General features: G+C 41.4%; 5 protein-coding genes across 10 annotated transcripts; all 5 read left to right on the forward strand.

Moving 5' to 3' along the window:
• The first annotated feature begins 5990 nt into the window (after positions 1–5990).
• On the forward strand, positions 5991–149648 carry gabra3 (gamma-aminobutyric acid type A receptor subunit alpha3). The gene is made up of 12 exons (XM_083771657.1): positions 5991–6026; positions 7225–7299; positions 61483–61589; positions 105051–105172; positions 105457–105524; positions 118238–118458; positions 123946–124028; positions 128659–128802; positions 132637–132789; positions 140526–140731; positions 149111–149149; positions 149309–149648. Exons 3-12 carry the CDS (start codon positions 61504–61506, stop codon positions 149627–149629), a joined length of 1443 nt encoding a protein of 480 aa, XP_083627783.1. The 5' UTR covers positions 5991–6026; positions 7225–7299; positions 61483–61503; the 3' UTR covers positions 149630–149648.
• Positions 149649–161917: 12269 nt separating this feature from the next.
• tmem164 (transmembrane protein 164) lies at positions 161918–185685 on the forward strand. 2 transcript variants are annotated; one of them, XM_083771633.1, is made up of 6 exons: positions 161918–162767; positions 168964–169013; positions 169470–169536; positions 175655–175733; positions 182916–183016; positions 183947–185685. In XM_083771633.1, the coding sequence occupies exons 1-6, from the start codon at positions 162330–162332 to the stop codon at positions 184151–184153; spliced, it is 942 nt and encodes a 313-aa protein (XP_083627759.1). In that variant the 5' UTR covers positions 161918–162329; the 3' UTR covers positions 184154–185685. The 2 variants fall into 2 exon arrangements, with proteins under 2 accessions (XP_083627759.1, XP_083627760.1); XM_083771634.1 differs by having other exon boundaries at positions 175655–175730.
• Positions 185686–188531: 2846 nt separating this feature from the next.
• Positions 188532–211395, forward strand: ammecr1 (AMMECR nuclear protein 1). 3 transcript variants are annotated; one of them, XR_014569445.1, is made up of 6 exons: positions 188532–190209; positions 197165–197275; positions 198945–199059; positions 202871–202961; positions 203528–204753; positions 204909–204929. XR_014569445.1 is itself a non-coding variant. In XM_083768174.1 (6 exons), exons 1-6 carry the CDS (start codon positions 189674–189676, stop codon positions 205021–205023), a joined length of 1065 nt encoding a protein of 354 aa, XP_083624300.1. In that variant the 5' UTR covers positions 188538–189673; the 3' UTR covers positions 205024–211395. The 3 variants fall into 3 exon arrangements, 1 of the variants encoding a protein (XP_083624300.1); XR_014569446.1 differs by lacking the exon at positions 204909–204929 and having other exon boundaries at positions 203528–204591; positions 204625–204665; XM_083768174.1 differs by having other exon boundaries at positions 188538–190209; positions 204657–204753; positions 204909–211395.
• Positions 211396–215992: 4597 nt separating this feature from the next.
• kif4 (kinesin family member 4) lies at positions 215993–237747 on the forward strand. Of its 3 annotated transcripts, none has more exons than XM_083771731.1 (31): positions 215993–216059; positions 216969–217119; positions 218193–218307; positions 219166–219356; positions 219773–219862; positions 220594–220760; positions 221005–221099; positions 222262–222381; positions 222608–222783; positions 224305–224366; positions 225897–226029; positions 227102–227160; positions 227384–227489; positions 227777–227908; positions 228101–228268; positions 229303–229397; positions 229851–229995; positions 230195–230305; positions 230455–230538; positions 230678–230791; positions 231413–231568; positions 232008–232105; positions 232277–232406; positions 232591–232761; positions 233205–233315; positions 234268–234345; positions 234763–234867; positions 235056–235211; positions 235867–235986; positions 236634–236759; positions 237334–237747. In XM_083771731.1, exons 2-31 carry the CDS (start codon positions 217000–217002, stop codon positions 237451–237453), a joined length of 3654 nt encoding a protein of 1217 aa, XP_083627857.1. In that variant the 5' UTR covers positions 215993–216059; positions 216969–216999; the 3' UTR covers positions 237454–237747. The 3 variants fall into 3 exon arrangements, with proteins under 3 accessions (XP_083627857.1, XP_083627859.1, XP_083627858.1); XM_083771733.1 differs by having other exon boundaries at positions 224314–224366; XM_083771732.1 differs by having other exon boundaries at positions 216009–216077.
• A 7577-nt stretch (positions 237748–245324) lies between these two features.
• On the forward strand, positions 245325–256425 carry adssl (adenylosuccinate synthase, like). Its single transcript, XM_083772505.1, has 13 exons — positions 245325–245643; positions 246751–246853; positions 247401–247469; positions 247658–247708; positions 248070–248136; positions 248407–248514; positions 248872–248953; positions 250752–250878; positions 251253–251407; positions 252740–252864; positions 253138–253235; positions 254291–254440; positions 255594–256425. The coding sequence occupies exons 1-13, from the start codon at positions 245410–245412 to the stop codon at positions 255644–255646; spliced, it is 1422 nt and encodes a 473-aa protein (XP_083628631.1). The 5' UTR covers positions 245325–245409; the 3' UTR covers positions 255647–256425.
• Positions 256426–274791: the final 18366 nt, after the last annotated feature.

The raw sequence follows: 274791 nt of genomic DNA on the forward strand, positions 1-274791 counted from the left end.
ATACTGTAAATGGTGGAAGTTCCATATGGAACAAAAATATCAGAACTGACACATTATTCATAAGTTTGGAATTGACTACTTATGTAGACACGCCCTATTGTTCAAAGGGCGTGTGCCATGTTTGTCGGTAGTTATATCCATTACTCAGGGAATTGGGTGCATTGCCCCTCTCAGTTTACACCCCTGACCCCTGGTGTGAACCCCAGTTTGTTTTGAAGCCTCTTTTCAACATTGGACAGCCAAAGAAAAAGCAGCTCATGGAGCCCATAAACTGTACCACAAATACATTTACTGCATGGGTATTCTCTGCCACAGTATATTTAAATAAATGTGCCAGAACAACTTCATTTTAACTGAAATAAAGCTGATAATGGCTTCTTCTCTCTCTGATGTCAAACATGTTTCGGCTCAAAGTTAAATACAAGCCTTCCAAATCCTTTCAAGGCATTTATAAAGTAATTTACTGGGGCACGGTGGCACAGTTGGTAGTGCTGTCGCCTCACAGCTAGAAGGTCCTGGGTTCGATTCCAGCTTGGGACCTGTTCTGCGTCATCAGTGCCCATATCCGAGGTGGGGTTGGCGAAAGGGCCTTTCTGTGTGGAGTTTGCATGTTCTCCCTGTGTCCTCTAGGGTAGGTACCCTCACAAAAAACATGCAGTAATCCTGGTCTCTAAACTGCCTCCCCCTGGCCAGCCGGGGCGCCTGATAGAGGGGAAAGGAACTGGTTGGAATAACGTGTTCCTTCCACGCGCTACGTCCAACCAGGGTAACTCCCCCCTGTCAGGTGAAAAGGAGCAACTTGGACACTCAGGCATGAAGGAAGCATGAGTTCAAGTCCGTTGCTCTCCCCATGTCCCCCATATATGGGGACTAGGTTGGCGGAGGATCACATTAGATAATTGACACATGGGTGAAAAATGGGTTACAAAATCGTGTGATAAAAACTATATATATAAAAAGAAAAAGCTATTTACTGCTGCCACTGTCATTTTAGTTTTGTTCAAATGGGGTTATTAGTTTCACAATGTCTAGTCACTTGACCATAGCTTCAAAGCTGCTTCTCAAACAACAACAAAACAACGGCAACAAAAAGCATTACTGTAGGAGAGATTATGCAACAATTAGCCATAATAGACAGAAAATCTTTAATGTCTGTCTTAAAGTTCCTGTATATTGTCTGTATAGACTGCAGTGTGCACATTTCTAAAAGGATCAATAAATCATCAATCAGGAATTGTAGCAGAGGGATATCATATTGATGCAAATCATGCAATAAGTAATCAGGGATTTATATATAATTTTTGTCAAGCAGAATCTTTGCATCTCTATATATTTTGTTATTGATGGCCTTCTTTGTCATTCTACAGTGCCACACAAAGAAATTGTAGATCTACAAGCTCACAATGTGTCACATCACGGTTGTGAGCTTGTAGATCTGCCATTAATTTGTGATGGTCTGTGAGTTTCATAAATATGTTTTACCACATGCGTGGGACTAAGATTTTTTTATTTTTTTATTGGATCCATTGGAACACCGGTTATTGTTTTCAGCAGTTTTGGACATACATGGTTTCTATACCCAACAGCAACAACATATCCCTTTAAACAAAGTCCCATCTCTTGGGTCACTCTACATATTGTGTGTTACCTGTCATCCATATTATGTATTTATGCCTCCATGCTGGCGAAAGTGGCTGGAGACATGTTTTACTGTTGTCTCTCTCTGTCCCTATTCAGTATGTCTGTACCATTCTCCTGAATGCAATATTTCAGCATCGCTTTGAGGGAATTTCTTCACATTTGGCACAAAGATTTCCACTTGGACTCAAGGAAGAAACTGATTACATTTTTGTGGTCAAAGGTCACTCGGACCTCACGTCCGTCCCATTCTCAAGAAGGCAATTTGTCAGGAACACCTGGAGGGAATTTCATTGCATTTGTCCGCCCAGGGATGAACATTTTTAGGTCAAGATCAAGGTCACTGTGATCTTTTCTCTCTAGGTCGTCCTCAGATGAGCCCTCCATAATCACTTCCAGTCATCCCGGTTCTCCATACATCTGGCCAGCTTGTTGGTGTTTTGCGCTAGTTGTTGGTGCTTTGAGCTTTTCTTGAGTACATCCACATATGTTATTGTGGGACAGACTTGTGAGCGATGTCCGCGTGTTGGTTCACAGCACCAATTTGCTGGCTGGCAGCTCTTGATTCTTGTTGGTAACGTGCACTCAAGTAAAGTACTGCACGCAACATCTGGTGTAGCACCCGTCTAAAGACTTTATCTGCAGGGTTGGTTTCAGGGTCCAGCATTTATATACAGTAGGTGTAGGAGAACCGACTCTACCGTTGCATAGAAGTAACTGAGTTTGTCGGGGAAGGTTGGATTTCCGTACACTGGCCATGCCGTTCACATTAATATCTTGCTCGGTTGAGTTGAGCCTTGAAACATACATTTCACAAATACACTAAAACCTTTTATTAAAGTCTGTCAAAGTCTTCACTATATTAGGTATATTACTCTCTGGACAGATGTGGATGTAAACTGCAACTGGTTGTTGGAGGCAAACAAACACAATGTGGTTCATAGTTATTTATACTACAGCACTGGCCTGAGAGAGTAGTTACAGCTGGAACAGTTTACCAACCTACACAGTACATGCATTCACACCTGGGAGTTTCCCAGTGGAACCACTTGTTCTGCTTACTGTTGAGCAACTCCAGTGGACATTGGGTTATGGGTTAAGGCGCCTTGCTTGAGGGCACCTGACAGCAGGTGCAGAGAGAGGGCTGAATGGGCACTTACTAATTTTCATTTGGACATGCTTTTTTTCTGTCAGAAAGTTTTTTTTTTTGCCCCCACATACAAACAAAGACCACACACACACACAGACACACACACACACACACACACACACACACACACACACACACACACACACACACACACACACACACACACACACACACACACACACACACACACACACACACACACACACACACACACACACACACACACACACACAAACACACACACACACAAGGTCATATAAGGAATAGCTGTTTTCTTCAGCACAGCCAGTATAATGAGGAATGCAAATTAACTCAAAAACAATGTGGTGTTATGGGTCTATATTACTGTCAGCAGCACTATAGAAAACATTGCTCACAGTAGTAGCCTAGGCTATAGCCTAGTTGGACTTTGGGCATCTGAGTCAGTAAATGAAAATGCCCGTAATAATTGCAGGAATTAGCAAACAGTCTTTTTTTTGGCAAATGTTTGTTGTGAGTAGGGGAAATGATGGCTTCCAGGTAGCCTAACGTGGAAACAGCTGGTCCCCAAATCCTTGTTGCGACTGCAGCTTGCATTTACTATGAAATCATACATTTCCCGTCAGTCAGTCACTCAAAATCCCCATGTGGGAATGCCCCCATACAGTATATGGTATGGCCCAGGTCTCGTGACATCACATGATATCATCATTGATGGAGATCCCTGATGTCATAGTAAATGCGACCTGCTGTCGCAATTATGCCCATACAGTATATGGAGATCCCTGATGTCATCAGTATTGGCCAGCAATAGTCTAGTAGCTAGCCCATAGAGCCCCATTGTGAACCCGAACATGTTGAGTACACCAAGGTTTTATGTTAGAAATGTTTAGTATGGGTCCCCAGCATGTATTTTTTTGCAAAACGAATGCTTGGAATGTATTCCGCATCATGAAAACCCCCTAGTTTGACATGTCACATGCTAGATAAAGCATGATGAAATTTTGAATATTTTGCCTTCTATAGGTTGTTAATGGTATGGTCACATATTATGCCAATTATGAAAATTGCCCAACATAATTATGCAAGTTAGCATCCGGCAGTTTCTACATGCTGGGGACCCATACTAAACATTTCTAACATAAAACGTTGGTGTAGTCAAAATGTCCGGGTTCACTTTTTGGCTACTAGGCTGCAACTCTACATCTGATCTCAAACCTCAAACACTTAGATTCAATATATGGATATGTCAGAACCTGTTCTGACATGGCATATGTTGATCCTTCCCAGAATCCCCATCCATCCTTCCTCTTTGATGTCTCCTTTTTGTTATTTCAACAATATATCAGATTTCTTGCCATGTGGTCTCCTCTTAAGTGGTTCAGACCGTACGACGCGTGGGCACGTCATAAGCAATCCAACCAACGGGTTGCTAGCGCATTTTCAATGATATCAAACGAGAGAAGAATATTCTGATTATTATTTTTTTGCCTCCAAGGCCACCATACTCTTCGCTCTTCGTTCATCCGCGGTCCCGGTCACTTCCTAGTTTACCGCTGCAGAAAGAATGCCTCCTATGTCCTAATCTAAGGCGCTCTCCATGGTTTTGATCAGATGGATATACTAAGCTCTTCATTTCTGACTTCTCACTTGCCTCTCGTTCAAAAAATGTTTTTTGAAGGAAATATTTTGAAGGAATCTTGGCACTAATTGTGTTTAATCACTTCAGTAGGGTATAGTGGTCATCTTGAGTAAAGAATCACATCCCTATATTAATAATGGGGTTGACAGTGTTATCATTTATATTTTCAACCCTGTTATTATTTCTTCTATAGGCTATAAAAATATCAATTGAATGCCTGAGATGGGAAATTATGTTTTTTTCTGATAGTTAAAGATGTCCTTAATATTGGGTATAAGTATAATCTTTCGGTAAAAAAAAAGAAAACTAGAAAAAGTGCCCTTCTGGGCACAGGTCTCCACCAGGATAGGAATGTAGGACATTGCAGCTTGCCTTCATCTGGTGGTTGGATAAAAGGGCAACAAAAGTAAACAAAACATACCGTACTCTCCCCCCATGCCTTCGGCCTGGTGGAGACGTTCTTCCTTGGCCTCTAGGGAGTTGGCATACAAAGTTATCCACAGATCCGTGCAGTTAGAGGTAAAAACACTTTTCGGCCAGTTATAGCGCCACCTTGAAGCTGAGTTGAAATTGTTCATGTGGCATTTCTTCCTCGGCCTAGTGGGAATGTGCGTGCACAATTTCACGGAAATCACGCGATGTGTTCATGATTTGCAGCATTTTGTTTGAAACTGAGCACTCCTGTGAACTTTGGAAGCCAATCTTAACCAATCAGGATGGAGTGTGAGAAATCTGAAAGACCCGTTTCGTTGAATGGCTCTAGTCTAGAGAGACTGTGTACCAATTTGCGCGATGTTTGGACAAAAACTTGTTTTGCACAAAGCGGCCTCCTGGTGGCGCTATAACAGGCCGTTCTGGAAATTTTGGGGCAGAGGTTCATCGTTGGCATCCAGGGAGTGTGTGTGCAAAGTTTGGCATCGACCGGGTTAACGGTGCCGGAGATTAGCTGCTCACGGACACACACACAGACGGACGGACGGAGTGCAAAACATACTCTCCCCCCATGCCTTCGGCCTGGTGGAGACAAAAAGACAAAAGTACCGGTTTTGTGGGATGACTCAATTTTACACTTAAATTAACATTCAGGTTTAGGTTTTTAACCGCCCACTGTTTGTTTGTTCGTGCGTGTGTCACTGTGTGTGTGTGTGCGTGTGTGCGTGTGTGTGTGTGTGTGTGTGTGTGTGTGTGTGTGTGTGTGTGTGTGTGTGTGTGTGTGTGTGTGTGTGTGTGTGTGTGTGTGTGTGTGTGTGTGTGTGTGTGTGTGTGTGTGACTGTGTGTGTCTGCGCGCGCGTGTGCGTGCGTTGACTTTGGGCCCGTCACCGTGCGACAGACGTCGGGGTTTTGAAATCTCTCCACCGCGTTTGCTTCTCCTGACCAGCACCAATCTGCGATGCTTAGAGCTAGGGGGCGGGAAGGTTATAGTTTGAAGAGGGCAGAGCTTTGCTGAGAAGACGCTGATCTCTGTCATTATAATCGCTGGGAATATTTATTCATGCCCAGTGGACAGGACAATATAGGCTAACTATCGGAAAGAAATCAAGCAGACGTCAAAACCCGTCAGTATTAACTCCAAGGAAACCGAAAGTCGGAAGACATTAAGGCAACGCTTTCTGCTGGTGAGATTTTCTTTCTTTTTTCTTTTCGTTTGTTCTAGTTAATATTGCATATAGACAAGGCTACAGCACCGACCAGGGATGTTTTACAAATGGTTTTATTGACTGTCGTGGGGGAAATGTTGTAAACGTGTTTGACTGCGGTGTTTTCATTCATATGCAACAACTGCTGTTTGTGTCTACCGCATAATTGATGGCTTAACAGGTCCCCTCGGTGTGTGAAGTGGCTTTAGACCCGCTGCATGTCACACGCTACAATGATAAACATTTACCTGGATATTTAACTGAGCTAATGTGGACCGTGCCATATCATACGCAGCATTACGCATGTATCTCACAAGGCAACACGAGACGATGGCGCGGTGTGAATGATTTCCTATCAGTCGACTTAATTGTCAGGACAGTTCTCGTCGAAAGGCAATGCGACACTACGGCTGAGCCGCTAATTGTTACTTTTTCTTAATTGCTAATTTGGCAATAGCCCGTGCAATGTCTCTGTTAATAAATGCGGGGCTCTGTGCTTAACTCTACTAGGCATGTGCCTTAATTTCCCCACTGGCTATAGCCTATTAGAAATTGGCTACCGCAACCAGTGACAACACTGTTGAGCAGAGAAAATTACATGCCGCTAACTTAACCTTGGAAATGGAATATAAAAGCCCGTTGTGGCCAGGTTAACCGCTGTCTGGTTTTACCACTCCCTAAAAACGGCCAAATGAGAACCAAATCAGTAAATAGTTATTTTTTTGTTATTTTTTTTTCATTGTTGTTTTGTATAGGGCTGTTAACTTCAGACTATCAAAACATGCAAATTATCAAGTCTATTGATGCCAATGAAACACTTCAATGTACGTAACCATAAAAACTTAGGCTAATCCAAATTGAGCTGTGGAAACTGTTTATTTTTATTTAGGATTTATTTTATTTCCCCTTACCATTATTTCCTATTATGTTGTTTTGGATTATTAGGCTGTATATGACGACACAGACTCGGGCTTGTTATGGCACAGGGCAGGGATAGCTATAGGGCACAATAAGTGCAGTTCATTCTCGCTATATAGGCCTGTTTTGTCTGCCTTTTCAAGCTCCCTGATGTGGCATGCTTGATGAAGCTTTCTAATGTCCACTAATTCGTAAACAATGATGTTTCAATGATGAACCCCAAAAACGAGTTTATTGAAATCTGCTCCATCCATTACAGAAGTACAGCAAGCCTACAACCCAACAAGTCAGGTAAAAATTGGATCAGATGGGATTACAGAAAGAGGTTTTCCAGGTAGGCCTACACCTTAGGTTTTATTTTTTGATGATAATTGTTTTCCATGGCAAACAAGCTATCCTGCTCAAAGGCAAAAGAAGCAGGTCGGTGGTCAACATGTTATTCAATATTTCTTAATTTAATGGATTGTGGTCCTATAGGCTATACTTTTGTATTACTTTTGAGCATAACATTTAGCTATCAACCTATTAGTTTAGTAGGGCCGGGTGACAAAATCAAATATCACAATGTTTTTTTTTAATGAAAGACCTCATCACCTCAATATTGATATTGTGACGATTACGAATGATGACAATTTCATATTGCAATGATATCAGTTTTTTTTTTCAAATTAGAAGCTCGATCATGACATGTTGCATTGCACTGTGCTGTGAGCTTGTAGATCGGCTATTTTTGTGAAGGTATACTGTACAATAAGGCTGAATAGATTCAAGCAGGAGAATACAACCCTTATGCCATATGACGACATTACCATATGTAAAACCCCAGACGGTCTAGTCTTATGTTGCCCAGCCCCACATGTCAGTTCTGTCTGTAGGTTAAAGGTGACATTGTGTGGACAGTCAGCAAAATGGCATAGGAGAGGCACAGGTGGAGTATTTGATCCTGTGCTAGCAGGGGTAAATGTGGATCTATTCTGTAGGCAAGAAAAAAGACATGCCTGTTAAGGACAGGGTGTTGCTGTAAAAGAGTGACAGTCAGTGAGTCATATAGTAGCCTACCTTATATCAGTCATTCTCAACGTTTTTGTGTCAAGGACTCTCAAATGAATATGTATTTGGCCACGGACCCCCATCTGAAAATAATAATTTGTGTTGACAAAAAAGGGATCTACAAGCCCTCAACATGTCACGATGTGGACTTGTAGATCTTCCCCTTTAACCCAAATTTGAGAACAAACCACTACCGTATGGCCTAATATACTGTATAAATAAATGTTAAAGATAGAGTGCCGATATTTTTTTCCACCCTAAAACATGATCATCAGGTATTATTATTATGTAAGGAGGAAGATTTTTTTTTTCAAAAAGTGTACAGTATTTGTTAAAATGTATTTTTTTATGTGGACACGCCCACCAGTTCATTAAGCATGCCTGGTTTTCCTGGTGGGTGGTGATGGGTGGTGATCCACCTGAACTGAAGCCGCACCCACAGCTGTTAAAGGCGGAGGGGTTAGCTGATATTGTGATGTCACTATATCAGTTTTTTCTTTTTTATACATTTTTATCACACAATTTTGCAACCAATTTTATTTCACCCAGTGTCAATTATCTAATGTAATCCCGGGCACTACACTTCTCCTGCCAACATGGGGAGAGCAGCGGTCTGACCCCATGCTTCCTTCTATGGCCAGAGGGAGGTAGTTTAGAGACCAGGATTTCTGCATGTTTTTTGTGAGGGTATGTACCCTAGGTAGGGGACACAGGGAGAACATGCAAATTCCACACAGAAAGGCCCTTTCGCCAACCCTGCCTCGGGTATGGGCACGCCCCCAACACCCACAGCGTCTCCAGTGGGAATCGAACCCAGGACCATCTACTTTAGCTTTGAGGCAACAGCACTAGTACCGACTGCTACCGTGCCCCCTCACTGTTTGACTGTCACGGTTTCAGCCTCCAGGAAGAAACCCTAAATACAAAGGGAAGACATCCTTGCACATAACAACCACACCAAGGGGTCTATGAAGTACTGTCACCTCATAAAGACGTGAAAAACTGGAGAAAATACCAAAATCACGGCACTCCATCTTTAATAATACATCATGCGCGTTAACCGTTTAGGTTCCCCCACCTTGCCCAATGCCCAGTTCAAAGTTAAAAAACATCATCCACTTTGTGGGTATATAAAAACAAGGCTAATCATTGTCAAACATAAAATCTGAATTGATTTATGTTTTAATCCCTAAATGCCTTATATACATTTAGAACACAGACATTTGAACACAATGTGTGATTTACATTATGCTAAAAACACATGTTCCTGCTAATTTGGGATGTGTGTGTGTGTGTGTGTGTGTGTGTGTGTGTGTGTGTGTGTGTGTGTGTGTGTGTGTGTGTGTGTGTGTGTGTGTGTGTGTGTGTGTGTGTGTGTGTGTGTGTGTGTGTGTGTGTGTGTGTGTGTGTGTGTGTGTGTGTGTGTGTGTGTGTGTGTGTGTGTGTGTGTGTGTGTGTGTGTGTGTGTGTGTGTGTGTGTGTGTGTGTGTGTGTGTGTGTGTGCGTGCGTGCGTGCGTGCGTGCGTGCGTGCGTGCGTGCGCGCGCGTGCGTGCGTGTGTAGAGACACGAGGGACCTCATAATGATTTTGTTAATTTGATAATGATTTTGTTAATTTGTACACCAGCAATCGTTTGTAAGTGTGGACAAACTGGACATCAAGTTGCCATACAGTAAATGATGGATGTCTTGGTCTGGTATGGAACTCATTGTCTCCTTTATCTGACAAAGCTGCATGTCCTTTAGCCCATCTGCCTTTCAGATGTTTCACCCTTCATGCTGTAGCCTATGTCATCCAGTGGATGCTTTCATCCAAAACACCTAGTACATCCATTTTTAGCACATGCACGCAATGGGAGTGGAAACCCTTAAAGGGATTGTGACATTAAAAAAAAGTTTTTTTTTAGGTTTTCTAATCTCAATTGCACCCAAAAAACATGAACATTTAACATTCAGTAGATTTTCTGTGATCTGGGGTTTTCTGGCTCAAACAGGTGCTCTGATTTGCCGGCAGTAAGTGACATTACTTACTGCAAATCCCATATATGTCAATGGGATTTGCCAGCAGATGTCACTGTTTCACTGTGTTGCCTGTTTTCATTGTAGCTCAAAAGGCCCAAAAAACCCCAAAGAAAACTTCAGACCACAGAAAATCCACTGAATGTTCAAAGTTCAGGTTTTTTGGGTGTAATTGAGGTCATAAAACCTAAAAGAAAAAAGAAAAATAAATGAAAATGAATGTCATAAAACCTTTAACCACATTAACTCTGGCATCCCTAGTTTGGTGAAAAAATATTACTTAATTTTTACACTGTAGTTTACCGATGTTGCATGGCAAACATGGCAGAAAGCTCACAACAGATCCACACAACGCCATTGTATGACAAAATGTAAATCAGGCTTAAGTGGTTAGTGTTAATGCTGGCAACATTAGTGCTGTGTTCTTCCCATTGAGCTCACCAGCCCTCTACCTCCACCACTCTTAGTTCATTGGACAGGCTGTATAGGCTCATCTGTAGTGGCACGCAGCTTTCTCCTCCTGCCATAATTCACTCCGCATGTACGGTAGCAGGTCTCATAATGCGATGGCGCCCTGGACTCGAGAGTGTGACCACAAGAAAATGACTTTCCTCGGCCAGTTTGCTCATCTGCTGAGACATATTGAGACACAGATGCTGTCTCGCAATAAATGGCTGTGTGGTCGGGGATCAGGGAAATTCAGATTTATGTGTCCAGGGCCGAGAAATGTGGCAAGGAAACCAGGTTTTATTGAGGGAAAGAAATGCACATGCACAATATTTTGTCCAATATCCGTTTACTATCATGGTGTAAACATACTTGAGGTCTTCATCAATGCGTATGCCGATGAAGATTGTTCTCCTGACACCAGAGAGCTCATTTCCACCAAACTTTTAGTAGAAAAATGTACTCTCATGTGTAAAGATTTCCACTCTCAGAAAATGAATTTGACTGTGTTCTAGTCAGATGTCAGTATCGGACATGGGTCCTGCCACAGACGTAAAAGGAAGGCAAATAGCATGAAGCATTGATAACGGTGATAGTGATTATAGCTGACAGGAAGTAATCTAGAAAGCCTTCTCAGGAGGTTGAAGCCTCACCCGTGATCATGTCAGGAGCAAAACCTTTGAAGGGGGAAATTACGTCTGGGGACCAGAGTGGAAAGAGGAAGAGGGTACTGGAGCCCAGGACTGGATAAGAGTGTTTGCTAAATGCCTATGGTGTAAATTGGGTGAGCCATGATACTTTACATGTGAACTTCTCATATCACTGTCATTGTGCTGTTAGTAAGTGGGTGTCAGTGTACTGCACCAGCCTTAACTAAAGGTGTCTACAGTCTGTATGATTTTGGCTGTCTTTTACATTTATTATCTGTCAGAACAGTGCGATGAGACTGAGCTACAATCTAACTCATAATGAGCCATTTCTTTTGCACTGTCATATTGTGTGATTGGTTGAACAAGGCGTCAAGACAAATTCCTGGTTTTGCTACAGTAGAAGAAGCTAGTAGACACAACATCTTGTGAATTTCCAAAAAACAACTCAGCAGTTGCAATGGAGGCAGACCAGTCTAATTATTGGATAGTCTGTCCTATTACAGAAAGGAAAATGTCCCAATCCCCACTTTGTCCTCACTGCAGTGAGTGAGCATCCATCAACAGCCACGTTGAAGTGTCCTTGAGCAAGACAGTGAAACCCCTAGCTGATAAGCAGTGTTGGGCATCGTTACTTTCTAAAGTAACGTCGTTAGGTTACTAGATTACTGCCCATGAAAATAATCCCTTACCGTTACAGATTACCTTATGAGAAAAGTAACAAGTTAGATTATTTTCCGTTATTTTCCGTTACCCGACAATTAAAACCCATTTTTAATGCTTGCGCAGGTTGTTTACATTGTAGGCTATTAGGCTACTGCCTACCGTCATTGAGCCGCATTATTACGGCCCTAATTAACTCTATGGTTAAAAACGAGAATGATACACACCATGAACTGACCATAGACAATATCCCCTTTACAGCTCTTTCTTTATTAACGAATATAATTCGCCACAATCGCCAGTTTATACACGTAGGACTGGACAGAAAGGCTGTTGCGCTGCGCTCCAACCAGCCAACAGCGCACGCCGCACATGATGCCCTCTCCACGGCGCGCACCGCGGCGCATGAACACCACCACCACCACCGTGGACCCACGTATGAACTAGATAGTTTATAAGAAATGGCACGGCGGCCATCCTTGCAGGCAGTGACAGACAGTAACGGAATGAGAATCCTGTAACCTGTTATTTTGGGGGGGCATTGATGATGAATGTTACTATGAAACTTAAACAATTAATTAAACTAGTACTCACCTAAAATGACGCAGCCACGGAGGATACCATGTTTAACGTAATTCCAAAGTGTTTAGCCTACATTGTTTAAGTCAAAGACGCATGCGGTTTTAACTTTGGCTTAAAGCATGTTGTTATTATTATTCCGCATAGAGTATATTCCACCACCACCACCGGCACTGTCATAGTAGCTGGCTACAACCGAAACAACTTCCTCTTCCTCTTCAAAATAAAAGCTACTTGTAACAATACTTTTATTTCTTAAGTGAACTTACAGGATGTAGTAGACGCAGGATGTATAGTAGGCTATACTGCTGCGCATTGGGGCTTGGGAAGATAAATCACACAGATATGAAGGCAGGAGAAATAGACTCCGGGCAGTTTCAGGGCTTTATTATTTTTAAATCTTGCACACAAAATGAACAGGGACACATTATAGTAACGGGACTACTGTTTTGGAAAAGTAACTAAGTAACTAACTACTAAATTGCAAAACTAACTAGTTCGTTTATTCCGTTACCAATAAAAGTAGTCCCTTACATAACGCCGTTATTAATAGCGCCGTTACACCCAACACTGCTGATAAGTCACTCCAGAAGAGCAATTTAAATGCCTGCAGTAGGCCTACATGTCTAAAATTAAACATGTACGGTAAGTAACTTGCAAGGCACAATACACTAATTCAGTGGTTCTCAACCCTTTTCTGGCTCTGGAGGACCACCAGGATCATTCACTCCTCACTGCAGGTCACCGCCAGGTAGTGCTGCACAATTCTTGCTCAAATGTGAATCGCACGATTCTCACATGATTCTCATTTTTTCCATGAAAATATTTATTAAAAAAACATAAACAAAAACATAAGAGCAACTCAAATGAATTGGACAGCCAACTAGTGCTGCACGATTCACAGAATGAGATTGCATAGGTGTCTGAATCTGTAGATCTCAATCTTTTTTCGATGAATTGTGCAGCACTACTACTACAGGCCAGGTTGCCTACTCGGGGCCAGCTAATTTTTGAGGGGAATTGTGGACGAAATCTTATCCAACGACAAAATATTCTACGTCTTGGTTCTGAGAGGCTAAATCTCATCAAATTGATATGAGATTTCATTGATATGAAAATGGTTGAGAACCAATGGTATACAGTATGAGAAATCCAACCATTTCATTATATCAGCTTGATTGACAGCAAGCTGTGGCCAGTCAGATGAGAGACACCACCCCACATCTGTCTGAACAAGTGCCTATAGGACAGCAGGTGAAACGAATCCCAATCAATAACAGAGGAGCCACTTCAGAACCCTCTCCTTTTCTCTGGCGCCAGTAAATGTCAGCTTAACCCATTCAGGGCGGGAACCCTTTTTGGTGTTTTAAGATTTATGTTACACTTTAGCTATTGAAAAATAGCAGATCTACAAGCTCATAGCGCAGCACCAAGTGCCACGCTACGAGCTTGTAGATCTGCTATTTTTGAAAATGTGGCGCAAATCTTTGCATATATATTCTTTCAGAGCGAACATTTTTAACGCAAATCTTGTTTTTCTAGGAGGTCCCTGGAACAACATATTTTTAAATGGGGGTCGGCAGCCAATTACATATAATCTTTGACATGGATCTAAATAAATACCCTTTATTTTTCTCTGGGTCCTTGACATGAAAATGTTTGAGCACCACTGACATAGAAACATAGGTTTTTCAGAAAACTGAACTTTTTTTTTTAGAATCGACCAACCATAGAATAATGTTGTGTAAAACAAAACACAGCGATAATGACTTTAACCTGTTGTGTGGACTGGAGCAACATCGAGTCATCCAAGCAGTACGGATGTGCTGATTTCATTTGCAAGCCTTGGTGAGTGAGTGACAAACAGTGTTTGATGCATTAGTTGCTAGGTGGCTAACATGTAACACGAGTGAAGTCAGCTAAAACCATTTTTGTACTAATGTGTATTATAATTTAATTTTGCAAAATGAAAAATGTGTTCCCAATCAATGTCACTCATTTTTGAGTGGCTCACAGCCTGAGGACTCAAAAGTATAATATCTCCTCCGAGTCCTAGGGATATCCCTAAGGCTTAGTGTTAAGATATTGGCTTTCCATGCAGGAGAACTGGGTTAGATTCCCAGGTGTTACAAAAACATTTTACAATGGACAACCTGAAATTATGCCATATGGACCACTAGTGATCCGTGGACCACTGGTTGAGAAACTTTAGCATTTAATTCTTCAAGCTGTGCTGGGGTGTCTACATTGAAGGCTGCTTGAAAATCACTGTTCTGCTCACATCCACACCATAGAGCCTTCTCCTCATGTGGCCACTTGGCCTCAGCTATTATCAAAACCATATGCTGTAGCTAGAGCCATTAATCACTAATGCCCTGTTCACACAGGAATGGTATTAGCAGAGGACGTCCCGTGATTTGTTGGGATTGCTGAAGGTGTGGGTAATTCTAGTCTTCCATATACAGTAGGTGTAGTGTAGTGTAGTTTATCAAAAGTTCAAAACTAGTGCAGTTGTCAGAGTACAGTATCCCTTATCAGAGTACTTGTAGGGCAGTTTATGGTGTCAGTCATCTATGACAGTTTCTCAACATCATGTCCGAGCCCCACCTGGGGTCCAACAATTGAGAAATCTGTCTCTGTTGGTGGATCAAGGAAATTGTTGCTTAGCTTTGCTCCAAACAAGCTCAGTGGACTTGGTTGGAGTTTCTGCCCATGAGATTGGGAGGTCAGAGTTGTACGTGTCCCTGGCTGAGTCACACCAAAAATGATTTAAAAAAATCTTTAATCTCATGTTATTCGCGCTTCAGTTAGTGTAGTGCATTTGGTGTTGTTATTAATTCCTGTTTATAATTCCCTTACCCATCATCCATTTTCAGCTTCACAGGACACTACTGTGAAAGAACATTTAGGTCATTTTGTAGACCTTGAGGCTGACGAACACGTTTCTCAGAATAGCACGACAGGCAGCAGTCTTGTTAAAAGCCTCATTGTCATTGCATTTGGATTAGGGTAGGGGACATTTTAGTGATTTTACTTTGTTCAGTATTTAGCACTCGGATCACTCTGGGTTGTGTCATTACCTATTTGTCATGTAACAATATGTTGTGTTGGGTTTTGAAATTGTGCTCTGCTGCTTGGGGGAAAAAACAGCCTGCGGCTGCCAGTTGGCAAAGCTCTTTGCTTGACCAGTAGGGCCATTTGTGTGTGTGTGTGTGTGTGTGTGTGTGTGTGTGTGTGTGTGTGTGTGTGTGTGTGTGTGTGTGTGTGTGTGTGTGTGTGTGTGTGTGTGTGTGCGTGTGCGTGTGCGTGTGCGTGTGTGATAATATACTACCCTATATCAGTATCAGCCCCAAATATCCAGCATGGATTGGGCTTTAACATGTCCTCCTCTTTTCAGCATCAGGGTGAAATGTAGCCTCTCCTGTATTTAGACAGACTATTGTTGCTGCTGAAGGCTAGGAGGTTAACTTTTTTAAGGTCACTGTTCATGATTTAATTAAGGCCCAAGGGATATTGTATAGAAATACATTAAGTTGCATGACTGACAGGGATTTCTACCGGACCATACTGCATGTCGTTGTCTATTCACAGCTTCTTATAATACTGTTCTGTGTTGCAATTATTTTCCCGTAGGCTTTGAGGCTTTGCATTTGTTTATATTTTGTCCATAGCCATTCAAATGTCACTAAGCTTACCTTATTATTTGACTAAATGTTGGAAAAACATCATTGCCCATTCGTAGGGTCATGGATGTTTAAATTTACTTTGTGAATCAATAGTTGTTTAATTTTGTTTATTATTGTAGGCTATTAATAAATGTTGCACACACAACATATTTCACAGTTCAGTGTCCAAGAGACTAACAGCATTTATTCCAGAGACTATTACGAGTTGGATAAGTAATTATCTCAAGTCTTCTGGCAACTGTTTATAAGAGGAAAATCTGTTGCCTATACTGTATGTGCTTTGTTAGTTTGAGATGAATGAAAATGTAAGTGATTAAAGTAAAAAAAACTGCATCGAAGACAGTGGATACCCATTCAGCTGTCAGTCAAATATGTTAGGCCTAATATTTGTCCTGCACTCTAATATATCTGCAACTGGATGAAGTTTAAAACATAATACTGTTGACTTTCATCTGTCTAAAACTATAAACATGCATTGCAGCTGAAGTTGGTGAAAGATTAATTGATTGATGTGCAGAAACTATCTGCAAAGGGAACTTAAATTTGTATCAATAAAAAAGCAAAGCATGTTTAATCATCTCAATTATGTAATCTATACGAAGTTTTTATCTTTTACATTTTTTTGTGTTGAATCCCACTTGGTTGAGAAACGGTGATTTATCTTCTAATTTGTTACTGCCCTTCAGCATACCTGCATGTACGTGTACAGTATGCTACCAATATTCTATCCATCTTTGTTAAGGAGTCTCAGTAACTCTGATAAGCGATAGCACGGTTGCAAGAAGGTCAATTATTTTGGCATTAATTGCCTAATCTAGATGCTTATCTATATTTCATCCCATGAGAAACCTTTGGAAGATAATATACATTTTATTATATCATTATCTCCCAAAATGTGCATAAATTACACCTAATAGTCCTTCACAAATTAGAAAATTAGAAGTGGAACCTTTCAGTGGTCCTTTCTTCTCTAGTAGACTGACAAAATATAGGCCTATTGTTCTGGCTTCTTATGATTTTGGATAAGACATGACACAATGCAGCATACTACTATTTTTGTTCATGACCCCTTAGTCTCAGGGTGTCAAATATGTATGAAATGTGTAGAAATGCTGACACTAGGATTTTATTCCCATGCACTCCAGCCATGTGTCACAGATGAAATATTATACACATACCTATGTACTCTGTTTGTATGTATGTAACACACACACACACACACACACACACACACACACACACACACACACACACACACACACACACACACACACACACACACACACACACACACACACACACACACGCACGCATGCATGCATTGTGTTATATTCATGTATTCCCAGTATTGGCTTTTGCAACTGTCACTAGTCATGCCACTGGTGCAGTTTCATTCTGATCTTAAAAAAAGAAGCTTGTGCTCAGCGTTAGCTTTTCTTTTTGCCTTACGTCAGTGTTCCAGAATTACATTTGCCCTTTTAAAATAATGGATAAACAAAGTTCAGCAAACACCTCAGGGGTGATGAATGCATACTCAAGTGGAAGTTAATAGAGGTTAACTGCACTTGAAGTTATATCAAAGAATATGCATTAAAAGATGAACATCAGCACTGACATGGTGAAAAGGTGATTCTTGTCAAAACAAAGGCTTGTCATGGCTTAGAATACTGTAGGTTTAAGCTCTCAGACAAAGACGAGATTAAGGTTCAAAGACAACTGTAGTGTGTGTAGAGATGTAAGCATTACAAGCCAGAGTGCTTACAGATTGGGATGGTCCAGCATGAGGTAGCCATGATAATGAAGGATTATCGGATATGACTAAAATTCTATGCTGTTGGACTGGAATGCAATACTGGCCTTTTCAGTACAGAAACCTCAGGTGGAATGCATACAATTTAATCATGACTAAGGAGTTCACAGTCCACAGGCTGTATGTCTATCTGATTGGTCAAAAGACATGTTCTGCCTCACATTTGTTATATTTAACCAAATATCTTGGATGTAGTAGCCTATGAATGTTTTGTGATTTGACTGTGAATCGTCTTCACTTTTAGGTGCTATGAGTAGTCTGTACATCAAAGTTCCTTTTTTATTGAATAGTTTATTAGACGGAAAAGTAAAATCACACCTGTGTGAAGTGAGTGGTTTAAGAACGCACCCAGGGTGCCGGCCCGATTCCGGCGAGCCACTCCGCGTTCGAAACGGTTGAGAAATGACAGAGTTACCGTGTGGGGGTCCCTCTACTGTAGCCTCTACTGTACTGTACTGACCCACAGGAATGCACCCAGGGTGCCGGCCCGATTCCGGCGAGCCGCCCCGCGTCCGAAACGGTTGAGAAATGACAGTTATCGTGTGGGGGTCCCTCTACTGTACTGTACTGTCACTCTACTGTACTGGCACACCCAAAATCACCATATATACAGTTAATATGTGCGTGTGTGTTTGTGTGTGTGTTAGGTTGCGCACAGGTGGTGAAAAACAACCATGCTGTTCGGTGCTCAGACGCACCCACCCACCCAGCCAGCCAGCCACCCACCCACACACATAGCTCCATAAGGAAGTGGTTGCACCACTCAAAAACAGCAACAGAGTACAGTCAAAGTAAAGTCCTTGCGGTCTTGTTTCCATTTAGGCACTCAATTCATAGACATGGCATGAAGAATAACCACAAAATTCAATATCATCACAGGTAAAAAGAAATACACCTGTTTGAAGTGAGCAGTACAACTGTACCATGTGGGGGTCCAGGGGGGCAGCCTGGTTCCGGCGAGCTACCCGCGTCCGAAACCGTTACCGTCCGACAGAGTTACCGTGTGGGGGGTCCAATTAAAATCAAATCAACGTCACAGGAAAAATAAAACACTATGTACAGGGAGAGGACAAAAGGATGAGAGGGGGGTGATAATTTCCTCCATCTTGGGCCTGCTGAAAGGTGGAATTTCAGTCCTGTTTTAAAAGATGCAAGTGATCTGCATTTTTTGAGGGAGGGAATTTACCCATATTTGTTTTGAACGTGGGTGGTACACTGGTACCACCAGATTGTTGTTCACGCTCCCTCTAGTATTGTGGCTGTCGCTCATGTTTTTGAGGTAGTCGGGTACTGTATTTGTATGTACTGACGGCGTTGAGGGCAAGGCTGCATTTACAATTTTGAAAAGGAGGGCTGAATTAGAGCACCCACAAGGGCCATGCTTTCACCTGTCAGCTTGTTGTAAAGAATACAGCCCAAATATGTAATCTCTTCTTTGCTGGAGATTACAGTGTCATCAACTTTTACCTTGAAATAATTTACGTTGACTTTAGTTAGGGAATCTTTGGATAGAATAGATTCTGTTTTACCAAGGTGTCAAGTCTGTTTTGTCTCTTTGTAGTAGGTCTCTGTAGCTTCACCAGGCAGACGGGTTCGGAGGAGAGCCAAAAGCAATTTCACTTACACCCATAGAGGCCTCCAAATGTTACGTTGGAGGTCTGGATGCTTTTTCCGGTCCATATACCATATAACCATGTAATAAATGGGCTAATTAACGGTCATTGCTGAAAGGGTGATTTAGACGCAGACGTGAACCAAAGGGGTCTTTATTCCCCTGAAAGGGTTTATTTCTCAGTGATGACCTGCTCCCTTGGATTGATTATCCTACTTATTACACTGCTACTTAAAGAAATGTATATATTGACCCGAAAGTAACTGATTTTAAAAGGATGTCATTGTTTGCGATAATGCAAGTAGTCTATTAATTTCTGGCAGACACATCCAGTGCAACACATCCGGAATTGGAAATCACAAATATGAATCAATATTCTGTTATTGAAATGTCTATTTCTCTCCTCAAACATTCTTGAGTTACTGTTTAGCTGTACAGGTATATGACATTGTGTGTGTTTATATCTGGCTTCCATGGCAAAAAGCACCGCAGAATGATATGAGCCAGTCTGTGATTGAACAGCGGTCTGTAAGTGCTATTGAGTTCAGCAGTCATTATTGAAAATATCACACCCGTGTGAAGTGAGGGGCGCTCTTATCATCGTACATCATCATGAGTCATATTCCATATTGTTTACCTGTAATTTCCTTCACAAACTTAGTGGGCAGGGCCTATTTCTTAAGAAAGATCAGACCAGTTTGAACTGAGCAGTGCAACTATGTTGTTGTGTGTGTGTGTGTGTGTGTGTGTGTGTGTGTGTGTGTGTGTGTGTGTGTGTGTGTGTGTGTGTGTGTGTGTGTGTGTGTGTGTGTGTGTGTGTGTGTGTGTGTGTGTGTGTGTGTGTGTGTGTGTGTGTGTGTGTGTGCGCGCGCGCGTGTGCGTGTGTGTGTGTGTGCACGTGGTTGGGGGTACACACAAATAGCTGTTAGTTGGAGCGATTAGGCACCGCTCAAAAAATGGCACAATATCATGAACGTAACCCTGAATATGGAATTACATGTTAAGGGGTCTCTATTAGAGTGCACCACCAAAATAACTTTCACTTCTGCCCATAAGGGGTGAAACAAAATGTGAAAGAACCGTATGTTATAGAAACTTGATTTCCCCCGAGCTTTCTCATATCCTGCCAGCTGCAACCGACGACTGCCAGAACTCTGGGTCGGTCACCAGGCCTGGTGAATACCTGTGCTCCAAGGAGTGCCCTTTTCTTCTGTGAAGATCTGCCACTTCAACACATTGGGCTACACTCATACACTACATTCTCAGTGGAGCATAGGTAGCTAGCCTGCAGTGCATAGTTGGGCAAGCCGAGGGTCAAACCAGTGACCTTCCGTTTCTCAAATAGCCTCTCTTAATACGGCCACCCCAATCGAATATAAATTAAGCTTTAGAGCATTGATCTGTTAAATGCTTAAACTCTCTGCGATAGTATAGCAGTAAATGCTCATCAGTGGAACCACCTTGTGATGATTGGTGGGCATGCTAGAATTAATTTATGCCAGTGTCTTCTGGCTTTCATCAGAAACTAACATGCTGTAGTACGTTAAATCTGTATGAAATCCTGGTTCAGGCTTTCTCTGTTATTGGCTCTTGGTTTATCGTGTTGTTTTTGCGAGAAGAAGGTCGAACTCTCCGTTGGGAATATGACCTGAAATCCACTGTACATATTATCAAGGGTAGTGCTTCGAGCTCCATATAATAACAATCCTCTTTTATTGATCGTAAATATTTGCAGGCTGTTGAATATGCAGTTGTGATTCTGCACAAAGTGGAGCACAAGGATTGCATCAGTTCACTTTATACTTTACCACAGAGACCAGAGTTGCAACTGGAGTTGGACTACTTTTTTGCCAAAAGACCTACAAGCTCACAGCATTGCGTTGTGACACGTTGTGAGCTTGTGGATCTGCTATTTTTGGCCAGTGTTCCCCCCCCAGAATAGGGATGCTGAGGTTGTAGCGTGTTAGTGTCACATACGTCTACAATGCTTTTTACAAATTTCTATTGGTTTTCCACTAGCTTTGTTTGCCAAGTAGGACATCCCCTTAGCATGGGATCCATGAGGTACTGGCTACTCTCCTCATGAGCACTCTAGTCACCAGTGGTGTTTAGCTAAACAGCACATGCATGCGGCATGTGCACAAGCACGCGCGAGCACATGCACACATTGTGCACAGTGCATGCGGCATGTGCACGAGCACGCACGAGCACATGCACACATTGTGCACAGTGCACACACTCAATCAGCGGTTTCCTCCATCCAGGATGTACTTCGCTCCGCCTTTTTCTGATCCCTGCATGCCTGCATTACAAGGTCGTCAGTGACGCACCAACCTTGTGGAATGCTCACCAGACACAGTTAGCTTTCCTGCACAACACTCACCAGTGCAATTGGTTGTAATAAAATGTGACATACAGCCTAATGGTCTGTAATGCAATAGATACAATAAACTTAAAGCTTCCATGCATAGAATGGAAGGGCTTTATGCGAACCTCTCTGCAGGGGTCCATCCATACAGGTCAATTATCACTGTATAGGACAAACCCTGTGTAATCGGATTATGGTAATCTCATTGCAAATTAATTGTACATGTAATTAGTTACAATCCATGTTGTAATCATATTACAGACATGAACAAATTAGAAAAAAAGTTGCAAGATTACTTAGGTTGTTTGATGTTTGAAGGAGCAATTTTATTATGACAATGGCTGGGAGTGCAAAGTAATACACAACGGTTTCATTTGTTTAGGATTGTAGTGAATCAGTTAATGTCGGTATAACCTGCAATAAGCTTAATATTCTGACAATTTTGAAGGCATTCTTCCTGGAAGTAGGCAGAAGTAATCACAGAACTCATGCATGAAACATACAGCTATTTCAAATAAGGATAGATATTTTACAACTATATTTTGGTTCAACAGTCAAGGAAAAATAAAAAAAAGTCTGACACTGCTGATGCCCATTGCATGCAAGATAGATGCGTGAAAGGAGGGGGGATGTCGTGCTCAACCGTTACCACTGGATGCTTACCGGAGAGCTGTTCACATCAAGTACATCAGGCCCAACCAGCTGGCGCTGCCCAGAGAGATATTTCGCTTCAGCAGTAGCAACAGCAGCCAAAGCAACCCCCGTTATAGAGTCACTTTTGCCAGAGGCACCCTTACAGCTGTCATCATTCACACTTGCATGAATCTTACTAGCCACAGAGACAACCCCAGTAAACATCTCTTCCTCCATAGATTCTGCCCACACCACACGGCAGGCAGCCCCGGCACATTTCCAGTCAGTGGCTGTCAGGATCTCATACTGTTCGCTCGGCTCGGCTCTGCCATTGTGTGAGCAGCTACAGCAGAGGGTCTGGAACAAACGTTGGTTCAGCACCCACTTTGGGGCCGTAGATGTATTTCTATGGGTCGTGAATACACCCATTTGTTTCACGTTTAGTGCAAATTTGTAGTAGTGAAACTATCACATCTACAAGCTCACAACTTGTCGCATCAATAATTACTATTTTATATTTATAGAATTGGTGTTTTGTATTTTCCTCTGAGATGTAGCTGAGTAGAAGTATCAAAATATGGAAATACTCAAAGTTGTACTTAAGTACAATACTTGAGTAAATGTACTTACTTAGGTTCCACCACTGGTGTACAGTATGTGTGTTTCCATCTCTTGCTGTGTGGGTGAGTGTTTATCTCTGCGTGCAGCCATTTTCCTCTTGGTGTGTGCACATGTGAAATGTGAATGAGTGCATATTTACAGTAGTATAATGGAACAGGGAAAGTATTTGCTGGTCCCCAGGGGCGAAGGAAACTAGTCCTGCGGAAGTGCGAGTATGGTTGCCTATCTATAGGAATATTGTTCAAATAAAAGAGTTGAGTTGGGTATGTCACTGTATACTGTCCAATCAGATCAGACAAATCAGACAATCAGACAAAGCGCACCGGTACCGGGGACCTCCAATTCCCAGACAGCATCTCTGCACACTCGGCTACGGCCTCCCATATGTATTAGTACATGCATGTGTGTGTGTGTGTGTGTGTGCGCAGAAGAATTGCAATGCACATACTGTAGCGTCACTGCCGGGTCCAAAACCGCTACTTAAACAATTGCTTTAAAAATAATAAAATAACCTGTGTTCTAATTAAATAGCTTAGTCACAAGCTCTTGTTAATAGTTTCAAATAAAGTTTTAATTGGTTCAATATTTATAAAACACACACATTTAACCACTTGCACTTACATTTTATTATTATTATTTAATTGTGCCAATAGCTATTTTCGCTACTTTTGTGAGACACTCATGATGTTGTTGGGCATTAATTTAGATAGTACAGATACCTCTGTAGCTAAGATGTCACTGTCCACCTCGACAATAGTATTAAAGCCATATCCAATTCCAATTATTTATTGCAGAACACAATTTCAGGTACTGGCTAGGAATAATAATAACAGTGATGTATGGTGGCCTTAGACACGTTTCCAATTTACATAACAGAAACCTTGTAACTCTATATATATATATATATATATATATATATATATATATACATACATACATACACAGGAGTTCAAGATTATTATTTAAGTATTAACAAGTGAATTGTGAGTAAATACTGCAATATTTTTGGACATACAAGGTTTCTGCCCAACAGCGATGGTAAGTTATAATGCATCTCTGCATCTACAGGAAAACACTTTGGAGGAAACAACATGTTTTGCCTCTGGGTTTCATCAGGCATCCTCATCAACTGTCAATAGATAACAAGTACAGGAGCCTGGATGTGAATTGAAACTGTAAATGCTGCAGGCTCCTATTAAGCCATGAGCTGGCATCATTTATCATATTGCTACATAGCCTTTAAGCTGTTTTGTATATCATTGGATAGCACACACAGGAAATGCAGCCAATACTATTTCTTGCCAAAGATATGCCAACAGTACTCAACAGTGAACAGTAGTTTGGGGCCGGAATATGATTTATGATTTCATTGATTTGGAATCATTCTGCCGGGATCATTCTGCTGGACCTGGTTCACGACATTCAAGTTTTGCAGTACATGTCTCATATAAATTGTGCTTGTTAGCCATTTCTTTTCACACAGCAGTGTGCACTCGCGCATTCATTTATCATTATTTCTGGCTGAATTCTGCGGCTCTATTTTTATGGATATTTCCAGAGAGCCAAACCATGTGTTCCAGTTGAACTGTTTGCTATATAGGTGTCATTTATTTAAGTAATGGCTAGTTTCCTCAGGGTGGACTCCCCTGCCAGTGTTGGAACCCAAGAGTCCCGTGGCTGTCAGCATGATAAACAACTGCTCTTTTGATGGAGCTAATTCAAATATACACTGTTCGTACCGTCGAGGGATATTACCGCAGACTTTCTTCAACTTCATTACTGACGGACTCCTCCGGAGCCCAAGACCTGTTTGACTGTCACATGAAAAATTAAGCAGGCAGCGGACAGTGATGTCCTGTGGGCCTGCAAACAGCGTGACTCATGCAGACGTCCTTGTAACTAATGCAAATATGATACGCATGTTCAGAAAATGATGGTCCAAATTCGCTTTGAGGCACAGGCTAGTGTTTTACCACACAATAAGATACGGAGTGTTCATTTTAATTTTGAAAAGTGCTGAAAGCAACATTCAGAGTCCAGAAAAGAGAGAATTCCCATAAACAATTGTAGCTATGCATTTCAGTCCTTACCAGTTACTGTAAATTGTTCCTTTTCTAGATCATAGCTCACTTGAAAATCTCAAAAGTGTTCGCGGCCCAGCCACAGGGCGGCAGTGGCTCAGGAGGTGGAGCGGACGCTTGGAACCATTTCGATCCAGAGTTAGTGTCCTTGAGCAAGACACCTAATTGCTCCGGATGAGCAGGTTGGTGTTAGGTATGAACAGTTGGTGACATGCATGGTATCCCCTGTGGGGGGGGGGGGTGATTGGGTGAATGTAATAGCCTGATTGTCAGACTCTGAGAGCCTCCAGCAAAGAACCAGTGCGCTCAGTCGAGTGGTCGGGGTCTATGGGCTGGAAACCAGGCTATGAATGTAATGCACATTGTAAAGTGGCCACGTGTATTTTCAGACTAGACTTGTGTTCCAACTTGTATCAATGGAACTACAATATATAAAGCGTGTGATGAGTCATCACAACGAAAACATATTTTTCAAGGTTTTAAAGAAAGGTGTTTTAGGGTTAGTGTGATGGCCACACAAGCAGCCACACATTAAGTTGGTAAACATGGTGGAAAACTGGAAACATATATTTTTATTCTATTTGATGTGTTCCTTTTTATTAATTCAGTTTATTGCAAGTTTGACAGAAAGGTTGCTTATTGGAGAGCACATGTGTCAACGTGTCAATTAGGGATGCCAAACGACTCATATTTGGCCAATCGACGAATCGAGGCTGAAAATCAACGTGTCGAACGACTTTTTTCCTTTTTTTTAAAAATTATTTTTATATTTTTGTTGTTGCTGCGCAGCAGTTGAGAAGAACTATGCATTCCTTTAAGCAACACAACTTCTGCAGCGGCATCCATATGTTTAGAATTTGCATCAATGATCAAATCCCAATAATAAAAAATAAACTTTATTTTGTAAACAACGAAACTGAAGGAGCAGCGGCGCTATCGGCTAGTAGTCCCAACTCTCAAGTGTCTGCAGCCTGTCACGAGCCCCGTAATGAACTGATACGGGACGCACGTTGTTCCGTATTTTAATGTCGGGTCGAAGAATAAATAAAGTATGAATGACGGCGCGATTTATTTGACAACTCTGTCCTGCTTTCTTCACGAGAAGAGAAGAGCGCTCACCGCTCAGAACAGAGCAGACCTGTGGCTGTCAGCTCACTTTACGGCATGTGTATGTGAGATGTGAACCGGGGTCTGGGAAGCTCAGAGCTGCAGCCATTGGCTCATGATACGAGCACACGACCAATGGGACAGATCATTCAGTGTTGCTAAGATACCACCCCCCACCACACACACACACACACACACCTTTGGACGATGGGGTCCACAGCGCTGCACTGACAGGCGCAGCAGCACAGCACAAACACGTACCTCTCCCATTTGGAAAACATTTGAAACAGCAACGTTTATAACGTTTTACATTACTAAAAAAAAATAATACAAATAAAAACGATTTTTCGACTCATACGTTTTGAGTCGTGGGAGGCATGAGTCGACTTTTTTCAACATCCCTAGTGTCAATGTTGCTTTATTTGCTTTAAGTTCAATTTGTTTTCTTTGAGGTATCAGTTCTGAGTTTTGCAGCTGGAGTTGCTTTGGCTGGCCAAGGACAGTATAGGGGGACCAGCTGCTCCAGATCTGCTCATATAGAGCTAAGTGATGGGGAAATTGGACTGCACGATACATTCTTCTGCATTATGGGGAAAGGCAGGGGTGTATTAGTTTGAATTTAGCGTCAGGTTTTTGAACAAACACGATATTTCAGTTGCATTATGTTTTCATAAGTTAATATGACGTAGTGTTGTATTGGTTTATGTTGTAGTTATTGTGTAGTCGTGTATCCCCCTTTGTGTTAGGAGTGGACACTCACCCACTATATGTTCCCCTCATGTTTCATCTAGGTTAGGTCAGTCGTGCTGTGCAGTTGAGTTCTGTTTAGTTTGTTTAAGTTGACCTCATTTGTTTTGGGCCCAGTATTGTTTATTGCATTTTTGTTTAAACTGAAAAAAGAATACCGGTACATACTTTTGAAAGGGATTGTGACAAAAAAAATACGTTTTTGTAAAAAAAAAATCTAGGTTTTCTGAGCTCAATTGCACCTAACAAACCTGAACTTTTAAAATTCAGTAGATTTTCTGTGGTCTGGGGTTTTCTGGCTCAAACAAGTGCAAATCCCATATATGACAATGGGATTTTCCAGCAGATGTCACTGTTTTCACTGTTTTGCCTGTTTTCATTGCAGCTCAAAAGGCTACACAGACACAGAGAAAATCCCACACCACAGAAAATCCACTGAATGTTCAAAGTACAGGTTGTTTGGGTGTAATAAAACCTAAAAGTAAAAACGAAATTCATGACTAAAAACCTGTCATTAAATTTGGTCTCACTTAATTCTTCCTGGACTACAAAGTCACACTCTCCACAAGAAGGGGAAGTGCACTAAAGCATTATGGGCATTGGTTCAGGAATTCAGCAATGCAGTCAAACCCTAGTCAAACACACAGACTTTATTATTTTTCTGGCCATAGGGTGCACATTTCAAATTGTGCTACTGTTATCTACTACAACGTTCTCGGCTGTCCGCAGCTTCTTTTCCGGGTTTTTAGACAGCTGGTGGATGGAAATTAAGCTCCACCCCCGCGGCTGACTGCCACGGAGGAGAGCGTTTCCGGGAATCTGTCCGTCGCGTTTCAGTCAGCCGCGGAGGTGGAGCTTCTTTTCCATCCACCAGCTGTCTAAAAACTAGGAAATGGCGTAAAACACAGCTTCTTCTGTCCGCGGCTGTCGGCCGTTTTACGCTCAGGTGTGGAAACACTGACTATACAACATCCACAGTGTCAAAGGTGAGGCATTGTTTCTTGCCAGTGGATATTTCCTCCTACGCACCTGTCTACAAGAAACTGAAGGTGTGTTTGAGCCTTTGCAGTCGACACTTTCAGAGTCAAATTAACACTCTTTTACAGTGGAAAGCCACTTTCATTGAAAAAATAAAAATAAAATAAAATAAGCAAGCTTTGGTTGGGTTAAGCGGCTAAAGGTAGGAGTTGGGATAATCTTAGGTGGTGAATTGCATCACTTTTTCAGTGTGATTACTAAGAGAAAGATTAGCAGCCGGCGATGCGGGCTCATGAAAAAGGCTTTGGGAAATTCTCATATGAATCGAAGCCTGCCAGTATTATACAGGAATGTGGGCCTTATCTTAGATGTATTATATATGACATTCAATATTATGCTTCTGGTATGTATGAAATGCACGCAAAGGTGTTGCATTCTGTATAGTATTGTATAGAAACACACACACACACACACACACACACACACACACACACACACACACACACACACACACACAGATTGTGTAAAAACAAATCTGTGGATTTATATTTTGTCCTATGATAGTGTCGCATGCAGAAAATAGGCGATCTATAAGCTCTCAATGCACCATGGATGCATCACTTCGTGAGCTTGCAGATTGGCTATTTTCAGCATGCGACACCGTCGTACAACAGAGCATTATATTGGCCAATAGGGGCCAGTGAGGGCCAGTGCAGACGACAGTCCAGAGATTACCTGTCATGTTCGTGCACAGCGTGTGTTTGTCCCAGCATTAATGCAAAGTGACACATGGGCCACTTGAATGATGCCATGGCCAGGCTGGGTGTCTCAGCAGAGTAAAAAGCATCCACTGGTGTCTAGAAGATCCGATCGCTCGCGCGCGCGCGCGTGTGTGTGTGTGTGTGTGTGTGTATGTGTGTGTGTGTGTGTGTGTGTGTGTGTGTGTGTGTGTGTGTGTGTGTGTGATACATACAGTATGTGTATAATATTTCATCTGTGACACATGGCTGGAGTGCATGGGAATAAAATCATTTTTCTCCCCAATTTAGTTGTTGCAATTCCTCTCCCCACACACATGTGTGTTGTCACTGCTGTTGTATCCTACTGATTCACCTGTCATCAAGGAGCCTCCACCGGGAGCATATTGACTTGTAGCATCTCTTCTCCATCCTACTCCTCCCGCCCAACACTCCCTGCTGACAGTCCCCTTTCTCTTCATCTTCTTTTCCCCCCTCTGGTTTGGACCCATCTGTCTCCGTTAGTCTTTCAGAGTCTCATTACAATAGTATTCAATAATGCCCATGAATTTTGAAGCTTCCGTTTTAGCTATAAACTTGATTTGCAGCTCTCCCTGAATTAGGTTTACACCCCCGACAATACAATGATGCTGGTGTTTGGCTCTGTCTGTTGTTCAGTAAAAAGATCAAAGTCACTTTGTCTGCTTATGCCCTCATAATTCCCCCTTGCTGTATATCTTTGGGTCAGACCTGACATACTGAACAAGAGACCAAATCAAATCAAATGTATTTATTTTATCAAATAAAATCAAAATATGGTTGCTGTCAGGTGGAAACCTTGTATGTCCAAAACGTTTCTTTCCAGGAAATGGAAAATGTAATTATTTAGTCACAAGCTATAGCTCTTGATAAGACCTTTGGTTGAAATATACTAGAGCAGTGTCCGTTGGGCACTGCCTACTTGTAAATGCATGCCCCACCATACATACACAGTATATCTTTTTTGTTCAATCGTTATAAAACCCACAGACAGACTTAACCACGACTTTCACTTTATCAAATAGCAGATCTAAGCTTCTTTTGTGTGACATGAGCATGACGAAGTAGGGCATCCGTTTTAAAGTTGGATAATGGAGATACAAGGTTTCTGCCTGACAGTGACGATATGCACAATGTCTGTTGACAGACCTTCATTTGACTTCTACACCTTCACAGCAGTTGTTCATTCAGTTGTTTATAAGGAGAAGGGACTCTGCAGGGATTCAGGGGCAGTGTTTGATTTATAAAGTTGGCCGACAGTGAACTGGCATGTGTTGCCCATTGACTTTGCACCCGGGAGACACGACTGCCGCCCATTTCCTGAAGCATAAGCCTACTGTGGTTTTCACTTTCAGTTAATCCGTACAAAAAAACCAACAACATCTGTACAGAGAAACGCAGAACAATGTACTGTATACTGTATGCCTTCCCATTCAGTGTGGACTGTGGAAGCTGCACATGTGTATGTTCATAAATAATGGCCCCAGGCCTTTACACTGTCTGTGGGAGTCCCAGACACTGGGAAGTGTTCTGCCAGTGTCCTTATCTCAGCATCCGCATACTCTGCAGAGTTCATCCCAATCTGTCTGGGAGAGAACACACTGAAGACAGACAAAACCTTTGGAATAGTCTCTGTGTCAGTCAGAAATGGCTATACTGTACCTTCACCTGTAGAAGACTTGAACACATTTCAATAAATAAAATATAAATGTGTCTACATTAACTACTTGTTCATGTTCTTGTGTTACTCTACAGACAGGAACACAGACAGGATAGTTTCCATCCAGGACACCTTATTAAGAGTCTCCTATAAGTCAGTTCCATAGGGCCAGAAGAGTGTGTAGTACTGATGAGTTATCAGAGGCAAACCAGCAGAGTGTGTAGTACTGATGAGTTATCAGAGGCAAACCAGCAGAGTGTGTAGTACTGATGAGTTATCAGAGGCAAACCAGCATTATTGACATCGCAGCCACACGTTTTGAGTCAGTAAAAGCCAGTCGGGGGGAATCCATGCTGCTGTCCAAAACAATTTGGACTTTCTCAAATGTTTTTGTTTTTAAAATGAAAAAAAAAAAAAAAAAACAGAAGCTCACAGTGCGTCACTTTGTAAAGCTGCTATTTTCACTGTTTGTCGTACTACGAAGTATACTGTGTATAATAAGTCGTTACTAAAATGTAAAACTCGCTTTTTAAAACCCTGTTAACAGAATATTACTGTACGTACAGTATACTACAATACTTCCAGTGTTCTTGAACATCATCTTGTAGGGATCTCATTCCGCAGTCTGGGGCTTCGGGCCAGCATCTGATTGGAGCCATGCCTGCCAGCGGTCCTTGACTTTGCTGCTCAGCTGTGTCAGGGATGTCTTCAGCATTGTGACCTAAGGTCAAACATGACAGCCCCGCTAGGAATAGCATTCAATTAACACGAAAGCCAAGGACTGGTGGTATTGATCTCATACATCCTTTCTCCACTTGGGAGAAGAAAAAGGTTTCACATTTTGGAAAAACCTAAAAAACTTCAAAAGAAAAAAAAAAAAAAAAAAAAAATCTCATCATGCTCAAGTTGCATTACAGGCACAGGGCAGGGGAGAAGAACCCATTCTTTACAGAGGATTACAGTCCTTGAGCTGTCGGCTCATTCCAGGGTTGGAGTGAGATGTCTGCAATGAGAGCAGACAGAATACAGAATCTAGGTCATCACATTTGTTGCTTCCTTATCTGACTCTCACTGGTGTTTCCTCCTATAAGATAAATCAATGTAAATATATGAATAATCTCCTAACCTGCAGTTTGATTTGGGGGAGTTGCAAAAAGCCTGTCCATTTCTTCAACCACTTATACTCTCGCCTATACTTTGTTGTAGAGATGGACCGATATTTATATAATATCAGTCTGTATTGAAAATATAATAATAATTTTGTCCATTCTGAAAAAGGGATATAAATACTGAATACGAAAAAGCAATGGCTCTTTATTCCAAAACTAGGGATGCACCGCATATCCACATAAACGGCTTGAATGTAGTTTTATTGTTTTATTTATAGATGTTCCAACTTGTCAACCCGTTTGAAAGCTTCCCCAGAAAACACTGATAGAATCTGAAGCCTTCATCATCACATTTTTCAACATCATTATTATAAAATAAAATAACGGCTATAACCGATATTTTGATATTTTTTATTTTTGTTATCTGTTCGATACCGATATCTGTTCGATACCGATTATGCAATTTAAGGCCAACATTGGTTGATTAATTTGCTTATCCTATACTTTGAGAAATTGAGAAAATAGCAGATCTACATTGTCACGATCTAAATCAACGTTATGATACGACATGTGAGATTATGGATGTGATATTTTTGCACATTTTGACATTTCAGAAAAGAATCGCACATATTTATTCATACATTTATGTATTTGTGTAATCTTTGCATATGACCAAAATAGGATTGCCAGGTTGAAAGTGCTTAAGACTTCTGGCCCTGTAGCTGGAAGCCTTCTAGAACCAGAAGATTGTTCCAACAGCAGTCCTGGCATATTTTATGAGGTACATAATCTTGCATGTTACTCCCCTTTGGCCCAGTCTGACACGGACAGATTGAGGCCATGGGCCACACACACGCAGTGCATGCTTATCAGGCCAGGGAATGAATCCCTGGATTCTCTTTTCAATTGCAGTGTTTCTCCTTAAACAACTCATGGACAATTTCATCAAATACCTACCTAAACTAAATGTAAAAGCAAAAAAGACACCATTATTTGAATTAGGCCTACAGTATAGTGAAAATAGCCGATCTACAAGCTTGTAAATCGGGGGGGGGGGGGGGGGGGGGGGGTCTCCATTTGAATACAGTCCGTGGTCTTATCACCCATTAATGCCCCCACACTGGGAATTTGTGAATTCAAAGGGAACAACTCTGTCACCAGCTGGTCATCCAGAATCTGGCCAATGGTCTCCCTGCACCATCAATCATAATGTGATAACCACCATCAATGATGTGGCTGCTTGTATATGTGCTGTTGGCAGTTGGCACTGACCTACAGTAGGGACAGAAAAGTAATTAAGTTGGCCTACTTGACACTAATTATGTGGAGATGTTCAATTTACATAATTACAGTGGCTGCCAAAATCTCTCAGTATAGGGGTCAAATGTTACGATGGCTGCTATTGCTCTTCTGGGCGGGTCTTTTTGAACTTTTTATATCAAGCCTGAAGCCTTAATTATTCTCAGGCCTGAGGAAGGTCTCACGACCGAAACGTTATATGAGTGAATATGAATATTCTGTGACTACTTAAATGTGAGTAAGAATACATGGACGTCAATTATGGCAGTATATTACTTACTTACTTACACCTTACACCCCTACTGGGGTATAGACCGTCGACAAGGGGCATTAAAGTAATCTCTTGAAACTGCAAGTGGCAGTGTGCAGGTCCAATCTGTCTAGATTCTTCCTATCTACACTGTCTTGTTGCCTTTGCACCTGCTTGGAAAGGAACTGCGTGTGCGGAAGTCATGGACCCCACAATTGTTGCTGAATTTAGGAAAGCATTATCTCTCTGAACATGGAAGTCTATGAGAGCAGCTGGGGCGATTTTCAACCTGACAGAAATTGCCCTAAAGGTGCCGTACCCCTGGCACGACACTAATTGGACATTCAGTGGTGTGACTGTTTTAAACAGACTCAACTTTCTGTGTAACATTCTTGAACGACCAGACACAGCTTTTAGTCAGTGTGAAACTGTGATGGATCTTTTGTGATAGAAACTGTTTCTCGCTTCCAACCATTGGGGGGGGGGGGGGGGGGGCATCACCCTATAATGAACAAACTGCCACTGCATAATGAAATCTCTGCAGAACATTGGAACGCTCAAAAATAAGCGTAGCCCAATTTCTTGCATAAGCAAATAAAGGGCTCATAGCTGGTGTGGTGAATCCACTTAATAGCTTGAGGCAGGCATATATTATTTTGAAACCACATCACTCAAGAGTGTTTCATGTCCACTTGTGCAGCTATGGTAGACTGTATCCCCCCCCCCCAAAAAAGGGGGGAAAAGTGTTACATTCTGCATAACGTATGGTTCAAGGTTGTACAGGACAGGTACATAAAACTTGTTTTGGTTTGGCTTCCTTCTAGTCTCTCAAGACAGATTGTTGCCTCTGTTTTCCGATGGGATTCTCAGATTGATTTAATTCAAATGAGTGTAGAAATGGAACCAAATGGACCCATCATGATGTGTACATTATACAGTACACTTTTCAATGTTAAATAAACACTGCAAACACTGCAGACAAAGATGCAATTACTGGGGTCGAGGAAAAAAGTAATAGCCTTAGTAAAGTAATAAGTAACTAGTTACTTTTGGCATGGAGTATTAAGTAAAGTAAGTATATTACTGTTTTTAAAGTAATAAGTAATAATATTATCGTTTTAGAGTAACTTTGACAACACTGGTATAGTGACTGCTGTCTCACAAAGCCAGCAGCCAGCAAGCTGCATTTGTTCAGTAATTGTGGGTCTAAACCACTGTTTGGGAAATTTTGGGAAGATTAATAAAAAGTTGCATTAAAATGATATGTAAACATCAGCTTTTCATTAATACCCTCTTAATAACTTGATAACTGAATACTCTCACCTGACTCCTCCCCTTGATCCTCCACTTCTACAAGTCCCTTCCACGTGGCTGTGACACTACTTCAGACCTGACTCATTTACCACATCTCGTCAGTAACATAATTTATGACAATTTAACTGCCTGTAATAATTAGATGATGTCTGCACCGTTTCACCTGCCCTTGTGATTCTCCTCACAAACTCACCTTGTAAATTAATCGCTGATTTGATGAGCCATATCTGCAGCGATGAATGCATTACAATGACGGGATTTAACGTTATTCTAAGAAACATTTTCAGCAAATTGAACATGCTTGAATGCAAAAGAAACCATATTCATCTCTTTGAATAGCCCCAAATTACAGGGCCTGATAAACCTACTCCTGCTGTAGGGGGGGAGAAAACAGCAGCTATTTTCTTTCTCTTTGGTAGTTTTAGCAGCGCCTTTCACTGCACTGTGCCGATTACAATTCTACCACCGTCACTGTATGGTGTAGGGTACAGTCACATCAAACTTCTGCCTATGTGGCCCGCCAGATTTTGTTGCCATTGCGCGGCTTTCTGTGTGAAAAAGCTCCGTTATCATCCAAACAATTGCAAAAAACAGCCATATGGGCAGACACAAAGTTAGGTGTGGTCGCCTGATGCTGCAATTGTAATTACAAATGACTCATCAGATTTTTGTCAAGAGCTAGAGGAGGCATGAAATGTGACAGAAATGGCCGCCTTCACAGAGAAGATTGTGTGCACATCTAAATGCCTATAAAGAGCAAGGAAGAGGAAGAACATCTGCACACCAGTTTGTAGTTTTAAGTCAACAATTAAATGCAACGATTCGACCGACTATGCAAATATTACAAAAAAGAGCAAATATACACAAAAATCTTTGATTAATGATCATGCATAACACCTGGGAGTGGGAAGGAGGACAGCAACCTAGACCAATCCCAGGGCTAGAACCTGTCAGTCCACCCATCAGAGGAGAATTTACCTGCAGCAGAAAAACTTTACACACTCAAAACAATCAATAGAAAAATCAAGTTCATGAGAGTAATAACATTAAAAGTCATGATTGATGATAATGATTAAAAGCACATACAGGTTAATAGGACAACATGACTAAATAAATGTGTATAGGCCTATCCATGATAGGGTTTATGTTGGTGTGCCTGGTGAGCTTTGAACCAGGGATGTTCTGCACTGGGTAACAGGTAGGCTAGCCCCTAGACCAGCGGTTCCCAAACCTTTTTGGCCATGCATTACCACGCATATTTACTTTTTATTTCCATGTGGGGGGGTGTGTCAGCTAGGTCAGGAGGTAATGCGTGGTAATGCATGGCCAAAAAGTTCATATATGTGCATATTATGCACATACCTGAATATGGCATATATATGCAGCATAGGCTATATTCTGCATTTGCCATATATTGGCATAATAATTATGTTTTCATGTCGCGCACCCCCTAGAAGGCGCTTGCGCACCACAAGGGGTGCACGCACCACAGTTTGGGTACCACTGCCCTAGACCACCGCTGGGTATGGGAGACGAGCCTAAAAATAAATCTATGTCCCAAAAAGGGAACAGAAAAACAAGAAACTAATGAACCTTATTCTAAAGGAAAGGCTTTATATCAAATTCCTCATTTAGACGATCAGGAGACATGGTATTGAGGAAATAAATCCAATGAGTTTCACGTTGGAGAAGTAACCTTTCAAGATCACCACCTCTGGGTGGTTTTTCAAACTTCAAATACCGACATAGCGCAAATTATTAAGATTATGCCCTGCCTTTTTAAAATGAGCTGCAACAGAAGTGGCCGCCTTGGAATTCTCTATGCAGGAAAAACCCTGTTTTTTGGCTGATTAGAGTGCACGAGGAGTTGTGGATTTGACTACCTGTCCAACTCCGGTGGGAAGTGTTGAACAAATATTCATTATTAAGTTTCGGCATTGTCTATTTCTCACCTTTAGTGTAACTGTTTAGCTGTAAAATGACATTGTGTGTGTTGTTCACTTGCCTTGTTGAATTATGGCAAAAACCAAGCACCACAAATTGATTAATTTGATTAATGTGTGTTGGCTGCAGTGGTCTGTTATTGATTACAGTGGTTATTATTGATAAATAACAGACCACTTTGAATTCAGTGATTGACGAATCAGAAACACACATTCAACCAAGCTGTGTAATAAGATCCTCTGACGGACAGATACTGAAACACAATCCACTTCACAAATTCCAACCTAGAAACCAAAATGTCTAGAACCAAGAAAAGCAGAATCAATTGTGACTGAACTGAACCATTAATGGACCCATGCATGTGAGCTACTGTACTGTAGTGTTCAGTTGGCCATGTTTTGAGCGTGTTGTCAGCCTTTGACAAAATATACTTTTTCACATTAATTTGAGGAGAGAAGCCTTACCAGCCTAGTCTCCTGTCCCCAATCCGTTGAATTGTCATGCATGCTTTCATGGGTAGGGCCAGCGCCGTCGCCACAGGGGGGCACTAGGGGGCAATGCCCCCCCAGATAGACTTGGTCCCCCCCAGTCCAGAACCCTACCCCACCATTATTGTAATGTTTTACAGGTTTAAAATATATATAATGTGTTCTTTTCATGTTCTTTGTGATTATAATAAATATACATTTTCTAATGAATTCATAGTAATAAAAATGCAATAATAAAAAGTACACTGGCAATAGTCTGCATGGTTGCACCTAGTCGGATTCGTTTTGATGCAACGCACCAAACGCTACGTCATTACCTGTGTTGCCATGAGGGGCGGGTCAATTCAAATGTTTTCAGACAGTGAAAACAAACCCAAACCGGTCAAATTGAATCATGGATATAAGGAACTGGCTCAAAGCCAAAACACCAAACTCTGACCCACCACCACCTTCAGCATCTTCAGAAAGGCAGACTGATGATGACAGAGAAGACGGTACTGAAACCACCGCCACGTCGCCTGTTGTTAATATTGTGGGATCACATTACTGGGGGTTCACGAGTGTCTGATAGCGTTATTCAGTGAGGCAGAGCCGGAGCCAGGGAAGCTGCAGGCCCCTACTGCTGCAGCAACCTCCACAGCCGGTCGCAGCAGCTCAACTTTCGTACCTCCACCACCAGCGCATGCTTCCCCACCAGAGGATCAGGTGAAACGGGGCTGGAATACAGCGTGGAGACAGATGCTGCATTTTGTTTCCCATGCAGGATATTCCGTGCAGCATGTACAGTAGTGGCAGTGTTGACACTTGTTGGAGCTAGTTCTATGTTTTCTTTATTTGTTCACTGCTTCCATAATGTTTTCATCTTCATATATCAGATATTGTTTTGGAAAAGAGAATGTTATAATTTGGATCATTAGAAGCCTCCACCTCTAATTAGAATCCCTGGTATGTCATGTCAATTTAGTGAGCCCCTTTGCACTTCCTGTATAATTTATCCCCTTCAAAGTAAAAGCTCCCCTGCAGTGATTGTGGAACAGTTATTTGTAACTTTTATTTTGAAAGGTTCACTGAGAGCCAGGAAGTGCCGTTGCTTGTTTAAGGTCACTGCATTTGAAGAACAATGGAAAATGTTTGGTGAGGCTGGGAAGGCATACAGTTTTTGACCTTACTCACTTATTGCTTACTTATTATTTCATGTTTTGTTTGGAGATAATAAATATTCTTCAGTTGAACTACAATTCCTCTCTGCACCTTTTTTCTGTTGGATATGGAGTACGAGTCAAAACACCCCAGGGCCCTCACCATGTGGAGTTAGAGGTTTGGATTGTCGAATGCCTCTACAACACTACTTTCACGTACGTTGAAAGAATTTCGTAATTGGAAGCACGCAACAGAATCAAACAAAGGCTTAAATAAGCATGCGCTCTCTAAAGAGCATTTGACGTGTGCCGACATTTGGAGGGAGAGAGACAGACGCGCAGACATCCCCCTTTTCCTCCCGACATAAATACACTATAGACTCATATATATACTCATATTCCTCCCGCCGTGGAGATGGCGACATATAAAAGACACTAGGCCTAAATGCTCAACTATTTGTTGGTGATTAATGGTTGGTGCATATAGCATAGTCTTTTTTTCCCTTCTTTTTTCTACTTTCCTCCCGCCGTGGAGATGCTCATTGTGTTCGTTGTGTTGTTAGTGCGATGCGATCGTGTTTCCACATGACAGTATATGTTTGTTTGTTCTGTTGGGTACAATAATTAGGCTATATTATTTGTTCTGGTGTATAATTGGAACCTACTTGTAGCCCTTCTCCAAGCCTTTTGTGTTGTTGTTTTATTGTATAGGCCTATGTGAGAGCTTGCTTGCTATACTGTATATGGGTGTGAACTTGAAAAATCAAGTGCCCTCCTTGGAAACATGAAGGCCCCCCTGCTGATTATTCCTTTGATACGGCACTGGGTAGGGCTGTCATGATCATGTCATTTCAGTTGACGAGTTATTGCTAAACACAATTTAGATTGAATTGTTGTTTGTTTGGCATTGAACATTGGAACATACAGTATACTGTAAATGGCTTGTAGGTTTTGTAAACAAATATTGCACAGTGCAGATTATGGCAAATAACATACAGTATATGAAACTAGAAAAAGTGCCCCTCGGGGCGCAGGTCTTCACCAGACCAGGTCAGGTTATGGTGGCCTCCTGGTGGCGCTAAAATAGGCCAATGTGAAAATGGTGCCATTACTTCTTACGCCTTTGATGGCAATTGGATGATTTGAGGCATTTTGTTCCAAAAATGTGTTTCGCAAAAATCCAACTGTTGGTGGCGCTATAACAGGCCAATGTGAAAAGGTTGGAATTTGTTCCTCAGCCTAGTAGGAAAGTGTGTGAAGAATGTCACGTAAATTGCACACTGCATTCATGATTTGAGGCTTTTTGTTCCAAACAATTAGGATGGAATATTAAATATCGGACAGATCCGTTGAGCACATGACTATAGAGATACTGTGTAACGATACTAACGATGCAGGATTTTTGGACAAAATCTGGAGGAGTAATATTAAAAAAAATGTTTTATAAAAGGCAGCCTCTTGGTGGTGCTATAAAAGGCAGATGTGAAAAATGCAGGGCAAGTGTTTTTCCTTGGCCTCTAGGGAAAATTTGGGGCAGAGGTTCGTCGTTGGCATCCAGGGAGTGTGTGTGCAAAGTTTGGCATCGACCAGGTTAACGGTGCCGGAGATTAGCTGTGAATGGACGGACGGACGGAAGGAGGGCAAAACATACTCTCTCCCCATGCCTTAGACCTGGTGGAGACAATTACATACAATGACTGGTACCAATAAGTAATGTAGCCTACTATGGCTAGAATAGGCCATATGTAATCATTTAAATAAAGTGAGAAGCATTACCAGCCCCAGTGTCGTGCCCCCAATCCGTTGCACGGTCATGTTCTCATGGGTCCAACGGGAAGCTCATGCTGCAGGGTTGACAGGTTACTCAATGCAAGGTAGAAATGTCATCCTCTACTGTAATGTGTGTGTGTGTGTGTGTGTGTGTGTGTGTGTGTGTGTGTGTGTGTGTGTGTGTGTGTGTGTGTGTGTGTGTGTGTGTGTGTGTGTGTGTGTGTGTGTGTGTGTGTGTGTGTGTGTGTGTGTGTGTGTGTGTGTGTGTGTGTGTGTGTGTGGCATTCTCACCTGGCTTTGCACTGTGACCCACAATTGACCATGAACTCAGATACTAATAAAATAACATACTTTACCTGCAACCCCAAGAGGACAATGTTCACCATAAGCCAGTTTTAGGTCTCAACACTGATATTAAACCACACATGTACAGCAGTGAGAAAGGGCTGTATTGGGGTGGCCACAGCTGAGTAGTTACAGGGGCCATCTGGGAATCAAAAGGTCATTGCTTCGACCCTCAGTCCAAGTGTCAGAGTGTACCTGAGAAACTCACTTAACCCTTTACTGGCCCTCCTGTGTGTCGAAGAAATTCCCCCTCCCCAGGGATCATAAAGGGTTCCATTTCCCCTTCTTTAACCTATTGTGCCCCCTTGAAAAGCTCTGAACATACTGAATAGTTTCCCTTTCATGTCCTGCAATGTTTGGCTACAGTGGCTCTCAACACCAAAGATTTTGCATGTTATTCATAATAATAATAATAATAATAATAATAATAATAATAATAATAATAATGATAAAAACAAATAGAAAAAGTGCCCGTCGGGGCACAGGTCTCCACCAGGCCAGGCCAGGTCAGGTTATTGTGGCCTCCTGGTGGCGCTATAATAGGCCAAGGATGCGATTTCTTCTTACGCCTTTGATAGCAATTAAATGATTTGAGGCATTTTGTTCCAAAAATGTGTTTTGCTAAAATCCACCTGTTGGTGGTGCTATAACAGGCCAATGTGAAAATGGTGGGATTTATTCCTCAGCCTAGTAGGAAAGTGTGTGAAAAATGTCATGTAAATTGCATGATGCGTTCATGATTTGAGGCTTTTTGTTTAAAACGGACAATCCTGCAAACTTTGGAAGCCAATGTTAGGCAAGGATGAAATTATGAAATATCGGACAGTAATATATATATATATTTTTTCTTTTTTACAAAAGTCGGACTCCTGGTGGCACTATAAAAGGCATGTGAAAATGCCTTGGCCTCTAGGGAGTGTGCATAGCTGGTAACAGACGGACGGATGGACGGACACACACGCACGGACGGACGGGGTGCAAAACATACTCTCCCCATGCCTTCGGCCTGGTGGAGACAATAATAATAAGTACAGAAAGTGGTGACGGTCCATGCAGTGTCTATGGTGCGGAGCTACCACCGCCTTCCCTGCTGCAGCAGGAGGTGGAGTCAGCTAAAAGTGGTGCAGCAACTAAAAGTAAGACGTTTTGCTGCCACTGTGCAGCAAGACATAAGGGAAACACACGCAGAGTTTTGAGGTAGTTTGGTCAGACAGTGCCCGAGTAATGCATCGCCTGAGTTTTTTGTTTTGTTTTTTTTATCTTTTTTTTTTTCTAACAAAACAAACATGTAAATCACCAATGCACATAGGTGGCCTTACACAGGGACAGCTAAAACTATGAAACAAAGACAATAAAAAAGGGGCGGGGGGAGAGGGAAAAAAGGAACCGCTAGACAAAAACATATTCATATACCAGTAATATATAATATTCATAAATATACTGTAACTTGAAAAACTCATGAGTCAGCAAAATATTATAGGAAAAAAAAAAAAAAAGGGGGGGAAAGGGGAAAACAACAAACAGAAAAACAACATAACAAATGCAAAACATACAGACACTACAGACCAGTACAAGACAAACACAAACAAACACAGACAAGGACGAGACAAGACAAATAAGACATGTACAGTACAAGGGCTACAGATACAGACAAGGGAGCCAAAAGCAAACCGTTGTTCACAACGTCATATCAATTAAATAATTAATTGAACTGCGTCAAGAGCTTTGGACCAGTTGTCGCCTGAGTTATTCAAGTCTCAGAGGCGGATGTTGTGGGTTCGGAGCTGACTTTGGGTAGGAGTACCTCAGTTAACATAACATCATTCTCGACTTGCATGGTGCCGATGAGGCCCCCATATATCATAGATAATAGATAATAGATAATCAGATCAATAGAAACTGAACACTCAATGGTGTTATTCTATAATGACCAAAGAGAAATATTGTTGTATTTTCTCTTTTCTGTTGTGGGAGGCTGCATTTGAACCCAGAGGAAGATACAGAAATGCTAGTGGATGAGTAGGATCCATTGAACATCATTAGGCAACATCATTTTTCCCCTGCAGCCTCTTTCCTCCAAGCAGTGTTACTCATTCCTGCTGTAAGCCCTGAGACTTGTCATTACAGTGTCTCAAGTTGTTTGTTGCTGCTTCCTGGGATGATGTTGGCACACTTGCATGACCTTGACAATGAATTCCTATACACATGACTCATTCTTATGTTTTTCATCCTTTTTCATTACAGTAAAGGTTCATTTTTACACTGTGAGTTAAATTTCCTCTCAGGCTTTTACTGTGTAGCATCGACAGCACCTACAATACACACATGTGTGTACTGTTTGTGCCTGAATGATGAAAGAAGCACTTTGTGCAGTTTACGGAGCATTGCCTGGTTCCCTCTGGATAGCACAAGGCACAGAGGTGCCCTGCTTAAATTGACCTCCTTTCACCCAAATCTCGCCTTATGAAGCTTATAGTTTATGTGAGATCGCTTCTGGCTGCCCCGAAAGCTGGGTTATAAACTAAGGCTGAACAAGCCTTTGCAGTGGTTTTGTAGCCCCCATCCTCTAAAAAAAAAAAGAAAACTAAAAAACAAATGCAGAGTCAGTGAATTGTTTTAAGACGTTGTTCTCTGGTTCTATAAGCACTTTGTTTTATGGTGGTTGTTTAGCCTTCTGTGTACTTTTTTTATTATTATGTTGTTTTGCTTTTAACACTTATTTATTTTCCATTTTTGCAATGTTTTTGTTCATTGTACCGCACACTGTAACACTTGTTTTGAATGTTGTTTTAACAAATACGAGTTAAGTTGACTTACTTATTTAAAGCGCCATGAAACTGCTCATCGGGGAAATCTAACAGGGAAATTAAACAATGCAAGTTTAAAAAGTTAAAGACTACGAGCCTGCCAGTGAGAAATAGTTCAAACGTAGTGTAACAAAGCCTCAGGTGATACACGTACACAGGTGGTTTTTGGTCTTCATCAGGAGTAGAGGCCTTAATGCGCTCTGACAGGTCTAGCCTACAAGGCAACCCATATCCTTAGTTAAACATGGCTTCCCTCCGAAAAAAAATAGCATGTATAATTGATTGCTGCCAATGATTTCTTTTTTTGTTGCAGAATTGGAGTCAGTGTTCAGAGTTCTCGCAGGTCTGACATCATTATTAACCCCAATTTATCTGATCAAATTTGACCCTTTTGCAGGTGTAATTACTGTAAATGATTGGAGACGATGGCCTTGTTGAGCCCAATTCATACTTAATCATTATGACAGTGTGACAGTGCACCGAAAATAGCAGATCTACAAGCTCAGAGCACATCAGATACGACGTGCTGTGAGCTTGTAGACGTACCGTATGGCGGAGCACTTATAACGCCAGGGCTCCACTGGGCGCGTCTGCGGCGCGTCTGCGGCGCGTCTGCGTCGCGTCTCCGTCAGTGTCGGGAATGTGCCCTTTTAATCAATGGAGGGTGGCTCCACTGCCCGCGTTGCGTCGCGTCTCCGTCACCATAAAATTGAACCGGTTCGTTTTTTGACGCACGCACACGTGACGCACGCGTGACGCAACGCACCCAGTGGAGCCCTGGCGTTAGGCAGTAAAGCCATTTTATCCATCCATCCATCCATCCCTGCTGCCTACAGTGTAATTAATTATCCAGAAGAGATTTCCACTACAGTCACTAGTTCACTGCATTAAGTTGTAATGCTTTGTATTCAACTTGTGTATGAAACATGCGTATGAAATAGGGCTGGGACTAGATTCAAATAACATCTCATTTTAGGCATTGAAATGTATTAACCCATTTTGACCTGAGATCAGATTCTAAAAATGTCTTCTACATCCTGACAGTTTTCTGAAAAAGCTATGTTTCTATGTCAGTCGTTCTTCGATTTTTCAAAAATAGCAGACCTACAAGCTCGTAGCGCGCCACTCGGTGGCGCGCTATGAGCTTGTAGATCTGCTATTTTTCAATAGCTAAAGCATAACATAATGCTAACATCAAAAGGGGTTCCCACCCATACCCGTATTATTATGAATATTATTATAATATTATTATTATTATTATTTTTAAATTAAAACTGATTTTGGTATACGAGTTTTACATCAAAATGTCCCATCCACTGGGCCAAGCAAAGTGGTCTGATCGGCTTCTTCTCCCATTGATTGCGTGCACCGGTATGATCGGTACGCCTGAAATTCGTCCAGTGAGGAAGGTTCTGTGGTGCGAAAAGCGTGAATAAAATGCGTTAATTCATTTAACCGTCTTCCTGCCATTGCCGAAGCCCTTCGGCAATTGAAGCATTAATTTGATATTAACGCTTGCTGCCATTGCCGAAGCCCTTCGGCAATTGCCCTTTATTAGTGCATATGATTGATCAAGCCATAATGCTACTCACGTTAGCCGGTTAGCTAGCACTGTTGTTAGCACTGCACTGGATCGTTCATATTAATTCACCGTCGCCATAAGAATCCATTCTATCCGTTTCTTTCAATCGCCTGTATCTCCTATTCCTTGTCCCAGATGGCATTTTTGGTCAAAACAGCGTTTCTTTGACGGCACGAGCCGACGTTGTGGAGTGCAAAAATGTACCGGCATTTTTCGATCATGTAAACAAAGGTTGTCTTGGCAACGTAAAGCTGGCAGGGATAAGCTCACTTCCGGTTGAGGCAAAATGTGGCTTTTCAAAATAAGAGCTCAAATAAAAAAAATGCTGGCATGAATTAGGTCCTAATTTCTCAATAAATGGCAGCAGTAAAAGGGTTAATCACGTTTCTGTAATTAATTAATCAAAATGAATCCGTTTAAAGTCACAGCCCTAGTATAAAACAAATCAGGAACACTGCACATTCTCAATACTATGCTACAGTATACGATAGTGAGTGAGGTTGTATATCTTTGGTACAATTTCATGATGATTTTACTTTTACGTTTAGTTTTAGAATTATGTCAATGTGAATGTGTGTTGAAGTAAGGCAAGACAAGTTTATTTGTCGTAAGCAATTCTAAGTGCTGTTGTAGTAGCCCTTTAAGTTTGCAGTTTTGTATAATTTTAACTTTGGGAATGACGACTTTAACTTTGATTCCTAGTCTAGAATAGATTGCAGTACTGTAGTTGGTGAGACCAGTTAGAATTGGTTTGATCTGTTAAAGTGCTACTGTATGCCTATGCACGGAAAACAGAAACAGATTGTGAGTCATCGTACACATTTCTGAAATGAGGCTGCCGTGGATGAGAGGCCGTCTCAGAATCGGAAGGTCACCTGTGAGCGGTTTCACCCTCGGCTCACAGTCTACAGTACGTGTCCACGTGTCCTCCTGAGCAAGACATTTAACCCCTTCACCATATGAGCCATCTAAGCAGCCATCTGCAAGTTGAAGCAACCACCCCCCACTTCCCTTCCCTTCCTCATGTCACCCCGCCCCCTGCTGGGCCTGCTCTGTTTATGTAATGTCTCCACTGGGCCGAAGGCGTTTTGGATATTACTCCTCCAGATTCTGTCCAAAAATCCCGCAAATCGTTACACAGTATCTCTATAGTCATGTGTTCAAGACGGATCTGTCCGATATTTCATATTCCATTCTAATTGGCTAACAAATCATCCAATTGCCATCACAGGCATCAGAACAAATGGCTCCCTTTTCACATTGGCCTATTATAGCGCCAACAGGAGGCCACAGCCTCACCTGCCCTGGTGGAGACCTGTGCCCCGAGCGGTACTTTTTCTAGTCTCTACAGTCATGTGATCAACAGGGATCAACAGTGGCCCGTTTTGCCTGTGACAATTTGCATACACATTCCGACTATGCCAAGAAAGGAATGGTTTGGTGGCACTATAACAGGCAGAATCTGATGTCTCTGAGCAGCTAATCTCTGGCACTGTTGGACTGATCGGTGTGAAACTCATTGGAGGCCAAGTAAAAACCTCTGCCTGAAATGTCTCACATCAGCCTGTTACAGTATATAGCGCTGCCAGGAGGCCGACTGTTGCTAAACCCATTTTCTTATAAACAGATTTTGTCCAAACATCATGCACATTCGTACACAATTGGGCCAGATTCAGCAAGCAATTTATGCTCATATTCATGTCCAGTCCCAGACGGCACGACACATGCACGTTATGGGTATAATTTTATCACCATAGATTTCACTGTGTAGGCTACCCAGGCGAAAAATAAATATATTTAGTATACTTTTTTAAAGTATACTAAATGTACTTATTTTTACTTGAAACTATTTGAATTTAAATTGTGCTATTTTGAAACTACTTAAGTTGTACTTTTTATACTTAAGTTGCACTTAAGATGTGCTAAAACATATCTTAAATATATTTTTTCTATACTTTTTAACCCTTTTGTGACCAAAGAAATAGTGTTAAATTGAAAATATACTTCCAGTATCCCAAGTATACTTTTGAAAAGCATACTTAGATTATATTTATAGTGTATTTTCGAATATATCGAGTGTATATCAAGTATTAAATAAATGCATTTAAAATATACTACCAATGTGTTAATAGAATAACATTATGAACTAATGTGCTTAAAATATACTTTGTTATCTCGAATACACTATCAGATCTACTTAAACATATCTTAAATATATTTTTTCTATACTTTTTAACCCTTTTGTGACAAAAACAATCGTGTTAAATTGAAAATATACTTCCAGTATCCCAAGTATACTTTTTCCGATGAGTGAAAAGCATACTTATATTATATTTATAGTGTATTTTTATAGTGTATTATAAGTGTATATCAAGTATTAAATAAATACATTTAAAATATACTACCAATGTGTTAATATAGAATAACATTACAAACTAATGTGCTTAAATTATATTTGATAGTATACTTGAAACTAATACAAGTATACTTCAAATTAATGACTTTTATACTCCAAATACATTTTAAGCATTATATATAATATATATGCAAATGTATACTTTTCCGAAGTATATATATATAATATATATATATATATATACATACTTTGGAAAAGTATAAATTTGCATATATTTGCATATATAACTCTTAATTGGAGCAACCAACCACGTTACTATACATATGAATGGGAAAAGGGGAGAGAGACTGACCAAACTAACACATTTAGATTCATGGTTTTACTAACAAATCACATAAAACAACATAAATCACCAAATAACGCCACAACAAAACCCTAAACACAATGACCCATAACATAACTCCAGTATACATTCTAATATTCAAATAATAACACAAATAAGAACAATAACCCACGGTCCTTGGCGCCCCAGTGTATGCTGGGAAATGGACTTCCTCTAGCCACTCCCATTTCACCTGCCAGTATTTATAGCACATTAGTACTTCATATACTTAAACTTAATATACTGAAAGTTTATACTTGTATTGTATTTATAATGTATTAAAAATACAATCTACAAATATATTTTTATTATTATATTAAAGTACATCTTACAATAAATGCATGTTCAGGTTAACTTGCTATGAATATATTGCTAATGGACTTAAAATATAATAATCACAAATGTATTTTTAATTATTATATTAAAGTACATCTTACAATAAATGCATGTTCAGGAGAACTTGCTATGAATATATTGCTAATGGACTTAAAATATAATAATCACAAATGTATTTTTAATTATTATATTAAAGTACATCTTACAATAAATGCATGTTCAGGAGAACTTGCTATGAATATATTGCTAATGGACCTAAAATATAATCATCACAAATGTATTTGTGATTATATGTATTTAAGTTAGACAAAAGTAAACATAAAATGAATGCACTCATGAAAAGCATATTTTCATGCTATTTGAAATATATTTCTCATTTAGTACACTTATCACAAATGTGCTAAATCACAAATTAATTTATGTTCACTTATATTATATTTAGCAAAAATGTACTATTAATATGATTAGAGACACTACAAGTATACATTTAACATACTTTCTGTGCTAAAAGTGTACTTAACCGTCTTCCTGCCATTGCCGAAGCCCTTCGGCAATCAAAGCCTCAATTTGATAATACACCTTGCTGCCATTGCCGTAGCCCTTCGGCAATTATACTTTTATAGTGCATATGATCGATCGAGCCATAATGCTACTCACGTTAGCCGGTTAGCTAGCAGTGTTGTTAGCACTGCACTGGATCGTTCAGATTAGATCGCGGTCGCCATAAGAATCCATTCTATCCGTTTCTTTCAATCGCCTGTATCTCCTATTCCTTGTCCCAGATGGCATTTTTGGTCAAAACAGCGTTTCTTTGACGGCACAGAGCCGACGTTGTGGAGTGCTATATGTACCGGCATTGATTCGATTATGTAAACAAAGGTTGTCTTGGCAACGTAAAGCTGGCAGGGATAAGCTCACTTCCGGTTGAGGCAAAATGTGGCTTTTCAAAATAAGAGCTCAAATTAAAAAAATGCTGGCATGAATTAGGTCCTAATTTCTCAATAAATGGCAGCAGTAAAAGGGTTAAGTATGGAATAAATGTATTTATTTTTCGCCTGGGTAGTTTATGAATGGAACACATTGATAAAGGTCGCCCCTGCTGCGTTTCCAATTGCTGCGGATGACAGTGTGAAGGCAAACCGCAGCAAATTAAATATGCAATAATCCTCAGACTCAGCCAAAGTTTCACGTAATGATTAAAGGAACTATCATGCCTTAATGTCGCTGAGTACAAATCCTGCTCCATTGTGTCGTGGTATTAATTTATAATAATGTAGGCTATACTGTGTATTGATCACATGAACGCCACACACAGAATAGCCTAGTAATAAGCTTGGCTAAGATTGGCTTCCAAAGTTTGCAGGAGAGGCCGTTTTGAACAATATGCCTCATATCATGAACATTTCCGTGAAACATTGCTGGCCCACAATAACCTACCTGCCCTGGTGGAGACCTGTGCGCCAAGGAGCACATTTGTCTAGTTAATTTATTGACTAAAACGAATCGCAGGCAGTTATTTCCCCCAGTTATTGTCAGTCTTCTTCCCTACAGTATTGACTGACCTTTAAACTTAATGGAATACATGGAAGAAACGGATGAGAGGGCCTTCTTAGTGCAGCGATTCCCAACCTGTGGGCTTGGCAAAACATATTAATGTTAATATGACACTAATATAAAATAATTTTAATGTAAATATATGTTTTTTTTCTTTACAACCTTTACAAATATGTTGTGATACCGACAGGAACTTACCATGTTAGTTCTATTGATCGAAGCCGTTACACAATCGATTAAGATTTCCAAGTGAAGGTTTAGAATCCTAGTGGTATTCCATGTTTAGCATTGAATATGTTCTACTGTGTGTGGCTTTGGACCACTATGCGTTTTCACTGTGCAATCAAGAGGCACATATGAGTTACTTAAAAAACAAGGGGGAAAAAGTCGATAGTGTTCATATTGCCAATATATTTTTGTGGGAATCTCTATCTGCATACATATTAGTATTTCAGTGTCTACTTTGCAGATTTTGATAAATGGTATCTGATATTGCAGATGCAGCAATATATCTCAGGAGAAATTACCCGGTTGTGCTTTGTGCTTGAATAGACCCATTGAGGTGAGTAAGCATTATAGATCGTTCTCATTTACAGTTTGACAGCTGAGGGACTGATGATGTTTTAGATTTGTTTCCCCCCCTTTTTTTTATTATGGGATGTTTTATTTAGTGTTTGTCAAGATAGGCTTTAGTTGTCAAGCTGTCTGGTGTTTACTAATTTACAGTCTCCCTCTGTCTCTGTTCCTCTAGTTTTCTGTTGTTATAAGCTTTATTTAACCAGGTCCCTTTGAGATGAAAATATGTCTTTTACCAGAGTCCAGTTGCAGCCAAGACAGGTAGCAACACAACAAATTAAAACGTCGTTGCAAACAGGCACAAAACAAGAAACCGATAATATCACAATAAATAACATCCCACAGAACAAAGTGCAACAAGCACTTTTTCCATGCCATACCCGAAGGCAGAGTTCAGGAGAATTGCATTTTCCGAACTCTCCTGTACTTGAACGCAGCATTTTGCATTGAAAGAATTTGTCCTCATGTCCTTGTGTAGAAATCGATGTCCTACGCTGCATCTTCTGTAGCTAAAGAGTGTGTGGTCGGTCGCGCCCTGCAAATAGCTGATCTACAATTTCAGCAGGTTTGACTCCAGCATTTAAAGACAGCATAATCAGGGTCAGACGTACAATAAGGAGTGAATTATTCATGTCAATAAATGAAACAAAATAAAACAGAAGTTATCATCAGGTATTAATTTAAGTCAGTGTGTGTGTGTGTGTGTGTGTGTGTGTGTGTGTGTGTGTGTGTGTGTGTGTGTGTGTGGTCATTAAAGCAGCCATGGTGTTTGAGATAGAGCTGTTTGTTAGCCTTGAGGGTAAAATAATTCATGAGTCGGTTACAGTAGTACTGCGTACAATTATACAAACTAACAGCTACTGCAGCATTTACCAGACGTTCAGGGGCACTTATATTCATATCTATGTACAGCGATGCAGTATATGTTGAGTAGAAGCCAGTGGTGGAAAGTATCTGGTACAAGTAACTCAATTACTGTAGTACTTTTACTTGACTTGAGTACGGTGTGTCATTTTGTCGGGGACAGAGTGGCATTCCGACGCACTGCCATTCCGACTACAGTATGTGGCTTCCGCTTGCATTTAGGGTTAGGGACAGGGATAGTAATGAGTGTGTTGGAATTGGTTAGGGACAGGGATAGTAATGAGTGTGTTGGAATGGCGTTAGGGTTAGGGTTAGGGTTAGGGACAGGGATAGTAATGAGTGTGTTGGAATGGCGTTAGGGTTAGGGTTAGGGTTAGGGTTAGGGACAGGGATAGTAATGAGTGTGTTGGAATGGCGTTAGGGTTAGGGTTAGGGTTAGGGTTAGGGACAGGGATAGTAATGAGTGTGTTGGAATGGCGTTGCGGCGGAATAGCGTTCTTTGGAATGCCGGTGTGTAAACCAACTTTTCTATACTTGATAATTATACTCATACTACAGTACATCTCAGAGGCAAATATTTTACTTTTACTCCACTACAATCATTCAAAAACTGTAGTTTCTATTTACCTTGCATTATTGCAGTATTTAGATTTTAGACTATTTGAAAACTGCCGAGGAGGAGCTCAAGTGGGACACACACACCATGCATGTGAGGAAAAAAGCTCAGCTGCAACTATACTGGTTTCATCGCCTGAACAGGTTTGGAGTGGGCCCCTGCATCCTCAGGCTGTACTACAAGTCTACAACATCATCGTGTCAAGCTGTATCACTGCCTGGTACAGAAACACACGTACAGAATAACATACAGCGGGTAGTGTGACCAGCAGAGTACATAATGACATTAATGAGAGGGGAGCTTTCCTCCCCCCAGGAGCTGTACGAAAAAGACACAAAAGACCACCCAGCCACAAACTGTTCACACCCATACTACGACCATGCCCAGGCAAGGAGGCCTACCATAGTATCGAGGGTGTAAGGCCATCAGATTTTTGAACTGCTTCTATCCGGCTATCATCAGAATGCTGAGTAGAGGTATGAATAGGGTCCAATGTCACTCTGCACTGGTGTTATAACCCCTTACACAGCAGCCAATAGGGCTTCATGTTGCGGTGTCCAGAGTAGACTATGGGTTTTTATGGGTAAGTCTCTCGTTGCCTTAGAGGCAGCCTAGAGGCAGCCAATCATAAAAAAGTGTCCACTAAGGTCGTGTTTACGGTTGTCTTTACAAGTGCTATCGAATGTAGTCCAGGCTGCTTTTCAAGCAAAAAAGGTTGAGAATCACTGCTCTAGCGGTCTGTTGAAAGCAAAGTCATCTGTCTGATGATGATGAACTGTTGGGATCAACAATAGTGAAAGAACCGGCTCATAAAGCCACTCATCATCTGTATCAAGAAAGTGACAGTTTGCTTGGTCCCTGAAAATGCGATTTTGTGACATTTTCTGTAATAGACCGCTTGCAGCGACTTCATCAAAGCACAGGCGCAGGACTCACACGTTTGATAAAGGAGGGCAAAATAATCATGATGTCAGTTACCGGAGCAGACAATAATAGTATGTTTTCCTCCAGAATATTTCACAGACTTTGAATTCAAATAGTTAGAAACACTGCATTTAGAAAAAGTCTGCTTAACAGTTTCCGTGCCGCGAATGGATTACTCCAGGTTAATGTCGCTGCCGTATCGGACATACCCGCCTTTTGTTTTATGTGTTTAATCCGCCGTAATGTAATGAATCAAAAGAAAATCCGTCTTCGTCGCGGAGTATGAGACTGGATGCCTTCGCTGTGATGACAAAACCGGAAATCGTCACATGCTGTGGGCTGCTAGGGCTTCTGGGAAATTGAGGCCAATGGAAATGCATTGGGTGCAACGCCTCATTGAGACGAGTCTTGTGTGCGTCTTCCGGGTGCATCCGGGTGGTGGATGCGACACTCGGATCATAACAAACCACGGGACCTTTTTTCGCTGGATTTTCGCGGATTAAAAGCCCAAATAATCAGCGTATGCTCTAAAGGTAATACAACAATCTCGGCAGTGAAAGGGGGTTGATTAAAATGCGTGTTAAACGTAAAAAACAGTCAAACTGTTAATAATGATACTTTACAAGATTATTCTTTGCCCTTTTAGCTTTCACATTCAAAATGAGCACAGACATCCGTGAACTTTCACATAGACTTCTTCATAAATTAGCTTGTCCTCTAAAATTAACTTCACCTTATGGGATCTACATTCTCAATTGTAACATTAAACCAGGTACTGTATCAAGGGCTTTATATTACTTGCAACCAAGCACAATTTAGGCTGTATTTGTACTTTATTTTCTTTTTTTTCCTTCTTTTCTTTTTTAAACAATAATTTTCATGTTCATATTACAATGAACAATTTTTTAAAATAATTGTACTGTAGGTACTAAGTGTGATTAATACCAAATGTGTAAATCTTGCAAGTTATGTGTAAATCTTGCAATGTAGGGTAGGCTATAAATAATATTCTGCATTGTTTCAGTCGATAGTAAAGTTGGATAAATTAAAAACAGAACATTTCCAAAGCTGAACCTTTTAAAACCTACAAGTATGAAACCTTACTGAATGCCACCAAGCACAATGGCCATAAAATATTATGGAACACGTGTGCCCTCACCTTGTGTTCTCTCCGTTGATTTACACAGTCGGGAACACTCAAGCTGCTTTATTGTACAGTTCCTTAAGTCAAAGCTGTCGTATTATTTGTGACCTTTCAGTGCTTCTGAACAGTGGAACGAGGACAAAAAGTAGACAGCCAAGGCTTTGTACAGCATTATGAAAACAACACGTCAAGATCTCTTCTGTACATGAAGTGGCACCAGTGGCTGTAATACGCGAGGGTGTTTGCGGAGGAGCCATTGTATTGTTATTGTGTATTCGTGAGGAACAGATAATTTTCATTATTTCGATCTTGACAAATTATTTATGGGAAATAATTAAAAACATGAGCAGTAAACAATTCAGTTTTCTTTCACTTTGGGCCATTATTGATGAAGATATTATGGATAATAAATTACAGACAGAATGACCCCACAAGATCTGGAATTGACAAATAGCTGATTGCATGCCAGCTAGGGAGTCCATGATTACTGGCTTTTATTGATCAACAAATCATCACCGAAACATGTCATTTGTAACGCTGTGATAAATATGATTTCTCACGGCATAAGACCATAGAATTGATTTCATTCATTCGTATCATTTTGTCTCCAATCAGGTGATTCAGAGAAGGGAGTCTTTTAGAACTCCCGTATTAAAAATGTACTTGAGTAAAATTACAAAAGTATCGCATCAAAATAGCCTATACTATGTATGTAATAGTACTCATTGTTCAGAATTCGAAGTTCGAAAAAATCTTTTGAAAATAGCCGATCTACAAGATCACAATGCAACAGCGCTTGTAGATCTTACTTACTTACTTACTTAGGCCTTTAAATTCCCTGAAGATTATAGGCTATTGATGAGGCTCCTCCATTCCCTTCGGCTTGTAGATCTGCTATTTTCAAATTGCCGAAATATGGGTCTGAAGTGGTTAAATGACGTTTTAGAAGATTTAGAACACTTCCCTCAGTTCCCTGGGGTTTTTAGATAAATGGCAAATGGTGCATTTATATAGCACCTTTATTTAAGGCGCTTTACATATATTTACACACACACACACACACACACACACACACACACACACACACACACACATTCATACACCGATGGCGGCAGAAACCATGCAAGGCAGCAACCAGCACATCAGGAGCAATTAGGGGTTCAGTGTCTTGCTCAAGGACACTTTGACACTAACTCTGGGGGAGCCTGGGTTCGAACTGGCATCCAGTCACTTTACCCCTGAGCCACTGCCGCCCTAGATATTTTAGTATTTCACAGTGCACTGGTCTCACTTCCTTCCTGGATGTCTCAATAATACAGCCCTCCCCCTCTCCACAAGGTGGGGCAGTGCACCAATGCATCATGGTCATTGTAGGAATTCAGCAATCCAGTCAAACCCTAGTCAAACACCCAGACTACATTATCTTTCTGGAGTGCAAATTTCAAATTGTGCTAATGTCATCTACTACGATTACAAATACTATTAACATTGAGTGACTGCAGTTGCTTCCAGCGGTGAAAGGTCCCTTTAAAGGTAGTCAGACAACTCACGAATAGATTTACCAATATTTATTACAGAATGAGTAACAAGTGTGCATATGATATTTGACTTGGCTCTGCTGGATTTCTCCCTGCTCGGCACGATTAAGCAACAACATAAAACATAAAGAGCAGGGAGATAGATATACAATAACCCCCCCCCCCCCCCCCCCCCATGGGGAGCATAAATAGCAGAGCCCACCGGTGGTGCTGGGGTGGTGGTGGGAGCAAACATCACATACAACCAAGGACTGTCTAAAGAGGACAAGAAGCGAAGACCGTAAGGGCGCCGCCATGTTGCTCACATGGTGCTCCATGGAAGGAAAGAAACATGCGCAGTTGAGACCAAGGAAGCTGAACGAGGAAGTGATGGCTGCATAAAGCCCATTGCGCATGTTTCTTTCCTTCCATGGAGCACCATGTGAGCAACATGGCGGCGCCCTTACGGTCTCCGCGTCCCGTCCTCTTTAGACAGTCCTTGCATACAACCAGGAACCATGAGCAGAGGAAGTCAGGAAGAGCATGCAGTCTAGTGAGCTTAAGTAGCCTGCCCAATTAGTCAGCTGACTGCCGCATCGGCGAATGACGTGTGGGACTTGCACACACTTATACGCCCACAAGTAATGCAGCATGTTAACCCCTTGAGTATAGTATGCGCCTTTGAGCACGGCATGAACCCCCTCGAGTATGTCTGCCTGAACTGACTTGCAAGCTACGTCTCATTAATAGTATTTTTTGTAATAATAATCAAAATAAGTAACTAGTAAGTTTTCATATAATTGTAGTTGAGTAAAAGTACAATACTGTACTTTCCTCTGAGATGTAGTGGGATAGAAAATTGTAAATACTGAAGTATATATATACATTATACCTAGTTGTTTTACACCACTGATAACTGTTGCCCTCTGGAAAAGGAGGTGGTGATTTTGCATGTTTGCATCAACTTTACATTGTGATTCAGATGTGATTCCCGTAGCTCCACAGAGAACAAAAAAATAGCTGACTTTATAGGTGCAGAATTGGTGACAGGTGCTGGTACTTTTTTCCCAGTGCGGTAATATTCTGTTGTTTCTTTCTTTTTCTTTTTTTGAGCCAGACATGTTTTGATATTTTGTAGATGAGCAGTCAACCCTACAAGAGCACATTTGCTGAGTACTGTACTCTTGCCTTTTGGGCACTTTTTAGTGCAACCATTTTAAGTGCAATGGACACATGTTAAATAGAACCAAATCAAAATTCACACACTGAACCCTTAGAAATTGAATGAACGCCTTACAGAAGACAATATGACATTACATGAGTCTGACTGACTAATGGAGAGAGATAATATATGCTGTCTTTTTACAGTGCTTCGAGTCCACTGAGCAAATGACTGCTGTTCATTTCCTTCACTTGAGTTCATGACGTGATTGGTTTGCACTACGATCCGTCTCTTGCAGGCAAACTCAATCCGTTAAGTCTTAACTGCTCCAAACGATAATCATTGTCAATGGAGTTATGACCTAACCTCAAGGCGATGACGCAGACTGTTTGTTTTTACCAAAGATAAATTTAGCCTGTGAATTTGCAGCCTTTAGAGATGACACAAATGTGATAACATCCATGTCAGTGGTGCCCATTTGAATAGGCAACAGTATATGTCAGGAAATTAGTTTGCGATTTGCAGACGGGCATTATAGGCCAGTGAAATGTCACCTCTGGCTCTCCAAAGGGCCTCATGCTGCTTTTTATGGGTGATATAAAATATCTAATGGCTAACGATCCAGAATTCAGCATAATAAAGAGCCAATAATAAAAGAAAAATGCAGAGAAAGTGAGATAGCTTAAACATTTGTTCTCCAATCTACTAAGGGTCCAATCATTACCAGTCATATCCAATTTACAAGTCTTTTTCATGCATACATTTGAAGTACGTTTGACAGTGATGATTGATTGTCTTTTAATCATATTAGGGGGAAGAAAAATATGTTTAATGCTTAATTCGATGAGCCGATGACATAAAGTGCTTTGTCTGTGTCTTTATTTTTTATTTTTGGATAGGTTCCTTCCAGATTGTATTTTTTAGTTTGTTTAAAATGTATGCCTCCTGAAATTATATTTTGCAACATTTAATTACCTGAGAATGACGGGTCTCGATTTCACTGATTTGAAGTTATAAACGTGCCATACTTAATTTGAATAAATAGGAAACAAGACCTTTAAGCAGAATACAAATTACTGCACATTATGCAATATTAAGGCAATAGGTTTTATACATTTAGGCTTATTCTAAAATGTGCATGGTAAGTGGACATGTTCACCTCACAACATGCATTGTGAGCTTGTAGCTCTGCTATTTTCGGGGAATGCTCTCCCCAGAATAGGGATACTAGCATTCAAGTGGTTATAAATAACCGATTATTTACTATAGTTAGTTATTTATTTGTAAGTCACTGATAGTTTAGTACAGTTCTTACAGTCGCTGTCACTCAACATGACCTTACAGAACAATACAAAAGACATAGTCTATATTGTACATATTCTTTTCACACATTCAGCAGAGAACATCAGCTCCTTTTGAAGACGTTGGCCTTTGTTCTGTGTGATGGCAAAATAGGAGCATGGTCCAACAATACAAAATGAGATCCTGTTAACCATGACACAGCTGCTATCTGCCTGCCCGCTCTGCTGGCCATGAAACTGCTGTCCAGAAGTGATTTGCAGGCATTTAGGAGCTGGCTTTTCCTAATGCTCCTCAAATTCCTAGACTGCCTCCAGTAATTGTATGTAGATTTGTAACTGTTTTAATTTGTTTAGGTACCCCTTAAAACAGGATGTTAAATTACTTGTAATAATTACTGGCAATTGGTATGTAGGATACAAATGCTCTGACAACCAGTATAAAAGGACAATTGGTAACATTTCACTTTATAATGGCCTTACTCCAGCGCATTCAATTCTGTATTAACCTGGGGTTTGCTGGTCAAATAAAGCAGTAGTACTTTGTCTAGAGTGCTGCTTCAAAAGCTAAGAGCTTGCTGCAGTCTGGTGAGCTGCAGCACTCATGAATACACAAGGACCCGTGGGTGTACGCACATGGAGCATGTGTAGACGCGCAGGCACGCACACTCACACAAGCTTGCTAGTATTATGTAACTATATCATTGTGTATTTATACAAATGTTTTCACAGTTCAGTTGAATTTGTGGGTAATTAGGTGGGATTGTCTATGTTTAATGTATAGGTCTTGTGTCAGTTTTGATGACATACTGTAGGTCTGTGACTGTATTGGTGATGGCAGTGTGGCATAGGGACTTATTTCACAAAGGTTCTGGGTATGAGCACTGGACATTTTACTTTTCTGCTTAAGCTTGGAATGATTTCCATTTTGGAAAAAAAACAGAAGAAATGACAGTCATAGGCCTTTATATCAGCTCACAGTAAGCGAAACCCCTTGAAAAGTACTGTCAACTACACTCGGGGCTCGGGGTGCCGTGCAGATACGGCAGCTTTTACTCTGAAATCCCCCCCCCCCCCCCTTTCCTTTCCGTACAAAAACCGGGATGCATAATGTTGCTTGCTTACCTCAGTCAATCAATGAGACCATGACGGTCGTTAACAGGCCATCAACACACTGCGAGTGTGAGTGACCAGAGAAAGAGAGAGAGAGAGAGAGAGAGAGAGAGAAGCGTCTCAACAGTGGTGATTGACACCCCTAGGGAGGATTCATCTTTTTTTCTTTTATCACTTGGGGAAGGTCATTGATTTTTCTTCCCAGTCAGATGGAGGGTCAAGGCATTTTATACCAGGGTACATACATGTTCTCCAGGGGTACACTTTAAAAAAACCAACCTGTCCCTAAGCTATTCATTTTCACGTAGTATAATCTTGACCTAAGCACAGATTTTCTAATGATCTAATAATTAACTAGGTTATTGCTGACAACGTCGTCAGATGGTGGAGGGGTGTTCTCGGTGAGTGTTCTGTTTACCGTTCGGTCCAGGTTTAGATCCCCCTTACTTTATCCGTTCATTAACACTCATTAACACATACATGAACACAAAAATCCATTTCCATGTCCGTTCTATACCAGATATGGAAATTACAAATGTGAATTGGACAGTGTTTCAAATAAAGTCCATAAAACGTCCCATATCCATCAAACATGGCTAGCATAGCATTATGACTAAACACTACTGTGATACATGTGTTTAGTAATGACTTCAATCAATCGGTAAATTTCTGAGAGATGCCATTCGCAAGCTCTTATTGGCTGGCCTTTTATCAAGGTCAGCCATTGAGGAAATCGTGATGACTAGTTGCCTCTGACAATAATACAATCGCACTTCTACTAAAGTAGATCAATCGCACTTTAGAGTGGACATTAACAAGAAAGTTTACTTTTTGATTTGACTTTGAGATAACTTTGTATGGCCATTTTCTCTCCAGATAGTGTATTGAGTAATGCAGGCAGTATTAAAGTTACTGTTGGCTGTAACTTCAAAATCTAATCTAAACACTTGTAACCCTGGAGCCTTCTTTAGTTTTGTATCAACTCTGTTTTGCTAAAATGGAGACACAACTTGTTATCTTTCTGCATATTTCTGCATTAAGTAATTTTTCTACCTCTAATTTATCATGATGAGAGACTTGGAGAGCTGAATCATCAGCAAAAAGGAACAGAGGTTACCTAAAATGCCCCCTTAAGGGACCCCACATTTTAGTGGTACAGAGAAACATCTCATTGATGTTTTCTACATCTTTTAGCTTGCAGTTGTTGTTAAGTACAAACCCTGTTGTTTGTGTGCCTAAGCAGTATTTTAGTTTTAATTTGGGTAAAGGGACTTGTTTCATACAAATGAGGCCTGTGAGCCTTTAGCAAGCTAATTAATTACTAAAGCATTTTCTCTAAATTGATCTATATAAATTTGTGAGTGGAATATTACAATTGACGCGATCATGAATTATTTCAGAGGTTTATTAATGAACTGGTGGGCGTGCCCAAACTGCCCACATAAAAACAACATTTTAACAAATACTGTACACTTTTTTGAAAGAATTATACCTCCTTATATAACAATCAGACCTGATGATCATGTTTTAGGGTGGAAAAAAACCACGGCATTCCATCTTTAATATATGTGTCAAAGAGCTCTGACAGTACTTGTTTTCTTTGTCTCCTCAGGGGCCTGTCTACACAAAGCGTTTTTTGAGCTGTACTGGCAGTATAATAGTTTGTTTGGATGAGGTCTAGGTGTACAGAAATGACAAACAAAATATTTCAATTATGCAGATTTATTTGTCTCCTTGCCAGGAATTGTTCAAAATATATATCAAAAAATGAAAACAATAATGCTTAATCAAGCATATTATCTATATCTAGAGATATCCAACTGACTGTCAGCGTTGTGCCCCCTCTTCACTCTCCCGTGCCTGAGAATAAAACCTGGGTCTCTGTTTTGTGGCACCAACCAACTGTAATAAGGACGTGTTCACTCTCGCCAGTCAGCAGCGATCCATCTGATTGTGTATGACAACCCGATAATGTACGACCCAACGTTGATTCGTTACCACAACCATGAGATGTGAATTCTCATGTTGTTTCAGCTAAGCAGTTTGTGCGAATAACACGCAGGACATTCGAGCACAGACGCGATTGATAACTTAAATATTCAATATGTGCTGCGTGTGAGCATTCTGGGCGATATCCAAAGCGAACATGACCATTAATACTACTCGACCACTTTCTATGTTCGTTGACCTGGTTTTATTGTATGTTGCCTACTCTGACCTTCTACTTTGTAAGTCGCTCTGGATGAGTGTCTGTTATGACTGAATGAATTGTAAATGACTAGAGGTCGCGGTCCTTCACATCAAGTAGTGGATGCCCGCACATGTCATTATTGTCCAGTGCTCTAAGATCAGCAATAATAGTTACAATACATTAGAAAACATACAGTAAGTAACAGAGGACCTAATAAGAACTTGTCAGACTTGTAGTAGTACTGTAACTGTTGCCACGACAACAGATAGCAGCGTGACGCCACAGCAGTGATGTCACACCAAGTATAAGGTCTAGCCTATAACTGTGAGAATCAGAGCGTAGTAAGAGAAAGCAAGAGAGTAACTCTAGACACGTAGCACCAAGCATAAGGGGTTCTCAATCCCATGCAGGGCCCAAGGTTACTTCGAGGACCTCAGCCTTCAGAAATAATCTATCTACACAGGTAGACTAGCATAGCTTCCTTCTACCTCCCATGTGACCAGGCTCAGGCTATTCTGAGAGATCCTTGGCTACAGTAACTGTACTATTACTCATAATGTATTATCCATTGCATCTTATGAGAGGTGGGGTTCATGTGCTGCCGACCTGCGCGCGCATGCTGGTGCTTATCAGTGTGACGTTGACTGATAAGGCGTCTTATAGGTTAGTAGGGAGGGCACTGGCGACTTTCACACAGGGGGTTCCCACACATACAGTCTGCTGTCCAACAATGTATATTGTATTACATATCACTGTAATTGTAATGTTAACAATGTACAGTTAAATCAGGATGATTACTGTCAAAATACAACATGGGTTATACCTTAAATTGTTTGATAAATGAATCTTGCCTGGAGTTTATAGAATTGCCTTAAAGCGATCTTTTCTCCCTTAACGTAAAGAAAAATGAATAAATCACAAGCTCTCTTCCCTTCAACTCTCTTGTTTACACAGGGTTCCTGTGACTAAACTGATATGGCCGCCACTCCGGAGAAATGTACGTCTTTCAACTCTTACATGTGGATTTCCCTTCTGCTCCTCAACCTTATTCCTCAAGCCAGGTATAATGATTAATCTCATTTATCTCTTTTGCTCTCTATCTCTCATTCTTTCTTTTTCTGTTTCGTGGCATATTCCCTCCCTTCTCTGATTCATCGTCCTCCTTCTGTGCTATTTATCCTTGAAGTTCTTGTTTTGTGTGTATTTTTATTTATTTATTATTTTTTTCATTTATTTGCTCGCAGTGGAACAATGGAATAAAAGAAAAGAAAGGCTAAATTCTTGAGTCATTTGAAATAGATTGTAGCATAATTCTGGTTCAGCGTTTCTCAACTCAACTCCTGCAAACATCAGAAAACTGCTACCTTTCTAGTCTATCAGATAGGCTGTACTGTAGGTCAGTGGTTCTCAAAGTGGGATCCGGGGACCCCCAGGGTTCCTTGAAGGGGGTTCCAGGGGTCCCCAGCTAAATTTGTTAATATAGCATCAAAATCAGTTTAACCAATTTAACCCTACATTGACTATTTGAAGCTCACAATGCATCGCAAAATTAGCAATTTTGAATATTTTTGAAACGTTTTAACGCATTGATTGCGGGAATCGGTTTTCTACGTGGTTCGAATCCCAACGGTTTGATGCGGGACACGTAGATCTACGTTTAGCGCATGTTTTTATTGATTACTTTCAATCGCCTTGTACACACCCGGACAATAGATCAAGCAGCCCCGATTCATCCCACAACACTTGATAAAAATAAAAAAGCCTCTCCCCCTCCCTAGGACGGGAGGGGCGCATGTAGAATAGTATCCGTAAACGTAATGGCGGCGCCCATGCGAGCGTACAACTCCAGTCAACAGAATCACACTGCATAACATCCGATCGGCTCTCCTCCTGTTTCTTCCTCCTCCCCCTCACCTGCTTTCAGGGGCCTCCCCTCCTGTTTGTTTCAGGGGAGGGGAGGGCGTCTTGTGTCATGTTCCGACATGTTCCGGCTCCAATGGTCGGTCAGATTCATGTCTCCTTTCCTTCTGCATACTCGAACAAGAAAAACTATCACGGATTGTATCGTCCCTCGGCGAACTTGGCGAGGGACGGTGGACGGTTATTTTTTTATGATGTTGATCATCGGTCAGATGGAACAATGCAAATATGTGCTGTTGTGTTACTGGAGGGGCACAGCAACACTAACCTCGCCTCACACCAGTCTTTCCACCTCGGAGGAAAACGGCAACATCCCTCGTCCCTCGGCGAACTCGGCTAGCCGAGTAGGAACAATACACAGTGACAGACACGTACATAGATGGATAAATTATGACTTTGCATCGTTTTATCTGCCCGTCTCATCTGCCTGATCCGTCATGATCATCATAAAAAATAAACAAAACAGTAGTAACGTAGCCCCAATATGTTCCCTCAGTCCCTATGCTCATTCTGTAGCTCAAACAAAAGCCAATTACCGACGAAGGGTAGATCAATGTGTACCTTTTTCCTCGTAAAAGTAGACATTCAGGGCTTTCATTCGGTGTATAGTATACATAGGATATGTTCATGTTTGTGTTACTTTGTATAACTGCCTGTCAACGTCTGACATAAAACGGTCCCTAACTAGGCTTTCTGTTCAAGAAGAGCACGTTACTACAAAAGCAGGTGTTACATAAAGGTAAATATGGACAAATGGACAAATTAAGCTTTCTTTTGAGGTACAGTATGCAGTGTGCTTCTCGCTATAAGAGAACATTTACTGTCGGCCTTGGGAAAGGTTGGTCGTCCAATGCTATCAGCGTTACCAGGCTGAGGGAATCGTTCGCGTGCGGTGTGTTAACAACACAAATCTTGTATGGGGGTCCCCTGTCACAAACATATTTTCAGATGGGGGTCCGTGGCCAAACACATTGAATTAATTTGGGGGTCCTTAGGTCCTGTGGTTAACTGCGTTCACCTTGTGTTCCAACAGCTCTATTACTGTATCCTTGATTAGATAGAATGAAACCTGCCAGTACTCAGAGTCAGCATAGCTGTGAAGCAAGGTCATGTATTGTTTGTCCTTGTAACTTTGAGGACGTGCCTGCTTGCATTCATGAACGCTTTATACACTTGAGAATTAACAGCGTGGTTTGTTACTGTAGGTACGGTTGAACTGTTTGAAACTAACCTGTCTTTCCGCTTGGCTTTATGGAGAATTGCAGTGTCTCGGGCAGGCATGGATTGGAAGTAATTTTGGTCACATGCTCGTGCGCCCTCCAATCAAATCACATATGCCCCCGACCTGAATGGAACAACTAAACGGTCCATTTAATCATACCGGCACTTACGCTTATGTGTTCAGCATCACTTGCTGCTACAGCTACTGCCAACTCATCAGAGACCAAACTCCCATCATCTCCCCAGCCTCCCCCTGTATTAGGATTTAGGTCTTCATTAATGACAGCATGTTCAGCCGATGTGGGTTCATTTGTACAATCTGTTGTCATGTAATAATTGTGTATATTTAGGCTCTGCCCTATGGAGGGAGGGATTCATGATCTCTGAGTCCACTCAGTGCCATGCTTGTGCAGATTTGTATTGGAGTATCACAGGGCCAGAGCCACATCATCAAGTACATAGGTGTAATGTGGTTGTAATAATAATAGTGTCTTCATTACCAGGTCTCATGACTTAACTGAAGACAAACTGCATTGTCCATGCCTCCAGGTCTTAGTCTTTGTCCTGACTGAAATACTGAAATACTTAAAGGTTCAAGCTTTAGATTGGTCATAAAGCCTGCAATGCAATGGTTCCCACCCTGTAGATTGGCTATTTTTGCTATTCGTCTTACGAGGGGTATATAGGGCATAAGTGTTGGACAAACACAAGACTGTGCATGTGTCGGCTGTGGTCTCAGCTTTTGTCAGATGTAAGAAGGTGATGGGGCTCCAAGGGAAGAAAGGTTGGGAATGGTTATCATACAAGTTAAGGTGAAGTCTACCTATTCTATTGCTTCTACGTTAAGACTGAACTAAGACTGACCTATTTTGAGTCCAAAAAAGAAAGGGAGCTACAGTATCAGCCCAACCGCCCCCATCCACTCCCCTCCCAACCTTCACCTTGTGTTGTTCAGATTTGCAGTGGTTGCCAAGGCAACAACTAAAGGCAAACTGACTGAACTGACTGAAGAATAGACTCTCTGGGGAAAGGAGGATGTCAGATACTTTTGTTTATGTCTTTAGATAGGGCTTTAAAGGGAGAGGGTGAGTTTTTAAACTTAAGAACAACCCACCGGAGATTTGCAGCAATCAAGAAATAGTGGTGCGACTGACATTTCCTCAAAGGAAGACATCATCCCTCCCCCCCCCCCCCCCCCCCCTCCCACCCCCAGTGCACCCACTCCGACTGGTGAATTAAAGGATGCCTCCAGGCCCTGCTGCAGGGGGGGACACCAGCCATAAGTGGGTGTTGTTGCCCTGAGATTCTGTTTCAACAGGATGCTATTTGAACTCTGTTGGTGAGGATCATGGACATCACAGGTCCAAAATAATCTCACGTATTATCTACATTACGAGTTGTGTATCAATTGGATACACATGCGCACACACACACACACACACACACACACACACACACACACACATGTGCAGTGGCTCAGTAGGTAGATAGGCCGTCTTAGAATCAGAAGGTTCCCAGTTCGATTCCCGGCTCCTCCTAGCTGAGTGCCAAAGTGTCCTTGAGCAAGACACTGACTGAACCCCTTACTGCTCCCGATGAGCAGGTACTTGCATGGTTTCCTTTGCCACACATCAGCATGTGAATGGGTAATCACACACACACACCATCCACTGGTGTGAATTTGTACATCACAGGAAAGGGGTACTATAACATTACTGTCAAGAAAGTTTGTGATCCCAGCCTGAAATGTGGGAATTATCCAAGACTGTCTCCTGTGAAGACATTATTATTTGCTCTATCTTCCACTTCCACTCTGCTTTACTCAAGTGATCCAACCTCACCTGTCCAACACTGTGGGACCGTGCCAATCTACTATCAATCAACCAAAACCTATTATCAATTCACTTCATTCTTTTCACTTTGAGTTACAGTCTTATTTTTTGGAGCGGTGCTAACCACTCCAACGTGTGGCTAGCAGGCCTAGCCCTTCCTATATCCAGCTTTTAGTGTTTGTTCACAAACTTTGTCCTACACAAACAATAAATTCCCATTAAAATGAATGGAGAATTTTATGTCATTGGTCCCTTAGTGTTTTTATCTCCTCCTTCTCCTTCTGCCAAAAATAGTTTTCGCAAAACTCGGCAACATGGTAGAGGGCCATGCCAAATGTTGATGATGTGAAGCCCGTGACCAGGCCGGCGCTATAGCACTCAATTGAAAATGCAAACTTTGAACGCGCCATAGCTCATGAACCGCTTGACCGTCGCCAATGAAACTTCGATACACACATGCCGAACAAGTATTGTGCTCTTACCGGTGACCTCTAGATCACCGCCATTTAGAATTATTTGAGACATATCAGATCTACAAGCTCACATTGCATTGCAGAGAGTACAGAGACACGATGCACAACCAAGTATAACTCTGGCTATTATTTCAGGGCGACATGGCTGAGTGTAGATGGCTCATCCTGGAACAGCCTCAGTAAACACAAAATAAGTCAGACGTACTGTGTGTGTGTGTGTGTGTGTGTGTGTGTGTGTGTGTGTGTGTGTGTGTGTGTGTGTGTGTGTGTGTGTGTGTGTGTGTGTGTGTGTGTGTGTGTGTGTGTGTGTGTGCGCGCACTGGGGGTGTGTGTGTGTGTGTGTGTGTGTGTGTGTGTGTGTGCGCACTGGGGGTGTGTGTGTGTGTGTGTGTGTGTGTGTGTGTGTGTGTGCGAGCGCACTGGGTGTGTGTGTGTGTGTGTGTGTGTGTGTGTGTGTGTGTGTGTGTGTGCGAGCGCACTGGGGGTGTAGGGCTGGGGACCATGAGACGGGGATTAGCCTAGATTGCTTTGTCATCATGCCACCTGCCGCTTGCTGCTTATTAGCAGCACAGAGTACTTGTGAATTACACATTTATTTAAGTAGAAAGGAACAACCAGGAAGAGGAGATGTCAAGGCTTGGCATGAGAGGAAGCCTAAGATTACTTACAGAAATCTGAAAGCCCTGTTCTTGTGAAATTAAATGAGTAAATGTCAGACATGTATGATTCACCTAGCCCATGATTTATATTTAAAAATAATCACACCCGTGTGAAGTGAGGCGCAATCTTATCATCATACATCATCATACATCATCAGTTTGTGCACATACACCAAAAGCTGGAGATAAATGCCAAGCCATTGGTCTCCTCCTAATAACATTTGTTTCATCTGGTCACTCACACTTTAGAAGACATTTGGATAAAATCTGAAGGAGTAATATCCATAAATGTGTTTTACATAAGTCAGCCTCCTGGTGGTGCTATGAAGTGCAGATGTGAAAAATGCAGGGCAAAGGTTTTCCCTTGACCTCTAGGAAGTGTGCATACAAAGTTTTACACAGATCGGTGCAGTTATAGTTAACACAGTTTTTGCCTTGGACGTGTATACACGTCTTTTATATCAAAACCACGGGATGCTAAAGACGTGTATTGGAGTCTTTTGGTCTTTTTTATTGATATAAAAAAGACTCCTTGTACTCCTTGTTGATTCGCGCATGTGCACTGCTGTTCACTTCTTTGTTTGCGCCTCCGAAAGAATGGCTTGTATCTCCTAATCTAGGGAACTCTCCATGGTTTTGAGCAGATTGGCAATGGTCTGTCTTAATTTCTGACTTCAGCATGCCTCTCGTTTGGAATATTAATGCTTCTAGAGACTTTAGCATGACCAGCGCGAGGTAAGAATGGAAGATTATGCCTCCCGGTTTTGGGGGAAACGGAAGGCGGGCTTTTCAGAGTAAAATCTGCCATATCTGCTGGCACTCTTAACGCCTATATTTTGAAAGATGCTGGCGCATCAACATATAGAATTGGCGCAATTCTATATGTGAATATAGAATTCTGGTGCAACTTGATTATAAAATCAATCCTTCTTTAAAGTGAAATATAAATATATGTTACATCAGGATTTAACTAAACTGGGGTTAGATTTAATCCATGCTTTGGTTTAGGACTTAATGCCTGTTGTTGCGACACAGCCTTTAGACTCATGTTAAATGTGACACCACTTCATACCACAGTTGGCTGAAATGACACAGAAATAATGCTTGCACAGGTATCTAGTACTCAGTAAGTCTAATTCATTAAAGACCTATATTCACTTGGTCATGTGCCCAATTCTGCATCCCGGCTGATTTGCACATTTAAGTTCTATTCAAAGCAATTTCCTAGTAATCCTCTACAGACTTCACATCCCCTGCATGCTCATAGTACGTAGGCACAGCGCATCTTCACTTGAGCAGCTGGGCTGTTCGTCTCACTTCGTACAGAGACCTCCCAGATGCTCGCCATTGCCGTTGCCAGCAGGCTCCAAATTGGCTTTGCCACGGTTGAGGCAGGGAGGCTATTCCTAATGCATTAAGGTGTAGCAAGACAAATCTCCTGTATAAGGTTGTGGCACTCTGCATATCACCCACATCCCCCTCATTGCACATGCACATACTGATAGACAGGGCTTGATGAAGCTATTATTACCCAACAATCGATCTATTAAATATGAATGAGCAGGCTGTGGTTTTTACATTCTGTGAATGTCCTCCAACCTTTTTGGTTTGCTTCGCACCCGTCCCTCCCCCACGTTCCACTCTACAGTTGCCACCTAACAAGTGTAGACAATCACGCTGTCTTTGTTGTCCGTTGACTTCTGAATCAGCTTCAGTGCCACTGACTAAAGTGACACATAATCAATAGCGATCAGTGTGCGCGTACTGTGGACTTTGGCTATGGATAGGGTCTGAATCCTCCAGCTTTATTTCCACTCTCACCCCATCTCACATGAATTATTCACAGGAGAGGAGGACAAGGGGGCGTCACTTTGAGATGTGTCCCAATCCACAGATAACATTCTGTTGCGGTGCAGTGTTGTCAAGGTTAATGTGTCACAAGTCTGGAAAAGGGTAATGTATTCGTTGGTTGAGCCTCTTTGCTGATTGAATGACTAGCCAAGTAGTCATATACATATACTGTATATTCTCTTTTGGCTGTGCCGAGAGAAAAAAGGCTACCATTTGTAGCTAATGGAAATTATGTTTAAATCACACTAGACACTTTACCCTTTGATAGATTGATGTGCTACTGTGGACTCATATGGAAATATTGTTATTGATTACATAATAGTGGTGAGAAAGCACTCTGTGGCCTCAAGTGGTGGAAGAAGAACGTTTACTTTAGTAAAAGTAGTAGGCCTAGGATCAGTAGAGGATCAGTCGATCAATCAGTCTGTCCCATATCTACCTGCTGGATTGCCATGGAATTTGCTGTGCACCTTTGGCATGCTCCTGAAGATGATTCCTGACCATTTGAGTGAGCTCATGACCTTTTCTCTAGTGCTACCATCAGGCCAAAATGTCAACTTTGTACATAAAATATCTCATAATCTAATAGGCTGATTTGGTCTCACGGTGATCCCACAAACCACCAATTAGCCTTATCAAAATATGGAGCCATGTGTTTAAATACAATGTACTTGAACATATATTATGGACAAACTCACACATGAACACAGAGATTACACACATTTATCGATAGACCAAGTGTAACGATAATGGATAGAAAACTAATTACAATTGTTTAATACAACAAACAAGTACTTAGTATCGATAAAATCGATTCATTGATTATTTGCATTGCAAATGACCCAGTACGATACAACGTAAAAAGATACAATATGTTGATGTTTACATATCGATGTAGTTACAGTATATCGTTGAAATACAAAATCGATACATCGATATACTGTATCGCATTACACCCCTAATGAACATACAGTATAGGCTATGTCTTACTATTTTGAAAAACCTTTTAAAATAGTTCAAATAGCCACTCTACAAGCTCACAACGTGTTGATGTTGATCTAGTTGAACTATTTTAAAATGGCAAATAAGTTTAGGTGGAGCAAGATAGGACCCAATATCTTTTTTAAGATATCTATCTGGTGCATCTATGCCAACTAAAGTGTGCCAGAAATAGCAATGGATGAGTGCACAGCTAACTATGGGTGCTGCCCATTAGTCTGACCGCCCATGTTGTCTCTATAGTCAGAACATTTTAATGCAAGTATGAGGTTAGGTTTAGGCTTTTTTTATAATGCGACCAATGGTACTTCAGATGGGCTGTCTATGGCACCCTAGCTATATGCCAGTAGAGTGGATCCAAGCAGGTGGACGCCAAAAATGGTACCACTGACTCCACCCACATGGCCAATCCCCCAAATGTCCCTTGAAACCACTGTACACTATAAGTTAATTTAACTCTGAGTGTACAAAATGTATGGATCCATTTTGTTATATCAGTTCACTCTTGAGTTACAAATGGATAAAAGAAAACAGGATCTTACTGTGTAGAAAAACTCTCTGAACCTTACATGATGAGGAGCCATTTTTCTTCTCCCAGTATTACAACATATTTTCAAATATCATTGATCTGTACCATAGTTGCCTGAGTTTCAGACAAGATAATTAAGACCAAATGGTTTTGTACATAGTGACTAATTGATTAATCAACTTCGAAGTTACTAATTAGTGAACACCCCCAGCAGGCCCAAATCAAAGGGAAGCTGGAATGGATTCCCTTGAAGGTATTTGCAGAGCTAAGCATTCACCAACGCAAACTCAATACTGCTACAGTACAGTGAATCATTCAACTGAAGCCTAATTCTAATTCACTACAAAGGGGAACATCTGTCCCCATGAACAGCTATGAATAGTTTTTGTGTTTCAAAATTCATTGTATTCAGACTTTAACCTGTTTCTAAAATTGGATTCTTCTCAGCATCTTTATTTGAGGTTTAACAACCTTCAACTATTTTCAAATATCAACGTGTGACAGCTGCAATGTGTACTTTAATCTGTAAAAAAGAAAGAAAAAGGAAGAAGAATGATAAATGGCCATGCTTTATTTGCGGCACATTCTATCAGACCCTGTCACATTTGATCTAGCTGGCTCAACAACATTTATTTGTCAGCTAAAATACGAGGCAGTCTTTCTTGGGTCATTTTTTATATCAAGCCTCTATAGTTGGAAGCAACACCAAGGTTGAAAGCTACTTCACTTTTTTACAGTCATTGTTTTTTGTCCATTCAGATTTGGCTGTCCGACCAAAATGCTAACGTTTTACATTTCAGAGTCTCTCACAATACACATCAAAATGATATTCAGATGTAATTTGAGCCTTTTACACAGATCTAAGTGCACAGCATAACCTCTGATACCTTTTCCTCGCCTCATTGCTCTCAGCATCGCTCTGGCCCTGACAGGTTTGCTGCCCCAGCAAAGACTTTTGTTTTTATTTTCCACCTTAAGGGAGTAATGTTCCTTCATAGCATATTATAACAACAGCAGAAGAGTGACAGAGTAATATTTATTATACTGGTTGGACAGCTAGACCTGGGACTCCCAGGACTGCAGAGTTAAAAAAATAAGTATTATAAATTATTTATTTGTAAATTACAGATAAATATGCTTAATTATTTTCAATATTGTGTTTTGTTAATGCATAAAAATAATGTATGGTGTGTGATAGACTACGCTTTTCTAATTTTCATAAACTTGTCAATGTGAAAATGTAAAGTATTAGATTTATTTTGTTAGTTATTTTGTACAATTACAATGTAATCCCATTCATCCCAATCTATTACATTGTCTACACATTCTTAACAAAATCTGAAACTTAAAAAGGATCCATATGGAACTATTTGTTCTCTTCTGAATGAACAATTTAACCACCTAAGCCCTACCTTACAGTATATATGGCTCTCTAACACCCTATAGTATAATATAATAATAATAATAATAATAATAAAACTTTATTTGTATAGCACCTTTCATGACATGAAATGCAGCTCAAAGTGCTTTACAGAACAATGGAGAATAAAAGAAAAGCAAGGCAACGACATTAAAGGTATATTCAGTGATTTCACTCAAAAAACCTTAGGTTTCGTTTTTGGCTGTGGGACCCAGCCTTTCGTCCAATCAGGATAGAGAGTCAAAAAGGAAACCTAAGGTTTTTTGACCCCCAGGGGTTAACTGGGGACAGGGAGGAACTCCTTATATGGCCAGCACACTCTATAGTAGGGAGGATTATCACAACAAAACAAAAAAATAAGTGATATTTGAATTAAGTGAAATCACTGAATATACCTTTAAAAAACAAGCAGTAATGCAATACAGTGAGGACATGAATAACAAAAAATAAAAAATAAAAGATCAATTAAAAGCAATGTTGTAGAAGTGTTGTGTTGTAGAAAATAGCCAATCTACAAGCTTACTGTATGTGTCGCATTGTGATTATTTTAATATTATGATTTATGTGTGTGGAAAATGTTCAAAATAGAGATATCAGTTTGAAAGTGGTTAAAATGGTTCCACGTACAGTAGAATCTGTTTAAAATAATAATAATAATAATAAAACAAAAAACATGCAAGGCACTCAACAGAATCCCCATGATGGAGATTGGCTTTGTGCTGCTGTACTTAACCTTGCTATGTTTGCATTCTGGTTACAGGCTCCTTATTACACTTCATATCTTATATTATGTCATTAAAGAGCTCCCTGCCATTATCGTGGAGAACAGTTGAAGTCTCAGTTCAAACCTCCTGCCATTTAAATAATTAAACCTTCATCTCAGTATTCACATTAAGAAAGAATAACCGCACACTCGAACAAAAATGTGCACAGGGGACGGACTTGCAGTACTTGAATAATAACCTAATCATAGTCATTTCACATAAAGACAAAGATTTATTTTTGGCATATTATGCTTTTTTTTTTTTTAGATGAACAGAGAGATGCTGTATAGGAAAGTCAGGAGAGAGAGAGAGACGAAGCACATGCAGTAAAGAGCCTGGGGTCTTATTCGCACGCAGGCCAGTTGTGAGATTATAGCCTTATTTATGTGGCATGTAGTATGCATGCTTTTTTTGGTGAGCCTTAAACAATCCATTTTCAAAGAGCGTTTCGTCAGATTTCAAGGCAGGAGGTTTCTTCAAACCTCCTGCCTTGGAGTAGCAGCCGGAATCAACTCATTATATATCCAGCTACCAGAATGGAGGAGGACACCCATGGAGTCACCCAAGGAGTCAGCGTTCACTAGGGTCTCACAGACGCATGCTCCAAATAACTTTGCACAAATATTGCTCAATATAGCTGCTTTCCTCACCGTTAATGTACTTGCACAGTGTGCATGAAACTCCATTCCTACGCAATGCATTTGCAGGCTAGCGACGGAAGTGGTCTGACGCAGTATACGTCACAATTTTGCTACAAACTGACGTTTCTTATTAATAACTTACTTAATATATTTACCGCCACTGTGTTGACTACAAACAAAGTCATGCTACTTGCACTACAGCTACAGAAACGGGTCTCATTATGTCAACATGAGGGAATAGGAAACAGGGGAAACGGCTATTCCAGAGAGAGAGTCATGTGCCGAAATTGTTAACAAGCAGACAGGATTGTGACTTGAGAAATTTCCACTTACAATAAATGAACTACATAGTGTACATACAGTATTCGGCCAATTTTCTATTGATAATGTACACACCGTATATTTGCCCCCTAAAACACACACTTGAAATGCATGCATTTAATGGTGATGCTGTTTCCCCATCATTCAGCATAATACTGCATGTACATGCTTAGCCCAGATGAGCAGGATGGTGCCTCGCATGGTCGCCTCCGCGATCGGTGTGTGAATGTGTGTGTGAATTGGTGAGTGTAATGCGCATCATAAAGTGCTTTGCAGAAAGGCACCGTATAAATGAACCATTTCCAATTTGTATGCAGCAACAATCTAATGGAATAAGTAACCTTTGCAGTTTATTACAGGTTGGAAATGTTGCACTTTATACTGATACAGTATTATCATCAGAAGGGAAGCGGGGGGGGGGGGGGGATGACAAGACAATTCAATATGTTATGAAGATGGAAATAGATGAAAACAAAAATAATTTAAAGGATGTATCGGATAGGCGCTCCTATGGCAAAGAGTACAATAAGACTCGAATTCCCATAATGCTTTGGTGCACTGCTCCTCCTTGTGGATAGGGAGAGGGTTGTCTGACAGAGACAACATGTAGTCCAGGAAGTAAGTGAGCCCAGTGTCCATGACTTGGAAATACTATAATATCTAAAAACACAAATTACCCACATAAAATCCCCAGGAAAGTGTTTTCTTGTCTCCCAAACATCATTAATGAACTGGTGGGCGTGTCCACATAAAAACGAAATTTTAACAAATACTGTACAGTTAAAAAAAAAAAAATCTTCCTCCTTATATCACGGCACTCCATCTTTAAGGGAAACAAAAAAGTAGTAACATACATGCAGGCACGTGCGTTTCAGAAAACACAATGTTTTCATTGACCTAGTTGCTTGGGAAGCTAACCTGGCAACCCGTGGTCGTAGTTTCACAAAACGCTAATAAACATTGTTCAATTTGGTAAAATTAAAAAAGGACTTTGCAGTGCCTAATAAGCGAATGGTCAATGCCTGCAAATTCAGATCAATTGCTGCAGGCACTGAGGAGATATAGAACATTTCCATCACAGAATCTCTAAAATTATAGGTTGATATAAATAAGTAAACAGTGATTCATGGGCAAATACATGGGCATTGTATTTATTTTGAACACATATTACATAAACACAGAGAATACATACAGTAGGCCTACTTATCGATAGACCAAGTGTAGCAATATGGAATGGAAAAGTAATTAATGCTGTTTACTGTACATATCGATAATACTTTAAATAAAAATGTATGCATCTATGCAGTTACTGTATCGTTACACCCCTAGTTAAAGCTCTTGTTTTGCTTGCTGAGATATACAGATGGATCCAGGGGCGTTATCTTCTTATAACGTCAGTGAGTGCTCCCCCCCCCAGCCACGCCCCCATCCCCCCCCCCCCCCCCCCCCCCAAGTTTTTTCTTTTCGTTTGGTACTTTATTTACAGTTTGCTAATGAAGAGTATACTCTGAATATATTCTTTCAAATGAGGTTTGGCCTTATATCAAACATACATGCTCAGTTTTTTAATTAATACATTTGCAACTATTTGAATAAAGGTTGTACACATCAGTGAAATTAACCACTGGGAAAATCCCTAAATTGAGAGAGTGCAAGCCACCACAGCTCATGAAACATAATAGGCTGCATGGCTAACAGGGCTTAGTGCTTCCCCTACCATATCTCCTTTCTCTGGCTCTATGACTATTGACTTATACGCCCATGAAAAATGGAAAATATAAATTTCATTGAGTGTATACCATTTGGAATTATACCAATCGGTTGAGATTTGGCTGATTATAGCCAAAGTTAGATATCAACTTTTTCCGCAAGGGGCCATTGGGACTGTAGCGGTGGTGTTTTACCTATACTTGTGAGGACCTCTTCTTGGATTCATGGTGAGTGCGCACCGAAAAGTAATTGGAATCTATTTGTCTTGCCACATTATAAACAAGTTTACTTTACCTCCTCACTGTCCTCAGTGTTTGGGACGGGACATGTAGGCCTGTATCATGTGCTGTCTGCGTGCATATAAGCACTGCGCTCCAGTGAAATTGTGCGGCTTGAGAAAAAATTGTTAATTTGTGTTGGATAAGGGTTTATTGGTGGGTTTTCCGTAGATATTAAGGACTAGTTAGGGTGTGTTTTAGCCGGTGGCAGCGGCGGCGCCGCCGAATTGTAGCATGGACTAGACGAATCTCTTCTTGGCTTGAGGTGGCTTCATCATAGTAGTCAATTGGAAGTAAAGCCTGTACGTACTGTACTGTATGCAACATTTATACTCTCTACCTGGCAGCAGAACAAAAGCCACCTTATTAGCATTTGAATGAATACCTGTTCGCCCAACACCTCCTGGCTCAAGTGCCCCCCACCCCCCTAAAGGTGTGTGACTACGTGACTAGGGGGAGGCGATATTGAGTCTTCATTTCAGTGGGTGCATATTGGCTTATTATTTTGCCAGTGGGTGCACAAGCTACCACGCACCCCCGGAGTTGACGCGCCTGGATGGATCCACTCATCTATGCCTCCCTTACACGCTTAGTATAGTGATTGTCTCGCACCGAAAACAGCAGATCTACAAGCTCAGGACGCATCATGCTGTGATGCGCTGTGAGCTTGTAGATCGACTATCTGTTGGTGCAACACATCGAAAACACGATGTGCAGCCATGTATAAATTAGTCTTCCCATCCAAATGTCCCTTTGTCCCTCGACTGTACACTGCTTAAACAGATGGTTGACACAGATGTGGGCTATTAATCTGACTGACATATGTTAATCAGGGGTTTTACCTGTAGCCCACTCACAGTGCGACATCATTGTCACTACTAGGTGAAAGCTCTGCGGGCGATATAAAATGAATTAGTGTACATGAGCATGTATGAGTTGAATGTTGATGTAGTACATTTGGCTCTCAAACCTTTTCATGTCAAGGACCCCAAATTAATGTATTTAACCGCAGACCCCCATCTGAATATATTTTGTGATGTTGTGAGCTTGAAGATCGAGCTTGTATAAGGGTAGTGGGCACAGGGGCAGTGGCTAAACTGATTGTGATTTAGTGTGGCAACCAGACTATAGTTATTGTCACACTTTATTAGAATTTTTCTGGAGTAACCTACCTAACTTCCGCTGTGATATTGGCCGAGCTTTGCATAACGTTTGTAGTAGCTAATTGGTTGTTGTTGTTGTTGTCAACCACACTTTAATGAATGGCTCAGACAGACAGACAGACAGACAGACAGACAATCATATCTGCACATGTTGTTAATCATGTCACAATGTTATTACTTGCGCAAGCAGAGCGCGCAAGTAATAGTTCCGCCCAGTCCGTATGCACCGTCCCAGCCAACCCGCCACTTTTGATGCGTATGCAAATAAAACAGCAAATTGTGCCTGATTTGCTGTGACCAGATTACATACATGACCATATTTCTTACGTCATCATTGAGAGCTAGTCATACATACTATATATATGTAATTTGTAAAATAAAATAGCAAATTTTGCCTGATTTGCTGGGACCAGAGTACATGGTGTGTATATGTATAACTAGCTCTCAATGATGACGTAAGAAATATGTGGATTAAAGGACCCAATGCCTCAATGATGGTCTTCGATTGTGACGTAATGACGATATGTTTAAGTGTTGGGAGGATTAAAGGTAATGTTCCTGTGTAGTGTGTATACATGTATGTAACCTGGTCCCAGCAAATCAGGCACAATTTGCTGTTTTATTTGCATACGCATCAAAAGTGGCTCTCAATGATGACGTAAGAAATATGGTCATGTATGTAATCTGGTCCCAGCATATATATAGTATATGTATAACTAGCTCTCAATGATGACGTAAGAAATATATGTGGATTAAAGGACCCAATGCCTCAATGATGGTCTTCGATTGTGACGTAATGACGATATGTTTAAGTGTTGGGAGGATTAAAGGTAATGTTCCTGTGTATACATGTATGTAACCTGGTCCCAGCAAATCAGGCACAATTTGCTGTTTTATTTGCATACGCATCAAAAGTGGCGGGTTGGCTGGGGCGGTTTTTGGCGCAAAGTAACCACAGTATACCGCTAATCAACTTACAAATTACATATATATAGTATGACTAGCTCTCAATGATGACATAAGAAATATGGTCATGTACAGTATGTAATCTGGTCCCAGCATATATATAGTATATGTATAACTAGCTCTCAATGATGACGTAAGAAATATGTGGATTAAAGGACCCAATGCCAGAGTGTAGTTGGTTTTCGATGGTGACGTAATGACGATATGTTTTAGTGTTGGGAGGATTAAAGGTAATGCTCCTGTGTATACATGTATGTAATCTGGCACCACTGCCGTATCAGGCACAATTTGCTGGGATGGTGCATACGCATCAAAAGTGACAGTTTATAACGGTCGAAAGTACTTGCGCGCTCTGCTTGCGCACTAGTTGGCCATTTATGGCCAAATGGTGGCGCTATAGCACTGAAAATTGAAAATTGAGTTGAAAATGCAAACTTTGAACGTGCATATCTCATCAACCGTTTGACCGTTGGCAATGACACTTTGATACACATATGCCTCTTCTCATGCCAAACAACTTGCATATACTGACTTCTGACCTCTGACCTTTAGATTAGTTTTTATGAGCCAATGAAAAATTGCTGTTTTGTGAAACCTCTCATGCACCTAATACTTCTACCAAATACGGTTGGTAGAGCTAATACCTATATGAATACTGCATGATGTTACTGTATAGAATGAGTCAACTGACAGTGTCTGCTTAGCTCAATAGGTAGAGCTCTCGCCTTCGGACCACAAGGTTGTGTGTTCAAATCCGCAAACTGACGCCTGACGCAACGCAGACTTCGAGATGGCGCCGGTGTGGCTGGCTGGCCGTCCGAGGCTGTGTGGCGGCGTGAGGTTGTGTGTTCTACTGTTGTTTGTCCTCCTGTTTTCGTCTGTCACAAGGACCATCGATTCTCTCAAGGTCTATGACCGTCTGGAGTTATTGAACATCAAGGCTTCTGTGGACTGCTTGGTGGTATTTGGCCAGGACGATCAAAGGAACTTTGTTCCCCCGCTTCTTGCTGACATCCCCGAATACCTGTGGCGCGCTAAGGATTCTCCCCGGAGGCGTAAACGCCACAGGCGCAGAGGGACACGAGCTGGCCGGCTAGTCCGGGTCAAAGCTTGGCTTGCACTTTCCCCCAAATCGGCCCTGTTTTCCCGCAGCGCTCCACCGGATTATGGAGCGTGTCTTCGCCGCATCGCCTCTCGGCGTGCCACCGCCCTTGTCCGTACCTGGCTGCTACCTGTCACGGACCCGTATGGAGAGCTTCATGCCCTGGCCCCGCGCCTTCTTCCGCCCCGCCCGCAGCGTATTGGTGGAGCAAACCACGGCAACCTACAGCCGCTGAGCCGGGCGGCCTGTGCAGCGGACCCCCCAGTGACAATTAGCTGTGCGTTGCTAAACGCCAGATCGGTGAGGAATAAGACGTTTATCCTGAATGATCTATTTTCATCGCATGCGTTGGATATTCTCTTCGTGACGGAAACCTGGATACAACCGGGTGAGTCAGCTGCCTTCACCGAACTTCTACCTCCTGACTGTTCTGTTATAAACTCCTAGGATGACAGGTCGTGCAGGAGGAGGAATTGCTACTATTTTTAAAAACAGTCTTTATTGTAAACCCTTGACACCGCTGTCATTCTCCTCATTTGAACTGAGCTTGTTTGAACTACGTTGCTCTGACCCGGTGCTTTGTGCGGTTATTTACCGACCGCCTGGATACAATAAGGACTTTATAAAGGTCTTTTCTGATTTCTTGGCTAGCATTCTGATTAAGTACGATAAATGCTTATTTGTTGGTGATACCAACGTGCACGTTTGCTGCATTTCTAAGCCACTAGCTAAAGATTTCTTGGATGTACTTGATGCTTTTAACCTTGTCCAGCATGTTAATGCACCTACACATGAACTTGGTCACACGCTAGATCTTGTAATTTCGTATGGTTTGCAAATCTCTAATGTGTCGGCCAGCACCAAAAATGCTCCCCGACAGCATAATCGGAGCAAATACCGGGCAGTGTGTATGAGCCATAACGTGTTGACTACACTACACTACACTAATAAGGACACATAATAATAACTAATAACCCATCCGTTACTACATGTGGAGTCAACACCCGCAATTTCCTTCTTCCCATAGTGCGCGGCAACGTAACTCTGGGATGAGCGGCCGCGAAATTCTAGTAGTGTAATAAGTCTAATAGTGTAATAGTGTAATAGTAGTGTAATAAGTGTAATAGTGTAATAGTAGTGTAATAGTGTAATAGTGTAATAAGTGTAATAGTAGTGTAATAGTGCAATAGTGTAATAAGTGCAATAATGTAATAGTAGTGTAATAGTGTAATAAGTGTAATAGTGTAATAGTAGTGTAATAGTGGTGTAATAGTGTAATAGTGTAATAAGTGTAATAGTGCAATAGTGTAATAGTGGTGTAATAGTGCAATAGTGTAATAGTGGTGTAATAGTGCAATAGTGGTGTAATAGTGTAATAAGTGTATTCTGTCTTCTCTCTCTCCACCCCCCCTCTCTCTGTCTCTCTCTCCACCCCCCTCTCTCTCTGTCTCTCTCTCTCTCTATCCACCCCCTCTCTCTCTCTCCCTCTCCTTGGTCCCGCCTTATTGCTGCTTGCAGCTATATTTGTAATTGTTTTTATTAATACTGTAGGCCTACTATGGCGCTGCGATAGTTAATAAAGTCACAGTATCATGTATTAATCAAATACCAAAACTAATTTCCAGAGCAGCTCCTCTAACAAATGTAAACTTAACAAGTACCTAACAGACACCTCATTAACTTCAAGTGGATAAAAGACATGAAATGGGAATTTATCCTCCCTGCTGAAGTAAAAATGTGGCAATTGTCCCTGGAGTCAATCAAAGCTGAATTTGCATCCATTGTTTTGCCTGTTGCCCTTTCTCTCTTGTGTATATTATCTGCTCAACACAGGCAACCAGAGCACACAGAAGAAACAAATAGAAAGCAGTCATATATTGTGGAGGCACTGAAGGATACAAGGCACGTCTTTGCCGGAGATAATGTGCTGCATAACGGCCTGCACGTATCAATATCAAGAAGATTGGTGGTGAGCTTGCAGAGAATGTAAAGGGGAGGATCTGGTAAAAGAGATTAGCAGTGGTAAGGGTTAGCTCAATGAGGAGTTCAGCAATTATTAATTAAGATTGTACTGAAAGGGGGTCCCACCCACACGCCTTTGTCCCTGCCATCGGAGCTGCATGGCAGTTATATGGCATTTAATTTTCTGCTTTGATATTAAATAAATAAGTCGGCACACCCCCCCCCCCCCCCCCCCCCCCCGTTTTGCAGAGAAAAGTCATCAGCCTTCCAGTAGATCCTTTTTCCACGAAGCTTCAAGCAAAGCAGCTCCACTAATCTCCGCCATTCGACTCGGCTAGCCCTCCATGCCCTGTAGCCAGCGAGGCAGCGAGCTTGTGCTGATCCACTTCTTGTATTGGCTGGATATTATGCACCTTATCAATGCTACCACAGTAGAGGTGGTCTGGAAGCTATTATTATTTTACATTCAATTTCCATAGTGCTGGACATCCTTAACCACTTCAAACCAGTATACCCATTTGACCGATTTGTACTGCTCTACACCAGTGACCACATCTCTTCACCGAAAATAGCAGATATTGTGATTGGCTATTCACAGAATGTTGACTGCTGTCTAACTAAGTGGTCAGATGGGTGGGCCATGAATACTTTCTATATTTTCAAGTGGGCCATGATCCAGAAAGGTTGAGAACCGCTCTTCTAGACTGATAATACATTTGCACTGTGCAATTGTGCACATAAATCAGTTAAAATGGTTATAATCAGACATACCGGACCCGATAGCTTACTGAAACCGTTTTTGGTTATTTGAGCTTTAGCACTTGATTGATGCTAATCATTTTGGTGGTAATCAATAGCACTCAAATTAGTAAAAGAATATGACAAATACTATTTAGCAGCCACGTCAGCATAATACCATGTCCTTTCTACATTTCCAAACACATTTTAATTGTACCTCAGAATGAATTAAGATATGTTCATAAATCATCATGCACGTTTCATGAATGAGGTTGAATGTGTGGGAATTGCTGCTCCGTTCATCTCTCTCCACTTCTGCTGTCATTTGGTCTCTGTATCCAACTTTGAAACTCAGTTGATAATTTGGTACAAATTAAATTCATAATTTCGCCGATTTCCTCATTCAAGGTGGCAAACTTGAAAGTGCGTACCTGGATACACCAGTTAGTGATAGTCGGGGGCGGATCTTCCTACAGGCGATAAGCAGCCGCCTAGCGGCTATCCGAGGGAAGCGACAAAATTGAGGCCAGGAAATAAAATGTGTTCATTGTTTTTGGACACACAATTTGTGTCGTAACAAGCTGGAACTGGCCCTGGTGGTGGTACGTAATTATATTGTAAGTAATAGGGGCCCTCAGGAATGTACAGAACTAGTACTCGGCTGGTAATACTGGCCCAATTCAATTACTGTTTGTAACAACTTCATCATTAATGAATGGCCCAATTCCATGACCTGGTCTAATTAAAATAAATGTTTGAGCAGAGGGGCTCTGCTCAGTGGACTTTAGTGTTAGCCTGGTTAATAAACCAGACCGAATCAGCCGTTGGCAAAAATAAATTGCCTGCCGGCGGATTACGGTCTGGAGAGGCTCAATTGTACGCCCATTCCCTACACCAGAGAAATGGGGCGGCCAATCGGGACACGGTATGCAATATGGGCGGGCTTTGGTACAGTGACTTTCAATGCTTGAGACCTTTGACTGACAGTCGCTCTGACCAATTGCGTCAAAGAGAAAATGTTTCAACCCGCTCCCCTGGAAATGAAATCCAAGCTGAGCCTCCCCAGACTAATATCCCGCGGTCCGTGCGATATTAGTCTGGTTTATTAACCAGGCTACTTTAGTGTGGCAGGGTAGGCCGTGTCCAATATTATTTTTAGCCAATGGTTGAGTTCCTTGGCTGTAATATATTTTTGAGTGGCTTTTGTCAGTCTTTTGCTACAGTACCAGGCTCCACAAACTGTTATGAAAGTCAAATAAGCATCAGCACATTTAGTCGGGGGCCCCGGGGAAAAAAAAGGACCATTTGGTTCAGATTCTCGCAAATTCGCCAAATTTGGCACAGATGTTGTCCATACCGTACTTAATCATTTTAAGATGGGTGCCAAGATTGGCGCCCCATGGTACTGCCATATTGCGCAATCCAATATGGCTGCCACCCGAAAAAAACAAAAAGGCCTAGAATCATTAAAGATACCACTTTTTAGGGGTTTTCTGGGCCGTAAAATCTGATTCTGGTGTTATTTAAATGATTTGAGGTCAAGATTACCCCTCAAGGTCAAGTTTACTCATCAAAGTTAGTATATAAAGGTAATATTGGGGTAAAATCCAATATTTCTGGTGCGCCATGCCAGATGCTACCCCCAAAAAGTTATTTTTTTTCCATTATAAGTTGTAGTTGTATATGTATCAATGTTTCACAACTCAAAACAGTAGATTGTTCATTATAAACAACAAACTAATACAAGTCCAACTTCAACAACGGTAAACAACAGTAGGGGACAATGTAATCAAAATAGTTACTCCGTAAAACTTGCTAAAATCAAAAAGTTAGATCACAATGTTGTCTTTCACATTCTTTGTGTCTCCATCCCTTGCAAGGTGTGGAGTTACTGGCTGTCATCTTCATTATTAAGGCACCCACCTTCGCATTTGCAGAGGATTGTGCATCGGACACCGATACGGTGGCATTTGCACCTTCCCATGCATCCCTTGAGGCAGCCACAGCGCACAAGAAGGTCACATGCTGCTGATGCATCACTAAGAGTGGTCCACAGTGGTTGCCATGTGCCAGTGCCATCTTTGTGCCAGCCCCACTCACTGAAGTCAGGAATTTCCTGCTGGACCGAGGTTGCCTGATTCCAGTAGAAACTTGCCTGCAGTAGCGCTCGCTTGACATGCTGGAACAGTGCAGCTTGGGTAGGTGGGAGGTTTTCCAGTGATCTACTTCCAGTGGTGAAGAGGCAATGTCTGGCCTCATTGACACCAGCTGCACCACACCCCTTGCTGTACATGAGAACGACAAATCGTTCAATGTTCTGCATATGCACAGACTCAAGACTGAAGAGGTCAGGGGTGTTTGTGAGAGCAACTAGTGTGTTGGTGAGGTCTGGTATGCTTCTCCAGGCTGCCCAAGCTGTCTTCTTGCCACATCCAAGAAACTGGGAAGTTGTGTCACACCCTGTTAAGCTGTGGAAGAGGGGTAGTGCCAATGACTTTGATGGACCGAGATCAGAGTAGATGGTATGGACTGGTATGTCACGATATCTTCGACCAGTACTGAAACCCACCCAGAGCTCGGTTAGGCCAAGGGTCTCGAAAAACCGGATTGCCAAAATGACAACATCGCTGTCTACGGTGCGAACAAAGGCTGTTGTATGACCCTGCTCTGCTGCATGTGCCAGATGCAGGAGGATCCTGGTGTCTGCCTCAGAATGGTTGCACTTCTGTAGTTTTGTGACATCACAAGGCATGTTGGAGAGCACAGTCTCAAAGCGGGTAGTCAGAAGGAGCTTTCCACGCATGTCATTCTTTGAGATCTGTGTGCTGATGAATGAGAAGAGCTCCTTTTTGTTGTCCTCGTTTTTTAGGAAGCCACTCCATTCATGCTTAGGGATTGGAGTGCTACCATCACCGACTTTTGTCCGTGAACCATTCCCACGCCGTTTCTGTGTAAGATATTTTAGGTTATTTTCCTCTGGGTAGTTGTCCCATACAGCATCAATGCGTTGGGTACTAGTTGTCATTTGGGCCTCCAGAAATGGTGTAATGTTGAGCAAGACATACTCGCTGAATGTCTTTGCTGTTGTGGGGCGCACCATGTGGATGACTGCTGCCATATCCAACACCACAACGGTAGCAATGCCTCAATGCTAGCACAAGTCATGCAGCTTCTGCCAAACAAGCTACCGTTGTGGTGTTGGATATGGCAGCAGTCATCCACATGGTGCGCCTTGTGATGTCACAAAACTACAGAAGTGCAACCATTCTGAGGCAGACACCAGGATCCTCCTGCATCTGGCACATGCAGCAGAGCAGGGTCATACAACAGCCTTTGTTCGCACCGTAGACAGCGATGTTGTCATTTTGGCAATCCGGTTTTTCGAGACCCTTGGCCTAACCGAGCTCTGGGTGGGTTTCAGTACTGGTCGAAAATATCGTGACATACCAGTCCATACCATCTACTCTGATCTCGGTCCATCAAAGTCATTGGCACTACCCCTCTTCCACAGCTTAACAGGGTGTGACACAACTTCCCAGTTTCTTGGATGTGGCAAGAAGACAGCTTGGGCAGCCTGGAGAAGCATACCAGACCTCACCAACACACTAGTTGCTCTCACAAACACCCCTGACCTCTTCAGTCTTGAGTCTGTGCATATGCAGAACATTGAACGATTTGTCGTGCTCATGTACAGCAAGGGGTGTGGTGCAGCTGGTGTCAATGAGGCCAGACATTGCCTCTTCACCACTGGAAGTAGATCACTGGAAAACCTCCTACCTACCCAAGCTGCACTGTTCCAGCATGTCAAGCGAGCGCTACTGCAGGCAAGTTTCTACTGGAATCAGGCAACCTAGGTCCAGCAGGAAATTCCTGACTTCAATGAGTGGGGCTGGCACAAAGATGGCACTGGCACATGGCAACCACTGTGGACCACTCTTAGTGATGCATCAGCAGCATGTGACCTTCTTGTGCGCTGTGGCTGCCTCAAGGGATGCATAGGAAGGTGCAAATGCCACCGTATCGGTGTCCGATGCACAATCCTCTGCAAATGCGAAGGTGGGTGCCTTAATAATGAAGATGACAGCCAGTAACTCCACACCTTGCAAGGGATGGAGACACAAAGAATGTGAAAGACAACATTGTGATCTAACTTTTTGATTTTAGCAAGTTTTACGGAGTAACTATTTTGATTACATTGTCCCCTACTGTTTACTGTTGTTGAAGTTGGACTTGTATTAGTTTGTTGTTTATAATAAACAATCTACTGTTTTGAGTTGTGAAACATTGATACATATACAACTACAACTTATAATGGAAAAAAATAACTTTTTGGGGGTAGCATTTGGCATGGCGCACCAGAGATATTGGATTTTACCCCAATATTACCTTTATATACTAACTTTGATGAGTAAACTTGACCTTGAGGGGTAATCTTGACCTCACATCTTTAAAACAACACCAGAATCAGATTCTACGACCCAGAAACCCCCTAAAAAGTGGTATCATTTATGATTCTATGACTTTCCGTTTTTTTCGGGTGGCAGCCATATTGGATTGCGCAATATGGCAGTACCATGGGGCGCCAATCTTGGCACCCATCTTAAAATGATTAAGTACGGTGTGGACAACATCTGTGCCAAATTTGGCGAATTTGCGAGAATCTGAACCAAAATATCCCCGGGGCCCCCGACTAATTCCCAATTCAGCTTCATAATAATGTTAATAATAATGCATCCATCCATCTTCAACCGCTTATCCAGAATCGGGGGGTAACGGTTCCAACAGAGTCTTTCCTTTCCAGAGCAACATTAGCAACTTCCTCCTGGTGGATCCCGAGACATTCCTAGGCCAGTGTGGAGATATAATACCCCCATCTGGTCCTTGGTCTGCCACAGGGTCTCTTTCTTCCCAGTGGGATGAGGACCTCCCTAGGGAGACACTTGGGAGCCATCTGTACTATAGAGGCCCGAACCACCTAAGCTGGCAGTTGCAGTTCAAAGTGCCTTACATTCAATGAATCGTGTTGGTGCTTTTAGAGAAAGCAAGGAATGGCTTTGCTGTGTCTTTTAGTCGACTGTAAAAATGCCCTGCATGGTCCCTGATTCTCTCTGCCTCACAGCCTTCAGTGCATCGCTGGCATACAGGAGTGAAACGACATAATTGGAGCCCTCAAGGTAGGCGCGCTTACACATAGCGGGTGGTTACCTGCTTCCTCCATTGTTTTCGATGTTCACACTTCAGCAGCTTTGCCAACGAGGCAGCAACAAGGGGGAGAGAGCTGCTGCCACACACATAGATAACTGGATGTGAGTATTTAAATGAAAATTACACTTTGGTTAATTTCCTTTTGACTCCCTCTCCCCCTCCACCATGATCATGTAGTGTTCCTTCATCAAGAATGATCATCAGTAATTTAATTTAATCTGTCGTGTCATTTCAACTACTCTATTGTAATAATGAGCTCCAGTTGTCTTATTACCTGAATGATAAGCATGTAACGATACACTCAACTCACGATACGATACATATCACGATATGAGGTTCACGATACGATTTTTCACGATATTTTCAACACAATTATTTTCCAGACAAAATAAAATGACCGAAAAATCCCACAGGCAGTAGCATTACTTTTCATGTAAAATTACTTAATTTCTGTGCAACAACTGTAAACATGCTTTCATGTTTACACCTAGCTCGAGTTTAACATGTAAAAACGTTTTCTTTGATGGCATCTTAGGATAGATGTAGACCTATTTGACAGTGCAGAAACATAATTGCCTTCCTTGATGTATTAATGAGCATCAATAACGACCATCACCTGGGCACAGTCACAGACACACACAGCTCCCCTCTGAAGGCCACTACTACTGAAAGTGACTGCATGGAGTCTATCTCATTTCTCTCCAAAAGTGCGTGAATATGATGGAATATGATTACAGCTCACATTTCATATCACACACTAGCCCCCCTAAAAATATATATTTGAAAATCGATACATATCGTCGGGATATAATATTGATATATATCGATATACGATATCGTTACATGCCTACAGAATGACTATTAATATTTTTTGTGCATAATTCAAGTCAAGTTGCGTTCTTCACCGTGATCCAAGATACATGTTTTATTTATTTATTCACTCTATACTTATGCTAGGAGAATGGACTAAAAAGAATAGATTAAAATTGTCAGTCACCTAGTGGCAGGCCTCTAAGCCCTCACAGTAGCCTCTGGCCTCTGTAGTCAGGGTTTAGAGTCTAAACTATAAGCCCTCACTAGCCTCTGGCCTCTAAACCATTACCATCCTCCAGTAGCCCCTGGCCTCTAAATAGGGATTGTACCGATCACGTGTTTTTTCTCCCGATCCGATTCAGATTATTTGATTTTGAGTATCTGCCGATACAGGTTTTTCCGATCGGATATTTATATTTTTTATAGAACATATATGGCATGTCACAATAGTACAATATCCAAAATAACAGACAATATCCAGTGTAATATTCATGATATGGATATAACATTGATACTAGGGATGTCCCGATCACATTTTTGTTTTTGCTCCCGGTGGGATTTTACACACTTTACATATATTGTGCATTACATTCACGCACACATTCATACACCGATGGCGGAGGAAACCATGCAAAGCACCAACCTGCACATCGGGAACAATTAGGGGTTCAGTGTCTTGCTCAAGGACACTTCGACACCAACTATGAGGGAAACTACCACTCCAATCAGAGCTGGCCAGCCTGGAAGTTTACCCTCCAATCATCTCCATGGTTTAGCACACCTGATTTACATGCACAGAGGCACTCACACAGACACACACCCATGCCACAATTCCAACCTAGAAAACACCATAACCCAAAAAGATAACAAAAATACAATTATAGTCGTAACACTCTCCCTATCCATTATGTCCATCAATCTCAATACAGAAAAATGCAAAGGGCATTGTCTGCCCTCATTATTTTAATAGCCTGCCCTAAACTATGAAACATTTTGAAGCTGCTTGCAGCTTTATACTGTATCCATTTTTCATACAGAAAGATGACCTAGCCATACTGCCATATTCACACTAATGTAACCATTTAAACCTAAGCCTTTGGGGTATAGCCCTGTGTCTAAAAGTTACACATAAAATATATGGGAAATCTGTGTTTAGGCAAATTGGTACAAATTGCTCACATTGTTGTGGGAAAATAGATTAATTGCAATACTCAGGGGCCCATGGCTCATACCGCCCACATGATATAGGCTGCATTACATTCAGGCTGGCACCACTTAGAGTGAGAAAATAATTAGGAAGAAAAGAAATCCCTCCTCCATGTCAGATTAAAGCCAGCTGGACACAGTCTGCGACTAAGTCAAACAGACTTCAACCAATACTTGCCATCCCACTGGAAACTACCTTATTCATTTTCAGGCTCCCAGCATGTGGTATAGCATACATCCCTGAGCTAACAGTGCCCCAGGAAGAGACCGTGGCTGGTGCACGGTACAAAAGCCTGAGGTATGTCGACTTATAGCAGCCTATTCAGGGCTGCGCAGCTGGAAAAGGAAGGTTTACCCAGTGGAAGCTCGCTATAGCGGCTTAATTGCAATGTCAACTACCAGGCTGCTAAAAGGCCAGGCCCGACGGAAACCCATTAATGCTCTCTCCAAAGCCACTGAAAAAAATCTCCCATGGCTCATGGCTAAAGACAAAAGATCCCATATGGGGTGCAAAGAACAAAGTAGCTATCAAAGCGGATGAACCTGGAATGCCAGATCTTAGAGCTGCACCCTCGGGGGACTAATTACTTAAGCTTGAAGGAAGTAGAGTGCCCATTTGATAACCAGATGCTGACCCATGCCTCACTCAACCCCAAGGTCAATGTATTAGTCATTAGGGCATCAATTTAAAATGGTGATCAAATTTGCAGGTGTTCGTGTTATCTGTTCTTCGCTGCGCCCTATCTATTAAAGATGGCAACCTCCTTGTCAGTGTGTTTTTCCAACAAGGTCATTAGTGTGTCCTTTTATTCTCGTTTCAGTTCATACTTTACTGCACACATAAACATACTCCCACACCTTCACACAATCTCTCTCTCTCTCTCTCTCTCTCTCTCTCTCTCTCTCTCTCTGAGGAATCCATGTACTGTAGTGTCTTTCACACACTATATCTTGTGTTTTTGTTCACATAACTGGGAAACATTATATTAGACATTCACAAACAGAAAAACTAAAAGTAGTAGTGTTGGGATATGAGGGAACGGTGATCGATGTTTGTTTTTTATGATTAAAAGTTTTTTTTTTTTTTTCAGTTTTAACACAAAGGAATGCTTGAGAATGTAAATAAAAGAATCATACAAACAATTAAGACAAATGAAACAAAACAAGACAAAAAGTAATTACAATACACTACAATACCCTTATCGATGTTTGTTTATTACCTGTGCACAGTGTACATTATCATGGCTTATTTAATCTCTCAAAACAGAGGCATGGTCAAAGAAAATCTGGATCGTAGCATTCCTAGGGGACAGGCCCTTGAGCTGGAACTGGAAGAAAGCTGCGCTTTACCCAATCACAATGAGGTGGTTGTAATGGACCCATGTCCCATAAACCTCTCCTGTGTGTGCTGTACATAAGGAACCACAGAAACATGTCAACATGGTGAGCACTAGAACTAACTAACTAACTAACTAACTACTAGAACTAAACACTATCTAAAGTTGATTAGTTTTGTTTAGTTTGTAGCATTTGTGGAAAAACTGCTAGGGGTCAAACGATTTATTTCTCGCTTTTGATGATACCCTTAAGCTGAATAACGTGTATGCATTAGAAGATATACTGTAATGGGACCTGTAAGTATATATGCAGCATGTGTCAGCCTGCAACACCACTGTTCAAAGAACTGCAAGTCTCATAAAAGACATGACCCACTTACTTACTTACTAGAAAGAACAAGAGGATTGTCAAACCTCATATGAAGTCCTGGAGCTAAAAGTATTTTAGAAGGGGTAAGTGCTAGCCAATTTATTAGGTCTAATCATCACTACTGTACAGCCTTATTGTGAGACATCGGTAGCCTTTAATTAACAGAGGCGTGTCTATTCTTAGGGGATTTGATGCTATGCACTGCACCACAGGGCTCTGATTAGCCCCTTTCGGGACCCTCCATAAAGCTTTTCTGAAATTTGGATGAGTTTTATGTAGGGTCCCTGCTCATAACTATATTTTCGTATGGGAATTCAGGAACGCGGACATAAATATTCTCTAAGATCGTATCTGCAGCGTTTGACGGCCTTTTTTAGTTTAAGTTATTCTGAATTCGTGAACTATAAGTACCTATACAAACCGCTGCGAATATCTCCTGTGGCGCGGAAGCCGTTAAGTATTTTTAATCTTTGTTTGACCGATTTGGTCGCTTTATTTCTTCTTGTTTGTTTACCGTTTATTGTACCGCCTCCCGGTGTGCGGTTGGCTTGTGCCGGCTACGTCCCTGCCTCTGATCTGCTCTGTCATAGCTATAGCGCCACTAGCTAGCCAGATAGGCGGTACAATGAGGTGTCAATAAACAAGGAAGGAAGAGAAGAATCAAAGCGACCAAATCGGTCAAACAAATAAAAATACTTAACGGCTTCCGCGCCACAGGAGATATTCGCAGCGGCATGTATGGGTACTCACATGAAAAAAAAATGTCAAAGAGCGCAGACAGGCGTTATCCACGTTGTTTATGTTTTATGTATGTCCGCGTACCAGGTGGCAGGATACTGCTGGAACAGGACCCAATGGTCTGTGTCGTCAAAAAGTCAGAAACTTCAGTACCATTGGGTTCTGCTTGGAGGGCTAGGCTCTGATGGGCTCGAAGATAGACAGACACAGTGATGGCAGTTTATGGGTTTTTACATAAAGTTGGTTGCACAGAAAAACATCCATCCATGGATGATTGTATGAATTGTATCTGAAATGCAGTAACAGGAATACACAGGAATATTAGGAAAATGAATAAATGATGAATAAATGAATACAGCTGGGTTTATTTTAACTGTAACAGAACAGTATATAGGTGACATGTCATGTCCATAGTTTAAGAACCACTGGTTTATAGGACTAGATATTACTCCACTGGTTGAAAACATCTTCTGAGAAGATGTGTTTAGTATAACTGCTTGGAGACTTAATAATAATAATAATAATAATGAATTTGAAAAAAACATATCTATCATAAAAGGTTAAAAACAGGGTTATCAAAAAACAGTGCAAAGCGACAACAGTTCAACACGAAAAAGCCTTCCGAAACAGGAAGGTTTTCAGGCCTGTTTTAAAACATTCCACAGTCTGTGGCACTCTCAGGTCCAGCAAAAGGCTTGGTCCCCCATGGTGCACAGTTTTGTGTCAGGAACCTGGAGTAGGAGTTTGTTTGCAGATCTGAGGGTGCGGGTGGAGGTTGTTTTTGGAGGGTTGATGAGTGTCTGTAGGTAGGGAGGGGCGTGTCCGTTTATGCAGTTGTAAGTGATCAGCAGGACCTTGTAGTCGATCCTGGCTGTAACGGGGAGCCAGTGCAGTGTGAAGAGGATGGGTGTGATATGATCGTGTTTGCGGACTCTCATTAGGACCCTGGCAGTGCTGTTCTGTATGTACTGCAGCTTCTGTATGTACTGCAGCTTAATGAAGTCCAATAATCTTTATCTTTTTGTGCAGGATGGAGAGGAGTCTGGGAAGTGAATGGTTTTAGTAGTGCTACTACCATAGAGTTATAAAGGATAGAGCACAGCCCCGCCCTCAGCTATTCATTTCAATGGAAGTTGCTCTGTGGCGTTTTGAAGCACCCGGAAGAACGCTCTACTTCCGCATTTGACCACCAACAGTTGGTGGTCAAATGCGGAAGTGCAAACGAGCGCTCAATGTTAAACCCCAGGGTTTAACATTGCAGGGTTTTCTCGTGCTAAATGCAGTTCCTGATTTGACCAGTAGGCTTGACGGCTTCAACGTTGGCCAACCCTTCTGGGGGCTTGGCTACTACTGGATAAGCAGGGATATGGACTGAACTAGGAGTACCCAAACAGAAGCCTGCACTAAATAAATTGTGCAAAATGAATGTGGCTATAGGGACTTTTGTACACTTATATACAGTGTTTAGTTAGTTTATCTAGTCTATTCCTTATAAGCAACTGCTCAAAAATCCATATCCTAATATTGCACATTTTTGTTATTTTATGCTTTCTCGAACTATCTCTATTATTTGTATTTGAACATTGTGTAAAATGTTCAAATACAAATAATTATACCATTACAGAATAGAAAAAGTACAATAGAAAAGTGCATAATGTAAAAACTAAAATATAAGCAATGTGTAGCCTATGCACTTAATTTGTATTGGGTAGTGTTGTGGGACGCACTGCTTTGGAAGACTACACAGAGAGAGAGTGAGAGAACGGGGGGGTTCACGCGCATAGGGTGGATTTTTTAACCCCACCTGTTTTTTCTTAATCCTTGAAGGGTCTATTTTAAGATTCTGCCTGGTAACAAGAAGAAATAATGTCCCAAGGGGCTCATTTGAACCCTTTCTTACACATACCCTACCTAAATATGCAAATGAAGAGACAAGAAAAAACAGCATAACTATTGACATAAACAACCTACAGGGTCAAATGAACACATGCTTCCATACAATTAGGACCCAAGGAATTAAACAAAATGGTTATTATGAAGATTCTAGCACATCTTGACTCTATTTTGGTGCAAAAACAGCACAAAAATAGCTGAAAATGTTCTGATATCTCTCTGTTTACTAAATTCTTAGGTGGATTTTTATGTTCCAACAGCTATTTTCTGAATCCTTGAAGAGTGTGTTTTAAGATTCTGCCAGGTAACGGCAAGAAAAATTTCGCATGGGGTTCATTTTTAACCCTTTCTTACACAATCCTACCCAAATCCGAAAATGGAAAAAGGAGAAACCAAACCAAAATGATGGTGGGACTGTCAAGTAATGTCAAGAAGCATTGGTGTACAGAAAGAGATGATGGGGCTAAGATTACGCATATATTTATTTATAAAATATGCATACTGAATGTCAGCCCAAGTGCAGAGGTTGGACTATAGCTTAAGTCTCTTTATTTAATTGTTTATTTTCTCATTCATATCTCGTTTCTCCTCCCTGCGCCCATTCTTTGACTCACTGCTGTTGCTGCACACCTGACGCCTGCAAAATTTCCAGGGATCAATAAAGGTTTATCATACCTTATTGACATACATGACCAAGCATTTATTCAGTGACAGTCAAAATGTGGCACATTTAACATAACAAGATCAAAATCACAGACATTGCAGATAACTGTGATGCACTGTGATATCCCTTTTTCTATAAGAAGTGAGTGACCAACCTATATAATATATCTCTGCAAAAACCCTGTTCTAACCTCTTGAAGACATACTGTAACCTCCTCTGAAGACATAACCACTGACAAAACCTTTGTTTTTTTGCAATACAATAATCAGAATACATGCTCATAGCCCTGAGCATGAAAAGTCTTAATCGCTTCTTTTTGACTACCTCAATGCGGTCCTTCCTTTCCCAGTGCGGTTTGTCAGTCTTTCTTTTGGCCAAGGATGCAGTATCAGTTATGGCAAGAACAGGCACAGCTGCATTGATCTCAGCTCTCCCACAAGTGCACATCACTTTGGAGAGAGCTGAGAGCATCTGTGCCTTGTCGCTCACCTCTACAAAAAAATAAAATCATAAAAAGGTTAAAATAACGAAATATGGTCAGCTCGGCAAATAAATTAGTTTAGCACAGCTTATTGTGGAGAGAGAGAGAGAGAGAGATTTTTTTCCAGAGGGAAATAAAGCTAAGTTTAGCCTAGTTTATTAAATATGAAAACAACTCAACCATGTTGCTTTCATCACTGATTGGAAACTCATTTTAAAGCTATTAATCAAATCCGATTGATTGATTGATTGATTGTATGACTGACTGATAGACTGACAGATAATGTACTGATCCAGAGGGAAATTCTTTGTACAAAACAACTCAAGCTCACTGTAGAAATACAGTACGTTGTATAATACATCACTGCTTTGACACAGTTTTGACACTACACTTAATTTATCATTGAACAACCTTATGCACTACACAGTGCGCACTACTCTTTGCTGATGTGTGGTGTTGGAGAATTTTGTTTTCCTACAAAGGTCTCCAGTCATAATAACTCTGTCCTCACTATAGTATTTTCTATCACCATGCCTTTGCACATGCATGATATTTATCCTCTACATTTACTCATCATCCTAATTATTAGGAGCAGTGCTCGACACACAGAACAGGGCAGAGGCACGAACCATGCAGGGACCTTCTGTTTCCCACATGGCCTCTATCTATACCCACTCAGCTATGGCCGCCCCTTGGTCGATATGGTTCCATTGGGGATGTCTTGATGATTTTGATGTGGCTCTGCAGAGACTAGCCATCTGAGTGAGTGAGTGAGTGAGTGAGTGAGTGACCGTCTGTCTGTCTTTCTGTCCATAGCTAATCTCACAAAGCACTGAACAGACACATCAGCGACAAACTTCAAAAGCATGCTCATATGCATTGGAAATATTTAACTTTACTTGTATAATGGAGGTCAATGGGGCTGTGATCACGCTGAAATTGCCCAAATGTTGAGTCACATGTCATACGTAGGACAGGTGGTATAGGTGACTGACTTAGATGACTGATGAATGACGCAAACTCACACCCAAGACGGCAAACGGGTGACCGCTTTAAACGGATTCGACCAAACGTCACATGTTGACTAGAGGGGGAGGAGGGGCCTGAGGTACGATTCTGTCTTTATATGGACAGATCTTTTTTTATCAAATGTTTTTTATTTAAGACAATAAATCACAATAAGACGTTAACACCATGAATGACTAAAGAAAACAAAACACATATAAACAACACAACAGCAAAAGCAAGGAACACAAAAACAAACAAACAATCCCACACACCCCTCCCCCCGGGACCAAAGATGCCACAAAATGTCAGTACTCCTACTACTGTGCAATGGGAACAAAAAAGAAATAATGATAATAATAATAATTACTAAACCATGCCCTTAACCAAATCTGCAATACCAGACCAAATCTCAATGTTTTCCTCTTTTGCACCATGCAATCTTGCTGTAGACATTTCTAGATAAATTATATCTAGAAACGTCAAAGCCCATTGGCGAAATGACAATGTATGAGGCGGTTTCCAGCGCGAAGCAACCATCTTCTTTGCGGCCGTTACGCCAGCAAAGAAGACACGAATACGGGTATTATTTAATGGCAACTGGGATACATAATTTAATAAGAATAGAGATGGGGAGTGTGTGATGTTAATTTGTAGAATAATTGAAAGATTAGCAGCAACCAAATTCCAAAATGTGAGGACACTCGGACATAGCCTGGTTAATAAACCAGACCGAATCAGCCGTTGGCAAAAAAAAATTGCCTACCGGCGGATTTCGGTCTGGAGAGGCTCAATTGTACGCCCATTTTCTACACACGAGAACGTGTGCGCCCAATAGGGACACGGTATGCAATATGGGCGGGCTTTGGTACAGTGACGTTCAATGCTTGAGACCTTTGACTGACAGTAGCTCTGACCAATTGCGTCAAAGAGAAAATGTTTCCCTGGAAATGAAATCCAAGCTGAGCCTCCCCAGACTAATATCCCGCGGATCCGTGCGATATTAGTCTGGTTTATTAACCAGGCTAACTCGGACACTCCCACACCATATGAAAGAATGTACCTATGGTGTTCGAAGTGCAGAAAGTGCAGTTGTGATTATTTAAAATCCGCATAGCACACAATCTACGGGGTTTAAATATGTCCGATGAACAAAATTTAGATATGGACATATCTTGAACGCTGCAGAGTCAGCTGAAGCAGATTTTCCATCGCTCTGCACAGCGACTTGCACGCCGATGACTTGGCTCAAGTCCCGTTTTTTTACGGGAGCCGCAACCTTTTTATGTCTTGGGTTTGGGCACTTCCACATTCCTGAGTGTGGAAGTGTCCGAGTGTGTTGATGTCACAGGCTGGTCACATGAATTCAGAGATCCACATCAGGTTAAATAACTAGGCCTAGTCTGCAGTTCTGTGTATCCAAAGTAGGTTACTCATACTTCATTCCAACCAGGGAATCTGGCAGAACTGACAGCTGCTGTAGCAGTTTGTCACGCGGGAGCGTACTTGAGAACTCTGGGTTACTTTAGTAACCTCAGTTTATCAAGCGAATCGAGCGAGAGAATCGCCTAAGGGTGGCGCCATTTCCATGGTGCCAACACAGAATAAATCCATATACTCACGAAACAATACTGATTGGGTCGTGCAGCTGTCTGTCACGACTGTGGCTGCAAGCTCCGCCCAGAGCCTATAAAGCAGCACACAGCCGGAAAAGACGTCATTCCTATCAACCAGTCCTTTTTCTGTGCTCTTTCTAAGCAAGAAGGGTAGTAAGGGCGATTCTCTCGCTCGATTCGCTTGATAAACTGAGGTTACTAAAGTAACCCAGAGTTTATCTAAGCTCATCTCGCTCAAGAATCGCCTAAGGGTGTACATAAACCCCCCGTATCACTACCACTAGTTGAAAAGGAGGCCCGACCCGGGACCCCTCCCCCAGCAGTCCCCTGCCCGTGGGGAGAAGGAAAGGCAAGGAGGCTATCTGGACCACAGGCCCAGTAGACAAGAACCTACCTAAGGAGCTAGCCAGTGAAAACTGTCTAAGCACTCAGACGCGGGCTGATGGTTCCCCATCTCATATGCCCTAGGCTCTATCTCCTGAAGTGCGCGTGTGTGACCGTTGTTCCCAACTGTCCCATCACCTAGCGGCAGCTCCCAGAACGGCGTGAGCAATTCCAAGAGATGCCACGTCCAAGTTATAGTACGTGGCGAAAGTCGAAGGGGACGACCAACTCGCCGCCGTACACACATCCTGAAGTGATGCTCCCTTCGCAAGAGCCCAGGATGCAGACATGCCTCTCGTAGAGTGAGCCCGCAAACCCTCCGGGGGTTGTGTACCACTCTCGGCATAGGTCAACTGTATGGCTTCCACAACCCATTGTGAAAGTCTCACCTTGGTTATGGGATTCCCCCTTCTCTGAGGGTCCCATGCGACAAACAACTGATTGCCCTTCCTAAAGGCAGCAGTCCTGTCTACATACAGTTTCAGCGCCCTGACCGGACAGAGACTGTTCAGCCTCTCGTCTTCCGCCGATGCGAAAGGGGGCGGGTGGAAAGCTGCCAAGTCTACCGGAGTACATCCGGAAGGAAAGTTCTTGGGCAGGAACGACAGGTTCGGCCTGAGCGAAACCCTGGTACCGTTCCCACTAAATCTCATGCAGCTTGGACTCACCGAGAGCGCGTGCATGTCACTAGATCGCTTCGCTGTAGTCAAGGCGACCAGCAGGGCAGTCTTAAGTGAGAGAAACTTCAAACCCACCGTGTCCAGCGGTTCGAAGGGGGCTCTCGACAGAGCGTGCAGTACCAAGGTCAGATCCCAGGAGGGAACTAAGGATCTAGATACCGGCCGAGCACGCTTGACACCCCTCATGAACTGTCGAATCAATAAGTTCTCACTTATTGGTCTGTTGTCCATACCCACATGGTAGGCCGATATGGCCGCCAGATTGAGTTTCACTGAGGAGTTCCCCAAGTGTCTATCCAACAATTCCTGCAAGAAGGTTAGGATAAGAACCACCGAGGCCTGAAAAGGAACGGCCCGTTCCGGCCTCGCCGCACACCAGCGCATAAACACGTTCCAAGCCGTGTTGTACCGCTGTCTAGTCGAAGGGGCCCTGGCCCCCAAGATCGTCTCAATGACTCTAGGGGGCAAGCCTGTGGCTATTAGAGTCGACCCCTCACCGGCCACACCCAGAGGTCTAAGTCCTGTGGGCGCGGATGGAATATCTCGCGACCCGCCTGGGTAAGCAGATCCCTCCACAGAGGGAGCTGCCAAGGCTGGTCGTAGAGGAGGGGAAAAATGTCCTGTCTCCAGGACCCTCGGGCTGGAGCCACTAGTAGCACGTTCGAGCCCTGAACCCTCACCCTGGCTAAGGTGAAGGGAATCAGCTCTAGTGGAGGGAAGGCATAGAGTAGGCCCCGAGGCCACCGATGTGCCATTGCGTCCAGTCCCAAAGTTGGCGAGCCTGTCAGGGAGAAAAAGAGTGGACACTTCTTGTTCTCGTCTGTAGCGAACAGGTCTGCCACCGGAGTCCCGAACCTGTCCCAGATCTGTTCCACTACACCCGGGTGTAGGGACCAGTTGCCGTAACGGAGGGGACCTCTGGACAACAGGTCTGCACCCGCGTTCAGTAGTCCCGGGACGTGGCAGGCTGTCAGTGACAGAAGACGCCCGTCGCACCAAGTCAAAAGCCTGTATGCCAACGTGTGCAGGCGTAAGGACCTCAGTCCACCCTGCCTGTTGATGTAGCACATCGTTGTCGTGTTGTCGGTACGGACGAGGACATGACAACCCCGTATGAGCGGCTCGAACGCTTGCAGCGCGAGGAAGACCGCTAGGAGTTCCAGATAATTGATGTGGGCGGACCTCAAGGTTCCATCCCATATCCCTCTGGCCGACCTGCCTTCGTGGGTGGCCCCCCACCCACTCAGGCTCGCGTCCGTAGTGACGACCTTCCTGGTCAACGGTAAACCAAGGGGGATTCCCTCCGTCAGGATCCGTCTGTCCGACCACCATCTCAGGGCGAGCGTGCATTCCCCGGAGATTGTCACTCGCCGCGAGAGGAATCTGGTGGGCACCCGTAGAGACCTCAACCAGCGCTGAAAGGGTCTCATGTGGAGTCTGCCCAACCGCACCAGGGAGATGGCCGACGCCATCAGTCCCGCCATACGTAGGCAGATTCTGAGTGGCAGTCTGTGTCCTCTCTGGAACAGGGCCACGCACTTCAGGAAGGCGTCGATCCTCTCCGGGCTCAACCGAGCCGTGAAGGAGACTGAATCCAGTGCTATGCCTATGAAGTTGATCGACTGGGCGGGCACCATAACACTCTTCTCGTGATTTATGGTGAACCCTAGGGAGGACATATGGGACACCACCCGAGTGGTGTTCCATAGTGCCTCCTGTGGCGAGCCTGCGCTCAGAAGCCAGTCGTCGATGTAGCTCGCTACACGTAGACCTCGTCGCCGCAGAGGGGCCAGAGCCGTCTCGGTGCATTTGACGAACACCCTGGGGCTCAGGGACATCCCGAAGGGGAGAACCGTGTATTCGTACACCTTCCCCTTGAAACCAAACCTCAGGAACTTCCTGTGAGGTGGGTAGATAGGGATGTGAAAGTAGGCGTCTTTCAGGTCTATAGATGTGAACCAGTCGTTCATGCGTATAGAGCGCACAAGAGACTTGGCTGTCAGCATCTTGAAGCGGAAGGACTTGAGGTACCGATTGAGAGCTCGTAGGTCCATGATTGGACGCAGCCCCCCCCCCTTCTTCTTGACCAGGAAGTAGCGTGAGTAAAACCCGCTGTGACTCTGGCCCAGGGGTACCTCTCTGACAGCCTTCTTCTCCAGCAGAGAGTTGATCTCCTGCTGGAGAACCTGACCCGCTTCGCCGCGTGCATCGGAGTAGAGGATTTCTCCGAATGCAGGGGGTCTCATAGCGAACTGGAGCCTGTAACCTCTCGCTATGGTGCGGAGAACCCAAGGAGACGCTCCGCACAGTTCCCACTGTGTCAGGCGACGCGCAAGGGGGTTCTCCATCGCCAGGGGAGCGCGTCGTCGCGCAGGGCTGGCGCCCCCTGGTGGACCAGAGAAAATTTCGGCATGACCCGTCCTGCCAGTGGCGTTTAGGCCCGCCACAAGGCCAAGGTCCCGCCCCACTGTGTCGGAGAGCCCGGGGGCTACTCCTGGCAGTGGGTTCATGTCCCCCCGATGTTGTTGTTGTTGTTTTGTTTTCAATGGCATCAAGGCCTTTATTACAGGAAAATAAACATTTACAACATTTGGAACAACAACATTCTGATGAACGGCCGCACCCGTGGTGACGCTCCGCATCATGAGCCGCCACCTCTTCCTGGGCGGTCTGAGTGTGGGAAGGACACTCGAATCCAGGCTCGGGGGGGGAGGGGAGACGTCTGGTCTCGTCTCCCCTGGGACGGGGACGGTGTCACTTGTTCTGCGGCTCCCGACGGCCTCTGCCCTGGCCTCGTCTGGGGCCATGGGTTGGTTGGCCGCGGCCACGCCCAGCCGGGCGTCTGTCACGGCTGGGGGCGTTGGCCGAGGTACCGGACGGTGCCTGCTGGTCTCCTGTCCTCTCCCGGCGGGGCTTGGAGCTAGAGCGACCACCCCTACCACCGCTGGTGCGTTGGGGTTGGCGTGTAGGTGGGCGGGAGGACTGGCGCGAAGGCTGGCGCGTACGCTGAGCCGGAGCGGCGTAGGCAGCAAGGGTCTCACGACCCTTCTTCTGGCCTTCCCAGGTCAGAGCCAGCTCCTCCAGTGTCCCCTCGAAGAGGCCACCAGGCTTGATGGGCGCCTTCCGGAGCTTCGCCTTGGTCTCTGCAGGCAGGTCTGGAGAGACGTCGAGCCATCTGTCCCTCTCCGCCATGATGGAGAGAGACATAGCTCTCCCCACCTGCTCTGTGACGGTGTGGACGAAGTCTACAGACTCGTCATGGAGACGACGAACCTCTGCCATCTGCTCTGGAGATGGGGAGTCCCCCATTTCCAGCAGCAGGCTCGTGAGAGACCCCTGCAGCAGGAGGGCGGCATTGAGGTGCTTGCCAGCCGATGCCAAATGTGTGTAGAGCCTCCCATTGGCTGCGGAAGCCTCCCTGTCCTTCCTATCTGTCAGGACTGGGTCCTTGGACAGTGGGGTGACATGGGAGGAGGAGGGGTCTAGGAGGAAGGCCGCCATGATCCTGTCGATGGCCGGCATCTTGTCGAGGCCCACCGTGGGCATGTCCTCAGTGTCCAGGGAGAGGCCCACGCGGCGCGGCATGGGGAGCGGTGTCAGCGGCTCCTTCCACATGGCTGTCAGGTGGGCTTTGAAACCTTGGGCCAAGGGAAGTTTGACTCGAGGGACCGGTTTGGCGGTCTGTCTGAGGCGTGATCCCCATTCCTCTTCCTCTGGTGGAGGGGGCGCCGCTGTTGGCCATGCACGGCCACACCTGATGGCCGCCACCATGAACACCTCCACAATGTCTGCCTTGTCCAGAGGGAGGAGATCCAGTGGAGGGAGGTTGTCCGGGTCCGCTTGGTCGGTGTCCGGTAGGTCACCGAAGCGTACGTCACGGTCCAGGATGACGTCGGGGTCAGAGGACCTGTCGTCCTCGTCGTCGGAGTACGCCTCGTCGAGGACCGTGAAATCCTCCGTATGGGGATCCTGGTATGAGGGCAGGTCGTCTCGAGGATCCACCTCTTCCATCTCCTCGCCCCAGTTGTCGTTAATACGCTGTGGGGGATAGACATCACTGGCGGAGCTGCCGGCCGTTCCGGCTCTAGCAGCACCGGCGGAGCCGTAGTAAGTGTCAGGACTGCGGGCCCTTCCGGCTCTGTCAGTCCAGGCGTTGGTGAAGGACGCGGCCGGCTGGCGACGTCTAGGCGCCGGTTGTGGTCTGGCCCGTGCGTCCTCGCAGGGCTCCTCCTCGTAACGGAGGGATGGGGCCCTCTTCGTCGCTATCCTGGGCGCCTTCCTGGTCGGTGATTTAGACCCAAAGGTCAAATCCCGTCCCGTGACCGTTGCCGTAGGGCGGGCCTTAGGCTTGGTCACAGTGGAGCCGGACTTGGCAGGGATCCTACCACTGGGAGTAGGAAGGGAGGGCCAAGGATCAACGGCAGGGCGGGACAGGGTAGCTCTGAGGTCAGGACCTCCATCGCTGTTAGGGCCCCGGACGGGGTTGTCAGCGATCCTTCTGAAGTGTGCGCCGACCCGTGAGAGGCGGCGGCCCTTGTCCTTAGTAGTGAGGACAAGGCAGCATGGACAGAAACCATGTGTCTCGAAGGCCTGACGAGCGTGCTCAAGGCCTAAACAGAACATGCACGAGGTGTGCGGGTCGTCTGACGCCAGGGTTCTGTTACAGGTACGACTGAAACAGATCCGCTCACGGTCCTCCTGGGTCTGGTCGTGCCGCGTAGTGTCACTGCCAGTAGCCATGTTGACTAGTGTCGTTTTTCAACTATCCACTGAGGTGTAAAGAGGCTAGAAAAAAACCAACCAGGGTCTTCCGACACAAGGAGAGAGTTTCGTAGGCCAAGCGCAGTGTTCTCCAGAGGTCTGGAGAAAAAGTAGCTAGAATCCGCTAGAAGTAGCTAGAAGTCGCTAGCATATAGCCACAAAGTCGCTAGGTGTAGCCAGATGACGTTAGAAGTCACTATAAACAGCTACAGAAACACACACCAAGAGCCAGGGGCAGTCAACAGTAGCTAGAAGCAACAGGAGTAGCTGATAGCAGCTAGAGGAGGCTAGAAGTAGCCAGAGGGCAGCTAGATAGTAGCTAGCTAGTAGCTAGGGCCTTTCGGCACGGAGCAACGTGCGTCGCCGATCTAGCGCTAGGCCTTGCGGCCGTGTGGGAGCCTGTGATAGCCGTGGAACGGGCTTCCGAGCCGACGGGGTCTTACGACACAACGTGGCGGGAAAGAACGTGGGTCAGCGCCGGCCGAGGGAGTCTGTGAAAACTGCGTTTTAGCTAGTAGGGTCCCTCAAGGTTTCCGACGATAGTGTAGAGAAAACAGGGGAGAAAACAGAGCTAACTGGGGTTGCAAAGCGGAGGTTTATCAACTCACCGTTAGCAGAGCAGTGCAGGTTGACTTCCGCGGGTCGCCGGGCTGAGCTTCTTTCCGACGAGCGGCTGTGTCTTGTCTATCGTCGGCTGGCTCTTGTTCCACGGTCCAGGCAGGGCTTCGCGGCTAACGCGAGGTCTCCCGACACTGGTTAGGCTGAGCCACAGCTAAGCTAGCGTTTGTCAACAGCTAGGCTAAAGCTAAGCTAGTGTTAGCCAAGGCTAACGGGGCTATGTCCGAGAGGCTTCACAGCACTGACAGGAAAAAAAGGCCCTTTTTTATTGTTTCTGAAACTTACTGCGTTTCGTTCTCGTGAGTGTAAGACCACCGGGTTTCCACCGCGAATTCCAGGGTACAAGTGAAGCACTCGTCCAGGGGGAATAATAGTCTCAACGGAGTTATGGAAGTGGTAGTCTTAGAAAATCTGTGTTAGCGCAGAAAAAGGCAGGAATGACGTCTTTTCCGGCTGTGTGCTGCTTTATAGGCTCTGGGCGGAGCTTGCAGCCACAGTCGTGACAGACAGCTGCACGACCCAATCAGTATTGTTTCGTGAGTATATGGATTTATTCTGTGTTGGCACCATGGAAATGGCGCCACCCTTAGGCGATTCTTGAGCGAGATGAGCTTAGATAAACCACTGATTCTGAACCACACATAGCAAATATCATACAGTGACAAGTCAAGCTAAGCTATCAACAGGCTAAGCTAATAAGATAAGACAAAAGGGGGGGTTATATGAGTGGGTGATTGACAATAATACTGTAGCTAAAGCTTGGGATACATTTTAAATTATTTTAAATACATTACCAGCCACTACTATGTCTATGTTAATTGGTTATACAGTAGTACATGTCTTCCAGTAAAGACAGCTACATGAAACGGTTTCCAATCAGGGTTACTTGGATATTATAGGTTAGCTCCTGAGGGGATCCTGGTTTAATTAAAGACGTTACTCATTAGTTCATCAGTACTCTGTATGTCCAGTGGTGTCTCCGTCTCACCATCATCAGTGAAGAAATGTGGGTTGACTTATAAAGGAGCCTGTGGAATTGAATTCCCGATTGCTAAAGAGCCATCTTGGAAATAAATCTTTACTGAAATGCATTGCTCAATATCCATTATAAAGCTAGAAGCCTTCAGATACACAGTACACGTGACTCAGTATATGAGACCTTTGTAGGTGCCTCTTTATAGAGAATCCATTACTGGCTTTTTTATAGAACCAAATGGACCACATCAAATACTGTGGTCCATTTATACTACATTTTTAGGGTCCAAGTTTACAGTGAGCGCTACAGTATAGTAAAATGTTCTGTTCCATGTAAAACCTTTCATTTGAGTGTGTCCTTCCTCCAAGTAGCACAGTTTTAATTTTAAGCTATAACTATAAAATAACAGTGTTGCGCTTCATATGGTGATATGCAGCTCTATTTTGAAGGAGAGCTCTTTATTTGCAGCATCCATTTGGATTGTATATACAGAGGGGAGAAATGGAACCACGGAATTCTCCTGGTTTGTCATTAGTGTTCTGACAAGCTTCGCAAAACCTTTGGACACTCCACTGTGTGTGTGTGTGTGTGTGTGTGTGTGTGTGTGTGTGTGTGTGTGTGTGTGTGTGTGTGTGTGTGTGTGTGTGTGTGTGTGTGTGTGTGTGTGTGTGTGTGTGTGCTGCACTGCCATACTGCACCTCAAATTAAGCCTGCAATATGACTCTTGATCAGTGCAATCACCATGACTGTGAGCAAAATAAAATCCATTAATGTTGAAGCTCTGTGTTTGCACTCTCGGAAAACAACAGTGTTTCAAAGAAGCATATAGGCTACTGCCATCTTCTTTCCAAATCAAAACAGCTTTGATTATCAATCTGTCTTGGTGACATTGGAGCAAAGAGATGGGTTTCTCTTCTCTTCTCATCACACACACCATGTGTTGCTGCAACAACATTCAAGCCTTATACTTGCGGCGGCTAGCCTGTCACGCAACTAAGTAACTAGACGTGTCAATCGTACCAGCCGGAAGAGATCTTTGTCTACCACCAACTTCTGAGGAAGCAAAATCCACATCAAAGTTGACCAAAGTTGTCAAATGTGGGGCACATGAGGCAAATTCGCTTTTACCACCGGAAGCTCCACACATTTGCTTGCATAGAATGGAAGCGAATGGGAGGCAAATATTGTATTCTCCCTAATCACTCTTTCTTTGTGTCTGTCCATAGGTCAGTAGTCGGACACAGAGAGCCATTGCCTGATGACAGCAGAGACAATATCACCATTTTCACCCGAATCCTGGACAGACTGCTGGATGGTTATGACAATCGGCTACGTCCTGGACTGGGAGGTAGGCCAACAGACCAGCCATCCACAAACAACACGCATGACACGGGGAATCCGACCCAAAATATGCCTGGGGTGAATGTTGATTGTGTGTGTGTGTGTGTGTGTGTGTGTGTGTGTGTGTGTGTGTGTGTGTGTGTGTGTGTGTGTGTGTGTGTGTGTGTGTGTGTGTGTGTGTGTGTGTGTGTGTGTGTGTGTGTGTGTGTGTGTGTGTGTGTGTGTGTGTGGTATACGTATAATATGCAGTGCATAGTTGGCTACTAACAGTGATTGTGATTTTGCTCTCAGAGACTGTGACAGAGGTGAGGACAAACATCTACGTGACCAGCTTTGGGCCTGTGTCAGATACAGACATGGTAGGTTTGTTGTCTCACTGCACTCTTTTGGTGATAATGAATCAAACCATTCACTTTAGTGAACAAGCACCAACAGAAATGAAAGTACAGAGATTGCCTGCCACTCATTTAGGAAGTCTTTCTAACACAGGTCCTTTGGGGAGTAAAAACACTGCTTGTGCATTTCATCATAAACCCTAGTGTAGCTGCTGTCACAGTAGCAGTTTCAAGCTCTGCATCATGCTTTTATAGACCATCTTCTCTCAACTTCATTTCTTGAGACCCAGGGTACTGCTGTTTTACTTTTTTCATTGTAGACCGCATGCACACACACACACACACACACACACACACACACACACACACACACACACACACACACACACACACACACACACACACACACACACACACACACACACGCACACACACACACACACACGCACGCATCTCATTTACCAGGTGTGAATTATACCCCGAAGATCATTGTCTCTTGTAATGTAATCTAAATTATTCAAGGTTGAATTACTTGAAAACTAACACAGAACCAAACAAATGACAGTATTTACTGCTGTGATATCCAAATAGAAGCTGCAAGTCTATAACAGCATGAAGAGGTGCTGGAGACAGCCTCTTAAATAATGCATTCAAGGGCTGTGTTGGCAACTTTGAACAAGGTACATATCGATCAAAGATGTTCTTGTTTTATATTCAGCATTATAGTCTATTAGTGTCCTTACTCTGGCACATCATCTGCACAATGTCTCTTTCCACTGCTGGAAAGATGGGCAATTAAAACTGTTTTTCAAAAGGCTTATGTGAACCAGACTGCCGTATAGCCTTGACGCAAAATATGTCTCATACTGTAGATCATTGTTTGATAATTTGAACACAGCAAAACAATAAATGCAGAATCCTTTCTTTCTAGTGTTCTCAACTCTTCAAAACAAACCCAGGGCTTTCTCTGCTTAAATGTCACTGAAATTGTTTTGGTGGAGAGAAATAATGTCCGTCCTGGCTTGGGACCCAAAACAGAGCAGAACATTTCAGTTAGTTTGTTTGTTTGTTTGTTTGTTTTTTAGTTTAGTTTTTAGGTTTTTGTGCAGGACTGAATAACAGGATAACAGGAAAGGACATAGTTGTTAGCCAAGTACATTTGACCAGAAATGCATCCTCTGCATTTACCCATCCTAACAATTGCGAGCAGTGGGCGACTTTGTTTAACATTGACCGGGGAGCAGTTAGGGGTTAAGTGTTTTGCTCGAGGACATTGGGACTGAGGATTGAACTGGCAACCTTCAGATTCCCGGATGGCCTCTCTGGTTCCTGAGCCACAGTTTGTAAAGTGTAAAGTGTTTTTTTGTGAATAGTTCCCGACATGTCAAACTAAAAGGAGACCACACAACCAAACATTCTTTACTAGTATGTAAGTACGCTTACCCAATTCAATAATATTTTTTTAACCCATAGATGCTTGCTTGTTAACTTACAGTTTTTATGCTTAATATGCTATGCACTGATGCAGAACATTTCTGGTTTACTGTCTATCAGGAATGGAGGCTGAGAGCTCTTAAATGTGATCTTTGCTAGAGTGTTTGTTCAGTAACAGGGGTCTCCTGTCTCTCCGGCGCTTTAGTAAACAGAAATCACATGTTCAGGGCGGGATACAGATTCCCTCCAATCAGGAGGGAGAACTCATACAGGATATAGGATAAGCAAGTGAAATTGGAAGTTTAGAAGGCTATTGGTTTATTTAATGCCAGACGGGGAGGTGAAAGGATATCAAGGGTGTAGAGGCCAATTTTTAAGTGGGGGAGTGTCCGATTCGGGGGGGAAATCATAGATTTGTCGTAAATTTGTGGTATTTTCTTTTTCTATTTTCTTTCTACATTTTCCTCCAAATATAAAGACTGGAGACGGGAGACAAAATTGACAGGTGTCTCAATATCACGGTATCGCTGATCGCCTCAAGGGAAAACACATCTGCACAGCCAGACATCCTTACCTTACCTGACTCTAGTAGAAACCCTCCTCTGACTGTGGCTTGAGGGTACAAGTGTCTGCCTGCTTACTGCATACATGCTGAGACATCAGACATCGTCTTCTTAGAATTGATGAACAGACAGACTTGACAACATAGGCTATTCGGCCTGGGCCATGGCTCAGTGGTCCAGGCACCTTGGCTGGTAATCCAGTCTGGCAGTGTGCCGCGGGCTTGACTCCTGATTCCGACAGCCTTTACTGCATCATGTCTTCCCCCCATCTCTATCCCCATTTCATGTCAAATCTAAAATAAATGTGCAGTGTGCTTGTTTTCAGAATTGGATGCACCCAATATTTCAGTGTGACAGAACCTTAAAATCAGCATCCTCACTGCTTGATGTCTCAATTTTGTTTAATTCAGCAACATTTTCACAAAGAATAGGATAATACTCAGTGTTCAAGGTTTCTGTGCATGACATTTCTTTATTGGATGATGGATTAAACTAATGGATGCGAAAAATAGGGACTCGGTGAGCAAGAGCCTATATACTTAACCACATGAACCCAAGCATCTCTATTCTGAGAATGTCATCATAGATGAATATCTATCTATAAATGCACCAGGTCTCTGTGTGTAAACGTACGTACGGTATGTGTGTACGGCTGTAATCCATGTAACTCGAGAACCATTCGCCCCACCGACTTCAAATTCGACACACGCACTCCGCACCACCACAGGGAGTGCAGTGCCCGGCGTCGAGTCTGTCGGATAGCCAGTTGTCCAGAACCAGCACAAAAGCCTCTCCCCGGGCTGGAGCTGGCCTGTTCTGACTTAATTCTGACATATTTGGGCATGCCTGACAAAGAACTCCATATATGGTCATAAAAGGGACACAGGCTTAAAAACTGAGTGGGGCATTCATTTACAACTTGCATCGTTCCAAGTAGGGCAGGCCAGTGCCCAACGGGCACCGCTTTAGAGCCTCTGGGCAGGGCCCCTGCCCATGCAGGCTCTGGACACAGCCCAAATTAGCCAATTATTGATCACACCTGATCACCCCTAGATCTCCATATATGGAGCTGGCCTGTTCTGACATCTGCATTAACTCCACATTTGGGCATGCGTGATAAAGAACTCCATATATGGGCATAAAAGGGACACAGACATAACTGGGCAGTGCCCAACGGGGCAGATCAACTATACACTATAGGATAGTATATTTAAGTGCTATATTTAAGGGATATAGAACACCAAAAATCACTTCTTAGATAAAGTAAGTATAAAAGACTTGTGATAGGGAGCAGTGATATGATCATAGGCTTGTGGATACAGAGCTTTCTGCTGTTTCTGTAGCTATTTTCTGTACTTCCGGTTTCTGGGTGGAAAATAAATGTCATTACATAATTATATGGTACATCATACATGTGTTAGATTTCTGCAACGTGACCTGATTAATATATATGAGCCCCGCCTATATTCAGCTATTAGTACATATTTTCGTCCTACACAAACATTAAATTCCCATTGACAATGAACGGAGAATTTTACGTCATCGTGTCTGAGCAAATAGGGATAGTGTCTATTTTACGCATCATGATGTACGATGATAAGAGCGCCCCTCACTTCACACGGGTGTGATTTCTTTTTATATAGTTTTGATCAGCGATCGTATTTTCACTGTCCTCTCAATGCTGCCGTGTAGAGAGAGTGGAGACAGACTCGCCTCTGCTGAGCAGAGCAGAGTAGGCCGGTGCTTTCGCTTCCATCCATGTTTACAATACTGGCTCTTCTTGTCTTGAAACCTGCTCGAAACAGACATTTCTCCACTAAAAGCAGCGTGCGTACGTGTGTGTGTGTGTGTACACGGTAACACACCGTGAACATCACACACGCATTCCGGACTCCGGGGACACAGCTCCCAGTGGCTCAACCTGCAGCGGCCATGCCCGGGGAAAGTGCCCACTGCACGGCAGGAGAATAATTACACACTATCTCTTGATGGCTTGTTTGTAAACGGCTTATACGTTATAGGCAACAGATTTTGCAACTTCATGGCATTTTAATATGCCATGAATTAAAACCAGCTGTTGCAGCTGTAAAAAAGAATACTGTATTCTTTTTTACAGCTGCAACAGCTGGTTTAAATTTTTGTTTTAAGAATTCGCATTGTCAATGCAGTCAGCTTGTTGTGGCGTTCAGATTATCCCTCCCCACAATATAACCATGCCTGCATTTTATGTTTCTTTTCATTTCTAAATTCTAATCAAATAAAGAGTATAAAGAGTGATACCAGAATTTGTGTTATTCGTGTTACTTTATGCCTTACAATACATCACTGGTTCCCAAACTGTTTAGCTCGAGACCCAAAAGAAAAATGTGATGTCTCACCAGGAGGACCCAAGGTATAGTGAAAATAGCAGATCTACGCACTACTTCTTAAACATTTGTTTTCTAATTTATGGAATTTCTTTGATTTGTTGCACAATCATTGCCCCTAAATATTCCACGTAGATTAATGGAGGCGCTTTTATGGCCTCACATTTTATGACAGCCCAAGGTCGATGGTGGTGTGTTGGTCTTTGGAATTATATTCATTTTGTTAATCTGTCTTTAACATTAAGTAGATGGTCCTCTTGTATGATGTTGAGTCACTCATAGATGATGTATTTAATAATGTATGTAAAATAACTCTTCTTCATCCGATTATGCAATTGCGAATGGCTGCGCCTGTTCACACATTCCTGGTTCACATTCCTGGTTGACAGAAGGGTGTTCCCTGCTTGCAAATGGCTAGGGCCAATCACGTGACATGGCGTCGACACACGGCTGAGGTCATGAGTCTTGGAGCTCTATACAGCACAGTACGCGTAGTACAGTACAAATAGTACAGTACAGTACCAGTAGTACAGCACAGTACGAGTAGTACAGCACAGTACAGTGTTTTTTCTTTTGTGGAGTTGTATAAAGATTGGTGTTCCTCTGTGTTCACTTTAGTCTGAAGAAGAGCCTTGTGCTCGAAACGTCACAGATAAACTTTGGTGCAATAAAAAGCATCTGTGATATAAATATTGCAGCCCTCCGTGTGCCAGAGTTTTATTTTTGTTCTTCCCAATTATACTGTCCCTCAGCACCTGCCCACACTTGGTGCATGTGTGCATGTCGTTGCTCTTTTTTCCTGTACACTTCGATACCATCATGTTGTCTCCCTCTCTGCTTTCTTACCGTCTAGTGACTATAGTTTGACGAAGAAAACATACCAACGGGAATGAAAAGGGAGTCTTTTCTAGTCCCTGGGTAAGGGGAAATCTCTTTTATAGCTTCACCCAGAAGATGGCTACTCAGAGATGGTCTTGCTCAGGCGGACATTTCGACACATACTGTAGACTGAGTGAGCCGAGGGCCGAACCCAAAACTTTGCAGATAGGTCGCTGGATCTTCATGTAATACAAATGACATTAATGTCATTAAACTACCAGGAAAATAATATGTATTCAGGATATTACATAATTTTCCCTGAATAGAGGACATCTCACACTCCAGGCATATATCTCCACTTCATGTCTTGCATACCCAGTGGTCCAATTACACCGTTTCTCTATGACATCATGTAACCTAGAAATGTCTCCTCCCCCTCCCCCAGGGGCCAGTTTCTTTGCCGTCACATGAGGACACCCCAATATGCCACATCTGTCCTCGCTGTCCCTCTAGTCTATAGTATAACAGAGTGAAACTCTCTGAAAGTTTCGGAGCTAAATTGACACTTGGGACTTTGCCGTCTACTGTACCGTGGTGGAACTGCTGTGGAGCAAGGCTGTGCGTTCAATACATTAGCCTTGGAGGGACAGAGGAATTGCAGACAGCATTCCAAAGAAACACCACACAAGGGCATTTCACTAATCAACCTAGTGAGGAAAGATAATTGGTTAAATTAGACAGTTTGCTATGTCAACCTTAATAAACTTGGACCACGATTGACCCACATCACTACAAGCTGTATAGTGTATAGTATCTGACCATGGACTGTAAGGTCATCCATAAGGGACTTTCAACACTTTCCAGGGTACATATTCATAGATGAAAATGTAGAGAGCCGCCTGGCAAGCAGAAGGTCCCAGGATTGAGCCCCTGTGTGCTCCCCTGTAAGAAGCTGCGTGAAGCTGGCTACTTTAATTTCCCCTGTGGGATGAAATTGTTACAATTTCTTCTTATTATTATCATTACTGAGAAATCTGTTGTACAAATGTATTTAATGATTCTCAGAATGGCATTATCATGGTGTTCCCTATTTGTTTTGTCACTTCGCTATACTCAGTCTGGCCAGCCTCCTGTTTGGCTCGTATTCATAACGTCATCTGTTATGTAGCCACGTTGTTGCTGATACGTCATCAGCCAGTGCCACTCTTTTGTCACTGTTGAAAACATTTGCGCCAGTTCAAGACTCGAGAATAAAACCTACGGTATAAAGTAAATACTATTGTTTGATTCGGTAGTCCACTATGTCAGATTCAGTTCAGAATGACAAGGGGATGTTTCAGGGCAACAGCAGTAGCTGCGCATTGATACAAATGATACGTAGCTTGCAGAGTTAGTTCAGTCAGATACTGTATACTCCAGGGGTTTCATGCTGTGCTCAAGGGCACATACATATACTCAAGGGGTTAATATGCTGCATTACTATGTGGGTGTATTCAGTGTGAGCAAGACCCACATGTCATTCGCTGATGTGGCAGACAGCTGACCAATTGGGTTTAAGCTCACTAGACTGCATGCTTCTTCCTGCCTTCCTTCTGCATATGGTTCCTGGTTGTTATGTGATGTTTGCTCCCACCACCACCCCAGCACCACCGGTGGGCTCTGTTATTTATGTTCTCCATGGGGGGTTGTTATTGTATATATAACTCCCTGCTCTTAATGTTTAATGATGGTGTTTAATTGTGCCGAGCAGGGAGAAAAATGTAGCAGAGCCGAACGCCAAGATAAAATATTATATGCACACTTGTGACTTGTATTCTCATTCTATAATAAATATTGGTTAAATCTATTCGTGAGTTATCTGACTGAACTGATCTTTTTGTCCCAACCCGCACCACAGACCAATCACAAGCCTCAGGTCGATTCTCAGTTTTGGCATATCCTGCCTACCTTGGAGATATTAGACTTTCCAAGTGACACAACAAATCACGGAACGCAGCGAATCAGGCTAGAAACTACCGTGGGCTTCACACGAGTGTGAGTTTTTTGTAGTATGAAACCATTCCGGTGAAAACAATGGTATAACCTATAATAACCTAAGTATAATCTTTTGATAAGAAGTCAAAGTGGTAATGTTTTTCTTTCTTTTGATGTGTGTGTGTGTGTGTGTGTGTGTGTGTGTGTGTGTGTGTGTGTGTGTGTGTGTGTGTGTGTGTTGTACCTGCATGTGTACTCCGTGTCTGACAATAACTCAATTGAACAGATTACCTCGTGGCCTGTCAGCCACATCCACAGAATGTGGGTTACGGTGTTGATGGCGGTGCCTTGAAAGGAAGGAGAAGAGCGTACACACCTACTCTCTCTCTCTTACCTCTCTCTCTCTCTCTCTCTCTCTCTCTCTCTCTCTCTATATATATATATATCTTACCTGTCTCTCTCTCTCTCTCTCTCTCTCTCTCTCTCTCTCTCTCTCTCTCTCTCTCTCTCTCTCTCTCTCTCTCTCTCTCTCTCTCTCTTTCGTTCTCTGTCACTCTCCTTTTCTCCTATCTCTGTGAAGAGAGTGTTACTTAGTATAACCCTGGTCTGCGTGACACGCACGCTTGTGTCTTGATGGTCTTGATGTGACAAGGTTAATCTGATGAAATGCCAGGGCTATTTACTGCGTTACAGGTAGCATGCAGAACCTTGCTTTGACAAACCTGTCTATAAAATAGCTCAAAGCTCTATTGCTGGTTGCTTAGGTTAGAACCTGCCGCAGTGGTGTCCAACTAGACCTTAAACCACGATGACTAAGCCATTCAGATCTATCCGTTCCATATATGGGTTCTACCACATCGATCTGATGTCAGCACTAGGTCAGCCCGGAACAAATATAGGGATTATCATACTAGACATGTCATATGTGTCATATAGCCCAACGTGCTAGTCGGATATGTCATATAGCCCAACGTCCTAGTCGGATATCCCCATGTATGGAGACTAAATATCAAATGAGCAACTCTCCCAGATCCGATAATATGAATGGAAGTGAGAGTCTTCGTTACACTGTCAGTACTAGTCTAAGAGGTACCTTGACCTCACTCACATTTCATGACATTGTGTTACCTATCTATGAAAGCTCAACACTGACTCAAGAATGTAGAAATATGTGAACCTGTCTCGGATTAGCTTTCCCTACATTGATCTTCTATTTTACATTCATGTTTATATTATTATTATTATTATTATTTACATGTTAAGTCCTGATTTAATGAATTGTTGCCTTATTATCACCACCATGAAATAGGAAGGTGTAGAGATGCAAGTTGTTAAGGCTACTGTAAGCATGTGCAGTACAGAATGTCCTACCACATTAGTGGCATAACAAGAGAAATAACATGATGCAAACACTGGAGTGGGGAAGCCAGGCATACTTGTTGTCCTCCTGAGCAGAGATATAATAGAATAGCCTTTTCTGTCATTCATAATGTGGGGGGTTAGAGTCAGGATTCAACCTCAGTCATTTTGTTCTTGCTTGAGGGCTGGATGCACGCCAAATTAATCATCTTTCTATTGTTCTTTCTATTATCCAAAAACAAAGCAGGCTGGACTATAGAGCTAAAATTAAAAGCATTGTTTTGGATTCCCCGTTCTGTCTCCGAGGCACACGTGATTCCCTGTGGAGAACAATAATGTGCTGCTCTCATAACACAGCTCGCAACTTTTCTCCCAGCCAACAGGCAGCAGTGGAAGATGTACTTAGATTTAGTAGCAGTACCAGTCTACATTTACTCTGTTACAAGTAAATGTTCTGTATTCAACATTTGACTTCTATTGGCATCAAAATACAGTGCCAAACTAAAAATACAAAACACAAAACATTTTCCAATAGCCAAAGTATACATAGTATAGCTCAACAGTGTGATTCATATTCAGGCGAGCAGCTGTTTTAGATGTCGCATAGGGCACGGCCTCTTTGAAAAACAATCTGCATCTTACGCTTCTATATTGTGTTGCCATAGTTACGGATCATTAAGTCTGCCGTACAAATGTGTGCAGCTTGGCTGCAGTGCAACACTGGCTTGGCTTCCCAATGTATATCGCACGGTATCTGTTTTCTTTGGCACGAAAAAGTTTTACAACTACTGATTTCGAAGGCATTTGCAGAATCGGCCTCAGTCTTAAAGGACTACTTCACCACTTTTCAACCTATCTTTATATAATAGGTCCTCACTAATAATCATGAAAGAATGGCGCAATTATTTTTCTACTCTGTCTGTGTCTCATAGGAGGGCTGTGGGCAGTTCAGAAACCGTCTTCCAGTGACATCATCGATGGGGAATACAAGCTAATAGAAACTGCAGGCTTTCTAGTCCTGAAAAGTTGCAATGCGAAAATGGAAGCCATCGTTCTCACGATAATGAAAATCGAAACATTTTTGTAAAAAATATCTTGTTTAAAAAATAATCTGCCTAATGATGATGTCACTGGAAGACGGTTTCTAAACTGCCCACAGCCGTCCTATGAGACACAGACTGTGTAGAAAGAAATCGTGCCATTTTATCATGATTATTAGTGAGGACCTATTATAATTATGAAGATAGGTTGAAAAGTGGTGAAGTGGTCCTTTAATGGCCTAAACAAAACAAACCGTACTGTATATGATTATTTTTATTTGTTTTATTTTATTCTGTTATAAATACTAGTATTGGTTTAGTTACATAAATAGACAGACAGAGAGTATCTTGTTTAGTTTTTGTTCATGATGCTTCTACGTATACTATGTTATGCTGGCATAATTGTATTGTTCTTTCGTGATATAATGAATAAAAACAATAACACAAAGATAGACATGTAGCGACAGATAGATAGATAGATGGATAGATGCATGGATAGATGGATAGATGGATGGATTGATGGATAGATGGATGGATTGATGGATAGATGGATGTGTCAATTCATCTCATTCCTATTGCAAAAAAAATAACTCAAGCAAGAGCACAATATTTTGCAAAGGAAGAGCAAGAAAGACTTCTAATTAAGGCATTCATCAAATCTGATGAATGCCTCAGTATAATGATCAACCATTACAGTGATCATTACAGTGCTCAGAGAGGGAAATTGTTCTCAAGAGCCAGGCTGTGCAATGAGAGATTGTAATACTTTAAGGCCCCAGGAGTCACTACTGGCTTCCTTTAACTCCCCAATTTGGTTTCCCTTTCAGGTCTCCTATTCTCTATTTCTATACAAGAGAAATGCTAGGAGCAGTGGAGGACAGCCTCCTACTTTGACCATCTTTTTCTTACATTTATAGTGTATGCTTTTAGGCAGCTGACATACTTCTCAAACCAATGACAATACAGATAGACAGACAGACCACCATGTTTTGATCCCAAGGGAAATTCAGTATTCAATGTCATTTCAATGTTAAAATCATACAGTAAGCTTTTATTATCCTGTGGTTGTATTCTGTGGTTGACCCTTGTGGTCACTAGTATTGACTGCTTGTGAAACTGGTGGTGATCTACATCATCAGCTTCACAAGCAGCCAAATGTCAACGCAAGACACACAGGTCAGAAGGCTCTGGTGGCTGAATCAATACACAAAAATGTTCCATGTAATGATGTTGCATTGTTGGAGTGGTTCATGTTTACGCATAACGGCGGCATTCCAAACCATGAGGCTCAAGCGATGTATTCTTGGCCATAGCCACTCATTTTCCTACAAATGGAACTCCAAAAGTGATCCCTCATTACGAGATGCTGTTGAATGGATGCTCTGCTCTGTGTCCTCCGCTGATGAGAAATCAATCACCCCATCCCTGGAGGAACACAGCTGCTGTCTGAAACAGACTGTTTGGCCTTGGGTGACGAATGGCTATGCTGATAAGAGAAGATTGCCGATGAGATAAGATACAATAATGTGAGATTAGATCAAATGCTTTCCCCCCTTTTTATTTATTTCCATTTTTTTGGGTCGAGAACATATATAAGAGTAAATTCACGTTTTCTTCCATCAAATCCCCAATACATAATGTTTTCTCAACAAGTCGTACGACACCTTTTCACCGAAGCCAAATCAGGCTTGAGATAACACAGCATAGCATAACAGCCAAATCATGTTACTTTACATGCACCATATGGCGTGTCGCCTAGCTTCCAATCCTCAACATGCTGCAGTACATGTACGATGCACATCAATCTTTCTGGGGACTATGGAGATTGCTTTGGTGTTTATGCGTGGCGTCTACTTCATTACTACCATCAAAGTGATATAATTAACATAGATGAATGACTTAAAAGGGACACGCTCAATTATTAACGGAGCAATGGAAAAGCTAATGGAAGTCAGGGAATAGTTCTGGAAAAGAGAGAGTGTAATTAAAATAAAGAATAGCTATACATGTACGCTGAATGAAAATGAAATGCAAGTGACTTGAACATGTACAGTACAATACTCCAAAGCAATGATTCTCAAGCTTTTTTTAATTTCAAGGACCCCCAGTTTGATATCCATTACTATGTACCCTAATCTTCACTGTAAAGTTCTCAGTGTTGAGTTAGCTAGTCTGAATGTGTACAGTACAACTACAAATCCATTTGCTTCCTAATGTAGGCCATTTAGATGGGGATCTCCTATCCGGGTGTCCGTCTCTCCAACTGTGCAGCTAATCTTGGACACCGCTGGACCAATCAGTCACACTGTCCATGCACCCTCCCAGTAGGCCACAGAACATTCCACCCCTAACCCAACATCCCACTTTGGCCTATAAGCCTTGAACCGTAGGTCATAAAATAAAATAAATAAAAAACATCCATGGATCAAAATGCAATTGTATATAGGTCACGCCCATTGTTTTACTAACTAGATTGTTCTCTATTTTTGCTTTTTCTTCGTAATACACTGTGCTCCTACTCAATTCATAGAAAACAGTATACATTATCTCTGGATGCATGTGATTTTTCATATTTCATTCCAATTGACTGATTGGATTCCACATTTTGTGGGAGGGGTCAAGTGATTTCACTACAAAGGTCTCTGTTTCTTGCAGACATTTATTATTATTATTAAGCCTGTAATTAGCTTAAACAATTCAGTGTGAGGGGCGTATTCCTTACAAAACATGATCAAGAACACAATATCCAACCCCAAAATGGAATGGCATGTTGAGGAGCCTCAGCTTGCACTGTGAGCAATGCACGTTTCTAGGAATAATTGTTGACATGACACATACCAGCAATTCCTCCACTGCATTTAACCATCTTAACTAATAGCTTTATTTCCACAGCGCCCGGGGTGCAAATAAGGGTTAAGTGACGTGCTCATGGATACTTCTCACATCAAAACAGTGCCCTCCCTACCCGTTCAGCACTAACACTAATGCATTTTTACTAGATTGAGAAACACAGAGACATTTCTGTGATGTGTTTGGTTGTTTGATTTTTTATTTATTTTTTGCTAGACAAGTGATGATGGTATTAAATATTGTATGTAGAATATTGTACAGCAATCTGAATGGTTTTGTTAACATCTACATCTACCTTAGCAACAGACTCATTATATCCTTCTTTCCCCCAGGAATATACCATTGATGTCTTCTTCCGTCAAAGTTGGAGGGACGAAAGGCTGAAATTTGACGGCCCCATGCAAGTCCTTCCTCTTAACAACCTCCTTGCCAGTAAGATTTGGACCCCCGACACCTTCTTTCACAACGGGAAGAAATCAGTAGCTCACAACATGACCACACCTAACAAGCTGCTACGTCTGGTTGACAATGGCACTCTTCTCTACACAATGAGGTGAGCTGTAGTTGGCAAATGTTTTACGACTAACGCTTAATTTATATTCTGTCGCACGTGCAATAAAGTACAGTATAAATCAGCCAATCCAAATCCATCCAAATTGACAGGTTGTCCAGCGCTATTCAACATGATTACAGAACGTTAACGTTCATCAATGTGGATGGTTCACATCCTTCTTGGCCATTATCGTTATCATTACAGTTATCGTTAAAGTTGACATTCGCGGTGTGGTCTCAACCACTTTAAAATAAGATAAAATCAAACGGGCCGAAATATTCAATGGAACTTTATAAGGGAAATGTTACTTTAGGTGTTGGTGTTGTAGTAGTAAGAGAAAAACAATAAAGGCTGCGTAATAAAGACTAGACATTAATTTACCTCGTATTTTGTTTGATCACCCCACTACAGTAAAACATTTAGGCTACAGTAAAACAAAAGAAGAATACCGTACACAGGATAACACAAAATGGATGCCACTCTCATGGGACTATTTTGATGCCTGTACTTTCTAAAGTGAAATTGTTTAATGTTTACTTGTAAGTAAGTTGTAACATTGAGTATTTCTACATTGCAGTACTGCTAGTTTTACTTTAAATGAAAAAAGTCCCATTAGAGAATAGAGATACCCGTAATTATATAATGTGCAAGAGAGAGATTAGAAGAAGTAAATGATTACTTGCCTAGGTATGCATCGGACTGAAGGCGTACTGTTAACTATGGGTATACTGTATATGCTAGTTTGCATTCCCCTTCAGTGATGCTTATACTGCATGTCTAATACTGAATGAGTCATTTCTGGTTGCACCCAATTCAGCACTATGGTCAGTTATTAAATGAACGGTTTTATGGTTCAAGAAGTGTGCTGATGGGGGGGAGACAAAACATTTGCTGTGTGGGCGACTTTCACTCGCAATTAAATAACTGAAATAACACCCACTTTCCTTAAAAGAAACAAAAACAAGAAACCCCACCAGTTCTATTGTGTCAAGCCCACCCACTAAATGGCATTGGACCAGTCCTCAGGAGTCTGTCAGAACACCTCCCCATCTCACCCACGGGTTGAGAAACGCTGCACAGTATGCTGTCTCCCCACTCGGCTCTACTGCTGCTGGTCTAAGTGAGAAGAACACAGAGGGGAATGAGTCGTGCACACTCAAATAAAGAATGGCTTTGTGAGCTCACTGTTTGATCTAACCTATATAATGAATTGTGGAATTGGTGGACAGCTCAACCCAGAGACCTACCTGCAACATGTCTGACTGATAGATAGACAAGGCAAGGAGCCGGCTGTGGTAGAACTCTGATTTAAGTAAAAGTGCTAGTACCACAATGTATAAATACTCTGTTACAAGTAAACATACTGTATTTAAGATCTAACTATGAACAAGTAAAAAATAATCTGAAAAATCAGATCTACAAGCCTACAGCAGTTTTCGTTTTGTAATAATCTAAATTTGCAAAGTAACTAAAGCTATCAATATTTTTGTCTGAGATGCGGTGGAGTAGTAGTATACAGTATTGAAAAATACTCAAGTACAGTATTTGAGTAAATGCCGTTATTTAAATAGGAGGGGGGGGTGTGGTGCTGATGTGATTTTTTATTGTTATTAATTCATGTGAGATGGCAAATGGTTATGGTTTATAAATGTTTCATTCTTACTGTTACAATCAGTTTCTGTTTAGTTCCACTCACCATCAGTCACTCTCTCATGGTCAAACACAGGCATGCTCTTTCTCTCTCTCTGCCTCTGATCCAGTCATTTGAAGAATGTATCCAGGGCTTGAGAACTGAGAATGCATCCAGCCTATTAAGTCATAGGCTAACTGTTAGTCTGAAGATCTATTAAGTCATAGGCTAACTGTTAGTCTGAAGATCTATAAGTCATAGGCTAACTGTTAGTCTGAAGATCTATTAAGTCATAGGCTAACTGTTAGTCTGAAGATCTATTAAGTCATAGGCTAACTGTTAGTCTGAAGATCTATTAAGTCATAGGCTAACTGTTAGTCTGAAGATCTATTAAGTCATAGGCTAACTGTTAGTCTGAAGATCTATTAAGTCATAGGCTAACTGTTAGTCTGAAGATCTATTAAGTCATAGGCTAACTGTTAGTCTGAAGATCTATTAAGTCATAGGCTAACTGTTAGTCTGAAGTTCTATTAAGTCATAGGCTAACTGTTAGTCTGAAGATCTATTAAGTCATAGGCTAACTGTTAGTCTGAAGATCCAAAACTACACGTCATTATGGTTTGAACTTTAAGGAGCACAGACCTGCATGCTTGCTCCCTGCATGGATCAGTGACTTTTGCGTAACTGACATGTAGGATAATTACTTTAATTGGGAGCATCTGTGTAAATGGTAAAATATTTTTAAAGGTTTTCATATACTCTAAATATTATTTTTCAAATGAGATTTGGCCTTTCTTACAGATGTGTAGAATGTATGTGCCCTCTTGGGGTGATTTCTCTCTCTCTCGCTCTCTCTCTCTCTCTCTCTCTGGGGAACAGATCTACAAGCTAACAATGTGTCATCATGCGATGCGTTAACTTTTTTCTAACTATTTCTAAAACATGTAAAAATAGTTAAACTAGCCAATCTACATCGACACGTTGTTAGCTTGTAGATTGGCTATTTGTACTATTTTAAAATGTTTTAAAATAGTAAAAAATGGGTGGGGCTACGTCAGATATAATGATCAAATACATTTTAATTCCCTTTGTCGCTCAAATACCAGCAGAAGTGGATGTCTGAGTTGACACAGTTTTCTACTTGGGGTGATGATCTGACGACATGCGTGTGAAATACTATTTGTGGTGGGATGTAAACAAAAATGGGAGATACCAAATCCAGTCACCATGAACTAGATAGGGGAAAAGCGCACGTGGGTTGAGACCCCCCTCAAAGACCCTTGGGGGTCTCCAGCTAATTTCACAGAGCTCCATTGTGTATTGTACATCATTACTTTAATCATGCACTGCCGCGCAGGGCAGGCACGCATGCTCTCTTCAAATGGTCCTCACTGCGGCGGCCTTCAGACAGACGTTTTATTTTGAAATTCACCCCGGTGAACCGGAAGTAGTAATCGGCCATTATGGATCTGCCACTGGACACTTTCGTTTTCAGCAGAAGAATCAATATAGTAACCGCGAGGTAGAGCAGGTTTTCTATTGAGCTCCTAACACCGACGTCCACCTCAATCACCTCAATCTGAAACATTTCATCGACTGACCACAGCGGAAGCAAGTGTTGTCTAGCGACGGGGAAGCTAAGGCAGAGGTACTTGAGCCCCCCTCTGGTTGTACAGAGGAGTCGCCCAAAAAAGTGGAATGAAATAACCTACATTTCCGTATGTCACATCACACCTCCATATATGATCACGCCTCGTGACATCACGCCTCCATATATGGTCACGCCTCATGACATCATGGGGCCACAGCTCCATCTCCATAATGGAGCTGACCTGTTCTGACATTCCATATGTTGATCCCACCCCACCCGTCCTTCCTCGTCGATGTCTCCCTTTTGATGGATACCTGTCCATTAAAACTCTAGACGGGCCTAGAGTTGCAGCCGTGCCCGGCAGCCGGCAAAAACTAGAGTTCTCAACAGGCCCGAAACTTAAGGCCTGGCCCTACCTGGGCCCTCATCAAACCCTGGCCCTACCTGGGCCCTCATCAAACCCTGGCCCTACCTGAGCCCTCATCAAACCCTGTACAGTCAAGACACTGTCCCCGCTGCCACCCTTAGATCTCATATATGGAGCTGACCTGTTCTGATGTTCCTTATGTTGATCTGACCTCATCAAACCCTGTACAGTCAAGACAAGCTTGATAGATACATATATGGCCTCTGGCCAGTACATAATTCATTTCATATGTTGATCTGACCCCCCATGCCAAAGCACCAGCGCTCGCCCAGCAGTCTGTCGTCACTCAGGCGGATGCGTGCACGTAACCTCTCCCTTAGGGCGACATCGCTTCTCGCCCTCAGGGCGTCTCACTGGTATTACTATAGGCAGTTCTTCTGACCAAGCAATTGGTTGAAATAGGCTATCTAGCCGTGCAGAAATGAGCATGACAGCACACCTACGGTAAATATAAAATAGGCTATCTGGATTAACAAAAACCCCCAAAAGACGTCAAAGACCTCAACGGCAGTAAATGAGTTCTGAAACAAAATATAAAATGTACTGTATGTTTTCAAATCGTTTAATCGTTTAATAGTCTTAACTACAGTATTCTTGCTAGTCGCTCTATGCCTTTGGATCCATTTATTTTTCTCTGTATTGGTTTTTTTCGTAGTATTGTACAGTATTTGAGTATGTGATACCAATAGTTTTTTCATATGTTCTGTATAAATAGCTTATTGTAAAGTTATTTATTTATTTTTTGGTAGTCTTAACTAGTTTCAATGTTTCTAAATTGAATTGGTCTGATCATTGAATCTATCGATGTAACCAATTGAGCTTCATGAGCTTCAGAATTAATAACTCCAAATGTTCTAATTCCTGTCAATGCTGATTTATAAGATTGTTCTCATGCCAAATTCATTTTCTTGCTATTTCTAATGAAAAGGTGATAGAATTTCAATCTTTTCCCGGCCGGGGTCTGGGCTCTCAAGAGTTTTATTTGGCAGCAGTACTCCCAGGGCTAAGAATAACATTTGAATTTCAATGGATTATTACAAGTCCTGTCGGTTTTCCATTTGCAAGGAAAGATAGCATGTGGCAAGGGAAGTTGCTATCAAGGGCATTTTAAAAGCTATTTCTGACACAGCATAAAGCCAAACATGATAAGCCGCTTTCACACAGGAGGCAAAAGCTGTTTTGAAGCTGCCTTGTTGGTCGGTTCATGTTGTATGTGAAAGGGTCAGGTCAACATTTTTGAGACCAGCAATGAATCCTCCTGTAGTGTATCTGACTAGAGAGCACATTGAAAAGAGCTAATAGAAATCTGCATTACCTGCACTCCACATTCATACATTTCATTCACATTGCTCAGGTACCATCGTTAACAGGAAATGAAATGAAAAGAAAAGTTTGGTTCTCTATAGCCATTATTGAATCTATCTTCACATTATCCACAGCCATCTGGTTTGGCAATGCAATGCATCTGTTCAAGCCAACACCAAACCAACTCCAGGAGCAAGAAGAGGTATACATACAATATCAAGACCAAACCGTCCTAGCCCAGGCCAGCATATTTAAAGTGCCTTTTAGAGTTCCTAACATATCTTAAAGGGGGAAAAGAATCAACTTCATTCTCCTTATATGCTCACTATGTGATGGTCTGTGCTGCACGTTCTGTCTCGGAGGTGGACTGTGTGTGTGTGTGTGTGTGTGTGTGTGTGGGGGGGGGGGGGGGTTGCTTGTGCGTGTGTGTGCGTGCGGGAACAAGCTGTTGTCTGTTAATGTTTTGCTATGTGACATTTGCCATGGTGTGTTTATGTCACCATCTATCTTGTTCTCCTACATGTCTGTTCTCAGGCTAACAATTCACGCTGAGTGCCCCATGCACCTGGAGGATTTTCCAATGGATGCACACGCCTGTCCTCTGAAGTTTGGAAGCTGTAAGTAAACGCAGATGATTAAAATAGAATAAAATCTAATCGTGTGGATTCCACGTGGGAATGGCGTGTCTCCAATGTGGATCTCAGACTGTCAAAGATGACTATCAGTCTTCTTTGACATACCGGTGACATACCGGCATACCCTTTTAAAAACAGTAGTGGAGGTACTTCTGTGGCCTGCTGGCAGACCGTGTGCACAAGAAATGTGATGCTGAGAGACACAGAGAGACAGACAGATGATGACTCTATTATGGACTCCAACATTAAAGAGACAACAAGTACATGATGCTGTACCATTGAAACGGGTCTAAGTTGTAGAGCTCTTCACAAGTCCAAAATGACATCCCTCAACCCCTAATGGACCTGTAAAAAGACCCGACTGGTTCTGAGTCTCCAACATTGTTTTATTTTTTATGTATTTTGATTGTTCTGTATATTATATGGACATGACAAGCCGCCTAATGCCTTTCTACCTGCACATGCCTGTTATACTACAGTACTACTCCATAATGGAATCTAGCAGCTATGTAGCAGCCTATAATAAGAGACATTTGCATTCAATTGGATGTTGTCACCCCAATAAAGAAGGAATCCATGATAGTGCGGCTCTTCTCTGATCCACTTGGGTATCTGACCCAGACCAGAGTGAACAAGACAATCAATCAATCAATCAATCAATCAATCAATCAATCTTTTCGTTTCAGGTAAACCTAATAATCCGGGCAATGGGCATAAGGTCATATAAATCAGCATTGATATCCCACTGTGCAGTGATGTAACAGCACATGCTCGCTCGCGCACGCACACACACACACACACACACACACACACACACACACACACACACACACACACACCTAATAATTACTTCATAATTGCTAGTTCTACCAGTAGATGCCTGTGATAGGCTGCTCCATAATGGAATCTTGCAGCTAATAGCAGCCCACAGTACAGAGACAATGAAATTAAATTGCATGTTTTCATCTGGCTGAAAACGGAATCCATGGTCATGCACCTTTGATCTGCTATCTCAATTCAGCTGGCCTGATGCGCATGCGCAGCTCAACAGCACTTTATGATGTCCTCTCCTGATCAGCAGTAAGTGCAGGTCTTCTCTGATCCTCTTGAGGGTTTACACAAAATGATAAACGGAACCGGGACCTGAGGAAATAGAATATGAACCGACCCAGACCCAATTGACCATGATGAAATGCAGCAGGCCCAAACTCTTAAGGGTTTTGGGTAATTTTTTATCAAGTGGAACCGTGAATACCTCGCACACTCGCGCACACACACACACGCACGCACGCACGCACGCACGCACGCACGCACGCACACACACACACACAAATATGCATAGGAAGTGTCCTCAGATAAACCAGTGTTGTAGCTAAATTTATGTACTGTATATTCATTTCACTTGGGTGCCTAAATCTGCATAGGGATCACAAAGATGTTGAAGTAAAATGAAATGTGTTGGACCCTTTTTTTGGATGGATACAAATGCTTGTCCTTCTGCCATAATTGTTTGGCAATGCGTATGTAGCCCCGAATACATTGTCGCTCTCGTGACATCCACACAACCGCACCACATTTTTACAACCTCAACCCTCTATATACAGTGCACCCTTAGTTGGCTATAGAGCGTCGCAGTCCCGCCCCCTCGAGAGACCCGTAAAATAAATCGCCGTTCATTTTCCTCATAGGCATTTCTTAAAGTATTTATTTAAAGACGGTTACGCCGCGGACAAAGCCAACTCGGATCGTGACAAATCATGACGATGAACACAATATTTTGGGCCGATAAAATCATTAGAAAGAAGAGAATAAAGGCAGGAGACAACACTACTTGTTTTGTTTTTCTTCTTATAAATTATTTGATCGGCCCAAAACATTGTGTTCATTGTCATGATTTGTCACGATCCAAGTTGGCTTTGTCCGTGGCGTAACCGTCTTTAAATAAATACTTTAAGAAATGCCTATGGGACAAATGCATTGGGATTTATTTCCTGGGTTGTTCTGAAAGGGGGAGGGACTGCGACGCTCTATAGTTCCCCAAATAATAGGGTCCCTCATGTTTTCTAGCTCTACACTAAATACAGAAATGGCTGCTTGCTTCACAAGTTCACAACACATCACAATGCACTGCGTTGTGAGCTAGAAAACCTGCTATTTTTGTAAAAGATGTCAGAGATTTTAAGTGTATTATTTTTTTTAAGAATATATTTTTTGGCTTTTTGGGGCTTTTTATTGATAGGATGAAAATAGTCTGACAGGAAAAGGGGAGAGAGATGGGTCGGAAGACACACGGCAAAGGCCGTCAGCAGCCCAGGGGCCCAGACGGTTGACCTAACCGTCTGGGCCTGTATTATATTATTATTATTGTCTCCACCAGGCCGAAGGCATGGGGAGAGAGTACTGTATGTTTTGCAGTGTGTGTGTGTGTGTGTGTGTGTGTGTGTGTGTGTGTGTGTGTGTGTGTGTGTGTGTGTGTGTGTGTGTGTGTGTGTGTGTGTGTGTGTGTGTGTGTGTGTGTGTGTGTGTGTGTGTGTGTGTGTGTGTGTGTGTGTGTGTGTGTGTGTGAGCGAGTACGCGCACAACGTTCTTTTAGGCTATACAACAATATTCTACACAGACTGCCTGGTTGGCAATTGGGCTGCATGTCCTCTATGCTGTCCAGAGGCTGTCTTTCAATCATGCTGTCTGTTAAATAAATAGGCGTGTGTGTTGACAGGGGCTGGTTAGGTTTAGTTTCCAAGCACAGGGACAAGGGAGTCCCCTCTGACTTTTGTGTATTGGATGTGATGACTGGCCGCTGGTGAATTTACATTTTGACCGTGTTGACTACTAGTCCTGCAGACAGTGCAGAGGCTTCAAAAACAGCGCTGCTAGGACCTTGAATGAGAGAGTGATGTATCCACATCACACCTACCCTGGCCACCCACCCTCCGTTCACTCCACTGACTCCCCATTGCGTGTTTCTTTTTTCTCATTATAATTTTTTTCTCAAACTGTTCAAAAGCGACATAGGCCTAAAGCGAGTTCAATGCTTTCTAATTAGAATCCTCTTCTGCAAGTGTTGACATACCCCATTTGCGCATTTACATTTTTTTTATATAGCCCCAAAATCCACCCCCTTCAAGCGAAAAATTATGACTTATTTGAAATTTGAGGTGTTTGCCCAAACAATCATTTGCCGCATGCTTCCATAATAATGGAGGAATGGGAAGCTTCACTCCACCTACTGTATGTGTATCAGCACCATTACTGGTGTAGGTACTAGACGGCCTGCAGTCACATGTTTTAGCCTGTGAATGGGAAGGGGGAAAAAGAAAGAAAAAAGGTATTCAATCTATTGAATAATCTTGTCTTGAGAAATTAGTCTGGGGCTAATATTTATTAAAACAAATCAATGCCAATATTTTATTGTTATTTATTATTATGTTATTTATTATTATAATTTCTTCATGTTTTGTTTCATCTGGATGTCCCAGAACTGCTGCAGTCTGGGACATTGGCCGCTCCATTATTTATAAGAAAAGGTACAGCGAGTTCCATGTACAATGTATTCTCTGCCTCCAATTGTCTCTGAATTCCGAGCATTCAAATTATATAATATGTTCCAGAACTTTATGACCCATATTCGCAACATCATGAAGACGAAAGAAAAAAATTTGCCTGGCAAGTGATAGCTAGAGATAACTTCTCAGTCATCAATCCCATAATGTATGCCTTATCACACCTATCTTATAGAAAACAGTTAAACTTCCAGAAAAGATAAAGTGTTAACTCTCTATACTGTTGAATCTCTATAGTCACTACAGTGTAGTGTGACACTTCCTGTTGGTGCTAGAAGGGTGGCACTTGATGTGCATTATGACGTGTGCCGCTGTGCTGCCTTGAAAGTCCTATATTTTTAGACACTGTGAAAGCATTGTAAAAGTCAATGGTGATTTTGTCCCTTATAATATAAGGGACATATTATGTCTCTTGACATTTCACAAGGTAACCTGTAGTTCTTTGCAGAACAGTGTAAAAATAGACCAGCCTGATATGTATACTGTACGTGAGAACCCAACTGAGACCCATTGCACTCTTACCACTCAAAAGATACAATAAAAATAAAAATAGACTATCCAGTGGTTCCCAACCTGTGGGCTGGGACTTTTAAAAATACCTTTTTTTAAAACCCTAAAAAAAGAAGAAAATGAAAATGTATGCATCAATGTTAATCAACAAACTATACAATGAAAACTGGTCAATCATTGGCCAAATTGTCAAATTATATAAGTCACAAATTGTGAAAATGTACAATAACATGTGATGTCTCAACTCCTACAATTCCAAGTCGTGTCCTGAAAATGTTGAGAACCCCAACAAAAAAACAGTTAAATAAGAAATGGGAAGTTGCAAGTGGGCTCCCAACTAATTGGCAAAACACTAAAGATTTGATTGATACTAATACCATTAACATTAAAGGTTGTTACCACTCTGGGTGGACCGCGAACACTTTTGAGGATTTTCAAGCGTACCCTGATCTAGTAAAGGTTGGGAACTGCTACTTAACTAACGATCTATAATTTAGTGAAATCATTATAGTAATAATAAATTCACACACCTCTGCTTCCAGATGCTTACACCAATAATGAGGTGATTTACCTGTGGACACAGGGAGATGAGAAGTCTGTTGCTGTGGCTCCAGACGGCTCCAGACTAAACCAGTATGACTTACTGGGGCATGTCATTGGGAAAGAGACCATCAGCTCCAGCACAGGTACAGTATGCTGCCCACCGATCACACAAAGGTTCCTCTAGGCTGCAATGCGCAATCACATTCACAGATCATCTGCAACACGGCAACATTTTATACATTTTATTTCATTCAATCTGTAGTTACTGTATTAGCACAACTTTATTTATCTGATAAAGGTGCAATAGAATCCGTTTGTTCCCTCAACAAGAAGACAAACAACTTGAACTTGAACATTTTAAAGACTAGAGCCCTAGGGCTGAACGACTTCAGCCCTCGCACATCGCATAACCGATCCGGCTGTTATACACCATGTATGGAAATCCCTGATGTCATCAGTAAATGCACATATATGGGTATGCCCATATGGAGATATCTGCATACGGTACATACAGTATGTTCTCCTCTTTGCTCTGTTGAAATATCCTTGCCTTGTGACTTTTTGTCAATTCATTGATGCGGCGTGGTTTAGCAGGCAGCGGTCTCATTGATCGCATTCTGCTATTCTGCGGTTATTAGAATCTGCAGGAGAGAAAATATATTCTGAAAAAAAAAATCAGCAGCTTCACAAACTGAATATCTGGAGGTGAAATAGAGTTGAAGCTTTCCTTTCTCTTTCGTCCAATATAGTGCAGAGTCAATATTAATAAGCACAACATTAATGGAAGAGATGCAAGCCTGTACTTTTGATTAGACATTCATTTGATCTTAAATTCTCATTGCCAACGCTTGTTGCTGAAACCTTCAGCAACAACGGTTGTAAAATATCACCTCACCTTTTCTTCCATGTTCCTGGGCACAGCCAGAGGATATGGCCTTTTCTTTTTGGGCATCCTAAAGCCCAAACCACTCCAAAGGGTCGGGTTTTTAAGGTAGACCACACCAATGCAACTCATTGCAACTCAATGAGCTGCATTGGTGTGGTTTACCTTAAAAACTGTTTTGTCCCCTATAACAAGGACCTGCTCTTTGTTAAAAGGTTAAATCACTATATTCTGATGGTAAATATAGCATTGCTATAGAGTGCATGTTTGTTCAGTAACGGGTCTCCCTGTCTCTACAGCTCTGTAATAAACAGAACATACATTGTCAGGTGACAACATTTCAGCCAATCAGAAGAAAGTAGCCATTTATCAGCTTAATTTGTATAGTGTTCCAGTTCCATTTCTTTCTGTCATCATTTACAGTTCCACATGTTTAATCTGTATCCTGACCGAGTTCTCTATCCTGATTGGATAAAATTGGTATCCCGACCTGAAAATGCATTTTCAGTTTAATACAAATCTGAAGAGAAATGGAGGCTCTGGTTACTGAACAAACACACTACCACAATATAGAGCTTTTTAATACTTATTTTATCCAAAGAAAATCACTTACCCTACCTTTTAAGTGGAGTGCTCAAACAGCAAGGTAAGCCCAAATGCTATCAATAACAGATAATCAGCAGCCATCACCTGAACATGGTACAGCTGGTAGCTATTATCCTGCTTCATGTATTCATCTTTCATCTCTTTGTCATTTATGTACTACAGCTACTACGGCTTTGATGGATGTTACACACATATCTAAAGGCCCAGTATAAAATAAGTTTTGTGAAAAAGATTAAGCTTTTATGAGCCAATGAATATTGCCGATTTGTGAATATTTTACTTCTGCCCCTAATACATACATGCAGAGTCATATGTTTATGCAATGATAACAGGCACTTTGAACAGGCAAAACTGCTGCCTCATTTGCCCAAAATCCATGGAACTTGTTTAGCCTACAGAAGTGCATTGACTCATGCGGAACACATCTGTCACTTTGTACGCCCCTGTTATCGCTTATTGCAGCTTCATTTAATTATCATTGTTCTGCATAGAACATTTTTCCCAAATAATTTCTCTGTCTCAAAAATGTGACATTAGTTTGTACAGTATAGTTTAAACTGTTTTATACAAGCAACGTGCACACCCTTTCAGTAGGTTCCCTCTCCAGACCATGAATGCAGCTTTTACCATGGGGAAAGAAACACAAATGCCCCCATCTCCATGCTGTACACAAAGGCAGCAGCAGCATTGTATATAATTATATAGGGATATATAGGGATGGCATGGGCGTTCCCAATGCAGCTACCTACGCATTCTAACCTCTAATCTCAATGTGTCGTCGTAGCATCAGCCGCAAACAAATCAGCCAGCACAAAAGGCCCATACATGGGCATACTGTATACTGATGACATCAGCGATCTCTATATATAAATTAATATATAAATGGTCGGGACAAGGAACGACGGATACAGAGATCCGGTTGTCCAGAGCCACAGAACCAACCACTATTATGCCCAGTCAATTTGTTCACCAAGTTAAATTATTTCACCAAAATAAATACTGTAACTGCACAGAATACATTTAGTTTAAATGTATCCCTCAATGTATTGATTCTACTTGTCTCGTAACATGAATAACAGAGGAAAGGGCCGTTTTGAGCTTCAGCAGATTATTTTATTTACCATTGATGAGCTTTATTGTGCATCACAGCACCAGGGATGCTTGTACTTAGTGCTATAGTGCAGTGCTTTCCAAAGACCTTGAAGGTGGGCCGCGTGGACGGCAGCCTGAAAGTGGCACTCGCAAACAGTCTTTGGCAGGCATATCGAGAAGCACTGTGGAATCAATCCAGGGGAGCAAACATTGTGTTGATGTGTAGAGTGAGCTCTAGGTGAATAGGGGCAGACACGTTGGCTCCTGGGCCCTGGCTGTGCTACACCGAGTTCCAGCCATGGCATTGACAGCTGATCCCCGGGGGATACTCAGGGCTTTGCCATTACAATGGTACGAGTGGAGAGACCTGCCTGGCTTTTCAAAGCGGAGTCAGTCTTCAGTTGACTGACAATACATCATTTTATGTGGTTGTGCAACAAAACGTAAATGAAAGTAGCAATAAGCAATAATATGTCAAAAATGTTATGTCCTTTAAAAATATATATATTCAGACAGCCAGCAATAAGTAAAATGCTCTAAAAAAATGTAGTCTCTGCGACACATCTAGGGGCCACAATCTGCATTCAAAGATGTTCCTAGAAGCTTTGTCATTGGTCGGGGAAAAAAACTGTCGAAATGACTAGCCAATCAGGAAGTAGACAAGCAAATCGACCAATGACAAAGCTTCTAATCTAGGTCATTAAACTTTTGACATATTATTGCTTATAGCAGCTTTAAGCATTAGAAGTAATGATTGGTACCGGAATACTAATTTAGGCTGATACAGGATTTGGTGGAAGTCAGGTGCTTAAAACTGAAGGTCTGACATCTGCTTGAACAGTGCAGGGAAAGTGCTTGCATCTTTAACTGGCGTTCTGAGCATATTTTACAAAATAGGCAGGCAATTTCTCAAGGGAGGTACGTGTGGCTTTTAAGTTGGATGGTCCTGAATGTGTGAGGTGTTGGAATAACTGAAAGTGATTTTTATTTACCTCTAAATAAGGTACAAACCCTACAGATAATATTGTCTTTCTCAACTCCAGCTCACTCATTTCAACGTGTAGTACAACATTTCAACTTGCTTTGTCTTCTTAAATCCCTGCAGAAAAAGGTGTAAGATTATTATTATTATTTTTACATTCTGTGATACTGGTACAGCTCACATCACAACCTCTGCGTTATGCAGTGATCATGAATGTTTATGTATTAACTTCCATGAATCTAGTTTTGAATATTTCAAGTGTATTGTTTCATGACTGAGAACAGCCTGTTCTGATACTGATTATCCTCTCTCTCTCCTCTCTCCTCTCTCTCTCTCTCTCTCTCTCTCTCTCTCTCTCTCTCTCTCTCTCTCTCTCTCTCTCTCTCTCTCTCTCTCTCTCTCTCTCTCCCTCAGGGGAATATGTAGTGATGACAACGTATTTCCATTTGAAAAGGAAAATTGGATACTTTGTGATTCAGACGTACCTCCCCTGCATTATGACTGTCATATTGTCTCAGGTCTCCTTCTGGCTCAACAGAGAATCAGTTCCAGCACGCACTGTATTTGGTGAGTCACCTCACAGCTCTGCACTTCAAAGGGCAAGGTCCCTGACTTATAACCCCAATATTATCATTCTGTAGGTCATGAGAAAATGGCCCAAAGGCACTCGAAAAGCTGTTTTTGTTTGCTGGTCAAGGTAACATTTTGGTGAGTTTGCCCTTTAAATAAAAAATCCAAATGTTAGTTGAATGATGTGTAACCCTGACATATTAGGAATTAATACAAATTACAAAAACATTGTGTATGTGTAGCACCTTAAGAATGGCAATGTGGCCCAGGCCGTAGCGTAACGGTCTGGGCACCGGACTGGTGATCCAGTCGCAGTGTGCCGCGGGTTCGACTCCCGGACCCGACACGGCCTTTACTGCATGTCATCCCCCCATCTCTCTCCCGTTTCCTGTCAGCCTACTGTCTGTCCCTTCAAAAATCAATAAAAGGCGTAAGCCGCAAAAACATATCTTAAAAAAAAAAAAAAATAATGGCAATGCAATATAAATACTATATTGGTCGCAACAAGGATGATTTTGGGTCATTGCTGAAAACGTGTGAACCACTGGGTTAGGGTATAAGAACACATTCCACCTTTTCTTTACAGCAATGCTTGGCGCAATTGGTCCCTGAGGGGGTGTGTTTTTTGTATTCGGATCATAAAGATCGACCTGTGATTACCTTGCCCACCATAAAACCATCTAATCATTTTCAGCTTAGTGAGAGGAAACTTGGAAAGGACGATGAGGCTGTCCACCTTGAGGGGGAGAATGATGAAACTTTTGAAGGGGCTTTTGGATGGATTTGTGTTGACTAAGCCAGCCAAGACATACTGTGACCGTTATTACTTAATGAACTCTAGCTAATTTTGGCAAGCAGTTTCACTTTTCTCCACAATAAAGAAATTGACTAGCAAAACGGCTTATACTGCCAAAAGAAGGCATGGAAGTGTCCTGTTTACGTTAGGGCAATAGTAGTCTCGCAGTAATCTATTAGATATAACGTCTGGGTCCCAACTATTGAAAAGAGTTTTTTTTAAATGTGTGACAGACATATTCCTAATCCTACCAGACCTATGTTACAGCCCAGCCAAGGCTTGCCTGCCTTTTTCTGGCAAAACCCAGACATAATATTATGCACCCTAACCACAGGTCTAAGTAACCACATCAGACCAAATCAAACGTAAAGCATTAGACAATTAGGCTTGAGTAGGAAGTAGACTATATGTTAATACATGATATTTAATTAATTTAATACGGATATTTCAGTACACGGTTTTTCATCTGAAATATATCAACAAGCTCAACCCGTCGCATCTAGTTTTGCAGAACGATAGCATTGTACAACGAAGTAATGAATAAGCATTACTACTCTTCTTAAATTTCTGTTTATTTGATATTAGAGAGAGTATACAAATTAAACCCCAATGGATCCTCACTTCCTCTGATATCATGAAGGGTGTGCAGAACATTGCTGCTAACTTAATACAGTAACATGGAATTAATGATCTGTCAGTTATCACACTGACATCTATTGAAAATGCAATCGATTTTCTGAAATGCTTATTAAAACCGACACGACATCAGTTGATAGGCTGGAATGCCGACGAGGTCACTACACTGGCACTCTGCTGTCAGGCTAAACAATATCTGCCTCTCAATGTCAACAAAACCAAGGAGTTGATCGTGGACTGCAGGGGGCTGAGGAGAGAGCACGCACCTATCTTCATTGGCGGCGAAGTGTGGAAAGGGTCAGAGTTCAAGTTTCTTGGTGTACACATCGATGAGGACCGCAAGCGGGCCACACTCACCACCGACATGCTATATAAAGGCGTGACAGCGGCTGTACTGGATCTGTCGTCTGAAGAAGTTCAGACAGAGCAGACCCTCGCATCCGCAGCCTCTTCTACAACAGCTCCATCGAAAGTGTTCTGACAGGCTGTGGCACGGCCTGGTATGCAAACTACACTGCCCGTGGCGTGAATGGAAATACCTACAGCAGATGGTGTGGACGGCCCAGCGTATCGTGGTAGGTGAGCGTCCCCCCTCCAGGAATTGTATGAGTTGGCATAATTCCACGGCCATAACAGCTCAGAGCGGTTCAGATCGGCAAGTCATACACCGGGACGTCGGCAAAACTGCTGTCCCTGACTGCTTGCTCCTCCTACAATGCAGAGGCTTCCCCTCTGCATTGTTTGTCCTCTATCTCCACACACGATGCGTGCCTCAGCGCCCCTCGTGCAACATTGATCTGTGACTCTTTTCACAACCTGTCCTTGCACTCTTTTATTTACTTTAATTGCACTAATAGTACCCCAACCAACACCCCCTCTCCCTAGCATCACGCCTACTGCCATTTCTTAAAGCCACCATTACACTCACCCTCTCCGTTGTCTGCGTTTTAAACGGCTATTTCTCTTCACAAGTGTTAATATTGTAACCTCGACACAGCATAACAACAGAAATGACCCAAGAACGTCAAAACGGGCCTAAACCAAGAACTGGACTCCAGTGTTTTCTTCTTCCCATTGGGTACGGCTGATCACTATTGGGCTACAGGTGTATGATGGGAAGTCAATTATTATTATTACTTTTAAACCTAGATGTGAGCCTCTAGTCAAGGACAATTTCCACCCCAGCCACAATCTGTTCATGCCACTACTGCGACATTGGCTGGGCAATTAAGCTCTACCACAGTATCAAAAGCCATTACATTTCTGAACAGTTTCTACCCGGCTACCATCAGAGATTTATAAGGTAAATCTACCTTATGCAGATTTACCTGGCGTTTCACCTGGAGGTGGTTTTTAACCATGTTAAGTTAAAAACTTAACAAGTTTTACCTTTCCATACGGCACAAACTGATCTTTGAAACAGCACCTTAAGAACACTGTACCTGCTACTCTTTTAATCCAGCCTCATGGCCTCTCTCTCCTCATGGAATACTCCAAAATGATGCAGAGCGCACGGAAACAATTATTCCACCCACTTTGTTATGCCTGCAAAGATATGATGTGACGATGACAAATACACCTGATTCTGACCTCCATAAATATGAGCATAAATAATCCAGGCATACAGACACACCCACAACTTCAACTTTATACAGACACACACACACACACACACACACCCCTTTTCAAAAATATTCTCTGTTGCTGCTGTTGCATGACAGTTGATCAATGATCATTGTATACATGGCTGAGGGAAGTAGGGGTGCTGGGGGGCTGGAGCACCCCTCCCCACAGGCACAGCCCCCCCTTGGACAGGAGGGGAAAATAATTTTAATAAAAACAGATTTCTGTTACTAGGCCTAATAAATATGCTGTATCACAGTATCTGTGCCTTCTCCTGGTTAATTGTCTGTATCAGTTTGCTCATGCGTGAGCTCGGGAAAGTAAAAGCCGCGTGAAAATGCACGTGCATGAGGCGCGCACCCCCTACTAAACGTTCAGCACCTCCTACTGTAAACATCTTCCCGCGGCAATGATTGTATATGCATAATTATCTGGAAATAATATTATGAAAGATGACCCACTCATTGAGTAGCAATGAATATCAATTGTGTTCATTATGTTAACAACACAACTAACACATTTTTCTTCTGATCAAAGGATCAGACTACTGCCAGAACAAAAGCCTCTCTTCAGTCATCCAAATGTTCTGTTTTAATGAGTGTCACTGCAAACCAAATTACTTCCCCTATCAGTTGTATATTGAAGGATGCAGGGAAATGTTAGGGAAATTCAAAGGATACTGGACTGTCAGAGGCCCTCGAAGATGAAGTGATTTTTATATTTCATTGTTTAATAAATATTTGAAGTGATGTGTGATGTGTTGCCATGGGAGCCAACATTCCAAGCTGCTCTACTGTGCCTACTTGTTGAATAATTAGTACTTTGCACATTGCATTTGAAATGAAGGGTGTGACTTGTTCTGCATAGGTAGATTGATGAATTGATGATGGCTATGAAAAATATATTTCCACCAAGAACCTCCACCCCAATTCTTTCAAATTGGCCTGATGGTGGTGTTATACTAGTCCGCTTTACCTTTTTGCCTATAACTCTTGAACCAGGTTGTACAACAACATGCATCCATAATCACTTATTTAGAGTTGGGTCACCGAGATAGCAGTTACCTCCGCAACCCAGACATCCCTTTCCCTGACCACATTAGCCACCTCTGACTTGAGGCGTTCCCAGGCCAATGTGTAGATATAATCCTCCCAACTGGTAGATAGTCTGCCCCGTGACCTCCCTGCTGGACGTGCCTGGAAAACCTCCGACCTGGAGGCATCCTTATTGGATGCAGCACAAACTATTTCAACTGGCTTTTTGAGTGGTGCAGCCACTCCAAGGAACAGCAATGTCCGTCCTATGTCTGTATGTCCCTATGTTTAGGGTACCAATAGGGGCAAAAGTGGCACTGTTGTGCTAGAAACAGAGAGAGATAGCGCTGTTGTGCTAGAAACAGAGAGAGATAGTGTTGCACTGTTGCCTGCTAATAGAGAGAGAGAGAGAGATGTCTGCTAATTCCTCCACACAGTAACTCTGTCATTTCTCGACCGGGCCCGTGAGTTCCTATGTGGGTCTGGAAGTTCCGGGGACACTCAGTTCACACAGGTGTGATTTTTCTATGCAAAGGAGCAGCAGCTCTACTCAAAGTCCTTCATGGATTACCTTATCCCTAAGGGAGATGTATACAGTATTTGCATAAGCAATACCTTCAGAATCAACTTTAAAGTGCTATCATTGACTTTAAAGAAATGGGTGACATGTTTTTTTTCGTAAGTTCCATCATGATTTTGTTGGAGAAGAAAAAGAAGGGCCGGGGGAAGGGACAGGAAGGAGGGGAAAAACACAGCAGATACAGTTTGGACTATACATGAGGTTGTGATTTGTAGAGCTCGCTCTGGTGTTGTGATTGTGGATGTTATTGACATTAAAGAAGTCTTTTGACAGACATGGGTGTCTTTGTGGTGCAAGCGTATCTTGTCCCAGGCCCATTGCAAGATGCTGTGCTATGTCCTCTACCCTGAGCCATCCCACCCTAGAGCAGGGCCAAGTGGTAGCCTGACCAGTGACCAGTTTGTTTTGGGATGTCTGGAGCCTTGTTTGTAAGGCCTTTGTGCAAGGTGTATCCGGCTGGTACAGTCTCTCTTGTCGTGGTTCAGCTTGTCCTTGTAGCAGCTACTATGGTCTGATTCCTGTGTTTGGTGGTAGAACTACTGTACCACAGACCTGAGTGTTATTGTACTTCTACCCCATGATTTCTTGTACATTAAAGCATATCCATCACTCACTACCTAGAATTTTGTCTCCAACTCTGCTTTCCTCATCAATTACGGTTTGATCCAGAATTGCACCACAGTGTAAACAGAAAGCATTTGCCTCAGATCCTACTCCTGCTTGGGCGTGATGGCGTACCGGTCCACAAGGTGAGAGACCAACTCAACGGACCTAATAACGCGCCATATGCCCAACACTTGGATCTTGGCTGGGTTATTGTCGGTGGAGCTTGTATATGCGCAGCTCACAACCCAAGGATGCAAGTGTGTTCCTCAATCACATTATCGAAAATGGGTACCTTACTTCACGCCCTGCACAAACCATCTCACTGTGAAAGAGGTGCTCACTGTGAACAGTCAAAGGTCTCTCAGTCTCCACAACGTGCAAAGCCCACAGCTCACTCGTGTTCCAGCTCCATGTAGTGAAGATTACTTCTTATAGGATGTATCTATTCTATAACCAGATCTGAACAATGGTTTGCTGGGAGTTCTGATGCACTTTAGACGTGAACAGATTGCTGTTACCGTGGATATTGAGCAGATGACTTAATTGTGAGGGAGATCATAGGAACTTCTGGCTGTTCCTCCTTTACATACTACTACTACTACTACTACTACTATTTATTTTTTACCAAAACAAAAAAAACAACTGGAGGCTCGAGGCTCGAGGCCCGTTTCAATTGAAACGATTGAAACATATATAAGGCCGCCACGTGTAGTGTCAGTACAGGCATATTGTGCGTGTATAGGCCACTATCTGTCTCTCCAAGCATCGTTTGCAACCACATTCATATTAATATGTGTAAAATATATAACCCCCATTGGACTCAAATAAAAAACATGTCCCACCAACATTTTGCTGCTTGTACCTGTATGATCAGTGACAAATAAACCCCTGTTTATTTCGGGGTGACATCAGTTATTTTAGTAATTGGGATAGTATTGGATATATGTCACTACTTCATTATTAGTCTGTCTGTGTGCCCCATCCAGTCTGTAGACTGTTTCGTTTCGAGATATGGCTGTCACGTATTGCTTGGTTTTGACTCTTGGGATACTCGATGCTGGTTGTGAAATGTGAGCTTTTGTTCCGTGGAACTCTAAGAAACCGCTAGCGCTGGTAGTTCTCACCAGAAAGCGGCAGTTTAGTGCCCTCAAACTGGAGGTCAGGAGGTTATAGATTCACGTCAAATGAGCTAACCTCCTTGACAGCACAGATATAAATCTTTAAAGCCCTGTATGTATTTTTCAGCAGATGAGTCTGGTGGGAACAGATAAAATGATTGCTTTTATCTGCTCTGATGGCTGCCCATTTTGTCCACCTCATTTCCGCCCTTTAGACTCCCCTGCAACACTGAATACAATGGCCCAGTATGTTCTATGACCTAGAACAGCCTCATTTGTATTTTGTACGTGGACAGAGGGTCTCACAGTCTAATCTAAGCTTGTAGATCGCTACACCATGTTGGACTTGGAATATAAATTAAGCATGTTTCCAAGTTGACAAATTGTGGCTGATTGTTGATAAACTATACAGCATGTATCAGATGTCAAATTGTATTTTCAAGTAGTGCGTAAAGTCCCTAAACCCCCCATGCCAGCCCCTTCCACATCTTCCTCTTAATTATTATAGTGTTATGTTATGTCTGTTTTTCTATGACCAGAGACACCCTTTTAGCTTACATTCACAAACACTGTGATTCCAAGGTAATCTATCCGGAAGCAGTATAAAATGCAACGAAGCAGATAAGTAATTATATCATTATAATTTCAATTAATTGGTTTATTTCTTTGCAGTTGTTGAGTCGAAATGGTATAGTATGTGTCTCACCACTCTCACAGGCCTGCTGCTTCTGTTCTTCCTCCTTCCATCCATCCACTTATACATTTATTATGCCACGCTGCTGAAGCAGTGGCTCCATGACACATGGCAGGGCCTGTGGCGTAGTTCACTGGGTCTCAATGTGGGCTCCCTGAGAGGGTTCCGGGGTGTCCCCAGCTAGATGATTGATTACAGGTCTGTTACAGTCTTAAGGGTGGAACCCAAATGGAACCCAAATGGACCATTACTGTTGGAGCTCAAATGGACCCTGGCTGAAATGGAACCAAATGTGGTTGTATTTTTACACAGAGCTCCATGTTTCCAAGTGGTTCCATGTTTACACTCTTACAGCTTAAATGGATTTGTACGGTCCATTTGTACACTCTTAAAGGGCTGTATTTTGCATGTCTTAAGTACCAGGTCTTATTCCCTAACTTGAGTAAACTAAAGACCTGGAGGCGTGATCAATGCTCTTTGGCCACTCAGAATAGCCAAATGGCATTGATCACGCCTCCAGGTCTTTAGTTTACTCAAGTTAGGGAATAAGACCTGGTACTTAAGACACGCAAAATACAGCCCTAGAGTTAAATGAACACTGATGTTTTGACTGTGTATGGTCCCTTAATGATGTTTTCATCCTCAGGAGTCACCACTGTCCTGACCATGACTACACTGAGCATCAGTGCTAGAAACTCCCTCCCTAAGGTGGCCTATGCCACCGCCATGGACTGGTTCATGGCAGTGTGCTACGCCTTTGTCTTCTCGGCCCTGATTGAGTTTGCCACAGTCAACTACTTCACCAAGCGCAGCTGGGCTTGGGACGGAAAGAAAGAAGGCATGGAAATTAGGGTGAGTTCTGAATCCAGCCTTGGATTAATGTAAACAAATGAAAGAAAAAGAAAATTATGAATGGCAGTATCTAGAAATAGATATGAAATGATGTGCCCTTATATCCAAGTTTTTTTTTCTCTCTCTTTACAGGATATTGAGCTAAAAAAGACACATACACAAAAATAAAACCATCCACATGCATCTTTTAAATCCTTGCTTGCTCTATGCTGTTGCAGAAGTAATCCCAAAACACGTAATCGATTTCATCACACTCCAAGATAGTTTGCTGCGTCTGTGTTCCCCTCAGCGTTCCTTCCTCCCCGGTTTTGAAGAGGCTTTTTCTTCGCCTATTCGATTCTAGACTATTTACACTCTATCTTTTTCCCCTGATAACTTCCTGAAAAATGAGTGCGCTCAAAGCAAGATGGCTTAGAGAACCTCAGCATTGGGTGGGGGTGGGGGGCTAAGAAGGACTCTCATTTTAACACCGGCGGAGCGGTGAGGACAAATTGAGCATCTGCAAATGCTGTGAGAAAGTCCCGCCTCAGCCTTCTTAAAAACGGCACTGAGCACTTCATGCCGACTGTAAGGAGTACCGTTTATTTATTCATTAACAGACGAATGGAACAGGGACAGCGGGGCAGAACGCAGAGAGAGGCGTTTAGTGGCGAACTCCCAGAGATAGTGGCCCTGATTTATGAAGGCAACATATGCTCGAGTCTAATCTTAAAATGAAAACGTAGGCTCTTTTCTCCTGCAACGCATGGGAATTAACATATAGAGCAAGATTACTTGCATGTCTGGTTCAAGTATAGCTTAATTTGTATTTCTTTGCTTGGCAGTGTCACACATCGTAAATGGCAGATCTACAAGCTCACACCACCTCATAGTTGCGAGGCATCGTGAGCTTGCATCTTTGTTATTTTCAACGTGTGAAACTGTCTTACGACGGAGCATAAATTAGGCATGTGTATATGCTCATTCGATGCAGTTCTCTGCATGGTATAGGCATGCAGAATAACCAATAAGCGTGAATTATTCATCGGGATCTGACACTTGAAACTGTTTGACTTTTTTCATTTACAGTACGTGTGAAAGTTGATACATCATATAGCATGCAGAAATGAAGTACTGGAAGGTTGGCCTAATATTTACCTCGTAACTTTTCATGGGTTGCCACATTTTGTTTATGAAGATACGGTACACTGCGGTAAATAACATAGTGCTGCAATGGGGTTAGAAAAGGTTAATGAAGTACAGACATTTCTTGTCAAGGTACTGTAGCATGATACGGAGCAGCTTCCATTACTCCCATTTAAAACAACTGGAGGTTTATGCGGCTATTGGACAGCAGCTGTCGGCTGTGTTTCAGCCTTTCATGCACTCTGCGCTAAAAACATGAAGCTGTGAAGCTGAAGTAACATAAATAAATTGTGGTAGGTTTCTCATGATCGTACCGAAGCTTGATTCTGTGTTGATTTCTAGAAGCTTCATAAATGAGCACCCATTTACAATTAGTACTGTAGTAGCTCAGAGATGCCACGAAAACATCAAGGAAAAGACAGACATGGGAGAGTATTCTCATACTGTGAACAACAGCAATATTATGATTCTGGACTCATTTAGGCACATTTTATTACGTTAATAAAGCTGTTTAGCTGAATATTTAGCATGAAATGGAAACCCCCTTAAAGATTCCATGGCCTCATTCTTTGGACCCCATCTGTGAACCCCTGGTGCACTGGGGTTGAAATTAACCAGGGCACAGGTGTGAATAATTTATTCAGAATTTAGTAGTGGTTAAATTTTAACAATGTCTCTTTGGAGATTACCAGATAGATAAACAATCCTTTTGGTTTCAACTTATTGCACAGTACTTCAAAGCTTTTAATGGGGGGGGGGAGGGGGGTAATGTTTTCATTCCACCGCAACAGACAGCATGGTGCTAAAGAAACACACTACTTTCCGCCATCACTGTGTGAACTGCTCCCAGCAATCAAGTCAGCCATTTCCAGTCCTTTTTTTATCGCTTGACAGCTGGTGTTCTGAATGATTGACAGGATTGCATATTGTTGCAGGAAAAGTTTTCAGCGGTATAGGGATAATTCTCACAGTTAGAGGGTTCTCTCTGTCTTTGATCCCACTTCTTAATGGCAACAGCCGTGGTCTTAGGGGTGTGGGGGAGATGTGTGTGGGGAGCTGAGCATGCAAAAAAAGAAAAGACGCCACAAAGGAACTCTCATCACAGCCCTCACTAGTGGAAGCTTCTAGAAAGCAACAAGGTGAACCTAGGTGCTTTATCCTTTATCTTAAGAGAATGGGAAATAATAATGGACCTTTGCTGCATTGAAAAGTAAACGCAATTATAAAGACAAAAAGAGAAAGAGAGAAAAATATATATACACACCCCAAGATTAAGGCTATAATTTATTCTTTGCCGCATGACACTTTCAACAAAAGTGTTCAACAAAAATGGCATAGGCCTATTTCCAACTGACACTAGTGACACTTTTGAAACCACCTCATTTTTGCTGAGTGACACTTGTCAAAAGGCTTGTGCAATGAAGTATAAACTAGCTTTAAGTCCCAGTGAGAAAATGGCTCCTGGTTTACAGCGACACAGTTTCAGCCACCACCGTTGCTGTACAGAAATAATGACTGTATTAGCTCCGGGCTCCTGATCTCATCAGAGCCCAGTTCTATCTGCACGCAAGGTTTCTGGGGTGTAGGAACACAAGACTATAGGAGAGTTATAACAGTTAAACTTAAATAACACACTATCAAGTTGTAGACAATCCTATATAAGTTCCCAACATGCTAAACGAAGCATAATACCATAAATCAACAGTTTTCTCTATTCCCTTTTGAGCAAGTACAGTCCAACAGGACTTATCTTACAGACTCCACTGGTATACATCCTCTTAGAGCCTCATTCTTCCTTTGCCCCCATTAATGTGCACACAGAGGCATACGATCTAGGTGAATGTGCACCCGGGATGCTTTAAAGACCTTTTCACCTCAACTATCTCCGGAGGAGGAGGGCCCAGACACTGAAATAAATGTGGCATGTGTGTCTGACCAGAATGAAAAAAGGTGGAAGGGAACTAGGCAATTTCACAACCACCTAGCTTTTGGAAATTATTTCTTTCAGAGGATGTGATGAGCACTGCTGCCTGCATGACAAATGTAATCCAGCTACATAACCTTTTAAACCTTAACCTTAAATTTGCTTGTTTGGCTTTTTGTATTTCTTTGGTTGAAGATTAACTTTCAAATCTACAATCTGGGACTTATTTTAATGAATAAAACATTATTTTAACCAATCTGTATGTAAATTTAATATAATTAACATGGCTGCAAAACTTTTAAAGAAGACAGCACACCAGATTGGACTCGATTTGTTGCAGCGCATTTGGTGTGCATACTCTTGGATTACCCAAATTCTGGAGGATGCATAACTCATAGGACATGCCTTTTTTCTGGTGACTCATACTACCCTGCTAATATGTGAGGAGTCAAATGTATTACAAATAAATGAAAAAGGTTATTAAAAAAACACAGGCACCTCACGTTAGAAGAAGAATATCAGTCACCAGAAAAAAAAGGATGGGTGTTTTCGATGAATCTATCATGATTAAAATGGAGTACAATGGGTTTGTATAAGAAGGGCAGCTCAAATTAATATCAAATACTGAATGGAGCAACTTAAAAACGGGGGTGTTCACATAAGCCTGAGTAGACGATGAAATAAAGTGAAATATCCCTTTAACTAAGCTTCAGCACCATGGACAGCAAATGTAGCTTAACATGTACAAATTGTACTGTAGCTTAAGCTTTAAAATAAATATTGTAGTATGCACCAAGATATTTCCCCCCCTCTCTGACGGATAACATACTCGTCATACTGTACATTTTTAAGTATGCCATTGTTTTCAAGGTAACCGCCATTGAAGGAGACTTTAGCGCTGCACACACCAATATGGTTACACCACAACTTTAATGGTGATTTTGTGAATGATGGCTAAACACTGAGAGCCAATATCCATTCATTGTCATATTAATCCTATTTACAGAATGTTATCGTTCAGTAGTGAGGATGCATGCTCACTTCAACATTGTTATAGTCAGACTCAATCATATTATTGTTCATCATTCTTCGTGTACTGTGGACAGCCTTTAAGAGGAAACAAAGGAGATAGAAAACAGAGGGAAGAAAGAAAGAGGAGTGGAAGGAGGCCGCATTTACCTTGATTAGACTTTCTCTTTTTTTCCAAAAGCATGTTTAATTAATGCTGTCTGACAGGTAGTCAGTAGTACATGCTCTGTTCTAATGAGACACAGTTCAGCTCAGGTGTGTGGAGAGCTCAGTCATCAGCAGCACTCCCAGTGAGCTAGTCGTACAGTGAGCCCACACACACACACACACACACACACACACACACACACACACACACACACACACACACACACATTCTTACTTAAACACAGCAACATGCCTCAGGCTAGCCGAAAGGCGCAGACTGAAAGTGTCATACCAGTTTACAACCGACATACTTGTCATTGTCATGCCCAGTGCCCACAAAGTGTAAGCGAAGTACTTGCACCCATCTGTGTATCCATGGGCGGATGAGGTGTGGTCAGGGAAATTGTTGGCGTTTTGCTATCTAGAGGGAGTGAGGAAAAAGTGATTGCGCCTTAGACCAGCTCTGACCTTGTCTTAAGTCTAGCATAGTCCCCCGGCACAGAATTTCCCTGCTATTTAAAGAGCGCATTAGATCGTAGATTGGCCTATATGCCAACATGCTCACACTGCACGGAATTAAAAATCTGAATTCAACACGTGACTCACATGGTAGAGAGACTCAGATCTGAACCTGATTATCTATTCTATTGCATCAGGCAGTGAGTTTCCAATAGTTCCAATCAGTTTGCCATACTGGCAGGCACCAAGTACGTAAATAGTTTTTGTGGTCAGAAACAGAAGATGAACTATTTAGCTCTTGTCAATAAGACTATGACTAATACGAACGTGAAATACGTGAAAGATATTTGTCATACTTGGATGCCAAAGTATGACTTAAGAGCAAAATGGCAGCCATGTGAATATGGTGAATTCCATATCACAGTATTTGGATAGGTGAGTCCTGTCCATGCTGAAGCTTAGTTATAGTGCCGCCCATGGTAGGCAAGGCATGTCCGATTGGGGTCCTTGAAATTAAAAACGTTGAGAATTGAGGAGATTACACAACACCAATTCCAATTAGTGGATGTCAACTTTGTTCCCGTCTGAGGATCAAGACAGCTGCTGCTTCCCTATATTTCACCAGAAAGTCATTACATTCACACAGCATTCCAGGTCTGAATTAGTCTATGACTAGAATTACAACCAGCAGTATTGGACCCACCATATCAGCACCGGAGTTGAGAACCGCTGATGCAACTAAATTGGGGTTGGGGGGGTGGGGTGTGCCCTTCATTGGTGGGCAAATAACAAAGCTGCTGCAGGGGGGGGGGGGATTAATTTAACAGGTTCACATTCCTCTGTGATGAGGGTCTACAAACACGTGTTAATTTTCTTCCTCTATCCATTGCTGTGATAGAGGTTTGCTCCCAGTGAAGGTGGATTTGAAGGAATCGATAGCCAGTGAAAGAGTCTGGTGCAGGCTCCAGTATTCTCCGCTTCTGTACTGATGCCGTGCAATAGATCCTTTGTCCCTGACTGCAGCCCAGAGACTTTTTTGTTAGATACATGCAAGACATCGCCTTTCCAGCCGGCCAGATTGTTGCATTATCCTGCATACAGGAGTCTATGGGCTGACATAACACCAGTATGAGACATAAGTAGCACTATGCTTAATTTAAACTCCATCATACTGTGGTGTTGCTCGCTGAAAATAGCAGATTTAGATAGATCGGCGAGTGACACTGTCTCCATGTGAAAATCTAAAGGGGTGCAACAGTTGAGTTAATTTAACTTAATTAATTGACTATTTACCAAAATAATCTACTAGTAATAATCTATCCCTATTGTGGGCCCATTTTCACTAGTGATTAATTGATTTGTATAGTGTGTTAAAAAAAATTAAACATGCTTCTCGATTATTTGATTGTTAGATATAAGGTAATCGATAGTATATTAGCTAAGAAAGTAGTTGCAGCTATTCAGTCCATTACTCGGTCTAGCTGGTTTCATGTGGCCTTATTGCATTGTCACAGTATTTCTCCATTTCAGTATGGTGTGTGTACAGGCTGCCGACACTCATTTCATCTTGGCTCTGTCGAAACAAGAATGCTTGACATACATAGCAACAGTAACCAAGGGGGAGGGGCTCAAGGAGGGGGTGACAAGTGAGCTGGGGAAAACATTTCATACATACATAGAATTACCATATATAATAGCGTTCTAATGGGGGCCTGGTTTGATTGGCCTTGCAATCAAGCCTATGAGGGCTGTGAGCCAAGATACAATGGAGGTGTGCTGTTTAATCCAGCTAGAGTAAACCCCAGTGTGTTGTTATTATGCTAAAACATGCAGGGGAAACTCTTATTAGCCATGATAGCGAGAAGCAGTAGCAACCAGTGCAACAGATGGTAACACATTGGCATTATTTAAGTATAATTACCCATGTAATGTAAACCTAGGTTAACACATAGGTGTAGTAACAGGTAAAACCTGTTCACAACATGATGATTCACAATTCTGTTCCTACTCTACCTCAGGGAGAACTCATCCAACCACTGCAGGTCGGTGGTCTAATTAAATTGCATTAACATAGTCTACCATATGGATTGGTTAAAATGTAATTGTATTCATAAAAATAAGTCCAGGGTTGTAGCTTTAAGACCTCTTAACATTGACGTTTAGCTATTGTATGACATTAATGCTAAAAAAGAAAATGTGCCACTGTAAAATGTTCCACTGTACACTGGTGATATGTTTTTTCACCTGTGCTGAATATTCTAGTGAAATACTAGAGTAAACACATTGTATTTGCACATTCAAACTGGTGACACTGGTTTAACATCAGCATAAGCCTGCAGTTTCCAGGATGATCTCACACACACACACACACACACACACACACACACACACACACACACACACACACACACACACACACACACACACACACACACACACACACACACTCACACACACACATACACACAAAGAAGGTTCTGCAGACCCTGAGCTGCCTCAGACTGGTGCTGCTGGTAGAGTACATTAGCACAAGCCTGTAGGCTGCTTTTTACATGACGATTAATTTGCTCATTGGACAAATAAGCTGGTTTGATGTATCCTCATTGCATGTGCACAATATTTCATCATATGTTTAGTCATAAGGCCAGAGACCAGTGTTTCCCAAACAATGGAGAGGGACCCAAAACATTATTTTCTAAATAATTTCAGAAATTAAGAAAATCCATATATTTTCAAAGAATAATTAAATACATTGAAATAGAGTAGACGATCTATGAGCTCACAAGTTGTCACATAGCGATGCGTTGTGATCATGTAGATCGTAATTTTCACTTTTTGTAAGTTATTGGGTCCCGGGGAGACACCAAATTTCTCTTTTGAGTCTCAAGTTGAAATGGTTTGTGAACCCCTGACATGGACTGCTGGCAGTGAGCAGCATGCAGGAAGAGACAAACAACACAGCACGTTGGAGAGGAGACAGGAGAGTGACTCATCTTTGGAAGATTACCTACATTAGGGACAGTGACTTCAACAACGCTTGAAAGTAGCGAGAAAGTGTGACCATATTCGAGTGTGAAACCATGAACACTGAACACAGTGAATCATATTGCTTATTATACTTACTAGTTCTGTGACAAATATAGATGGTGCGTTTATAGAATAACAAGGATTTGACGACTTACAACATTATCTTCCCTGTTCTATAGAAAGTGTAACCTTTAATCCCGTGTTTGTTTCGTAAGCCTCACATCATGCGACAGGCGCATTTCTTCTCATGACATACAGTACATTTACTGCACGTCTTAATTTTTTTGAGATGGGCTCATGCAAATGCTTTAAGAAAAAAAAAAATCTGCTCCTTTATCTCAGCTAGTTCACAAACAACCAAACTCAATCTGGAACATCTCCATAGATGAGCTCGATACTTAATTATTTAGAATAAGAATGTTCCAGTTTTCCACACTGAATTCCCCAGTTTTTATTTATTTATTTATTTTCACAAAGAGAACATTGAATTGTTTAGATTTAGAAACCTACGTATGCTGATGTATTACAGATTGCCGGTGTTAACAGTGCAAAATGCTACTGTATTATTGTACTTGTTTCCTAGCAGACAATGCTAACTGTAGTGTGCAAGTGGAGTAATTTTGATATCATTGGTAAACCCTTTTCCCTTTTTCTACTTTTCTTTTCAGGAACCCTTTCAGAGTAACATTGCCAGGATAAAAGATATGGTTAGGCTTCGTTTTGTTCTCTCAATGTGTCGTGTCGTGTGGCGTCTCGTGTTGCTTCTGTTTCCTCTTTATGAGTTCAAATGGAAGTGTTGTTCAGTATGACGCTTCGGCCTTCACGCCCCTTTACTCTGTTTTCTTCTTTATACATGTCCTTTTCAGAGAAGAGAGTCCTCTACATTGTCCAAAAAAGCCAACAACACATTCAACATTGTTGGAACTACCTACGCCATCAATGTAGCCAAAGATCAAGGCTTAACCACCATCTCCAAGAGTGCCACTGCAGCCTCTGGCCAACACGATTTCCTCCACAGATTGGATGACCCGTACTTCGAAGCCAAAAAGTCCTACAACCGTGTCAGCAAAGTGGACAAGATATCTCGCATCATTTTCCCTGTTCTCTTCTTTATCTTCAACCTGGTCTACTGGGTGACATATATTAACAGAAAGCCTGTCATGATGAAGTCCAACATCCAGAACTGAATTGGGAGTAAAACTGCAAGGGTTGATGGTTTCGTTTGCCGGTTTTGCGAGGGTTTGCAAGAGGCCAAGTTCATTACATCCTGTTTTTGCACGAGTGTGTGTGGGTGGGTGTGTTTTGTCTGTGCATATGGTACTTTCTTTAACATTTGATATCTTGCACGTCTGTATAGATGGAAGGCAAATCTTAGCATAGAATCACAAGTAGTAGTGGAGCTTGGGGGGTGAATATTTTTCCATATCAAAATGTGTTTGTGTAGCATCTCTTTCTCTCTCCATACCAAACCTGGGCTCTGGCCCTGTTCCCTGTTGTCAATAGCCAAAAGGTATTTTGTTGTATCTCGATTGTTTGCTGTTCAGTATTGTAGTCAAATGGTTTTTTTCCTGTGTGTTTAGACACGTTTTTCGATAAGGACTACTGCTCTAGTCAGAACGAGTGAATAAACGCATGCACGTGTGCACACACACGCGCGCACACATGCACGCACACACACACACACACACACACACACACACACACACACACACACACACACACACACACACACACACACACACACACACTTAGGGACACCAGATTCGGTTTGTGTAGTTAGTTAGTTAAGAACAGTCTAAGGCCTATTGGCTGAAAGTGTCCATCAAAAGGTACAATATTCATCGGTTTTATTGTTTTGCAAACATTGAAGGTCGATTGTGGATCATGTTTCCCAGATTTCCATGGAGCTTATGCCCACACACACACACACACACACACACACACACACACACACACACACACACACACACACACACACACACACACACACACACACACACACACACACACAGAGTTGCAAGAGGATTCAGCTGACTGAGCTGCCAAAGACTAAAAAAAGCCATGGTTTATAGTTTGACAGTTTCACAAATATTGACGGTTCAGTGTCATTAAGGTGTCATGCCCCCCCCCCCCCCCCCCCCCCCCCCATCCAATGGTCAGGCATCAGGTCAGTTATCAGAAGAATCATCGGCGTGCTGTTTACGTGACGGTATGTTCCTCTCTTAGCCAGCGGCTAAGCCTTGCGTAGCTCCATATAGGTACATCATTAATAATCGTCAGTGTCTGGCCTTCAGCTTGTCCTGCTACATCTCAGCAGAACCAACGCAATATCATCTGGAATTGCTTTTGTGTCCCACAGGCCTGCCTGTACATTTTCCAGTCCGGTGACTCTTATTGTTTTAACGGGAAGAGTATGTTCAATGAGAGAGAAGGAATGTGCCTTTGTGAATACACACCTGCTATGTAGACATTCTTTTGTTTTGTTTTAATTTTTCTTTACATGCGTGTGCATGTAAGAACACTGACATAGATAGTAACAAATGCACACAAATTAATTAGTGCACATGTATACGCACACAGACACACAAATGTCAGTGTGCACATTACATGCAACCACATACTGGTAACCAGTAGTTCCATATGGTATGTGGCACTGTCGCCCCCAGTACGGTCACTGAGTGTGAAATTATCTATTAGTGTGGAAATTGAGCAGACCTCTGCATGTGCAGAAGATGAAGAAGTATAGATGGCTTCTTATTATCAAGGATGATGTCGGATTGCATTTATGTTCATAGTCATGGTGGCATGTCTCTGAGATAAACAGAAACTGGTATTGTTACTATGTTACTATTGTTCAATTATAGTTTATTATCGGCCAAGAGATCGTGTTTTCACTCTACATCTTGCAACCTACTAGGCCGATCATATATTTTGTGTAGGTTTACAGCAGCCAAAATACAAAATACTCTAATTGTTCATTGACAACAATGTCATCCAAAAAAATAAAATAATTAATTATAAATTAATATATATATATATATATATATATATATATACATATATATATATATATATATAGCCAATGTTTCACAAAATATACATTGATCAGCATACCCCAAAATGTTAATGCATGCATTCAGATAATTCCATGGTGTCGGTCTATAGCCCCCTTGACGAGTGCACCAGAAATATAGAACCTAATACAGCACCATCTTGAAATCAGACATGTATAGTTGATTAAAGAGCATGCTAAGTTGCTAAGTTTTGGGTGATTTGATTAGGACATCCGTACAGAATTTAACGTTACATATGTCATGCGTATTGGATTGTGAGGCCAATGCACACAGGTCTTAAGTCTCTTTCCTGAGACACTGCCTCCCTTCAGGTCTGCCACCTTTCAGATATACTATCTCATCCTGTATGCCATGCCATTTAATTCACTGCCATGTACAATTCACTGTCAACGTGTGTAGCCACAATGTCGGTGATCCTCTCACAAAGGACTCAAAAAGCAACTGTGGTGGAGCAGCAAAGACCTGACATACATTTAAAAAACGCATCCTTTGATTGGCTGGTGATACAAGCATAATTGAAACAAGGAATTAACAATCATGCACACTTTGCAGATTACACAGAACATCGGATGACAAAAAAAGTGTTCACGATTACTGCAGTATGCGTGATGTTACTGACACAGAGCTGAGCTGGCAGGGTTGTGGACATGTTGCAAAGTATTAGGATATAACCTTGTAACATCCTATGACAACATGCCACACTACTTTCTGATGTGTTCAGTGTCCACAAAGTTGTTTCCATACAGCCTGTCTTTTCTGATTGCACTATAATGACTATAATTATATTTAATTATATCCCTTTCCCCCATTGCCCCATGCCATTTTATACTCAAGCACAACCCCAAAACATTGTCATCACAGGCCCCAGACAGAGGGAAAGATGGAGGGAGGTAGGGCATTCTATAGTTACAAAGTTTCCTTTGAATGGGATGACATCTGTTACTATATGTTTTATACTTAAACTCATGCCAGAAACACTCATGCTTTTCTTTTCACACATATTTCTATGAAGGTTTTGCATCCCTGGTGCCTGTCCACATTCTTAATTTGACTGTTTTTTCTGTAGAGTCAGGTAAAACTTGTTAAGCTTTTCTTTGCTTGTGTCATTGTTATGATAAAGCCTGATTTATGCTCCAGTGTTGTGTGACATGTCGGCCGACAAGGATAACATATATTTTTTGTCACCAAACCATAATAAATCAGGCTTAATGCTTTCGATTTGCATTCCAATTGTGACTTTATAGTAGATTGTCACGCCACTGCAATGGGCTTGGTGTTGATATTATATGCACATATTCTTTGTGTTGTTTTATGCTGAGTTATTGTGTTTGGCTATACACAACAACAAGTTTTATGTCATCTTGGAGACACTCATCACACTGAAGACATTGCATTCTGTCGAGTCCTAATTGCACACACACACACACACACACACACACACACACACACACACACACACACACACACACACACACACACACACACACAGAATGTGAAATGAAATTATCTCCAGTTTGACGACAAAACAATAATGTGCCAGTTTAGAGTGAAATATATGTCTATAGCACTAGAATTATTCAAATGGAGTCAGTTGGTGTTTGATAGATTCCACATCAGATGGCACATTTCTCATACATTGGACACATGGGAAGATATGATGTTTTTGGTCTTAGAAATATATACTCATATAGAGTATCCCCCTAATTATTGTGGACTATACGTAGAATAAAATATCTGTAGCCATGGTAATTTAGAATCATTTCTGTAAATTCATTCAAGAAAAGGGTCGAAGTTCATCATTCCTCACAAGATCAAATTTGCATTAATAATTACAGAATATAAATGTACATTTTCAAAGAAAGTACATAGCCTACGATAAGGTATGGTATGGCCCGTCCCCATACCATATCCACATGTTGTAATTGAAGATGACATTCAGCAAGTCATTACATCTAGATTAAATTCATCATTTAAACCACTTGGTGGCAGTGTTTGCACAGTTGAATATATTAAACACTTGTTCAATGTCTCACCCTCTAGGAGCCAGCCACTGAAACATACAATGTAATGGCTGAATTACAGAAAATATTACATTCACAAAATAAAACGATATTCCTTTTCATGCATTGATATACTCAGGTGACTTTACATTTGTGTATGTGTTTGAAGATAAAAACGCTATGTTGCAATACCTACCTCACATATTTATTACACATGAAAATCCTTTTTGTGTATTGTTCAATATTCTTTCAGCTTCCTTCTCCAGATGGCACACAAGCACATGGAATGATGAACTTTGAATCAGTACCCTTCTCTTTCATGTCATGATTGCAACCTATACTTTAAAACCCAAAAGGTTTTACTTCACTGGTTATCAATGTGGGGTCCGCAGGGACCCCCAGGCATCCACACGAGGGTTCCAAAGGGTCCCAAGCTATTTAGTGCTATTTAGGAACCAAATTGGATTCTTACAGCTCTCTAACTCTGAGAACAAAGTGGACCCACAATGGTCCTGTTAGGCTATAGTCCTTTGTCCTCCTGCACAGTCTTTCAGGAGATTCTCGTGTCCAGGGCTGCTTGACGGGGACACGGTGCACTTTCTTGCTCTGACACGAGCTGACAAAGTGACCCTGTTGCATTGTTAATGCTAATGTATACTTTGTCATTATGACCACGGCGCTCTGTGAAAGTCTGTTATTTTCGGTGAGTAACGCAGTCATATGATGAAGTGTAAATTAGACTTTAATAGAATTTAATGTGTGCAAAGGACTATTGATCGGATGAAAAGTAATGGTCAAACAAGAACACTTCCAGAACCACAATATTATACATGACTGCCTTGCCTTTACTGCTGGACCACACTGCCCTACAAAGCACAACAACAGTAACTGCATGAGCACTGACCAGTGGATGGAAGTCAAATGCCCCACCATTAGGTAATGCCAGCATAGAAGTTACAGAACTTTATAATTTAGTAGTTTTTGGTTGGTTTTTTATCCCCATATCATAGTTATGACCTTTGGCATTTCAAACGCACAAAAGTATTACTTTTGTTTGCCTTTGTCAGTAGAAGCTCATTAATCCACATTGCTTACTTCAAAACTGACCAGAATGGCCATAATGAACTAAACAGGCAGTGATGCAAAAAATAAAAGGAAAAGAACATTAATTTCGTTTCTTTGAATAATTCGTTTTAGGAATGCCATGATAGCCATTAATGAAGAACACATGATGAGATGCTGATGTAGATGGGATGCATACACATCATGTTAGGGTATGCATTAGGTGTGATGTTTTGATGTACTTCACAAAATTTGGTTTTTATAAACAAGATTCGAGTGGATTGGGTTAGGATTTATTTCTATTTAGAGCTACAAAACAGAAACATGTCATCATATGTGCATATAGTATATGATATATATGGACTATAATAATATATGGATATATTTATGCTATTCAAAACATTAAAGCTGATATGTTTTATAAGACATTAACTCTGCAGCATTGTTGCAAATCTCAATGGTTAGAAAGCTATAGACAAATCACAGATTATTAATACTTGTGAATTTGTAGATATTGTGAATTCAATTCTGCTAGTTCTTTTGTGAATATTGATATGTCAGGTTGTTTATTTTTACCTTTGATAAGTACTGCTCTTAGATCCAGCTCTATAACAGAGTGTTGTGTTTTTTTAATGTACAAATAATACTCATCAAATCTACTTTAGATCAGTACCATGTGTGCACTTTTTAAAACTTTTAACTGTGAATAAGCAGCTGTCCGCAAGCGACATTGTACAAGCTGTTCTCTCTCTCTCTCTCTCTATGTCACAAAGCATTGGGGAAGCACAGTGTTGTTTCTTGACAAACAGCTACAGGGTGACAGTGGATTCTGATAGTTGTTGTCTTTTAGCTCTTTTTGACTACAAGAAGTACCGTAAGTGAACCGTGCTGGAATTTGGTTCTGGATTTGTTTCCATAAGTTATGGCTCAGAACCTAATTTGGGCCCTAGCTGCTCAGGAGGTAAAATATGTTTCCATCAAGGGTGGTTCTGATCATAATGAAAACAAACAAAAAAGCATCACATAACTTCGCGGGTGCTGGCAGTTTTCAGGTTATGGAAGGTTCCCCTTTGTAGTTGAAAAGAGCAATTTGGTTTGGTTTGTCCCATATTGAGGATGTGCTCTCTAAAGCCCTGTCCCAAACTCATGTCTTCACTGTATAAGATATAGGAAATGGCAGTGGGGTTTAAAAGGATCTTGTACCAAGGTATTATTACTTTGCCATGGCGTTGCAAACAGAGGTGGAATAAGCCTGAAAGGATTCTGGGACCCTAAACTGACAGAGATGTATAGATTTTCACATTGGGCATTCATGTGATTTGTTGTCATGGGGCCTGAACTCCAATAAGCTCCCCTGATTGCAAGGTCTGACTTAAAATACAGTGCCACGGTGGAAATCTATGACACTGGCAGAACGTAACTTCTGGTAGTCATTTGCTATGCCTTTTGGTGGTTTATTGACATATACATCCTTTGTTTCATTGTGGTATTCTCTGTTGTGTGGGCTGTACTCTGGTGCATGCAGGTCATTTTGTTTGTGATGTGTGTTTACACTGTGACAGGAAAATGGAACCAATACAAAGCGAGGGTATATTCTGTATTGTAAGAGGGAGCCAAACACTCCACGTATAGTGTTTGTTCTAACACTTCAAATGAAGGTGCATAACATTATTGTGATTTGTAGCATTATTTCTGTAAAGTGCTGCATACAAACAATATCCAATCCAAATGCATATAATGAACCACTGTAATAGAGGTGAAAAGGGTCACACGCCACAAGTCAGTATATAACTAAAGATGTGTAAAATAAATGATCTTTCATGAGATTCCTGATTTAATATCTAATAGGGCTCTGCCAGTTAACCATCATCTCAGTTGGTATTGTTTATCATCATGCCATGTACTTTTTGGAATGAGAATAAAAAATGATTGCCCTAGGGTACTCTGTCACTATTAAACAGATAGAGGTCACGGGATGGTAAAACTCTGTCTAAAGAGACTTGGTGGTAAGATTCTACTGGTGATACGTACAATTGCAAACAATTTGAAAAACTGATGAACACATGCATGGATATGAATGAACTGCACATAACCTTTGGTCAGGTATGCTGATACATTCAAGTATTCTTCTGAACATTTTCCTGAATTATATAAATATTCAATGAGTTCTCACAGGGTGCTAGTCTAGTGTAAAGAACTAGATAAAGGTAGATAAAGGTACTTCATTTGAGCATGGACTGCCTATACTGTACACAGAGTGTTAATTAAATTAATTTGATTCCCATTTGAACACACTCAAAGTGTTAGTGTACCATATACTTTATATTATTCAGTCTATGATACTTGAAGCTATCGTAAATAAATAAAAGTTCTCAGCACAGAGCAGCACAGAGAAAAGGGGATCCTATCAAATTATATAGATATTTTAAATTAATTAAACGTGTGGGACATGATAGGTTGTTTTTTGCTTGCTTGTGCTTGCTATGATAAATGGAAAATTATCATTCATGCCTTCAGTGCTTTTTTTCTTACCAGTTCTATGGTTGTACTATGCTAATATTTTGTGCTTATATGCTTCACCGCTTTGATTGCACAAAAAAAGCCAGAAATTTTAGAATTTCATCACAATGACGTGGTCAAAAAAGTGCAGATTTAGCCCAGGTGAAAATTAAGCCATCTACTGTGGCTTTCGTGTCTTTAGCCCTGTATTTGTACTGGCGTAGTGTAGGGACAATTAATTGAAGTGAGTCCACCAGTGGTTTATATAGATTCTATTGTTAGGTAAATAATGGGTACCGTGTCCACAGTCCATTGTGATGTGTTGTCAGTGGACCCCAAATTCCAAACAGCTCCCATGTTCACCAAAGGTATGTTCACGTTGGATAGGTTCACGACACTTGACTGACTTGCCTCCAGATGTGCATGAATGCTTGATGTAAGACAGTAGTTCTCAAAGTGCGGTCTGAGGACCCCCAGGGGTCCTTGAGCGGGTTCCAGGGGGTCCCCAGCAAAGTATAGCATAAAAACCAGTTTAAAGGACAACTTTTCAACCTATCTTCATATAATTGGTCCTCACTAATAGCAAAAGAACAAATGTACTCAGTCTGTGTCTCATAGGAGGGCTGTTGGCAGTTCAGAAACCTGTCTTCGAGTGACATCATCGATGGGAATCCAAGTGAACTTGGAAACTACAGGCTTTCTATTCCTGAAAACATTAGTGAGGACCAATTATATGAAGATAGGTTGAAAAGCGGGTGAAGTCGTCCTTGCCATTAAAAGGTTTGAGAATTAACTGCTGATGTAAGAGACTGGAAATCAAGCTTGTTCTTTTGACGGCACTTCAGGCTCAATGATCTGCATTGTCATTAGGCTTTATTGGTAGGATTTAAAAACGGCACAATTCTGAAATCAACATGACAATTTCAGTGGATGCCCCCCAGGCGATACTAAACCTGTGCAAATAGCACTATTGATCTTTGCTATCCTGTTTTTGACAGGGTACACAACAAAACGAAACTCACACATACATAAGTGACCAGGAAGCCGGAGACCGATATCCTTTGACTGTATGATGGCTAAAGCCAAAAGTGCAAGGAAATCTCTTCTGTCCGAAAAATAAATTGTTATTTCATTATTTTTAACCTTTGTTATTTGCAAGTGTTCATCTTTGTGGAGATTTTGTTTGTGGGGATATTGACAAATGTTTTATTCATCCCTTTGTCCAGGATTATGCTGTTCTTTATGGTGAATAAAGAAGATACAGTGCTTTCATGTGTCTTGCGATTGTGTTTGAATGTCCCAGGAGATCATGATGAGTCATGGCACAGCACTGTTGATCTCAGATGATAAACATTTGATAGTAATGCCCAATATTCTGCAAAAGGCCCATTAGGGCCATTACTCTGGAATAGTCTCCATATTTGTTGTGTAGAGAAACTAGCATTGCAGTGTCTGTGCTGTTAAAATATACATTATTGTGTTGTTCTATTCCCGTACCTCATATCAGTTACAGCAACAGCAATAGCCTTTTGAAGAAACTTGGACTGCATAATTATTTTTTTGAGGGGCGCTGGCCCCTCCTATGTCCAGCTTTGAGGGTTTGTGTAAACACAAACATTCAAGACAAAAATCTGTGTGAAGTGAGGGGCGCTAATATATTAAAGTCTAACTCATGTTGATTACCGGTAGGTGATGTAATGGTGATGTGAAACAAATGGTGCAAACACAAACATTAAACGCCATTAACAATAAAGAGACAATATGACATAATGAGGCACATTATAACGTACATTTCCCCTTCATTGTCAATGGCGTTTACAAAACAAATATTGAACTAAAGACAAACATTAAACCTGTGTAGGCTATAGGAGGGGCTGGCGCCCCTCAAAAGTGAGGATGCAAATTGTGATTGGCCGGAATGAGATGATGTATGATAAGAGCGCCCCTCACTTCACACAGGTGTGATATTGAGGGGCGCTAGCCACTCCTAGCCTATATACAGCTTTTGTCCCCACAAAATGTCTGCAACACAAACATCAAATGCCATTGACAATGAAGGGAAAATGTACGTCATCTTGTCCCCACACGTCTCATATTTGCCATCGACAATGAAAGGAGAAATTAGGTCAAATGTCCACCAAATATGACAAATATGAAATTTGTGGCAAGAGGCAATCTGATTGGCCAGTATGAGATGATGCATGATGATGTACGATGATAAGAGCGCCCCTCACTTCACACTGGTGAGTTTTTAAGTATAGCCAATACAAAATGGTTTTCTTCATCATTAAATAATAACTAATTATTTAGGCTGAAAAAATAAAAAAACACGATCTTCACGACATACAGGTGGCACATTGTGGAATACTCGTTTAGATCTAAGTTGCATCACAACATCTTGTGAAGCATGCAGAACAAGGACAAATACAGTATGAAAACAGTAGCCTATTTGTTGGTCTCTTGATTCCATATTTCTACGAAGGTGTTACAACCTCATTATTATTGCTGTTATTATCCCTTCCCAAGGGGTATAAGTCTAACCCATCCTAGCTGTGTTTGAAGCAGGGAGAAGGAATGCAAACAATTATTTAGAAATTCTATTTGACTCATGTCAACTGTGCTCAGGTATTGTGGACTATTTTTTTTGTTATTGATCTCGTGAAACTGTATGACAGAAAGCAGACTGTTTTTATTTGTGTTCTATATTTGTTGTTTTACACAATTTCCTTCAATTATTGTGAAGCTCACTAAAAGTTCCTCTTTCATCAATTGACTGCTCAGCTATGTGTTATAGACGAAGACGATACCTTGTTGTGATGCCCATTAAGTGCTGTATACTGCTTCCTGTATGTGTGTGTGTGTGTGTGTGTGTGTGTGTGTGTGTTATTCAGACTGGATAGTAGTAAGAGAGATAAACCCATGGGCAAAGATGAGAGACAATGCAAATAATGTCAGCCTCCTGGGCTTGGATTATGTCACGTCTCTGTGCTTATAGTCAGCCTACATTACCTCATCTCTTGGAATCACACTGTGACATGCACCCTGCCCCCCCCCCCCCCACTAGAGCCCCCTCTCTCCAACAAGAGATGCATGGATGAGCAAGGCAAGCACACTGCTCATGTGGTGCTTCCCATGCATGAATGATGTTCAGTTGAACACCCTTCACTAAGTCCTATACTCTGCAGTGAAGAGGAATAGAGAATTCAGAGTACAATCCATTAATACTTTATACTCGTGGTGGATCGCTGTGGAGGGCAGCAGCGATTCAGGAGTCACGAGTTGCTGTTGGCTAGTCTGCACTCTTGCATCGCAAGTACATTTACTCGGGTACTGTGCTTCTTCACAATTTTGAAGGGTACTTTTACTTTAGCATTTCCATTTTTGGATACTTCTATTTAGTCCACTACATCTTAAACAAAAACTTGTACTTTTTTACTCCACTACAATTATCAGATTTTAATTATTATACAAAACGTACATTCACCACTATGTATTTTATACATAGGCTATTTGAAAATAGCTTGTTTGTGTTTTTGGGGTATACTTCTTCTGCCACTGTGGATGAGCAAGTGTTGGGGTTTGGAAGCACTAGTTTTTATTAACTGGAGTGGTCGGGTCCCGCTGCTGCCTCCTGCATTATGTGCAAATGCGAAACAGCCTAACAGGTGGTACGTGGGCCGTTCAGTGAACAGGTGGTACGTGGGCCGTTCAGTGAAGTCGACGAGTGCTTCCAAACTTAAGAAGTTTTCTGACAGAAAGTAGCTCAATTATGTCTTGTCTACGGTGGATTTTTATGAAAACAAATGCTTGGCAGATTGAAAGAGGATAATTCAAGCTTTATTAAAAAAAATCTAAAGTTGCAAATTGCGGCTTGACTATAGAAGAGTGTTTCTTTGGTTTGGTTCTTACCTAGATCAGGAATTCCGAATTTGAGTTTATTTGCCATTTATGTGGGCACAAATCATTCCAGTATTAGCCGACTCCTGACTGCCAAGATGCGACACTCAAAACAAGGTCTTCTTGAATATGCTTCATGTCAATTTGGCATCGACTCCACTTCCAGCCATCGATTGAGCACATAGGCTACAGTACACACTTTCTTTTGAATGAATAGGCTACCAGAGCCAGCTCTGTCTGCACACACCACTAGAGGGTGCGTTCTGGACGTGTATAACGCTACTGGAGCATTAGGTAACATGAGGAGTGTGTGAGTGAAACACTAGACAGTCTAGACTAGAGGGCAAGGAAATTGGAATGCTCCTAAATATGAGGCCCTCGTTTACTATGAAAATACATGAATACAACAACCGATTGAGGTTTGAAATATAGGCTACCAACTCACATTTGACTGCACCCTTCATTTTATGATTTTATCACACATTAGATGTAGATCTCCTCTCCGTCATCAGCACCGGGTACATCCCATAGCCCGGAGCGGCGCTGCCTGGCAGGCGCGCCATCGACCATAAATTAATTAATCGATTCTTGAAATTACCTTCCCAAAATGATGTTCACTTCAGTCAAGGGGTTGGTGGTGGTGGGTAGACTAAGTATTGTAATAGATAACCTATAATAAATCAAATAAAAACATTATTTTGGTAGAATTTTCTGTTTTATATGGTTGGTTGGAATAAACATGGAATAAACCTAGACTAGACCTTGACTTTCATTACGGCTGGAGAGATAAGATCAGAGGAAAGAATGTGTAGCCTCAGCTTGGCATCAGAGGTTGCTTAGAAACCAACTATAGCCAATCACGGGCCAGCCGTCCATCCATACACACTATGGGATCTATTCTACACTATCTATGTTTTGGGGTGCCTTCATGTTTTGTAGCTTAGCTAGCTCTGGTACTGACTATCTCTAGTCGTTGTTGCAAACTCGGTATTGTGACTTTAATGTGGGTAACTTGAAGCCCAGCTAAATTACATGCTAGCTTCACTGTGCTAACAGTACACTGGTCACAGGTCAGCCGCTGCTGCACTAACTTATGCGCTTTAGGGCATCTTGACACCGATTTGATGAGTGTTTATCTTTTAGCATGCCTGCTAATTGCGTCGAGGGGCTCGCCGGAGGACTTTACTAGTTAAGGTAGACGTGGTAAACATTCCCAACTACCTGCTAGCGGAGCTGCTACACCAGGAGCAGGTCTGTAGGAGGAGATATAGCTTGTATTATTGCCGGGTGGTGGATCTACATGTCTGCCTCCCAGCCACACAGCGGATTGCAAAAGAGCAGAAACCTTGCAGTTCATGTTTCGACAAGAAGTCAATCCTGCGTCTTTTATTCCGTCTCGTTCTTATCTTTTCCCACAAGAGAAGAGGAACATGTCCAGGTATAACATCTACAGTCTTTTAGACTGGGTGTACGGCGGCGTGGACCCTAAGTTCGAGGGCAACGGGGGCCCCGAATGTGCCGCCTTTCTCGCGCCTCAGCAGCGCATCAGTGAGACCCTGGTGATCGTTGTCATCTCTGTTGTGGAGATCGCCTTGGCACTGAGGAACATCAACGTCTCGAAAGAACTCAAAGTGAACGGAAAGGACTGTGCAAAGACGAAGGAGGACAGCCTAGGGAAGAACCTGTTGCTCGTTGCTCTGTGTATGACTTTTGGAGTAGAGGTCGGGTTCAAATTTGCGACCAAAACCGTGATCTACCTCCTGAACCCATGTCATGTTGTGACCATGGTACAGGTAAGCATTGCACACGTTTCTAGCCTTGTTGATTGAATTCCTTAGTGTTATATATATATATATATATATATATATATATATATATATATATATATAAAAGACATCATGTATTTGTATGTGTGGTGCTGAAGTGGTACTCTAAAACGTTGAAGCATACATTTAGTTCTTAGCCTCATTATCATCAATGACAACATATGGAACATACCATAGCTGTAGGCGCCTATAGTCGTTAGAAACTGTATAGTCAAATGAGCAAAGCAACCCAGCACCAACAGTATTTGAAAATGTAGGTGAGTCTACTAGAAAGAATTTGCAAACATTTGTTTAGATGTCACAGAGCTGGGTTGTCAAACCACAATTATTTGCATATTTTTTGTAGCTCATGCAATAAACGTCACGGAAATCAGTGATCATGTTAGAGCAGGACAGATTAATCAGTATTTATTAATATAAACATTAATTGGGAAATGGAAAAACAAGTCAATGACTGGTGAATAAACTTCTCCCAGCTCTGACCAAGTTGTGGAGACATTACAGCGCATGTCTAATTTCGTTGGACATTATGAAGTTCTGCATACATTTTGAACAATTTCTGCAGGAAAATCTATATTGATTACAAAAGTAAGAATAATTGAGAAAATGTCCTTTTTCTCAGTCTAATAATACTCATTTCCCCACATCCTACCTGTTGAGCTCTACTCTGAAAGGCATGGGATTCTGGGAAGTGTACTTCCAGTTATTCCAAGGGTATGTGACTGCAATGGAGAAAAACCTGTTGTTCCATGGTTAGTGTGAGTTGCTTTGAGTCAACATTTATGACTATGTATATGTAAGAGGTCATTTATGTGACCAGTTAGTCAGCCAGTTAGGTTCAGTCGCTGAAAGTACACTGAACTGCAGTCTTTGTTGGACAGGAAACCATCTAATTATTGTGTGATATCCTTTTATGAGCCATACTGCGAAATTAGAACCTGAAATGTAACTGCAAATAAAAAATGTGTTGTCACCACCTCTACTCAGCAGAAGCTTTGCCCAACACCTTTTTTGGAAATTTCTTTTGCATTTTGAAAGTATTGAGACACAGAGCCAGACCACATCTGTGTAATGAGGAACACAATGCAATGTAACGGTTTCCCATTTAAGCAATCAAAAGGTGTAATCAATCAGAGAGCCCTTTTAGCATGAGCCTAGAGAGAAGTTGTTGAGAGAGAGGGGAGCAAGCAAAATTTGTACAAAGGGTAGACTGAATGTTTACTTTTGTAAAATAAGTATTTCCTTTGTGAGAATAAAGAAGTATCTCTATTATGCCTTATACGGGGCTTGACACTGACTTTTTGAGGCACATAAGTCATTTGTCCGGAGCACGAGCACACAAATAGGCCTACATTTTAAATCAACTATCTGTAAGTTGCTTTTACCCTAGATTAGAATGTCTATGATCTTACATATATTTCATGTATTCCAAATACACAGCCATAGATCGGTCCTATCTGCGCACGGTTACCAGACTGACCTTGTCGGCATTTAAACTTAGCACTGCCTGTGCACCCACCCAATAATTAATTCCTAAGACTTGAAGTTTTTATATTTTCAGTCTAGCTTTTCCTCATGTAAAAGTGGCGATATTTTAAATAACGCATGTTTCAACACAACTTTCACAACTAGAGGACAATATCTGACTCAAAGTCTTGTAGTATACATGCAGTGCTACAAGTTTACGCTGACGTGGTCAGTCTGCAAACTGCTCTGATAGGACTGATATGGCTGTGTATTTGGTATTTGGAATACATGAAATGTATGTAAGATTACAGAAGGGCTAATAACAATATTGGAAAGGTGATGATTAGGAAAGCCACACAATAATGTCAGACAATATTGTTGGCTGGTATGAGCGTCACGGAAAAAGCGCCACAAAAGAGTCACTTGTCCAACGGACAAGTACAATTTTAATGCACTTGTCCGGGAAGATTTAATACTTGTCCCGGACAAGCCTTAAGTATTCAATCAATCAAACAAAAACAGGACTGAGTTGTCCACTTATTTAACAAATCGGTGGGAAATCTAGCTGAAGCAGACACAGGAAAGAGGGTTCTGGCTTTATTTGAAACTAATAGCCAAGGAAACAATTTGGGTCCAGAGATTGTAAACAATTTGATCATTATACAGCACCACACATTTACATGAGAGTGGAAATAAATTTAAAGTGATGATTCAGGAGTATAAGAATTGAAAGTACAATATTTTGAGGTAGTGGCCATTGGTCTGCTGTTGGTGTCAATGAGAGAGTTTGTGTAAAACAATGTTGTAAAGGAAATGGGGAAGTCGGATGGCCCCTCCCCTTAGTTTTTCTGTTCTTACTGAAGGGAACAATAGGAAAGCAGATAGTACAGTACAGTACAGTGCTGGTATTTGGAACAACAGGGACAAATGTGGATCTTCCCCACAAGGCCATGCACACATTAACGTGCAGTCTAAAAGGTTTATCTGGCTAGATCAGATTTCATTGGAAACATTGTTAAATATTCTGACTGTGTACAAGTGCCGGAAATCCTTATAATAGCTGGATTAAGTATGCTATTATGTATTAGAACTTAGAAGTTTTAATAAAGTGCTGAACATTTCTTTACTTTATTTAATTAGTGTAGAAAGATTATTGACACATCATCAAATGCTCTCACATGTATAGCATAATGTTATGACATTGTTTAATAGCCTAGTTGTTATTTTATAGTATAATATTTCTGTACTGGAACAGACATTGAGGTACTTTAAATTGAATGTGCTTGACTTTGTCTTTGGAAAGCTTATAAAATCCTTAACAGCCTCATATAAACTCTGATACAGCCCGGCAGTTGGAAAGTGGCAGGAAACCAATCATTTCTCAAAATGAACCTCTACTTGAAGAGACACAACCAGGATTAGGAAGTACAGTTCTGCAATTCACTGACTAGCTGTGACTCTAGTTTGACTGGTGGGTGATAGCGGTGAAATGGAAAGTTCTTTCTGCAGATGGTGCTGCCATGTGGGAAGGCCCTCTAGCTACCAGGGACCAGCATGTAACGGTTTGTGCCGGTTAACTTGGCTTTTGAAGGCACTCCAATTAAAGAATGTTTTGATCTTACACTTTTCTTTATTGTAATGCTTTAACATGCTCATCGTGCTCCTTCACCTTATGTGACCTCATTTCGCGGGATTTGTTTATCCGATTCTGAATGAGAGAAATTGCGCGAAAACTCCCTGCTTACATCATTCTGACAACTCCCTGCATGACATATTTTGTTGTGTGATGTAACTCATAAGGCCTTTTTTACCTTGTTTTACCTAGTGTAACTAGCTTAACAATCCCAATATGTATCGACCAATCTTTTGATTTACTGTAACAATATGCAATTTGACATTTGGAGCTGTCCTTCACCTCACATAATTGTACGTGTGTAACTATGATGAGACGACAACCATGTCTAGTTGAGTGAGTTTTGGGTAATGTAGGATTGTTGTGCCGCTGGTGACTCAGACCTAATTGCAGGGCTGTGGATTTAGACTTTGGCACAGGAGCTGACAGGGCCTGTGTTGCAGGTTATGTCATGTCTTGTCTCGCTCCATATCTTACATTTCTCAGCGATAGCCCCAGGGTCGCAGATAGCATTTCATAACTGGGGGGGACATATTTGGGGGCTATCTGCGTGCGCGGAAAAGTTCATAAGGAGGGGGGGATATCCCCCCCACTTTTGCGCATAATTACGCAGATTTTTCCTCGTGTTTTTTAGCGGATTTCACAGCAAAACACTGCCAACACAGCAAAACACATGTAGCCACGGTACATGGCTTTTTTTGGAGGGGATAATCCCTCCTTCTCATGAAACTGAGGGGGTCGATCCACCCCTGCCCCCTCCACCCCCCCTATCTGCTCGCCTGCCCTTTTCAAATAAACTTCATGGAAAAGGATTAGCATTGGCAGCTTCAGCCATCATACAGAGGAGTTGGCCCTCCTTGACAAAGTGCTGTTTTTATTTAAAGTAGTATTTTGGATAAGCAAGCACATATGCAAATTGAGTCAATCCTGTCAGAATTGAATTATGTGGGAATTCATCTCTTGTTGTGCTGTTTGAGTGTTTTGAAATGCAACTGCATGCATGTTGCCAAATGGTACATTTGTTTTGAATACATAGAATGACATTGAGTTGTCCTGCTTAAGAGAACTATGCTTCTTAATTTGTTGGAACAGGAAATTGGAATAAACTTTCTGTGTATTTATACATGCATTTTCTGTACTGTTCTGTACTGTACTGTACTGTATACTGTTCTTAGAATTTGACTTGGTCTTTGTTTAAGGACAAGATGAAGGAGAGGTACTGTTTAAACACCCAGGCAGGTATACAAACACAGCTAGCATGCATAACCTTCAAATATCAAAGGGGTGTCAAAAGTGCAGCCCGCGGGCTAAATGTGACCCTGGGACGAAATTCATATGGCCCGCGGCTTCATACCTGAATTGTATTATGAACAGACTTGTATGGGACATTTTTACATTGAAGATTTATTTTACCTGGGGATTTCCCAGAGTATAATTTATTAATTTGTTCCTTGTTCCTTGTATTTCTTTTGTTTATTTTTTACCTTGCATGCCTGATTACATTTGTAATGTGACATAAGGCTGATAAAGGGCTGAGTTACACTTTTTGTTCACAGCACACACCTGACAAAAGACCATTCATATTAAATATTGATGATGATGATCATGATAGTTAAATAGAATCATTTAAATGTGATGCATATGTATTTATCTGTGTTCTGTGACTTTGTTATAGTCCGAAGCTACATTATGTCAGGAGATGTAGTTAGTTGGCCCTTGGGTGTTTTAATATTTTCTAATATGGCCCCCTTTGAAAAAAGTTTGGAAACCCCTGTTTAAGGCCTAGCAGCACATAACCCCCACCCTCATCCACCTACACTGGCTTCCAGTTAAATTCACCATCACCTACAATTTTGCCTCCCTCCTCTTCACTTACAAATCTCTCTGCACCCTGCCTTGCTCCCAGTCCTCAGACATGGGTCTCCTCTCCACCCCTTGCACAAGCTTGCAAACTATTGTGGACAGAGCTTTCAGTGTGGCAACCCCCTCCCTCTGGATCCAGCTCCAGTCAGCAGTGATGGAAACATGACACTTGGGTACACACCCACATTTTTCCCCCTTTTTCCAGTTCAGTGCTACTGTGAGAGAACTTCTCCTAATTTCAGGGAAAGAGGAAATAAGGAGACCAAGTGCCCTACAGTGCAAATAGTCTTATAGTGAGAACAGCGTAGGCCTACCAAATGCAGGGCCAGCGATAGCTACTCAGATGGTCCCACGGATCCTGCATAGATTGAAAAAGAGAATCCTAGATTCCACAGAGATTAGTCATTAATTCCTTCACTTGACAGTTAATATTCTGTATTCTGCAGACTTTAGAAAACATAAAATGACTTACTTCAGGAGATCATATCTTTCATGACACTTTGGCTCTGTGTGCTTGTCACATTTACTCTTCACCCATATTGCAGGGCACTTTGAACTCTAAACATTATCTCACTATCTTAGTTGGAGTGTTTTTCCCAGTCTGTGAATAACATGTTTTTGTTTTCACATCCATTTGGCCTTGTGTTCTTTTACTCTCTTCAGTCTACAAATTACTTATGACTACATCGCCCAATATTCATGTTTCCTGGACTTTCAGATAAGCTTTATTATTGATATCAAACCGGATCGCTGATTTCTTTTTCTTTTTTTGCTTGCTTTTCCTTCTTCAGTGATCCTAGCTGGGTTTGCACATGCGCAGTGCCATTCACTTCTTGTATACAGCCAGACTAAAATGCTGAATAACTCTAAATCTATATCATCAAGCTAATTCTAAACTTTACAACTAAAAGGTTTTATTACTATTTTGGGTGAATTACAATTGTAATCAGATTACTTCCAGGGATATTCTACATTTTGGCTGACCGCCAAAATATAAAATTCAGACTGAGTGTCAGGCTAACCTATACTAGCATAAACCTTTATTTTGGGATTATGGTTCACTTTGAAAATTTCCTTTTTGCTGGCTGAAATCACTATGATGACACACACAGGTGTAGGTCCAGAAAAGTCATAGAGGCAGAGAATGAGATGTAATCATGCATTTTTTTAATTTGACATTTTCCCTGTCTTCCACAACAGATCTTCTTATTGGCTTGTCCGCCAGGTAAAACAGCGATGGTTGTTTTCAGGTGAGTACGACGAGACTAATGTACATAGTAAAAATAGCAAATAGCAAAAATTGTCTTGAGACAAAATCTTTTAACCAAACTTAATCTCAGTCACTCGCTTTAACATTCCTAATAATAATGTCTAGAGTGTGAGTCCAGAGTATGTTAACTTTATAACTGGGTTGTGAATAGTGTTGTATAAACAAATGTTGTTTTGGCTACATCCCACATGTCATTACTACATGCATGATCTGTAACCATACACCAACAGCCACATACGGAGAGTTTAAAGTGGAATTAAACCTTTAGCCATTATTGTGAGTTTTCTGCCAACGGTTAATCACTTACTTAAAGTTAAACACTCTTATTAAACAGTTCTGAGTTGGTTCTGTACTTAGACCTTCTTTCTGTCTACACCAAATCTCTTTGCCAAAGAATTTCCCAAACAAATATATTTTTTTCCATGTGTAATTTCAGGCTTCAGGTTCACATGTTGAACGGTGCTTTATTGGCTCTCATGTTCCCTGTGGTTAACACTAGACTGGTAAGTAGCCTACTATTAAATCTGAAAACTCTTCAAATATCTTGAACATCTTATGGTTGACATAAGCGTTCCCAGCTCACTAATATCATTGTCTATTGTGCAAGAGTCCCGTCACCCAAAGCCAGTCATTGTGAATGCTGCAGCATGCTTGGTCTTCAACCAGCCAAATGTCTCCCCACTTTTCCACTCCCTCAATTGGCTCCCGGTTGTTCCCCGTTACTGTCTGAGTACAAAACTCTGATGCTGGCCTTCAAAGCAACCAACAGGGTTCCCACAGTCATACAATTCCTGAGAATGTTTTGAAATTAGAAATAACTTTTTCCAGTACTGGAAAAGTTTTGAAGGTCCTGGAATTTTATTAAGGATCCTGGAAGAATATTTGGCTATGCATTGTTTGGGTAATTAGTTTGTAAATAAACATTTCCAATACATTTTTACACGAAATATGTAACAAAAGTAGTTTTTTTCTCTGAACGGGCTGCGTGATTGCAGCATAATGTACAGTATAGGACGTGACAAAAAGAACAGCTCTACGTCTACAAGCTCACAGTTCGCTTCAGAAGTTCAGTGTGATGCATAGTTAGCTTGTAGGTCTGTTCCTTGGTCATGTGACACCAACCTATGCAGCTGCAGAGCATGAGCGGAGCGGTGAGAGAATTGCGCTGACTTATTGTTATATAGTCCTGGCAATTGGGTTAAATATCCTGGAAAAGTTCTGAAATTTCATTGGAAAAAATGTGTGTTAACCCTGAACCAAAGGTATGGCACCCCCCATATCTACAAAGTCTGATCAGACCCTAGTACAACCCGCCTTGCGCGCTCAGATCAGCCAACACAGGGAGGCTGGCAGAACATTACAATTTACAATTTAGGCATTTAGCAGACGCTCTTAATCCAGAGCGACTTACATTTAAGCAAGAACAAAAGCATGGGAATACATCACATAAAAGTATTTATCATGGAACATGCGTAAGCTAAGAAAGTAACAGTGGAATATCTATATAATGAAACTATACATACACTATACATATAAACTATACATATTTACTACTATGCTATACATATGTACTATGGCGTGCTATGACTAAATACAATACAATTATAGCGCTGTCTACATAACATGCTATAAGTCTGTATCAAATGCTATCTAAGCCAACATAAATGCTATCTAAGGGGTTAGGGTAAGTGCTATGGGCCATGATGGAGTCTGAAAAGGTGGGTTTTCAGGCTACGGTGGAAGATTGGGAGTGATGCTGCAGTTCTGACTGCAATGGGAAGTGCATTCCACAGTTTTGGAGCCAGAAGGGAGAAGAGTTTGGGACGTGTGGAGCGTTGTCCCGGCGTTTTTAGTGAGGGTACTTCCAGCTTCCCTGCGTTGGCTGATCTGAGTGCGCGGGAGGGTTTGTAGGGTTCAATCATACTTGTAAGATATGGGGGAGCCATACCTTTGGTTGCTTTGAATGCCAGCATCAGAGTTTTGTATTCTGTGCGGGCAGCGACCGGGAGCCAGTGGAGGGAGCGGAGCAGGGGGGAGACATGTGAGAATTTTGGCTGGTTGAAGACCAAGCGAGCTGCTGCATTTTGGATCAGCTGGAGAGGCTTAAGTGCACATGCTGGTAGGCCAGTAAGGAGGGAGTTACAATAGTCGAGTTTTGACAAGACTGTTGTCTGGATTAGGAGCTGGGCTGATTCCTGGGTGAGGAACGGTCTAATTCGTCGTATGTTATAGAGTGTGAACCTACAGGATCGAGTGACAGCTGTGATGTGAGCTTTGAACGAGAGCTGACTGTCCAGGACAACACCAAGATTCCTGGCTGTTGGGACAGACGTTACCAGGGCGTTGTCTACGGAAATAGTTAGCTCCCGCATAGGGCAGGACTTAGCTGGGAAGAAGAGAAGCTCAGTCTTGTCTGGGTTCAGCTTGAGATGGTTGGAGGACATCCACTGTGAGATGTCAGCCAGGCATGCAGTGATGCGCTCTTCCACCTGAGTGGTAGAGGGGGGGAAGGATAGGAACAGTTGTGTGTCATCGGCGTAGCAGTGATAGGATATATTGTGAGCAGAGATGATAGTGCCAAGGGATTTAGTGTACAGTGAGAAAACATTCACTAAAACAGCCAGGACAACGCTCCTGTCTCCAAAACTATGGAATGAACTTCCCATTGCAATCAGAACTTCAGACTCACTCCCAATCTTCTACCACAGTCTGAAAACCGACCACTTCAGACTCCATTTTAGCCCGTAGCACTTGCACTAGCCTCGACAATCTTACAGGCGTATGCCAAGGCTAAACTTATGTAATTTACATAGCATTTTATGTAGACATAGCACTCTATAGTGTATGTAAGTAAGTAAGTAAGTAGCTTTACTCTACAGTTTAACTTTTTATACTGTAAGACAGATGCTAGGTTCTTAGCTCCCTTAATATTCTTGATGACAATTTTTGTATGTATTTGAAGTATTACCATGTGTTGTTCTGGCTTACTGTAAATCGCTCTGGATTCAGAGCATCTGCTAAACTCCTAAATTGTAAAGTGTAATTGTGGTTTGGTCACTGTCCATTTAATGTTAAGCTCACATTGTCTTCCTCAGCCTGGGGGTGATGTCAAATGCCCCCATTAGTCAGTTAACAGCATATACCGATTAGTAGTGAATAGTGATCAAAGAGACTGATAGCCGATATTAAAAAACAATATTATATATTATTATAAAAAATAAAATAAAACGTTTCCTTTAACAATACTTTCACAAATGTCCTAGCCTGGTGAAACCACTCCCCCTGCTGGACAACATTTCCATGCAGCCAGAAGGGAGAGTCTGGGCTCTCTCGGGCAGAGACGATGTACTCCGAACCAGTTTTGTTCTGAGTAATATGCGGCCGCTAGAGGCGGGATCAACGTGAGATTGATGACATATTGAAGCGCTGCCACAGCGCAAATGTAAACACAACCTAACAAGACTACAACTCGAAATTATTATGGAGATATCAGAACTGTTTCCGGTTCATCGTTTCTGCCAGAGAGAGCCCAGATGCAGGCAGGAGGAGGGAACTTGTGAACTCAATACTGCCGCAATCTGGTGGAGTCAGGTTACAAATTCCCACCCTGGCACCAATAACAATATATTATATATTATGCTGTATCATTTCAGTGGACTACTCCCATTCAACAGCACCAGTTGCAGAGAGGAGCACATAAATCGGGTTTTCCTCCGAATTACGATATCGTTAATATCGGTGATATCGGTGCCGATAATCGGTTGATCTCTAACATATAGACATGACTTTACAAACCCCAAAAGTATTGAATCTGTGAGCATATAGCTTGTAAACTTGGTTTCTTATTGCTTGTGTGCATGTTATGTGTACGTTATGTGTGTTGAGAGTAGTTTTGAGAGATCTCTCTCTCTGCTGTCTTGTCCGTCTGTAAAGCAGAAGCAGTAATGCTTTATTTATTCTGCTTTATTCTGTTATTTCTTCATTCCGTCTCTTTGCTGTTATTTAATCAGAATAAAGCTGAAATGCTGTATTTAAACAAACACACACTGCAATATGTCTTTATAGACATGTATTTCCATAAAGGCCATTCCAGCACACTTCTGCATTAATTTATTAAAACAGAGGTGGACATTTTTGTAACAAGGACTGCTGTCAATATGAATAATAGATATGTACTACATATAGATATATTTGTCTTGTAGCCTACATTTCAGGTAACAATGTTATTTGAGACAAAACAGAATGGGACCCTTTACAGAGTAAGACGATTAAGTCATGTGTGAAACATGTAAAGAATGTAGTGTAAGGTTAGTAGTTTTAATAATACTTTATTTGTATAGCACCTTTCATGACATGAAATGCAGTACAAAGTGCTTTACAGAGCAATGGAGAAAAAAGCAAGGCATAAAACAAAATCATAGCAGTAATGCAATACAGTGAGGACATGAATAACAACAAAGAATTTAAAAGCAATAGTGTAGAAGAAGAGCTGCGCTTTCAAAATGGCTGACGAAGGTAGAGTGGGAGTTTGTTCCACGCCGTCAGCCCGTAGAAGCAGAAAGCTGCTTCACTGTGTGTTTTAGTTTTAGGCACATTGAGCAGGCCAGCAGTGGAGGACCTGAGGGGGCGGTTTGGGACATATCTAGGCAGACAGTCATGTAGGTAGTAAGGTGCGTGACCACTGAGAGCTTTATGAACAAGTAAAATAATTTTAAAATCAATCCTAAAAACAACCGGAAGCCAATGCAGTGAAGCTAAAACTGGATTGATATGTTTTCTCATCTTAGATTTAGTTAAAACTGGCTGCCACATTTTGGACAAGTTGTAATCTGTCAGTTGTTTTCTTTGGCAGTCCAGAAAAACGTGCATTGCAGTAATCAAGCCGAGGAAAAAAAAAGCGGTGGATCAGCGTTTTTGCATCATCCAATGACAGACAGGCTCTGATTCGGGCAATATTTCTAAGGTGAAAAAAGGCAATCTTGGTAACATGATTAATTTGTGAATTAAAAAGGAAATTATGAAATAGAAGTTTAGATATAAGTGTTCTTTCGTTCCCTCAGCTTTGTTTGTTCTCTTGTTGAGCTCTATGTTCTTTTGTCTTTGTTGTTTTCTCTCTTTTTTATTTGATGTAATCATGGTGAAATTAATGGTTGGTAGCAGCATCAATTAGACGTTTTTTTAAATGATAGATAGGGGCAGGTATCAATAAGATTTATCTTCTTCCTGCTCCTTTTCTGTTATGGAATATGTACAAAAAAAAAAAAAAAAAAGTACAACGTAAAATGAATATAATCATGTAAAACCATAACTGAAATGAAATAAATAAATATTAAATTAAATTAAATGAAAATTCAATTCAGAATCAATAATGACCCCCAAGTTCTTTACTGTACTGTTACTTTCTACAGTCAGGTTGCCAAGTCTGCTTATTAGTGTGGCAACCAGACTATAGTAAAACACTTTATTATTTCTAGAGTAACTTATTATTATTATTATGGAGTAACTAGAGTAACTTATTTTGACGCACTACTCCCACAGTTTTGACTGTACGCACTTGAGCCATATGTCAAATCGGGAATCGTGTGCTTGCTCATTGCTAAGAGAAATGTATATTTTAATTATTCGTGCATAAAATTTCCCCATTGACATGAATGGGAAAATACGAAAACTCGCATTCAAGTATTTTTTCCTCAGAGATGGTAAGTGCTATAGTTAAAAAAATTGGAGGGGAGGTTCATAATAATTACTAAAATTAATTAACTTATTATATCAGTCGGCCTCATGGTGGCGCTATAACAGCCCACTTTACGTTTTGGCTTAGAACTCTTGAACTGTAGGTCGTAATATCAAATTTCCTTTTTCCGTCAGGATAGATTTTCCGCCATTTAGAATTTTCTTCAAAAAACACTTTTTGATCCTCCACCTGCATATTTTGTCCAAATCGCACAAAGGTCGGTACACATGATCTCCGGACCTATCCGATTAAAACTGGCAGAGTTTTGATAGTCCGTATCGTTCGGCCGTATTCGGTTTCCGAAGTTAGTGGCAGGGGCCTATTTTACAAAGAATGCCACAAATCACGAACGGAATGTCCAATCCATCCCAAATTTGAATCACATGTCGCGGGCAATTCCAGCATGAGCGGGGGGGCCTATATAAGCAATTGGGGCAACCACACTTTGCAAATTTTCAAATTGTGACTAGTTATTGATTATTGCTGCTCACTAGAACCGATTATGAGAACTTCTGTCTTATCCTCATTTAGCTTGAGAAAGTTCTCACTCATCCAGCATTTGATGCTAGTCGCTAAATGCTAGACAGACAGGTCAACGGGTCTAATCTAGCACAGGGATAATCTGGTTTTGTCACTGTTTTTTGACAAATGGAGAACTTTAGTTTCAACTATGATTTATATGCTTCATTCATCAAATCATGCTCATTCATCAATCATGCTGTGTTGTGCTGAAAATAGCCTACTGTAGTGTACAAGCTCATGGCTGGCATCGCAATGCGCCGTGAGCTTGTAGATGTGTGTGTGTTGACTCAAAACAAAAGTATGACAGAGTATAAAGTTTTACACTGGGTAAATTAACTGAGGTGGTTCATTTCTGCTATACTCAGCTTCCGTTTGAGAAGGAGGTCTACTACATCCAACATTCCATGCTCTACCTGGTGCCTGTTTACCTGTTCAGGAAAGGTGGTGAGTTTCATTCTTGTAACAACTTTTGTTGTCATATTCAGTTTTAATTTGAACTTGAACCCTCTATTCTGGGGGCAACAGTCCCTGCAACAAGCTCACAACTCGGTTTGGTGTAGATGGAAACAAGTACAAAGTTAAAAAAAAAGAAACATTTTGGTTAAATTTATTTGTACACTCTCCAGAGTTAAAGGGTCATTTCACCGTTGGAAGAAACTCCAGTCACTCAATGTTAATAGTATTTGTAGTTGATAACAGTAGCACAATTTGACATTTGCACTCTATGGCCAGAAACATAATGAAGTCTTTGTGTTTGACTAGGGTTTGACTGGATTGCTAGATTGCAACAATGACCATAATGCTTTGGTGCATTGCCCCACCTAGTCATGTTGTTTGTGTGTTTGTCTGACTGAGACAACATTGTAGTCCAGGAAGGAAGTGAGACCAATGTCTGAGTCATCAGATATTTGAAATACTAAAATATCTAAAAACACATATTACACACACAAAAGCCCCAGGAAAGTGTTTCTTGTGTCCCAAACAGACGTTGTGAAATGAAAAAAGAAAATCACACTTTTAGACCATATCCATGGTCATCATCAGAGGCGGACTTACCATTGGGCTAGGGTGGGCTAGCCCAATGGTATTACAGCTGATGATGATTACAGAAATACTCAGTTTTCTCATTCAAGATGACATCCAGACAGTGTATTTAAACTTAATCAGCACACTAAAATATGTATCTGAAAACATTATAGGTTAGAATTAAGCCACATAGTAGCTGCATGCTCGGTATGACTTGTAAACAACAAATAGCCTGAAGGGGAGCGTACCTGTTCCCCAAGTTCTATGTTCCCCACCATGCAATGTTGGGGGGGGGGCGATACATCGGGAAGGAATCTTTTTACCTTTATTTTATTATTTTTGCATTTTTTACAATGCCATAACCCCTAAAAATTAGTCATTTAGGTAGTAGGCCTACAGCAGCACACATACACACACACACACACACACACACACACACACACAAGCCTGCTCCATATAACTTCCAGCACTACGGCGGTTTCATGTTTTTTAACTGACTTGCTGCTGTCATTCTGGAAGTGTCGGCATGCAAAACAAAATACTTTTGAAACTGAATATTCCATCATCCACGCTTGCTTCTTGTAATAAAAGGTGGAAAACAAACGTTTGGTTTTTCCAAATTACTTTGTGGGGAATTCCTGTAGGCTGCTTTGGACAACCGTGTTTTTCCCCAAGATCATGATCCACCTCCACTGATGGTCCCGGGGGGCCGGGTATGTTGTAAACTGCCTTTTACTTTTGCCAAGTTGACTAGGTAGGAAGACGTCAGAGGTGGGTTGGTACCTGTGTGTCTGACTGACTGACTCACCTCCGTCGCAGGTCATTATGAAAATATAATAATGACTACTCTAAAATTAATAGAACTTGGGGTCATGTGATCAGTGACATAGGGAAGGTGTATTCTGCAAGCCAAATAGTACACCTTCTGTATGTCACTGATCACATGACCCCGAGTTTTAGACCTCAACTCTAGGCAACTCAAATGGTGGGATTCGACCTTGTGATTTATTATTTCCTGTAAGGTATATTAATGACATACCGGTAGATCAATGTTGGAAATGAGTGGTATTCCCCTTCAAGTCGGTGGTTCTCAAAGTGGGGACCCACAGGGGTCCTTGAGGGGGTTCCAGCAGAAAATGTGTTTATATAGCATTCAAATATAAAAGTACATCACAATGTATATCTGCTATTAAAAAAAGGGGGGAAAAAAAGTATTTTTAAAAATACAAATCTAGTATGGGGTCCCAGGCACAAAATATTTTCAGATGGCGGTCAGCGGCCAAATACATATTAATTTGAGGGTCCTTGACATGGAACAAGTTTGAGAGACTGGTTTAAGTGAGGTGTTGTGTGTATCCCTGGCACATGCTCGTCGTTCTCATTCTTCCATCTGCAAAATGATACCAGGCGGACAAATCACACACCACCCTTCTCAATAACACTTTCTTCCCATAGGCAATCATTTTGCACCCATATGCATGTTGTTGTTGTCACAGTAATGTCACCGTGGAACGTGGAATACACAATGTTGCTGTGGGCCAGGAACCTTGTATGTCCACATTTCATCTTTTGTCATAAATTAAAGTTATTGTAAGTCATGTTTTATGTTTATTTTTGTTTATTTTGTGTGAAAGGTTTAAAGCTCTATATTCAGATAGTAATCATTACTGTATATAGATAAAGTGTTTGTTCAATAACGGGGGTCTCCACTTCTCTCCAGCTCTTTAATAATCAGAAAATATATTCTCAGGTGGGTTGCAAATTTCACCTAATCAGGAGATTAGGGATGTTAACAATCAATTAAACGTAAGGATTAACAATTAATTTAATTATTTGGTTCTATATCAGTGGGCGGTTTTCTGTGAATGTAATGCTGTCTGCGACTGCGTGCATGCGGCCAAAGAACGCACATGTGGGCCGGCTTGTAGGTCTGCTATTTTTGAAAAATTGTGAAATGTGGCGCAGATTTTTGCTTCTGGGGAAGTCCCTGGAACAACATATTTTCAGGTGGGGGTCGGCGGCCAAATACATATATTTTTGGGGGTCCTTGACATGAAAATGTTTGAGAACGACTGACATAGAATCACGGTTTTTCAAAAAACGGTCAGGATTTTGAATAATAATAATAAACTTTATTTATATAGCACCTTTCATACATAAATGTAGCTCAAAGTGCTTTACAGAGTAGAAAAGATAATAAAAACAAAAGCAAAACAAAACAGCATTAAAACAGGCATGCAGTTAAAACAATAGGACAATAACGCAGTGTCAAATCAGGAGAAGGCAGTGGTACAAAGATAAGAACAGATCAAATAAGGCAACGACATTAAAAAACAAGCAGTAAAACAATACAGTGAGGACGTGAATAACAAAAAATAAAAGATCACTTAAAAGCAATGTTGTAGAGGTGGGTCTTGAGCTGAGCTTTAAAAATGTCTACAGAGGCTGCCAGGCGAAGGTACAGTGGGAGCTTGTTCCATGCCGACGGCCCGTAGAAGCAAAAAGCTGCTTCCCCCGTATTTTTTAGTTGCCATTTTTTTAGGCAAAGCGAGCAGGCCAGCAGTGGAAGACCTTAGGGGCTGGTTTGGGACATATTTAGGCAGGCAGTCATGTAGGTAGGAAGGTGCGAGACCATTGAGAGCTTTATAGACAAGTAAAATAATTTTAAAATCAATCCTAAAAACAACAGGAAGCCAGTGCAGTGATGCCAAAACTGGAGTAATGTTCTCTCATCTTAGTTCTAGTTACAACTCTAGCTGCTGCATTTTGGACAAGTTGTAGTCTGTCAGTTGTTTTCTTAGGCAGTCCTGAAAAGAGCGCATTGCAGTAGTCAAGCCGAGAAAAAACAAAGGCGTGGATTAGCGTTTTTGCATCATCCAAGGACAAATAGGCTCTGATTCGTGCAATATTTCGAAGGTGAAAAAAGGCAATCTTGGTAACATGATTAATGTGTGAATTAAAATTCAATTCAGAATCAATAATAGCCCCCAGGTTCTTTACTGTACTGTTACTTTCTACAGTCAGGTTGCCAAGCCTGCTTATTATTGATTCTTTCTGCTCGCTAGAACCGATTATGAGAACTTCTGTCTTATCCTCATTTAGCTTGAGAAAGTTGTCACTCATCCAACATTTGATGCTAGACAGACAGGTCAGCAGTGGGTCTAATGCACAGGGATCATCTGGGGCCACAGAAAGATATAGTTGGGTATCATCAGCATAGAAATGAAAATTGACTCCGTGATTGGTACTCAGTTCGCCCAATGGCAGTATGTACAAGGAGAAAAGCAGAGGACCAAGAATCGAGCCCTGTGGAATACCAGAACTGATGTCGTGTTTGTCTGAGTCAAACTCGGCTAGATTGACAAAGTAACTTCTGTTTGATAGGTAGGAGGAGAACCAGGACAGGGCCGTACCAGACAGGCCTATCCAGTGCTCCAGACGCTGTATTAAAATTGAATGACATTTAGAAGACATTTTATAGAATCGAGCTCAGGTCTAAATGGGTTAAATGCATTTTCTGTTGGAAGACCTCCGTTACTGAAGAAACACTACTACTGCAATGATTACTATCAGAATATGGAGCTACTTAACATTATTTTAACAAAAAAAGAGCACTTACTGCACCTTTATTCCCTTACTGCATTTTATACCTTGTCATATGATAGTAGTGCTATGAGCTTGTAGATCGTCTATTTTCACTATTTTTGCCCTAAATGGGGACACCAGGTCAAAATACTAACGAGCTTGTGATTAAATTATAGCTAACACATAATTTTTCCCCCTATTTACTGAAAATGATCGATTTGGGTTTTGGCCATGATTTTCGACCAACAGCAACAATATAATGTAGCCTATACGTTATGAGTGCTTTGTGTATGCAGTCCATCCATGTAGGTGTTCTTTGTTGGATTTGGGATGGTGTGTCCTTGTGTGTGAAGGCAGAGCGAGCCAGAGAACAACTGAACAAGAATGTCATTGTATTATTATGCACATGTTAATGAACTTGAACTTAAACACCTCATCCTGGTGCTAGGAGAGAGTAATAAAGAAGCTGTGTCTATCATGGCACCATAACACTTTCTCCATGTGAAGTGTGGATTTAATTGGAAACAGCCACACTGGATATCAGGATGGAATATCTGAGTCATTGTTTCCTCTACAATGTAGAAGCAACAAAACTCCTTTTTACTCCTCCCTTGTAACATGACATGGCAGCACAACAAAAGGAAATATTCAACTTGTCCCAGTTAGGCTCACAGTCATGCAGAAATAAGGAGTGTCTTTGTGTCCGGGTGTCTGTAATGGTTTGTTTTCTATTACCATGGCAAAGCATTTCTCTATTGTTGGGGAGGGATGCATGAATGGTATGCTTAGCTTTGATGTCTCAGTGTTGTACAGTAGGCTCTGTTTTGTTGCCTCTGCTACCAGTTAAATCCGCTCCCTTTATATAATATATGAAGGAAAAGTGAGTGGAAATGCAGAACATTTAGTTTCTCCGCTGTCTAAGAAGGCAACAGTGGGCAGAGATTGCATTTAGGATAGACTGTGCTCAACAAGAAATCTCTTAAGAAGAGAATACCAGCACTCACAGACATGTCATTTAAGGCACTTTTAATATTTTATGGTTGGCATGGTATGCTGCAGACAGCACAACGTATGCGTTTCGGCCATGGTTTCGGCTTGGAGCCTTCGTCAGCGTTGCATACTATAAATAACAGGAAGTGTCACTTTTATAATGTCCGGGGGGTACGACACCTTCCCTTGTCTGTGTCGATATAAACAACATTCAGACAAAACCCAAAAGTGCAATCATAATGGAGCAAAATACACAGTATTAAAGGTATATTCAGTGATTTCACTTAATTCAAATATCACTTATTTTTTTGTTTTGTTGTGATAATCCTCCCTACTATAGAGTGTGCTGGCCATATAAGGAGTTCCTCCCTGTCCCCAGTTAACCCCTGGGGGTCAAAAAACCTTAGGTTTCGTTTTTGACTCTCTATCCTGATTGGACGAAAGGCTGGGTCCCACAGCCAAAAACGAAACCTAAGGTTTTTTGAGTGAAATCACTGAATATACCTTTAATATGAGAAACTATGAATATTAATGGAGCATTTTATGCCCGTCTCCAAGTTCTTTAGCCAATAATTATGCAGGTACACTGCACATAATGAAAGATTCAATGTGCAAAATGGGCATAAATAGCCCTTGATGAGGGGGGGGGGGGTTGTTCAGGACATTGCAGGTAGTAGAAAATATATAATGTGCAAAATTAGCTGCAAAGTTTTTTCTTTTTTTGACAAGACAGGTTGAGCAACAAACCACATGTCCGTGAGTGCTGGTGTTCTCTTCTTAGAGATTTCTTGTTAAACTTTCCCCGATCGAGCACCCGGTAAGAATGTATAGAGAAATGTATAGGAAACTACGACTTAATGTCATTGTCAAACGACATACATGTGCTTGTCCACTAATTTACCTTGAGAAAACGACTACAAAAAAGGAAAGGAGGACAATTTGGAACCATTCTTGACTTTGTAGAAGAGGACAACATGGGTCAAATCATACCAAATGTGTGGGGCCAATACTGATATTAGGGAGCAAAACAATTTCAATAGTCAATATGAATAGATATTCATATATTCACATTATATAAGCACATTATGTAAATACCATTAGGACCTCCTGTGCATCCCCTATGCCAGTTCCCTCTTAACCATCAACACCGGCGTAGGGTCCATTGGGCCACGCGGGCCGTGGCCCAGTCAGTTTAGCTTGCCCAGTCTAACTTCGAGGAGAGGGGGACAGGTTCGAACATGTGTTAAGCCCCATTCACATTGCAGAAGCTAGCTTCTGCTTTAGCTTCGTGGTCCCATGTTATCTCTATGCAGAGCAGCTTTTGCGTTTTGAAGCTTGGAATTAACAGCTTTTTTTAATCTGAACGGGGCTTTAAGCATGAATTGAAAACACTCAAGGGAGTCGACATGGGTTGGTTTGTTTGGTTATTGAAAGAAATGGAAACAACATGCACTTCCTCAACCCGAACTTTGGGCAGACTAACAGTAAAAGGACAACATAAATAAAGCTTGCACATTGAGGGCTCTCCAATAATTGGTTTGTTTGGTTGCCTGTGCTCGATGAATAGGTTTATTGTATTATGTTTCCCACCTGCAGACAGTGTCTTAGTTTTTTTTTTTTTCCCTCATGATATCTGCCACTAGGGTACTATAGTATTTATCAAGCAAGACTTTCTGGATTTTATTTTGTATACTTTGTATCACCTGCACTGTACTAAAGAACACCTGTCATATGAGCCGTCAGAACCATGCTTTAATTAACGGTTAAGGCATAGTTTGTTTTACAGGTTTGCATGATGCTTGTTTTACAGGTTAGGTTAAGGCTTAACCTAACCTGTAAAACAAGTAGCCCATCAGCGGCCATCGACCCCAGGCTCTGCGAAAAAAGTAGCCCCGTTGACTACTGAGAAAATGAAAAGGGATGTGGGGTTGGGTTCTCAATCTCCTAAAAGATGTGCACTGTGCAAATATGACCGACAAGCACAGACAGACAAATAATAGTTGTTGTGATTGTGTCTTTCTGCAGGTGTGTACAAACCTGAGCCACTGGGTGACATGTGGTGGGCTCTTCTATCCACTGGCATTCTCTTCCTGTACCATTTCCTCTTCCTGCAGGGTCTAGGCCTGGTAAGATGGAGCCATCTACTGGATACACATAATAGTCCATCATGAAAATATTATGTTTAATTCGGGGGTTTGGGGAAATTCTGTTGTTTTAGGCCAATCGGTAATGACAAGTGTACAGTGAACTAAATGCTATCAAATGCCACTGTCAAATCTGATGTTTTTTTTTTCTGTGAAAAGGTTTAACAATTTAATGATCTTTTATCAGAAATGATTATTAAACCTTGTTTAATGTACTTAAAGGACAACTTTCGTTTTTTTCAACCAAGGTTCATGTTTTAGGTTGTTATTAGAGAAATTAAAAGATGAGTGTTATTTTTTTTTTTCATTTGCTGCTTTCTTTCATTTTAGGGATTTTAGCTGTTTTTGATAGGGGGGCGGGGGCATTCGAGCATGGGGCTAAATTGGTATTATTTTACAAAATATTATGGCCATTTATTTATTTTTTATTTACTATAGTCCTAATAAACCCCAGGAAATTACATCTGGCCACAAAGAAATAACAGTATCTACTGAATGTGAAGGTAGCCTACTGGGGGGAAGCCACACTGTGTGTCATAGGCTCAATATGTCAGTTTGACACATTCAGTAGAACTCGTGATCTTTTGTGGCCAAATGAAATTTCCTGGGGTTTATTAGGAACTATAGTAAATAATTAAAAAAGAAATCGCTATAAAATGTTGTAAAAAAATACATATTTAGCCCCATGCTCGAATGCCCCCGCCCCCTGTCAAAAACAGCTAAAATCCCTAAAACTAAAGAAAACAGCAAATGAAAAAATGAAATAACTCTCTAATAACAACCTAAAACATGAACCTTGGTTGAAAAAAAACTAAAGTTGTCCTTTAATAAAACATGTACCAATTAGGCCTTGCAACTCAAATCACTCCTTTCTCTCCCTATAGTCCCTATCGCATTTTCTTTCTCTTCCAGGTTACCGAGGTCAATCTCAACAACATGCTGTGCCCAGCTGTGTCGGACCCATTCTACGGCCCCTGGTATCGGGTTTGGGCTGCAGGGCACCAGACCCTACTGACACTGATTCACGGGAAGGCTCTTACCATCCTATCCCAGCATACTGGTCCAGTGTGCAGACACTTGGCAGATTCTGTCAGACTACGCAACAAGAAGGTTGACTGAACGTTCCTGAAGATGCTCCCAGATGAAGCCTTTCACTCCAATCGCCTGTTTTCTTTTCTGTTTTTTATGAATCCTTTAACACACTTCAGTTTTTACTGTAACAAATGCGCATTTCAGGGTCAGTGAATAAATGTCATTCCTTTTTAGTATTATAGCTGGCTTGCCCGCATACTTGAATGCACAAACACAATAGGAAGGGACTAACGGTAAACATTGTGGAGTTGACCATATTTAGCCTTTGCCGTCTTTTGAGGGACTGAATTTGTCCAGGATGAGTAAGTGAAATTGTAAGAGAAAACATCTTCACGCTGCCTTTTTGTCAATGCAATCTTCTAAGGAAAGAACATGGGGCTATCTCCATTTTGTCACTCCTAAAACTGTAATTGTTAAACTTCAATTATCTGCGATAACTACACCAGTTAGTATGTATGTTAGTGGGTGAAGTTGCCGGTTCATTTATATTAAGTTACATTTTCAGTATATGTAAAATATTGATATATAAATGTTATAAGTTGTTTATAGATCGTCTTAAGTGTCCATGATCCAAGTAGCATTCTATTGGCCATTTGTGTCCACCTCTTCGTCTGTGCTGTCATGACTAAAAATAGAAGCTCACATGGTTAAATATGTTTTATGGTGTGTACAAGTGATATGCATCTGTCCCCACTTGACCTACTCAACGGTTGAGGTTAAATAGGAAGGAATAAGCCAGGTTAATGAACAGGAGAGAAGTTTGCAGTTTCTACTGCTCCTCAGTCTTTTCGGTTATGATCATAATGATCACTGGCACTTGGTTTCTTTTTCTTTATTTTATCTTTCTTTTTTGTATTGACATTCAAAGGGATATGTAAGAGAAGAACAGTGCAGTATAGAGTACACTGCTTATTTTTCTGTAAGTCAGTGTCTTGTAACTTTCAAAAAAATATGACTGTGTGCCAAGCCAAGGTTGATCTCTGACTAGACTAGTCGAAACTGGTGTTGCTGCTGCTTAACCAATTGAAACCTAGTGTTCCTATTTTGGGCATGCCATTATAGGCAAAGGTCCCCCCCCCCCCCCCCCCCCCCCCCCCAAAAAAAAGGTTTACAAGCTCACAACACCTTGCATCGTGATGTGAACTTGTGAGCATGGTTATGAGCTTGTAGATCTGCTATTTTCGCCTTGACAAAGTTAACAAGTGGTTAACATTGCTGGTTAGCCTACCATAAAGGGCAGCCTAATTTAAGTTTAACATGTTCAATGTTAACAAGTTACATGTTTTTATGCCTGAAAAAGAAAACCTGCCGATACTGTGCATGGAGCCTTTTCTGAATATATTTATTTAAAATCCCTGTTCTAAAATAAGTATGCAATTGAAAATAGGAAAACTTTATTCATTGTGTCCCAATTCTATGTATGAGGAATGTGTGTATTGTAACGCATATTTAACTGTATACAAACTAATATTCAATTTTAAAGAAAAAAGGGATAAAATAAACTTTTGTATTTTTATGTGTACTGTGTTGTATTGAACAATAAAGGTGATTTCAGCACTCATGCTCTCAATCATTTTTTATTAATTTATTATAGGACATTACGTCTGCATGTGTGAATGGAAGTTAGGCCTATTCCTGATTTTGAACAAACATCACTTTAAGGGTGTAGATTAATTGTACCCTACTACCCTGGTACGATGTTAAGTATAGCTACGAAATGATACCACTAAGTTCTACAACTGACTGTAGCTAGCCACTAGCCCACTACTAGGCATTACAATCAGGTTCTCTTTAAAATAAATCTGTTTTAGCGCCTCAATCCACCCAACGATGGGCAGCATATATATTTTTGAGTGGTGCCTCTGCTCCATTACGCAGCTATGTGTGTCCCTGTGTCTGTCCGAGCACGTAATGCTGCAACACGGTAACTGTCATTTCTCAACCTTTTTGGACACGGGAAGGCTCACTGGGCATGTTCCTGGGGGTCTGGATGTTCCGGGGACCCCCACGTGGTAACTGTCATTTTTTCAACCGTTTCGGACACGAGAAGGCTCGCCGGAACCGGGCCAGCTCCAAGGTAATGTAGGCTACAGTACAGACTAGAGCACAGTAGTACACTACAATACAGTACAAAGCACAGTACAGTAGCCTAACTATAACAATAAATAGTTGCCCCGCTCAGTTGGTGTGATTTCTTTTACATTGGACGACACTGTAGCATGCCATTTTTGTATGTTTATTACATTGGACTAGTGGACTACATAGTGTAGCATGGATTTTTTAAATGATTTCCCACACCGGAAAACGCCGGGCACCCTGTTCCCTTATTCTTGATTTCACTCGTTTGTCAATTTCACTGTATATTACCCCCTCATCACTATACAACATGGATAGCGACGGCTCCCGAGCTTGACAAGCTCCCGACGCTTTCAAACTTTCCAACAGCCGACCGTCTGTGCTGTCTGGAGCTGCCTTATTACACTACAGAATATACATGAAGTACACTATGAATAAAGAATTTCACCCGAACAATTGTAATTAAGTGCATTTTCATAATGTTGCTGATGTCTGAGGTGGGTGGTGGGTCCTCCTCCTTTGGGTACCGTATGCTCACTGATGTTATGTAGTTAGTAGAAGGTGTTTGTTGTAGGCCTAGTTCAGAAAGTGTGGAGGAAATTTGATTTTAAGCATCAGTTTGCATGGACCACTCAAAAGCAGATGTGTCCTTCAGTTATAGGAATCAATGATTTAAAGGGTTGTACAAATATTTATTAATTTATTTTGTATTTTCACACCCGTGTGAAGTAAGTGGTGCAACTCCGTGTGGGGGTCTCCGGAACTTCCAGACCCACAGAAACACGCCCAGGGTGCCGGCCCGGTTCCTATAAAAAACTATAAAAAAGGGAAAAAAAGGCACACCAAAAAAAAGAAAAGGTTGACTATGTTGACTATATTGCTGAATGTCATGAAGTTCTATTCAATAAACAGAAATAAAAAATAAAGAAGTGTGAAGTGAGGGGCGCTTTAGACGTACATCATCATGAAGGGAAATAGACACTATGTCTATATTTGCTCAGACACTATGACGTAAAACTATCCATTCATTGTCAATGGGAATTTCACATTTGTGTAGGACAAAGTTTGTGGACAGACACCAAAAGCTGGATACAGTAGGAGAGGCTAGTGCCCCTCAAAAATAGAACAGCCAATACCAATGACTTGAATGACCCCACAGCTGAGCCAAAACTAAAGTTAGACCTATATTAAATGTTATACCAATGCTGTGTTGCATAAGAGCAGGCCTATGTAATCAGAGCCATTAAAGGCCCATCCAAATTCTATGACCCATTTAAGTGATCATCTCATGGTTGCATGCACCTCCCCCAAGTGGGACAACTGGGGTCCTCCCCCAGGAACGTTTTAACATACCGGTAGTAGATGTAAGTTCCTGCATGTTCTGGTAAATTTTGTGACTTCAATACCACATCCAGGAGAAATGCAGGACAATGCAGGAGATTCCTGAGTGTTGGCAGCCCTGGTACAAAGATGAACCACAACATTAGGCCAATATGACCATGGTAGACCTAACTACTAGTAACTACTAGAGTAAAATAATGTAATTTTATTCAACTCTTAACTTAAGTACTGGTTCTCAATGTGGGGTCCTGGGAGTGGGAAGCCAGGGGTCCTTGAGCGAATTACTGGTGTGCAGGTCCCCTAGAATTTTTTGAGGGTGCCAGCCCCTCCTATATTCAGCTATTGTAGATTTTCGTCTTACACAATTCCCATTGACAATGAATGGAGAATTTATGTCATGTGGACAAGGCAACGAGCAAATCGGCTATTTTTGTCCTGCATAAAGAATAAAAAATGAATAAAAATGACAATGAATGGAGAATTTACGTCATATATTTTTGTCCTATTAAATTCACATGAATGGAGAATTTAGTCTGAGCAAATAGACATACGTTACGACATGATGATGTACGATGATAAGAGCACCCCACCCTTTACACGGGTGTGATTTTTTTTATGAACCAAAATGTGTACACTGATCATTGTACAAATTGAACCAAAATGGACCAATCCCTACAATCTTAGTTAAAAGATTTACATGATTTTATACTGTGTATGGTTACTGTATGATTCACTAAATTGGGGTCCAATTTTTTTTTAAAGCTCCATGTGACCTAATGCATATCAAATTGGAATTTGGAGGTCCCTGTCCCTGAAATTAAAAAGGTTGAGAATCACTATATGCTGTGAAGGAAACAAACATAATTTATGCCTATGATCGTCATGCGCATGTAAAGTTTCTTTCTGGGTACAAATTTGACAACACTCAGTACGTCTACGCATTATGTGTAGAGATCGGGCGCAAGATACTTCCCGAATCGCAATTCGGCGTGGAAAGGGGACGGGAGCTATGCCTGACTGTGCGCCTACAGAATGATTACAGGGCTTTTCCAGGCAGCAATACTGAGCACGGCTGCGGAACGAGGGTTGTGCCAAACAAACCCGGCGGATCATTTCTGACGGATGATGGAATAGAATCCTCGTCTGTTATGTATCCCAATAAACGGATGACAACAACCTCCAAACAAAACCAACAGAAAACTTCCACTTCTCCTGTATTTGACGCGGGGTGGTATTGAGAGATTTTTAACAACCAAGCTGGTCCAAGATCAGACATGAATGCAAGGTGCATTAAAGTGAAGCGGTTGTTTATTATGGGTGGTTAATGTTAACTGAGATGATGACTGGGGCGACGCTGACGCTTTTCATTATGTCAAGCCGAACCTGCATTGTCAGATGCCATTTTACTCTGCTGCGCTTCTATCCCGGCTGCGCCTGGAATTCCAACATACTGGGCCTGGTCGTCTCTAAACAGAAGTTCGCCAGAAAGTAGTAAACAACTGGTGTTATAATAAGAATAAGCTCCATTGTCCGATGCATTGTGCGCTATTCGTGCTGAAGCTTATGGGTCCTGCGTACTCCAGCTCCCGGCTCCCACACAAAGCGGTGTGTGCTGCAGCCTGGTCCAGTACTGCTCTCACATCTGGACTGCCTGGCCATAGTTGATCTGTCTGTCTGCGGCCTTGTTGGATCGTGAGGTGCCTGAACTTGTGGACGGTTTATAAGCTGCTAGAAACCCTACTGCATCGGAGGGGACTCGTGTCACGAAGAAAGGGGGTTTTAAATATATTTTTTGGCGTGGACGTGTTTGGGATCCATTAAACCATCGTGGTGGTCTAAAAGAAGCTGGACTGTCTGGTTGTCTAGTATCATAAAGGCTAATCGGCTATGGATTTTAGTGCGTGAAGGCACGCATTTTCCTTTTTAAAGGCAACTGTTAGGGTGACATTGCAGTCTTGTCACGTCGGGTTATTTCGTCGACCGACATAAAACAGTGAAAGTGGAGTATAGTCCGTAGTACGTCTCAACGCAGTGGAATTTGTACGTGTGGTCGGCGGCGGCGTCCCCCCACCTCCTCCACCCACCACCCCCTCCTCCACCCCACCGCCGTTCCCTCCCGCGGTGACGGTGATGGGTCGGAAGCGGTGTGTCGGTGCAGATTGTTCCAAGATGGCGGCCGGGTGCTGCGGGGTGAAGAAGCAGAAGCTGTCGGGATCCCCCGGGGGGTCGGGGGGTCCCGGCGGCGGTGGCGGGGTGGTCGGCGGCGGGGGGGCGGGAAGCGGTGTGGCAGGAACCGGACATTGTGGATCGGACTTGGGGATTGGTTCCTCCACGACCGTCGCGGCGGCAGGGAACGTGAGCGGCAGCGGCAGGGCGGTGAACGGCCTGGGGGGACCGGGGGGGAACGTTAACGTTAGCGGCGGCGGTGGCAGCAGCAGCAGCGGCAGCACAAACGCGTTGTCTCCGCCTGTCCACCCGGCCGGCTACAACTCATCCATCGGCCTCTCCCCGAATCTGAGCCCGGGAGGACCCGGCTCGGGAAGCGGCGGAGGAGGCAGGAAGATGGTCGTCTCGGCGGAGATGTGCTGCTTCTGCTTCGACGTGCTTTATTGCCATCTGTACGGATACCAACCTCCCAGAACACCCAGGTTTACAAACGATCCCTAGTGAGTTTGTCTCTTTTTGTTTGTTTGTTTTGGTTTGCATGTCAGACCTGCTGGGTGATGCTTTTGTTGTTCAAACCACCCGGTACAACCATTGTTGTGTCTCGTGACACGCTGACAAGTTCCCCATAAGTTTCCCCCTTGAAATGCAATGAGGGGAGAACAGTGTGAAGAAAATGCATGTTATTAGATCTTTGATTGGGATAACAAATAAGGTTGAAGTGGACAACACTTATATTCATCCCAAGTTGCAAAGTAGGGCCTTGTGGACATGACTGGCTGCATGGCTATTGGCTAACTGTTAACATTAATACCACTGGCCTTCCGAACCTCTGTGCATCAGATCTAAGGTTTCGGTCTGAACAGGATTTTTGAAAAGCTGCCCTGTTCATCCGTAATTAACATGAGAGGTTTCTGGAGCAAATACACATTACCCTTAGTCCTTTGTAGCCAGCTAATGTAATGCTAGCCACTTGAGCCTGGTTTCAATTAGCTAACGTTATTAAACGGCACAGCACGGCTAAGGCTAATGTTAGCTAGCTAGTTAGCCACGAGCTACTCTAATAGGAGAGCGGAAGGGCGATGATTATCTTGAATATCTTCAAATCAAAACAGCAGTACACCGACAAGAACATTATTTGAGTCATTTAAGAAGCATTCAAGAGTACAATGCGTACGTTACTGAATGACAGTCAAAAAATATACCCCTCCGGTAAATTAACTGTATGTACCACCCTGCTAAGGGGTTAGCTTTGTTAGCTATGTTGAGAAAAAATAGGACACGATGTTGAGCTGGTTAACTTAATTAATTTACCAATAAAGTGTCTTTGATCCAAATAGACGGCCATGTGTGCCACTGTGCACATCCACAAATTGTGTGCCCATTTCAGTGGTGAAGTTAACTTCACAGTGGAGTTGTGTGGCTGAACAGTAACAAATATGGTTCGGCTTCAACTAACAAAGAAACATGGTAGATTGCTAACTTTAGCCATGGTTAGTTGCATGCTAACCTCAGCCAAGGACCACCAGATCATGGACACAGTGTAAACTTGTGTTAAAGACCATTTAGTTGAAAATAATTGATATCTTGTTCACAATGTTGTTCACATGCTGAGTTAGACTAGAAGTAGCTGTGAGACCATGACTTGGATGTCATCACTACATACATAGGTATAATTAACATGTCAGTTATAAATGAGCATTTTGTGACCGTCAATCATCACGAGGCCAATTTTTACTTGGTCACACACGAGACTTTCTCGATACAAAATATATGTTGGCTATATTTTTCAACTGGAAAAAATAAAGACGCTTTCCAGTTTTTACCTAGTATTTAGCATACTTATTTTGTTCATGTGTCATTTTTGTCTAGACATGTAAAGGGTCACCAGATGTACCGGTATATAAAGTTGTTTGTTTAAACATCGTTGTGTTTGAACGATGTTTTTTCTTTTTCAACCGGAGTGCTGGGGCCCAGCCGTCCAACGACTGTCTGTCAGGGTGGGACAGTTGGGCATTTTTTGTGTGTGCGCCATTTAAGTGTTAAAGGATATAACATTTGCAATATTTATAAACACTTAATGATAATATAAACACTTGATGATAATATGTGTAAATATTGCAAATGTAAATTCCTGAAATACTCAACAGTTAGCTTTTTGTATACCTGTTTTACCAGTTTTACTAGTTGCAAGTGTGCAAAGCTCTATATAACTCAATGGTGGTAAAAATACTGGTAAAAAAATCAGCATAGTCTACATTAAAGGGCCACTTCACCCCTTTTGTAACCAGATCTTATTAATGATGTTTGATTCTTTCCTGGGGGTTTTATGTGGGCAAATATGTGTTTTTAGATATTTTAGTATTTCATGATGTCATGGACACTGGGCTCACTTCCTGCCTGGACTACAATTACCATAATACTTTGGTGCACTGCTCCTCCTTGTGGATAGGGGGAGGGCTGTCTTACTGAGACAACATGTAGTCCACCATCTAGGTATTAAAAATGTCTCAAAAGTCCTTAAATTGTCACATCACTGTCATCTGGGGACCCCCCCAAACCACAGGTTGAGAACCACTGGTCTAGAGTACCAAAAAGATGCAACCATTGCATTTGCAATGATGACTACCTTTGGTCATTGTTCAGATGCACGGGACAACCCGGCGCTTCCCTCTGAGCGGCCTGTCAGTGTGCACTCAGTGCACCCAGAGCGCAACACTTTGAAATGTCATGTTCATCTGTTAGTTTACATTAGTGGTGGATATTGCTTTCAATCTCACAATAGATATGTATCATGATACAGAGGCCACGATACGATATATATCGATACATATCGATTATACATTTATTCAAAATAATGACCATGTTGCACAAATACAATAAAACACTTTCAGGCCTGTGAGATCTTTAAAATAAAATAAATTAAAAACAAGGGGTCGGCGAAGGGAGTGCATTGCAACTTGCAATGGGGGCTTTGATAACGTTAAACAGGTACGTTTGTCAACACTGCGTCACCCAGATAATTTGTGGCATTTATTGCCGTATCGATACAGCAGTCTCTCGATCGATTCACCTATTGTCCGGATTTTTGATCGATATATTCATATTGCCATATCGATTCATTGAATGCACCACTAGTTTACATACACTACACATGTCACTACTTGGAACTTGGACTTTCATTCAAATGAAATGAAATGGTATACTTTACGGATATTACAAATTATTGACGCACTGACTGAACAAGCCGTTGCAATTTTCCATTATAGTTGTGTACACTTGCATACTAATTACAGTCAGTTTATAATGCACATTTCAATTCCTCTGTGGCTTGCTTTGTACAGCTTCTACCAGATATGTGTGCCTCTTGACCTTTCAATATGAAATGGAGATTGGGGGAGAGTTGCAATACTGCACCTATTAAGTCTAACCTATATAGATTTCAGCTCATTTGCATGACCAAAGTCGGGGGTGGGAAACCACACTATACCACCACGTATAGTGAATGATTTACATTCTTGTATCAATCTTCTGTAAGCGAGTAATAATTCTGTAACCGTTTATAGGAAAGGTGTGTTTTCTAAGAAAGATTCAATGCTTTTATTTTGTAGATTTTAACGGTCCAATTACTCTGGACTGTGGAGCATGCAGGGCAAGACCTATGCTGTAGAGTGCATTGCTGTAATTTGGCAGAAGTAGTGGGATTTTAGCGGATGTACTGCTCAAGGAAATTATGTTTGACGCTTTACAAATCTGTTTACATTCTCTGTGAATGTTGTGATTGGTCGAAAAATAGCATATCCGGGGGAAATACATCTGATGCATGTTCCGGCCCGACACTTCCGGACATGCGATCTCTGCCTTAGGTTGTGGCCAGGCTTTTCTCTTCGCAGATAAGTCTGGGACCGAGCCTAACTGTAATTACATTTTTGACAAAGAAAAACATTTCAAACTACAATAAAAATGTTTTATTTCATGTCAAATAAATTATGAATAAATACATTATTTAACTTTTCGAACTGCCGTCAATAATTTGGGCATGTCATAAACAAATATTTAAGAAATATCAGACCCACAAGCTCACGTGTGTAGGTCTTAATACGTCTTAAATACTATATTTCATTTAGTGTTTGTTTTAATCAATTAAAAAAAATCTAATTGATGAATCTATGGTATACATAACAATATATGTGTAACTGAAGGAGACAGAATACCCATAAAAAGGCAAAAACCCTTTATTCACACACAGAATGAACATGAAAGCATATAATATGAATGTCACAAACTGGCAAATGGTGCATGATGAAACGATGAACCATCCTGAAATAAAATTGAACTCCCAAAGTGAGTGTAAATTGTAAACCATCCCAAAATTATATAGATTAGACAGGTAGTTACATGAGAGCATGAAACTTAGGTTGGGATTTTAAATGCCAAAGGTTTTAAATACCACACTGAAGAAGGCTGTTAGCCGAAACGTTTGTCCCGATGAAGTAAATAAACAGTTTAAATGTATTTCTCTCAACCTCTACTTTTTAAAATGCCAAAAGGTTAACATTACAATGGAGGATTTAACAAATGTTTCCTCTATTCAAATAATGGCTCCTTTAAAGTCTGTCTGTGCTTTGCGCAATAAATATTACAGCCTCGTGTTCCGTTCAACATTGATTATCTTTTAATATCATACAAATCATATCCTTAGCCTTACTACTCTATGGAGTGCAGAGCTATGTTTTGATGAGAGGGCATGAAGAACAGAGATGCAAGGAAATGGAAAGGAGATTGCAAGATTTGTAATTAATCTTTGCCAGCCAGTGAGCTGGTGTTTACTCAGATTAAATGCAGTTCCCTGTTTGATAGGCTATATGGTACTCCATCCTCTTCAAATTGAGAGGCTGGTATTAGTATTTATGGTGGGACTCCTGCAGTAGTCTTGTGCCGAGAGTTTACACACCGGGGAATCCATGTTATATAGCCCCTTCATGTTGTAATCAAATATCCACACCTGGTGCCAGTGTATCGATGTGTCGCAAGAGGAAGTACGACACCGTATCAATTTTATGTCCCACCTCTAATCCAAATGTTTGGATAATTAATGTCCTGAATAGATAAAACAACATATTACCACTTTCAACTTCACATCCAATGTGACTCAGCACTATTAAAAATGTATGTGGCTTTCCGGTGTTTGAATTGTGAGCAGGAAGTAATTAGATTTAAAGAGCAAATTTGCAGCTATGTAACCTGAATGCTATCATTCTACTTTGGGGAGGTTGTGAAAATCTGATGTCACTTCCTAAAGTGCTTGCTGTCAAAGGCCATGGAAAATCTCTGCCAGCCAGTACGTACTAAAGTACTTCACAGCAAGCTAGCAACATACAGAATGTACGGTGGTGCGGTTGGTAACGCTGTCGCCTCACAGCTAGAAGGTCCTGGTTCGATTCCCGCCAGGGATAATGGGGCTGTGTTCTCTCCTCCGCTCCGTGCCATCAGCGCCCATAGCCTAGGTGGGTTTGGCGAATGGGCCTTTCTGTGTGGAGTTAGCATGTTGTCCCCATGTCCCCTAGGGTAGGTAGTGGGCCCTCACAAAAACATGCAGTAATCCTGGTCTCTATACTGCCTCCATCTGGTCAATCGGGGCGCCTGATGGAGGGAAAAGGATCTGGTTGGAGTTGGAATAACATGTTCCTTCCACCCGCTACATCCTACCGGGGGAACCCCCCTCCTGTCAGGTGAAAAGAAACTGCCTGCTCACTCCTCATGCATTGAAAGAAGCATGAGCTCAGTTCACTGTCCCAGGTTGGGAGAGTAGCTCCCAGGTTTTGGAGTTTACATTGGCCCCTGGGTGAAAAGATGGGTTACAACTAGGGATGCACCGAAAGGGAAATTCTTGGCCGAAACCGAATACCGAATATAGGAAACAGTTGGCCGAAAACCGAATACCGAATATCCGAATATGATTAATATTATACATCTTTTTTCCTACCATTGCTGTCATGGCCGTACCTTAAAGCTACCTGATTTATGGCAAAATAAATGGTTATGGCCAAACTTAACTTAAATAATAATCACTATTATGGGTCCATAAAACATTTATTCAGACCTTTTGAATGCATTAATTGCATACACTATTCGGTGATATATTTTTATATATTTATATATTTTCTGTGGCTGAATATTCGGTGCATCACTAGTTAAAATAGTATTTATACAGAGTAAGTACAGAATAAATAATCTCTCAATCACTTGGTAATGACTGTGACACAGTCCTGTATCTGAAAGGTCAGAAATGCAGTCCTTGCAACCACAATGTTTCCAGCCATACAGGTCTAGTCCAGAATGCCACTTAAGCACTATATACTTTGTTGTACAACAAATAGATTTTTTTTTTGACCTACAAGCTTGTAGATGTTTGGAAAATTTGAAAGATTTAGAAAGCTTTTGCCTATAATGCCATGTTGAAAGTGGTTATCACTTAACATACCTACACCCGCACAGTATCATTGGTATGAAGTGTAACTGAATATCGCTGTTTTAGTATCCTCACTTAACCCATTAATCTGAGTTTGATTCTACAAATGTTATGTTAACTTTAATAATAATCACTATTATGGATCCATAAAACATTTATTCAGCTCTTTTGAATGCATTAATTGCATAGACTATTCGGTGATATATTTTCTGCCTATTTGGGCCGAAACCGAATAGGCCGAAAATGCATTTTTAGCCATTTTCTGCAGAATATTTTCTGCGGCCAAATATTCGGTGCATCACTAGTTACAACCCCCCCCAAAAATACAGAATGTATTGGAGAGTGCTACATCAGATTTTCAACGGTGCCCCGAAAATGATAGATTTCAGATTTACAAATTGGCAACGTTGGCCTTGAATTGAAAGTAACATAAGGTAGACTGAAGGTTATGCAACATTGAAAAGTACATTTCTCAGTTTAAGGCCAAGACATAAGATTGATCCATATAACAATAATCTGTCAGGTCCCCACCAAAATAGGTGGCTGTGAACAAGTAGGGTGCTTATAATGTGTATACTTCCACTGAGTCAAATGAAATTATGCTCTTGGTGTATATGAATTATGAAACATAATGCAGATACCAACCAAACCCTTAGACTACTTTAGTGTGTGTGTGTGTGTGTGTGTGTGTGTGTGGTAAAGTCGCTAATCTTTTTTTCCCCTTTTTTACATAATGGGTAGTTTAACAACTAGTCAACTAGTGAAAATGACTAGGTGTGTGTGTGTGTGTGTGTGTGTGTGTGTGTGTGTGTGTGTGTGTGTGTGTGTGTGTGTGTGTGTGTGTGTGTGTGTGTGTGTGTGTGTGTGTGTGTGTGTGTGTGTGTGTGTGTGTGTGTGTGTGTGTGTGTGCGCTAGCACCACTCAAAAATTGTAAAGGAAAGCTTCCCTATATGTCATGTCATATAATATCTGTCTTCTCTTTTCAGCCCACTGTTTGTCACATGGAAAATAGGCAGAGACAAGCGGTTGAGGGGTTGTATAGGTACATTTTCTGCCATGAACCTGCACTCAGGACTCAGGGAATACACCCTTACCAGGTAAGGTTACTAAAATGCAGTCAGATCTTATCTGCTGTTGGGCAGAAACCTTGTATCGCCATATTTCATTGACCATGATTAGGGGTAAATGTTACCCATAATCAAACTAGGGATGTACCGATGAGACATTTTGGCCGATATTTATATCCGATCTAATTAATTGCTGTTGGTCGATAACCGATGTCGATATGATCTCATTCTGTATTAATTATAATAATTTTGTCTATTCTGAGAAAATGCTTCTAAACACTGAATTTGAAAAAAGCAATGCCTCTTTATTCCAAAACTAGGGATGCACAGTTATTGAAATATTGGCCCATATCACAACATAAACAGTTTGAATGTAGTATATTTATTTGAAAATGTTAACTCTTTTGAAATCTTCCCCAGAAAACACTGATATAATTTGCTGCCTTCATCACATAAGGCTTTTTCAGGCTTTCTAATTTATTTTTCAACATAAATATCTGTATTATATATTATTTATTTCAATTTGATACCGATATTGCATTTTAATGACCGAATAATTGCCCATCTCTAAATCAAACTTACCTTGTTATGATACAACCTTTTTGCTCACTGCTCATGAATGGCAGTGTTTATAGATTTTTAATTGAACAAGTTAAGAATTGTTGCAGAATATTGCATAGCATGTGATAAAAAAAAAATCCCAGCTTTAAGGATAGCAAGGTCGGTCCGTCTATCCGTCCACCAGATCAATGCTCCACAGCATATCTAAATTGCAATGGAATTTGCTGTGCATCTTCATGCCCCCAGAATGAACTTTGATTTAGGTGACCCATTAGGCCAAAACTTTCACTTGCACACGAGACATTTGAAAATCAAATGGCCTGGTGCCAGCGAGTGCACAGACCATATGCTCCTTGTGAGAGGTCCTGGGTTCGAATCCAACTTCACTTTGGTCTTGCATGTGTCTCTCGCTCGCACGCATGCACCTTGGTTTCCTTTCTGTCTACACTATCCTATCTGAAATGAAGCATAAAATGCTTTAAAATGTAAACTTTGCATGCAAAATATCTCGTAATCTAATGACCAGTTGTAAAAGAGCAAGTGTTCTTTCCACCTAGAATGATTGGTGGAAAAAGACATCAGTTGAGTATTCCTTCTCGCTCTGCACAATGCACAATTTAACTCTATAAAGGTTTGGCCCTTCATTTTAATCTCCTAGTCCTACATATCCCTTGACCTATCTGACTAACCAAATAAGTGTGTGTTATGCATAATGTTATAGCCATGGTGTCATGTAAATCAAGTCATTTACACACATTGGTTTCGATATCATGGATCATTTGATAGCCACGCCCTGTACCAGGTTATCTGTGTTATTCTCTCGTTTCTTCATTTAGAGGCTGCAAGCAGAGGTATCATTGGTTTGACCACAATGTGGCATTTGGAATGCATCACAGCGCACAGGAAACAATCTTTGATGATTAATGATAACAGGCCCTGCAGTTGTTGGCTTTTCCTTTGTAGCATTTAAAAATGTGTATTACATCACATTCTTGTAACAAGACATGCATAAAGTTGTGAAAACAGCATTTTCACGTTGGGATTCAGTCGGTTGCTCACCCCTCCCGCCCCACCCCCAAATGCATGTTCACTTATTCCCCAGCCCTAACTTGTGGCCATATGCTTTGATATTTGACAGTGCCCTTAAAGACAGCCGCTTCCCCCCCATGACAAGGGATGAGCTGCCTCGCCTCTACTGCTCAGTGTCTCTTCTCACCAACTTTGAAGACGTCGGTGATTACCTTGACTGGGAGGTAAGGTACCTTGTCAGATGAGGAGTTTTGCTGTTCCAAGTGCTGTCTCAGAACATTCTCACAACAAAGTCAAAGTCAAAAAGTGCTTTTCGGCCCAGGCCGTAGCGTAATGGTCTGGGCACCGGACTGGTGATCCAGTCGCGGTGTGCCGCGGGTTCGACTCCCGGACCCGACACGGCCTTTACCGCATGTCATCCCCCCATCTCTCTCCCGTTTCCTGTCAGCCTACTTTCTATCCCTTAAAAAATCAATAAAGGCGTAAGCCACAAAAAAATATCTTAAAAAAAAAAAAAAAAAAAGTGCTTTTCAATAAATCATAAACAGAGTAACAGACATCAGAAAACAGATTTATATTAAGGAGATAGAATGCAGCTTTAGACAATAAAATGGAACACACAATTAGAAGTGCAACCTTTTTAAGCGGACCATCAAAAACATCGACTAAAGGCCTATTATCATAGTCTGGATTTTCGGTGGTGAGGTGACCACCTCTCCAGTGGTGAGCTGACCACCGGAGCTGAAATAACGTTGAGCGGTGGTGAGTAAAAACGGAGAGAAGGGCTTGAGCGGTGGCGGTGGTTTGCTCTTCACCTCGGATCGTGACGTCATGTTATGTTGTAGTTCGGTGGTCACCTAACCACCGAAAATCCAGACTATGTATGAGCCTTAAGGCAATCTCACCCTTTTGGGTGAGATTGTAGTTCCCTGGGACATGTGACAAGGCTAGCAGGAAGTGGCCTTATATATCAAAGCACAATCCACTTTGCCAGTCAAATGGGTAAACTCAAGTGATGTCACTGCAAGAGTATTCAGCCTTTCATAATTGGCCAAAGATGAGAAAATGCCTGGGTTTGAACTATTTCATAAAATTGTTTGCTGAAAAACTTCATTTAAAAAATGCAGATGTCTTTCTCTGACTGTCTCTCTGCACTGTGGTTGGTGCTGAGTAACACCGTCATGCTCTCTTGCGAGATCAAATTAAGGATTCACACTATGTCTTATTCTATAGCCTCATTTTAATAAGGTTAAGTAATATCGTGGTCTAAAATAAAGCCCAGGCTATTAATTGAACTCTTACAACATGGGTCATGCTGAGACCAGCTCAGTGGCCTTGTTGTTAGTGTCCACCCTGAGACTGGGAGACCAGGGTTCGACCCCCGGCCGGGTCATTCCAAAGACTCTGAAAATCCAATTCAACATCTGACCAGGTGAGGCAATACGCCTCTACAGCCACAACTTCCTTGAAAAACATAGAATTGGTTGACTAAATTAGCGATTTAAACGCTAATTTCAACCTGTCACTTGTTGATGTTCTTGTCCGCTAATCAACAAAAGATCTGAGAGTCTTGGGGCCGACCTTTACTTTTTGGATACAATGTGCGGAAAAGGATAAGTGGAATAGTGGAAAATATGCGCTGGCTCTGAAACGTGGCAGAATGGTAAGCTGGTGCGGTGGGACCTCATCTCAGAGCTACAGTATGAGTGGAGGGAGAGGTTCCATATGGGGCTATGTATAGTGATGTGTAATACAAGTAAATCTAGTGTGAGCAAGGCTGAAGTGGCTTACTTCATGTTACAATGTTACTCATCTCCGGTCCTTACCTCATTGTGAACAAAATGAATTAACTGAATGTTATAAATATCATTGTAAAATGAGTTAATTACATAATAGAGCAACTGTGTGCATCATGCGAGAAAGATAGAGACCAGGAGCTTCATTCATAACAAACCTTGTAATTATGCTTAAATATTATCCTAATCTATCCCATACGTAGTACTTATGCCTGATTATTGGAAAATACTTCAGTCCGGTCACTTTAAATGTGGAATTGTTACATACTCATCTTTGATTTATGAATCTTGAATGATCTTAGATTTTCTCTTAGCTAGCTATCTGTATTGCCTGGAACATTGTGGGCAGGATGCAGCTGAGATACTCAACCTGTCACTGAGTTCCCTCTGAAAAGTCCCCAGTTATTTTAACAAGTCTTTATGGTAGTGGATGTCGATGTAACTAATGTATACATCTGTAGTGGTTTGATGTGGTCTCCCTACTCTTCCATTGAGAAATGTATACAGTGAGAGTGAGTCAATGTCAATAGAATGAATCAGATACACTAGATGCACCGCCATCTCTATGGTAGTTTAAACATTGTTCCAATTACCTCTCTCTGTCAGGAGGAGACAATGGCCATTAAACGCTTTAACAAGTAATTTTGCAGCCATTTTCTAGAGTCTAGACTTTCTCAAGGTTGTTCCATTTGGTGGCATAAGCAAGTGTTAGTGTTAATTAATAGAACCTATTTTTTTTTACTTTTGTACCTATGCATCATGTCAGCTTTGTAGATTAAGCAGAACAACTCGCAAAACAATTATTACTGACAAGGCACAAGTTTGGGCAGCCAGGGGATACTGGGGTTTTTGGAAAAATGAACAGATACTGGCCAGAAGTTTACAGTTCTGCTGAAGATACACCACCCTCAGCAAAGGGTTGGGCTATATTCTAAATTTAAGGACCGGTGTCTTTCAGAATACTTCCTTAGCATAGAGCAAGACAGCTGCTCGCTTCGGACGCCTCCTCACAACGCCACGACGCACGGACATCCTCACGGAACCTAGCGCCACGCAGGCCTTTCTCCAACCTCAATCTGCCCTGCATTACACACGCCAAACATCTAACAATCACCTTAATTAAATTAATTTGCGTCAAACGACTCATCTCCACGCAAATCACGTGTCACCAGTGAAATGCCAGCTCTGACAGTTGGACGGGGGCATGTTAACGTGAACACACGCGCTGTTTCGCGACCACACTGTCCGCCCCCTCCTCAACCACCTCCCGTGCCATACACATGGGCTACATGCACGCTGAAAGCCTGGACACTGACAACGAATGGTTACAGCCCTGCGTGACACACTGAACAGCATGATCACAACGGAATGCTTATCTGTCTGGGACAGTTACTGTGCAATTTTATATCTGTTGGATCATAACATATGACTACTATAATCCACCACTCGAAGGGGAAGACGGATCCTGTGCCGTCGGAACAACAAAATGACTACAAAATACATAGACATGCAATGACCAACGCTGGCTCAATAGCTCAGGAACGCCACATTCCTAAATCACACAAAACATGAATTTGAATAAAGGTTAGCAGATGGATGTAGAAATTATTTTAGTGAACAAGTACCGTAGACAGAAATTGTACCATGCCATCTTATAATAATCACTAAAAAGGGGCTGTCTCAGGACAGAAACGTAGTGAGAAGAGGTACAATTAAATGGAGGTCATCATATGGTGTGTGGAAGTATGGAAATATAACTACAACGTGTAATCTCAAATGACAAAGAATTTGGAACTAGAGCTAGTAACAGCTCCTGGACTAGCCCTGTTTTACAAAGTTAGATTTTCTGATCAGACTGTGTAAAGTCAGAAGGAGCAGCCATCCTTTTAGACTCTGATTGTTGATACAATGCCGTTTCTGAACTGCTGAGTGGGCTATTTTCAGCTGGCAGAGTTAGTCCCATTAGCCTATTGTTGAGACTAGAGTAGAGGGTGGAAATAATTTGGTGAGATTCTGTCGACCAAGTGTAAAGTGCAGTGTCAGTGTAGTGTAAATTCAGAAGAATACTATAGGTGAGTAATTTGTTTAAATACCATAGTGCTAAACCTGAGTAAGGATATAACAAAGAAAACATGTGAAGCACTTGTGTAGTTTATTTGATGTTATGTAAAGGACTAAATACATTGCCACAAGGTTTCTAATATCTGGCCACTGTTGGTTTTCTATCCTTTCATTCCAGGTGGGTGTTCACGGTATTAGGATAGAATTTTTCAATGAAAAAGGATCAAAGCGCACCGCCACCTACCTACCAGAGGTTGCAAAGGAGCAAGGTGAGATTGTGTGTAATGTGTATACTTCTGAAATGTAATCAAGTGGTTAACATTGATGGGATATTTTCTTTAACGAGAAAATAATCACTTACATTAAAGCTGTTTGTGAATGTTACGACTTTGAAGATCGACAATGTCGCTCACGAGCGACCAGTTGGTTACAACTGTAGATGATGATACAGGAAAAACAAGTGATTGACCATAAACAAAGCTCGGTTTGATGATACAGGAAAAATAAGTGATTGACCATAAACAAAGCTCGGTTTTATGATACAGGAAAAACAAGTGATCGACCATAAACAAAGCTCGGTTTTATTACAATCAGAAACTGGAATTAGAATCAGAGGTAAAAGCATCTAAAAATGGTAAACAGACCGTGGCTCAAATTCAATGACCTCGAATTGCAACTTTCTAAACTACTTTTGTTGTATATATGGAACATAACCTACTGTGTGAAGCTGTTCACAAAGGTTTACCTAACTTTGCTACTACAGGGGAAAAAATGCACATATATGTTACTCTTTTTTTTTTTTACTCTGTTTGCTCTTTCTTGCCCTCTATTCTAGCCCTTTGCTGTTATCTATGCTGCTGCATTGTCTGAAGGAAGCCAAACAAAAATAAGTTTTACTCTTATATACCTGTGTACAAGATGTAACAATAAAGTACAACCTTGAACCCAGGGTTACTTGAGGGGATTTCAGGGGATGCCCAGCAAAATGAATTGGTATAGCATCAAAATCAGTTTAACCACTTACCGGTAATTCGAAAACAGCCGATCTATAATTTCGCAAGGGGTCTTGTTGTGAGCTTGTAGAGAAAATGTGGAAAAACTTGGTGCTGTCCGAGTTAACTCATTTAATTGCAAATAACTCACTGTAATGTTAATTAATTATTTTAATTACAATTGATTGCATATTTATTTATTTTATCCATTTGGACATGCATATTTATTTATTTTATCCATTTGGACATGTGGATCCCTAAATAATTTTGGCCCAGATGATTATTTTAATGTGCAACATTGTTTTCTCACTCAACAGTAAACAAACCAACATACAGTATACTGTAAGTGTACCGGTTTACAGGTCTGCACATTCAATGTCAATAATATACCCATCTGCTGCAGCCATGCAGTACCATTATGGTTTATTTGAGTTTTCAATTGATTTCCAATAGAAAATTAACTTAGTTTTGCATAAAGCCAGCATATTTTTCCACTCCCATGTTAATAGTGGTATAAAAGATCTGAAAAATAATATCCCTCTAGGGTACATTGTGAACAGAATTATGGATGACTTATTTGCAATTAACTAGATAAATCGTGTGATTAATCGTACAGCACTAAAACAAGCTCTCCTCCCTGGCGCGCGTGTGTGTGTGGCTGCGCAACAGTGACACTTGGTGGTCAACAAACGCTATTTCCGTGCTTTGATGGACGGATACGTGGACACCTACACATAGGGACACACATTGCTGTCTATAGAAGTGGCTAGCACCACTCAAACTATAATCTTGACTATGTTTAATTCAAATCTTATAGGAATGTTTTCAAATGGGGATCCACAGGCAAATGCATGCATATCAATTTGGGGGTCCGTCACATGAAAATGTTTAACTCCTGGGGTGATTTGTTAGTTGTTACAGTACATTAAATGGATTTTAGAATGTTTATTGATTCATTCCCTTTTCCTACAGGTTGGGACCACATTCAGACCATAGATTCCTTACTACGAAAGGGAGGTTACAAAGCTCCCATCACAAATGACTTCAGGAAGACCATTAAGTTAACCAGGTAAGATCTTGACATCCCTAAACAAACATGTAACGCTAGGAACCCACCAGCTGCACAACTGATTTTCTTTCTTTTCAGTGGTTTAAGTTAGGATTTAACAGTTGCACCCCTACAAGGGAATAACTAGCCTTTTCACGACTCTTCCTCACCGCTAGGTACCGTAGCGAGAAGATGACAATGGGTTATGCAGATTACATCACCCACCGTCAGCATCATCACTACCAGAATGGCATTGGGCACCCTCTACCACCCTACAACCATTATTCCTGACAGCGAGCCGCATGACCAATCATTGGACCTCTCCTCGGACCTTTTTCCAGGAGAACCCGCCCCATCCTGGTCTAGCTATTTCTACTACTGTACCATTTTATGATGATAGTTTCCGTTGCCATGTTGACTGTCTTAGCAGACGCTGACATGGCAACGGGTGGCAAGGAAGCAAGCATACATTGATTATGGCAAGAAATCATAATTTTCCCCCATTTTATTCTTCTGCAATTAAGCATTTGCAGCATATATTTACCCATCTATAACCCCTCATTGTTTTTTATTTTTTGTTTTATTTTTTTGAGAATTAAACAAATAAAAGATTTTCCTAAACATTAGTTTTTCAGCAAACCTAATTAGGTTTTTTGATTCTGTGGATGGAAGGAAGTCTCTTAAGGTGGATTAGTCTTGCTTTTTTATTGTTTAGGCTTTGCTACTCTACATTTAGGCTGGTTATATGCTTATTCGTTTTCTTTATCATAATAGCCAGGCAGACTTTATGTATACCATGTAGCAAGGCAACTGCAGTTCTAATAGGCTGTATCTTCTTTATTTCATGTCTCCTCAGAAAAGATAGACTGTTAAGGTTGGTTTGGCCGTGTAAACTCTTGTATTATCATAGTTGGGGAATAAATGTTGGGATCTATATACTCATATTTGTAGATTGTTGTAGGGTTGTGACGCTACTCAGCCAGTATTTCCTGGTGGTCTTTATTGTTTTGGCTCACAATCGTGTGTTTGCTTTTTTTTCTGTGTTATTAGATGTTTGGTCTGTCTGACATTGGAACCTGTTAGAGTAAATTAAGAATTGGATATTGTCAAAATATTTCAATGGCAATTGTTGGGAACCCCTACCCCCACCCTGAGTAGTTCTGGTGTTATGTGATGAAACCTGTAAAACTTGAACTGCGTTTGTTTGGCTAGAGCTCACAGCTATACTCTGACTGTTTTGTCCAGCGCTTTCACCATTGAGTACAAATGTGAAGGAAGCCATTTTGTATGAGGATGATCCTGTCAGGAGCTCGTTGATGGGTTTATTTTATAGAACTGTCCTGAATCCTTTTTTCCCTCTCTCCAAGCATCAGATATTCTGTGCAAATATTTATATATAAATAATCTCAATCTTTGCGGTTGAGATTTTATCTTCGCAGAGGGTATGTTCTCCACATCGATATATCATAAAGCTGCACTGCTATCTTTGTTTCTTCATAGAGTTGAAACATTTATAAAGATCGCTATGGCCATTTAGCCAAAACAGCCAGAGGCAGATTATTGTATATTGAAAGCGGTTACAATACTTGCCAACTCCGCTCGCCACCTATACATGCACTGTGGCTGTGCAATGATTCAAATAAAAAAACATTAAGCATCCAAATTTCGAAAGTATGTTTGAGTAGCAACCTTTCGAACAAGCTTTCACATTTTGGGGGCCAGGCCTATTGATTATCCTGTGAAGTAGACTAGAAGGATTGATTCTCCAGCTTTAAGGGGTAGGGGTGTGTTTGTCGGGGGTGCCTATTTTTTATTTAGAAGAGCATTGGCGACGATGAATTGGAATGATTTAGTCAGCTGAAGAATGCTTACATCTTAATTTACTGTGTATGTTGGTTAATGAGTTTGCTGGCAAGGAGACTATTGACAGGGACATGCGATAACTACTAAAAGCCATATTCTTTTTAATCCACACTTTTCTAAGAGTATATGTTTGGTTGGTTTCGCTTGAAGTGTTTGCTTTCAAACCCATTTATTTGGTCATCTAACATACCAGGTCTTCTGATGTCTGAAGCCAAGGCTGGGCTGCCATCACTGAATATTTATTGAATCTAGTGGTTGAACTGAATGGCTTGTATGAGTGCCACTTCATTATTCAGGAGCCATTAGCTGCAATCACTTCTTCATATAATCTGTATTTCTGAATACAGCTGAGCATTGGCCACATTCACATGGCAGCCATTTTGTTTTATGCCATGCTCACCGAGTATGGAGCAAAATGGCCTTTATGATTGAAGATGGTCTTAACCCACATTTGTGCTATTTCTTTGTCTACCCTTATGAGGTAACATACCACTTGATGCATGAAGGACACGTTCAGCAACATGCCATTTGACATTTACATTTGTCTTTGTCATGCCTTGCATGAACCGTGTGCTTTAAAAAAAAGAAGAAGCAAATTGTAGAGCAGATTTTAGAGTACTCTGCTGTTCACGAGGACCCGTTAGTTACTCATTGTGTCTCTACATCATACATTTTTGTGATGTATTATTTCTGTTGGTCTGTTTTGGCAGCTGCTCTGCAGTAGACTAGAGCAAACAAACAGTTGAATTAGCTTGAATAGAATCTCTCCGAGGGGCCAGGCTGTTTACAGTTAAGGTCTAAATCTAAAGTCAGGGCTTTGTAAGGACTAAAGAAGCCATTTCCCACCCAAATATTCCTCGTTACAAGTCACATTTACACACAAGTTAGGCTAGCATGTGTCTTGAATGTTTTTACTCTTTGAGGATTATCATTGTTGTGATCCATTGTGTTGGGGTATTTTTTTTCTTTTTCTTCTTTTAGTTCTGATGACTGGAATTTTTGAGAGGCGCTCTGTATTTGACTGACATCTTTTTGTAACAGCCTTTACTAACCGATAGGTTCTTTTTTCTTTATGCAAAATGTCAAGGGCTTTTGGCACTCCATCCACAGTAACCTGAAATGATCCAAACTTAAGTTGTGTTGCCTTAAACTGAATGATTTGACAAATGATGGACCAGTACATGGTGCTGTGAGTGTTCCTGGCTTAGTCTATCTCATATTGTGCTGTTGTCTTAACCTCAACCTACTCTCCCCCCCACAGGGTGATACACAACCCAACATGTTTTACTTTTGCCCTCCATAGTAAGTTCCAATGAATTTGTCATGTTATGGTTTAAACCTACCTATATGCTCACATATTGCCCAGCTACTGGTGCTATTGTTTTTTTAAATTTCTTTCAGTTAAAAAAATAAATAAAATTGTCATGAGAGATCCTAAGTCATTTACATCTTAGCCCACTCCCCCCAGCGCGTACTATGGTGATGGGATCAAGAAGTTGCCCTGTATAGTGCGATTAAATTTAGTGTTTACTGGGGGACCGCATGTAATTCAGACAGGGCATTAGTCCGACATGCATCCTGTTTATTAGGCCAGTGGCTTGATTTTTGGCAAATTTTTGGGAAGGAGTAAGTAATGTAAATTCAGCAATGTGAATTTAGGAATTTATTTTATTTTGTAACAGTCATGCCTTATATTCCGTTGTAGAATGGTGTCACGTGCCGAAAATGCCAGATCTACAAGGTTGTGAGCCTGTAGATCGGTTATTTTCACTGCACAACACTGGCACTCAACTAAGTATATATCAGACTTCACAGAAGTTCACGCATTCATTTTCTGGTCCATTAAATACGGCACAACCTAAAAATTTCTGCTGCAAAACCAAATTGACCATGCTCTCTTTTTCATAAGTCTTTGTATACATACACATGCAATGCATTTTTTTTGCATGTACATATGAGTATGAGACCTATGGTTTTTATCCATGATATGCTTGATCTATGGCTTAGACACTCTTATTAGCCAATAAGAGAGATTAAAAAAGTCAAAATAAAAAAAGACAAATATGGTGCTATTGGACCTCAAGTGGGGTTGGTCACGGGCATAAGTGACTGGTCATGCGGACTCATCGATCATATCATACTTAAAGATGCTGCATGTATGATTTTCTAATGAATATGTTGCTGTCATAACCTGTGATGACACATTCTAATACTAGCAAAATAAGAATGTAATTATCACCGATATAAACATTACCCCCCTCCCTCATTCACTTTGGTCCATTATGTGGATGCTCAAGCCCTCCCTCTAGTAGAGGTGCATGGTGTTCTTTTAGCCATCAAATGAAGGGCGGGGGGACAGGTCGACAATAAACCGTACCGACAGAGCAACTCATGGGGCTATTGAATGTCATGGAGACGATTTTCACCATCTGACAGCGATGTATTGAGAGAAAATCTACATGTGTTACCTTTAATAAATATCCTTGATATATGCAGATCTGTTGAACAGGTGTTGTTTTTCCCCTACCAGTGCAAGTCACCCCTGCAGGTTTGAAAGGACACAAAGTCACAAATATCCTCCCTCATTTTATTTCTCCCTACACTGTGGCCCAGACTCATATCCTGCTTATTTATACATCTGTCATTAATATTATCAGTGGAAGTGATTGTTGCCTTCCGAAAATACGTATTATCCCATGGATGCTGCTCCCAAATCGTAGCTCATGTCAATTTCCTCTCAACTGTCAAAATATGTTTTGCCTAAAAGTTATTTTTGGAAAGGTTTGGTCATATAAAGGGAAACTTCACCCTTTTTGCAAAAAAATATATGTTAATGACGTTTAGAAGATTTGGAAAACTTTCCCGGCTGTCTTATTGTGTGTAATATGTGATTTTAGATTTTAGCAGTGAGCCAAGTGTCTCTGATGTCATGGACACTGGACTCACTTACTTTATCGACTACATGTTGTCTCAGTAAGACAGCCCTCCCCCTATCCACAAGGAGGAGCAGTGCACCAAAGCATTATGGGAATTGTAGTCCAGGAAGGAAGTAAGTCCAGTGTCCATGACATCAGAGACACTGGGCTCACTGCTAAAATATCTAAAACCACATATTACACACAAAGACCCCCAGGAAAGTGTTCTAAATCTTCTAAATGACATTAACATATATATTTTTTTTGCAAAAAGGGTGAGGTGTCCCTTTAAGGCTTTCATTGAGTTTTGGCTCAGAGCCTTCCCAAAACAATGTCATTCAACATTATTTGTGAGGTCACTGAAACGTCTTTCACACCTCCATCCCACACCCTAAAAGGTAGACTTGATGGTCACAGTGTAATTTGGGCCTCCCCTTGCGTTGTAAAAATAACTACACACTGCACGGAATGGACTCTTAGTTTTGTAGTGACAATTTCAGGCATTGATACCTCATAGGATATTATGGAAAGACACTTCTAGTTTGTTGTAGCACATTGTCTTTTGGTTCCATACCAGGGTTAGAGTTCAAGTCTCTGCATTCCTTGCGTGGTCATTCGTGTACTTCTGTGGAATGCACAAGCTCATGTTAACTTTGTATGTTGGACCTAACCAAAGATGCCAACCGCCATGCCCAAATGCTGCTCTTCAGACTTGGCTTCCTGTCCTTCCAAAAAACACCCCTGCAAAAGACAACATGTTCTTTATTTCTCTGTTTTTGTTTTGTTATTTTTTTTGTGCGTTTCTCACCTGTCTTTACTTATGAAGCAGCCAGATATTTTTCAATGAATTTTCATTGAGTAGTCTGAAGCCATTACTTGGCATCAATGATGGTAAAAATGGTTGCGATTTGTTATTGTTTTGTTGTTTTGTTACTATTATTTTTTTTTTTTTTAAGAAGAAGAAAATCCCATGGTGTGCCTCCTAGCTTAATGGGTTTCTAAATGTTTTCTTTTTTCCCCCCCAAAGACCAGCAGTTATACTTTATATATAAAAAAGATGGATTTGTCCTTATTTTTTACGCCATTAAAGATGAAAAAGCCTGTTTTCTTTACTCTGGACCCAGTAGCTGCACTGGTATACAATCGCACTGATAGATGAATAATAATATGGAGAGAAAAAAGTCAATAATTATGATAATGACAAAGGAAATAAGAACTACAATAAACTTGTGTTTGGAACTTTTTATTTAAAAAAAGGAAAAAAAAAAAAAAAAAAAATTACCTTTTTTGTACATTGAAATGAATTCTTTTTCGAAAGAATATTTTGGATCTAGTTTAAAATTTATTTTAGTGTTTTTCTATGTTCTGAATCTTTGAGACACTGAGTTATAAGACATGTCACTGTACAAAAGTGGGAGAAAAAAATACTTACAGTGACTAAATGGGCTGGGAGGGTTACCTGGTGTAACTCCTCATACCAACTTTTATTTCCTCATTTGTTCATTTTTTCATTTTTTTGGTTCTCTTTTTCTCTGCTAAAGTAACAATGAAAATGTTGATGGAATATACGAACTGGGAAATTAAAAATACAATCCCCCTATAGAGTTAGATCCTCTTTCCCTTCCTTCCCCATTGAATTGCTGTTAGTGTGACGAGACTTGAAAATGGGCATTTATTACGATAGTATGGCTCAAAAAACATTTAAAAAAATAAAAATGAAGAAAAAGAAAACTTTAAAAAGAAACAAATGTGTGGGGAAGGTGAAAAATATATAGATGGGTTATCAGTGAGTATGTACGCGATGGCTGTGAAGATGATAATGTAGTTTTAAAACATTGTTATTACCTTTTAAAATCATTTATTCAATAAAAAAATACAAAACCAACTGTAAAGAGAAACATGTGTTGTGTTTTATTTTCTGTCTATATCTCCTAGCAAGATATATTAGAAGCTGCTGGGGCAACACTGACTTAGACTTCTTTCCTCAACTTAATTTAATCTGTACATTATTGTGATTGGAATTATCTGTCCCTCATGATAGTTGAAACATGGCATAAGGATGAGTATAGATGACACTAAAATTGTACTTTTCAGCTTAGCTATATGTAGGAGGTCAGGGTATACCTTATAGCCTACTTACAGGCCTATAATTGCCATGGCTTGTTTAATCTGAATCCAACATATATAAAACATATATTAAAAATATATATATTGTTTGTTCAATTTGAATTCATAAATGTATGCCTAGATACATATCAATAAGATTTTAAAACAATCATAAACAATATCAAACGTTAAAAGTTGAGTCATTTAGGCCTTCAATGCAGCCGGATAACGTCAGTCAGTCAGTCAAGAAAAAATAAAATAAATAGACTATAGCGTGTGTGTGTGTGTGTGTGTGTGTGTGTGTGTGTGTGTGTGTGTGTGTGTGTGTGTGTGTGTGTGTGTGTGTGTGTGTGTGTGTGTGTGTGTGTGTGTGTGTGTGTGTGTGTGTGTGTGTGTGTGTGTGTGTGTGTGTGTGTGTGTGTGTGTGTGTGTGTGTGTGTGTGTGTGTGTGTGTGTGCGTGCGTGCGTGCGTGCGTCTTTGCAGTAGGGGTTCTGACTTCTGAGCATAGTGGTTCTGAGCGTGGGGGGGGGGGGGTTGTCTTCAGCTGCAGTGGGATCCATAATAACGCACGTGCATGTATTTAAGTCATCAGATCGTGCGCGCCACCTCTTGGTCACACCACCACACACACAGTCACTGGCTGCGGTTACATGAGGGCTTTTTCATTCAGTATGAAAACTTCACAATTAATTAATTCAGAAGTAAGTTTTTTGCTGCGTGTTTACATGGGAAATGGTCATTCCGAATGAGTGTTTACATGGACAATACTTTTAAATCCCATTATTTCGTTCCACGGTTTGGGGCTGGGAAGGCTTCTGATTGGATAGGCCCTATCCAATCAGAAGCCCCCTATCCGATAGGGGGCGGGGCCTTAGAGTATATATATTTATAGATATAGATATATAACTCTATGGGCGGGGCGGATATGTTTACGTCCAGTGGTGGAAAGTAAATAAGTACATTTACTTTAGTACTCTACTAATGTAAAAAATAATAATAGGTATTTCTACTTTACTTGAGTATTTATTTCCAATTTCCAATACTTTTACTTCTACTCCACTACATTTCAGGTTAAACAAAATAATAATAATAATAATAATAAAACACTTTTATGCCATATATACATCAAATATAAAGTAATACTTTATATTTGATGTATCCTTTAAAAAGTCCTTCAAAAATGTAGCGGAGGATGAGAACTGTGACTGTGGACGACAAATATTTTCCCAATAAATATTTAATTGAAAATTTCTAATGAATACATTTTATATTTTTTCAAAACATAATGAATAATATGAATTCAGTTTGAGTCAAATCCATATAGCTTATCCAATCTAAAATACAGTCAATTTGCTCTAGGATACTGATGCCAGGACACTGACCTGAATATTGTCTAGGATACTGATGCCAGGTCACTGACCTGAATATTGTCTAGGATACTGATCCCAGGACACTGACCTGAATATTGTCTAGGATACTGATGCCAGGACACTGACCTGAATATTGTCTAGGATACTGATGCCAGGACACTGACCTGAATATTGTCTAGGATACTGATCCCAGGACACTGACCTGAATATTGTCTAGGATACTGATGCCAGGACACTGACCTGAATATTGTCTAGGATACTGATGCCAGGACACTGACCTGATTATTGTCTAGGATACTGATGCCAGGTCACTGACCTGAATATTGTCTAGGATACTGATCCCAGGACACTGACCTGAATATTGTCTAGGATACTGATGCCAGGACACTGACCTGAATATTGTCTAGGATACTGATGCCAGGACACTGACCTGAATATTGTCTAGGATACTGATGCCAGGACACTGACCTAAGTATTGTCTAGGATACTGATGCCAGGACAATGACCTGAATATTGTCTAGGATACTGATGCCAGGACACTGACACCGTCACACCAGCATACTGACACGTAGGATCACGTAGGATTCCACAGTATAAACCTCTGCAAATGTTTAAAATGTGTCAATTTGAGAATAAAATGACAATGTTTTTTTTATTAAAAAAGAATACAAGATCTAATTTAGTATTTTGAAGTGTATCACAGTACAATATAATTCCCATCAAAGGATAATTAATTTAATCTAATACACCCATGAGCTAAAAGGAGCAGGAAGAAGAATACATTGTTACTAGTAACTGCCCCCATTACATTTTTTATACAGTCCAATTTAATTGCACTGTTATAATTATTACTGTTCCCCAGTTTCCTCTTTGGTATAGAGTAAGCATTTTGGAACTGTAAAATCTGAATGTCTATTAGAATTTTTCCTACAGGTAATCTGTTTTTTGCAGACCACTGGACCATCTCGCAGTAAATTGTGTTAAAACCTGAATTGTTATAGACTTATAGGCTTATATGTGTTACTATTGCTCATTGTCCCTTTCCCAGAAAGAAAGAAAGAAAAAATATATATAATTCACAACATTTTAATTGGATATATTTGAATTTAATTGACAGTTACATTTTCCACACATTTTCACACAATCTGTCATGTAACATGTTATTAAAAACCCATGGGGAAATGTGCCTATCACAGCAGCACTGAAATACTCACGCCTCTCTCCTTACATTCTAGAATACTGAAATACTCACGCCTCTCTCCTTAGATTCTAAAATACTCCAAACTGAATATAAGATTTGAAAGACTACTACTACTACTGATAACATGTTAAATATACCAGAATGAAAAACAAAACACAAAAACAAACGTTTTAACTAAGGGACATTGAAGTCATTTAGCAACCACATTTAGATGGTTGTAAAGAACATAGATCAACAGCCTAGTACTGTTTCCTGTAGCTAAAATCATCTGATGCGTTATTGCATATTAGATCTTTTGATTAGCCGAGTGAGCATGTTTGTTGTATGTTAAATATTATCCTAAGTAGTGAAAAACTTTGAATAACAAGTATCAAGAGTCAATAGGCTAGCATTTTATATATATATATATATATATATATATATATAATGCACATTGTTATCATGCTAGCCTACATGCCTCTGCAATGTAGGGAGACAAACAAAAAAAAACAATTACTCTTATGCACCTGTTGTGTAGGCCTACACAAGACGCTAACAATATGTATTTGTTTATTTGAAAAGGATCCCCATTAGCTGATGCCATGGCAGTCTTCCTGGGGTCCACACACATTATTACAAAACACATTAAAAAAAAGAAAGAAAAACTAAAACATGAATTGCATTAATTCAGTTAATCAATATCAGTATATATAAAACACAATTAAATAACATACATCAATTCTCAAAACAAACACTGGTATAGAGTAACTATAAATGTATTTAGCCTAAAGTTGTTCTTTCAACTGGTCATTCAAGTAAATAACTCTTTACCTCTTTACCAAGTGCTAACTTGTTCCAAAAATCTATAGCTCTATAAATTACAGTTTTTTTCATTGAGTTTGTGTTTGATCTATGGTACAGCGATATGCCCATTAACAGCATGCCTTGTATTCTGGGTGTGTATATCTTGACAATAATCTATTTGTTCAAACAAAAACAAAAGCATCTTTGACTTAATAACACAAAAGAAAAATGTGGCCAAACTTGAGGAAATTCTTTGCTCAATAGCTGCCCTATTGTGCAACCTGTAATTTAGCTAGATTCATTTTAGACGTACAGTTGAACAATAATCAATAAACAATAAGTGATTTAGGTGTAGTAAGTTGTAACCAATTTGGGCAATAAAGAACCTTGAACCCTTTTGCCATTTACATAGATACATATGTAACCATATGCATATATGTGGTTTACCACATTTATGCATACATTATTATACATATACAAAAGTATTAGAATATACACTAATATCCCCCCCCCCTTTTCCCCTCACTGTATACGTATCTTTTCCATTTTTGCTTCCTATATGATGAATTCCTGTTCTGTTCTTCAACTATATAGAAGTGTCTATTTGTATGTCTCTAAATGTTTTGATGAATTGAACAATGTGGACCCTGTTGTAAACAAGTGTAATGCTTAATTGGGTCGTCCACTCACAGTTAACAGTCTTTGTATTGAGTTTGTGCTTGAAATGTACTGTAATTCTGCAAACTGTTATATATATATAAATTAAATATTTCAATCAATCAATCAAAAACACTACACTCAGTACACTGTACAGTAGACTCGCCTCAATCTATGCAATCAACACTCCACACCAGTGGGTGGCAGTAACGGACCTTAGATGTTAATTTAAACCGGAAAAGGAAGGTGAGCGGAAATGGGAGGAGCTTAGAGTTTAAAACTGGCGGGCGGATGATACTTTCATTTCTAGTTTGGGGCGGATTTCCACTTTTCCATGGAAGACAACAAGACGAGACCCTAAGCATTAAGCAAGTTATTTGTTCGCCAATGGTGCTGCTGTCGACTGGAAAACGACAAGAAGCGTTGACTTTGTAAGTTGCCAATGTTAGGTAAACATTGCCTGACTTGTCACGATCATAGATTATGTCTAACTAACTATGGTCACGATCCGCAAGCTCACTGTGAGCTTTTTGATGAATTGAACAATGTGGACCCTGTTGTAAACAAGTGTAATGCTTAATTGGGTCGTCCACTCACAGTTAACAGTCTTTGTATTGAGTTTGTGCTTGAAATGTACTGTAAATTCTGCAAACTGTTAATAAATATTTCAATCAATCAAAAAAGCTGGTGACGGTTAACGTAAACAAACACCATGTTAGCATTACTGATGCACATTGCACATGTTCGTTGTTTTGGATAGAAGTTGTTTAATAGCCTATTGATGGTTAAATCTGGGATTTGATGTTTAGGAGTTTATTGATATGGCATGGGTAAATACTACTACACAAACGTAACATGTTACCTTCTAAAAAGCTGTAGACACTAAACCCTTCATCTCTGCTGGTAGCCCCGTTGGTGTTTGGCTAACACGGATATGTCGTCCCCAAAAACACTATGCCGGGTGCTGACCATACTCAATATCTTATTTTTGCATATTGAGTCTTAGCTCTGGTCCATAGCCTTCTACTGTATAAGGATATGGACTAGAGCTAATTGAGTCTTAATGGTGAAAATGTAAGAAATTTAGTACTAACCAGACTTGGTAGTCAGAAAATGAAACTCCATCCTCTTGGTGCGACATGCACATTTTTAGCCCTTTCATTCATCGGTCATGATGCTGCTCCTGTTTATATTGCGAGCCTGCAAGGTGTCCTTCAAAGCTTTGTACTGCACCATTCACTCTTAATGCAATAGCATTATGCCATTGCCAGCCAATATGTTGTTGGGTGATAATGATCAGTGCTTTATTATCAACGTCCTTTGGTTGTTTCTGCTTCCAGCTGATCCACAGTCGTGACAGCTGGTTGCAACATGTCAAACGAAGATAAACTGATTCCGGTGAGGGTGGCTCTGCGATGCCGTCCACTGGTGCCTAAGGAAACCAGCGAGGGTTGCCAGACCTGTCTCACATTTGTGCCTGGAGAGCCACAGGTCTGTCGTGAGCACTTAAGAAGGCTATTTGAAATGCAACACAATGAACACATGTAGTGGCAGTGGGAGCAAGACGGAAACAAATTGTGGTACTTTTGTGGCAAATCTTATTATGTACAAGAGCATGAAAACATTTGTCTTTGTACATTGTAAAAGTATAATTTTGAGCAGCAGTTCAGGATTCTGTCTTTGTTATATTTTGTTCTCAATTAAGATAATTGGATTATTTGTACAAGGTAACATTAGGCCAAGCTGAGCTCTGTTCAATGCAAGCAGGCTAAAACCCCATGTATCTGAATTTCATTTGACTGTATCATTGACTCATTTAAATATCTGCGACTTTGGTTAGATTCAGAGCTTTCCTTTAGGCCGCACATTGATTTTATTAGAAATGGGGTAAATGTTAGTCTTAAAATAATAGGTCAATCAATAGTTTCCCCTTCAAGACTAGAAAACAAATCTCACAACCGCTGCAATGAAATTGGTGATATAATCTACCAGAACACCTCTGATACACACCTTAATTCCTTAAGTGTTTTCAACAATATTTGTAGATTCGTTTTGAGGTGTCCTGACTCCTTATCAAACGCATCAATGTCTAATGTATGATTCATTGAAATGGTTATCACCCCATGCCAGGAGACATTTTCATTGGTTACTTTTTGTGTGCAAATGTTATTTAAATTATCCCAGATACCTACAAACCTACTTATTCTTTAAGACATGCCCAACATCTTTTTTTTTCACTGTTCCCAATATTTCAAGAGAAATGGGGAGATGTGCCTTCAAGTTTAAAGCACCAGCAGATTGGAACATCCTGCCCTTGTCCCTTAGATCAATTACCTCTTTCAATGCTTTCAAAAATGCATTGCTGGTTCATCTTACATCTAGCTGTTCTTGTTTCTGATTATATATTTTTTTCTTTCTGGCATACTCGTTTCCGGTATAAAGTTCAACATAAGGTTGACTGCTCCATAAGTCACTTGCCAATGTCATCCAATGAGCACATGGCATTTATATGAAATGGCTACCAAATATAATTCATGTCTTAAAAAAATGTCATTTGTTTGAAGGTGGTTGTTGGCACAGAGAAGACCTTCACGTATGACTACGTATTTGACCCAACAGCTGAGCAAGAAGAAGTCTTCAGTACTTCTGTTGCGCCCTTGTTGAGTGGGCTTTTCAAAGGTACAGTAGGTCTGACCTGCAGTAATGCTTTGGTTTGGTTTCCCTAGTTTGTTTTATACACGTATCATGGTTTTGTGTCCTTGTCTTGGAAGAAATCATATCTTCTAATTTATATAGACTCATACCTACTTCTAGTTCTCCTCTATCCCCTACAATTACTTGTCCAATCAATTTACCCTGCCATGGTCATTCTATCTATTCTATCAGAGGGATTGGGGCAGGGATGTGCAGAGGGAATTTGAAGGGCAGCAGCTGAATCGAAAAGGCACCTTTATTTTTATTTTACATTTCTATTAGAGGAATATCTTTTTAAACACTAGGAAATGACCCAACCAGTCTGCCCTGCAGCCCAAATTTCTGGTTATCAAAGTAAAATGAGCAGTTGCTTGCTTTGCTGTTATTAATAAGTATCGCATTTGCTTGTGCGTGCAGAGAGAGAGTGGTGGTGGTTCTCCTCATGTCGTTTAAATGTATACGAATTTCGAAATTAAACAGATTCGGGTGGTTCATGTTTGCGGTTTGTGTGTGTGCGCCTGCCTAGAGGGCATGTGTGCATGCGCTGCACTCCTGTTCAAGCTTCGTACGACCCAAAATGTCTTTGGGAAACCCGGCAAATGATAATAAACTGTACGCTAATAACGGGTTTATAATGAGTCAAGCAACTGAATTGAAAATGGAATTCAACAGAATATCAGATGAGTAATGGGCCACAATACTGTTAACATCTACTGATGCACAACCTTGGACACATTATCAGTGTTGACTGGTCCAAGTTACCCGACCGATGCAAGTGATAAAGTGAATTAATGACCGCTGCATACCTTAATTGTCGTTTATGCACACATGCAACACATACAGGATACCATGCAACTGTTTTAGCCTATGGGCAGACGGGCTCAGGCAAGACATTCTCCATGGGTGGGACCTACACGTCTGCTCAAGAGACTGAGCCGTCGGTTGGAGTCATTCCAAGAGTCATCAGGCAGATCTTCGAGGAGCAAGAGAAGAATCCAGAGATTGACTTCTCTGTGGCTGTATCCTACCTGGAGGTTTGTTGTGTAAAAAATGGCCTACTCCTACTGTGTATATATAGGCTGGGTACCGGGCAGTGTTGGGCTGGAGTAGTGGGACGGAGGATCTTGTGAAACATAAAAATTAGCAGACAAAATTGAAAAATGTATCTGCTATGATAAATGAGTTCTCTTCTGATTGGATGAAATTGGTGTTGATCCTGAAAATCTTAATGGAAGTCGCTCTGGATTAAGAGTCTGCTAAATGCCTAAATTGTAAAATATATTTTACGTTTATTAAAGGGCTGGAAGATGGGGCGACATTGTTACAAACACTATAGCAATGATACTTATTAGAATATAGAGCTTTAACTTTATAACAAGTTTTTGTTTTGACCAAAAAATATTATTTGCCCTTTGGCTCATTACACGTGTGCTTTTCGTATTAACCACAGATCTACAACGAAGAGATACTGGACTTACTCTGCCCTTCTAAAGATAAAGCCCCCATCAGTATCCGTGAGGACCCCAAAGAAGGCATCAAGGTAGGAGATTATTTATTTTGGGACTCTTAAAAAGAGAACACTTGCACACTGTAGGATAATTTTTTTAAACTTTTTCTGCCTTTTATTGATGGGTTGAAAGTAGTCTGACAGGGGGGGGAAGACGCGTTGCAAAGGCCGTCAGGATGGGGAGTCGAACCCATGGCACGGTATCGGGCTGGCTCAGCAGCCTAGGTGCACGGACGGCTGAGCTAACTGTCTAGGCCTGTAGGATTATTTTTATTGCACCAGAGTGCTGCACTCGCCCTTTGTCAGACGTTCATTGTTTAACAGTATATAATGACGTGCAGAAAAGAGCAAGGCGGTGAAGCGGTTCAAATGACTAACTGGTTTGTTGGTGGAGCTATAACATGTCCTTAAATGCAGATTTGATTCCTAGAGAATCTTAATGATCCAATCCCTAACCCAATAGCTCAGTGAGTATTGAGTGGTGTCTTTAAGTGTCTACTATATTTTTTATGAATTTCTAGGATTTATAATTATTATTGACTTGTTTTAGGGATTATAATTGTGAGGTATATTATTTATCCTGATGTTCTAGCATAGTAATGTTAAAGTGTGGGGTTTGATTTAAGGGTGCTGAAATAGCCAGGATACATGGAAAAACAGTTGCCAATAAAATTGTTAGTTTCTACTCGTTTTCAAAAGAATCCTAAGCTTTCCATTTGCTAGCTTTTTATTTGGCTTCATTTATAAGTATCCACTCCTCACAGATTGTAGGCCTGACGGAGAGGGAGGTGACCTCTGCCCATGAGATGATTGGCTGCTTGGAGATTGGGAACTCTTCTCGCACTGTGGGATCCACAGCCATGAACGCTGCCTCATCACGTTCACACGCCATCTTCACCATTACCCTGGAACAGCGCCACGGGAAAGACAAGTCAGTCCCCTCATGTTGTCTTTGAATAGCCACTAGTTGTATTGGTTAAAATGTCTTCATTCCTCATTCAGTCCTGCTTTAGTGTGTTAAAAAAACATTAAAGCACTGCTCTCCCATCTCACTGTCCTGTTACTACACAGTATGTTTATTTAAGTCCATTTAGGTCTTGTTGTTAAATTGTTAAATTCTTAGAACTATTGACATGTAATTTGTAATTGTAATTTAATTTACTACTTTTTTGTAGAACTGACACTGTTATTTCAAAACTTCACCTTGTGGATCTTGCTGGTTCGGAGAGGCAGAAGAAGACAAAAGCAGAGGGTGATCGGTTGAAGGAAGGCAAGCCAAATCTTAAGTCTGATTTATACTTTGTTGCACTTTGTAAGATATGAATTCTAACTCGCTCACTTCAAGCACACGTTTCGTTAGCAGAAAGTCTGCAGTCATCATTCAGTCATCATCCAGCTGGGGGGAGGGGGGGGTACTCAAAGGGACCCGGCCATGGTCTCCCAGAAAAACAGGCACCCGCCGTTCTGGGTTTTTTTTTCCTCACTTGTACTGTAACATATATCCAAGTTATATATCCATTTTACTAAGTGGTGGTGTGCTTTGACGTAGAGCTCTTCACCGGTTCTCCAATTCCGAAAATACCCGAGACCCGCACAGGTCTTGTTTTATCATCACTTGGGCAGGGTCTGAATCGGCCATATCCCCTGCGGATCTCGGATCTGTCAATCATTGTGTAATGCCCGAGTGGATCCGAGAAGACCCGTAGACCTACTGTGTGTGTGTCTCTGTGCTTGTTTGTTGTTGCATTGAATGAAACGGACAACAGTGTTGACCTCAACGAGTTGAAAGCAAATTAATATAAGGTTAAAGCAACCATGGCAACTCTCCTGCGTGGCTCCACTTCATGCAAATCATGGATAAAGAAGAGGGCACAGTAGAAGCTGTTCTAACTTTGCATTGAGTGTCGCTCCTTGTTCATATTCCATTCAGCCAAGACAGGATCTGCATCTGCTAAAACTGTGATGATTGTGTGAAAAAATGATCCGTTAATTTTAAATGCACGCTGAGGAGAAGAGAAGAGAAAAGTCTCTCTCACCCTCTGCTGCAGCCTGCAGGGAATCTCTGCAGGCACACGCGTGCTTTAATCATAAAATGGTAATTGGTCATACGTCCACAGTCCACTATATTATTTCATAAAGTCCACATTAATGTCTGCCTGGCTGGGGCGGATCTCTCGGAATGACGGAAATAATTGGATCTCGGTCTGGCTCGGCACCGCCATTTGAAAGAAATCTCGGAACAGTTTGAAATCAGACAAAATAGCCACGGATCCATTCGGGTTTAGTTGTCCTCTTTGAAAATGTTTTCTGGTTGGAATCGGTATTGTCACAGATTAATTTCGGGGCCTTTTTTTTTGGACCTGTGAAGAGCTCTACTTTGACGTGGCAGATCAAAATAAAAGTCCTTCATGAGCACTTTTTGTGTCCGGTAGGTATCAGCATCAACCGAGGACTTTTGTCTCTCGGTAATGTGATCAGTGCCTTGGGGGATGAAAGTAAGAAAGGCACCTTTGTTCCATACCGAGACTCCAAGCTGACACGCCTGTTGCAGGGTATGTATACATGACCAAACATGGGGTAAAACTGCCATTTATGTAGTCCTTGTATGTAGAGAAAGGGTAAATGCCTGGAGGAGAGTGATAGTGGACAGAAACGGGAAATGGCAGGAGATGGAGATGGGCAAGAGCTTGCAACAAAGGGACTGACCCATAATGCTATGCGCTCTACCAGGTGATCCACCGGGGCACCCTGAAAAAGACTTTATTTTCTTTCCCTCAGATTCTTTAGGAGGCAACAGCCACACGTTGATGATAGCATGTGTGAGCCCTGCAGACTCCAACATGGAAGAGACTCTCAACACGCTGCGGTATGCCGATAGAGCTCGCAAGATCAAGAACAAGCCTGTGGTCAACGTTGACCCCAGAGCTGCAGAGCTGAAACAGCTGAAACAGAAGGTAGGGTCATTAAATCACTGTCATGTCGTGGATTAGGCCAGGGTTTTAACCACATGCGTCCTGACTGGCATCTCTCCCTATTCTGGGAATGTCAGACTGATAGACAGATAATGGGCAAACCTTCTCTGAAAATGGGGGAGTTTAAGGTGAAATTGGCTTCACTACTTCGCCTGGAAAGGAGCCAGCTTAGGTGGTTCGGGCATCTGGTTAGGATGCCTCTTGAGCATCTCCCTAGGAAGGTCCTCGATTCACGTCCCTCTGGAAGGAGACCCCGGGGCAGACCAAGGATCAGATGGAGGGATTACATTAACTCTCTGGCCTTGGATTGCCATGGGATCCCCAGTAGGAAGCTACTAATGTTTCTCTGGAGAGGGAAGTCTGGAGCTCTCTGGTGGAGTTGTTGCCCCCACGACCCGACTACGGATAAGCGTGGATGATGGACATTCTCATAATGCATTGTAACACATTGTAAATTGTCTGTTTTTAAATTAAACTATTTGGTGTAGAGGGAAAAAGTAGGCAAGTATAGACCTCGGGGACACTGGTTAACTATGTATAGGCTTTAAGTGGTTATGCTGTGACAGAGCCCTAAATTGAGATGTTCTGGACATGGTACAACTTTAACGGCCAATATACCACCACTTGCCCAGGCCGTGGCGTAACGGTCTGGGCACCGGACTGGTAATCCAGTCGCAGTGTGCCGCGGGTTCGACTCCCGAGCCCGACACGGCCTTTACTGCATGTCATCCCCCATCTCTCTCCCGTTTCCTGTCAGCCTACTGTCTGTCCCTTCAAAAATCAATAAAAAGGCGTAAGCCGCAAAAAAAAAATCTTAAAAAAAATATATATATACCACCACTTGACTAGTTTATTTAAAGAGAAATAACCATTCTTCCGCAGACCGCTGACCTCTGTTCATTGTTGTTTGGAGCTGGACCCTTGTTAACGAGTATGATTAGCCAATTTGACACCTTTTCTCCCCAATTGTTTTAGTTATGCCAATTGAGTCCTACGCACGCACACACTTCTGTGTCACTGCTGTTGTAACTTACTGGCTTACCTGCCAGAGAGGAGCCCCCACCACTAGCAGAGTTTGTTCTACTCCTGCCCAACACTCCCAGGTTCCTCAGGGCAACAGAACCTACATATGGTGGTGGGCAGGCACTTTACCACTACGCCACCCGAGCGCCCCATGTTTAAACATTTTACTCCAAAGCCTGATCCTAACATTGTGTGTGTCTCCTAACATATGCAGCCATTTATTCAGTTACAAAAATGTTGCATATCGCACAATTAATTTTGAACAGGCCTACATGATTGGTCATATATCCATATTTAATTTGAATCAATCCAGTTTGTTTTGGTGGTGAGTTTAAACACTTGTGTGAGCTGATTTCTGTGCTGGTATCTAATGGGCCACTGAGACTGTCAACAAGACAGTCTACTGTACAGCAGGCAACAGATATTGTAATTTTCTCTTAAAGTGATGGTGATTGTCATTGTGTTCCTCTTGGTCCATAGATTCAGGAGCTGCAGGTGATGCTGCTGAATGCCTGTGGAGGTGTGGCTCCGGTACTCTCTGGGTAAGGCAGTCATTCTTTGTCCTAGAGAATGTCTAGATGTCCTACACATAATGTCTGATTTATAATGGGTAGATATTGTTATCTGTGTCTTATTTTAGATTTCTGGTCACACTGTATACTTTTCATACAATGTTGGATGGAAGTGCAGTAATGCCCAAGTCTTTGTCCAGTGCTCTCATAGATCACATCCCCAAAAAGCTAATAGACCGTGCGGTAAGCCCCGCCCGCTCGCTCAGCTGCCCTCGATACCGTTAAGCAGGACAAACATCAGCGAACCTCCATTGAGGACCGTGTTATGTCGGCGTTTTTCCGAAGAGGAATAGAAGCATTCACATCAACATTCATACTATAATAACGCAATGGTGAAACGTTGCTGTTGGGCGTCCTGCAACAGTGCTTCATAGGCACCCAGAACGTTTGGGGCATTTTATTTTTATTCCTTTCCCGTGGGTGCGCACAATGTTTACATTCTAGAGGAGGAAGCGGCGGTGGCGTCACTCATTCACCCTCCCTGCTACTATCAGTATTAACGTCAACTTTTACTAAACAATGGTTAAATCAATCGTCTAATAAACAACTTGCCTTGGAGCAAATGGTGTGCTTTGTAACTTTCTAGTTGCTTGTGTTGGACGGCAGCCACATAACTGTCTTCAACCACAGGCTCCAGTCACGTCCCCTCCCACTGCGGTTCAGAAAAAAAACCGCTGCTTACCCCCTTCTGCATCCAAAAAGTGAAGGTCCGCTAATGGTCTAAACTATTTTCTTTGCCGTTCCTAAATTCAAAATAGTTTAGACCATTAGCGGACCTTCACTTTTTGGATACAATGTGCAGAAAATGGTAAGCAGCGTTCTTTTTCTGAACCGCAGTGGGAGGGAACGTGACTGGAGGCTGGAGCCTGTGGCTGGCGTCCGACCAACACAAGCAACTGAGCGTGGATATTAGAAAGTTACAAAGCACAACATTTGCTCCAAGGTAAGTTGTTAGTTGTTTATTAGACGATTGATTTAAATATTGTCTAGTAAAAGTTGACGTTAATATTATGATTTAGTAGCAGGGAGGGTGAATGAGTGACCGTCGCGTCCTCCACCTCCAGAATGTAAACATTGACATGTGCATGTGCTCACCCACGGGAAAAGGAATAAAAAGAAATGCCCCAAACGTTCTGGGTACTTATTAAGCACTGTTGCAGGATGCCCAACAGCAACGTTTCACCATGGCGTTATTATAGTATGAATGTTGTTGATGTGAATGCTTCTATTCCTCTTCGGAAAACGCCGACATAACACGGTCCTCAATAGAGGTTCGCTGATGTTTGTCCTGCTTAACGGTATCGAGGGCAGCTGAGCGAGCGGGCGGGGCTTACCGCACGGTCTATTGGAGGCTTTGGAGCACAGTTATTATTTTATAATTTTATTAGTCTCAATAACTGATGTTTAAACACAAATTTCATTGTCTTCATCAGTCAAAACACTTTTGTTAATAACTTTCCTGTGTCTCCCATAACTACAAACGTGGTCCTGTCATCACAGGCCAGAGCCAGCTGAGAACGTGACAAAGCTTCTGGAGAAAAACCGTGTTCTGCAGAACGAGAACGGGAAGCTGAGCATGGAGCTGAGCCACGTCGCTGGCCAAACAGCCATCATGTTTGAGAAGATCATTGAGGTAAATATCGATACCCGGGTCGTTTAGGGTCCTGTTAGTGTAGGGACCAAGGCCCCTAATTTCGGCCCTGCCTTCCTTGCCCATTCCCAGTAGCCTGTGCCTGCAAATTACAGGTAGGGCAGCTTGCACGGTGGTATTTTGGGTCTGCACTACCCGCTATCCATTATGCCGACCATGTTATTTGCGCCTGGAGGTGTGGCCATGGACGTGTTGGTACGCTTTCCCCAATATTGTTTTGCCCACACCTTTTGGGAAAGGGGAAAGCTGATTCTAAAAGCACCCGTAAGCCGTAATGCCAAATTCGTTTGGTTGAGCGTGTCCTGCAATAGACTGACACCACGCTAGACAGGAACGCCCACAAATGTCACATCCGGTTTTAGCCCGGGGTAAGAATTTTCTATGGCTGTCAATGCAACTTGGTCCAATCCTTAATCACATACGGACAAACATCTATGCCGATAATATCTAACTTGCGGAGGTAGCGTGCCTTGTCCACGGGCAACAGATCTTTAAACGTATGGCATTGCAAATACCTTTGATAATCACTACTCTGCGCAATATTGTTTTGGAAATGCCGCAAATTGCATTGCAGTGAACGAGAGCAAATCACAACTTCCCCCAGGGGTGGGCGGAGTCACAGCTTTACACCCTGAATACGCACCGTGGTGTCAGTCTATAGACGTGTCCGGAGTCGGGCTGCTTGCGCACAGTGGCACAATATTCAGAGGTCTCCTTATTCTCCACGCATCTGAGTCTAATTTATCTATAATCAGATGTGCTTGTCCATTGTGTTTATATACAGTAAGATGATAGTCTAGTGTTGCATTTCTTTTCTACAAGCTCACATATAGCGTGAGCACCACAATAGATTTTGTTCAAAATGTTAGCTAGATGCAGTGTTTAAAGTTGAATCACTTTCAACCTCCTGGTGTCTCCATTTTGAACATGTAATTTATAGGCGGCCGATCACTGGGACTGTTGATACAAATTCATCCATCTTATGTCTGCAAACTGCAAAGTACCCATTTTCGATCAGTTACTTTCATCATACATTTCTCTTGTCTCCTTGTAGACGGAGCAAGTAAATGAGAAGCTTCAAAGCAAGCTTGAGGAACTGCGGCAACACGAGGCGTAAGTTTACTAGTAATCTGATCAGACGGTGAAAAGTAGGCTGTGATAAACCATACAAGGGAGCCAGCATGTCTTTGTCTTTATTCCACATGTTCAGTATTATTTGATGCCTGTATCAGTTTTGCATTTCATTTTGGCCATCAGTTTTGCAATAAACACTTTGAATAGTTGGCAGTAGATTTGTCTGATTTCGGCATGTGCCTTGTTTCTCTCGTTTGTTTAGGTGTAGAGTAGACCTTGAGAATGTGCTAGAGACTCTGGAGGACCATGAACTGAAGGGCAAGGTGGAGCTGATGGCTAACTTGCGAGATATCATCTTGGAGCTCCAGGTAGGGAATCTTGGAAAGCCTTTTCCATTTTCTAAATTTCTAGTCAGACGATCAGTGCTGTTATGACTATCCACATTGTCCTCGGATGAGCCAGACTGTCATCTTATGTCTGGTGACCTCAACATTTACAGACTGTGTTTAAAAGGGTCTGATTTCGTTGCATTGGATTAGAAATTGAAGGTGAACGCTAAATTCAATGAGAACAAATGCTGTATCACAAAGCTTTCCACTAAAACTTGTTACTCCAAGACATGTCAATAATCAGTTTTCTCTGATTTGCTTCTCAGAATGAGAGTGCATGCATTGCTGCCTCTATTGATGCTCTTGCCACAGGAGAAGCTGGGTCTTTCAATTCCAGTGGAGAAGGAGCACCTCCAGGATTGGGCAATGCTAGTGACGGCTCTAGCAAGGATCACTCGGTATTTATTAACCACATAAATTCAATCTTAGTATAACAGACCTTCATTGCACAAAAACTTTGTCAAAAATGGCTGATCTACAAGCTGGTCTGCTATTTTTGGCGAACCACTGTTCTCATTTGCATTGAATGTGGTGGGGTTTTTTTCTGTTCTGAAACTTAATGTGTTCTTCCCCTCCACCTCACTATGCAGGACGCCGTGGATGATAAATCACCAGATGCTGGTACCACCCATCACGCTCTGCGCCAGGCCAAGATGTCTAAGGAACTGTTTGACCTAGACAAAATGTTGGCTTTGAAGGAGGAATACATTAAGAAAATGTCTCAAAACCAGTTGGAACCTATGCAGACTGAGAATCAGGTAGAGCCGTTACATTTTAGCTTTTACCAATATAGAAGCCGACTGTATCGAGACAGGATGTCAGAATGGGTTGAATAGTGGTTTCATAGGAATTAACAAGAACTTATTTAGGGATGTGCATAACTGCATTGCTTTAGGCTACTATCTGATTAACTGGAATATAAATATATATATAAACTTCATATTCATTAATGTAATTATAATCAAAGCTTTTGGCTCAGACAGTGACTTTGTGTCGGCAGTAGTGAATAGTGATGGTAGAATTTACTAGTTTTGCAATTTTACTGATTTTTATTATTTAACAAGGGCATTCATGCACACATTGCATGCTTTCGGCAATTTGCTGGGTGAGTTCAACATGAATTTCCATTGAACTGCCCAACAGTCCTGACTCCTGTTGGTGGTTGTTGTTTCTAAAGCATCATGTCATTCCAGACTGTTGTGTTTCTAAAGCATCATGTCATTCCAGACTGTTGTGTTTCTAAAGCATCATGTCATTCCAGACTGTTGTGTTTCTAAAGCATCATGTCATTCCGGACTGTTGTGTTTCTAAAGCATCATGTCATTCCGGACTGTTGTGTTTCTAAAGCATCATGTCATTCCGGACTGTTGTGTTTCTAAAGCATCATGTCATTCCAGACTGTTGTGTTTCTAAAGCATCATGTCATTCCAGACTGTTGTGTTTCTAAAGCATCATGTCATTCCGGACTGTTGTGTTTCTAAAGCATCATGTCATTCCGGACTGTTGTGTTTCTAAAGCAGCATGTCATTCCAGACTGTTGTTTCTAAAGCAGCATGTCATTCCAGACTGTTTCTAAAGCATCATGTCATTCTAGACTGTTGTTTCTAAAGCATCATGTCATTCCAGACTGTTGTTTCTAAAGCATCATGTCATTCCAGACTGGTGTTTCTAAAGCATCATGTCATTCCAGACTGTTGTGTTTCTAAAGCATCATGTCATTCCAGACTGTTGTTTCTAAAGCATCATGTCATTCCAGACTGTTGTGTTTCTAAAGCATCATGTCATTCCACAGACAAGCCTGCAGTCTGCAGTAGATTTGCTGCAGAAGGAGAAGGAGGAGCTAACGCTGGCCCTGCAGTCTGCTAAGAAAGACGTCAACCAGGCCAAGTAATGCCAGTTGGCTTTAATTGGGGCTAAAATGTGGCTTAAAATATATATTTTTAGCCTAATGTGTTGATTAAGTAAGACATTTGGTCTGAATTACACATTGTAAATGTAAACCTTTCTTTTTAAAGGTATATTCAGTGATTTCACTTAATTCAAATATCACTTATTTTTTTGTTTTGTTGTGATAATCCTCCCTACTATAGAGTGTGCTGGCCATATAAGGAGTTCCTCCCTGTCCCCAGTTAACCCCTGGGGGTCAAAAAACCTTAGGTTTCGTTTTTGACTCTCTATCCTGATTGGACGAAAGGCTGGGTCCCACAGCCAAAAACGAAACCTAAGGTTTTTTGAGTGAAATCACTGAATATACCTTTAAACCTTACACAAACTGGTTTCATTTTTCATTTGTTTGGTTTCATTTGTTTTTTTGTATTAATATACACTATTATTCTCCAGGCTTAGTGAGCAGCGGAGGAAGAGGCTTCAGGAACTGGAGGCTCAGATGTCAGACATGAAGAAGAAGCTGCATGATCAATCTAAACTCCTCAAGCTCAAGGAGTCCTCTGTCCGCAACGTCTCGAAACTCCATCTGGAGATACAGGTGATCTTAACCGCTTCACTCTACTCCCACCACCTCTTGTTACTGATATGTCTCCCACCACCTCTTATGTTACTCATAGATATTTATTGCAGAGCAATAACAGAAACGTTGCTAGTATAGAGCCCTGAGGGTCAACCAAGAAGGGTTTAAGTGGTAAGACAGGCTTGTCACTCATTGTAGGGTTTGACTTGTCTTGCAGGATATGAAGACCCAGCGTGTGCGGCTGATGAGGCAGATGAAGGAAGACTCTGAGAAATTCCGACAGTTGAAGACTCAAAAGGACAAGGAGGTTCTTCAGCTGAAGGAGAAGGTCTGTGGTCTATTAACATTCTTGGATTTCATTTTAATTTGCAGGACATGGAGTCAAATAATACCAAACCAATTCTGGACATCAGTGTTGAATAATTGAATTCCAGTTATATATTATGTTTCTTGTGCTTGATTGTCTCTTTTTTATAGGATCGTAAGCGGCAGTATGAGTTGCTGAAACTGGAAAGGGACTTCCAGAAGCAGACCAATATCCTTCATCGCAAAACTGAGGAGGTCGTGCCTTTTATCATAATGTGATACTAACAGACGTTAAACGGCTTATACCATATTCTCTGATTTGCTTGATCTTTCTCTTGCTCTCACACATGTACACACTTGAGATGACGGTTACACTTTACTGTTCTCCCCCCAGGCTGCAGCAGCAAACAAGAGGCTGAAAGATGCCCTGCAGAAAAGAAAAGAAGTGGCTGAGAAACGCAAAGATGTCCATGGTAGAAAGATTGATGGCGATGCTGGTAGATTTAAGGTAATAAAGCTTCTATTAGGGAGGAATTTCCGATTCGTAATCTATTATATTCAGTTCCTTCTTGATAACATGCTTTACTAGACAAGGAAGAACCCCAAACATTTTTCTTTCAGATGGCCCTGTGGTGCTATAGCTAGCCACTTCACATTTTGGCCTGTAACTCCTGAACCGTGCCTTTTTATAAACTTTCATAGGGGGTGTCGAATGCTACAAAATTAACTGTTCAGGTTTGTTGCCGACTGCCGACACACATTTCTCACATCAAATTTGGCACAATGGTTTCCTGAGTCATGTGACAAGGACTACCAAACAGGGTTCTTCTGATACTCCATACTGTTTTCAATCATACCGAATTGCATTGAGGGACCTATTTAGAGTGCAACTGTTTAATTTCTGCCTATAGTGGGCACCACCAACACACTGTCGTACAAACTGTATTTCCCCTTTAGCTTTATCAATGTATCCTGATGGCTTCACCCCACATCTGACACAAACCGGCCTGGTGGATTGTGACTGTATTTGCACCTGAGCTGTTTTTTATTCTCCCACAGTAAAGAGTCAAATTTCGAAACCATAATGTTATTATTTGCTATATTTACCTGTACCCGTTTGTGTGGCCAGGCATGGTTCCTCAATGAGGTGGAGGTGCTGGTGAGCACAGAGGAGGCACGACGGCACCTTAATGACCTGATGGAGGACCGGAAGATTCTGGCACAGGACATCAAGCAACTCAATCAGCAGATTGAAGCAGGGGGAAGACCTGCTACCAAAATGAGGGTGAGGTTAAGCAAACTGCTTATCAAAGTTTTTTTTTTTAATCAATTAAGAGGGGGGCTAGCTCCTATGTCCAGCTTTTAAGGGTTTGTGTAAACACAAACATTGTTTTGCTACCGTTTCCTATGACTAGTTTTGAGTGTTTGTGCACTCAAACACAAACCTTGATGACAAAAGTGAGGATGCAAATTGTGATTGTCCAGAATGAGATGATGTATGATAAGAGCGCCCCTCACTTCACACGGGTGTGATATATATATATATATATATATATATATATTTTTTTTTTTTTGGATTGAACAGAAGTCCATACGGATTAGCTCATGGTTATTATCAGTTACTTTGTTTCTGCTGGTGATAGACCTAATCCTCCCATCACATAGTTTAAACTTTCTATAACCAGGAAATAATCTTGTACTGTGGTATTGTCTTCCCCATGCAGCGCAGGACATTACTCATGTCTGAGATTGAGAATCAGCGAGACATGGAAGTGCCTCTGACTAAACAGGTGGCTAACCTTGAGACAGAAATGGGATTAAGGTGAGTCCCACATTCAACCTCCAGAACAAGCTCAGTTGTTGGCGCTACTAAATGTAGCTCCTAACCTTGATTTCAGGCTGGCTTTCTCAGAAATTAAGCCTGGTGAAACATTAATGTTTCTCCAGTGCAATGTACATTATTGTTTTGGTTAATTAAATGGTTCTTTAACAGGAGCGCCCAGATTGCTGATCTTCAACAGAAGGTTCTGGATGCAGACAATGAAGGGCGCCTGAAGCAGCGCTGGGACAGCATTACATCTATAGTCGATGCAAAGCATTCCCTCAAGTACCTCATGTCTGAGGTGAGCCCATCAGCTAAAGCTAGGTTTTACTGTAGTTATGCGATACAGGATGCGTTTTGAGCTTGTAGATCTGCCATTTCCACTACTTTTGTCAAATATTTAAAAAAAAATCTACTACATGGAAATTACCGGTATTATACAATTTCTCAAATAATTGCAACTAAGTATGTTTTTCCTTAACCAGTTGGTGACTACTAAAACGGGTAATGCTAAGCTCGAGAGTGAACTCCAGCTGGAGAAGGCAAACTTGCTGGACTTGGCGAAAAGGTTGGCTGATGAGAGAAACCTTGTAAACACCATGGAGACGGAGCACCAGCGGCAATTGATTGAGGTGGAGCAAATGCATCAAGAGAAGGTATTTATTGATTTCTGTGTACAAAGTAAAGTACTTCATACAAAAGTTTTAGAGTTCTATGAAAATAAAGTTTTGTATTAATGGTCATTAGTATTGTCGGAATTATGAACAGTTGCGGTTCTAACCCATGCTGGAAAATGAGTACGGTATGATCCTGGAAAATAGTTAGGAAATGGGAAAGGTTATGATGACGGATTAGGTTTTTGGAAGGTAATTATTTTCAGGAACTGTTTTCAGTTGCACAATATGAAAGCTACATTGTGAAATTATATAATTTTATATTTAGTCAGCTGCTACGCAAATGGTTTGTCGTCTTGAAATCTTGCACCTGTTGGAACTGTTGTGTCTATACACTGACTACCAATCTAATTTGTTCAGCAAGATGATTGAACTGGGCGTCTCCTTATGATCAATGTTGTGAACTCTTCTGTCCCTACTTCCAGGTCCTATGCATCCTTACCCAGCGCCAGAACAAAGAATCTGATGAAACGAACCAGGACGTGGAAGAGAACTCGCATGGCAAGCGTGAACTTCTGCAGCGTCTTCAATTCCAGGTTTGTACTTTTTGTGAAGGGGAATTTCACCCCCATCCCAAATGCAAAACTCTTGGTGATGAGGCATGATTGTGATGACAGCGTTTTTTTCAAGTTAAAATGGTGAGCTATTCAGATGATGCAGGCTAGCATACTGTATGACCCCCAAATTCCACTAAGTACATTTACTAAGTACTGCAAATAAAAAAAATCTCCAATAGTTATTTGAAAACTTTAGTTACTTTGTAGATTTAAAGTTTTATTACTAAATGTACATTAACCACTTAAGCTCTATAGGCACATCATGTGTTCTGAGTGGCAATTTCCATATACATTTTGAAATTTTTCAATGGGACATTCTGCCAAGTGCTTCTACTTTTGATACTTTTGTATATTTTTATGCCAATACTTTTGTTCTTTCTATATTGTGGTATTGATACTTTATTTGGGGCGGCTGTTGGTCAGGAGGTAGAACAGGTTATCCAATGTTCTGTGGGGGCTGCAGTTCGACTGCTGGTTCCTCCTGTCCACATGTCCAAGTGTCCTTGTGGGCAAGACACTGAACTGTCGGTGCTAGCTTGTCACCATTGGTGTATGAATGTGGAAAGTGAGGACTCAATCGATTATTAGTTATTTGAATACTTTTTACACAACTGCCCACAACACAAATCTGTCTTTTTACAATGGTGTCCCTTATTGGGCTATTTTGTAATGTCTTACAGGGGAAATTGGAAATGCATTAAATCAACATCTGTAAAATCACAGATTTGCATTTCCCAGACTTAAGTGTTGTGTTGCACAGTATGCACACACAAGGGGAGTACTGTATATTGCACTCTTTTACAACTCTAATATGCCGTTAAAAGTTAAATTATGAGTCTAGTCCAAACCCAAATCTATAAATTGTTGAGTTTGCCTTAATGTTTATTTTGGAGTAGAATTATTAAACTAGTTGTGCATTCAACCATTTTAGGAAGAGAAACTCGTGAAGATGCAGGAATTGAGTGATAAAAACAAGGCATTGACGGAGGAGAATGAAGAATATAAACAGGTAAGACTGGTAATCCATTCAATGGATGAAATGAAGGTTTCAGAGTACTTTTGGCAAAAAGACTAACCATTTTGAGACAAATTCAACAATACCAGGTTCAATGTTCAATTTATGAATTAATACTGTAATGTAATACAAAATTATCTACTCAACTTTGACACACCATAGGCTTATAACAAAAAAGAAATGATGTCATACAAGCTCCATTTTAAAGAAATGTGGAATTACAGTTAAATGTGGAAATGGATTAGACGAGCAGAACTGGAATGATGCAGCCAGGTAAATGGCAGCAGTTGTCATCATGGCAGATGATATGTTTAAGGACTATATTCTGTTTACATGTCTGTGTATATATATATCCTTTAGTCTGGGTTACTACTAGTTGTGTTGGCAATGCTATATTTTGCTTTGTTACAGAAACTGACATTGCTGGCTAGTGTGAGAAAAGCACCAGCACCAGTTAAGCCAGAACAGAGCGACTCTTTGAATGACTCTTTTGAATTCGTCCCACCACCAGTAAAGGTGAGGCATTTCTTTCACTTACTACTGTATTTTCTTATTTGAAAATGCCACATGATATGGGATTGTACATTCAAACTGTATGTATGTGCAAAGGTAATGGTCTCTTTACACTAATATTAAAACAGAAGTGTACTGAATCAGGTGTACTTGGTGTCATGTCCATATTTTCTTTTGTCTGCCCACTACAGTCCAAAAAGCCAAAGCGCAGCACAGCGATCCGTGTGGAGGAACTCAAGTCGGCTTCCTCGACTTCTGAGGAGGAGGAGGAGGAGGGAGAGGAAGAAGCATGGTCTCCACGTAAACCTAACAAGAGGAAGACTTCCAAAAAACCCAAGTTGACTGGAGTAAGATTTTGTTTGTGTTCAACATTCTTGCATTGACGCTGCCAATAGCCATACACATACATGCTACTGAATATCTTTGCTTGTTTATTTTACCAAAATAATTAATATAATTCAGAGGAACGCACAGAATGATCCTGTTTGGTCTCTGAATGACAATGAAAGTCCATTGTCACCATGACCCGCTGGAAAGTTATTAACCAATTAAGGCTGCTGATAGTGTAATATTTTGGCGATCTCTGCTTTCACAAGGAAAGTTTGACGAAAGGTAAATAAAGTACAAATATGGCACACTAATGCATTAGAAGGACTATCAGCCATCAGAACCACGGATGTGTGTTTTCTAACATGGTTAAAGGGGAATCTGAAGTTACAATGTGTTTATATTGGAAGTGTGTTTGTCTGATAAAAATGAATCTCTAAATATTTAACTTTAAAAACTGCATTGGGTGCATAGAAAACCCACAAGTGGTCCCCTAGTGTTTTTTTTAATGGTGAAATAACCCTATAAGGACTGTACATACTTAACTTGCTCTGACCCGTCCCTACAGTGTATCTCCCAGCACTAAGTGAAGGGCATACAAAATCAAATGTGCTGCCAGTTCCTGGGTAGCTAGTACATGCAGACTCCACTCTCACTAATGTCTCCCCTCTTCAGTGTGCCTGTAAGGGTCGCTGTGGCAACAAGATGTGTCGTTGCCGTAAAGAGAAGATGTCATGCGGAGAGAACTGCCAGTGTGCTCACAATCACTGCCGTAATCGGGAAAACCCGGAGGAGGTAAGTTGGTTTGGTACATTTTTGGTGATTACAGTCGCCAGCAATGAAATGTGGTTGGGATATGTTCTGCAGAGGAAATAGGAACAATACATGATAACATAATAATGATGATTTAAAAAAAAATGGATTAGATTGATATACATATTTTAAGTATAGGTAGAACACATCAGGTATGATAAACATATTGATCAACGAAGCAGTGTGTCTCAAAGACAAAATATATACCGTATGTGTACTTTTTTTAATGCACTCTATACTTTACTCTAGAGTCTAGACTTTGGGTAGTGCAACATCTTGGGCGAAAAAGCACTGTCCAACTTCAAAACGGATTGTACTGTGTATGATTTTCAACTGGCCCAGTCAATTTATTTATATTTTTGTATTTTTAAACATCTTTCCGTGTCACTCGTGCTACATATTTAAAGACATAAAATCAATCGTAAAGGTAAAAATAATATTATGGTTGGGGGAACAAACGGATCAAGTAGCGAGGTGATGCAAGTAGTCAGGGGTGATGAAATGACAACCAGACGGATACAGTATAAGACTTAAACAGAGTAAATAATGTAATGACGTCTCTAGAGTGTCACCAGTCAAATTACTTAACCAATAAGCTACCTGGACCTTTTTGTCTATCCCTATTTCAGGATTTTAACCGTCCTCTTATGGAACTCGGCCGTCCCCAGACACCTGACAGTCTTCCACTTCCAGTTGACCCCACAACCCCAGACAGTCACGGATTCTTTCCACCAGTCAATCCATCTGTTAAGCTGGTAAGCTAACATGGGGATCTGTATCTGTGTGCATCTTGATTGATTTATTTCTTGTCTACTGTCTAGACTGGAATCATTTCCACAGACTTGACTTCCAGTCAGGAGTCGGGTCAAATGGTGTTGATGAACATGTTAATGTGTGGTTTCTAAAACAAAGGTGGAATAGACTACCAAAAATAGTAAACTGCACGAAATGTTGCCTTATTAAGTGCTGTCCAAATGAGACTGGCGTCTAGTGGTCATTGGCAAAGACGGTGAGCCATTCATTCACGAGTTTGAACTGTACAAAGTACAACAGCACACAATTACAAGAATTTTATCACCTAATAAAAGCACAAATTGTCTGCCTACACCTCCAGGAATATCATTACTTTACAGCCAATTACCACTTAGTGACTTGTGAATAATTACAAATATAAAATGCGTCATAGCATTATACAGTAATGTATTACAACTATACGAATAATGACTCCCTATAATGACTATATGGACTTCATGAGATCGTTCATGTACAGATCATGAGGTTGCACTGAGATGAAAAATGGTGCAATCCTAAATTAAGTTATCATTTCAGGATGACGAAGAGGAGGATGAAAATGGCGCGAAATTGACGACCAGCTTTCTGAAGAAGAAGAAAAGACTAGGAAGTAACATCGATAGCTTCTTCTCTGGTTGTACACCAATCAAGGAGTAGTTGGCCCAGTGGGGCCTTCTAGCGTACTCCTTACTTTCTGGAGGATAGGTGAAAGATTCCAATATGTCTGTTTATTACCATGTTCTGCTCTGTTGCACTAGCGCACCATCTCAAATTATGGAGTACTGTACTATATTTTTAGACATTAGAAACTACTGCAGATATTTAGATATCTGGTAACTCAAATGTAAGCTGTTTTTTTTTAATCATTCTAGATGGACAGTCTATATTTTAACTTTTTCACTGAAATTGAAAGTTTATGTAGAAATTTAATAAAGTGGTTTTTCTGTATAATGTATGAGTTTGATTTCAAAGCCCCCCCCCCCCCCCCTTGTAACAAAGCAGGTGTTTGTGTAGTATTGGCATTGAAAGCTGCATTTGACAAATCCCCACATGACTGGTTGCTGTCCTCTGTTGGACAAATGGCAGAATTACTGAGATCTACACTCATGAAACATGACTCATGCAGTCTGCTGCTATGGGGCTTGTTCAGTGGCGCAGCAGAATGATGATTTTTAACGGTATTCTTAATGGCATCCCTATTCTGGACATGTCGGTGAAGCCTAATTAGGTGAACATGCAGATAAGCGCAAATTCTGTGAAAATGGCAGATCTACAAGCTCACAACACATCTCATTGTGAATTTCTAGTGATAGACTGATACTGTATGTCATCTGAGGTCTTTATTCTGTCATAAAAATTAACTTATGAAATAACATGTGACCCTGCATCAGTTTATGAGATTATTTTATGTGTGGCTGATTGCTGCTGTTATCGCATCAAAGCATGGTTGAAGTTGTTATCACCTGAGGTACAGTCAATTCAAAGGTAAGAGACAGCTTTATCTGTATTCTGGATACATGGTACACCTTTATTCTCTGGCTCTCCTGTGGTGACACTGGACTCTGTACACTAGCACACCAATTCCTTGAACTTCTGAGATAAGATGATTCTAGTAAGAACGAAAGAGGAGGTGGAAGTAAAGAAAATGCATGTGTATACACCCACACAAAGTCTTTATTAATTATCAGCAGAAATCTGTTGCTTTCTATATTAATTGCTGCATCCTTATGCTTTTTGATAAGTGGGTAACATTGCTTGCTTTAGTTTGAAAGCAATGAAAATGTATTTACTACTGGAATTGGGAAGATTGGCATGAAACTGGAAAATCCAGCATTTTGAAATGATACGTATTGCCTATTATTCTAAGATAATTTATCTAATGCTGCACCTTGGCAAAAGGGTGTGTGTGTATATATAAACATATTCATCACCAATTTATCACTCTTGTCTGAAAAAAGACAGTACACACACCACAAACATACAAAAAAATAAAAAAGGCATCGACATTGCGTTTCAAATTTGTTACATTACATTTTTCTAGGCATTTACTATTGTTTCTCATTCCCCCATACTCTTAAATATTGTCCATTTAGACCATTTGTCCTCTATTTTTTCTTCCTGTAGCCTCAGGCGGTGTGTCAGTTTCTCCATGAAATGTATCTCCTGAATCAAGTCCTCCCATTGTCCCTGTGTTGGAGGTTCCATCTGTCCCCATTTTCTTGTGATAGCTTTCTTTCCTGCCGCCAATAAAATGTTTACGAAATATCTATCCTCTCCTCGAATCTTACCCCCCATCAAGTTTCCTAAATACAATCACTCATGTTCTTTCATGTAAAATAATTTGTGTTCTGTGTAGTCTACACTTAAATTGAAGGATACCAGTTCAGACAGTACCACATTCATAAGACTTTTTATTGCATTTTTGTCCTGTTTGGTGACTAGAGTCCAGAGTCTTGTCCTTCCTTCTGGCTGTTGCTTAATAGCACTTCATATTTGCTTATTCCAGTAATTAGATGTGGGTGTGTGCCTGTGTGCAAGCGAAAGAGTGAGTTAATGTGTGTATAATGAAGTGGGCCTATCGGCATGTGTGGGGTAGCTACGCAATACTTGTCACGTGCCAAAAATCATGAATTACATTTAATCACTTTAGCCTAATATTTTCTAAAATGCCAGTTTTCAAAAAGCTCAACAAGAATGCTTGTAGATCTGTTAATCCTTCCATTACCATGCATGAATGGCCACAGCTAAGGCATCAAACTACACTAAGTGTGTCAGATTTTACGGGGGCCAGTTTCGAATTGCAGCCGTCCGTAGGTGCCCTTTGAGAGCGGTTTTGAAGGAGTCAAGGGATTTGCATGTCTTAATGACTGTTGGTAGGGCGTTCCACATTTTGGTGACATAGGAGCGAAAATAATTTAGTCCCTTGTTTGTGCCGAATCTAGGTTGTACATGGTTCGTTGCACTCCCTCTGCTGTTATGGGTGTGGACTTTGTTAACATTAAGGAAGTATCTAGACAGGTACATGGGTATCTTGGTGGTGTATTGAATCTTGTGGACCAGACCCATTGCAAGATGCTGTACTCTGTCATCGACCCTAAGCCATTCCAGCCTGTCAAAGTGGGCAGGAGTGAGGTGGCTTCGGGGGGTGAGGCCAAGTAGGAGCCTGACCAGTTTGTTTTGGGAAGTCTGGAGCCTAGTTTTAAGAGCCTTAGAGGTGCTGTGGTACCAGGAGGTGCATGCATAGTCAAAGAAACCTTGTATGAGGGCTCCTGTCAAGGTCTTCAAGGTGTTTTTGTTGACCAGTGAGGAGATCCTATAAAGGAATCTTGTTCTTTGGTTGACTTCTTTGATTATGTTGGTGGCCATTTTATCACTAAGCTACCTTCTTAATCTTCACGGTAAAAGAGGACTCGTTGGTATGGTGTGGCATTTAATACAAGGATGGCACCCATTGCGGATCAGCGGGGAGTACTATGATGTCATCTCCATATTTGGGCAAAGTTTCAAAAACTTTGGCGTTAAACAGTCCAGTTGGTTTCCGGGCCCGAGATTAGCTTCTGAAACACATTCAATACAGAGTTACAGACCCTGTATACTAATAGGATATAGCATTGTTGGGATTTGTTTGCCACTCTGAATAAGAGAACCACTAAACTGAAATCCATGTAAGGAATTTGGTTTGGCACTTGTGGTGCAACAACTCATCATTTTAACAATTAACACAGGCATACAGACAGCAGACTTACTAATATTGCAGAATATACAGACTGCATGCATTCGATAATAATACCCATAGATCAACACACTTATACCTGTAAGATGTATTTTATTCACATTGTATAGGCAAGAGAGGCCCTTCCCTCATGTCAGTATGGAATCAGGATGTTAGATTGAGGGGCAGGGCGTCCAGCCTGTTAAATATTGACTGGGTGTGTAATAATTAACTATTCCCCAACTCCTGATCTCAAAAACTGGCTGCTCTGCCTCTCAGGCCCATTGTATTGCTGACGAGTTCACCCCTAAACTTTAATCTCTCTGCTGTTATATTTTTGGGGGGATCTCTCGCTTTTGGTTGTCTTACTCTTGTATTTATGGTCTAGAGTCTTGGTGCTATGTGTTTCCACATGTCTGTTATACCACTCTAGAATGGTGTCTGCGTCGAGGCCCCCAGCCGCTCCCGAAGTCTTTGGCCTCCTCCTGAGAGATCCACTGCGCTATAATGGCATCTGAAGGTGAGTACATTTCAGGTGCAGTTCCTAACATGTATAACTGTATAATTTAATGTGCAGTATGTCTTATTCTATAACGTAAACTACTACTTCCTGGGTTAAATCCCCACTTCCCTATATGAGGCAAGTGTAATATTTGAGGAAAACTAGCCTAAGTTTGTTCAGTTTGTGCTTTAGCTTAAAAAGCATTGATTTCTCATCCATAGTGGCTAATGTATCTCATAATTCACTAATTGTATTAATTTGAAATGTAGGAAATAGTAGGCTATTTCGCTGTTTGGCAGTAGTAGAATGCGATATATGGAGTAGGCCTAGTTCTAAGAGAGAAGAGAGAGAGAAGGAGGGGGGCAGAGAGATATAGAGAGGTGGGATCAAGTGATGAGATAGTTTGATTAAAAATGACTATGAAGGAGAATAAATCACACAGCCAACTTTTAACTAAAGGTAAGACAAACTATTTTTAATTGCTTTATTGTTTTGTTTTTCTGAAGGTGCATGCAGAGGAGGTGGACAGAGATTTACTGCCAGGCAAAGTCTACAGAGATAGACTAACAACAGGGAGTGTCAGATATGAAGAGGGTTGAAAAGGAAAGCAAAATAATAGTTGAAGAACAATCAAACTTAAACTAGATTTAAACTGACAGCATAACTTTCAAAATGTGAAACACATCTTTTGGATTTTTGAAGTAAAGGAAAATGATTATCAGTCATATGAGAGGTTCAAAACTTAATAGCTAACTGTCTGACACACCCCATTGTATGTTCACACATTTAAAAGGCCCTCGTGTTGACTAGCACCATAAAACCTGTGTTATCTGCACAGGCCTTGGCCCTTTGGCCATCCTGTTGGAGGAGTGTTACTGATGATGCCGTCTATTTCAAGTCATAAAACTGGGAGGAGGAAATCAATGGGTCAAAGTCAGTTACAACTCCAGGCTGCTCAGCTAAATTGAAATCTCTGTTGCAGAGTCCAAGTCCTGACTTGACACCATTGCAGTTACTTGTACTAACTTTGTCTTTATTCTGCTTTTCGTTTCAGATGTTCCAGGCTCACTACCTCTGGATGGGGACAGGAGACAGTGTGGTATACACACTGTACACAGCATTGTCTACAGCAGTGCTGTCTCTCACACAGAGGAAGGAATTGAGTATTGTGGGGGTCATTGGCGCTCCCTGAATGTAACAGCAACTCCATGTGGAAGTTGCTTCTGTTCCAGTGGAAGTGCTGTTACTTACAAGGAGCCACCGCAGACAACTGTGACGCTCAATCTGTGAAGACATGGGGTAATAAATATAGCAGAAAAACTTTGACCTGATGTCAGTTACGCATTGTAACATTATTTTACCTGTAAAACCTTTTCTCTGTCAGACTACATCCTTGTAGCTCTGTGATGGTTTCTCCTTTCTGTTCATAGAAATTCAGTTGTCATGGCAGTACCGTAGATATGAAACACCAGACAGATTATAGTAAAGAAAAATATAAAGCAAGGAGTAAAAAAAGTATAATCGTAATAATAGAAAAGACTAGACATGTACTATAGTAAGTAAGAGATTAGGAATAAAGTACCAGAAACCAGGAGATTTAGGGCTACTACAGTCAAGATGGATCCAAGGTGTATCAAGAAAATAAATGGAACAATGGAATAAATGGAACATTTTACATTAGGGTTAGGGTAATCTGGATTTGGGTTAGGGTTACCCACATAGTGACAACAGATGTAAATGTAGAATTAGGTGGCACCTTGGTCACCAACATTTCAAGCAACTACTATTGCTATTATACTCTCCTGGTTTCTGACCCTTCTACTGTCATCTAGGAATGATCAAATTAAGACAGACGTGGAGTGGGCCCAGAAAAAGAGGCAACAATAAACTATATTGTAGCATGTTTAAGGAGCGATGTTGATGGCTTCAAAGTTCACTATTCAATGCTTTTATGCATCCAGGGAGGTGGTAAACAGTCAATCTAAATCAGATTTCAAAATGCTGTGAGTTTCATAAAAGGAATTTGCTTTGGCATTGTCTCACAACCCATCATTAAATGATGAATGCATGATTACAGTGCCAGACTACAGCAATATGCAGGATTTCTTCTCGGACATGACACAACCTACATGCAGACATTGAGAATGTCAGAGTGGGAAGCGTTGAATGGGAAGCTGGGTGATGACCTATGAATTGACAGCCAATGCTTTATGACGGCTGCCTGTCAGTTTTGTAGGCCACTCCTCAGCTTGCCTCCAAACATATACAGTAATTGTACAGTATTGCAAGGAAGCTTTGGTGATATACTGTGTATGTCACATGTTTTCAAAGAGGGAACTGCCAGGGGACCCTAAAGGGAGGTTGTACATAACATATCTAAAGCTGTTTGTGCTAGTCCCTCCTATTCTCAGCTTTGTGTCTGTGTGTATACCACAGGAATTATTTGATTGGCTGAGCATGGCATGTGATGTATGATGATATTTTTTTCAAATAAAAACTGGGTAAATATTTCTGGGTGGATGAGTCTGTCATTTGGCCTGTGAACAAACATTACATTTGATACTTGATTACTTTATTTACTGCATGTATTCTGTAAATGTGATTTACGTATGTCCATTTTGAGAATTAATTCCAAATTGCAAAGTTACCCCCAAATTCAAGGTAATTTTGGACATAATACCAGGGCTGACCATAAAATGTTGATTATCCAGACAGGAGTGGCAAAGGTTAAGATTACAGTAACCAAAGCTTCACATAAACGTGATGAAATGTGGGGATCCTTATTTTACCGTAATCACATGTGTAGCCTACTATAGCCTATGTAAACATATCAGCACTAAGCCAGCTTTCAGTTACTACCCTGGGTAAATAAAGGATTAAAAAAGTGATTCATATCAGCAGAAGAAGAGTAATAGGCTATACGAAACAAGAAAGATCAAGTTAAGGTTTAAATCTGTCACACTCCCTATGCTAGAGGCAGTGTCTGGTAAGTGGAGAGGGTCCTTTCTGGAAGCAAAACCGCATGGGACACAGTGCCACCAATTGGCAAGATATATATATCACTTTTTATTGTGTTTAGGATTATGCACATGCATATAACATTATGCATGTGTATGAGTATGTAAAGAAGTATGTTTGATTATATACCAAAGCTGTTTGGTCATTGACTCAGGGCAACATTGTACAGTTAGAACACTTTAGTTCAGGCAGGTAGGCCTATCATCCATTCCAAATACGTAGCAAGCATTTTCATGTCAAGGACCCCCATATTGATACATTAATTAAATTAGACCATGGACTCTGTATATATATATTTGGTGCCAGGGACCCCAATAACAGATTATTTTGTTAGATTAGATTTTGTACATAATATTACAACTGAACTGACTGTATTGTAGCAATTTGTAGGTGGGGAAGGGGAGATAACATTGGAGAAAGTGTATCCTATGATTTGAATACAATAGTCATTATACGTATCATCTCAGTGGGCTGGTGAAATTAATCTGACCCCACATTTTTTTGATACACGTAGAGGTTGACATGGAGAGAGAGATGGGGGAAAGACACGCAGCAACGGTCGTCGGGATCGGGACTCGAACCCGCGATCTGGATTACCAGTTTAGGTGCCTGGACTGTGTAGAATCGTTCGTAAAGAAGAAGTTCCAGGATGCGTTGTATATTACTCAGCAAGAATCTTTATTAGTTGCTAAGGAGTCGCATTTAGAGTTCAAAAGTAACAGAGTTGGACAGCTTTACTTCCAAGTTCCATGAGATGACAAGTACTCCAGACATGACACTCCAGATATGTCTCAGTATGACCCCAGATGACTGCAGATCGTTGCAAGCATTGTCTTTTATATAGTTGTGTGCATGTGTGTGTGTGTGTGTGTGTGTGTGTGTGTGTGTGTGTGTGTGTGTGCAATTAGTCCGACATATGGCATCACTCTATGAGTTGAGTTTATAACAATGTGCATTGTGCATCCTATGCAATGTGCATAGAATGACACAGACAGTGTCCCATGGCGCGTGGTTTATCACCAGACACACGTCTCAAATACCACAGAGTACACACAATATATTCTGCATAGGCCTCAAAATATCCTATAACTGCTAGGCCAGCCCGGGCCCCAGACCCAACTTTGACAACCTTGGCCTGATTGACTCTTGGTTTCACACTGGGACAGATTGTTTTTTTAAATGTTTGTTTGCTACGTCATACGACATGCGTCAGGTCTTAGAAGGGGGGGGTGGTGACATATTCGGAAGAAAACACTGACATCTGCCGGGAGAAGTCAGAAATGCACTTCCTCTGACACAAGAACCGCGCTAAAAGGACTTTCCGGCGGCGAGAGAGCAGATCAGCAGCAACACACTGTACACACACAGAGCAGACAGCAGCATGGCATCCAGCACCATGTCCAACGGCCAGGAGAAGAGCGCTTCCCTGAACGGCGAGCCGGCGACGAAGCGGCCGCGGGACTGCAGCTCCGCCGCCGCGCAGGAGGCCCTCCGCACGCCCCGGGAGCCTCGCAACAAAGTGACGGTGGTCCTCGGGGCGCAGTGGGGGGACGAGGGCAAGGGGAAAGTGGTCGACCTGCTCGCCATGGACGCGGATATCGTATGCAGGTGTCAGGTAAAAAAAGAAAAGAACAAATGCCACTATAGTGTATCCGGACCGGTCACCACCTCGCGTGGTTTGCTACCCAAAATGTCGGCTAGCTGTTCGAAGGTCAGATACTACATAGTAAATATTCATGCTGTGTGTGTGGCTGTAGGGCTCTAACGTCAGCGACCTGGATACAAAATGGCCCTGTGTGTGTGTGTGTGTGTGTGTGTGTGTGTGTGTGTGACTCCGTCGTACCACAGTGTCGCTCACGCGTTGGGAGCTTGTACGTCTGTCTGCTGCTTTCGGTGAGGTACACGGCCGTACGATGATGAAATGCAAACACCGGTTATATAATTTAGTATAGTAGTAGTATGTGAATTCGCGCGTGCGTGGGCAGTTACGCATTTGATCTTTTAACGTGTGAAAGAAGGTGGTTGTCCAGCTGGTGGTGACACACCACGCTAACTTGGGGTCTATAACAATACTAGGCTCTCATCTGTGGCCTTAAAGGCAAAGCAGCCTGTCGCACTTCCTGTGGTGTGTGAGAACTTTTTCAACTTTAAAGCTGCAGAGTGGTAATGAAATAAACGAATTGTTCATGTAATCGAGTCTATTTTACCACGAGTGTGACTGTGAACAAATGCATTGAACATTGTATTAACAGATTGCAGAATGGGTACTGTTTAAGTTAGTTACAGCAGGTCAATACAAAAACTGCTATGAGGATAAAATCGTATCAGCAAGATGGCAGATAAGATAACTAATTGCTTATAAAGCTGCAGCCCAACTTGTTTTATTGAATGAAACGGTTAGTTTATCCAATCTCTATCAATGGTACAGTATGTCCTCACATCTCCAGGGATTGTAGGTGGTGTGTGTGTGTGCCTACTCTTCCAATGAGAAATATAGACCCTTTAGTGTAGTGTAGTGTCTGGTAGGAAAACTACCGGGTGACCAATCTGGGTTCACTTCAAATCCCAGAGGTAGTACATTAAAGTCACAGATTGCATCTTTAACTTTCTACAGACAGTTTATCATCTCATGATGGCTCACTTCCTTCCCCCTTTTTGAATGGTGATTGTCCTTACATTGTCAAACCATCATTAAATGCTTCTATAAATGTTTTCTCTCCAGGGCGGTAACAATGCAGGTCATACCGTGGTGGTTGATTCGGTGGAGTATGATTTCCACCTGCTGCCAAGTGGTGTGCTGAACAAGAAGGCACTGTCCTTCATTGGTAGGTCACGCTGCTTGTCACACATTTCTTTCACAGCTTCCTTTGTTCTAGTAGCGCCATGAGGAGGAAGTCCCTTGGATTTCTCGGCCCTGTGACAACAGTGTCACACTGTGCAGTGTGTGACCTTTTGAATGTACCACAGTACACCGTAAAATGCTCTGCTAATTTAAGTCTGAGAGTGTACTAATGCAGAGGTTCCCAAATCTTTTAGCTCAAGACCCGAAAGAGAAATTGGAGTTTGCCAGGGACACAAACTAGTGAAAATAGCAGATCTACAAGCTCGCCACGTTGTGAGCTTGTAAATAGTCTGTTTTCACTATTATGGAAGTAATAGTACTTTTTGGAAAATGTTGGAATTGTTTTTAAGTGATAAAGGTATTTATTTGCGACGCATACATTTTTGTCCGTAACCCAAAGATGGGTCCTGACCCACTCTTTGGGAAACGGTGTTCTAATGGAACCAAAGTGTCCATTTGTGTGACTGAAGAGAGCATAAACAATGTACATGCATAGTCTGCTTCAGTAATATTTTCTGTCTGTAACACAGGTAATGGGGTGGTGATACACTTACCTGGTCTCTTTGAAGAGGCTGAAAAGAACCTGCAGAAAGGAAAAGGTGCGCTTTTAATGGAAACCGCCAATATGCCATGTTGTTTAGTGTGTTTAGTCATTTGGAATATATAATTGAAATGCGTGATTTTTCTTGTCCAACCCTGCAAGGATGGGAGGAGAGGTTAAATATTTCTGATTATGCTCACATTGAATAAATAATTCAAATGTGATTTTTGTGATTTTCTTGTCCAGCCCTGCAAGGATGGGAGAAGAGGTTAAAGATTTCTGATCGTGCTCACATTGGTAAGTTTTATTTGTATTGCCCTGCATATCTCAAATGTTGGGAAACTCTTGCAGACTCCACATCATGTGATATATAAATAAATATTGCATAAGAGGAAGGAACCCCCTTGCACACGGTACAATATAAACGAGGATAAAACTTGGTCAAAGGCTTGGTAAAGATTCTGTAAATAATCTAAAGATACTGTATAGTAATGTTACACTAACATTTTAAGCCTGCTTGGAGCATGCTAGGGACATTTACTTCAAATCAGCTTCAGCAGCTCTCGACTTAAGTCTATCCACAATGACCACTTCATAATTGTTTCATTTGTCACAATGGCAGTTTTTTTCTGATGGTCTGTTGATTTTCCTTCTGCAGTGTTCAACTTCCACCAAGCTGTGGATGGGATCCAGGAACAACAGAGACAGCTACAGGCAGGAAAGAAGTAAGTGTCACTGCTAAAACATAACCACTCAAACCCTATACTTAGCTGACCACATTTCCATGCATGCTATACTAGGCCCTCCACTAAATGATCTTAGTTTTGTAGATCTGCTCTTTTTGCTGGATGTTGGCCTCAGAATAGGGATGCTAGGGTGTGTTGTATTCATTTAACTTTTGGCACCACAAAATTGCTTATTTATCTGAGCTAAATCTTGACAAATATGAACTAGTACTGATGATAACTTTCATTATTTTGCTGTTTGTGATCCAGTTTGGGAACAACCAAGAAGGGCATTGGCCCCGCCTACTCCTCGAAAGCAGCTCGGAACGGTCTGAGAGTCTGTGACCTTGTCTCTGACTTCAAGGTCTTCGAGGAGAAGTGAGTGTGTTGATTTTATAGTGATTGTGGGGTTTGGACAAATGGCCAAATATATTGAATATGCTTGAATTAAAAAAATAAAAATGTTTTGGGTAATTGTGTACTTTATAAAGACAAAGTAAGAGCAGGGTGCTGGAATCGAACTGAAGACTTGGACACAGTGGGAAATAGAATAATTGTGTGCAGTACGCAGCACCCTGTTTCAAGTTTAAACATTTCAAAACAATGGAAGGACAAATTCTTGTGGAACACGATAATGTAACTACCAGTAACCACATTTGTGCTTAGTAGGAAGTATGAGTTATCTTGAATGCAGATTGCTTAGACAAAGTCCCGTTTATTTATTTTTAAATGTAGGTTCCGTGTGTTGGCTGAGCACTTCCTGACAATGTACCCTAATCTGAATGTGGACATTGATGGTGAGCTGCAGCAGCTGAAGGTGAGTGGAGCTCAGCATGTGATTTCTATCTTTCCCCATGCCTGTAAAAGAGTGGACGCTATTATCCTTGTTTAAGATACTGTAGGCAACACAGAAAGAAATCTGAGGAGATGGGATACAACAGTGGTTCACAAATGGTATGTGAGACACTCAATCCGTGCCTTGGGACAACCACATTATTGCAGTTTATACAAATTATTTAGTTTAATTTACTCAGAACTTTGTGTCCATCCCAATTTAATTCTATACCCCAACAAATCCATTTCAATTTGGCTATGTGCTAATATCCCCATGCAGTGTCCATGCATTCTACTGTTTCTCAATAGTCCACAGACTACTAGTGGTCATTGGCATAATTAGGCCTGTAGGTGGTCCTCCAAGGGAAAATAAAATTAAAATGTAAATTAATAAATATAATAATAACATAAATAAAATACCTTTTTGTTCTATGTATTACAAATGTTAATAGTATATTATAAGTCCAACTGTAAGAAAATATTTGAATTAATAGGTGTGGTGTGGGAGAATACAATACATGTTTTATTCTATTGCCTTGTATAGCAGTTTTGGTTTGGTTGATTTGTCATTTTAAATGTGCTTTAGAAATAAACTTTCAGTTGAGATGTGCCCATATAATCAATAATTAAATCACGCCCTTAGGCGTGATTTAATTTGTTGCATGATGCTACTAAAACATATCAAGCCCAGGCATAACAGAAATATGCTAGTGGTCCAGACAATGTATGAATGAGCAGGCAGATGTGATTATATGGGCACATCTCAACTGAAAGTTTATTTCTAAAGCACATTTAAAATGACAAATCAACCAAACCAAAACTGCTATACAAGGCAATAGAATAAAACATGCCACAATAAACTTAAAGTACAACAAGGTAGAAAACTGAAGAGAATGCAGTTTTATATCAGCTTTTCCAATAATGATGACTCAATCAGGCAATCTGGTAGACTTCCCCTTGAGATTCTAATTCCCTTGTCTGTGAAATCTCTTGACCTCTGACTTCCCAGTAACTGACAACTTAGTGGGTTTCCTATGGCAAACTTTCCAATGGGTTTCCCCAGGCTTTATGTTTTTAGCCAAATGAAAATAAAAGCCTGGGTACTGAGACAACTGGCATGGACTTGTCACCATGTCATTTAGAGCACTGTAACTGGAAGAATTACCTACAAATGGTAAATGCATGGTCAGGGACCACATGCATGATGCAATACCTCCACAGACCAGTGAGACCACCTCACCTGTTGAACTGCAGTATAGCAATGATTACTATCTAAATATAGAATATCTCTGGACATGAGATTGTTTTCAACTCAATTTCAATTCCATATTTTCCAATATACTGTAGCATAATGAAATGCATTAACTTAATCCATGGTGATATGGTGCAGTACATTTAGGCGATAAAAATAGATTATGGCACTGGCATTCGTCGCTGCCCAAGGTTATCCAACCAAGGGCAACTGTGAATTTCCTTGGTGGTAATTTGTCATAAACAAACCGAAAAGGAACTGTGGCAGCCATGCAGAGTTCCACAGTGACGTCTTCTCTCACAGTGACAGTTCAGCGCACGGTCCCGAGCACTTTTGCTTTGACTGATTGGACCTGTTTTATCAGCCCGTGGGGTTAACAGACTTCCCTTTCTCTGTCCTTTCATCACCCTCCTCCAAAACATAAATGCAGGAGGGAAAAAAATGCATTCATTTTCAATTGAAGTGGGACAGTTATGTAGTACCGGTACTCCCACATTTACCTATGGAATGGTTCTGCTGTTTTCTACAGGCCTATGCTGAGAAATTGCGTCCTCTAGTGACCGATGGGGTGTACTTCATGCACAAAGCTCTTACTGGACCCACTAAGAAGATCCTGGTGGAGGGGGCCAATGCTGCCCTCTTGGATATCGACTTTGGTGAGCGATTGTGGGATCTCTATCTCTCCCTCCATCTCTATTTATTTGGGGGCGGGGAAGGGTGGTGATAAATAAACCTGCACATGTTAAAGCCTGGTTTCCATTTAATGCCTATAATCTAATCATTTGCAAACACTTGCATGCTCGCTCAGACCATTTCTCGGTCCTCTCTAAACTGGATCGCCAGCCAAGGAAAATTAATAAATAATCAATGTTCTTGGCAACACACACTTAGAATTGAATAATGAAGTTCTTAATAATTAATTGCTTCATGTTTGTCTAATTATCACTGTCCTTTTAATGATTGTGCAGACATAAAACTGACGGAATTGCTTTAACATTAAGATTGTGCTTTTTTCCCCTTTTTCTCCCAGGGACTTATCCATTTGTGACATCATCAAACTGCACCGTGGGAGGAGTATGTACTGGGCTAGGTGTGCCACCTTCCCATGTGGGCAGAGTATACGGTGTAGTCAAAGCTTACACCACCCGGGTGGGAGTTGGGGCATTCCCCACAGAGCAGGACAATGTGAGTAGAGGGACAACATTGATCAGTGTACGTTCATTAACCACTTTCAACTTGGCATCCCCATTTTAGGTATGTCCATTATAGGCAATAATATATATTTAAAAAAGGACACGTTGTGAGCTTGTTGATCTGCTATTTTCGTTATTCGTTGTATGGCAAAGTATAACCTTTATGGCGTTAGGTGATTATTGCCTCTCTTGTGCCTGAGAAAGGTCCCACTCAAATTGGGTTTACTTTTTGGCTTATAGCGTGACATACCCCCAGGAAGGAGATAACTCATTGTCGTCTTTTTAATTGAGGCAAAGGGGCCTGTATCCCTTTAGGAACCTAGGCCATTCTGGAGTGAGAAAAGGGCATCAGACCTGAAGTACAGGCAAATCTACAGCCGAAGCAGTTTCATAACACTGCTGACGTATAAGCTAGCACCACCTCCAGTTACGAGCAGAGGCTGGACTTTCAGGACTGCATTTCTAGGACTCTAGTTATTTATGTCAGGGACGGAGTGCTTATTTTATTTCTCAACATCCTGCATATGTGCAATTTCAAAATAGGTGATGAACTATTTTGTCTACCATGGCTTACCAAATCGGACAAGTGCTCGTTGTCGTGCGGGGCCTTGTTCAGGCAAATCGAGTCCTTGCTGTCGTTACCTGCCTTGTTTTCCATTATTGTATTAATATTTTAACACACAAAAAAGCCCATCTAAATTTAACATAGAACTCAATCCACAAATCCAAAAACAATTCTGTAGATGGGGTTTTTAATGTTTAAATATGGTTATTTCTGGTCTGGGCTGTGAAGCTCAAGCTGCCAGGGTTGTATATTTGCTGGGGTCGTAGGTCTGACATGGCTTCTTAATTTTAGCGTTACTATACATTTTAGCGTGACTTCATGTTAATTTGCATATTTATGCATGGTGTGACAAACGCAGAATTAACTCTTTAAATCTGCAATCCGTAAGTTTATGTCCTCTCCTGACAGACGGGAGTAATTGTAACTGTGGCGTCACAGTTGCAATTACAGTAACCATGACCCCTCATTCAAGAGGGAATCCCTGCTAATACAGGGTTAATATTCAGCTTCAGGCAGGGCTACTCATCATCCAGGTGGTGTCCTTCACAACATCAGTGTCTAAATGTATCAATGGAAGAGTAGAGAGACCGCCTTCAACCACTGCAGATGTACTTCATGTTCTTTACTACACAGATTGTTTAAAATACAGTTTCATTCATGAAAATAAGTTCCGGATTGCAGCTTTAATATCAATCCATTACTCTGTCCCATTGATTGGTGCTCACAGCTGAGCAGTGTGCATTCTCTTCTGCGATTCAGGAAACTGGGGAGCTGTTGCAGTCCAAGGGGAGGGAGTTTGGTGTCACCACCGGCCGCAGGCGGCGGTGTGGTTGGCTGGACCTCATCCTTGTCCGATATGCACACATGGTCAATGGCTTCTCTGCGTAAGTGAGCAGTCATCTTGACTTGATTTGTTGTGAATGGAGAATTGAAACTGCAGCATGTTATCTATATAATGATACAATTCCTGTTTATTTGACCTGAGCCTACAGTATATCCTGACGGGTGTGGCATAGATTTATTCCCATAAAGGGGTGACTACAAAACCATTCTATGATGCATCATTTATGTCATTGACTACAACTACAGTTAGTGTTATACCTCATGTGTTTATGTTATGTGCCAAAACAATGTGATGGTTTCTCTTTGTCTTCCAGCATCGCTTTAACGAAGCTCGATATTCTGGACACGCTGCCCGAAATCAAAGTGGGCGTGGCATACAGCGTAGATGACAAACCCCTTCCCAGCTTCCCTGGTAGGTCATACATTTATCATGTAGGGGTGTAACGGTCATGATTTGTTTTAGTCGCACAAACATTTTATTAGTGTATGATATAGTCGAGTTGTGATGTCAGTGCTTTGAATCCCTTCCAAAACTGATGTGTTTCATATTGTCACTCACTAACCCGGTCTTCACCATCTCTACATTGTGCTGTAATGAATCGCAATTACCTTAATTCGTAAATCGTATTTAACACCTTGAGGGCCCGGGCCTCAAGGTGTTACCTCAAGGTGTTAGAGGTGTCAGCAAGCGCCTCTAGGCTGCAGAGAGATGCGATCAGTTTTCATAGCACTAATTTGGGCACATCACCGTGCACTTGAATTTGACGGTGATTTACGTCATGGGCCCCGATTGGTGTTAATACTGAAAATACTAGTGTTTTCAGAATCAAAAACAAGTGTAAACTGCTGCATCAATACTTATCGACTTTAAGAATTCTCATACATTTATTCCATGGCAGCACAATGGATAGCAGCAGTAGTATTTGAACCATTTGGTGGTGATAACATTTTGTAACTTTCCTGCTCAGATACCAAATGTATCTGATGTTGCCGCAGGCTGGTGGAATCGGATATGACGAACAAGATTCACTTTGAAGAGCGACTTCCTCATTATGTCCACTCAGATTCTAATTGGGTTCTTCTATTTACATACAGTGCAAAGCTCTTGTTTTACATGTGGCACAATATGGATTCAAAATCATATTCCAATATTTGTCAAAGGTTGTGATTCATGTAGATACTATGTAACATTTATTTAGGCTTATTTTACTCTTCTCCTAGAAACCCTTTAGGCTTAGAATAAATCCTAACCAAATTTTCGTAATCGTACTGGGAAGGCAGAGAGATTTGTAATGTATTGAGGTGCAATAGCAGATTGACAAGCTCACAATGTGATGAGTGGTGAGCTTGTAGATCTGATCTTGTATACTTTGCCATTTTTAGAAAAAATCGTCAATGTTTGACAACTCTTGAACGTTAACGGGCTACAAAATGTTTCTCACTATTAGCAATGTGCTTCTATTCCAGCCAACATGGATGTTTTGACCCGGGTAACGGTGACATACGAGACGTTACCTGGGTGGTGTTGCAGTACCGAGGGGACGCGGAGCTTTGATGACCTGCCCTCCCAGGCTCAGAACTACATCCGCTTCATTGAGGATTTCCTGCAGTTGCCAGGTTGGTGAAAACCACACTCCTATTTTGGGTATGCCATTACAGGCAATAAGGAAAAACATCACACCCATGTGAAGTAAGTGGTGCAACTCACAGGAACGCACCCAGGGTGCCGGCCCGATTCCGGCGAGCCGCCCCGTGTCCGAAACGGTTGAGAAATGACAGAGTTACCGTGTGGGGGTCCCTCTACTGTACTGTACTGTCATTGTACTGTACTGGCACACCCGAAATCACCATATATACAGTTAATATGTGCGTTTGTTAGGTTGCACCCACCCACTCACCCACACATAGTCACTTAAGGAAGTGGTTGCACCACTTAAAAAGCTTAGCTCTGTCTGATATAATCCCAATTGTGTGTGTGTGTGTGTGTGTGTGTGTGTGTGTGTGTGTGTGTGTCCGCGCCCGTGCCAGAATTCAGCTGGGTCAAAGGTTTTGTTCATTTAGCTGGGCAATTAATGTAGATGGTGCATGTTATTTGCCGTCACTAGGTTCTTGAGCCAGCTACGGCTACATGACATCTGGCTTAAGTGGGGGGCATCTTCTGTAGTATTGTTACATTAAAGGACCATACCGCTGTCCATGCATGCATGCTTATATCATAAATAAACATGGGCCAATTTCCCACTAATTAATTTCTTTTTTTTTGTTGCAATGTCTTGTTGCAAGTCTTTAATTCATCACTGAACATAATGTCACAATTATTTTTGTGAAATCGTTTCTCCAGGGACCATCTTTGGGTAGACATTTCAAATCCATCCATGTTTTTAAATGCACATTGCACTTAATCTTTTCTCCAGGGATCATCTCCGGCTAGACTTTTCAAATCAATTCATGCTTTAAAATGCACTTAAACGCAAAATACATGCAATGATATTGTGTGTTGAAGTATGTTTTGAAGTCTGCAAGTTGATCATGTTCAGCAGTAATATCTGGTGATCCGTTTAGAACACAACCTATTAACTTGGCCAGTACATCATTACTTACTTCCCTTTGGTGTCTCAAAAATCTGGATCCTATCCGACCAAAGGTCTGGCATCGGCCGGGCTCTAAAACCATGAGTCATAGTCAGTGCATGGGCCACTGCTAGTATGGTTTTGCATGGAGTCGAACTGTTTCTCAATTTGCAAACGTATTTATCATTTTGTGCTTTCAGTGAAATGGGTTGGAGTTGGTAAATCCAGAGAGAGCATCATCAAGCTTTTTTGAGCTCATTTGAAGAAGGCGGATTTGGGGAAGCTCTCCGTCTTTCCAATGATGAGAACGGCTGCCCGCCCGGACAAGAACTGTATGTTTCAACCCCTAATAACATGGCGAGTTTAAAACTCACAACTATTGTGCTACACAAAAGAGAACGCATCACCAGCTAAATTACTTGTAACATTTTTTTTAATAGCTTCGTTGCATCGTTCACATTTCCAATTATTCCTCATAGATGCAATTTTTTTCTGCATTCCACAAAGTCTTTTCTATATTTATTAGGCTAGTAAATTTTAATAGTTGGTGATATGGTTCAGTCAGTCTTTGACTGCACCCAGTCTAAATTTTCAGTTGTCACATCTGCAGCTCTAGGATCAGCGTTGCCCAGTTGGGCTGATGTGTGCAATCCTCAGTGTGTGGCTGTTTGCAAAACAATCTGGTGGATAACAAAAATGTAAAGAGAGCTGGTTCACATGGACTTACAAGTGTAATTTCCCCATGTTGGTCTCTCAAATTCAAATTGCTCAATGATGCTGACATGTCCAAAATTTTCAGGTTTGATTGTGTAATATACATGCCAATATCAGCTTAAAATTGCTGTCTTCATTTGATGCAACATTTTAAAACTCTTTTATATAATATGTAGGAAGCCGAAGGGTTTTCCTTTTATGTACATACTGTTGGCTTCAATACAATTCCAAATGTTACCCATAGCATTCCATTCATAATTCAAAACGATGAATAACCTTTACTGGTTTCAATTGAAACAAATAAATGTGTTCTGAAAATTGTTGTTCATTATTATTAGTTTTTTTTTTTTCTTTCTTTCTTGAGCACTGGTTCACAATGTTGGGTACAGCAGGTCCAAAAATGGGTAGAGGCCCTCAGGGAAACACACAGTGCCCGGTTCACACCCCTGTCTTTGTGTTAAATGTCCATGAGGAAGACACCTAACCCCCTGACTGCTCCCCAAGTGTTGTACTACTCACAGAATTACCTGGAGTTGTTGTGGGTGGACTGATGACTGCAAATATGTAATGTCAAATATTTGACTACGAGGTTGTCACCTTTTCCCTGCAACATATACAGAATACCAATTGAGTAACTCCCAAGATGGAGGCCCCAACATTTTGTTGTGATGGATTATTTAAAAAAACACAAAGAGAACTTTAAAAAGAAAACCTTAAAAAAGTATGTAATTTATTCTAATTGTTGTTATTGCCATTTACGAGCTGCGTTCGCTTCCCGCGTTTGCGCGTCTTACTTGTTATAAACTGGAAGTGTATCATGCATCCTATCTCTCACCATCACCACATCCTCCACTGGTCAGCTAATACTTCATAATTTCTTTTCTTGCTCCTTCATCTCCTCTTTCATGCTGACCTCCCCGCTGTGGTTTAAAAGCTTTTTCAGTGCATGCAGGGATTAGGTTAATGTGCAGACAGAGTAGATTCCTTGGTCAGATCAATTGGAAGTGTGGGCTGTTGGTTCCCAGGTGTGACACTGTCTGGGTGTTTGGATTTGGTCAGGCCTTTTTGGCCAAAGTATCTGAAGGAAAACCTGATAGCTGATACCTAAATGTTTTTCATGCCATGGTACTGCCAAGAATATGGCACGGTATACCTCCATGTCTATTCCAGGCCCACCATGTGTCCTGTGCTGGGTCAAGATGATCTCCAAAGGATGCAGTCCCCCTTCCCCCATACCGTACACAATGCATGTTCCATTTCCACATGGCAAAAGACCACATGTCTGTCCCACACACAGACCAACTCCTAGCCTGCAAAATGCTATACTATCAGATACACGTTATCATTCCCAAATGTAATTCTTTGAAAATTGATAACTGGTTCATGGTCTAAACATAGGCCTACTCCACGTCAGATTTACTTTTATATACTATTATTGGCCTGTGCCGCCTTCGGTAATCCAGCCTGACAGCATGTTCGAGTCCCGATCCCGACTGCCTTTGCCGCATGTCCTCCCGCTTCCCTGTCGTAACTATTAAAATCTACATTGACCTATTTCTATGATCCTAGTGTCAGGGATCAGAGAGCACTCATTTTGTGAGATGAGCTCCTGCCCTATGTGCTACATGGCTCGGCAAGGCTTACAGTAAGTTTTAACAGCGGGCGATAGCCGGATGAATTTTCTGGAAGTGCATTATTTGTCTATGGGACCCGGCCATTATTGCCGATAGCAGGCGAACGACCGATAGTTAAAGTGGGCGGAGGAAGATAAAAATAATTCATCTTTTCGGGCGATTAGGTGATGTGTCGGCCGATGCTCGCCCGCTGTTAAAACACACGGTTATGCTGCATTCACATAGGGTCAGGAAGTCGTTTAAGTGGACGGGAGCAGGCCGGTTAACGGGACAGGACGGCCCAGCAGCCAGAACTGGCAACTGTAGCGGCAGACGGCATTGCCGTTCAATGTTAAAATATTTGTATATTTTTACCGTTCCGTGCTGTACAGCAGGTGGTGCCGTTTGTCGTCTACCGCTTGCCTGATCCCATGTGAATGCAGCATTAGTTATTAGTCAATTATCAGGAACCCTGAAACATTTTCAGGATGGGTCATATGAGTATGACTCATTTTGCGGTACTGACCCAGATCAGAATGATCTATTGCCAGGTAGATTTGCTCCTATTTTGCAGTTGTCACTCTGCCTTTGACATCTTCTAAAAATGCCCAAATTGTAAAATTGTACAACACACCCCATGTCTCAGACTCTTCCCTTCTGTCTCAAACTATGGAATGAACTCTCATTGCATCAGAACTGCAGACTCACTTCCAATCTTCCGCCGTAGTCTGAAAACTCACCTCTTCAGACTCCATTTTAGCCCGTAGCACTTGCACTAGCCTCGACGACCTTACATGTGTACATGCAAAGGTTATACTTGTTTCATTCTACAGATTTTCTACTATTAGACAGATGTTAGGTTCTTAGCTTGCTTATGATTCTAGATGACTATTTCTATGTATTGGGTGTATTGCAAATTTGCAATGTTTTGTTTACTGTAAATCGTCTGCTAAATGCCTAAATTGTAATACAGGCATAAGGTCAAGGGGCCTTTTCCCTGCAATGCACATACAGTACAAATTACAATCCTAAAGACTACTAACTGTACGTAACTACAAGATAGAGGTCGAGACATTTCATATTGATGAATTATTGCATAGTGCACATGTATCATGCAATCTTTTCACCTTTCACCACATCCTAGTCCAACTGGTCAGTTAATATAATACCTTCATAATTTCTTTCTTACACCTTTATCTCTTCTCTCATGCTCACCTCCCCGCTGGTGTAAAAGCTTTTTCAGTGCTTGCAGGGATTCAATTAATGTACAGAGTGATTCTTTGAGCAGATCGATGGGAGGTGTTGGAGCACGCTGGTGGTTCTCAGGTATTCCACTCTGGGTGTGAGGAGGTGGTCAGACCTTTTGGACAAATTATCTCAAGGAAAACTTGATAGGATTAATGTTTTTCATGCCATGGTCCTGTCAGGAACACAGTGCGGTATACCCCCTATATCTGCTTTCAGAGATGCTTGGAGTCTGGTGGTGGTCATTGTTTTAACCACACAATTAGCAGTCTAATTATAATTCATAGTATGGTGCAGAATAACATTAACACTTTAACTTAAGACATTTTAAAGATGGGAGCAACACTTCCAACCTATAATAACACTGTCTGGCAGAAACCAGCTCCATTTTTCAGGTTTCATATTTATTTTAATCAATAGTAATGAACACCCACATGGTATTGGTTCAAAACATATTGAACCAATGAAATATATAAAAGTTCTTCTAATAATTTTTTTTATTAGATGGTCCCTCCATAAAAAAATAAATAAAGGCAAAAGCCACCAAAAAAAACATTAAACTAAATAATGTGTCAGGTGAAACATGCGCTGTCTCCGTTGTCCCCCCTCCCCCATATTATTTTAGTAATATGTTTCTCTGGCGCAACCTCGCTGCCGTTGTTTGCATTTGTTTCTGACGTTCTGTGCGTGGTTCAATGACTGTTGTTGTGGCTTTCCTGCTGGCCAGCTCATAACATTAGCAGCTGTTGTTGCTTCGAGGCTGCGGTCGTACAGCTTTCTCATTGCGGTGCGGAAATCAGCCCTTTGTTTCACGGTGCATAGCTTAGTTCAGGAGGCAGCAGAGCCATAGAGTAAGACAGTTGCGACATTGAGGGGGCAGAAAACAGCCTGGTCCCTTTTCAATACAAGTCTATGTAGAAGAGACTGGCCCCATTAAGTGAACGGAGTTGTCGTAACTCTGTCTTACTCCATGTATGATTGCCTGGCTCTGGGAGGCAGGCAATCATACTACACTTCAATTGGCTTAGGCAGCGTGTGTGGCGGCCAATCAGGCTAGTACTAGGTCCTCTAAAGGTCTTTCATTAACTTTCATTAGTCACTTTTCACCTGACAACTACATTGAACACTCAAAGCAGCTAACTCTACCCCCTCTCCCCCTCTCATGCAAGTACTGTATCTGACAATATATAAAAACACAATACTAGTCCATTACCAACTTTGATGAGGCAGTATTGCTTTGTTAAAAATAAAAGGTTTCTCCATTTCCTGATAAATGAATATTTTGGAGTTGGCTGTTTTCTGCCCGACAGCAAAGATATTCAACTTTACTTAATCATCACATCTCAAATGTACAGGGCTAAATGAGTGTGTGTGAAATTAGTTAGTGCAAGCTACCATGTATTGGAGTTAGATTTTTAAATAACAGTAAAATATCAAATATTAAAATATACATACAGTTTGTAATATAGAGTTCCTCAGTCTCTTGTGATACTGTGATGGGACCATTTTAATGCTAGTATGTTAAAGAGGGACGGTGCCTATTTAAGCACTTTAGCAGCCTGATGGCCTGGCTGTGGAAACTGTCACTGACACTGCAGTATCGACTGCCTAAGCGGTGTGACCACATTGAGGCTAAGTGTCTTTGATCATCTGCTTGGCTTTGGCTATGCATGTCCTGGAGGGATGGAAGCTCACCTCAGACTATGTGCTGGGCTGTCTGCACCACCCTCTGTAGCTCATGCTGAATGTCTTCAGCCACCCAGATGGCTGTACAGATGATGTTGGGCTCTGTACAGCCTCAGGCGGGTGAAGACATTCAGCATAAGCCTCCACATCGCATCCTCAGGATATTATACTCTCACATTGTAGCGTATCGGGGCTGTAAACTGTCTGAGGAAGTATTCCCAGCATGCTTTTGGGAACACGCCCATGTTATTATGTTATTGTCCTGATTGATTCACTATTATCCATCCATCCATCCATTTTCAAGCGCTTATCTGTAGTCGAGTCACGGGGGCAACAGCTCCAGAAGAGAGCTCCAGACTTCCCTCTGGCGATCCTGAGGCGCTCCAAGGGCAATGTGCGTGACATCATCATACCAGGACCTTACGCGCGAATGCCTACTGACTGGCAAAAAACTACTTTCTGGCTTTGACAGCCCATACATCCAAACAGAAAAGTCCCATTTCATTGCATTAAATTACTTTTAACAACATTAAATTAACTTTGTCACTGACTTTGCCACTCGATCTGCCATTCACTTCATGCATGAGCTTACCCTCTATTTGGAGATCTAATCCCTCCATCTCATCCTTGATCTGCCCGGGGTATGCTCGGGAGGCATCCTTACTAGATGCCCGAACCACCTAAACTGGCCCTTTCCAAGCGAAGAAGCAGCAGGTCTACTCTGAGTCTCTCGCGTGACTGAACTTCTCACCCTATCTCAAAGAGAGAAGCCAGCCACCTGTCTGACAACTCATTTCATCCGCTTGTATCTTCAACCTTATTCTTTCGGTCATGACTCACAATTCATTAGCATAGGTACTGTGAAAGTAGGAACGAAGATTGCTTGGTCGACTGAGAGCATTGCCTTCTGGCTCAGCTCTCTTTTCGTCACAACAGTGTGGTACTGCAATACCGCCCCTGCTGCTCCGATTCTCCGTCTGATCTCCGTCCTCCCCTCACTTGTGAACAAGACTCTGAAATACTTAAACTCCCTCACCTGGGGCAATGTTTCATTCCCTACTTGGACTGCACAATCGCTTTCCTGCTGAGAACCATGGCCTCAGATTTGGAGATTCTGATCCTCATCCCAGCTGCTGCACACTCTACTGATTGGCCTGAAATAATTGGGGTTATTGTGTTCCAGGTGTGTTGGAGAATGAGTGTTTCTAAATTCTGTAGAATTTTCTGTAGAATTATATGCATTATCATTTACTTCTCTATTCATTATAAAATAATTTATTTTGTTTGATTTTTTTTCTTTTTTTAAATAAAGCAATTCTGCCTCATCAAAGTTAGTATTGTGGCTTTATATAATTGTCAATGTCAATTGCTTGCTTGAGAGGCGGAGAGGTGGTGGAGTTGGCTGGTTTAGTCTGAAGCACTTTTTAACACTTCATTGGTTCAAAATGTTTTAACCAACACACAGACGTGTTCAATAGCATTGAGTAAACAATATTTCGATATACAGATACATTTTCAGAGGGCACCCCTCGAACGGTGCTCGGCTACCCTGGGCCCAGCTCATCTTGCTGTAGCCTACCACTTGGGTACAGCAAGGGCCCAGTTCACTTGCATCCATTTCCACTGTGCTGCTGTTGAAAGTGCATCTTCAGTTAACTTAACAAAATTGCAGACGTTTGCGAACTAATCAATTTCCAGACCCAGAAGTCCATGCATCATCAGAAAACGCAGAAAGAGAGCTTCTTGTAGATGGAGGCTTAATTGAAACAAAAGTGCTTGTAAAAGAAGAGAAGCCATCATCCTCACACTCCCTCCCTCGCATGCTCATGTTTTGTTGATTTACTACCACCTTCCCCATGTGGCTTCTTCCTATGTAATGGATTGAGTATTGTCCATCAGCCCAATCAATGTCAGTGTTTCATTCCATTGTGGCTACCTGTGCAGATGTCGATTACTCTTCTTTTGCTTGGTTCCCCTGATCTCTACCCGTCTCGTTTCTCTACCATGGATCTACAGTACCACTAATATGCCACCTTTTATTATGGCAAATATCCACAGAGAATAAGAGCAAATGGAGTTTGAGCAATTTTCAGAAGAAGCGAAAAGTAAGCATTGTTTACTTTTTTCAGGCTAAATTCTTTGCATGAATTGCTGTCTGTATTCAGCAGTAAGTGGGATTTCAGCATCAAGTGTTTGCTGCGTTGAAGAAGCATGACGTAATGCACAACGCACTGAAAGAAGCCTAATGACATGATATGGACTGAATATATATAATTATTGTTGGGTTATGTTTCAAAATGTCTAATTTAGAGATGATTGGTAAGCAGGCAAGTGTAAATTACTGGGAGATTTGGAATTAGGCTTTTAATTCTAACTTTTGCTGGAGACGTGTCATCTTCCGATCTCTAGGTCAGTTTTATTTACCTTAAAATGCCCGAAGCCATATATCTAGTTCATAGAACTGTCTTTGTGCGCAGCCTTTGCAGTGATTTATTCAGACAAAGTAATAAAACAACTGTTTCATAGTGTTTGGACTCTGTTCAGTTTTTGTAAGCAAGGGGCAGACTGCAGCTCTTACACAGATTGAATTGAGGGAGCTAAAGTGTATTTTATAGTTTATTTGGTGAGTGCATTTAACAAATCACATCCTGATTTTCAGCAAGTAGTGTTGAGGACGTAATACTGTATATCTGCAATAGGAGAAGGGGAAAATGCGTTACAATGTATCGTATTACCGATTACAAATACTCCTTGTTCAATCGAATTACAAGTTGCTGGTGTCAAAAATATAATACAGGAATGCTGCTACACAGTCCCTACCTGCCCTGCAATAGGCAGCCCAATACAACATATTGTGTTTACATTTTCTTTTAACTATGGAATCTAAAAAAAATACAAAATAAGCCTTTGGGCTTTTCACTGAGATTTTGTCTTACAAATCATTATTACTTTACACTTTCCTAAATGAGAATGCTTTTAGTTCACTTTGGTGCAGATCTAAATATAGCCATAGACTTACTTTTTTAACCAATACAGCCAAACGGGTTCATAAGAATAACTAACAGGTTAAATGTATGAAATGATCAGAAATTCTCATTCTTTCTTTCTTGTAAGCCTACTTGTATATACAGCAGACACTCTGCATCTTTAATGGTTTGTGTATGGATACCATCAGGCTCACTCTGAAAAGAATGGGTGGGTTTTAATCTCAACACAATGTTATATTTTGTAAGTGAAGCAACTTCGACTGAGACTAATGGTTCAAAATATTCTTAAATTCAATCAATAGGCATGTGCAGAGTATTCATGCCCACACCCACAGTGTCCTGACAGTGACAATATATTCCATTGATGATGATGCAAAAGAAAGGGCTACAATGAGAAAGGGTTGCATAGGAGTACTGTAAGTGTTGGGATGAGACACTACAGAAGGTGCTTGGAAAAGGAATGATCACACAACAGAAGGTGCTGGCATAAGAAATGGAAGTGCTTAGGATGGATTTTATTTGACCGTTAGGTCCTTGGCAATACCCAGCTCTGCAAACGGTGTTAACAGCATTGCACATGTAGGCTGCTGTAAAACATTAAAGTTGCCTCTCGCATTTCTTGTAATGTTTTCTATTGTATTTTGCAGTACTGTAAAGCACTTCCTATGCATGAACATATGCATTTTATTACTATATATGTAGCCTACCAAAACTAACACTTTTTGTGGGGTTGTGACCAGAAAACCGTGTTAAAGCCCTTAGTTTTGTCTTGATAGAGAGAGACTCATTGCTTGCATCTTAACGCATTTTGACTTGAGGCCGATTCTACAAATGCACCCTTCTAACCTTTTTCTGGAAAACAATAAAAAAGAACATACCCAATTGGTCTGAATATAAGGCTATGTTTTTTTTTCAATGGAAATATCTTTAAAAAACTGGGTTGTATTATAATCGGGGACTAGACTAAATTACATTTGGCCACAAAATATCACTGGATCTATTGAATGTGAAGGAGGAGGTGACAAACTGACATATTGAGCCTATAACACAGTATGGCAGCCCCTAGTCAGTTTTATCAGACACACGGAAACCAACTACTGTGGCCATATGTAATTTTCTAGTAGGACAATCATAAATAATAAAGAAATACATATTTAGCCCCATGTTTGAATGCCCACCGCCACCTGTCAAAAATAGCTAATATCGCTCAAATGAAAGAAAGCAGCAATTTTTTTTTTTTTTAAAGAACGTAAAAGATGAACCTTGGTTGAAATAAAAAAAGTTGTCCTTTAAAGTGGTTACACAGGCTTTCCCGGTTTATGGGTTAAACAAGCAGTATTGCTAGGCTTGCTTGGACTTGGACTTTGCGATGCATTAGGTAATTATAAACTTTGTTGGTTTGGTTTGGCACCAGTGAGTGACAAAGAATGATGGCATATTGTGTTTTACTCTGACGTTGTCAAGCTGAGTAACGGTCCAATATAATTTGATCTCTACTAATAATGAAGTTTGGCCTGTAATTAAATACATTGGGGAAATGACCAAATTGGCTTTCTTATTTTAGTTGCCAGTTGCCACCAACAAAGAATGTCCCCCTTGGCTTGACAAATCCACAATCCATGACACTCAAAATCCACTGTGCTCCCACTGTATAGACTACTTGCCTATCTGAATTCAAGAGTGTAGGGTTTATACCCCTATACTGTTTATACTATAGTGGGCGGCATAGCTCAAGATATCAAAGAAATTAACGACAGGTTAGCTATGCCCACTACTAGTCTAAATCTAATGTTCTGCAATCTCTTGTTTCACAATACAAGAGAGTCTTGTGCCAGCATCCCTTGTTGGGTTGCATATAAGATAAATGTTTCTGAATCTGTAATCAAGTAGCCCACTGCGTCTTTACACAAATGTGGGAACGGCTGAGGTGCAAAAGCAGTGCTGCATGCAGTAATTATAAGTTTATACAACTGTAACGGAGAGTCGAGCATTGCTCATTATGTTATCATCATCACTGAGTTTCAGTAAGAGCTGATAAATAGGTTCATGAATAATAAAACGGTATTGATGTCAGTTTAGCCAGATGCTCCATGTGTAATGCAGATGAGGTTGGCATAGCTTTATAGGGAAAAGCAGTGGGTCGTGGTTTTCTGGCTCCACAGAAAAAAAAACTTTTTTCCCATAGAGATTTACAAAAATATTTATATCTAAAATCCAGGATCTGGGTGAATTATGTGATTCTGTGAAGATTTTAGTTATTACATTTATGCCCGGCTGTAGAGCGCAGAGTCGGTGACTATGGAAGTTTAGATCCATGCCCCACCCGACTATGCAATACCCGTTGTACCCGTGTCAGAGTACCCGTTCCACCCATCTGTCTGTCCCTTTTATGCCCATATATGGAGATTTCTGTATCTGTCTCGCTGTGTCCCTTTATTCCTATATATGGAGTGTCAGGCATGCCCAAATATGGGAGTGTTGTGATGTCAGAACAGGCCAGCTCCATATATGTAGCATGGGCAGGGGCCCTGTTCAGAGCCTGGCCAGAGGCCTTTTGTGGCGGTTCTGGACAACTGTGGGTCCGACCAACTCGACACCGGGCACTGCACTCCCTGTGTGGTTTCGGTGGGGCTAATGGTTCTCGAGTTACGTGCATTACAGCCATACGTACGTACGTTCGTACAGACAGACATGGTGCATTTATAGACTACATTTAATCAGTATGAGGTCACGTGCACACATCGCCTGGGTGACGGCAGACTGCTGGGCGAGCGCTGGTGCTTTGGCATGGGGGGTCAGATCAACATATGGAATGAATTCTGTACTGGCCATATATGGAGTGTGTCTTTCGTGTAAAGGGTTTGATGAGGTCAGATCAACATATGGAATGTCAGAACAGGTCAGCTCCCTATATGGAGATCTAAGGGTTTGAGTTTGAGGTCAGATGTAGAGTTGCTGGCCGACTCCATAAGGTATATGCTAATGCAGATCTAGGTGATGATCCAGTCTTCTCCATGTATGTTATCCAGGGTTAGATGAGGTCAGTGTCGTGATCTTCATAGTGTACAAGGTTTGGTGATGTCAGATTGACATATGGAGCGTGTCACGAGGCGTGATGGACTGAGAAACATATGTGGAGATCTAAGGGTCTCCATGATGTCACGTGATGTCACGAGGCGTGACCATATATGGAGGCGTGATGTTACGAGGCATGACCATATATGGAGGCGTGGGTGACTAACGGACGGTTTCATTTATGCGACCTACTGTTGCATATACAGTTTGTTTAGCGGTTTTGTAGCGGTTTTCATTTTCACTTTTTCCCCCAGACTCAAAGGTTTTATGGTCATGATTCACTAGGATCCTGGATGGCTGGATTCTAGGCTTAAAATAATTGATTTTTTTGGGGGGTAAATCTCTATGGGAAAAATGAATGGCCGATTTTTCAGTGGAACCAGAAAACCACGCCCACTGCTATGGCCTATATATTATACAGCAGTACATTTCAAGTGTCCCAGTACTATTGGTAGTTGAAGTATTTATTCATCTTTTCATGGATGCCTCTTATTAGGATTTCAATGCCAAAGAAATAAATCTTCATCCCTTTCTTGATGTGAGGTGGAGAAAGAAAGGACAAGAAACACAACAGCAAGTTTGTTATGATTACAGAGTAATCATAGCTGAAATTAAGCTAAGCAGTGAAAACCCATGACAAAAACACTGGCAAGATATAAACAATTATACTGATTCAGGAAATAGGCTACATTACAATTAACTTGTGAATTCGCCTGCCTTTTTCGTATAATTACAGCAGGAGATAACAGGGCTGGTATTGAACAGAGACAATCTCATCAGATTGCAAAGAGTCTGCAAATGTGAGCACCTATCGGTATAAAGTGTTGCTGCCTGGGTGATATGATTAACCCACCTGAGTCCGATTCTACAAATGTCTTCTAAAACAGTTTTCAGAAAAACTTATCTTGCTATATGCTCAAACCGTTATGCTTATGTCTATACTTTATACTTATGCTTTACCTTACTTAACCTTTATGCTTACCTATACTTTATGCTTTATCCTTGCTTACCTAAGCTTTTTGCTTTATTCTTATCTATACATATATGCATATATTTATGCTTATGTTCATCTTTATACAGTACTTATGTTGTTATATGCTCATACCTTTTCATGTTGAGGACCCCCAGCCCAAAATGTTTTGTATTTGGCCGCGGGCCAAATCTCAAAATGTTGTTCCAGGGACCCCCAGAAGCAAAGATTTGAGTTTTCATCTACAAACTCATTACATAGTGTGGCACAAAGAGACACACTATGAGCTTGTATATCTGCTAGTAGGACCGAAAAAAGAATGGTTAAAGTGTTTACACCGATGCGTTCCCAGTCTTAATGGGTTAACAGTAGAAAATGATCTCCACAGTGCCCCTGTGTGGTTTCGGTGGGGCTAATGGTTCTCGAGTTACGTGCATTACAGCCGTATGTACGTTCGTACAGACAGACATGGTGCATTTATAGACTACATTTAATCAGTACGAGGTCACGTGCACACATCGCCTGGGTGACGGCAGACTGCTGGGTGAGCGCTGGTGCTTTGGCATGGGGGGTCAGATCAACATATGGAATGAATTCTGTACTGGCCATATATGGAGCGTGTCTTTCGTGTACAGGGTTTGATGAGGTCAGATCAACATATGGAATGTCAGAACAGGTCAGCTCCCTATATGGAGATCTAAGGGTTTGAGTTTGAGGTCAGATGTAGAGTTGCTGGCCGACTCCATAAGGTATATGCTAATGCAGATCTAGGTGATGATCCAGTCTTCTCCATGTATGTTATCCAGGGTTAGATGAGGTCAGTGTCGTGATCTTCATAGTGTACAAGGTTTGGTGATGTCAGATTGACATATGGAGCGTGTCACGAGGCGTGATGGACTGAGAAACCTATGTGGAGATCTAAGGGTCTCCATGATGTCACGTGATGTCACGAGGCGTGACCATATATGGAGGCGTGATGTTACGAGGCATGACCATATATGGAGGCGTGGGTGACTAACGGACGGTTTCATTTATGCGACCTACTGTTGCATATACAGTTTGTTTAGCGGTTTTGTAGCGGTTTTCATTTTCACTTTTTCCCTCAGAATCAAAGGTTTTATGGTCATGATTCACTAGGATCCTGGATGGCTGGATTCTAGGCTTAAAATAATTGATTTTATTTTTTGGTAAATCTCTATGGGAAAAATGAATGGCCGGTTTTTCAGTGGAACCAGAAAACCACGCCCACTGCTATGGCCTATATATTATACAGCAGTACATTTCAAGTGTCCCAGTACTATTGGTAGTTGAAGTATTTATTCATCTTTTCATGGATGGCTCTTATTAGGATTTCAATGCCAAAGAAAGAAATCTTCATCCCTTTCACAACAGCAAGTTTGTTATGATTTCAGAGTAATCATAGCTGAAATTAAGCTAAGCAGTGAAAACCCATGACAAAAACACTGGCAAGATATAAACAATTATACTGATTCAGGAAATAGGCTACATTACAATTAACTTGTGAATTCGCCTGCCTTTTTCGTATAATTACAGCAGGAGATAACAGGGCTGGTATTGAACAGAGACAATCTCATCAGATTGCAAAGAGTCTGCAAATGTGAGCACCTATCGGTATAAAGTGTTGCTGCCTGGGTGATATGATTAACAGTAGAAAATGATCTCCACAGTGCCACTGATCGTTGATGTCAGACGTTTCATAACGGTGTTCTACACTGTAGTACTGTAGAATCTACAGTACTGTAGAATCTACAGTACTGTTTCTCAAACAGTGGTATCGCTCATCACAAATGTGATGAAATGTGATGAGGTCAGCACATTTTGGGAACATTTGGGCAAGTGGCTATGGCCGTTTTTAGCCCAAGGAGTGTTTTTGGGCAAAACGAATGGTTGGAATGGATTCAGAATCATGAAAACCCCCTAGTTTGACATGCTACTTAAAGCATAATGGAAATTTGAAAGTCTTGCCTTATATAGGATGTTAATGGCAGGATCACATGATATAAACCCCTATAAAACAAATTGCTCAATATCGACAGCCGGTCAGCAAGTGGATTCATGAAGGCCAATAAAAACACTAAAGGCCAATAAAAACACCCGATGTAGAAAAGACTACGTATATACCAAATTTCCCAATTTAAGTAAGTAAGTAAGACAAAAAAAAATAATTTCACAAATTAAAAACAAATAAAATAAATGTATCCATTAATGGGGGAGGTGGGAGAAATACTTTTAAGAAGTAGTGGAAATAGCAGATCTACAAACTCACAACACATTGCATTGTGCTCTTTTGGGTTTTGAGCTAAAACGTTTGGGATCCACTGTAATCTACACAGTATGTTAAAGTGGGCACTGAGTGACTGTATTGCTCCCATCTCGCAAAATGTGTTGGAACTGGGAATGGTAGTTGCAACCAGTGTTTTTCGCTGCAATTTTGTTTTTGTTTTAGTCATAGTCTCTTGAATAGTTTTCACTTAGCTTTAGTCGCATTTTAGTCACCCGGAATGTTTTAGTGTTTACTGTTTAGTCTAGTTCTAGTCGACTTGTGTTTAGTCTAGTTTCAGTTTGCTGTCCGGAAGAAACCACCTAACTCCTTTTACAAACAACTAAACTAAAACTTAAGTGTTAAACTAACTAAATTAGGGAAAAAACTAAAAAAGTCAAAACTAACTCAAACTAAACTAGAATGAAAAATTCCAAACTATTATGTTGTAAGTGTATGTACTGTATTTATTGTGTTGTGCCCGAGGACCGCCTCTAAAACCAGATGATGCATCTCAAGGGCCTATCCTTTAAATACATTTCAATAATAATAACCTTGCCATTGAGTCATCAGAAAAGATCTTTGACATGCCAAGATGGACAATCTCACGCCTCACCACTAGTACAATATGGTACACAACTGGTCTTCTAAGTGGGTGTGGTTGCCTCTCACAGCCCCCCTACACCCCCCATCTCCCCACCATTCTGATCTCCTAAAGGGGTGTGCACACACGTCACGCACATACAGGAAATCAATGAAAAGCCTAATTTATGCTCCCTCGTGCGCTGAAAATAGCAGACCTACAAGCTCTCAATGCATTTCATCCGTCTTTGTCATGAGTCATCATGAGGTAGACATGCAGTGATACTGGGACGTGGAAGGATGCTTACATTGTAATACTATAGTATAGACAAGGTTATACACTAATAATGAGCCATGCTGGCACACAGTAGCACCTAAGTAAAACAAACCAATTCATATTACCTTAAGCTTAATCACTGGAGTTGTGATCAGTAGTGTGTTATTATAAGAACTGTAGACATACATTAAACTCTTTAATTGCATACATTAAAAAGATTTGCAAAGATGTGAAAACATGAAAATGTTTAAACTTAAGCTCAAAGACATGATTTGAATGAGCTACACTCAGGGATGAAGAAGGTGCGGGATGGGATCTCACTAGGTGTGTGTGTGTGGGGGGGGGGGGGTGTTTGTGTGTGTATGTAATATTAATTTGTATGCATAGATATCACAGATTTAGTTATACAAGTATTGAATAGATTATTGAATGATATTTAGTATTGATGGAAAGGGGTGGGAGCAATAAGCTATGCTTCTTCTCACTCCTTTTGAATTAGCTTCTTTTTTTGTGCTGCTTGTTATTCTGACGTTTCTGTTTATATTGGGTTTTCTTTTAATTGCTTTATTCAAATAAACAAAATCAATTCACATTGGCTTTTCATTTTCTTCACATAATCTTTGATATGTCATATAGCCTATTGTGAATGAATGTACAAAGTGATACAGTTTAATGTGGTACAGTCACGTGTGCAAATTTAATATTTTACCTGTTCACTTCCATTCTATGGGAGTGAATATAACAATGCTCAAAGTCAATATTGTGGTAGCCGACACAAACGGCAATAAAAGCCTGGGTATCGACTATTGAGGCATGCGGTAGGACTTAATGGACCCTTTTCACAGCGAACATTATGATGTGTCAGATATGGTAAAATAAGGTTTTTAGGGGTTTTTTAAGTTTAATTTAGATTTGTTATGGGTGGATGGATTTACTAAAACACTTACTCTGGTCATTAATTTATTAAACATAAATTACAGACAACAATTACAGATGACATAACACCTAACTATAAAATGATTGCGTCCCTCTTCTCGAAGTGTTAGGCCTCAACAAATTGTAAACAGAGGCTATCTAAGATTATTAGTCAACCAACAACATTATTAGCCAGGAGGTATTAACCTAATATAGAGCTATTTACTTATTCTTAAGGAGAAATACAAAAAAATCACACCACCACCTTTAAGCAAATTAAAGCGCTCTGTTATATCCCCCAAATATGCAAACTCATGTAGACTCACTGGGTCACCTCTGCCACTGGCTTGCCTTTCTCATTCATGGCCGGCCCAAATTGTGCACATATAGCCTAATTGAAAGTGATGTATGAGCACAGCCCCGAGACATCAGTGTAGCAGGCTAGACCATGTCCAATATTTTTTATTGGAGAGGATTGCGGTCATGCTGGACATTAGGCAGGTTAGGGCTTTGGGCAGTCTACCAGTGGCTCCCTTATTCAGTGCCTTGGGCCGTGGCAGAGCCAGATTCATCTGACCCCACCATGGACACTATAGCTAAATTCCAATACCCAAAGTCTCGGCCACTCGCTCACTCCCACTCGGTCACTCGGGGTCATTCCAGCGTGACCCGGAAATGGTTAACGTTCCGATTGTTAAAGCGCTCCATCGAGGAGGAGAGGAGAGTCGAGTGGAGGAGCCGAGTGAGCTCTCCGAGACCGCATAGAGCGAGTGTACATCAGGTGCAGGCTCGGTGGGGTATTTTGTCTCCTCGCAGCGGATTTCCGCATCACGTGTACATGTTTTTTTTCCTTCTCCAGTGACATAAGTCCGCCTCCTCCACATGTGGCACAGAAAACACTGATGAAACCCGATACTGTGCACCCCCCCATCCACTAGCTGCCGGCCGGCTGAAGTCGCCGACCCAACGGCCAACACACACATGCACGCACTGTTCAACTGTTTGTTGAAGAGACACATTTTCGCTGAATGAATAGAGCTTCAGAATGATAAAGTATATCCTAGCCTACTTATGTGAAAGTGAAAGGACCACAACAAGCCACTGGCTTTATTGCGTTGTGTGATATAAGCATAATAAAAGTAGGATATATAAATTAGGCCGGCTATATTGTGCGCACCTCAAAAGCTATAGTTAATTTATCTCTGTGCATGCCTGAATGCACAGACTGCTATGAATGACGGTGACAAAAATGAAAAATTTATTTATTTATATGTGGACTGAACTGAATATGTAAGTCAGAGAGACTATACCTAATTCCTGTTATAGTGTCCGTTATTTGCAAAGACCGCGGAGGAGGACTGACTGTCGGAGGAGTGGGGGGGGGGGTGATTTATACGTGTGCGCATCCTGGCGCTTATTCACTATTTCAGGAATAAATAGCCTTGCCTTGCACATGTTACCAATACATACACATTGGCCTCGGACCCTCGGTTACATGTACAAAATGATGAATTGTCTATTCTGTAGACTGTACGGCTATGTTCGGAGTTCCAGTGATCCAGGCATCCAGCTGTGTGACACCACTTTTGCTTTGGCAATGTTAACGTATGTTTTCCCATGCCAATAAAGCCCTTTGAATTGAATTGAATTGATACACGTCATTAGTGATCGCGGAATGTGCCGTCGCTTTGAAATGACAGCGTATAGTACATTCCGATTCCAGAGGAAAATTCGACCACCACTCTGTCCTCGCATTGAATCCTCTCCTCCTCCTCTCCTCCTCGCTGGGGGCGGAGCAGAGGAGCGAGTGGAGGACGCGAGGAGAGTGAGCGAGTGTGAAAGTTGCGGTATTGGAATTTAGCTTTAGACATGGTCTTGCCAGACAAGGATAGGGAAAAACCTCTGTCTCAAGTCTGGTCCACCCATAATATTTAATAAGTATAAGTCAGTCTATGGTTTCCTTACATCAGTCGGTCACGTATTTAATGCAGCTATTCTCCTTCCTGTCTAACTGTAGAAGTTACTGCCCCAGGTTGCAACAGAGGAGAACCTCTCACTGCAGATGTCAGCAGTCAGCACCCCAATGGAAACAAGCCATAGTGCTTTCTGTTAATAACTGTTAATAAAGTATTCAATCAATCAATCAAGCCTGATCTACCAAATTCAGAGGCACATGGCCCTGGCCAATGGTAAAGCCTTGGCCTATGTGCTGACTGCTAGACCCAACCTTTGGCTGGCACAGACCAAGCTCCCTTCCTCAATGCAACAGAGTACTTTTTCAAAGTTTTCCCAGACCTGAGGTATTTGCTTTTGGCCAGGGGTTGATACCATTCTGCAGCATAATAACAGGGTCAGGAATGACACCACCCTCCACCACCCAGTATGCCCGTATAGCTTCATGCAATGTCAGAAGGCCTCTGGTTCACAGAAATCGATTCAAAGGATGCATATTTCCAATTTCCCATCCATTCATCCAAGCTGTTGGAAGTCTAGTTCATCTTTGAAAAAGCTTCTCCCCTTTCAGGCTTCACTGGTGCCACAGACGTCCACAAAGTGCATGATGGCAGACTGGCAGTACACCCCTAGCAGGCAAAGATCTGACCTGGTCAAAGCATTTCCGCCTTTTCCGGGGGTCCCCAGCCAAAAATGTTGAGAATAGCACCTGAACAAGCACCTGAACAACAATGGCTCAACCTGTGAGCTTTGCTTCTGAGTAATGCCAATGGTCAGAACTAGGTCTCCAGGAGGGGGAGGAGTATTCACTTCTTGGTGTGAAGACCAGAATCCTGCATTGTGTAGGCCATATTGCATCTCATCTGGATGATGGATTATCCCCCTCAACTTTGAAAGTCAATCTGGCACTTGTTTCTGTGGGTCATGGTCAGCTTCCAGAGAGTCCATTGGGGAGGCACCGCTTGGTCTCTAGGTTTATGAAGGGTGCCAGGCATCTGAGTCCATTCAGAGCCAGGAAGGCAGTTCACAGGGACCTGGACATTGTATTGTATGCTCTTACTAAGCCTCAATTTGACCTATGAACATGCAGTTGCCTTTAC

The sequence above is a fragment of the Protomyctophum parallelum genome (genome assembly GCF_964188405.1).
Source record: "Protomyctophum parallelum genome assembly, chromosome: 1".
NCBI lineage: Eukaryota > Metazoa > Chordata > Actinopteri > Myctophiformes > Myctophidae > Protomyctophum > Protomyctophum parallelum.

Coding starts and splice junctions, on each gene's coding strand:
- ammecr1 (XM_083768174.1), top strand. CDS start 189,674: ATGGGTCGGAAGCGGTGTGTCGGTGCAGATTGTTCCAAGATGGCGGCC. Junction 197,276..198,944: donor AGGGAATACACCCTTACCAG/GTAAGGTTACTA, acceptor GATATTTGACAG/TGCCCTTAAAGACAGCCGCT. Junction 202,962..204,656: donor AGAGGTTGCAAAGGAGCAAG/GTGAGATTGTGT, acceptor CTTTTCCTACAG/GTTGGGACCACATTCAGACC.
- adssl (XM_083772505.1), top strand. CDS start 245,410: ATGGCATCCAGCACCATGTCCAACGGCCAGGAGAAGAGCGCTTCCCTG. Junction 245,644..246,750: donor ATATCGTATGCAGGTGTCAG/GTAAAAAAAGAA, acceptor TTTTCTCTCCAG/GGCGGTAACAATGCAGGTCA. Junction 248,954..250,751: donor GTGAGCTGCAGCAGCTGAAG/GTGAGTGGAGCT, acceptor TGTTTTCTACAG/GCCTATGCTGAGAAATTGCG.
- gabra3 (XM_083771657.1), top strand. CDS start 61,504: ATGGCCGCCACTCCGGAGAAATGTACGTCTTTCAACTCTTACATGTGG. Junction 132,790..140,525: donor TCCAGCACGCACTGTATTTG/GTGAGTCACCTC, acceptor TTTCATCCTCAG/GAGTCACCACTGTCCTGACC. Junction 140,732..149,110: donor AAGAAGGCATGGAAATTAGG/GTGAGTTCTGAA, acceptor TTTTCTTTTCAG/GAACCCTTTCAGAGTAACAT.
- kif4 (XM_083771731.1), top strand. CDS start 217,000: ATGTCAAACGAAGATAAACTGATTCCGGTGAGGGTGGCTCTGCGATGC. Junction 222,382..222,607: donor GCTGACACGCCTGTTGCAGG/GTATGTATACAT, acceptor TCTTTCCCTCAG/ATTCTTTAGGAGGCAACAGC. Junction 226,030..227,101: donor TGTTTGAGAAGATCATTGAG/GTAAATATCGAT, acceptor GTCTCCTTGTAG/ACGGAGCAAGTAAATGAGAA.
- tmem164 (XM_083771633.1), top strand. CDS start 162,330: ATGTTTCGACAAGAAGTCAATCCTGCGTCTTTTATTCCGTCTCGTTCT. Junction 169,014..169,469: donor ACAGCGATGGTTGTTTTCAG/GTGAGTACGACG, acceptor GTGTAATTTCAG/GCTTCAGGTTCACATGTTGA. Junction 175,734..182,915: donor TTACCTGTTCAGGAAAGGTG/GTGAGTTTCATT, acceptor GTCTTTCTGCAG/GTGTGTACAAACCTGAGCCA.